The 226,605-nt window shown below is 39.7% G+C and overlaps 4 protein-coding genes and 2 long non-coding RNA genes across 15 annotated transcripts; 3 read left to right on the forward strand and 3 right to left on the reverse strand.

Annotated features, from left to right (window-relative positions):
* Positions 1-18,449: 18,449 nt before the first annotated feature.
* plk2b (polo-like kinase 2b (Drosophila)) lies at positions 18,450-24,314 on the reverse strand. Its single transcript, XM_051421468.1, has 14 exons — positions 24,088-24,314; positions 23,881-23,988; positions 23,646-23,762; positions 23,191-23,320; positions 22,797-22,980; positions 22,399-22,597; positions 22,128-22,275; positions 21,807-21,901; positions 21,350-21,482; positions 21,041-21,121; positions 20,503-20,662; positions 20,004-20,133; positions 19,735-19,845; positions 18,450-19,546 (listed from the first exon to the last, which is right to left on the reverse strand). The coding sequence occupies exons 1-14, from the start codon at positions 24,271-24,273 to the stop codon at positions 19,355-19,357; spliced, it is 1,974 nt and encodes a 657-aa protein (XP_051277428.1). The 5' UTR covers positions 24,274-24,314; the 3' UTR covers positions 18,450-19,354.
* A 2,000-nt stretch (positions 24,315-26,314) lies between these two features.
* On the reverse strand, positions 26,315-31,168 carry si:dkey-190g11.3 (uncharacterized protein LOC567059 homolog). 2 transcript variants are annotated; one of them, XM_051421489.1, is made up of 6 exons: positions 30,781-31,168; positions 29,048-29,221; positions 28,256-28,360; positions 27,985-28,125; positions 27,858-27,908; positions 26,315-27,775 (listed from the first exon to the last, which is right to left on the reverse strand). In XM_051421489.1, the coding sequence occupies exons 2-6, from the start codon at positions 29,213-29,215 to the stop codon at positions 27,590-27,592; spliced, it is 651 nt and encodes a 216-aa protein (XP_051277449.1). In that variant the 5' UTR covers positions 29,216-29,221; positions 30,781-31,168; the 3' UTR covers positions 26,315-27,589. The 2 variants fall into 2 exon arrangements, with proteins under 2 accessions (XP_051277449.1, XP_051277450.1); XM_051421490.1 differs by lacking the exon at positions 30,781-31,168 and having other exon boundaries at positions 29,048-30,774.
* Positions 31,169-31,445: 277 nt separating this feature from the next.
* Positions 31,446-42,878, forward strand: rab3c (RAB3C, member RAS oncogene family). Of its 3 annotated transcripts, none has more exons than XM_051421486.1 (5): positions 31,446-31,540; positions 33,327-33,551; positions 36,916-37,034; positions 39,985-40,109; positions 40,395-42,878. In XM_051421486.1, exons 1-5 carry the CDS (start codon positions 31,523-31,525, stop codon positions 40,583-40,585), a joined length of 678 nt encoding a protein of 225 aa, XP_051277446.1. In that variant the 5' UTR covers positions 31,446-31,522; the 3' UTR covers positions 40,586-42,878. The 3 variants fall into 3 exon arrangements, with proteins under 3 accessions (XP_051277446.1, XP_051277448.1, XP_051277447.1); XM_051421488.1 differs by lacking the exon at positions 31,446-31,540 and adding an exon at positions 31,897-31,997; XM_051421487.1 differs by lacking the exon at positions 31,446-31,540 and adding an exon at positions 31,913-32,142.
* Positions 42,879-44,403: 1,525 nt separating this feature from the next.
* On the reverse strand, positions 44,404-216,752 carry pde4d (phosphodiesterase 4D, cAMP-specific). Of its 7 annotated transcripts, none has more exons than XM_051421457.1 (17): positions 216,600-216,752; positions 197,653-197,711; positions 182,771-183,009; positions 68,769-68,960; positions 66,909-66,945; positions 66,734-66,810; positions 66,289-66,338; positions 61,259-61,371; positions 52,943-53,036; positions 52,421-52,596; positions 52,164-52,262; positions 51,892-52,056; positions 51,586-51,685; positions 49,719-49,873; positions 49,434-49,556; positions 48,495-48,677; positions 44,404-48,365 (listed from the first exon to the last, which is right to left on the reverse strand). In XM_051421457.1, exons 2-17 carry the CDS (start codon positions 197,695-197,697, stop codon positions 47,862-47,864), a joined length of 2,352 nt encoding a protein of 783 aa, XP_051277417.1. In that variant the 5' UTR covers positions 197,698-197,711; positions 216,600-216,752; the 3' UTR covers positions 44,404-47,861. The 7 variants fall into 7 exon arrangements, with proteins under 7 accessions (XP_051277417.1, XP_051277418.1, XP_051277416.1 ...); XM_051421458.1 differs by lacking the exon at positions 216,600-216,752 and adding an exon at positions 199,071-199,113; XM_051421456.1 differs by lacking the exons at positions 182,771-183,009; positions 197,653-197,711; positions 216,600-216,752 and adding an exon at positions 175,517-176,420.
* Positions 114,411-127,426, forward strand: LOC127375546 (uncharacterized). Its single transcript, XR_007887382.1, has 2 exons — positions 114,411-114,572; positions 125,768-127,426. It is a non-coding gene; the product is annotated as an uncharacterized LOC127375546 (long non-coding RNA).
* On the forward strand, positions 175,737-183,547 carry LOC127375544 (uncharacterized). Its single transcript, XR_007887380.1, has 3 exons — positions 175,737-175,804; positions 176,909-179,932; positions 181,846-183,547. It is a non-coding gene; the product is annotated as an uncharacterized LOC127375544 (long non-coding RNA).
* Positions 216,753-226,605: the final 9,853 nt, after the last annotated feature.

Consider the following 226,605-nt stretch of genomic DNA (forward strand, 5'->3'; position numbering starts at 1 on the left):
GCAGTGATCAGTGTCTAAGCGACACCCTGAAAATGAATGGCATGCTAATGCTGCTTGAGCCTCCATGTGGCATGAGCAGTGAGCATGATGTCACATTCTCTCCCATACAATGCAACAGTATGCAATAATCTTTGCTACTTACCCTATTGGAAATGACTTGAACAATCCATCACTTATTGAACTGAATTACATTAAATGGTCGCCCATAGAGAGCAAACGGAGGAGACACAGACTATCTTTCATTGTCACATGTTTTTGTTCTTCATTGTAATAATTCAGCTATTTTCATGATTTATACCACAATATTTTACAACCCCCGTACATATTTTCATTTCCCATGGCTGTTATAGAGGAAACAATTTTAAGGATTTATTGAAATTTGCCCTTGACATATACCGTAAACCTGCAGGTGCAAACTCAATGAGGAATTAAATCCAATACAAACGAACCACACCGGTTTCACAGAGAGATATTACCCAAACCCCATGAACTCTCACTCTATATAACTGATTCTGTTTGATGCAGTACCATGCTCACAAACTCTATATTAGTTACACAGGCTGACTCTACTCTAATACTGAAACATGTCACTGACGTTGACGAAAAGACGTGGTCTTTGTGAGCATGTCTCACAACGATACATCATATCACTGCGTGATGCTCTAATAATTTCTGTACTCAGAACTCATGTTTGGCATTTTATCTCTTTTATGATTCATGCTTCACCTCCATGACCCCTACACATTTCCTCTCTTCAATTCCTTCATAGTCTTTTCAGTCTTTCAGGCTTTAATGCCCCTCCCTGTGTTTTTCCTTCCTCTTCCTCCCTCTCCTCTCCCCTCATCACTGTGCCTCTTCTATCTCTCCCTCTCTCTCTGCCTCCTGTGCACATTAATATTCTGTTCAGTCCCAGTCGGTCTAAGCAGGGAGGCTGTGGCTGTCTGCTCCTCTGGTTTGAACCCACTGGAGTGAGGCACCCCAGCATGGCACAGCGCTTTATTCATCAGTGTGTAATTACTCAAAAAGACACACACATAGACGACCTCACACATAAACTCTGCTAAATCGCTGCCTATCTCTGTATCTCATCTGCCCCATCCGACTATCTCTCTCCCTCTCCTGTGTGGTGGTAAGTAGTGCTGCTGCACTCCGAGCCGCCCCTGAGTGCAGTCGGCGCTGACAGATTTCATTAGAGCTGTAATGCAGTGTCTGCCTTGAAAAGTCCTGCAGGACAACACAGACCCAAGACATCACGACACAGCACAAAACACAACATAGCATTCAACAGCACGACACAACACAGCATGACAAAGCAAAAACAATAAAGAAGAAAAAAAGGGAAAACACAGCAAGACACATCATCTTGACAATCACCTTGAAATTACAATGTAGCCAATCACAACAGCTTTATTTACCAGAAATAAATAATGCAAGTTCTACAATTCCAGTGTTATTTTCATGAGAAATCCAAGTACTATAAACACTGCATCCTGGAGGATTTGGCTTCACTGTAACATTGTTTTTTCTCACTGAATATCTGCTGTATCTTAGTAACCCAGATGGCATTTGTAAAGACATTCAAATGTTCAGTGGAGCAGAATATGCTAATTCTCACTTCAATGCCAACTCAAGCAAAGCAGGATGCTTCAGCTCCTGCTTGGGACACATGATAATTTCAGTGCTGCTGCAGGAACCCAGCCTCCATGTTGTTCATTTTCTTGCAGTCAGGCAATCCACAGCGAACAAGGGCAGCTCTGTGAAACGAAAGCAGAGATCTGACCCTCAGGCCAGCGCTGTGAAAAGTATCAAAGGTTTGATGCTGTCACTGAGATCTGTCGTAGGTCGTGACAATGTGTGGACATGCAGTACAAACATGGAACACACACACACACACTCTATTCTGTTTCTGTTGTCCTATGAGGCACAAGTTCACAGCCCAAGGCTCGACTTTTCAGATGTCAGATCTGTCACTGCACAAACTGTGTGATCTCAGCCAGTTACGTATCACTTTCAGTTATTTGTAAGTTGCCTGCTGGTTAGAAGTATTGTCAGTTGAATCATGTTAACTTTTGAAATGCATTATAGTTATAAACCTTAAGATTTCAGCCCTGGTTGATTTGGCGACACTTGTGGTCACTGGGGGTAACAGCAATCTTGTGCAATCTAATACTACAGGTCCTAGAAGCCAAACATACTCATGCTTTTTCCATTAAGGCTATAATCTTCTTTCTTCCCATCTTGCCATCATCTGCTTTTATGCTCCACATGGTGTGAGTTGTTTTCCACACATCAACAGGGCGCAGTAAAGTTGTTTACCTTGCTGAAAAGTTGAAAGAGTGCAGCCTGTTGCCTGTAACTCTTCATCTACAGCTTTGTTCAGACTAACAGTAGTTCTGCATGAAAAAACACAGCCCTCTCATTCATTTGAATGGAACCAGTCCATAGGGCTGTTTTTGGTCTGAACCCCTGCTAATGGCTCACCCGTTAGCTTGTTCCATTATACCCTGCAATGCCTAAAACTGACGCACTATTCAAAAAATGACCATGTCTTATTTTGACACCTTTTTAATGCTGTCAAAATACATGGTGTAAAATACATTGCATTTCCTGTGCTTGCTTCAAAATAAAAACCATACTATGTTTTGTCAGATTAATGTGTTTAATGTGTTAGGAGCAGAGGTAGGAAATATTTTGCATTAACAGTAACTTAATACAGCCCTGGTAGAAGAGTGACCAGTAAACAGTGAGGCATGTGAAGGTAAATTCAACATGGAAGTGGTGCCCACTAACAATGAAAATACACTGAATGGCTAATATTGAAAAAAACAGTAAACGGCTTAAATAGTAATAGTTTGATTTAATGAAAATATGTGGGGGGATTGGAACTGAGTATCTCAGACTGTAGTTCTAACCCCTGTTTTTGTAGGCTATCATTTTACTATTTCTGTACATACAGGGCCATTATGAGACTCACCACATCACTTATCACATACTTACTGAACCTCCTTCTGTGATATCCAGATGAATCAATACGATGAACCCAGTAAGCTTTGCTGCTGAGCTACTCAGTAATGTTCCCTGTATTCAGTATTTATGTCATTGAGTTCAAGTGATGCTTCTGTGTCTGTGCATGTTGTGCTTGATTATCAAGTTGTCTGGTTGGACCATATCACACAAACAAAAGATGGTAGGAGCACCAGCAGAGTCACACTGGCTGCCTGACCCCAACATCTCCTGTTTGAGACTTTCTTTTAAGGCCTGTATATCAACTTATTTGGTAGAGCACAAAGCAATCAAACTGCCTCTTCAGATGGAGACCTCTTTCTCTGTGTCATTTTCTTACCCGCCTGAGGTCATTGTATTCCCACAAAGCCGTTCCAAGCACCGTGACAAAGTCATTTCAAGCTGGGGTCCTGTGAGATCATAGTGACCTTCAAGGACAAATGATGCACCCAAATTGTTATCTGCATGATGCCTGGTTGCAAGCAACACTTCTGGCCTGTCAAATTAACTTGCCATTTGTAGGAAAAATGCAGAATGTACTGAAGATTGTTACAGGGTTTGGTTTTTGATTTTTTAAGAAGTTAAGCTGGTATTTTACCTTTAAAATACAAACACAAGTTAAGGTTGCGCCTCACCTTAATTCTCATTCCTCTGCCTGTTATAAACAAGTGAGTCAGCCTTGGTATTGTTGATTTGCCATTGAGCAACTGATGACTGGTATGAACAAGCTGAAGGCATTCAAAGCAATTATGATGCTAAGGGAGGCACAATGAAATGTTCTGTGTGTTTGGAAATAATTGAAGTTTGTCAGTAAATTTCATTTAAAGTTCTGTTTTTTGGATTTGATCATGCAGTATTTTAACTCAGACAGTATAAAAGGAGAGGTTCTCAGCAAGACAGTATGTTAAACTATTGAGCTGCCTGACAAACACTTCAGGAATTCATTCTTGCTTTGATTCTGGCTTTTATTCTTGCACGGCGTGTCAGACATGCCTGGACATTTTCCGCAGCTGTAGCTTAAAACTAAGCCTCAACAGAGAAATCTACTGATCCCGTTACAACATAGGAGCAAACACTGAGCTTTACACATGTAACTATCATACCACAAACAAGATAGCTCCTGATGTGTTGAAACAGAACTGAGAGTAATAGACACTTCCATAATTGAGACAAACAACTTCAACAACCTAGATTGATGATCTGTTTTTAATGGTATAAAATTGAAATTTTACAACTTGTTTACAATTTTCATATTCATATCTTACAGTTCAGGGGGATTTTATAGTTAGGGCTAGCCTTGTCAAATTAAGTTAAACATCAACATAAGCTATTTACAAGCCATTTTAAATATACAAAACTGAGAACTAAAGTGAATCAATGAAATATGTTATTATGATGTGAACGCTCAGCATCCTCTATTTTTTATCAACAAGTTAAATGCAGCTCTTGCTCAAGACACAACAGATAGTACAACACTCGAAATATTATAGAGCCTGAATGAAATATCAAATAAATCTGCCAGTGACTACAACTACGTCATCAACTAGAAAGCTCTCTTTCGCACTGCATAAGGAGAGTAAAAGTTAAATACCATCATAAAATGACACTGTCACTTCCAGTAAGATACAACCTTAAAAGCACAGTCTCCTTTATTACTTTTATTATATACTCATATATTTGTGTTTTTATTTTTTTTTTCTGTTTTGAAGCACTTTGTGACGTCTGCTCTTGAAAGGTCCTCCATAAATAAATGCACTTACTTACTTCCTATACTGGTGATAGTGTCTATACATCCAACAACTAGTGCTGTATAACAAAACAATTCTGGTCAATTTATAATTGACAGTAATACAAAAACCTGCAATAATCTGCACACATTATTTACATAAAAGCCAATAAATATAACATGTATTTCAGTACAACATTTTACAATACTTTCTTCTATAAATACATAAATGCAACCTCTTGAAAGTGCAAAACAATTTACTGGTGTATTTTAGAAGTAATTATTTGCACCTATGAGATGAACTTCTCAGCATGAGTTTGCCTTCCACTGTGAGAGAAATTCACTCTAATCTCTTACAAATCACATTAGCATTTTCTTTTAAGTACACATTGCTAGATTTTATTTTGTGGTTTGTATATGACGGGGACAGAATTGCACTGAAATAAATATAAAAACAGTCCTATTGATCAGTTGACGTAATCAGGTTGATGGTAGGGGTCGATCATATACAGTATAGTGACTGTTTCATGTTCCTTCACCATTGATTCCCTGTTATATTTGCAGTTTTGTTGAAGAGAAACTTTCAGATCTGCAATGTTATGTAAATAGCTGCAGCATATGCCTGTACAGTTCAACCCACAAAACCCTTCCACACCAAAATAATGTCTAATCTTGGGCAAACAAGCAGAACAGCTACTGCTGTTCTTGTTATGCCACTAAAGGCTCAAGTGCACCTGTCGAGGAAAGTACAGACAATGGGGTAAAACGAGCTCATCCATCAACTCCTCTGAGCCCTTCCCATCTCTCTTGCCCTGCTCCCTGTTTCCTGTTGTGCAGGAAGCGTGGCTAAATCCGCTCCACCCACTGGTCGGAGGGTAAACACTGTGTGCGACAAAGAGATAGAGAGGAGCGAGTTAGCAAGTGAGTGATTTGTTAATAAATAACCAAGACTGATTACGACCAACTAAGGGTTAATTCAATAGATGACAAAGTTGATATGTGAAACAAAGGTGAAATTAAAAAATCAGTGCATCAAACAGCTTTGCTGAACTGTAACACACAAAGCAAGGTCTCTACAGCTTCACATTTCTATTGTAAGAGGATGGCAATGGCTCATTAACTCAGGAAACAGTCTGGCAGGAAAAGAACTATTGGGTTAATTTAGGCTGCAGGAAGCCTTATGCTTGGACAGCCAACTCTTTCCTGCTGGAAGGAAAGGTGTGATCGCTTATGCACTCACTGATCTGCAGCTGCAGACCCTTTTATGTACCACCAACAATCCACAGATATTGGTTTAAGGGTTTTTGATATTAACCTTTATTATCTTATAGGAGTATCACTTTACACAATGCATAAATTGTCAGGGTAAATTGTCAGTTGAGTAAATTAAATCTAAATCATTTAGCTATAAAGATTAGAAATAAGCCATGACTATAGGAAGCTTTTTCAGTGGTGTTAGGCCAGATGCCTGTTCATCGAAAACATCTTGGTAATACATTACTATAATTTTCATCTTAGAGTTGGCAAGAGTGACAGTTCAGCGGCTCTCATTCGACCATTCACAGCAGACAATAAGCAAATATCAAGCATGTCCCAGACACCCAGGAGCACAGGGGCATGACAATTACATTGTCTAGTCATGCCAAGTCACCATTGAATACTTTATGGCTTCTGCCAAAGAGAGACTTCACCTTAATTATCAACTTGCAATTTATTTGCAATGCCGTGTTCCAATTTATTAACCACAATAAAGTAACCACTCACCACTTAAAAGTATATAAGTATATTTAGAATATTGCCTTATTGTTAAGTGGAATTTTGTGCATGCTTGAGGTAGGGATGTTGAAATGTTGCTTATGAGTTAGCTGTCTATTTAGCCCTCACCCCATGGACAGTCTTAATGATTCAGCATAAATATGAGAAAAAGCTTGAAGTTGTGAAGAAGAGTTTAACAGTGCTGTCACAGCTGAATAATGAGCTGTCATTTGACAGCTGACGTCTGTCAGAGCCTTGCAAAAGCTGCTCAAAGCTGCACTTTTTGTGAACGTATATCTCAACAGTCCATTCCAGGAAACAAAAGGGACCCTCTTAACATCCTTAGTTAATAGCTGCAAGGTCCCCTCTGATTCATAAACTTTATTATGCAATGTGTCCCACTACAGTGAACATTTGGCAAGCAAATGGCACCTCTCTTGTCATTTGGGTGTATTATCAACGCTGCACATCTGCCATTTGTTAGAAGTATTTCTTAGAACTATTACTAACTTCTCTCAGTAAATCATTTCATTCACTGAATACTTCCAATTTTCGCAAGGGTCTGTTTGGTCCCATGTAGCTTTTTATATTCTCTACCTCCAGTTCTTAGTGAAACACAATCATGAACAGACTGACATACCTCCATGCACACACTTTGCCCTAATTGGCTTGCTATATAGCTTGCCGTTTTCCCCAGTGCTCTGACAGTTGATTGCTAATAGACTGAAACCATAGGTCCTGCTGTGAGGTTCCTGCGTCACCTCTTCGTCATTTCAGTCCCCAACCCAGTCACAATTACTCTCCTCCGCCAACAATCTTTTCATCTCCTGATTCCACAACAGTCACTGCTCACTGCAGTGAACAAAACATTGTAATGAATGCCCTCCCTCATGTTGAAATGTCTGATTTCTTCTATTTCAGCGACACACTCACAACATCTGTAGGAAAATTATGTTAATGAAAAAAAATTGTGCTGACTTAACATTGTAGGGAACATGATGTAATGCCTCTCCTTTCCATGCAAATATAAAGCAGGTGGCATTAACTACCCCTTGATGATTTACAGAGAAATGTTTAATCAGTTTATCTTCCGAATAAATTAATAAATTACATAGATTTAGATGGTTTGTCAACTGTCTGAAAACCTTTTGATACTTTTTGTAAAAAGTTATACATTTTCTTAAACTAAATAATAACTTAAAAACATTGGTCTTATTCTTCTTTTCTGTAATATATACAGTAGTTTTATATAGTCTTGCGTATGTTTCCTAAACCACCAAATAATAACTGAAGTCTGGAATAAAAAGTGCAAAATTTGCCATACAATGAAACATGTTCTTTGTTTTGTTAAAAACTACAATGGTTTAGCAGATGTTGTCTTTATGTAACCTGCAGTGTATGATTTAAAAGAATATGGAAAAACTGAACAAAAGCAGACATATAATCAATCACGCACACTAACTGTAAATGCACTGAGGTACTTCACTGTCCATCTAATTTTTTGTGAGAGCGGCTCAAATGCTGGTGGTGTAGTATTACAGCATAGCTAGGGCTAGGACAATACAGCACAATACAGTTACTAAACACAGCACGTCTCCTCTGTGTTACATAATCGTTGAGAAGTAAAAGCTTCATGTATTTTTAAAGACACCAGTCCCCTGAGGCCCCTGCCAGTAAAATGTCTCTGGCCGACGCTGTGACACAAACACTGATGCTGAAGTCAGTCTCAGCCATATAACGTCGTCTAGCCAGTGCGTCAGCAGGGAGATTTCATTTATTTTCAGTAACAGGGAGGGAGAGAGAGATGAGAGAGACATATGTAAGAGACAAACTGTCATACGCCTACAGTTTAAAATTTTCAGTTTTACTGCCAGCTGGAAAAATAGTCTTCCTCCTAGGAGTGGACATGCAAACGTGCAATCTGATTTTGAGTGTGTCCTATGACTGTTGATGAGTAATGACATCATGTTTGTGTAGAAATCAAGATGAGAGACACATACAGTTTTATCGTGGCACCAAACTTTCTGAGACAAGTGCATGAGGGCTGACTCAAAGCCTAGGAAAAGATAGAACAATAAGAAAAAAGCGTGACAGGATCTTTCAGTGAACTGAATAGAAATATGCACCGTAACAACCTTCATTCCCAGGTGTTGAATCAGAGATAACATCACTGAGATTCCTCTCTATTCTTGGTATTCTGCTTGAATTTCAGTGACAGTGACAAAAATAAGCTGACAATAATTACAGTGTTCATTCAATTGCTTTTTGCAGCGCTTCCTGAATGCCAAAAATACTTCCATAGAGTTTGAAAAGGGCCTTGACGTACGTGCATATGTGTGTGTTTCTGTGTTCTGTATTTTTCCCTCATTGCGTGTATTCCCATTGAGATCTCTGGATGTTGAGAAAAATGCATTGGGCTGATAGATATTTAATCCCCTATGTCTCATCGAAGATAGCTGGCGCCCACCTCATGACTTCAGACACACGCACATCTCCACATGTTATCTGGGAATTATTATCTTCCTGTGGTTTTGGACAATGGATCCTCACATTAAGAAACATACGGAACAATGAACAACAGTTTTTTCTGCTCAGAGATGGCAGAGGCAGATTGCAGATAAAAATACTGCAAGACACAGGGATTACTACATAAAGTATCTTCCTCATTCTTGATATGGGAGGTTTAAGGGTTGGACTCTGAGGCATGTCTAGGCTTGTTCATATTGTTGCAAAGACTTGTGTAAGCCAGAACATATTTGTGCTTTTGAAGGGTAGTCACTCTTGTCCCATATCTGATAGCTGAGAGAGCTGGAATTTGCTCATGTAAGGTGCTGTAGATTGCATCCAACAAAATCCACAGACTGATAATAAACACAGATCCATTCTTCTGTATTCCACAGTCATTTATTCCTATTCAAGGCCACAGAGGGGGTCCACCACAGCATAGTAAAGGAAGACAGAGAGGTAAGTTGTCCCACTGAAACTATGTCTCAACACATTCATTCAGTTCACTAGAAACACCCACCGCTCTCAGCACAGTCATTCCTGTACAGTAGTTATTATAGCCTACCTATACTCATGTACTTATGAGGATGAAGAATACAGATCCTGTACTTAGATAAAACTTACAATACCACACTAAAGACCCCCTTACAGATAACAGTACAAGTATTAGTACAGAAAAATTTTCAGCATAATGTACTTATTAAAAGTGAACATGTTGATTGTACAAAATGGCCCTTTCAGACTGACATTATGACCATATATACATATATAAATTACATTATTGGATTATTAGTGAACTATGTAGGCAGGATTTAATGTTGCAGTGGGTTGAAAGAACTGAGAAGAACTTTATATGCTGCTGGGTTTCATTAAAATTATGCATTGTTTTTTGCTCAGCTCATATGAAATGGAATAATACATGAAATCTGCAAAATAACAACTACAGCTGTCAAATAAATTAGTTGAGTCGTCGATTTAAAAGTAAAATACTTCCCCTGTGGAGTGGACAGATAAAGTAGCAAGAAAGTACAAGTACTGAAAACACTGAGTAAATGTACTTTGATACTTTTCAAAACTTCTTATATGTAAGGAACCATGGTTAGGAGAGCACAGCAGACCATTACAGGACATTTACACTCACATTTATAGTCTTTTGTTCACATGAGCTGCATGTCTTTGAACTTGAGGAAAACCTGTTGGGAAAAACCCAGACACATATGAAAAAACATCACTGTGACAAGGCTGAGATTTGAGCCACTGAGCTGCAGTCAACCTGTTCGTGCAAATCCCTGCCAATGTAAATTACATTGCAGATACATTTAAAAGGTATTAGTCAAGCCTAGATATGGGTCTACAGGTGGGCTTTTAGCTGACACACAGACAGATGCACAGACAAAACTTACAATAACAGGCAGTCATCACATCACTCTGAACTGAGGGTGAGTAAAGCTGTTTGTCTGCGTTGCTGCTCTTAACCGCGGTAGTCACAGAGGTGAGCTCACAGTGCATGATGACACCTGCTCCTCGGCACGAAGAGTAAATCTGGAGAGAGTCCTTATAGGGATGTTAAAATAGACCCTGCAAAACCAAAACAACCCTTGTGTATTTACATTTTAGAAAGATAATTTATATTGTTTGGAACAATTGTGTCTATGGTGTCTTTATTTGTATCTATTATGATTTGATTATGTATCTTTTGTATCCATTTTTTTCCCATTGTGAGTGGAGTGGGGTGTTTGGAACTTATTTTTTTGTTGATTGACTGATATCAGTTGTCTTTTGGTCATTTTTAGTTTGAACTTGAAATATCCTACATTGTGATGCATTGTATACTTGGAAATATGACAAGAGCAATGTGTTGGATGTAGTACCCTGGCAGCAACCTTACATCAGTGGTTCTTTACTATGTGACCCTTTAAAATGAAACAATGTCTACAGTGACCCCTTGTCACATGTGGACATGAGTTGTGTTTAACCAGAGTCACTATTCCTTCTCAGATTGTGCCATTTGAAACATTTATGTCTTTGTAAGAAGCATTTCAAGAGAAAATATCTCAAAAACATAATTTGTATTGGTTTTGTTAATGATGTTTGACTAAATTAGCTACCATGAATGCAAACCAAAATTCTCTTGGGGACAATTACAGCTTTAAAAAGATTTTTCTTTTTCCCCATTTACCTGTTAATTATCTCATAAGCGCTTAGATTTATCTTGGGATCCCCTGAGGGAACCACTGTCTCACTCCATGACATCAAACATGACATCAGCTGTATAACATCAGCAATGCCAGCAGCATGTTGCTGGTTTTAAAAATACTTTTAGTTTGTCAGTATAAAAATGGCTGCTGTGGTGTTGTTTTGGATTTTCTTCTATTTGCCCATGTTTAACTTTAAGGATATATAAGGCTGCTTATTAGCTTGTCTCTTCTTATCTACTTTCAACCCCTTGTATTATTACACTAAATAGTCCTATTATTACACTAGGTTTCTTTTAGAGATTGTAGTCCTCCTCCGTCTTCTCCTTCCAGCCCTAAACTCATTTGGCTTATTGTTCCCATCTCAACGTTGTGCTGAACAACGGATATCCAGTAGGATGTGTTCCTGTTCACTTCCCCTGAAAAGAATACAAACATTGACAACAGCTATTGTCTTGCTGTATGGTTAACAGTAACTGGCATGACAGTTTGTCAATATCTCTTTTTTTTTTTTAAGTATTTGAAGGTTTATTTAGTTGTTCTCAATCACTCATTAGTGCCATAGCAGCTGTTGCTGGCCATTATAATTAAAACTATGATTTTTTTAATGCAAAGCTTGTACCTCTTGAACAGCATATTGTGTTCATCACTCATGTTATCAGAGTCACACTTTATCGCTAATGAGTTGACTTTTCTATTTTTATCACATTTATATTATTAGATTGTTATTGATGGTAACTTATCTTTGGTTGATTCTTAAGTGCTTGAAGTTAAATGTGATAACAATGTTTGTATTGCAACATATTTTTTTACAAATTTTTTATCTGGGTGGACACTTCCTGTGGGTGGCTGGGGAGCTACAACAAGGGGAGTATAATGCCAATGCAAAATGAAACCATAGCAATACAGCAGATGAGATAAAGCAAGTCTGACAAGTTATGACAGCAAATAACCTCCTCTGAAAGGGAGAAATGAGACCCCAAACGATGCTGTGTTCAAAAACAACTAGGGATAAGGTCAGCAGCAACTTCTATGTTCAGCACAAAGTCCCAAAACGTCAGATGTTTCTAACCTTTAAAATCAAACTATTCTGTTGACAAACAGATAAAGGCGAATGTGATGAGATTAACAAAATACTTTTTGTCTTGCCTACCAGCAAACATTTTGTAACGACAGCTCCTGAATGATTCAACTGGCGTGTGCATAAAGAGGAAGACCGTTCAGTTCTGAATAAAATAACCAGTGTTACAAATGTACACTGTGAAACTTGTTCACCAATTTTATGAAATAATATGATCACAACGTTTAACTGAGGAAGTGTGCAAGCAATACAGGATGACTAACACAGAGCAGCCAAATGAAATGCAGCTGGATGTTTACGTGCGGGCGAGGATGAGAATACCAGTTTCCATGGAAACAGTAGTGTGTGTCTCCCACTCAGCTCAATGGGAGAGCAAGTGGAGACTGCTGATCTATTATCAGAGATGATGCATTGATTGGCTCATTGATGGGGCTGTCAGACGAATCCCCGGAAACGTTGCCCTACCCTCATGCCAGTCTCTTGGCATTTTACCTTCGTTTTTTTCTCGCTGAAGCAGAAATATTTCATGAATGAAAGCACCTAGACACACAAAATCAGCAGGAATCTGTTGAACAGACGGTCATGATTGCAGTGAAACTGCCATATGCATGAAAATTAAAGCACTTTTCATTCATTCAGTCATTTTTAATGAGAAGTGGTTCTTTTTTCTTGCTTTTGATGAATACATTCAGCTGCATGTAACATGTATGGTTTAATGATTAAAGAGAAGCCAGATGTGTGTGCCATACAAAATTAAAAAATCACATTGCAATTTCCCTCTTCAACAATAGTAGTCATGAAGTTTCCAGCACGCTACAGCATCATCAAAGTTTAAGAGTTGGCCCTGTGCACAGATTCATCTTCCCTCAGCCTTCATCATAAAGCCAATCCTCCTCCATCCGGCACCACAGTACATTCGTCCACCCCTGCATCTGTCCTATGCATGCTGTGAGAACAGCAATTTGGATAACATTACCTTTGGCATTTACTGGACGAAGGCTTGTTACTGTGGGCTCAGAGAAATGTCAAAGGTGTATTGGTTATATCACAGACCTTTACGTTTCAATCTCTGAACAAACTTTAAAGTGTGTCAGTAGTCCACACGTTTCAAACTCTATGAGGATGAGGAAGATTAAACAAGTGATTTATTGTAATAAACACACACATAATATGTAGTTTGGAGTTTTATTGGCACTGCGGTTTGTGGGCAAGTCATGACATTGTGGAAGCTATAACACTGAATTAAGCCATAACCTTGCAAGTGTTAGCAATGACGCATATTTATATGAAAATACATGATTTATATATTGTATTAATACATAAACACTTTTGTATCTAGAATAAAATGTAAATCTCTATCATGAACCCAGAGAGGAACATTGATATTCAACTGTTAACTTGTTGAGCAACACAGCCCCACCTAAGTCCAAGGGGAGATGGTGTGTGTTTGTGCGTGTATGTGTGTTTGGTGTATAGGATTTGCTTTGTCCTTCTATCTCTCCTGTGAGTCACAGGGTTGCAACGCTGCTTTGAAGCCTCTGGAGTTTCCTCCCTCTACAAGGCAGGGCTGTATTTAAACACTTGCCACACTTCACAGATCTTTGCTAAATGCCTTGCCTTCCACATCTATTGATACCAGCACTGCTCAGCTTAAATAGCCTTTGAACCACGTGCCTTGTGCAATGGAATGATGGGAGGAAGACAACACATGTTTCTCTGCTGACGGCTCAAGCATTAACTTTGTATATCGAGTTTTATTTGATATAGTCAACATTTATTTAATTAAATGATTCCTGATGCTACAGTGACATATACGTATTATCAAGCTGTTTGCTATATAACTACTATAAAACTAACTACTAGATTTTATAGAGCAGCTTTTAAAAAGAAAAACAACAACACTGAAGTCAATCTTTATAATTGCAGCTATAAATGATAGTTAAAACAAATAAAATGTGACTAACTTGATAAGCAACAAACTCTCAGACAAGTTGGAACTTTGCAAAGAGGAATTTGAGCATGAGAAATGCACCCTCTCATTTGCTGGCATGGATGGAATGCAATTTCTACTTTGTTGCAGCTATCCCAAAGAGAAGCTTAAACAGTAATTATCTCCCAACCCAGTGCATTTCAAAGATCATCTGTAAAACTACTATGCTATTATGACAGGATGGGGTTGTTGATGCTGCAGGACTTTTGGACAAGCTTTGGTTCTCACAGGAACCGCAGCCAAAAAGCTAAAAGAGACAGGTTTTGCTGTTGTTTCTGTTCTACTGAACTATGGCTTTATGGACTAAACTATAAATGTTATTTATCTTTGATTATTATATCACTGAGAGGCAGTTATGAATTAAACAATTAATTGATCTTGAATTATTATATCACTGAGAGACTGGACTGACTGAGAGCCTTTTATTAACAGAGGGGATGGGTTTTCACATTGAGTAGAGGAACTGCATTAGGTTTGTGAGTTTGAAACACAATCACTGAATTTTGAACAGTATATATAGCATAGTATTTGAAAATATGGAACTTAGTAATAGTGTAGCCATTATGTTGTATAATGGTTTTCTACTCATGAGTAATGACACAATAAAGCTCCAGTGTGTTGGATTTTTCATAGCTGCGGAAGTTTCTGCTGAGTTTTTCTCAGTCTCTTCTCTTTAGTCTTTGTCAGAAGGCTGCCCACACACAAACATGTGATGTTTTTATTAAAGAAGTCAGCAGGTCATTAGATGCCCTGTTTCGAGGAAGTCACATTCTCTACTGACATCACGGAGGAGGGTTCTGGCACAGAAACTGAACAAAAAAAAAACTACTGCACAAGACAGCTTTTTATGACAATCCAACAGCATTGTGATGTAGGCTGTATGCAGTAGTTTATCTCAGTCCACTAAAGTTGAGTTACTTTGACACATGAAATGAATTTCTGAATAAAGAAAACCTCTGTACAATTACTTGATAATTGCGTTCATTAAAATATGAAGTTCAAACATACTTATTGCAACAGTAATACAGACTTTAGCTGGTTTGGGTGGTGCCACAAAATTAATCTCAATAAATATTACACAGACCATTCCCAAGTTCACAAACACCCTGACAGAGCCTGAAATATATACACTTAAAGGGCATGAACACATACTAAAAGAAGCACTCAAAATTCCAAACATTTGCATAAATGTAAATGCTCATCTGGGTAGAAACTGGAGAGGTAGAGGGTGATAAACTGTAGCTCAGCATTGCTGTATACAGATAGAATAATGTTCATGGATCGCCTGGTGATAAAGCTTCTATATGTAATGTTCAGAAAACCGTTGTGACAACAGTGGCCGTTCAGTGAACTACAGTCCTGTTGCTGGATGACTGGATGTTATTGGAAACATGACTTGAGTATTTGTCTGAAATACTGCAAGGCTCCATATGCTACAAGCTATAGATGGGAGAAAATTTAAAAGAAAAACCAACACAAACCTCCTAATCTCTGGATCTCTATGTCCCCCATAGGTGCTCAGTTGATCCACATCATTTTCATTTTCATCAAACCATTCTGTGACCCCTCATGTGTTGTATGAAAGGATCTGCATTTATCATGTTTAATTTATCATTTCTTCATTTTCCTCTAATTTGTCACCCGTCTGTAATATCTTAAATGGTCAAAAGGAAAACATAGGTAGTGGTTAACAAAAGCTATCAAATGTTCCTTCAAAGTGCCCTGCGGTCTTTACTCATCCTTTACTCTTTGCTGCTGAGCTGGACACAGACTTGCCAGTACACGTTGACCCATGAATAAAACAAAACCTATCGTAGCAATCCAAAAGGTTCTATTTTCAGCCAGGGAAAAAAAGACCTTTTAAGAGAGCCGATGGCAGAAAATTACAGGAATCAGATGAGGTAGCATGAACAACTCACTACTGAGCATAAGTGGCCACTGCATCTTACACAGTGACTCATGGCTCAACATTAGTCGTATTTGAACACCTGGAAGGATATCAAATACGTTGAGAAGCAAACACACACACCCTCTTTGCACATGCTTGAACAAAGTCAGGAGACACCTTTTCTTCTTGGTAAGAGTACAGTATTTGACTAAGTTGGCAACTTTATAAGTTTGGCTGCTGTGCATTGCTCATATCTATAGTCGATACTGTAGGCTACAGCAGGGAATGGGCAAAGCTACAGTCATTCCAGCTTCCTCTACAGTACATCTGTTTTTGTCCACATAGTAGGAGGAGGAGTGCTGACATTTGATATGCAAAGGCCTTCTAATCCCCCAAGTGCATCCCAGTGTGTGCACATATCAAAGCCTGTTTTTTTCTGCTAGAATGTGCCTACTATCACTTTTAATGCCAAACTGACTCACTCTTTTGCCTGCAGAGAACTTTATGATAGAAGCCGAGGTATAAAGATTCCCGTTGTCACTTTGGCTTAGACTCATTCCAGAGCTAAGCCCTGTCCACACGCACAAGACTTTTCCCTACTGTCAACGTGGCATAACAGAGGAGCAGCTTTGTGCGGGTGATACTGAAAACTAGCAGTGTCATAAACACATTTTTTTCACTACAGTGACACTAAGAACATCAAGTGAACTTGCACTCTTAGCTTTTTTAACTCCGCAGGGTTTTCTCATTAGTTCATCTACGTCCTTTTCTCACAGACCTGTAGAAAGTTCCCATGAGGCCAATAAAGATGATCATCCTGACATTTGCTGACTCACAGCTGAGATCCGAGTTTTTCGTTTACATCAATCATTATAGGAGCTGAGTCTATATTGGACTAGGAAATATTTTAACTTGTGTAACCTCTGATAATTTGCCACTTTTCCTCTTGCTTGCTTGGAAGGAGCCAGTTATTCATTTGGTTCAACCCACTGCATCCATCTGATGAAGACGCTGCACTTCTGTTCCGATGTTAGGACCAGGGGTTAAAATGCGCTCAAAGGCCAGAAAACTCTACATCAACAATGAAATCTATTTCTGTCTGACTGAGAGATCCATTCCAGAGGCCATTACTGTCAAAACACACGCACTCAGACCTGGAGGTGTCGTCATGAATAATTCCTGCTCCTTCTTTCTTGTAGGCTACTTCCTGTTCTGCTTCTGTCTGTGTGGGTATGTTTATGCATGAGGCATTCATAATTGAACTCAGAAGAGCACAGATATTCTGAGTGAACATCTAAAGGGATGACTCAAACATCCATGTTAAACTTCCATCATTACGTAAGCTTGGAAGGTGAAGAGGTGTTCAACAGACAGCCGGATGAAATACTCATGTGGAGAACAGAGAGTGCAGCAGATAAAAGCCAATCAGTAGCAAAATACACAAGTTATCATTTTAAAAGTATGTCAGGACATGAGTTCTGACTTTCAGAAGCAGACGTCTTTTACGCAGCCTTTCATTGATTTCCGACTCTGACAAAATTGGTCAGCGGTTGCTTGTTTCCATGGTTACAGTCAGTGAATGTGAAAGGATGTCCAAGAATGATTGTAGTCACTTTGCCTCAAAAGCTCTGATGCAATTGCTGACACAGTGTGACCAAGTCTGTCTGTCTATTAGTCTGTCTCTCCTTCTAACTACATGTCACTGTTTGGCTGTCTTTCCTTTCGAACCACCCAGCTGGCCTATCTGTTGATCAATGCCCTTGTTTGTATTTGAAGTAGCCATGTGCCTGCGTGAGACAAGGTCAGCCACATTGCACAGTGAGTCGTCTCTGTCATCCTTCATTTATCACTGCAGGAGAAAACTCAGCAAAGGAGAGGGGGGGCCTTGAACCAGAGAATAAACAACTTCACTGTAAACATGCCCTCTATCATGTATCCATCTCTCTCTGTGTGCCCATTTCCTGTTGCAAACACAAGATAAAATACTTGCTTTGACTTGGACCAATGCACAGATATGAGTGTAATTAAGTTTAATCTAATTCTCCCCACACTGTAAAGTGCATGAACTCAGAAACTGCTTATTGCATATGAAACAACACAGTTCATTTTCAGGTTAGCTAAAATGCATTTAAAACCTTTTATATATAAAACCTAAAACCAGGAATCTATTGTGAGGGAAAAACTCAGAAAATGTAATAGCAGTAAACATCTGATAACACTCGGAAGAGAGGGACAACACTACTGTGTTTCTAAAAATAAAAATGGCTACAAACACTCAATAAGAAGGACAAGTACTCAGGAGTAGATTTTGTTTTTTAGAAAATGCTCTTTATTATTAAATAAATAAATACTGCACTTTTTTTTACACAATAAGTTATTTAGGACATTTTCCACCAAGGTGATAATGGCTCTTAAGGGATCCTCAGAGGATCCCTAGTACTGTATGTTTTTTAAATGTCATTCTCTTCACCTGCGCCCCCTCCACCTCCCCCCTTACATCACCCCTCTGGTTCCCAGCTTAATGTGCTGAGTCCATCTGTCAGTAAAGAGAACAAATCACAGTTTAAAAAGTTAGTGTGATGTTACATCCCTCCCACTCACACACACACACACACACACACACACACTCGCACATATAAACAGCCGAACTCTGGAGCATCCACAGATATTAGCAAATGGTGTCTCTGCACTGCTGAGTTGGCTGTGACATACACTGTACATCATTTACAATGTTCCACAGTTGCGCTCTGGTTACATTCAGAGCATCAGTTTATGGATTGTCTATAAAACAGCATCAACTATACCATACACTTTTAAGCTGGTACCAGCCCAGCATTTGTCTTTACTTTCAAAACATCCCTCCCCCCCCCCCGGGTTCACATTCATACCAACATACTCGTTCCAACAAGCTCGGTCTTTCCTCTCCTCCAACAATCAACATACAAATCAGCCCTTAATCATCCACTGTCATTGTGCTACATTTCATTCCCCCATCTGCAGAGTCCGTCCGTATTATTTTCTTTAACCTGCACCTCTGCTGAGTCACGAAGGTGCAACAGTGTAGGAATGTTAATTTACTTTTCACAGGTCCACCCTCAAACTCGTCCTTCCTGAACGGATCCTGTCGAATCCTGGTTCCACTGCAGTACTGCAGCAGCACAATGGGTAGATTTAGTCTCTTTAACTCTGTCCAAAACACATTTTTGTAGGTTTAGCTGCATCTCTGCAGAAGCATGTTGAGGGAGTACACCATGCGTTCACGCAGGTCTGTGGGGCAGCCGGACGTCAGCAGGGAGCTGAGTTTGAAGGTTTTGGAGACGCGGTCCTCGTTGATGTATGTCAGCATGTACTCATCCCTCTGGCAGCACAGGATGATCTTGGTGTGGTCGTGATAAAAGTTGATCTTTGGGGATAAAAAAAAAGGTTCAGTCAGTTTTTCTGCAAATAACAATTGCAAGTTAACATTTTCTTATTTGATGTGTGGCCTAACCCTCCTCCTCTGCTAATCTTAACCCTGTGTTATGCACCTAAACAGTGCTCCTCTGAGCATGCCCAGCAACGGCTATGTTTCCTGTTACAGTGTGTGTTTACCTGGAAAGTGCCGTCGTTAAAGAGCATCATGAGGGCGCGGTCGGACTTGAGCCACTGCAGCAGGTAGAGTCTAGGCATGTGTGCATCTGTCATACTACCCAGGTCCCCGCCCTGAGAAAGCAAAAGAGTAGCACATCAGGATTAGACAGGCAGCAACATGAAAGATACCATTTCTAATACTCCAGGGGGTGGAGAGACAAAGGACACATAAAAGCAACAGAAATATCATACAAGGGAGTGGGGGAATACAGATACAGATATTTACTTACATCCATGAGATTCTCCTCCATGTAGTGGGAAAAGTACTTGAGCACGGTCACCTGGCCCACAAAGTGTTCAGGAACCTCACAAGTGGGGAAGACAGAGCGTTGGCCCAACTCTGCATAGTAATGGATGGTCCTGAAGAGACGGACAGAAGGAGATAAACAAAGAGTTATGCAACCACTCAGATAAACAACCACTCAGATAAATAAATACAAGAACCAACCATAAGTGGATTTCCTTGACATTTAAAATCTGTTGCTGTTCTTGACTGAAAATTTTGCTCTTGCTTGAAAACATTTAAGGTGTCAATGAGAACATTAGCAAGATCAAGCCAGGTCAAGCCACCTCTTCATTTTGGCATGGCTCATCTCAAACCACTAACAGGTTCTTCAAAGCAGTTATATGTACCACAGCATGCTTAAACAAGCCATCTCCATTACTTGTAGTGACTAATAACTTTCAAACTGAGGGTGGAGTTTTGTGAAAGCGCAGAATAGTTCTTACTTTCTGTCTGGCAGGAGGCTCATGTGAGTGCCGTTGTTGAAGAGAACTCCCACGGTGTGATCAGACAATTGGTAGCCAAAACCATACTTGTTGGAGTAGTCCACCCATTTAGTCACCCATTGAAGACTGCAGCTGTTTGAGCACTGAGGAATGTCGTCCGCTGCAGGGTGAGAAGAACACAAAGGAGGAGGATTAGACAAGCTTAAACTGTGCAACGTTGTAAAATACCTAACTTAAAGTTGTTAAAGAACCCAATAGTTAAACTAACTTAACGATAAATCGTAGTGGGGTTATAAGCAGCAACAATATGTTGAAAGGAAATTTGGGTGTGTTAAAAATATATGGGAGTGTATCTTTGTTAACATGAATTTACATGTACTTTCTGAGTGCTTCGATAATCCCTCTTTTAGAAATGTCAAGGTCAAATACAGATAAGGAGTTTTAGTCTTATCATGAAACCTCTCAATGTGGAGTTATCTAATCAATAACTACATGTTTAGGTCATGACTTTGCAAATCATGTCACCAAGTTGACTCACCTTTAGGCATACTCTCCAGACATCCCCTTAAAACACTTGCAACAGTTTCAGCCACGCTCCCTGTTGTGCTGTCTTCCAGGCCTAGTAACAACAACAACAACAACAACAACAACAGGGGTTCATTAAGCTTGACGTCATATCTGTACAGTACAAGAAATTACTTTGCACTCATCAAATTTCTCTATCATCAGTGCACTTATTCCATTTACAGTTACACGCTAAAATAGAGTATTACATAAAACATATCCATGTCTGTTTGTGATCACTCTGTGTGTGCGTACGTGTGTGTGTGAAACTAGGTGAACTTACATTCGCTGCTGCTGCTGCAGCTCCCCAGACTCCCCCTGACGATCAGACGGATGGGATCTCGCGTTGTCGGGGACTGGCTCTCTGTTGCCAGGGCAACTGGGCTCTCAGCAGATGGCGGAAGTAGACTTCCATTCTGAGGTGGGAATCAGTGACGACAGGGGTTAGAATCTGCGAGTTTAGATCATCTCTTCCTAGTATGACTCAGCAGTCACCCACAGATTCAAAGTGGCTGGCTTAAAAGGTTAAAAATAAGTGCTTTAGTTTGTTCTGAAACGACGCTTGTTATAAAGTTTAGTACAGCATCAGGGTGACTCATTGGATTCTCCTCGACATGATATCTCAAATCTAACAATTTATTAAATGGCTCTATGAATAATGTACCTGCAACATCACCTACACTACATAAGCTGTTTTTGTGTATAATAAATTAATTATTTGTGAATAAATGACCTCTTACCTCAGAAATCTTTTTGCTCTGTTGTTGGCTAATGAAAGTTTTCTCCAGGTCATTCTGCAGTTTGTAGATCTCCTCTTCCTCTTTGGTTAACTTATCTATCAAAGGCAATGACAACACACAAAAATCAGAACATGACCTTTTCATCCAGCAGCTACATGAAGTGACATTAGAGTAGTAAGGGATAAAATGTGACACATGCATCTCAAAGATGTCATGATGCCTCTAGCAACCATAGTTGACCAATTAAAGGATAACTAGCTGGTGTGACAAGCAGCCTGTTAAGTGCTGCATGAGAGGCCTAGTGGTTGATGTCATACTCACTCAGCGTCTCGTAGTATTTGACCTTGTCTCTCCTTCCACCAAAGAGCGCAGCGGCAGCTTTCTTGAAGAAGCTCTTGGCGGGACTAGAGACGTGGAAATCTGGTGCTGAATGGCAACAGCTAGCCGGCAGACGCTCTGGACTGAAGCCCTGCAGAGAACAAAAAGTGGGTCAGTGTGTGGCTAGTGGGAAGAGGGTCACTGCTATACTCCTACAAAGTGACATTTAGAGAGAGGGGAAGAGACAGACAGAGAGGAGATGGCGGTGTCTAACCTGTGTGAAGAAGTCGTGCCTCAGAATGTGGTCCAGGTTGGGTCTGTCCTCTGGGATCTTTGCTAGCAGGCTGGCGATTAACTGCTTAGCCTGTGGCGACAGAGAGGAGGGCAGGGAATAACGCGCCTCTCTAATGCACCTGTATGTCTCCTTCAGGTTGGTGGTTTCAAATGGTGGCCTGCCCAACAGCATGGTATACCTGGAGCAGGATAGAGGGCAAAGTGAGCTCATTTCCATCAATGAAAATCATACATGTGACAGTAGGATTGCACTAGTCCATGACATATGATGCCAATGTGTCTTTTTAACTTCATTATTTGGTGTTAGACTGTTATTCAATAGTAATCAACAATAATTCACATTATTACTAATAGTGACTTTACAGTTTGCCTACTCACATTACACAGCCTAGGGCCCATATGTCTGATTCACAGCCGTGGCCCTGCTTGTTGAGCACCTCAGGGGACAGATAGTTTGGAGTTCCACAGATCGTCTTCCTCCTGTTTCCTGCTGGCTCCAACTTGGCAGCCAGACCAAAGTCCCCAACCTTCAGTTCCATCGACTCACTCACAAAGAAGTTACCTGTAGGGAAGAAAGGGAATGAGATGATGAGCACTTGATATTCAACCCAAGATCAAAGGCTAAATACTGCAAGGATCCACTGATGAATTGATTAAAGTAGTTGGTTGGTGTTAAAAAAAAAAAAAAGGAAAAATAAGAATGCATCTTTTACAATCGTGCACAAAGTGTCTCTGCACTGTAATGTGTCACTGCTGTATAAGGATTCCTTACCAAGTTTCAGGTCTCTGTGGAGGATCTCTTGTTCATGCAGGTACCTCAGTCCAGAGACAATCTGTCTTAGATAATAACGAACCTCTGGTTCAGTAAGCACTTTGCGAGCCTTCAGGATATGGGCTAATGACTGCAAAAAGGAAAAACACAGAGAAGAGAATGATTACAGAGCTGTTCTCTAACTATTCCATGGAAACACATATTTTCCTCTGTGAAGAAAACCTTATCATACATGACGATTTTCTTTAAATCTCATAACACTGTAGGGAGTTATATAGATTTGCTGTATATTACAATGAATTAAAACACAGTTATAGTGGGGGCAGACTCTGAACACTGCCTATGTGCTGCCTCGTTGACTTTAGGTGCAATGCAGGTGTTATCCAAATTTATAAGCAGACAGCAGAGGCAAGGATAAAGAGCAGTGACATTACTACGTGACAAACAACACTTACTTTTCTACTGCAGTATTCCAACAGGATGTAGATGTTCTCTTTGTCCTCAAAATGGTGATAAAAGTGCACAATGTGTTTATGGTGCAGCACTTTGTGCAGCTCAATTTCTCTGTCAATCTAGCAGGGGGAAGAGACAAAAGGGTCACGATTGTAATTGACGGCAATTTATATAATTTATATATATATATATATCCAGTTATACCAGTGCGCACAGGCACCGGAGCAGCGCGCTTACCTTCTCCCGCTGGTGAGGTTTGGAGACGCGCGCATGTGGGATGATTTTGGCTGCATAAACTTTGCTGGTGGACAGATCGGTCATCTCATAGCATTTAGCAAACCCTCCCTGGAAATAGGAAGAAAATAAAACAACTGTTAATGTGCTGTGTCTTCAGAGTGGGTGATAAATCCAAAAAGTCGACAACAGATTATATGCTTGCGCTACCTTTCCCAAAACTTTTCCACGGCAGTAGCACTTCCCCGTGACAGGATCGGTGATAATCCTGGCCATCTCTGAGGGCGCACTGCGCTCATCCATTTTCTTTCGGCGAGGTTCGCCGGACCTCTGCGTCGATTCACACATGCTGCTGCTGTTCGTTTGCTGGGGCCCGCTACTTCTCTGTACTTCCATTTGCGGTGGTTAGTCGTCCTGCACTCAGACTGCAGCCCGGAGAGTCGGTCTCTGAGCCTTTATAGTCTGGCACCCACCCCACCCCGCTGTCTGCCGCCCTCTCTCTGACGTCACGGTGTGAAATGAGAGCATGAGGTCTGCCTGCCTGGTATCGATTACCTTGCATGTGCATAGGTGTTACTGACGGCACAGATGTTAAATCAAAGGGAATAAAACAGCGTGTGGGTTCTGTTATGTTATCTAAGAATTCAGATCATTATTGGCCTCACAAGCCGTCATCCACAACAGACAGATGCTAAAGACAGACATGTTCTGCTGTTTACCTATTCTGCTCAAAGTAGCTGGGCAGGTGAATGGACATTTTACATTTTGGTGCAAAACACAATTTAAGGTGTTGGAAGTCTGATTCATTTGGTCGATTAAATACCCATTATGCAGAGGACAAACATGATCTGTATTCCATTCAGGCTCACCTCATCCTAGGTTTTTGCACCAAACTCAGTTTGGAGCACTAGCACCCTCAGGTGGAGGATTTTGGATAACATTTAGGGTACTCTGCAAGTCACAAACGTGTTCTGCCTTTGAATCTGTTTACCAAAGACTATCAGTGCATATTGTTTTGAAACCTGGAACCTAACATGTCAGAGTATATTCAACTGTTTAGTGCAGTGTGAGCAGAGGTGTAAACGCTGTGCAGGCGGTAGTACATTGGCAATTATATTGTAATGTTCAGTTATATGCAAAAGTTTGGCCACCTCTTGACAAACAAAACATTTGGTGTTTTGTTTCATTGAACAGATGTAAACACAGCCTCCTGGTGGTATGGAACATAAAACAAAATATAAGCAGCAAACATGCATGCATTGTTTTAGTATATTTCATAAATTTAACAAAAATCTAAAAAATAAAAACATCATTGTGGCATGTGGATGTGGTTTGGGCACCCAACATGGTCACTACTTAGTAAACACACAACCACAAAACATGATAGCTCCACCCCCTATGCTTACCAGATGGGGAGGTGTGCTTTTCATGAATCGCTGCTCCTTTTTTCTTCAAAGAACCCCGATGCTGATTGTGGCCATTGAGTTTTATTTGAACTTCATCAGTCCACAGCAATTGTTTCCAAATCACACAAGGCTTCTGTAGATGTTCTGTTGCTGCACAGTGGAACTCCTGAGGCTGCTAAATATTTCTGCAGGTTTCCTGCATTCACATGGAGGTTCGGATTTGCCCTTCTGACCAGCATACAAGCAGTTCTCTCTGAGTGTTTTCTTGGTCTTCCAGATCTCATCTTGACCTCCACAGTTGCCCTAAACTGCCATCTCTTAATCACGTTTCACACTGTGAAAATTGCTATCTTATTGTAGCCTTCTCCTACATTGTGGAAATCAATAACACAGTCTTAGCCTTACACAGCTGGTCAGAGCAGTGGCTCCCAACCTTTTTCCTTAAGGGACCCCTTTTCTGTCATTTAGTAAACTAATGTCCCCTGACTCAGTGACATATTTTATATTTCATATTATATTCAAAACTGTACAATGAACCCAAATAGTGAACTCAGTAACTGCAAGAAGTTTGTGTAAAACGAATGATTTGGATGAATTTTGAGCAGATTATTTCCTGTTTAGGGAACCTTTTATACAATTCTGTCTGTATTATGTATTTTTTTTTAATTATTTTTAACAATCATCCAGACTTAATACAGACTTTTTGTTTTGATAAATTCAGTATTGTCTTGTCCCTAATGCTTGGCCATTGTCCCATGATCTATCTTCTAACAATGGAAACATTTCTTACACCTTAAAATCAAGAAGGTCTAGTGGCCCCCCCATGAAGCTTTGGCGACCCCCAGGTTGGGAACCACTTGCTTAGAGGAACCCATGGTTTGTGAGTGTTCACAAAAGGTTTGAAGAGTCAGAGTATTTGTAAAAGTGTTGAAATTGGCACCAGCTGACGTTTCAAGAATGACAACTGTTCACATGTGTCACAAGCTTATGAAGGTTTGAGATCTTATAAAGAAGAATCTGAGACTGCAGGATTCTTAAAACCAAGTTTTATTAAAATCTGTTTTAGTTTTAATGTCAACACATAACCATGGTTCTCAGACTAAAATGCACATTTCTCTATCCAGTTTAATATTCCATGTGACCCTCAAGGGTCAGGTGACATAGATAATTATTTGAGACCACCAGTGAGGTGGCTGTGCAACATCTAAACATGCTGTCCATGTTCCTAACCCTCAGTGGCTCTCTGGGAGTGAAATGGAACAAACTCACAATGGCCTTGAGCTGTAGACATGGGCATTAATTTTTTGAATAAACACAAGTGAACACAACATACAAATCTAATTACAACTCCACAAAAGGAAAGTGGGGCGAAACTATGACCCTGACATTCCCTGCTGTAGCTTGCTGCTGAAGAGGTTTATTAGTGTTGATGCGGAAGTAAAATGATTTGTAGTGAAAGAGCTCTTACAAAGGGAGCTAGAGCCATATTGGGGACAGAAGAGCATGATGGTTTTGATAAGACAGTCGGTAATATGGCAAAGGTTCAGTCTGTTCTAGCAGTGCAAAGATTGTACAAATACTGCAGGGACTAAGTGATGTCAAAATCATCCTGACATCTTGCTTTGATATAGTCCCTCTCATCCTCGCAATGTTCTATGTCATCTTTGAAAAAGGATCACCCCTGATCAGTGCTCATAACAGATAGATATCACCAATTTATTTAAGTTTGCTGCTTTTATGCCACTATTTGCATAGTTACAGCCAGAGAGAGACAGGAAGTTGGGGAGAGAGAGGGGACGACATGCAGTAAAGGGCTGCAGGTTGGAATTTAACCTGGGCCGCTGCAGAAAGGAATTAGTATACGGGCGGCACGCTCTACCAGGTAAGTTACCAGGGCACCCCAAAATGTGTTGTTTCTTTTTGTTTGTCTTTCTTCATTTCTGGTGTAAGAAAACATTAAAGTTTCTGGAGGGTCTTTGAGGTGGTTCCAGGAGGCCCCCAGAAACATGGGGGATATTTTAATTTCACTCCATTTTCATTGATTAAAAGTTAGCCCATTGAGAGAATATATAAAAAATATTATTCTTTCACACTATTCACTGTCAATCTGCCAATCTACAGAATAGACAGTTATGGAATAACTATTTCTTATCAGACAGGGATTCCTGAGACTACATCTTATCACATATGTGTACGTAGCCTGGTGTGTATCAATTTGGGGGTCCTTGACACCAAATGGGTTGAGAGCCACAGCTGTAGAGAACGACAGTGCTGGGAAACAAAACAACCCAGAAACATGTGACTTTTTACCCCACTGTGTTCGATACTTTTCTCAGATGTGAGCGCACACTGCTAATGTCATAAGCAAAAGTCTGGTCAAGACCGGAGCCGACAGAAGATTGCTGTGGCCAGTTGGAGAAAGGAAAACGACAAGCAATGACACGCGCATCATCAGGAAGCTCTTTCAAAAGCTTCTCACCCAGCAACTCCATCTGTAAACCAATAAGAAAAGGCTATATAGTCACTTTGAATGCTATGTATGCTGACATATACAGCGTCAAAAGAAATACTCACCACTCCTGGAGCAAGGAAAGCGGTCACATTGTTGTACGCAGATAAATCAGTCTATGAAAAAAGAAACATGGTCATATAACAACTTTGACCAGGCTAAAATAAAAAGTAATTTTTGTTAAGGTCTTACCTTCCAAAAGTCCTTTTTAATAAAGGTTGCCTGGTTCGAGGGCACTCCTTTCCAGTGGGCCTTGCTCCTGGCATAGGCAACTAAAATGCCGTTAATCTCAAACCCTGTGCACTGCAAACCAGCAGCAGAGGCTGCAAGAACCTGCAAAAAAAAGTCTGATGATGCAAAATACAACTACAATGGCACAGTATACACAACACACACAGATTTGCCCCGTGGTTTATGGCCATATGTGAATGTATTTTTTCTGAGACAATTGCAGCTCACTTACCACTCTTCCATCTCCTGATCCCAGGTCTGCTAAGCGACCTGTTCGTCCCTCAAGCAGCTTCATAATGTTCAGTGTCTGATCTTTACTCGAGGGCAAATAAGGAACCTGGGCCGCAGTGAAAGAGCGACATGAATTCTTTCTTTTTCATGTGAAGATGTCTCTGGATATGCTTCATACTTCTGAGTGCTACAACCTTGAATCTGATCTCCTACTCACTGTCAGTGGAGCCTTTTCCACAATAACTGAGTGATATATTCAACAGGCCTCTCTGTCTCTGTCTCTGTCTCTGCTCTGCCTCTCTCTCTGGTAATCATATGCATATTAGTATTGACTTAAATTGCTTCTTTTTGCTTTAAAATGTCAGAACAAATAGAGATTCTTCAAGTAGCAACACATATCTTCATCATTACCTAACCTCTGATTATCTGCTCCTGATCCTCATGTTTTCTTGTTCATCTTGTACTGGCAGTGAAGAAAAACAGTGTAAGATCCATTATGTTACAAACATGGATCTCAGTACCAAATGCACTTCAGAGTAACGCACTGTAGAAGATGGGGCCGTTCTCCATAAAACATAATCACGGTTATAGACTTACCATTTTCTTTCTGTCCCACATTTGTTGCTAGCACGGAGCACTATGCTCCAAAACAAGCAAACTATTATTAATGCGCAAGTTTTATCTCAGCTTATTTTCTTTGATTTCACACAAACATGCAACATTTGATATTTGAAAAGATGGGAAAGAAGGCTTAGCAGGCAGGTAAAAACAGAACAAAGGAAATCTCTGGCACCTTGAGGCTCCATGGGATTTTTCGAAAGCCAGGCAAAGCAAACAGGCTCCATACTCCATACACGCCTGTGAGCAGAGCGCCCACGCAGGTTGACAGGACAGGATGGGGTCTGCTGGTAGAAAGGACCCTGCCACGGTCTTGAAGAATTATCTCAATGGAGTCCTCCATTGCAAACTGTCACCAATATGATCACAAATACAGCAGATGGAGGGAGATATTACTATTCTGTAAGGAAATATATCTGAAGAACTCTATCATATACTGGATTATTGATGTCAAGACTGATGTTGATATTCGTTTATTTAAAAAATAGAAAATGATACAGCAGCATATATGGACACACATAACTTTTTTTTTTGTTAAGGATAATTTTGTTTAATTTTTGTGATAATTGTGTTGTGGTCACTAATCGCAGCTTTTGACCAATCAGAGCTTAGTAGATGGGACTCAAAATGGGGACATCAACTAGCTAGCTAACAACCACATTCACAAAAAATAGTGACAGAGAAATGGTGACAAGCACGGATGAGATTGTACAAATTGTCGACTTACAGAAGTAAAAACTTGATCAATGAGAAAAAATGTTTAATGAACTGCTCCTAGCAAACACTACTGCAACTTCTGTGTAGACTGAAAGACAATTCACTACTAATAGTTTATTAGGGATATACAATATGAAATACCCCCAACTCTAACTAGTTGACTAATATGAACACAATGAATGATTGAAGTGAAACAAAAAAGCAATCAAGTCTGACATTTGACAGTGTAAACAAACTCTCAGGTGTACAAATGTAATGAAGACATTGTTTCCTAATTATCATAATTTCTGGACAGCAATTTAATGTTACGTATTGGTCAACAATACACTGTACACAGAAGCTGTATTGGCAATTATATCGGCCGGCTAATTTATCTGTCAACTCTCAAATTTACTGCAGATACACAGAAACACTGTGATCTTTTGTAAAGAAAACGTCAGAATCTATAGGTTTGAAGAGTATGTAAGTAAATTATTGGAGCAGTATTCAAGAAATTAAGTCTATAAAAATAATTACATTTTTGCAAACAAAGAACTTTAAGGTATGAACTATTTTTGAAATGCCATAATATGTACTGAATTTATGCACACAAAAAAAGAGAGTGAGGTTGCTTAGGATAAAAATAACCTGTCTACCTTTGTCAACAGACATAGCTCACTTCAGTATCAAGAGGTCAGGGAGCTTATTAAGCAACAGTATTTGATTTATAACAATAGTGTTTTGTTAATCATTTACCACAAGGCAGCCTCTGAGAGCTGCCAAAAACATCACCAGAGCACCTTTTCAACAGCAGATGGTGCCACAGTGGCCTCTCTCATACAGAAACCTCTAGAAAAGTTTTGTTTACCACGCTTACTGTAGATCGTGTGCTGAAACTATCTGAAACGACAGCTCTGTTTATGAAACGACCAAAAGATTATGCTCGCAGTCTCTAAAAGAGGAGCTCCACCACTATAAAGGACTCCAAAGCGGCACAACAGATTGTTAGGATTTCTGAAGTGTGGACGAAATCAGAAGTAAATATTTTGAAGTAAACAAAAGAATGACTAATTAACCTGCTTTTTCACAAGATAGACACACACACACACACACACACACACACACACGAGGTTCAGCGTTGAAACACAAGTTGAAAAAACAACAAACAACAAAATCTAGGTTTATAAAGACAGACATGTTTGTGCAGCCTACCTGACCCGCCCCCCTCGTCTGCGCACCCAGCAGCCTGCGCACACAGATCCTCCAGTCAAAGGCCAGTCAGTCGGTCTATATCCCGCCCAATAACTTCTACACGCCCTATCAGATGTCTGCTAAGTGTCTGGCGGATACAAGACGCCTGACAGGGAGCCAAACTCAGGGCTTGTATCCGAGGTTGTGGTCCACGCTTACATAATGTCTGTTGTGTCTGTCTGTGCGGTGGACTATTACAAAGCAATGTCGGGCTTTCAGATGTGAGTGATGAGCGAAGACTGGTTATTTACTCACATGAAAAAATCATCAGAGTAATTAATACGGTCCTCACTTCCTTGTGACAATAGTACAGTTTCGCATTTGCACCTCTCACATTAATTATGCAGGTCTTAAGTCTAGCCTATATAAAAGAGACCCCGATGTGATTACAATTGCAAAGATGCCCATTTTTTACGCACTTCCGCCGCGGCCCCCATCCTGCACTGGCTCCCATTGAAAGGCCCATAATAATAATATTCATCACCACTCAGGCCTCTCTTATTTGCTCAGCCGCTTGTTCTGTGAAGCGGAGCTGGCTGCATGGGCGGGGGACGGCAGCCTGACCAACCGACACTGACGTAAAAGGAGAGGCTATTATATTTGCTTCCTGAAAAAAAAAAAAAAAAAATGATGCTGCCCAGCTGGGAGTTTATTATAGCCACTGGAGTGAATTTTAAAACAGACACATATTACTGACGCTAAAATGGACTTGTATGGAAAGGTAAGATGCACGATTTTATTTGAAGCCTACCATCATACATGCAGGAGCAGAGAATAATGGGCTGAATAATGATGTATTGCAGTTTTACTCTTTTATGATGGGGGAGCGACAACCGTCTGCTGCTAACTAAAAAAAAAAAAACGAACTACAAAGGATTTTTCCTGCGCTTCCACAGTAAATCACACAGCTGTTGACAGCTGTTTTTGCGCTGCATGCTGAGTAATGTAGTCGAATCTCTACTTTTGTTGCCGTCCTCCGCCTCTGCGCCGAAACCGGGCAAAAAACTACAACCCCCATCTTCTTGGACCACCACCACCCCCCAACCACCCCTCTCCCGTGACGTCAGAAACATGCACTAAACGCACTTTTTTCCTTTCGCTCGTGCTCATCTCACGCGAGCCAGCCTCGTCAGCTCAGGGGCGCGTGCCACATCTGAAGCGGAGGGGACAGCTCCCAGGTGCTGAAATTGGTCGGCGCTCCAAAGAGAGAGAGAGAGAGCGAGAGAGAGAGAAAACCAACGCCTGCTTTAGACACAAATATATATAAAGCGTATTCTGCAAAACAGGGGGCAGATACAGATAGAGCCGAGGCCTTCAAATCAGGTTTGTTCGCACAATGTCCTCAACGCGTTTTGGTTAGGCTAGTTTCATTTATTAATAGTTAAACGGAAGAATTTCATGAATAGATAAAAATGACCTCCTGCCCAGAATTGCTCGTCTGGCATTAGCTGGCATGCAGCTCCCTGCTCAACTACATCGTGTAATTTCATATTAGATCGACTGCTTTTTATTGTGGTGTGTGTAAATGCCAGCATTGCACTGATATTTTGAATTCGGTGTCCTTGCAAATACTGCCCCAGTGGGCTTTTTTTTTTTTTTTTCATACACGGAAGCGAACAGCAACCCGGTGCAGGTTGAGCAGGATGGAGGTCCGGCATCTTTTATAACTGGAGAGACTACAAGGAGGGTTGGCTGTCCATGTTTGGCATATGAGCGCAGCGGCTTTGTCAAAACATTCACCTTGGAGCAAAGATGACTGTGCTCTTGTCATCTTACTCGTAGTACTTGTGTCCTCTTAGGTCATTGACTGCTGACAGCTTGTACGGAAATGCTCAGTGTAGATGTGTTGTTAAGGTGAAAGGTTCATTATATGTGTTATACATGTTATTTTCTTTGTAAACCAATAGGCTATAGCAGGTTCAATATGGAAGAAGGTGTAATTTGATTGTATTTTGTAGTGGGAGAGCTTTTCAAACGTAAAAGCAAAACACCACTCAGAACTGTTAATTCTATAATTTAAATAGACAAAAAAGAGTGAACTTTGACATGTTTTTTTCCCAGTATAATATAGGTCCACAATTCATAACAGTATTTTGCACCACCAATAATAATACTCCTTAAATTAATCATTTTGAAAGCTTTAGAGAAGACAAACTCAGCTCTTTAAAATCCTGGTTATCTAATACTCATCAATACAACAGCTTGCTGTGTTGGTCATGCTGTTTTGCCTGACACAGCCTTCTGTCACCTCTGATCTGTGGCATGTACAACAAGCTTGTACTGTACTCTGTGAACAACATCTAGCTCTTTCTCTCTCTCTCTTACTTCCTGGTCTGCGCACAACAACTTTAAGTTTTGTAAAACACAGAGTCAACTGAAAGACGAATAATCCGTTTATTATAACATGGGTTCACATCTTCTGTGCGTCACAGCTCTGAAAAGTGTCACATTAATTCAAGGTGAAGCTCTGAATGCATTCTGTTCAGTGTCTGTTTTTGTTATTGCAGATGGCTGCTACTCAGGATGTGAAAGGGAAGGGCGAAGGAGGGGACCAAAACTTTGACTACATGTTCAAGCTGCTGATCATCGGCAACAGCAGCGTGGGCAAAACGTCTTTCCTGTTCCGCTACGCCGATGACGCCTTCACTTCGGCCTTCGTCAGCACAGTGGGCATTGACTTCAAAGTGAAGACCGTGTACAAGAATGACAAGAGGATCAAACTGCAGATCTGGGTATGAAATATTAACATCCGAGCATTAAACATTTAGAAGTAAGCCACAAAATGTTCAGCTCCTTACCAAACCAGAAGTGGGATATAGCTATTTCTGCTTATCCTGCAACTCCTTGGCTGGTTAACACCAGATAATAACATGTGCTTGAACAGCCTGTTTTTGTCCTGCAAATCCTTCCGTTTAGAAACCCAAAATGCTAGTAATTTATAGGAGAAAGAAAACACATTTCTAGACTACAAAGCAGCAGCGTTTTCCTTTCATGTTTCTTCTGTCATGCCAACCATGCGCTAATTTCCATTTCCATTAAATCGACAGCATTTGCATGTTGAAACACAGTTAATATCTGTAAGGAATCAGTTTTCTGTTGTCCTCCAAGGTCTCCTGGAGGACTACCCAAGCTCTAAGGGGGCTGGGGCTCTTCAGAGACGCCCTGCCCCCTCGTTTCTCTTGTTCTACCCATCTTTGTGTTCCTGCAGAGTGAATCCTGTCTGTAAGAGGCTGTCAATCTATGCCCAGAGCCCACTTTCTCCTGACCTCTGCCCATATCTCTCTCTGTTGATCAATACGTTTCAAGGACCGTGACAGGTTGTGACTTGATGGCTGTATGCTGAGCTAAGTCCTGCACGCACAGGATTACCTATTCATTAATTCAATTTTAGTCATGGGTTTGGCTCTTAGGACAGATCATGCTTGCTTGGTATGCCTGGAAATGCTTTCTTTTTCATGTCTTGTTACAGAAAGGCTTTGCATCATGTTATATATGCTTAGTATAGAATGTATATCTGAAGCTAATTTCACTGTGGCGTCATCACAAGCAATCTTGACAACATCAGACCAGGCAAAAAGGACCATTTCACCCATATAGTAATGTTTTTTATCATCTTAACTAAGCCATTTTATAATATTCGTGTTTCAATTTCAGCATCTCAATTCACAACAGAAAGATACATTCAGTTTTTTGTTCCTTAGTCTTAAAAAACATGTGGAACATCAGCTGTGTGCTTAATTAATTGAAAAAGCTTCAGGAAAGGCTGTATTGTGTTGTACTGGTTTAACACTCTACGATGTAAGTATGGAGACAGATGGAAGTCTCAACATTACTGACAGGAGACTAGTAAGTGTTAGTTTGGCACGCAGCGGGGAAGAACATAGAAGCAACACCTTCCTCAGAACGTGTGGGAAACTGAAGAATGTCTGAGGCTGTTTAATTAGGAGCTCATCTGAGCTGTTAAAGCAGATTGTCTCGTAATACCTCTGAGATAGTGAGGGGATAGATCTGTAAAAGTTCCCCTCTTTCTCTCTATTTCTTTCACTTTCTTTCCTGTCATTCTCTCTCTCTCTCTCTCTCTCTCTCTCTCCTTCTGTCTATACTACACCAAGTGCCAACTTTCCTTCAGAGGTTTTGCTCTCTCTTGTCATAATAGTTGTCAATTTACCATCCCCAGACATTTGGTGTTTGCCAATCACATAAAGAGCCAGAGAAGAAGTGCTCCAGCAGGATGTGAAAACTGGATTTGAACAGTCAAATCACTGGCTAATCGGGATAATGTGTTTTCATCATTAGCAAAGACAAGCATATTCACAGAGAAAAGGGATCGCCCTAGCATCCATATAATTGGCCTGTCTTTTTTTAAATGGGCTCAGAGAGTGCTGAGACTTACTGTACAGTAAGTGGCCATTTAAGGTGATGGCTATTGGCTACTGTCATTGTGGCAGTCTCGTCATTAATCAGCGGAGAGATAAAACTGTCAAAACGCACACAACGAGTTGTCTCTTGTTGGCCGAAGTGAATGAAATGCAGCACTGAGCGTTGCCAAGACAAACTGAAACTCATTTTACTGAATGAAGAAGAGTTGAGGCGAGTGTCAGCTTCTCCACTTGAGGTAGTCAGCCTTTTGGATTGATTTCTGGTGAGCTGCAGACTACAAGCGAAGCTTTTCAAGAAGCTCCAATTCACGGGACTCAGCAGTTTTTTTCCCGTCCTGCTCTGTCTTTTTAACTGAGAACCGACTCACTGAAATAGCCTGGAAATGCAAAGGTCATTGTCAAGCACTCGGACATCAATCGATACTGAAATGTCTCAGAATTCAGGCACGAAAAAAGACTGAAGTTAAATCAACATTTGGATTATTTTTCACACACTGTATCATGACTTGGTAAAAAACAAATTCATGTTCCTTTTATGTTGTTCTGAATGTCACTCCAGAAAATATGCTATTTATACAACAAACACTAGCTGCTGACATTAAGAATGCACACATTCACATGCAATTTTAGAGTCTTTGTAAACTGACAAAAGGTCCTAGCTGTGGTGTGTTTGTGTGTAAGCTCGGCAGAATGTGAGCTCTGTCTCTGGAGTGAAGGTCAGAGCTGTCCTCTGGCTATAACAGGCACACTGTTGCAGCCATGTACAGACTGATAGAGAGCAAAACCAATGTGGCAAATACAATCCAGTGCTGCCTGTCGGGGCTTCTGTTTAACAAGAGCCAAGTAGAGCAGCCAGAAGTCCTCCATCATGATTCAGAGAAGCCTGCAAACACACTTGTTGTGGGTGTGGAACAACAGCTCAGTAAACATTCAATATAAACAGGAGGGACATCATTAGGATTTATTATTATATAATATATAGATATAAACTAAATCATAAAACAACAAATCTACACATGTGCAATGAGAAAGATCAAACAAAAATACTCACATTTCTCTTCCTTCCTCATGGACAAAGTGTATAAAAGGTTCATCTGTCTGAATTGGGTCCATTAGCATTTTCATTGACATCTCGTAGCAAAGGCTGCAGCGGGCGCTTGTTTCCAGGGCAATCTGTGTACTACTCCTCGATTGCTGTGTAATCACTCGCCTTGCTTTGCCTTTGAGCAGTTTGTTCAGCCTTATCACAAACAGCAAGCAGTTTCTCAAATCATTTAACCTCTATATTTTGCCTTTTTATCTGAGAAATGCATGCCACGAGCTGAGCTCTGGATACTGCACCACCAAGGGTTTAACACAGCTGAGCGATTATTTTATTGAGGAGAGGAAAGAATCAATCACTTCAGCCAAAACTGAAATGCTGTTTTTGGCATCTCATCAATGCAAAGCCAGTGAGGCAATTATCATAATGATTGTTTCCACATCATGAACACAACAAACGTATCCATAAGTAAATGTAGATGTAGAGATGTAGATAACAGCCTAAATCTTTGCTGCTGTTAGCTGCAGATTAACAGTGTACATGTCTGCTCGTTTACCAATATGGATTTATATATATATATATATATATATATATATATATATATATATAAGGTATGTGTGTCGTGCAGGGTCACATCAGCTAACAGCAATGCCAAATCATGTTGTCTGTGTGTAGGACACAGCTGGCCAGGAGCGCTACAGGACCATCACCACTGCCTACTACCGCGGGGCCATGGGCTTCATCCTAATGTACGATATCACCAACGAGGAGTCCTTCGGCGCTGTGCAGGACTGGTGAGTTGTTTTGGGCTCTCTGGAGTTAATGTTTTGTCTGTTTTTGATCATTTTTGGATGTAGATGTCATCTCTTGTCTTGTTTTTTTTTTCCTGTGGATTATATTGTATTGTTCAACATAGCAAAAGGCCTTCCAGTCTGCCGCTATAATGCAATCAGTTGATATGCTGCACACTATATTGTACATGACCTCCTGCAAACCTAAAAAGGCTTACCATTTTTATCTCCTAACAGCAGCAGTACATTTCTCTCTCTCTGTCTTGTCATGTAGTGTGTGTGCATGCATCTTTGCCATGCTTGGAGATCTAAGGGAAACTTGTCAAGGTCGTGGCTCTCGTCCATTCATGAGTCACACAAGTGTCTGCAAGCCAAGCCCAAATGTCAAGATTCATGATGATGCATTCACGCCTAAAACAGGACTTGGAAGGCGACATTCAATTGGCTGCAGAAACCAGGTTTCTGGGTTAGGATTCTTGTTCTAGAAACAAGCACATTCCCATCAGCACAAACAGCGTAGCACAAACAGCCAGGAAGCTTTGGTGAAACTGAGGGATTTCCGCTGTAGAGATAAATGTGTGTTTTGATGTACATTTTGCTGATTTTCCATACAGCCTGACTCTCCTCACATGTTGTGCTAAGAAACTGTCATCTTCCATTTAATTTACACCCTGCTGTCCTATACGGTTATCTCCCTCTGGCAGCAGGAGATTACGGGAATAGACAGAATGAGCATTTGAGAGGAAAGATTCCTGGATCATCATGGTTATATTCTCATGATGCATCAGCAGCAAGGAAATGATGATATGACTCACACAGACATGATATAGATGGTGGTATAGGATTTGCAGCTGACGCTTCACCTGCATGCTGTTTGGCTTGCATCCATTGTAGGAGTCTGACAATCACTATTAAGGCCACTGTCTACTTGGCCCTCGTCACTTGACAGCTGCTTTAGGAAGCACCTGTCATGGCTAAAGCAGCTGCATTTAACCCAAGTGAAAATATTAAATATATATTTAAAGAGTGTGTAGGATTTAGTAGTGAAGTTTCTGTATTTGACGACTGGGGAATGAGAATGGATTGTTGGTTTGTTCATGCTTGGCTACTGTAGAATTGTTGCAGTTCAACATGCGTCTGTAGATAAAAAACATTCTAAGGTAAAGAAAACCCAACAGTTCCTATATTTAGATGATTATATCCTAAGGAAAACATACCTATGACTATTAGATTATTAGATCACACACTGGACCTTTAAAGTAATTAGCTATGTTATTATTTAAGCTATTAGCATGCATTGTGTTAAAATGCTCCTCATTATCATCCTCAGATTTGTATTGGAATACATTTTCTGTCACTTGGACAACAAGGCTTTCTTGTAAAGAGAGGTCAGAGCCAGATACACCTATTATTCTTTAAAGACCTGTCTGACACTTTGATGGAATACCACAGTCTGAGCGCGGTCTGTGATGGGTATCTTAATTAATGGACCCAAGTGTGTCACCAGCAGTGACAATCCTGGAGCGTTACCTGTGAGCTTACTTGAAGTGCACAAATCAGTCAACTGTATACAAGGGAAGAGGCTCTTTTTTTATACCTTTCATATAACCAGAATTCTTCCTTTGTGCCTTTGCCACAGGCTTTAATTCCACTTTCTCTTTCCCTTGTTCCTTATGACGAGGTTGTAGGGGGGGAAGAGGTTGCTATGGCAACGGCTCCTTCCCCCAACTGTGGCTGAATTAAGCTTGTGACGTGCTCATTTCCTGCCCGTGACAGAGACAAAACAGGGAAATATTGTAATGCTGACATAAAATGTAGGAATTTGAAGAAACTGTGTAAATTAATTACATACTATACACAAACAATTTTATTACAGCAACAATTTGAAAGCATTGCATGTTGCCCCGTCCTCTTAGTCCTCATTGTTAAAAATCACTGGTAAATACAGAGTTTTTATAGCCTGCATAGTAGCTCTGTTAGACTTGATACAAATACAATTGTTTTTCTGTCAGTAAACATTATCAGCAGTTGGAGTCAAAATGACCCACATTTGAACCGCTTTAACAAGTCAGATCTAGAGGAAGAGTGCCAACATCATGCTGCTCTCTATCTCTCTTTCTCTCTCTCTCTCTACCTCTCCTTTTTCTGAGTTGTTGTTTCTTCCTTTCTTTCTTACTGCCGCTCTTTCTACTGCTTTCAGCCTGTGGTATGTTAGCTGCCCTACTTTTAGTCAAGCAGCAACACCACAGGAGATATTTGTTCTCTAAATGCCTTCTCAAAACTTACAGGCACCTCTCTAAATCCCTGTGAATGTGAATGTTGAAATTGTTATCGTGCAGGAACATCTGACATGGCTCACAATACAAATGATTCCTTCAAAGTAATTACAATATATGATACAGGTAATGCTTCATTTTATGTACACTATCTAGTTGTCCTGTCTGTGGCAATTTACAAAACCGACAGAAATATTCAGTTTTCTAAATTAATGTTATCATTGCAACTGATGTAATTTTAATTAAACCTCATATTTATACACAAGCTACCTTAATTAAAGGCTTAAAAGCTCTACACAAAGCTCAAATAATGGTCTACTGGGCCACATTTGCAAGATGTGTGCATCTTCTGTATAGTTCACCATTATTTTGATTTTGATTGCATGTTTTCAGAACAGGGTGGCAGTCGACCCACTTTTCCTCTGCTGCCATCAGTGACTCAAATATTACATGATGCCAAAAGTAAGGTGATGTAATCACTGTTTGTGATCGGACCAAATGGGAAGTGAACTTTACATCATGTCCTTTGCTCTGCCATCTTTCACGTTAATTTCCTGTCCAATAAAAAGTGTCACAAAAACAATCGTGAATTTAAGTTTTTAAATAAATGCAGCAACAGCATTTATTTCACTGTGATGTTTTTTTTTTTTTTTGTATTTGTTTCTGATTACATGCAGGTCAACTCAGATAAAAACTTACTCATGGGATAATGCACAGGTGGTTCTGGCTGGAAATAAGTGTGATATGGAAGAGGAGAGAGTGGTCTCAGTGGATAGTGGCAGACTGCTGGCAGAACAGTTAGGTAAGTCTTAGCAACATTTACCCCTTTATATCATTTAAATTGGGTGCCATCATCATAACATTGTTGTCATGACATAAAGCATGACATTGTTCTTACTTTGTTGTCTTTTGGGATATTATCAGAAATACAGCTATGCAGAAGCAGCTTTGTTTTCAACCTTGAGCAACAATAACTGCCAAAGCTTTTCCTAAAACTGTAATCAGAAATATTAATCATATGATCGCTCTCTTACTTGTGGCTTTATCTTCATGTTCTCATATTACTGGTGCTCTTCCTCTTTCTAAGGTTTTGAGTTCTTTGAGACCAGCGCCAAGGACAACGTCAATGTGAAGCAGACCTTTGAACGTCTCGTCGACCTAATTTGCGACAAGATGTCCGAGAGCTTGGACACTGATCCGGCCGTCACCACAGGAGCTCCCACTGCCAAACTGACGGACAGTGCTCCGCCCCTCCAGCAGCCTGGATGCAACTGTTAGTGACTGATGTCAGGAAGGAAAGAGAGGGCAGCGCAGGTCCTGTAAGGTGGTAGAGTGTGCACAGTTTTGTTCTCCCCCCCAGCATTATAACTCCTGCTAGTGCCGCTTTCTCTGGACTACAGTTCAAACCATGTTTAGTAGTAGAATTACAGAATCCAGTCGTATTATCTCTCAACTTTATCACCTTATATCAAGAGCAAATAACCAGACAAACAGACATGGCTAGTGTAGGATGTGTCACATTACAGGATATCTAGAATATAGAGACACCATATTCTCATTCTTCAGCTAGTTAGTATGGTTATGGTTATAAACCAAGTATGTTTCTTAAGGCTGGAAATAGTCCATAGTCATGATGTACAGTTAATCCTTAAGACCTTTAAAATCTTTAAGACCTATAATAATTATAAAATGAAGGATAGTCAGTGAGTGCTTTAATGATTATTTTATTTTTATTTTTTGTACAGTATGTATTTTCCTTTTATAGGATTGTTTTGTCTCCTAAATCTGCCAAATCGATGATTTAGTGCACTATAGGATGTAGCGGCTTTCTTTTGTGTAATGAGTGTGTGGCTGTCGTGTGACTGTACAATAAGTGAGCGCGCGTTCGCATGAGTGTGAGGTTTATGTCTGAGTCATGAGTCACAAATGAGTGCAACTTAGTCATCAAAAAATCATCTACCTTGGATAAAAAAAGTGGCCTTTTAGCATCTCCAACACGGCCTCTGTAAGTTCCTCCATCATGCTTACTTTTAGGATGAATCCAGTACATATAATGTTGATGTGAGTACTATTCCACGTTTTGCTGTCTGTAGATGTGTGATTTCTCTAATAAGTATATCTGTAAAGCAACTATTTCTATGTGCTTAGCCTCTAAGATGACCCTTTATAGTTTGATGCGATGAGCATGCTGCCTAAAAGTCAATCATATGTACGGTTTTATCTAAAGATAGAACCTAACTGTCCTCAATAAGATAGCAACAAATCCAGGATTTCATTAAATAAAAATCCCACACTGATAAGGCTCAATACAGTGTATGATATAAAACAACTGATCAGCTTTGGCATGGAATAACAGCCATATATATACAAAATATTGTTTAACTTTTGAGTCAGCATGCTAAATTTTCACGTTCATGTTATGAAATTAAATCCCTCTTGGAAAAAAAAATCTCAGCTTAGAAAACATCATAGACATACGGTAGTTTAAAAATGGGAGACTTCCCCTAGCAGGCATATACAGTACTGTTGTGGTCTTAATGATAACTTAAGTCCATATAGGATAAAAGTTGTAGCTTATTTCAGTTCTGTAATTCATAGAGAGAGAAAAAACATTTGTGCCAAAACATCACAATTCCTTTAGCATCGTCAGTTGTTTGTTGCATAGTTGAATAAAAGTTCCAAAAAATTGCATGACGTCAGTCCTGACTTATCTATGTAGATTTATATAATAAGATAGTGTATATATATCGCTCTGTGTTACAGAATTAGGAGCATTGTCATAGCACTCGCTGTGAGATGCAATGGGCCAATAAGTGCAATATTTTATGAATGAAACCCTGTATATAGTTCCTCCTGTCCTCAAGTACAATGACTCTATCTGCTGTATGTGAGTGACAGTCTGGCTCTGAAACTGATGTACAAGCTCTAAAAAAGGAGTGTGTGCTTTGTTCAGTAACTGCAGCCACTGAATGTGTGACTTAGTGTGTGTGTAAGCGTGTATGTGTGTGTGTGTGTGTGTGTGTGTGTGTGTGTGTACCTGCCATATTGAACAGACAGATTACGTAATATAGTGTTTTGTTTGTGTATACCTTTTGTACAAATGTACTCACGTACTATATGCTGTTCCTGCTAACTGTTGGGTGTTGATTGAACTTGTGTTATCATGTCAAAATGCAGTCTTATTGTGAAAGATAGTCAGGGAAATGACTTAGTCCATGCCATATGCCATACTGTTGTAATTCCAAGACAAGGGATACACATAAATACACTAGTTCAAAGACCTTGCGCATATGTGTGTACACGTGCTTTGTGCGTGTGCATCTGTATATGTGTGTGATATTATAATTTATGCTAATAGCCATGAAATAAATTATTGTATTGATCTTCAGTCAAGATTCATTTAATAGAGGAATAGTCACGTGGCAGTTTGGATGCCCAAACAGTCACTCTGGTCAAGTCTCATTTTAGAGCAGTATGACTTTACATATAACTGAATATATTTGTTTCTCGGAGTGCAAGCAAACTAAGAAATATGTTTTTGAGATTATAGGAAATAAATCATATTCTATCAGTGGGTCTCTGTGTTCTCTCGTGCTCTCTGCTGGGTATATGGAAGCATAAAAGAAGGACTTCAGGCTGCTGCCTGGGCATGCTGTCTCAGTTTACTCTGTTCAGTTGTGCAGCATGGAAGCCTTGTTTCATTTCTAGGGAATGTGCACCACCTAGTGTTGGAGCGCTACACCTGCGCCAAGAAGACATCGAGACGTTGTAACTGGTGATGAATGTGGAATATTTGACATTATCTACAATTTTGGTGGTGGAATGTACATTCACCTTCATTTTAAGCTTTTTTTTTTTTTATGTCTACTTCCTTACATTTCAGATTGAAATTAGACTTTTTAGGCGTATTACAGTCAGTTAATTTACACAATAAGATTTTACTTTTACAGTTAACTGATATACATTAAGCTACCCAGCAATACATGTAAGAGTTCAAATTAGCGTCACCTGAGCAGCTACATTAAAATACTACTAGCTATTATGTTTATTCATCAGTAATAATAATCCAATGTTTAATAATGTAACTAAATCCATTTACTCAAGTTCTTTACTTAAGTAGTTTTTTTTAATAAAAGGTCCTCATACTCCCCTAAACTTCAGAGACCAGTATTGTAGTTTTTACTCCTATTTTTATCAGAAAGCTGTAGAACTAATTATTTCAAAATTTTGATTTTACAAACAAAATGTGATTTTTTTAATCAAATATTATGCATTGTTGCAGATAAAACTATGTAACAGTTGTAACAGTAGTAAAATATGTTAATAGTAGCTTCATCTCCACCAGCTACAACATGAAAATACTGTATAAACATTTGATACTTTAAATACACTTTGCAGCTAATGCTTCTGTTATTTTCCATACTGCAGGACCTTTATTTGTAAAAAGGCAATTTAAATTTTTGCATGACAACTTTGTCATTAAATTTAAAGGATCTGAATACCTTAAAAATACTCCACACACAAATGTACTAGATTTATATAAGTGTGTAACCCTACTGTTGTAAAGAAGGATTTATTGCATCATATACATATTCCTTTATTTCTTTATTGCACTTCTTTCATTGCATTTCTTTGTTCTAGAATAATCACTTCTGGAGACAAGTTAAAAAATACTAGTATACAAGTACAACAGCTTTACAGATATAAAAGTTATGTGACTTCCTTAGCAGCGGTGTGATGATATGATATGGAAGATAACACTGTTCAGTTAAAATGAATGGATGATATCACACCCAGATATAGGTAGTACACAAAGACTGAAACTGTTCATAGATTTTTACCAATATCTATGAACAGATGCTATATAAAGACAGAGTGAATGTAGAGCAGAAACACTTCAGACCACAACCAGGTGTGAAACTCACACCCAGAGCAGTTTGCAGGGAATGGCTGAAATGCCAAAGATAGAAAGTGTATTCAGGGTTTTTCCTCTCAGGCTGTGATCTCTTTTGTTAATGAAGTAAATGTATGGTGCATCCAACCCACACTTGACAGTGTATCACCATCTGAAACAATGACAACCAGAAACCAGTGAGTAGGCAGAATCAACCCATGCTTTTATTTAATCCATTGCATATAAAAACTTTTTTTCATTCTTTTTTATGTGTTTTTTACATAAAGTTGTATGATCTACAGTGCTATCCAATAAACTGCAATTAACAAGGAATCCATTAAAATAACATTTCAATTGTCTTGTGAAACTTCCAGACAAGTTGGCATTCTAAAGACATAACCCAAAAAATAATTGTCCTGAAGACCTTTTTTTAAGTTACAGTTTGTGTTTTCCTTTCATACCATAAAAAATAGAACACATAATGAGAAAAGAACCCACTGTTTCCATTGGTCCAGGGCTGTTTAGAATCTACAGTATGTGTGTCAAAATAAGAGTCCCTGTTTCGGGACAATGATGTTCTCACCCAAACCCCTATCCCCCCCCATCCCTCCCCCCCTCCCAACCACTCCCTTCACTACAGAAATATACTAAACCCTTCTCCTGTCCAAGCAGAAAAATGTCAGTGGTTTTGGATATTGCAAGTAATGTGAGTGGAGGTGTGGGCCGAGCATAGATAAGCAACACACTGTCAGTGTTTCAGCCATAATTAATGCAGCAGTGGCTGAACATGCAGATGTGTCTCAAAGCCTCTGTGCTTCGTAGGCTGTGCTCGAGCGGCAACTACACACTCCTATTGCACCCCATTCAGTGTTTGTAGCTGTGATACAACCACGCGGATAGTAGACGACACCGCAGTAACTCTGCACACACACACACACACACACACACACACACACACACACACACACACACACACACACACACACACACACACACACACACACACAAAGCAAAGTTACTCCCATATTATTTACATCCGACCAGGTTGTGTCACGTCTTTGAGTGTATAGTGGCAGGGCGTAAGGAAGGTGTGAGTTGTTGAGACCAGGTCTACAGCAAATACGACTCTTGGACATCTGGCTTTAGGCCACACATCACTCAAGTAGTAAATCTATGACTTGTGGTTGACCTGAAATGAAACTTCTGCACTGACAACATATTTTCCAGTGCCACATTTTTTCTGATAGAGCAATTTGTGTTTGGCTGTGACAGTAAAAAGGCAACATTTTCAAATTCATAACAGGAGATCAGGCCAACCCAAGCCAAAAGATTAACTACTGCAGCAAAAAGAGAACTAGAAAATAAAATAGAAAAAAAAAAGGCTAAAAGTAAATGACATGCGTTGAATTTAAGGCACAGCCCATGGGCCAAGGAACAGTTTCTTTTTAAAAAACAATTTGGCTTTCCCCTTCTCTTCACTGAGCTAGTTCTCAGATAAGCAACATGTCGATGGATCATTTTTACACTGAAGCTCATGTGTAATAAACATTCTCTCAACAAGAGGTACGTAATACAGCCACACCATCACCAAAAGGGATGATAAGAATCAACCATTTACGACAAACGGCATTATGATAGTAATAACATTAATAATTATATATTATATACAGCACAATAAATATATGTTTGTAAACAGCGATAAAACCAGAATTTTTTTATTATAGGTAAGGGCATTGGGTGAGGATGAATAAAGAGAGAAAATAAATCTTGGCACAAAATGAAAGATTAAATAAAAAGTTTGGAAATGACACATAATTAAAACAAGCACTCTTAAAAAAGCAGTGTGCAGTATTTCAAGTGTTTTTTTTTCTTTTTTTTTTACATTTGTTGATTTTCTATATTTTATGTACACGGAGAGAAAAAGAAAGTATATTTGGGTATTGTAACTGGCAAGCCTGTATTGTGGTCTATGCTACAGTGAAATAATTACTGTACCACCTTTATATTGCAAAAACTGACTTAACAAATAGAAAAATATACCAATAAATAATAGCATCAGGTGTAAAGTGAAAACATGAGGAAGAGACTCTTGGCCGAGGTGTAAGACAGCACTGTTCAAGCCTAAGTATTCATGAGTGAGTGTTTTGGCGAGTTAAAACATATTCAAATATTAAAGTGGTGATATATGAATATATCAGTGCATTAGAGTATCTAAGTAGAGGATAGTCTTATCTGATGACTATGCAACGGAGCTGATTGTCTTGTCGAAAAACAAAGACAGCAACTTGGTTTAATGTTGTAATGGCAAAATTAAACAAAATAAATTCTTATAGCTTCTTGTAAAAGAAAATGAAGTGGCGAAAAACAAGCAGATATGCAGCTGTTGATGTGTACATCAAACAAAATGGGCAACAAAAAAGAAAGAAAGGGCAATAAAAGCTTTCATAACATTGGTATAAAATCACCCCAGTAGTTTTCAAACACCATTACTATTTCTGTATATTCGGAGCACTAATCAAGCTTCTAAAAAAAAGGTGCTTTTTGTATCAACTACAAAGCATTGCATTGTCTCAGGATGTGTTCAAAAAAACTGCAGGCAACAATAATAAAATTTAAAGGCTTCATCCACTTCACAAACAATTTCAATGAGAGTAAAGCATAAGACTTCAGGTTCCTGCTTCCTTCTCAGTGAAAACGCTCTTAAAAATAAGAATTATTATGAATTAATTCCAAATTTCAACTCACAGGACTAACCAAAATATGAGTATAGTGGCATGGGAATAGTAGTATAAATGCTATTGGAGCAAGTGCAAATGCCTCAGAACACTCCAGCCTTCAAAACACTGACACATTTCTCCCCCATTGGTTCCCAAAAGTTCTCTAATCTTCATTGCTAACAACAGAAAGCCTAGGATTGCAAAAGTAAATTCTAGAAAATATCTGAATCTTACATACAGTACAATACAAAAATTAAAGAGGTCTAGGACAGCATCATGGCTGTTTAGATTTGAGCTTTGTATCAGTCAGGTTTTCAAGGAAGACTTCCACATCAGAAACGTGTCTCGAGAAGCTCCCCAGTGTGCTGCAGCTTTCGTCTCTGCGGCGTCCCAACAGGTTTTCGGCGGAACGGCAGCTTAAAAAAATGCCTCGTAATTCGCAGTGGGGAGGAAATGACCTAACTGAGAGGGAGATTCTCCTTGAACACACCGATAACCATCTCTGTAGAATATGGGCACTTGATAAAACACGGAAACACTGCTAAACTTTCAGGCGAGGCTGAGACGAAGCGGAGGGAAGGGAAATGTGATATTATGTATCGTATGAACAGCACTGAGCAGACTGAGAACTGCTCGTCCATGTCCGAAACTTAAGCTTGTAAAGGGGAGGTGTGAAAGTGAAATAAAGACACACCACTTCAGTACGAACGGGAATGGAAAGGAGTTTTCCTGAGTGCAAAAAAACTTGAAGAAGTACCGGTGGGTGTGTCTGAACAAAGCTGACAGGAGGAGTGGCCAAGGTGGAGAGCAGCGCACGCTTTGGAACCATAAACATAGATGTATAAAAAACACAGACAGACTCCACAAAACCCAAAAAATATTCTATAAATAATCATCTGTCATTACTAAGAAGAACAGTTAATCTGGTGCTGTCCATAAACTGCTATGTCTGGGGGGTTTGCTCTTTCTCCTCCTCCTCCTCTGCTACCTCTTCCTCCACAACACACGGTTGTGAGCAGGGTGTCTCCCCCTCTTCCGCTACCTCCTCCACATCTTCGTCCTCCCCCACCTGCTCATCCAAAGGAATCTCTGTTGATTCAGAGTCCTGCGTACAGAGTGTTTTAGAGTCAGTACAGCTGTTTTCCTCCTCCTCCTCCTCCTCGTCTTCTTCCTCCTCCTCCTCCTCCTCCGGCTGGCTGCCGCTGTCTTTCTCAGTGTCCGACTCCCCGTCCTCCTCCAGGGTGAGCTCAAATTGGAACTTGTCCCCTCCTGGGGGTCGAGTGCCATCTTCAGGATCGTCCAAAGCAGGGGAGGGGCTTTGGGGGATGGTGCTTTGGTACCACTCCCTGTTGTCTTCCAACGTGTCCAGGATGTCCTGGGCGTCCGGGTGTACCAGGTCAGCCCACGTCTCCCACAAAGGGTGAACGATATAGTCTATGAAACCAACCTACAGGAAGCATGGAGGGACAAATAAGTCACTCAGTGTGTGTCCATACGCAATATGCATGTGCATGTATAGTACATTTTGTGTGTGTGTGTGTGTGTGTGTGTGTGTGTGTGTGTGTATATATATTACCTGGTTCTTTTCTACTGAAGCATTGTGTTTGTCACACATGGGACTGATCTCCATGCCCCTCTCTCTCTCTCGGTCACCCTGGCTGAAGAACTCCTCCATGATGCGGTCCGTCCACTGCCGGTACAGCTGGAGAGGCTTGGTGGGGTTGCTCAGGTCTGCACAGTGCACCATATTCTGGAGAACCTGAATATAACAAATAATAAGGTCTAAAACACGATGCCCAGGCTGAAATCATCTCATTTTAATGAAATTGTTGTGATTAGGAGATTTCCTTGCAGGGGTGAAGTAAATTTGGGCCTTGGTTTCAGTGTTTGACAATTTATAAATCTGACCTTTAAGAGAATGGAGAGTCCAAAATGGAGGAAGCTATCACATTACTGCATCACATGACCCACAAGTTGTCACTTTCTGCAGCAACCAGGTACTAATTCTGTATTTCTTTTGTTGTTGTTTTTTTGTTTTTTAATGCTCTTTTTATTGAGACAGAAATTCACATATCTATCACACTGGGGGTTCCCAAACTTTTTCATGTCTAGGACCCCCACAATAGATGTACATTAGTCCATAGAACCCAAATTTGAGAGAATGTCAAGGAAGTTTTAGGTTTCAAGATAAAACAGTCTTTATTAGTCAATGATCCAACAATGATTAAACTATCAATTAAATCAATAAAAAAAGGCCAACGTCATTTCTTCCCTTGTTCCAACTCCCAAAAAATGTGATGAAAGTTAAAATATTCTAGTCCTCCTTTTTCCTTTTCCTCACTACAACCCACTCAGGGACAGTTTGAAAACCACTGTGTCACACACTGTTTTTGAACATTAATAATTAAAAAATATTAACATCCATCCATACACTTTAAATTACTCATTTGAATTAACCAAGATAAATAAATGGAGGAAAAAAACAGCTGTTACTGGTCGGCAGACTTATTCTGACCTGTATCCTGTCCGAGTAGTTGTCCAACAGCAAGACACCGGAGCTGGTCACCTTCTTGGTTTCCACCATAGTTTTCAGATCAGCCAGTAGATTCATGTGCTTGGACATGTCTGTTGCTAGCACCTGGGAATACCCAGAACAACCTGTTAGTATTCAATACTGCACAGTGATTGAATTAATGTATACGGTAGTGTACATAATGCATTACACTCCCCGGTGAATAAGCTAGTTCAGTTGCTATCAAATTTATAGAAGAGATTATATAGAAGAAAACTTTTCACTTACAATGTCAATGACCATCTTTCGCAGTGATTGTCTTTGTTTTTTGGTCAAGTTTTGGAAGATGTCACAGTTCTCCTCTTGTAGAAGCTTGAAACCAACTGCTAGATGGTGGTTCTCCAACACCGACGAGTCATTGTACATCAACGCTAGCTCTGAATCTGCAAGGAAGACATAATATTAGGAAAATGTGAATTAATTTGTCCTGGTTATATTATAAGGCAATGCATCTGCAACAAGGCACACCCTGTAACATGATCTACAAATTTCATTGCTAATACACCCATCCAAATATTCTATTTCTATGTATCCCTTGCTCTGTGAGTAGCAGAAGAAAGCACCAGCATGTTTTCCACTGAGAGGTTTCCCCACTCTGGGTCATTTGAGGGTCCTCTATGTGTATTTTGATTTTCCATTAAGATGCATTAGTCCCGGCCACATTGAACAGAGCAGCAGAAGGGAGAAAGGGGATCCTGCTCTGTTGCTCTGTGGCTGACAGAAGATCATTCTGGTGGCTCCTAACTAGGATGACTCACACTGCCTTTACTGCAGGGATTCCCCATTTGGGCTTATGGGAAGCACAACACATTTTGTGTGTTAAGTGTGTGAGACTGCAGTGTTTTCTGGTCTCATAAGGTATTACTAATACTTTCATGCAACACTCACATTTGTAATGGTCTCTACAATGGGTGTTTAAAGGGATACCCAGTGGATATAAACTTTATTTGTTTGTGTTTTCCTCTAAATTATTCCAAATCAGGCAATATTTGTGGCACCTCCAGCAATGAGTGAGTCAGTTAAAGCAGAGAAATAGCAGGGGTTGAGTCTCTTGCTTGAGGACACTTCAGTTACGAACACAACACACTGAACCCACTACCCTTGGTGGTATCTTGTTATGCAGATTTTATCACACCAATAAAAAGAAACAACACATATTATCTCTTCCCAGAATTACTGCAAAATCCACAGAACTTAAATATGAAAAAAGGGACTATTTTTTATAGTCCCTATAAGAAAAACTGTCCCGGAAAGAGAGGTTGCTGTTGATTGTTAGAATTTAATATTATAAAAAGAATATAAATTTTTTAATTTTAATTAATTTATAGAATTTGATCCACCTCCATTATATTAACCCGTGGTTTTAAACATTCCAACTTAACCCACACTATCTTAATGTTTTCTGCAATGATAAGATAGGTCTGGTGCGAGCCAATTGATCAGTCAAAGCAAGACAGATGACATCAAATACCTCTCCAAAAAAATGCCAATAAGCAAGAATTACCCTGTGTTATTTATCTATTTATTCATTCATTTATTTAATATTTTTTGTAATTTGGGTGGCCCAACTACTATCCCACCTTGTTATTCAAACAACAGCATTTACCACCTAAGATTACAAACCAAGGTGCAGTGTGGCCTACTACATATATGTCTTTGGGAGGATGTGTTTTGTCTTTTTATCCCCGAGAGCACAAGAAAAGAGAGAGGGCATTATTGCAATATTGATCTTCTCTTTGAACTCTTCTGCCTTGGAAACACATGTCACAGCCATCAGACCTAACTAAAGAAACACATGCTGGTGAAGACATGCACATGTGTACGCACATAACATCTATGTATGTACATGTGTGTCCTGTTCTTTTGCCATCCATGTACAGTAAATATGCATCATATTTGTACTGCATATTTATTCATGGGATTAAGGTTAATCGTCTGCAATATGCCAGTGTGTGTATGCGCATACTAATGATGCAGAGGTGTGCATGTTCCCACTTGGGTGACTGTGAGTGTGTGTTTGTGCTTGTGAATACGCACTAATGACACTGCTGAGCCACTGACAGAGCTGCTAAGACAGTGCTGTATTTAGACTCACTGGTGCTGATGAGGAACTGGTTGGAGACTCCGGGATGGTCCACGTCGTGAATTGCACTGGCAAAGATGGCAGCTAGGATCTCAAGGTCTGTGAACACAGCCTGGAAGAAAAGCACAGAGGGGAAGAGGGAAGGGCATTGATGAGAGAATCAAATCGTTGGACAAAAATATCCTTGCAAGTAAGAGCCATTGATTGGACTTTGAGCAGGAGTTTGATTGAAGCTGATTGTGGAAGCGTGGGTGTGTGTTTGTGTGTATGTCTGTGCATCTGTGCGAGTGTGTTCATTTGCTTCATGTGTTCACACACCTCGAGGGCGGGGGTGGATAGCAGCACGTGAGTTGACTGGGTGACGTCAGCAGCATGAATGTTGTTGTGGTAGGCCACATCGCCATGATAATGGTCTTCTAAGGTCATCAGGTATGTTATAAAGGTGTCAAGTGGAATTTTAAAAGTTTTTAACAAGTCTCTCTCCTGCAAACCAGAAAACAAAAGAGTGAGTTTATGGTCACAACAATTTCAGGGTTCAACATTTATTTTGTTTTTGAAGATTAAGACAGAAAGAAGTGACGGTTGTTAACCTGGAATATCGTGTACATCATGACTGTCAGTGGCCGATTCCCAGAGAACTCTGAGATTTTAAAAACGTTAAGGCCCCATTTATTCACATGCTCCAGTTCCTGAAAAAGGAATCAAAGACACAATTAGAAACAATTCTTCTTTTTTTCTATTCCTTCATTATTACCCAAGCCCCTACTCCAAACTACATGTCAGATAGTGTGCATTGTATTTATGTGCAGTCTGTGTGTTCAACGTTTGTCAAGACACGCAAACACACCTTAGCGAGTTCGTCCTCAGTCTCAGTCTTGACGCCAAAGCGAGGGATGTTAGAGTTTGTGAGGCTGGAGGAGTGTTGCAGCTTTTTTACCCCGCTGATCTGCGACATGGGCTTGTTCTTCTTCTCCTTCTCCTTCTGCGTCTGAGGAGATGGCATCTCCACTTCATGTTGCTTGTCTGAGACGCAGTGAAACACAAGTGGAGGGTGAATATGAGGATGAAGTCTTTTGTTGCACACTTCATTTTGGGTTCATGTTATAGTGGTTCTAGTTTTCTCCCTTTAAATAGTAGCCGAATGTGATACTAAGGTGTTTATGTTTATGTGTTTATGAGATTAATAGTTCTGGAAGTTTAAACAGGATACAGATAAATGATGTATAGTGCATGTATTTGGCCATATACAAAATAGGAAAAAGAGTCTCAGGCTTGGCACCAAATATTTTTTTTTTACTTCCTCAGGCACGATGGAGATTTTCTTTTAATTTCCAAACCAGTAAGTCCATCTTACTGAGTCATCACTCACCCAGGAAGGTGCTGGAGATGAACTCAGACACCTGGTTCCCAGAGCGGCTCATCTCTGATAGGTGAGTCAGCTCCCTGTTCAACATCCTCTTGAACTGAAAGAGGGACACACACACACACACACACACACACAGACACACACACACACACAGATTAGGGGTTTCACAGTGTGTTATTCAGGGTAGGAAAATCATCATTTATTTATTTACAGCTGGTGCTCAGAGGTACCATAAACATATTTAAATAAATGCACAGAATCTGCACACATAAATCAAGAGCTGAAACTGTGCTCAATTGACTATAAACATTCTCTGAATATTATGTAGTATGAGGCGCCTCCAGTTTGAGGCCACTAATATAAAACCTTGTATAATTTAAAAATACATTTTCATTATGTCGGGGAAGAAATCCAATGATTTTATCAGTGGCCTTTTACAAACAGATTCTTGAAATTTCTAGTCACATAACAGGAGCTGTACCCAGGAATGTCCATTTATGGTGTAACACACATACACACAAACACACACAGCGGGTCAGAGTGATACTGCCAGAGATGTATGTAATCAGTAACCCATTTTCCCAGTTTCTTTTTCTCAGTTTGTCCTCTCCCCGCTCCTTGCTGCCTCTCCCTCACCCCATTTCTCTCCTCTGTCTCCAGTGCCTAATTGGAGTGGCAGACCCAAATTTAGCTCTGGCCTTTGATTTGAAGACCAAACTGATTGATGTGGAGGAGACTGCATGAAATCAGGTATTTTCCAAAGTGGTTGCGAAACAACAGAGTTACAAAACGGATTGCAAAACAAAAACCTCTAGAACAAAGCCACTGCACTGTCCAAACCTTTCTGGCTTCAGTCCAAATGCGTAATGTATGTATATTGATTAATTATATAAATCAATAATGATCACTTAAAATAGCTCATTACAACACTGCAGTGCTTACTGCGCAATTGTGTATTGACATCCTATTAAATAACACCCACGGGGATTCATTGGGTAGCGTTTTAAAATGGAGACACAAGAGGCAAAGAGCCATTTGTCATGTGCTTTTGTCAAGAGCCAGTCGAATAGAAAAGCAACAAATACATGTTCGGAAGAGCTATATTCACATGAAACAAAATTAAATCACAGTGAGAAAAATTTAAGAATTTAAAGATATTTGCTTTTTTAATTCAGGTTTGTGGATAACCTACAAAAGATCCCTTATTACATCAAAAAATATGGAGCAACCCAACTACCCTGTGGCTTGCTGACCTAAAAAGTCTTCACAGAGCTTTAGGAGTTACGGTTTTATTCCATCTAAGAAAGCCCTTGTGTCATTAAAAAACATGAACCCACTGACAAGTACTTAACAATTTACAGGTGTGATGAAAAGGTCTGTGGTTTAAAATCCAAACTCACTTAAAAAAGTAATTATGTAATGTTCTTCTATAATGTACATGTCTACACCTTTCAAAGTACAGTGTAAACACCATCAGCTCTCCACATCACAGATACATCAAAATGGAAGATGGATCCAGTAATGACACACCTATGAAGCATTGTTCCATGGACATGTTCGCGAGGAGCTACATACAGTTTACTTCATGGTCTTATAACCCTGCGTCCAAATCCATGCCAAGGATAAACCTCTAAAATAGAACTTCCACTCTCTCGACATGTATTTTAAAAAAATAGGTGTAGAAAAAAATAAAACACCAGAATAATAAATTAAAATACACTAATCCAAGACCACATCTTACCTTTATATATCCCCAGGACACAGAGAGCAGATAATTTGCTTCAGGCATTTTGACTAATCAACAAAATAGATCCAGAAATAATAAAGGTACTGGTTTATAGTCCAAGTTCAAGTCAAGTCAAGCCAACAGTTTGGTTAATAAAAGCATTAGGCAGCTAGCGAAAGAAAAATAGTCCGCAGCTCTTGCCAGGAAAATACCCCAACCTGAAGAGGTTCAATGTAAATCTGCTGCACAGAATCCTTAAACGAAGCATCGTGTTCCTGTCCTGCGAATATCCACAGAAATGAGCCCATGTTCCTGGAAGAAGAGAGAAAACCCAGATTCTGGCTCCCCAAAGATCCGATGAGAGCATACCAAGACCACACTCACTGTGATACACACTGAAAAGTGCACACACTCTCTCACACACACACACACACACACACACTTGGATACAGGGACACACTGCTGAGGTTGTAAATAATTGATGATGGTGCGGATGCTGGTAGATGCCAAACCACCAGGACAGCAAAAATGTTTCTGTCAACAGCTTCCAAACAGGGCTGGCTGCCTGACTGCCCGCCTGCTTCTGTGTGTGTATGACACAAGCTCCCATGTGAAGAATACAGGCTGCTTCTCTCGCTGTGTCACACAACAGCAGCAAATCAGGACCCAGCAATTGAAGAAGTGTGAGCTCATCATCACTTCTGATTGGCTTGGATTGGAACAGAGTTGAGGTCACCTGCTGTGTGATTGGCTGCGACTGAAGTCAGTGGAAAATCTACCTCTTCCCTTTTCCTTCCATTCCTGCATTGCAGCAGGATGTGATTTTGTGTGTGTGTAGATAAAGTACATGTTCGTTTGTGTGTACACAAGACATATTTACATAACATGCAATAGTACGTGTGTGTATGTGTTTGCGTGTTGACTGACCTAACCTTCTGTGCAGTATGATGTACAAGCACAGGTTACCTCTTCCAAAGTGATACAATACTGAAAAACTGAGGTCAGCTTTCATGCCAGTATTCATGCCAGGTGAGTCACAATAACATCACGGGTGAGATGATGTAAACACACGAAAACCAATTAATCTTACAAAAAGAATGAGCGTCACATTTATCTGAAGTGGGCTCAGTAGTACAGAAACTGAAAGACGTGTGTCCTCACAGGCTGTGGTGTGTGTCACTGAGCTCAAGAGGTTTTCACTTTATTTGGAAAACAAGGCTCAAACCCTATTGAAGGCAGAAATTTCTGTTGCCACTAATTCAATAGCACTGTATTATCAGCCCTTTTAATTGTCATTTTCATTTGATCATGTAGTCTCACGAAGACCTTTTTTAAGACACCTTGCATACAACCATGTACAAACCACAAAGATAAAAAAGATCTAGTCAGACGACCAACTATCAAGCGTAAAAAAAAATAAAAATGATTGCAAAGCTTAAAAATGTCAGAGGGGATTAAGAGTTCATTTAAAAAGGTGCAGAGCATCTAAATCCTGTCCTGCCAAGATTAGTGATATGGGATGTGTAAAGTTAAGTAAGTAAAGTAGTTTTAGGGATGGGTATTGAACTTTGATTTTTTTTTAAATACTGACTGAAATGTGTATGTTGGTGCCAAAAACTGTTGAGTACAGACAGCTGGCATAAGGCAAGGCAATTTTCTGTAGGTTCGTTATTATGGTCGACCCCTCACATTGTTTTCACATTGTTTAAAAAATATATATCACAGGCACTTTAATGATGATGACAATACACTGATCAGCCATAACCTAATTTTAAACTGCTTTTCCTTCCTTGGACCACTTTTGATAGGTACTGACCACTGCAGACCGGGAACACCCCACAAGAGCTGCAGTTTTGATGCTCTGACCCAGTCGTCTAGCCATCACAATTTGGCCCCTGTCAAAGTCGCTCAAATCCCTACACTTGCCCATTTTTCCTGCTTCTAACACATCAACTTGAGGACAAAATGTTCACTTGCTGCCTAATATATCCCACCCACCTGTCAGAGTCGATAATGTTATGGCTCATCGGTGTGTATTATACAGAAATAAAGGTGTTGTCAGTCCTTCTGGAGAAAGATAGTTGATTAATGGCAGACAGATTCTGAGAAGAGGAGGTTCTGTTCTTTCTCTTCTTGTCTTGTACCGTGTGTAAGCAGCGTGCACATTCATGTGTCGTGTCTCCGCAATGGTCCAGTGGCTACATGGATTGAAAAGGGACCAAACCTGTCTCTGCTTACTTTACACCCCACCTCTACAGCCAGCCTGGCACTGTGAGTAATTTACAGCTACGCTGGAGCAGATGAGACAACTGACTAACTGAGATCCAGCAGCTTTGATTGACTCTGAGCCAAGCAGGCCAGCACAGGCCCACCACACACACCAACACACACACACACGCTTTACTCCCTGCAGAAGCATATACACAAATATAACGCCCACAGACACCCCTCCTCCCTCTCTCCACCGGACAAATATAGTACGCACACATATTGATAGCTTAGCCAAGAGGTGTGAACACAAACTATTGGGTAAAAATTGGAAAGTGTCACACCAAGATTAGCTGTGACTTGTGTGTAATTTGTTCTTTGACGGAGTGAGCAAAAATATCCATTCCCTGCTGTATATAGCTCATGACACCTCCAGATCTCTGTTGCATTTGTTTCTTTTCTCACATTTCACATTTATTCTGGTGGAAGACGGCCCCACTCTATAAAACACAGAGAGAGCAGGAACACTCTAACTGCCGCTACTGTTTTCAATGAATGTGAAAAGTACGTCTGCTGTCCATTCATGATCTAAACAAAATGCAGGAAATCTATACAGTATGTAGGAAGGTATCATTATAAACAGCTAAATCCAAAAAAGAAAACCCATCACCAACTTGTTGAATGACTCTGCATGTGTAAAACTAACAATTTAAAGAAAGATGACCAAAGCAGTGAAGGAGATAAAATAAATAAAATTAACAGAATCACCAAAACAACCTTTGCACAAAAACACAACTATAAAGCTCCTTGATTTTTGGAGTGCTGATATTCCAATGGATTAGGAAGGCCTACTGCTAGGCATGCTACTAGTAGCATTTTATCTTGATGATATATTAACAAGTAGCAAAGATAAAGAGACTAGCAGAGATCAGGTTGCAGCTTAAAAGAATGAAATGCACCTTCCACCGGGATGAAGTGAAATATGTGGGTTATGCACTGAACGCCTTCTTAATTAAACACAATTATTCAAGCCCCTTCCCCAACAGACTAAACTCAGCAGAATGTCAGACTACTACAACAAACCCCCAGTCTATCTTGCAAACTTGTTGCCCGCCGACTGCTGCACCCACAGTGCAAAAAGGAGCGCAACTGCAGGTCCTTCATTCCAATAGCTGTCAGACTCTTTAACTCATGAACAGCATAATGTAGCACTGTTTGTCTCTGTAACATCTGTCAACACTGATCTACAGTAGCTCATCTGTTGGATCGGACCACACAGGCCAGACTTTGCTCCCAATATGCATCAATGAGACTTGGCCACCCATGACCCTGTTGCCGGTTCATTGCTTCTCCTTCCTTGGACCACTTTTGATAGGTACTGACCTCTGCAGACCGGGAACACCCCACAAGAGCTGCAGTTTTGGAGATGCTCTGACCCAGTGGTCTAGCCATCACAATTTGGCCTGTGTCAAAGTCGCTCAAATCCTCACGCTGCCCATTTTTCTTGTTTCTAACACTTCAAATTTGAGGACAAAATGTTCACTTGCTGCCTAATATATCCTACCCACTGACAGGTGCAATGATAATGAGATGGCTGATTGGTGTGTATCTCTCTCTCTCTCTCTTTATATATATATATATATATATATATATATATATATATATATATATATATATATATATTATATGTATATATGTACACACAATAATAATATTGATATTTGAGCTATACTGTATTTTTTACTGTTTACTGTATTTTGTATTTTCTTATCTTTTGTGCTGTATCTGGAGCTGCTGTAGTAAGTGAATTTCCCGAGTGTGGGATCAATAAAGTTTATCTTATCTTTTCACCTCCTGCTTAAAAAGCTTTAAAAAGTTTGATTGGTGTGTTTGGAATTAAGAAACTCCACAAGTATTTGTATGGATATGCATCCATTATCTATAATGATCATAAGCTGGTTGCAAGTGAGTATAACACTGTACTAGGAAAACAACTTGCAAAGGCAGATGTATTGAACAGGCTTGTGTACCTGAAAAAGTCAAAGAAAAGGAAATGAACAAGTATTGATGATGGATGTCCTCGGTGACTCACCAGTGGATTCAACACACATCAGACACTAGACTGCTATATATATGGTGTCCTTCAGTGCATGAGTATGTCCTCAAGGGTTGGCCAAATTAAACAGAATCCAAGCTCAATCTCTATCATCAGTGAAAGTTGGAAATTGTTGATGATTGAAAGATGCCTCTGTGCTGTGGGTACTCACAAAATATTTAAAATGTTGCATCGGACACACTGAGGCATCCTCAGCGTTAAGGTTTTAGCCAGGTTCTACAGTATGTCTGGTTACCAGAGGATTCCCAGGCATGTGTTGAATGTAGAAAATGCTGCAAGTACCCACCTAAATACTACCCTCAACACTGGATGCTGCTATTATGTATCAAAACTTCAAAGTGTCAAGTTTGCAAACTTGACCGACACACACGTATCCTGAGGCAGAGCCAGAGAGAGACCAACTGCAGATTCCAGAAACACATACACCCACAAAAAGGGTTGAAATGTAACCACAGGAGCATCCTAAACTAGAACCACCAGATAAACCACCAGTGCAATGAAGTGGTCATATTAAAGATTATGCTAGATAATTAGTTTTACTAGTTTTGGATCACTATTACACTTCACACACACAGTGTATTACATAGAAATATAGTATAATGAATTGAAAATAAGCATTGCTTGTAGAGTATGTATTTCAGCTGGCATGAGATCCTTTAGGGCAAACAGGTATGTCACCTTGTTTGACCTACTGTTATAACAGCCCCTGGGCTTAACGGAGTAAAAATGAGAATGTTTGGGGTCATTACTGAGGGATGTTAGAAGCATAAAAGAACTGCACTGCTTCCACAAAGCAAACGCACAACAATAGAACCTTTACAATGTGACTGCTAAAGGACACAACTAAAGCACAAGTATGAGGTGGTTTTCATAGGAATGTCCCCAGACATCACTTTCAGAGGACATGAGGTGCAGATTGTTACAGTAATTTAATTCAATTTAAAAGTCAAGGGAGCGATTTTAGTATGTCTTTTTAATCTCAGACTTTTCCTTCCATGATGAATTAAGGCTTATGCTGAGTGCTGATAAATGAAAGTCTGCAGGATATATACAAAGTAATGGCTATGTGTGGGAGATGTAGTGACTGTATTACCTATGATGTGTGCGTGCCGCTGGAGTGAGGCTGGCTGGGTCTGTGGCTGTTGCCATGACAACCAGAAATAGCTGTGCTGGTGAGCAATGGTGAGGCACAATTTAAAAAAAAATAATCGTTTCACTTTTAAATGAGGTAGATGTCCCGGTCATGCATGTGATTGTGTTAATGTCAGCGGTGGGCGCGTGCGTTTGTGTAATTCCTTTGTCTGTCCGTCCTCCCTGCCTCTCCTCTTGCACCGCCCCCACCTCTCTACCCTCATGTGACATCACAGTGTGTGACATCACCAGAGCCCAGAGCTGATCAGCATTCAGAGCGGCAAAGCAGCCGCCCTCCACACACACATACTCACACAAATATACACAAACTGGAGGCGACTGAGCATGCTCACAGCACAACTCCCTGTCTGCATGACGATGCTATCACTAACACGCAAAGACAATACAACACAAACAGTCTAACATACACTTTGACCGCTGAGTGCTGAAAAAGACACCAAAGCATATAAAATGTACAGCTCATGTGCCAACCTAATAATGACTGTAGGAGCAGTGAGCTCCACAGGTCCAAAAGTGATTACTACGGGTTGATAAACACAACAGGGAAAGAGGCCTGATGGCAAAGGGGCAGGTCACACAGATTAGATAATGTTTAATTAATATTATACTATATTCAGTATTATACTCCTATGTATAGTATCTATCTGCCCTCTATCTGGTATATTTTTATAAAATTGTGCTGCATATCAGCTTGGCCTGTCACCGAGCAATAAACATAATTTCACTGCCGCTGAATGACCATATCGAGAGAATTTACCCTCACCCAAAAGACTTATTTGCAATTTTATATCTTTCCTTCATGCATAGAAATGCAGCTGGACAGTACGTGTAGATTGACCTCTATCAATGCACTACACTAGTGTATATACTATATATGTCACACTCGTACTGAAATTTAAAAGCACATCTTGTTCACGTCAGCCACAAAAAACAAGTCACAGTAAATCCTGGGTAGCAGCTTCTGAACATGTTCAAATAAAGCATTCTTAAAATTAGGCATTTGAAGATGAAATCTATATTAAAACTTCCAACAGATGCTGCAGATGTTGGCATACAGAATTAAGCTACAGTTAGATGAAGTTTACAAGTTGGTGTGAACTTTTTTGTTATTGCTTACCTTGTTAGAGGCCATCTCGCTGACTGAGTGTCTTGTCTGCAGCGTCTCGAGCTGGTCCAGACACCAGTCCAGCTCCTCCAGGGTCTCAGTGGCCAGTTTCTGGTAGGCCTCCTCTGCAGGGGCAAGACAGGAGGGCAAGGGGTCAGTAAGGGCCCGCTTCAGAGGGCTAGTGGACGGTCCAGGCCCGGGGTCTCCCACCCCACATACAGCTAAGCTGGGATACCCCGAGTAGACACATGGGTGACTCTTCATACTGGACAGGTGAGCCAGCTGTGCGGGTCTGGGAGTAGGGCCTTGTTGTCCTGTATCCTAACCCACGGATGAGCAGTCACAGGTCAGTTGTAGCAAAGCTCACTGATTCTCTCCGAGAAAAGAAACCTCCAGTGGAAATCAGTGCACTACAGTTCAAATCCTGGATTCTTCCTTTTTAAGAGTAAGACAGATACATTCCCAGGCAGTACAGCTGCAGGACCCAGTTCTGGGTGTCCAAATGAATGTTAATAGTAAGAAAATAACAGCAGAGAATACAGAGGGAACCCAAGGAGCCACAGCAAATAACTGAAGTCTCACACAGACAGACTCACTCACTATCTCCCATACACAGCACACATATCACAGTCAGCGATCTAGGTGTATTAGGTTTACACTGTCATTCATGAGAGAAATGTAATTCCAGTCATGTAGCAAGATGAATAATAGTCTGCTTAGCAGGCCCATGTCTGCCATAGGAGGGATGGAGGGAAGACAGGGACGGTGGAAAAGAGGACTCAGCGAGACACTCAGAACCAGTCAAGATCCATGTCAATACTGTCCAGCATGGAACAAACATGAGATTGTTCACAGCATCCTGATAGGGTTAACAGATACAAAGACATCTCACACACACACACACTGACGCAAACAGACACACACATGCATACACACACGCTCACACCAGACGAAATGCTAACCATAACACATCATGATTTTGTCTCCTTAGCCTCTCTGCCAATAAAAACATCCATGGTATCCGGGAAGCAAAGGGTATAATCCGGTGCTGTGTGTGTGTGCTGGATAGTGTTTCCTATAGACGCTGTGTGTATAGGGGGTGGGCTGCTGTTGCTTCGGCGTCCCTGGTAGCCAAACGTGCTGCTCTCCCCAAGCTGTACCTAAAGCCTGAGAGGACTGCACTGTGGATAGGGAAGGGAGAGTGACAAAATATGGACTGGATTGATAGAGGAGTGGAGCCAGAGCTGGGAGCTCCCTATATTGTGTGCAGGCATGCTAATATGTGTTCAGCATACAAATACACCAAAACAGAGAGATTAACAGATAGATGGTTGATGATGTGATAAAGATGGTGGAGCGTTAGCGTCACAAGCCCTACATCAAAGTATCCTTTAGTGTCTTTTAATTTGAAATTGAAGACATGCCCCTCTCAAAGTCAGCCTATGTTAACAGAAAATGTCACCTTGTCAGAAGCCAATTAATATTGATGCCTTGACTAATTTGGGAAAGCACAGGCTTTTAATGTTATGTGATCTGTGATCGGGGGGGGGAGAAAACAGTGGCAGATTAAAATACACGAGGGCCAAATTTAATCACATGATGCCATATAAGCTTAACATTTCAGTTAGCATTTAGACTGTATTAAAGCCTTTGGAAAAAATACTGTGCTGTCTTTATCGAGGCTTAATGATAGAAAATGCTGCTTTTTCACTCATCTTTCATTCTGGGACAATTTATCTGAAAAGTAAATGATGCAAAGTTCTCACTTCTCTGGGTTTCATATGTATTTTCATGTGAATATTTTAAAGGGCTATCACAATTTGGAGGGAAATATAATATTATGTTGTATAATATGTTTAGAAATATGCACAACATTTTTGTTTCCATGCATCCCTCTTTTTGCCAACTCCTATTTTCAACAATATCCCCCCTCTCCTGCTTAATTGTCTTTGACAAATCTCTCCCTTCCTCCTTCCAGTAGTCCCCTTCCTCTCCCACACTCTTCGTTTCCTCCACTGATCTCTGAACATCCTTCCTCCTCTCTCTTTTGTCTCCTTTCTGTCTCTCTCCTCTTTCTTTCTCTCAGTCTCCCTTTCTCTCTCTCTGTCTCTCTCCCTGGTGTGGTGTCAGTGGCTGGGGTGCTACTCTTTCTGACAGCAACTGCACTGACGTCAATGACATTCTTCTCATGCTTAGTGCGACATCAGACACCGGCGCTCGGAGAGGCCACTCTGCTGCACAGACGAAGGGCTGCAGCCAAACTATGTACCGGAACTGCTCGACAGTGAAGTCGGACTGTGAGAGGGAGAAGATGAGAGAAGAGGATGAGGATGAGGAAGGGGAAGAAGGAGGGAAAAAATGCAAGGAAAGAGTAGTGGCTGAACTACATTGATTTAATAGTTTTTAGGAGGCCTGGAACATTTAAATAAAGTACCCTATTTATTTAGGACCTGATTTTATCCGTAAATGCCTCAAGCCCTATTGTTTCCACATAAAGTACAACATGCAATACCAAGGAGAGAGAGAAAGGTAGAGTAAGTTAGAGTGGTAACGTTATATCCAAAATACAGACCAGGTCTGAAAAAGTTATATTGGACTGAATAAATGGGATGTTAAAGGTATAATATGTAACATGTTCACATTATAATGTCTAAAAATAACTAGACCTATATTATATATTTTGTTGAGTTGTGCACTTAAACTATCCCATGTTTCCAATAATGTTAAAACCCAGAGAAATGCGTAATTTTATTCAAGGTATAGGCTTCCTTCTTGCCTCTAGTTGCTACATCTTCTGGGGAAACGTCAGCGATCGTAACGTGAATAAAACTTTAATACATTACCTTGTCTGTAAACATGATTTCTGCCTGAGTCATGTCAGGTAGATTTTCATCGGCAATGGTGGTTGTTTAACAAGGAAGACAACAACTTCCATGATCCCACGCTACTTCACGATGTCATCAAACTACGTCTTTTGTTTTTGTTTTGATGTGAGAGACGCCTAGCAGAAGGAATTACATACTGTGTGTTTAAATGTTAAAAGAATATTGTCCGCATACAGTAACTAAAAGACTGGAGCATGATACCCTGTTTGCTCTACCAGTCTCATGCTGAATGTTTATGAATCAAGGTCTGTCTCTTTAGCCTTAACCAGCACGTATTCCCATCAACAATAGGTAAAAGGTCACAGAACTACAGGTTTTTAAATCTTACATGATTTGAAAATAATTTAATAAGTTAATGACAAATGACAGAAAAATGCATTGAGAAGCAGGAGAAGAAGACAGTGAGTGACGATAGACAGAAAATGGAATCCTTAGTTAATTCACTGGTATCCTATCGCTGATTTACTGATTTACTATTAATCATATTTCCTTTAATTATTCTTTATCTGCAATCTGACTTAGTTGCCGCCTCAGCAAGCCTTTGCATTACAAGAAGTCAATATTCTCAAACAATCATGCTCATGACTCACAGTTGTCACCAGTTTATGGCAGGGCCCATAATGGCTGTGCACCAGTATGATTGTGTTCTAAATATAGCACAATGTCAGCAGTTCCTCACATGTAAGCAGGTTATGTATCAGGAATGGGATTCTTGGGAGGAATGTCTAGACAGATCTCCCTCAAACGTGGAAGAAAAAAAAAGTATTTGGATTTTTTTGCACTTGCAATAAACATAATAAAACTGTTTTTGCAATATCCATTAATGTGTGTGTGTTTATGTAATTCTAAGGGTGTCTGCTTACACGCCTTAGGGATAATTTTACTAAACAAAACAAATTGAAATTATTAATTAATGGTGGAGGTTATATGGTCTCTCCTGCAAACACCAGTTAGGTTACAGCCATTGATACAGCAGAAAAGCAAAGTGACTGTCAAGGACAAGTCTATTCTAGCCATCTAAGGCTGTCTGTGTCATGTCCTCCTCACAACAAAAACTCCCAAAGTAGGCCAGAGAGGGTGTGCAGTAGACACTGTCAGGTATGACTATATACAGGGCCTGACAATCCATTATTGAAGTATTGATAAGTCCATGTTTATGGAGGAAAACCTGCATTGTATAAACCAAAACAAAACACACACACAGCGGTAATATAGACACTGGTTTACCTTTAAACCAATAATTTATAGGACGAAAACTGGAGTTCAAGAAAAAGATTGCCAAACAAAGTTGATTTAGAACATGAGGACGTGGAGGGTCACCAATCTACTACAAATGTGGAATACATAGGCAGGGCTCACAAACTGTCTGTAATGGTCCATATACACAGATGGACATATCAGCTTACAGCTTAAGTTCCAAATAAAAGCAGACACTGACCATTTGTTCATAAGTGAACTATCTGTGGTGCCAACCTGTAACTGGTTTTCAGAGATTAAAGATTTGACAGCATCTAAAAAAGGCTCTAAAAACATATCTACAAACTGCCACACCAATCCAAACTAAAAATGACAACAGCCACTCACTCAAATATATGGTCTTGATTTACCTGTTATACAGTCTTTTTCTCTTGTCCATCCTTTTGCTCCACTGAACCAATAATCTGTCAACCATATTTGTATTCTAACCGTGTTGGATATTATGTTCATGTTCTTTGGCTCCCTGCACAGCATATCTGTGCCAACCCCTCATCACTACCATACAAACTTAGAATACAGTACAACTTACAATTAGGTAAAAACATCACTATAACAACACCAGTCAGCGTCAATCTATTTAGCCTCCAGTTTTAGGGGTAAGAGTGCATACTACTACTACTACTACTACGACCAATACTTCCAATGTGGTAACACTTTACTTTAAGTCCCCCTATTTAGCATTTACAAGCAGTATACAAATATTTGATAACTGGCTTATAACACACTGTTAGGTGTTATAGTATAGTAGTTGCATGAAGATATGGAAAAATCTATTCCTGATTTCAACACATCTACTAACACACACACACACACACACACGCACACACGCGCACACACACACACACGCACACACACACTTCAAGCACACAAGCCATCATGCTGCTCTTGCTGTTTGCATACCTGTAAAGGTGGTCTTGGTGATAGGTGGTGGGTTACACATGGGTGATCTCCTGTCATGGGGGAAACAAACAGACACTGAGAAACAAAATATATCATTTAACATGACTCTTTACAATTCCCTTTACTCATTTCTACATATGTAGGGAGCACTGTAGCAGAGGGTACCTTTACTAAGTATTGCTACTGTTGTTGTATTACTCAATAAGAACAGCAGAGGGCAAGCAAAGCCAGAAAGTGAGCGAGCACTGGACACAGCGCAGATAGGTGATTTCAAATCACTGCCACTTATTTAGAAGAGCATCTTAGACTTAAAGTGACCGAACATTGTGATCAAACATTGCAAAATGCTGGTGTGTTGGCCATTGTTGTCTGTAATACAGTCACTCGTCCCACAATGAAAAATTCTTAATTTCTGTTTGAAAAACAATTAAGCTTGTCAACTTACTTATTGGACGCTCTGTCTTGCTGTAGATTAGTTAATGCACCAAAGTTGTTTCGTACGGTTCTCAAACTGGCAAGAACCTGAAGGGAAACATGATAGATTAGGGCTGAATCATACAGTATTCATCAGTTTAAACAAAAACAACACACACAAAAAAAAAAAAACTGGCACAGCTCACCTGTGCAAATGGCGTTACAATCATATCGTCACCATGACTGAAAGACACAAAGAGAGTGCCTTTAACATTAGATGCAGATCAACAGTATATTGACATTCAACAACAGAGGAGTGTGCTCATGTTCTGAAAAGGTCAAGAGGGGGAGGGAAGAGTGTGGGTCATCACATTAGATTAGTTTCAGAGTCTCTGATGCACTCCATCACAGTGACATGTTTACTCAGCCACCAGCTGAGGCCCCACTTCATAATGTGTAAGAGTATCAGAACAGTTTAGGTTTCAGTAAGAGAATTTAGGGGATTTATTGATGGACATGTCTTTGTGCACATAGGTTGGAAAGTAGTTCAGTGGACGAAGATATTCTCACAGTAAGGCTGTTGTAAAACCTGTAAGCTGTCTTTGAACTTGCTGTACAGACATGTCCCTCACATAGTCATCCCTTTTCCATGTCCTTTCCCTCCCCTTTCCATTTCTAACTATATACATATACATATACTATATTTTATTTATCTGGGGGAAAAGTCAGTTGAGCCTGTTTCTGACTTTGCTCACCTGATGGCTGCTGGAGCCTTGCTCCAAGGCACCTCAGTGTGCATTGTTAAGGGAGTGGAGAGCATTACTCATTCAATCTCAGCTAAAGGAATTTTAACCACTAAAATTCTGAGTCAGAATCCCACTGAACTCCAAGTTGCATTATGACTGTGAACACTGTCAACATTTGTTCAGGTGACAGGAGTGTGTTAGTATCATGGAGCTCACCGCCTACTGCTCTGTTCTACAAGACCACGTCACAGACACACCCACTGGCATGTGAGTAGACATGCCTGGCATGAAAGTCAAAAGAGACGCAGGTTTGTTATGTGCTCATATCGCAAGACAAATAGAAGGTATTCAGAAATTTCTGGACTATGTTCTTCCAAAGACATCTCTTTGAGTTCTTTAGAAAACATGCAAGTTAAAGTTTCACAAGTTTAACTCGACTGTGAAGATGCATTATTAACAATTTCACAAAGAGAGCTGTTGACAAGTTGTTTCCTGCTCTCATGTTTCCTTTTATATGCAAATCAGCAGGCAAAAAATATATGAAAGAATGAGGCACGAAAGATTAATGAATACTTGTAATAATGTTTTTTAACATAGTAACTGGATAGTGGGCGCAGGTCAAGGAAGGGTCATTGGTTTAATACTCCAGAGCAAAAAGCAGCAGTGAGGAGGAAGTCTAAGGTTACACCCGGACATTATTTTTCATCCTTTTGTCTATTTGTCTTCCCTTCAGGCTGCACCGAAATGCTTAGTTTTTCAGTCAATATTTTTATTCCCTGTAGCACAAAGCTAAGTGTACAGCACATGTAACTAGATAGGCACCACTGTGTGGGAAATGAGAAAATACGATATCAACATATACACTGACCCAGAAGAGGCCAGCTGGTGGAAGTGTGGAGTGTGTTCTTCTACAGTTACAAGGCAATGGGGAGTAAGTATTATAAAAAGACAAATTATCAGAGAAATGCAGAACATAAACAGACTGAATGCATCCCATTGTCTTTACGAGTTATACAGACCTAATAGACAACTTGGCAAAATATCACACATAAACTGTGCTTATGGACACTTGTTCCTTTATGGTACTGGATATGGCTAAGAATAGATGTGACACCACACAATCAGCTGTCGGTCATGCACACTTCCCACCAGGGCCAAAGCTAGCAGCGTGCCTTGAAGACCTGGTCTAATAAACATTCAGCCATGATACAGATTCAAAGAGGCAGAAAAAAGCAGAATCAACCCCATTCAGCACAACAGGGAGCATTGGGGTGTATTTTATGAAGGTTCAGGTGGAAGCAAAGGACACCATGCACTCACATGTCACTGGCAATGGAGGAGTTTCGGGACATAGACTTTGGCGAGAGGTCGTAGTCGCTGTCGGAACGGTAGAGGAACGACTCTCTCCGTTGGCTGTGGACAAAATTGGCCTGAAGGATGAGGCCTGAGCCTGGGCTGGCCATTGGGTCCAGGGGGCTGCGACCTGATGACGTGCCATTGTCCACATCAAAACTGCATATGGAGACAAAGAGAGGGAGAAAGATCAGAATCTGATAATGTACATGTGACACTAATAGGCAAATACAAAAACAGAATTATTTTGATCATTTTTGACAGGTAAAGCAACATTTGTGATCATGTTGAACCCCTGCATGACACTCCAGAAGAATAAATGGTAATATAAAACTTAACAGCCAAGATTCACGCTATAGCATGTCTGATCAAAAGATGAAGGGAGGGATGCAGTGATCAAGTTTCCTCAGTCAATCATCTGCCACCTAAAATTATGCAACTTCTCCAGTCTTTTTACATACCAGTTCTTACAAAGAGCACACCATGCATAAATGAATAAATTAAGTGCTGTCTGTAACAGATTGTACTTATGGCTGCATGATGTGCTTCAATTATCCGTGTCTAAATAAATCACAGGCTTTATGCAAACATTACATGTTAGTGGTCTGGATGACTTCAGAGCTTACTCACATACTGACTAAACCCACATGTACATTTTCTTCCATTGCAACAGCAGCATAGGCTCTGCCATGCATTTTCATAGTTTGCTGTAAATTGTCACAATAGTCATGAGCTGTGACGTTCAAAACATAACATGACAACCTACACTCATGACATGATGTGCTATGCGTGTAGGTATGTGGGCCCTATACACAACTGCTCACTGACGTAAATTTGCTCAACCATTTAAAATTATAATCAGTCAGTCCCTCATTATCTGGCTGATTATTGGATGATTATGATTGGTGGCAGACTAATTGGCACCAAATGGTCAAATTAAGCAGCAATATTCAAAGCCATCTACATACAACCAAGTGGTATTGCTTTGATTAAACTCTGCACAGCGCCACAGGGAATACCTCTGCTCTAACAATGCCCCTGACTCACAGTTGAAAGGCGTTTCGAAATCAGTGACACCATTTCCCACTGGGATGTCACGATGAGCTCCTTAGTCTCCAAGGTGATTGTTCGCCCAGGTGATGACTAACACTTGTCACCGGGGATATCTGCCTCATCGCTATCTGCCTCATCCTTAAGCTATCAACCAATCCCATAATTCCATCTGGTGTGGATCCTAAGGTCAGGGGGGATTCCCCTAAATGCGACACACAATACGCACAGGGATGACGTCTCTCTTGCCTTCATCAGCATCACTATGGAAACTAACACACATTAAATCCAATATGATCTACATCTTAGCCAGTACGGGACACCCTGCTGTCATGTTAGTGTTTTCCTGACGAGCAGAGGATACCCCAAGAACGGAGGGATCTGTGTGAGTGTTTCCACAGTGTAGAAAATACCAATGCACACCATCACTTTGAGCTTGTATTTCATATCCTTAAGAACAGATGATTTACTGACCTAACAGAAAGAAGTTATTATGACTCTGAATTTAGCAAGTTGGCTTTGTAGGTTGGGAAAATAAGGGATCATGGGTTGCGCTTTTAAGAGGAAGAAGTCATTATGTTTCTCACATCAGAAACAATCAGTTATGTCGGTGTATCTAAAAAATGCTCGACACAGCGGCAATGATACACAAAACAACCCAGGCATATTTTCCACAACAACTAAACAGCTAAACACTGTGCTATCTTTCTGTGATCTCTCCAAGTAGCAACAGCTATGTGAGTGTCAGCTCTGGTTGTGGAACAGGATAGTTTGGACGTCTGCCTGATATTTGAGTAAAGGGCAAATGTATTGTCCTCGTCCCTGTCTCTAACTAGCTCTAAGACAAACACACACAGTGGAGAGGTAATATGTGAGTAGCAATGAGTGCACCAACTTTTTTTTTCACATTTGTGTTTGTCTTATTTTACACACATCACTCCAATCTTTGTCCCCAAGTCCTGTCTTATTTTTAGAATTAGATCAGGAGCATGTCAGTCTAAACCAGTACTATCTATACACATACTCATACACAATCCCCCAATCCACACCCTCGTATCACAGCAAGTGATCCATCTGTTTTCTTTACTGCAGGGGTAAAACCAAAGATTTGCACAAGTGACTTATACATCGTCATCCAGGCACAGATCAATCCGTTCTCCAGCTGTTCTTTTATGATAGATGTGTATGGGTGTACGTACCATGTTTGTGACAGATACGGAGATAACAGAATAGAGAGATAGTGAAAGTGTCAAAACACCCAGCATATGTTTAACAACGGATTCATCATCACACTTACTCTGACGTCACGGCCTACACAGATTCTCAGCCAAACCTCTGACACGTAACTCCTCTCTCAGAGTGTGTGTACATTTTGACTCCACAGACACACCCCTCATTGGGAATGACAGAAATGATCTTTGCAGCTTAGTTTACCAAAGGTACTGCACCATCACTGACATCACGGTGAGAATGTCTGGGTTTTTCCCTGACACAAAGCAGCAGCCTCTGCTGAGCAAAAATTAGTTGGAGAAAACCAAACAAAAGAAAAGAAAAATGTCAACTCCCCTATGACTATGTTATGAGAATCAACAAACAGCACGAGTACAACTCACAGGGGGATTACTGTAGAGATGGAAAGTAAATCCAGCATTACTTAGAGAAGAGACAATAAGACCACAGTTTACCTAAAAAGGGATTGATCCAAAACTCAAGACATAACTGGACAGGAAACAGGAAGAAACTATACAGTATTGTCTTTTGAACTAATATTTAGTATTTATTCACATGACCACTGCTCACAGTTTACTTATTAAATCCCTAGCCAAAACAAATCATAAGTCACTTCTACCAAAGTTTCAACTGGTTTTATTTAAAATCATCAGATCATTGCATCTATTTATATATATTGGTATTATTCTTAATTCTTTATTCTTGGATCCACATTAGCCAAGGTAGCAGCTACTCTTCCTGGGGTCCACACACACACACACAACAGAACATACATACAAAACAAGATATATAACATGTATAAAAAGTCTCAATGAGACCATATACAGACAAACCAAAATCAAATCAAAATCTGTAGAATTGAATTAAGTGCAACTACATAAATGTATCAAGCTCTCACCAAAATGGTTATTAACTTGCTAATGCTATCCATCACAAAGTGATTTTGGGATAAAAACGTCAGTAAAAAACATTGACTTGCATAGGTGTTCTGTTTTAATTCCTGGAAATTACAGGTGTTCAGTGTTTAAAGCATACATTTATCTTAAATAATCAGTGCAACAGACATATTTTGTAGATAATAACATGTTGGAGAGCCATAGGTGCTGATAGCTAATCTTTGTTGTAATCAAAGCCCAATATGTTGCTCACTGAGATAACTAAGATAAAAATCTTACAGTATCCTGAATAGCATTCTGTGGTAGGTCATTTAGCTACAAGAGCCCACAGCTACATGAGTAGACGAGAAGACGCCCTGTAGGGACAGCGTTTCCCACAAGTGTAGAGTTTCATGCTTGAGTTAGGAGTTGCAAGGGAAAAAAGAGGGATTGTTTGGTGCTAGAAAACCAGCTGCACTGTAACAGAGGTTAAAAGACAAGAAATGAACAGTAGTTGTAAGGGCACTGAGACAGACGAGTAGTGGCTGTTGTGACTTCAGACTGTAGGATGATGCTGGGTCACACACATGCCTAAGGACACTGCACTCTTTTATCCTCTCTCTCCATCACTTCTGTCTCCATCTTCTCTCTCCTTCACCGTCTGTCTCTCCTCTCTCTTTCTATCACACACACATAGACACACACACACTCTCACACACACACTAAATGGCATAGATCAATGACCCATTCATTTTCAGCCTTGGGTCACTTGAGCAATTATAAACACCACAGGAGTTGACGTGGTCACAGTGAGGGGACGTACTAGAAAAAAAAGGTCAGGGCATAAATGTCTTTGTTAAATAATCAGCTGAGGAGGATTGTGACACTCTGTTTTTTTATAATACGTAATAAAAACTCGATATTTTTGTCTCAATCCTAAAGTGCAAACAAGCACAAGCAACAACAAATGGTCTAAAAAAAATCATAAAACTTTCTCTTTCACTAAAACTAGGACACACATCTGGAAAGAACTATTAAAAAAAATCTCCTGTCATGCTGATCAGTGTCGAGCTGTGTCGAAGCAGGCAGAGGGAAGATGACACTCGATTTTATTTTAGAAAGCTGAGAGGACACAGAGGGGAGCAGGCACTGGAGGAAGGACAAGGAGACATGTCAGAGCTGTGCATGTTTGTGTGTGTGGATGAGACTGTAGTGTCTGTATTTATGAGGATTGTGGGTGTGTCCACCCGCATGCATGTGGGAATGTCAGTACGTGATCATGAACTTGTGTATGTTAACCTTGACTTTGTTCTTAGTGCAAAACAGCAACCCATGACAGAGGAATATAGAGACCAGATGACACCTAAGATTCAGGCATTCTGCACGTAATGGAAAAGTGGTCTTGGTTTGGTGACGCTGAAGAGCCACAGAACCTCTGTTTTACATGTTTTATGACGGGTATATTTAGGGAATGTGACCTACTCTGACTCCCAGTGTGCTTGACAAAGAGAACGATGAGTCCCATCGGAGACACTACAGGAGATTAGAATGTGTTCTCTTCCATGTTGACGTACTAAACTAAATTTGATATCAGGTCAAACATATTGAAACCACTAAATATATTACCACTTTATCACCACTGACAAGCATTCAATGTCATTATTATGGATTAGCAATATGGAAATATTGAATATATTGATGTGATGAAAGACATGTCTTAGATGAAAATGTTCAAGGTGACCATGTTAATGGGTAATTTAATGTTATTAATGTGTTGATGGAGTAGTATTCTACATATATGGAGCATTGTTTGGATCGAATGTTTTATCATAGTATGTAAATATGATGGACATGCATGTCTGTTGCTCATTTAACTCTGCAAAAACAGTCAGACAAGCTAGGTATTGAACCTCTTTTTCGTATTCTTGATCTATGGTACTGAAAAAAACAATCATTTGGAAAACGTACTGAAACTCAGGTACCATATGTATTGAAACATTTCAAATTATCTCCAGCTCCAGAGACAAGTTCACAACTTCAAAATATTCATATCAGTATAATATTACAGAGATATATAGATCAGCTCTACAGCAGGTGAAATGTGCCTAACTTAGAATGAGTAAAGGGACAGTCAAAAGACCCTAAAGACAGTTCTGCATCTTGTATACGTCAGAACGTGACCATCATTTTCTTTATTTTACACATACAATAGTGAATCTAATGTTGCAGCACATGTTGGCTAAGCAGCTAACTCAGTTCCACTGTTAACTCTTTAACATCCTGTCCAGAAAAATGTCTCCATGAGGCAAAATATTAATATTCCAAACCGCCAACTCTCAGCATGTATACAATGTCTTGTATAAAAAGTCAACAGGGAGAGTAAGCAAGGCCAAACTGCACCTTACCACCAGGAAACATGAGACATGAGAAAGACATAACAAAAACAGGTAGAGGCCAGCACCCACAGGGCAGACAGGCCAAGCAGAAAAGTGACCACACGCTGATAACCAAGACACGTTTTCTGTATCTGGCTCGTAATCCATGCAAACACAGACACGGTGGAATTATCACGCACCAGGCAGCAAATGCAGGCAAAATTTGTCTTTGGCAGATAAATCAATAAAATTCGTGCCACATTGTCAAGTGAATTTTATAGCTGATTATAGTTGGTTTAAATTCTTTATTAAAGTGTAGCCTTTATTTAATATACAGCACGGGCCTTGAGTGCAGAAACAAAAGTTGTTTGCATAAAGTATATTATGTTTTGTCTGTCAAAAATGATCCTTAAAGGTTTACACTCTCCCATGCTTTCTTTCTTGCTCTCCTTCTGGTTTTTCTTGCCCTGTCAGGTATAAGCAAAGTGAATCCTTCACTTTTGTCATGACACTGCTTTAGTGCTAGCTGTCACTGCGCCATTGAGAATACTCAGTCAATCATGAGAGACATACAAAGGAATCACCATGGCAATGCAACGTCATCTCAGGTCACATGGTTCAAAGCAAAGCAGTTCTGCCCCAATATACATAGGAGGTCCAATTAACTATGAACCCATTTCCAGTCCTATTCATCATCTCATGTCTGGTACACTAAAGGTCAAATCTGGAAAACATGTTACATAACTTGCAAGTTGTCAGGCCAGATAAGAGGCCAAATAATCTTTTACAGACTCCAAACTGGGGGCTGACAAAGGCCAGATGGAAACACTTAAGTCACACATTCCCCACTTCTCCATGCTTTATCTCAGCACACCATAACATTACTGCAGGTTTGGGGAAGAAGTCCTTAAATAGGTGTGGAGCTCTTTCCCAAATACTCATCTTTCACCTTTCCCAAACTCAAGCTGACACACTGATGGATACTCAAATGTCTGTGCACACAAACCTACATTTACACGGTTGGGTGGAGCGGGATCTGTTTGAGTTTGGTCAGGCCAGGGGGTACGTCAAACACCCGGACCACGTCATTATCTTAAATATGCACAAGTAGACGCACACGTAAATACACAAAAGCACTCATGCAAGCACACAAAGACACATGTACTCTCACAAACACAGAGGTAAGAAATGCATACAGAGATACTTAACATGAGTGTTTAATGCAGACTTAGGGAGATGACACCTCTTTATGCATTACACATGCATACATTACAATTCAGGTGTTAATAAGTCATAGTAATCTACTGTAAATCTTGTAAGCACTGTGATAACATTTATGAAAGACAAAGCAATGATGAGAATTAGTCAAAAAAGGCTTGATAAAACAGGAGAGGAGGGCAGGACAGATGGAGGAGGCGGTATGCTCTGTCCAGCTGACTACTGCTTTTGGTAGTCATTCAAGAAGATGGCTCATACAAACCTAACACTGCCAGATTCTTAGCTTTTAACATGAGAAAAAGCTGCACTCTGCAGTCAGCTTTAACACTATATCAGGTCTATGTGTTAGCTACGCTATTGCTTTTACACCTTTTCTGTGATATTCACTGTTCAGAGAACTACTACCCTCAAAGACTTAATTAATATGTCTTCATTTCACACAAGCGTCATTTCGTGCTGGTGAGATTGTAGAACAGATTAATAAACTGACAATGTGAGAACACTGCGAACCCTGCAGGGAGGTCCGGCGGGGTTCAAACACATGCTGCTGGGCAACCACCAACCCACAAACACCGTGTATTTGTGCAGGGTTGTTCTGATCCATTTACAGCTCTTCCTCTGTATCGCAATGGAAAAAACTGTGATTATTAACTTACAGTGCTGAAGCTACGGGGCAGCTTCTTAGCTGGAAATGAGTGCTGACAGGCAAGGACAAGTAGAGACAGGAGGGGGAGGAGACAAGAGGGGGAGGGCGACTTCTGCCCCTGGCATCCTGCATTTATCTGGAGCCATGTGCAGATAGGAGAATGTATGGAGGGACACAACACATTCCTCAATGAATTATGCCTTTGCAGTCTTACAACCTCGTACAGGATTTCACGGGCTGAATGGACAGTGAGTTCTAATGAAGGGACACTGAGGGTAAGACACCAGGGTCATGACAACTACAACAAGTGTCATGTCGTTATTGAGTCCAAGTCTGATAAAGCACAAAATAGGCTGGAGTTAAGGACAAACCTAATCTAATCTGACCACAGAACATGTCATGCCTTGCTCAGAAAACCAGGCACAAAAAACCGAACCTGACATATCTACAGGGTTCAGAAGGTTTTTGAAGCAAACTCAAGAAGAGGCAGAGAAGTTTTGATTGAGTAGAGGAGTGATGGCATTCAGACAACTGTTTATCCACAAACAAAAAGCGCCGAGAAAAGGAAGGACTTGGGAAGAAGCTGATGAGGCAGACAAAAAGTATTTCAGCAAGCAATAAACAGGCGGATGGAGAACAATAGAGCAACAAACAACAACAGGATTAACATGAAAATGTTGCCAGCAGGACAAAGTTCCCCGTCTATTTACCATATTCCCTCTGTGTACTTCAGTGAGCTGGTAGATCGCGACCGTGGCTTAAGAATGATACTCATGGTCTTTTTCTTCCACATCCGCACACATTAAATTTGCAAACACACATGAATAAAGCCACACATACACACACATACACACACACACACACACACACACACACACACACACACACACACACACACCCTCCTGGGCCACTTGGAGCCCTCTGACCAGTCCTCCTCTGTGGTCTGACCACAGTCTTTGCTCGTCTGAAGTGATCCAATGAGAGCTTCCTTCCCTCAGCGTTAGTTCAGCGGAGTGGTCAGGTCTGCAGAGCTGCTTGAGACCAAACATGAGTTGACTCAGATCAAACCCTCCGTCCAAGATTATTCCACACTGCTGCTCCTTCTCCAGCTCCGATCGTTTGACAGTAGGTGGTTCTTTAGCCTGTTCTCCCTCCCTCCCTCTCTCCCTCCCTCTCTCCCTCCCTCCCTCTCTCCCTCGCTCACTTGCACTTATCTTTCTCACCAGATCAGCGTGTGATCTCCCTCTTTCCTAATCCAGCCATGCACTCACTCAGTTACTTTTTCTCACTCTGTTTCTCACTTTCAGGTCCCTGTGTTTTTTTTTCTCCTTTTTGTTCCCTGACTGGTGGAAATAAGATATCCTCTTCCTCCCACGTTGTTTTTTTCCCTCCCTCCTTACTTCTGTCTTTCTTGTTTTCTTTTTACAACTGTCTTTGAGTTACATGACTCTCCTATTCTCTCCCTCTGATTCTCTGTTTCCACTGAGCTGCAGCTTGGGTATGTCTGGAGTGGGAGAAATTGTTTTGGTAGTAGTAATTCCTTGAAGGGCGGGACTTGTATCTCCAAGCAATCCTAACAATCGTCTCAAGTCTCAATCACTCAGCTGCCACCGTAACCTAAAACCAACACCTAAAGCATGCCAATGATCTGGAGAGAGCGTACATGCAAAGATAGTGTTGGCTGAGTTTCATCATTCCAATAACAGAAGAAATAAATTGAGAAAATAAGGGATTTACTGAAAAGCTCTTGTTTTCATGGCAGACAAACAGGGGTTAGGAATGCATTGCTAAATGGCAGCATTATCAGAATTGTGAATACAATGTGTGGGAGCGAATATATGTGAAAGGAAAAAGAGACAGAAATTAATTTTACTATCAATTGTTGCAATCTTTTTTATGATTAGACATTACCAATGATTTGTTCTAATGTTTTACAGATTGGTTTTACTTCTTATTAGTTTCACACACAAAAAACAACACATCAGCCGTGCCTTGCTAGCTATGAAATGGAATCATCAGTGTGTCACTATCTATGAATTAGGTTGAAGTGTGGAGCTCAGATGGCATCGTCTGCTGCCAGAGTTGCAAACATTAGCACTCCACCAGGCGGACAGGTATGCCAGCTGTCTGGATTGTCAATCATACATGAATGAGTAAAGTCGAGCAAGCTACTCCACCTTTGTATGCACTACTAGTATACATTCAAGGATTCTGCATCTCCATATCCTGCTGAAAATTATTTCTGAATTGTATGTAGTTCTCTTCTTTGCAGTTATCTACTGTGGACGGGTGGAAAACAAAGCACTAAATCAGCAACGACAGTTAAAAAGTAGGATGCAGCAATTGTTGCGTTCCTAGCTGTAGCTCTAATAAATAAAAACTTCAAACCAAGAGCAATATAACCAGAAACAGAAGCATTGGCATACACAATATTCCAGCCCTGAGAATATTTCCTTGTCATCAATAGTGCAACTGGCCATAGAGGCAAGTAATGAGAGAGTAAAATCAGTCAGAGGACATGAACAGAGGTATGTATCCAAAGGAGATGAGGGAAGAGTTAATTTCTCATTGCATCAGTAGACTGATGATAGTGATAATACATCCACTTCATAGCTACTGACACTTCAGAGTAATTTACATAAATGTGCTTTTATGTCAGGCACTCCAAGATGGATGTCATATGATCATTTCTTGAATACGCACATGCAGATGAGCTTTCATACAGACACATTCACAAATGACACATGAGCAGATGCATGCTCACTAGCCATGTATGGAGACACCTCCTAACAAATAAGAATGCAAGAAGTTATGGATAAATACTTATATGTATGTAAATACTTATGACCCTGCAATACTAATCTAAGGTGCATGAGAAATCAGATTACTGTGTAACCATGTATTGATTTAAAGGATTGCTTCCTTCTATGTTATCATGTGATGATAATGATGATGATTTGCCAGAAAAGGAATGAACACTAATTGACAAAAGAACACTTTTGTTTTTTATATATTTACAGCTTTTTCATTCCTAACTGGCATCTCTTGGACGGTGCCGCTGATTTGATGCTGAAAGGGTTGATAGTTGGTTTTTGATTGATATAAAGCTAAAAAAGTGAGTAACAGTGAGTCGAATAGGCACATCTAATGCTTTCAAACTAATCCTATTACGACAATCTGCGCATTCCATGAGGTCAAGGTAAGCACAACAAAATCTGGTTGTCTTTCCTCTGCCTTGAAACCACATTTCCCAAATGAAAACACAACAGACAACATAATGTCTAGAACTATCCAAACAACACACCTCATGTGAGCCTATTGAGTTCAATATTCAAGAAACTGAACACATGTAGGCCACGGTATTTTACTTTAAAAGACACAGATGTGTTTACATAGTAGCAATCAGCACTTCCCATGATTTCAGTAACAAACAGAATTTGGGTCTTATGAGTAAGAAACTGGCTCTCCTGAGCATAACTTAAAGTATGAGAGTCACACTATAGGTTCTTGTTTTCCTCTCTCTACCAGTCACATAAACACACACTCACACACAATGAGTATTTACTTTTAGGCTACACTGCTGCCATCGCCAGGAAGCAGAGGTGTAATACACAAACAAAAATAATGAACCTAGTTCTGCTCAACAGGGGTTCAATTTGGAGGAAGCAAGAATGTTACTGTTTAGTCACATCGTACATTCAGCATGAAATCCATCTTACTTGAGGAGCTCAACAATATCTAACTCCCTGTATGCCAAAAAAGATCAATACCTCAGCCTAAAAGAAAATTTATATTTTTCAGTATTTATTTAAAGCAGGTATAACAAAAAGCTGCATGGTACATTCCTATCTTTTTAGTTCAGTTTTGTCTGTTTTCAGGCAAAACAGAGGCTGTATTCATATCATAGTAGGTAACTGCTATTACATAATTGTAGACTTTATTTATGTTAGTAACACATATAGCACTATTTAATAAACACCACATAATGAGGGCATAAAACACATTAGAAAATGGTTCAATGCAATTCTCAGAGAGACAGCACTGCCACCTACTGGTAAAATTAGTATAATTCTTGTCATAAAAACCAGTTGCATAGATTAAGTGACCGCAGTAATTGACTAAATCATTGATTTTGTCTGAAAAAAAGGCCTCTTCCAGGTTCAGTATATGGTGCAGATAAACACACTCAGCAAATGCTGATATAAATAGCACTTAACTAAGGAGCAGGCAGTGAGCACAGATGGTGGGTCCACAGTATTGACAAGGCTCCATCCATATCTATATGTCTACAAACGCCACCAGCCATTACCGTTTCTTCATATTCAAATACTATAGATGCACAAACACACATACACAATGGGACTTCATGATTATGCACACACACTAAGAGACACACAAAAAATAGACAACAGGGCAAGTGGGTACAGATGTACATCAGATGATTTTACGCATTTTGGCTGGGGTCACTGAGTACATGTTAGTCAGAGTAATGCAGTATAATAATGGGACTAACAAGGTCTTAAAATTTTCTGTGTGAGCTTTAATGGACAGAGTGCTCTGATGATTAGCTTACACTCTGCTCTGGTTAGTGAACGTAGCTGTACTCCTGAACACCTTGATGCTTTAGATGATGACCTGCTTATTTATCATTTACCTTGCTCTTAGCGCTCTGTAAAAGCAGAGTAGCGGCTTCTCATGGAACACGGTAAAACATGTGCATTCACACAATTGCACACACTTCAGGCTGACACTATAGGTTTAGCAGAGTAAACAGCAGAACTACAGCTTCGACAGAGCTCTAACAACACAACCAGCCACCAAGCAACGATCATTTACGCGCTCCGTTGTGAACACACTGCCAGTTCTGCGTTGTCCAGGTGGAGCTATTCATCGGCTAATGTTCTGATAAGAGAGAACACACATGCTTTGTGTACATTCATGCAAGCCATACAAACACATAAATCCACACATGTACACATTACATAGCAACACTTTCCACACAAAGAGCAACAAGAAAGACTGATTTTTAAACTCGACTGAGGTTCAGTTTCACCAAGTTTTCCTGAGTTGTCTTCCTACGTCTCAATCCCTAATGCATAGTTCCACACGAAAACAAATCCTACAAATGCTCATCACGAGACAGACAATTTTGGTTAAGGCCTCATTGTTTACAAGCTTTCCCTCTTCCCTCCCACAGTTTCAGTCCCAACGCGGAATCATACCCTCTTCTGCCACGAGGTTTGATGTCAATGGGCTTGTTCGTGGCGTACGGTGAGCCATTGGAGCAGGCGTGGCGGTAGCGGGCTATCCTCTCCAAAGATAGATAATCAGAGTTGACAGGCAAACTCATTTTGGTGGTGCTCTTAACCACTGCCACACACTGCCACACGCACACACACACAAACAAACAAACACACACACACACGCACGCACGCACACGCACACACACACACAAAGACACAGACACACACAAACTTGTGTCAAGAGAGACAGAAAGATGAAAGAGAGAGAAAGAGGGAGAATAGATGGAGAGTGTGAGAAGAGGTCTGTGGGAGAAAAGAGGAGAGGGCTCAGCATGGGTGTGATTTAAACAGGAAAAAGATGGAGGGAGAGAGAGAGAGAGAGAGAGAGAGAGAGAGAGAGAGAGAGAGAGAGAGAGATGCAGGAGAGGGAGGAGCAAAGTGCAGAGGTAGAGCAAACTAATTTCTCTTTTCTCTCAGATAACCATCAACAGTCAGTACTGACAGCTATACACGTAATAATTACGTAATCATAGTGTATGTACAATGCCGATCTACTTCAGTTAAAGCTTTGTGATGGATAAGAGTAGTATGCTGTCTGTGCACAGTCAAGATGAAAACTTAGATGTCAATGACATGGTGGCTATCAGAAGTCCAGATTTAAACTGAAACACACTCCCACTGCAGATAATGCTGGAGTTTTTGTCTTCCATACTGCCTCCTTCTCCATGCATACTGCAAGTAGGTAAAATTTTGCAAGTACCCAAACTCGATATTGTACACTGGCTAGCATGGAGCAAAAATCTATGTTTGTACCTAATATATCTTGAAAAGCTTATTCTTTACTTGACAGGTACAAAAGAGGTTACAGTACAGCGAGGAAGAGCAATGTTATAGCAGGTAACAGCAAATTTTCAAATGTGGGTGATCCCCAAGGTCCCCACAATATTGAAGCAAAAACAGACTACCAAATAAACCATTCCATACACTTTCTATATTTCCTTTTATCTTGTTCTCTATCCATTTTTTAAACTGTATGGAGGCTTTTTAAATCATGTGCTATCATCCAAATGTAAAGTAAGGTAAGCTCACACTCTAATCTAACATTAGTAGGGCAAATGAAACATACTGACTTTTAATGTATATTCTCCAAACATACAAACAAACAGACAACCCAGAGGAATCAGGAAGTTTGCTTCATGTAGCTAAAATAATTACATGTCAAACTAACTGCTGTTTAGCACAAAAGTGAAGCGTGGGATACAGGATATCAAGCCCGACTATTACTGCACATTTGCACAAACTATTTTAGGTTAAAAATATTATTATTATTGTTTATAAAACCAGGAACAAGAGGACAAATAAAAGTCTAACGGTATTTAATACAATTTAATGAAGTGCACCAGTTCCAAGCCCCATTTCACTCTCTAATTTTGGTTATAGCTCATATCCACCACTAGGGGGGAGCAGAGTACCATAATAAACAATCAGCAATCACAAGTACAGAATCTTGTTACATGAGAAATATAGATGGGTGACAATTTAAAGGAAAAACCAACACAAACTTCCTAGTTTCTGGAACCCTCTTTCTTCTCCCATAGGTGTTCAATTGATTCTCATCAGTCCATTCAATGTCTTACATGAAAGAATCACTCAAGTTTCTCCTTTAATTTGTCACCCACTGCAAATGAACAGCAATACTGCAATTAGAGCAAACACATTTGCAAGAATTAGTAGAGCAGATATATGTATTATATTGCTTTTTGAAAATGAAGCATACAGCTGTGTTGGTAGATGGTGTCATGGTAACAGGATCAAGGGAGCATTCAGATTTACGGTCTTTCAAACTTGTTATCATTTTCAGACACTTCACCATATCAAGATAAAATCACTCCAACTGATAAATCTCTCAACTGTTCTCAGCAGCCAGCAGGGGGCAATCTGCTCTGCAGGGAAAATGCAGGTACAAGAGCAGCGGCAACCACTAGCAGCACAAACACACACAGCCGTGAATCTCTGAGGAGTTACGGCTTCTGCTCAGCACTGACAGAAGCAGCCAGCATGTGACAACAGCTCCTGGGTGGACAGGGAGGCTGTCAAAGTCACAGACGCAACGACAGACAAAACAGGCCTCCACACCCGTACCGAACATCTGAACATCACCACATGAACACACCCACACACATTCAGACACACAAGAGCTGACTGAGTGCAAGTATTATAAGCAACAAACACCATAAACATGTACAGATAGAGTGATACAACAAGGCAACACAGATCTAGACTTCACATTCTGCCTTCTCACAAACACACAACCTATAACACAAGCATATGTTTGCCTAGCTGCTGAGCCTGCCACACACTGTCAGTGGCAGCAACGAGCTGTGACAGCACGCCAGGTGACGCTGCGACTGTCGTCACTCAGTGTCCCTGAGGCTCGAAGCCATGAAACCAGAACCGCTGTATCTGAATGTTAAAACATGTACATACAAGATCACCTTTTCAAATTCTAGGTGTGGGTAATACAGTTTGTAAGAGATTTAGGTCATAGGAATATGTTGAGATTCAACCTGAGGGCAATAAAGTTATATAACAAAGAAAACATTTTATTGTTGCATAGAAATACCTATTCATGCAACGGAATATATCTTTCACACACTTTAAATGTATTCTAGCTACCAGAGTGATCAGAAAGAGCGCCAAAGAAAAAAAGAAAATCATTTGTAAAAAAGAAGCTGCATAGAGTAATCAGGCACTCAAATAAGCAGGCAGGGATGCGGGTTAAATACAAAAATGCATAAACAGCTAATTTACTGGCTGTGTGCCGGAAAGACGGGCAGGGTTCTGGGAAGGGTGCTCCTCCTGTCATGACTGGCAGGGTCAGCGACCTCGTTAGGGGCTTAGGGACGATGCAGCCTGACAGACTGGGACTAGGACAGAGGTAGAGCGAGGGGGCACGTAAGGTTACTTGTAGTAAAGGCATACGAGAGACCGGCTGGATGGCAAGTGAAGTCAGTAAAAGATGACTAAAGAAAGAGAAAGGCTGAAGGGGGAAGACTGAAACAGAAACAGAAGAGTTGTTAGTCAGTAGTAAGGTTTTGGTTCTGATAAAACAATACCTTTGTGTATATTTTCTCCAAACATGTTTCTTTCATTAATTTTTCAAGATGTGACTGATCCACATTATAGTTTCTTTGTCAGTGCCATTGTTAAATTCACTGGTTCCTCTAACAGTTACATATTTTTAGTCATGGTGGGTCACATCTCAGGTTTTAGGACCACATGAATCCCTAGCTTAATAACTTACATACAAATAATTCCAATGAGTTCCTTAAAAAACAGAAAAAGAGCACTGGTATTAAATTGGTACTCATATCAACAAAGTTATGGGACTGAAATCCATACTGGGAAGGAAAAAGTTAGATTGGTAAACCACTAGTCTTTAGACAAGGTGCTGCACTGAACTATGACCAAAACGTCTGGAATTGGACAAAAGTTTGATTTTAACTAGGGACTATTTGATCAAAGAATAACTAAAAAACTAGCAGAAATCTGACCAGACAATCAATACTAGCTTTCAGTACTTGACAGTTTAATACTTGGTGCAACGGACACACTTTGGAAAGTATTGAAAGTATTATTCTATAACTAGCGTTATTAGTCAGTAGCCTCCACAGTGTATTGCCTCACTGGTGCACAGCAGAAGTACTGCTCTCTCCTGAGCTTCTACAGATAAGGTTTATATAATGTAATGACACATGGGCAGGGGTTAGGGTGAAGACATTGATACACTGACTAAACCGTTTCCCATGTGTTGCGTCTCCAAATACAAATATTAAGATGGACTTTGAGGAATTAAGAGATACAGGATGGACAAAGGCAGCTTGGCCCTCTGTTTCAAAGCTTTGGCTAAAGAGAAACACAGAAAGAGGCATGGAGGGGAGGGATTTGATCTCTACCCATCTGCCAGGTTCAATAGCTGATTTATCCATCACAAATAATCTCCATGTGAGCTAATTCAACTGTATAATAAAGCAACAGGAACAGTGAGATACAGCATCATGAAAAAAATAACCAATAAATGTGTTTTAAAGCTGCTGTTGCAGCTTAGTGCCATGGCAACTGCACCTCCACTGCCGTTGCAAGAAAATTGAATATGATTACAATGATTGGATATTTGTTTTCAAGTATGTAAATCAGCAAAGGTAATGTAATTAAGCGACCACAATAGAATGGCAATAGAGATTCATGCGGCACTGTATTTGCGTAAATGGAACGGCTCTGAGACAGTCATGCTGCTTGAAAACAGCTGTTATTATGTGTGTCAAGGAGCAATTCCTTCGCCTCAGCTAGACTCCCACTTCCTGCCTGCCTTTACAGTACCCTGCTAGATTCATGTTTATAATGTGGTTGCCATGGTGACCTGGCAGAATTCAAAAGGGACAGGTAGGTCCTGACAACCAATCAGCCTTCAGTTGCTGAGGACACGACGGCAGATTGTGTAATGAGAAAATGAGAATGACAGTGAGCTTCTCAGAGGGTCAAGGATGGAAAAGATGGAGCGAAGCGATACAAGCAACACTGATTGTTTTATTCGAGGTTTGAAGATTTACATGTTAAGGTACCCCCTCAAAGTGATCAACCCGAACACTTCATTTGTAGGATGTGATGGCGGTTCATGCTAAGAAATTAGCTATTCACAGCAGCCACTTAATATTTCACAGCAGCCATGCATGACTTACCTGTGCTCTATTTTTACATCCATCTGACTCACAGCCTGGAAAGAGGATTTAAGCTAGCTGAACTATTGTTTGTCTCACAGACTCAGCAGAGCACAAAGGAAGCCCCCCCCCCCCACACACACACACAAATAAAAAGAAAAAGGTCTGGAGAAGCGTGACCACTGAAGATAATTCCAATAAAAGCTTCTATTCATGTTGTGCATGTGTGCACTGCAAGTGTGTGTGTATCTTGTTGTGTACACTGACAACATGAGCGTGTCGTGATGTGTTAAGGCTGGAGTGATGCTGGGCAGTAAGAATGTGAGAACCATGTACTGAGACAAGCATGAAGAAATGCGGCTCAGATGCAAAGAAACGCTTGTGTCAGCACAGCTCTCACAGTCACATCCCCATCATAAACCTGGCAAACCAGCCCACCAGTATTATAAAGGGCTGACACTAACATTTTCAACAATTTTCATTATGATTAATATATTATTTATTTTCCCTGACTAACCTATTAATTGTTTGGTCTATAAAATGTCAAAAATTGTGAAAATTGCCCATCACGATTTCCCCAAAGTGATGTTTGTTGGTTGTTATATCTGACCAACTGTCCAGAACCTGAACCTTTCAGTTTAATAAAATCTAATGTTTGTAGCATCTGTGAGAGCTCATAACAACAAAGCATGTCAGACTCTGCAACTCTTTCTTTGTGTGTACAAATGCAGAAACCATGCAGAATTGAGGGTTTGTTTCTCAGGGCTCAAAAATATGTCTGAGAAAGGCAGCAAATTATGATAAAATGTCATGTAGTGTACACTTTAGTAGTCACCTCTCTGACTGACCTAATTTACTGTTCAGCTGACCTCATGAGTACATTTCCAAAGCTCATTTTTAAAAATTGAAAAAATTCAATAACATTTCCCCAAACTAAAGGCTACATCTACATCACCATAAAATGTTGTACATTTTTATGTAATTTTCAAGGATATAAAACTGAGAGAAGCTGTGAAACTGGATTGTCTGACATTGTTGCTTCATAAATTAACAAAAATGAATAAGGTATAAACATTGTTGATGACTTATTTTCTATCAATTGACTAATTATTCCAATCAAAAAAATAATTGTTGATTCTCAACAGGAGTATTAATTAGTAATACAGCACAGTATATCTTAATAAACTTTTAATTCTAAAACCAATTTAAACATAATACAATGAACAGCAATAAGGTTAAAGTGCTCCTTCCAGCCATGTAGCTGTTAAAGGTATAAGCAGGGCTTTCGTACACATACAAAGTCACCAGAACACTAGCTCAAACAGCAACAAAAGCAACTGTGATCACAGTGTTAGCTATTAAACTCAAAAGCAATTTTGTAAATGAAACGTGTTGTGCCAAGTTGGGAATAGAACAGCACAACAAACCCTCACATAAAAAGTCTTTTTAGGTATCCCTTCATGTGTCTGTGCGTGGTTGTGTGTCTATGAAGAGTGCACAAGTTTGTGTGTGTGCTTGCAGTGATTGCACAAGTAGTAATATCATGATATGGGTGTTTAAGTGCTTCTCATTATCAGGAGTGCCGACCAGTCCTGCTAAGCTCTTTGAAGATCTGCTGTTAACTCAACATCACACAGTATGCACTCAGTTATGGACATCATAGACAGAGACTGCCTTGGCCGGCGGACAGACCATTTTCAGATGGGCACATTAATAGGGAGATGAATGGACAAGATTCCCATGGACTGCACAATTTCCTCAATAGGCTGTTGCATATCACACATGAGCACACACACAGTTCTAGCTGTAGTGCATCGCGAGTGCATGCTGAAGCTAATCGGTTTAACTTGGCAGTAGTCCCAGTGATGTCAGAGTAATCCCTCATTAAAACCCTGATGACATCACCACACTGGTGAGAGTGTGCAAGAGCTGAGACCACATGCTTATGGAGAAGTTAAAAGGGTGTGTGTCTATGTCCGTACAACGTGTGTGTCTGTGTGTGTGTGTGTGTGTGTGTGTGTGTGTGTGTGTGTGTGTGTGTGTGTGTGTGTGTGTGTGTGTGTGTGAGAAAGAGAGGGATACCCTGGCAGTGAGTGCCAAAGGTGCCCTCATTGCAGTCCAGGTAATCCAGGTTAAGCTGTTCTTCAAAACACACAAAGGGAACACTACCGTCACATTGGCTACCTTAATCATACGATGTCCTCATATGCAGTTTATTAAGTACACCTCCCCATTCCCACAAACAAACCTCCAGACGAATGAGTAAGGCAGCTGCAGAAAGGGTTGATAGAAACCTGTTAATCCAACGTGTATACATTTGCGAGCTGAAATGAACTGCAGACTACAATTCAAAGCGTCAACAATCATTGACTTCCGTTTCAAATTCAAAAATAACACTGTTTTGAGTTGTGTTACTGTTATAAAATAGAATAATGTATGTGTCTGCTGATGCTGTCTGCATCAACAGTTAGTATTAAACAATAGTAAATCTCTGTACAACTAATATGTATAAAACAGGTTTTTCCACACTGTTGTCACATATTTTTATTCCATCATTCCAGAAACATTTGCACTCCTGGGATTTCGCTGCACTACGATGTCTAGATATTACCAAAAAGTGCGAAGTATCCACAAAAAATATAAAAAAAACCCAACTTATTTGCTAAGAGATTTGAGGAGAAATGGCACATTCAAGCTACATGTATGCAAATAACACAGAGGAAGAGTGATGTGCAGAAGAGCGTTTCAGGACAACTTCTCCTAGTTCCGTGAAGAGAAAGATGATAAAATGGGCCCATTAAGAAAATGGGTCAAAATGGAACAACTGAAGGGTGAACCACCTAGTCTGAAGACGTGGATGCCAGGGGTTGAATTTATTGGCAACAGCATGAATCCTGTCGGGCGTCAAAATTACAGATTGGTGGCGGTGCGGACGTAAATGCACAGGGCCTCTTTATACTCCATTATGTTTACACTGTCAAGATTTTGCAGGAAAATAAGACTGACTTTAGCATACACCATCACCCCCTGCAGATAGTCAAATATCAAATACCCAAATATCAACCCAATGAAAGCACATTTTAGAGGACATGAAATTTGCTGCATGACTGTGCTGTTAGAAAGAACAAAATCCCTGTGGAAGAGTCACCAAAAGGGGGTCAGTACTGGTTATGTGAACCAAATTAGGTGGGTGCTAAGTATAGATATTCAGTGTTGTCACAAATGTTCTGTCATTGTCTGTGTTCATTCCTGTCCCGCTGAGAGAGTGTTATTCTACACCCTGCAATGTGAGAGTCTGTCTTACCGGATGGATGAGAAGTGTAACAGTTAGGGTTGCACAAGTGGGAGTGAATTTCCTCTAAGGAAGCTCTGTACAACTGCATTCATAATATGCCAGTGCATGCAAAAATACAGAGGAAGGTGAATTATGTAGACTAAACACCGTTTCTAAAAAGAGCTTGGATATGCAGAGTTTGGAAAGGAAGTCTGACACAATGCACAAATAAAACTGGACAAAAGAGAAAAAGCTGAAATAGACAATTATCAAAGAAAACTCTTATTTTTTTTACTAATTGGGTTTTGTGAACTCAACTCTATAATACAGCATTTTGTTTGCCAAAATTCTGTAAACAAACCCAACCCTACTAGTCATTCACCTTCCTTTACCCTCACAAGTTCCCTAGCAAGCATTAGCCGGAATTATAATACTGTATAAGTCTGTAATATTTCTAAATCCAGCCAGGTATGTGTGCACGCATGTCTGTGTGCGTGTGTGTGAGGGGACTCCCTCTCCCGGCTTATCCTTTTTAATCTGTTTGTATGCCTCCTCATAAACGCTGTCGTCATCATGGCAATCCTAATCACCATCATCGTCACGAGCAATTCCCTCCTGGGATGAACATGGTCATCATCCTGCTTGCCCGCTAATAAGAGGTCATCCCCCAATGTTTGTGATGTTCCGTGTCTTATGTCCGTAACACAGACCACAAGGGAGGTGATTGAACTAAAAACAGCTGGCAGAATCTGAGGTCTTCCAAGAATGAGTGTAATTTTCTTGGATAAGTCAACACACACTTTGGAAATCCAAATCTAAAAGGGGTTGCCCATTTAGTTGCGGCCTCTCAAAAAGCAACAGCCAAGAAATCAAAGCCAGATGACCCCCCACCCCACCCCACCTTCACACACACCCAGACAGAGAGCAAGCAATGACGGCTATACCCTTCAGTCTTAGTGTATTTTGAAGAAAACCCCAGGGCTAGGCCTCTACACTGTTTTCCTTGAAACTATTCTCCACATCTTTTTGTTTCATTACAACTGTTTGTTTTTTAGCAGTGGTGGGAGTATATAACAAGCTGCTCTAAGAGAGCTGCTTTGTTCCTGCAGGAAAGGGCCTGACCATGATAACATCTGTTGGCTAACCGCAGGTTTTGTTTGGGTCAAATAGTGACGTACACAGCGGCACTCCAACTCACCGTAGACAGAGTAATGATATTTCCAAATTCCTTTGTTTTTTGCCACTGAATCAGCAGTGACGTTTGAATGTCAGGAAAATAAGAAAGATTTTATACTGTATACAATATAGTTGAAAGGTCCTTGGTAGAGTATTGCGGTGGTCATTAGGGAGGCAGTTTTCAATATGGCTTAATTCCCAAGGGACATCTTCAGATGATTCAAAGCTACTCAATTTACAAAAATGTAAAACAAAGAAAATTTGGTAAATCTTAACATTCAGGAGGCTGAAACCCATTTTGCTCAATTGATTGCTTCAGTAAAACTGGTCATAAGACGCCATCTTGATCATTTATAATTATAAACACACATATTTTATCCAGAGGGCTGATTCTAAAAACAGCCAGACAGCTGACAACATGGGCCCAAGAAACGACTAAGTCAAGATTTGCCTACTTTTCATTTTACATGTATCTATCACAAACATCAGCAGTCACCATCTGCCATTGCACTGGCAGGCCCAGCTCCCATAGCCCCAGCTTTAGCTTGTAACATTTCTATTTTTGATTTACGCTGAGCTCATGTAAGCACCTGCAGCTATCCCCTCGCCTCCAATATGTCTGGCTGCCATGCTGTATTCTTATTGATCTGTCCATCTTCTTGCCTCTGTCCCAGAGATGAACACAAGATTGAATGCCCTATCTAGCAGCTGCTGTGTGGACAGCAGCGACAGACAGTACAGGCTGAAATTAATAAAATTTAAATTAAATGGATATTTAAAATGAATTTGATGTCAAAGCTGCCCCCGGGCTTTTAAGCACTGTGGTTCTTGTATGTGTTTATATGTACTCCAGTGAGCAACTTATGTAACTGTGGTGTGATATAGCCACACCTGTTGAAGCCAGTGGGATGGCTATAATGAGCACATTGTTCCTCTCCGTCTTACTGCTCTGTAACTATTAATCATTACAATTATTAAAGACTCAGAGGAAAATACCCATGTCTCTGCTGTAGTTGTACAGAGGAAAGCACAAAACTATACCACCCTGCATAAAGACAGTCAGAGATTTTATAAAGATATTTTGGGGGCTTTTATGCCCTTATTTGATACAGTTGAAGATAGACAGGCTGAGGAACACAGTCAGTGATTTTTGACATACTATTATTCATAAATTAGTTATATTATCTTAAAATGCTGAAAGGAGTTTGTCACAATTATATAAACAGGCAAATATGCACCAAGATTGACTCATTTTATTTGTTTGGGTGAGAATTTTTTTTTAATGATGCTAATAGATCTAAACTGTGTTAGCCTATTGTTGTCTGCCAATGGGAAAAGTGTGTTTTTTGCTTTGAGATGCTATAATGAGTAATGACAACACTGTCTCGAGATATTGCTCATCCTGCACCGCATCTCTGACCTGAGGGGTATGTTTGGTGTTCTGGAAGGGTGTGTGTGTGTGTGTGTGTGTGTGTGTGTGTGTGTCATGTTCGAAAAACACATGAGGTGTTTCTATGTAACACATAAAGAAAGTAAGGGAGGGGTGGGGGGATCAACTGTAAATAAGTGGCAGAATAATACAATAAGAAATCCAAGAGCGGCAATGTGCGAAAGAGAAATTGGATGATGAAGCAAGTGGAGGGCTTGGAAAGAGAGAACAGCCCAGATTGGGCACGAAGACTCTTAAGATTGCCAATACTGACTGACTCAGTGTGTGTGCACAGACAAACACACACTAACAGCGAAATGTCCTGCAAAATAGGTGTGAAATAATGAACTGATCATTTAGCAACTCAAAAGAGGGGCTCATTGAAATTCCTCTCGCTGAAACAGTGGAGTCTTTGTGAGCAACAGCAGTGCGTGCTACCCTCTATGCAGATTAAACTGAGAGCCTCAACCATATCAGTAAGAACATGTCTGTCATGCTTCAAGCAACTTCATAATCAATTTAACACTGCACTGCCTGTGGGAAAGCTGGAGTAACAACATATTCCAGTTCATTCTCACCATCACAGCACTTATTCATACACTGCAGACCTGACTTTAATATCAACTGAAGCTATCGAAGAGAGTAGTAAGTCATGCCATTTTCACAAGGTGTGCGTCACAGGATCTGCTATAACTAGTCATAGATCTTGTGATCAGAGTGGGCTTTCACACCATGCACAGATGTTTGACTGATTATATAATTTTAAGAAATGTACACTGCTAACAATTAATGATTTTGAATTAGTCTGAAAATAGATTATGTTGTACTAATCAATATGTTTATGTTAACAAATAATGTGTAATGTCATGAACAACCTCAACTTTATGCTGCAAATTGAACATCTTTCAGGGCATTATTTCGGTTTTATGGCAACTTTACTATTTTCACTGTCACCGCTCTCATCGACTTAATTTCCAACCATGGCAGGCAGCTGTTTTTTTAGTGATCTGATAAAAACACTGCACACTCCTAGCAAAGTTAACAACCAGCTGGTGAACTTAGCGGAGAAAAAAAAAAGCCAAATATTTCAAATGAATTCCAATGTTGCTCCATGTCTGCTGAACGTGTAAATAGGCAACCAACAGCTCTGCCATATCAACATATGAAGAGATAATATCGTAATGCAGTGTTTATAGCTTGTCAAAAGAACAGTTTCATTTTGTGCAACTTAAACTGTGGACATCTGTATTTGCAGTGACAATATTTAGTGCATATCAAAACATATAAGATATTGATATTTGTTTTTACTTGCTTGTAAAATAACAGTAAAAAAGTGAAAGTGATAAGATGCTGTTGTCACTGGTAGAGGTAAAATAGTGAATACTGTGTCCTCAAAATGCTTTTAATCCCCACACACAGGTCTGCTTTTACACAAAACCGCCTGGTTTCTGAGGGAGAATGTGGCAGAAGAAAAAGTGTTAAGAAGAGAAGAGTGTTAGACTGTGTGGTCCTATCAGGGGGGGTGAGTGGAGAGCACCCTAATAAGGCTGAGTACATCAGCATAACCCTGCACAGTAGGCTGGCAGAGATTGATGCTGCAGGTGAGCAGTGGCTCTATACTCCACACACACAAACACTCAGTACTGGTGGACCTCTGGGACAACAGTGAGTGATGACTTTGTCTCCTCAAAACTGACAGCAGGTCTCTGCTGTCTCCAAAAAGCCCATTTCAAAAGCTTCGCCTGAGTCCCAACAACTTGGAGTGATAGAAAGTAATCTAAAGTTTGGCTGAGATTGACCCAGCGGCACCAGAATCAATGACAATGTGCAGTGGGAGAAGGCCTCAAAGAAATGAGATAACAATGCCTTGTGTCTTGTTATCTTACTGACAAAATGTGCTACTTCTGAGGTATCCACCCTTGGGGCCACTGAGAGAGAGGAAGAGAGGAGGGATTGCGAGAGTGAAACTTGATGTCCTTTAACACCTTCCTTTAAAAGGCTGAGAGAAGCACACCAAAATTTCATGTAGAAACATTTTCTTATCAACTGACTATACACACCCTCCAACATTTAGGAGAGACGGTGAGAGTAGTGATGCAGCAATGCATTTCCAATCCCTGTTTTCTAAATATAGCCTCCTCTTTCCTCTCCCCCTGGTCTCCGAGGCACTGGATTCACTTAATTGGATTACTACACACACTTTTCATTTCCTTTCTGGTTAGTGTTTAATGAAGTTTAGACAATCATACATCTCAGTTTATTCATTGCGGTGCTCAAGGCAACACTCTGCACATTTAAAAATGTAAGATGAAAACAGCGTGTCAATTATTACATCACTCCTGAGAGTCTCAATACAGTACATTAGGGGTTTGTATGCAGACTAGAAGCATAATAATCGATAAAGATGCTGACTGTAACAATAACCCTATAATGCAGTGTGGCCTGCTGAGAGAGAAAGAGCGTTTGCCAATAATGTTCCTCAATGGCCTCAATAAACTCTGGAGTGACAGGTATGTGGAATTTGCAAGTCCAAATAAACACAACAATACATTTACTGCAAGTATTCATGTCTGAGTGAGTGCATATGCATATTTTAGACATACATATATTTATCTTTTGTGATTCACTACCCAGATCCATATCACTGTGTAATCTTTATAATCTCTATTCTCTCAGTGCTCCTCTGCTTGTACACCACAGGTCTGGCACAGAAAGAAAGGGACTGGTCCATTATCAAGGTACAATGAATAATACAGATCCTCCTGAAAGCTCCTCTGGACTCGAACACACTCACATACACTACCATGGCGCATAGCTTTACTGTGAGGAGAAAGAGAAAAAAAAATCCCTGCCTGAGGTTTAAATGGAGTCTGACAGGCTCGTCTCCCATTTTCAGAGACTAATGCTCAACTCTGACAACCATGACAGCCCTGAATTGTTGTTGCAATGCTGTCACTAGATTTGCTACATCCATCCAATTCAGCAACACAATACATTGGAGCAGACTGTAAATTACATCTTAGTTGGATTTCTCTTAAATTAATAAAAGAATTACAGCAACAAGGGAAGACTGTATCAAGTGTTAAAAGAAACACAATTTCTCTCTTTCTCTTCACTGTTCCTATGATATTTGTGATAGTGCTTATTCTTTTTTTACTTTTATTATATAGGGCTTATGACTTTCGATTAAAGCAAAGGAAAAGCAAATTAACTGAATGAGGGTTATATATAAGCATTTCACTGTAAAACACCACAACAGATACTTGGTGTAACTTTCTATTGATTAAAACAATGACTTACCAATTACAAGCTGACTATAAAAACTTGCTTTATAAAATGTTTATACAGCCTTTGAGTGCATGACAATTGCTACCAATGTGTGTGAAGAGGAAATAAAGAAACAAGGATGTTTTGCTTTATTTCTGTTTACAATATATTCATGGATTACCAAGGAATATTTAACTTTGCTTCCTGATTTAAAGGCCATCCCTCTTTTGTGTGTGTGTGTGTGTGCGTATACATGTGTCTGAGTAGCTTGGTGGACACACTTATGTTTTTGTCTGTGCTTTGACGTCTGCACAGAGTTCAGCTCTTTCACTGTCTCTGCTGAAAAGGTCAGTTAATGTCCCTCTATTTATTCAAGTCAAAAATCTACTCCATTTATTATGGGATGTTGAATTCAACACTAAAACCTATTAAATGGCATTATTAGGCACATCTCGTCCTCTGCAATATGAGCAGATGTATCAGTCGAATCAATGGCTGCTATTGATGAGTACAATTTGTGCCACATACAGTGTAGATTGCACTGACATCTGATCTAGAGCTCATCTTTCCACATCCTCCTGCCATTTCCATGCATCATCCACTGGTATAAAGAGAGAGAAACAACAGAGAAAATGATGAACTATGTGTGCATGTCTGTGCTTAGCTTTAAAACAAAGCATAGGGGATACCCAGAGGCCCAAGGCTGTTTTTGACTACAAAGAAGACAAAAAATGTGGTTAAGGCTGTAGTGACGCGTAGCAAGCATAGCATGTGTATGCATGTGTAGTGTCACACCACAGAGAAGAATATTACCAAACAGTTGACAAACAGGTCTGATAGACGGCAGTTTAAGTAACCCTACCATTTGTTGAATTGGTTTATTATCTTTTTCTTGATAAGAATGAAAAACAAACCACTGGAAGAACCCTGTTGGAAATATGAACAGTTCATATCCCAACAGCCCACTGTGATGACATCACTGATTCCTTTGTGTCCCTCCCAGTTTATAACATAGCTGTGAGACAACAATTCCCATAAGACACCCAACCTAAGTATGACTAATCAAAACAAGACAGCAGAGAAACCCAACAACACAGCACTTTTATCGAGATGTTTTTCCAGCTAGTTTTGAAAAGCAGTCTCGATTTCAGCATTATGTACCTCTGTGTGCCGTCTATTTCTGACTGACCCTCCTGTTTGTGGATGAACTTGGTGGGGATTTAGTGTGGGAGAAAATGACAGGAAATGTCTGGCCCATTTAACAATAAATTTCCCTGAATACATCTAAGCTGGGAAAAAAACTGCACTGGGCTGGGCTAGGCTAATCTTAAGGGAGCTCGAGCCATATCACAAAAACAAAAACACATGCCAACACATGCATCTACACACCAATTCACATTTTATGTATTGGGAATGAGTTCAACATATTCCTTTATGTGTGTCAACATGTGTATGTTTATGTGTTTCGGTAAACCTGTGAAATGATAAACTAATACACAAGAAGTAAACAAATTCACATGTTTGTATAAACCATCACCACTGTCAATACTCACCATATCCAGGAGTGCCTCCTAAAAGGAAAATGGCTGAGGTGCATCATGGACCTGTCACTGGTAACACCTGGACATTGTCCAGGCTTCATAACGAAGCTGTGTCAGGACTGATCCTTGACTGAGAATTTAAGAATTTGAGAATTTATCTACAGACACTGTCCCACAGTATCCGCAGGCCCCAGTGCAACATGTAGTGTCCCATACTGCAGTCCACTGCTGTGATGCACCCATTCAGACCAGTCTTCCAGTAAAGAGCCCCTTCTGAACTTCCAACCTCACTGGTCCTAGTGCATCACTGCAAAAAGGGCTGGCTTACATCCAACTCAAATAAAATCAAACAACATAGCACCATAAAATCCACTGAGTTCCAGAAGAGAAATAAAAAAAAACAATAAATGAGACAACAAAAAAGAAACATGAACTGCAAGCAGACTTGAGCCCAGTGTGTCTTTCAGTAAGAGTCTCAGCAGTACGAGCTCACAGGCGGCCACCCGGCAGGACAAGCTAAGCTCTCCAACCGCTGTTCTTTTTTCCGTGGGATTCTTCCGGCAAAGGTTTGGAAATTACTGTCCCACATCCACATGGTGAACCGGTTCAGGGACTCATTCCTCCGGAAAACATTCCTTTTCCTGACAGCCAGCGACGCCGGTTGGAGAGGCAGCGGTAGTCACACCAGCATGACAGAGCATGTTACACACAGAGTCACTCACACACTCACATTTGCTTTCATCCTCTCATATTTGCCCCTTTTGTCTCTCTTACTTTACGTCTCCCTCTCTGTTCTGCCCTTTTGCAACCTCCCAGGGAGGGAAGTGAGGAAATGGGGAGACAAAAAGAAAAAAAAACAGTGTAGCGTCTCTTCAGAATCTCCCCTTGTCTCTGTCTCGCTCGTCTCTCTCCCCCTCCCTCCTTCCTTCCTTGCTCCAGTCAGTGGGATGTCCTGACCCTGTGTAAGAGGTGTGCCTGCTCCTTCAGTATCCAGTCAGCTAAACCTATTGATCCTCTTACCACATGCTGCTCCACTTCATTCAGAGAGGAACAAGTCTGCACATGTACAATTTGCATACACACAGGACTGCACATATAGACACAGAAAGCCTCTACTGTAAAAAGTAATATGGGCAAAGTGTTGACAGAAGTAATTCCCCTCATTTCCTCCCCTTAAATCCATCTTCCGCTCTGCCTTGCTTTTCTAAAGTAGTGTGTGTTTGTCTCTATTATAGCCCTCCTTCGTCATAACAACGCAAGCGCTGGTGTTGCCCCTGCCAGTTTGTTTTTTGTTTTTGCTACTCTAAGCACACCCTCCATCTGTCTCTAGTGTCTGCATGCATGCCAGTGAACCATGAAATTTCAAACCACACAACAAATGACTTAGAAATTATTTTTCTCTGCAATGTGTGTATGTGTGACATATAGTTTGTACGTGTCTTACTGTGAAAGCATGCAGGGGGCCTCTCAAGGTACGTTTGTTTCAAAAAACTTGTTATACAGGATGTCATTGGCCTTACTGCAGTATAATGCATTCCTCTGTTCTTACACCAGTGGCTTTGGACTCCAGATGGAGTCTGTAATCCTGCCTATAAGCCAAACAGCAATCAAAAAGAGTAAATGTCAAATTGTCTTTTATATCTACTCAATTATAACGATAATGAGATAAATCACAGCAAATCTACAATTTATGTAATTCATTGTTATTCAGAGTGTCTGTGTTTGCATGCGTGTGTATAAGTGACTTTGCGTGCACATATTAGTTTGTGCATATGTGTGCAAATGGTGTTGGCACGGAAGTTATGAGCCGAGGTTGGGGTTAGCACACTAAGGTTGCGTCTGTGTGTGTGTTTTGCATTAAGAGCCATAGCTGTGGCTAAGCTCCAGTTGCTGCGGTCTGAAAAACAGGATCCAGCCCTGCTTCTTACACACATCCTGCCCAACACACACGTCAGCAGCCTCTCAACTCCTGCCAAAAGTCAAACCACCTCACAGCCTATGTAAGCCTGCACCTTCAGCCACAACAACCACACTTGAATAGGGTGGAGGAGTGCTGAATGTTGAGGAATCTGCTTGCGGGAAAATGAAGACAGAAATGCAGCTCTCTGGGGGGATGTGGGTAGTTTGTGTGTGTAGAGGGGCAGGGTTGACAGTCTAGGCAGCAACAGGGAGACAGAAATTCAATTTAAAGGGCTTTGAAGGTTAAACAAGGAAGCAGCTAGAAAGCACTGAAGCACCTGTTATTCATTATGTACACATACAGGAAAAAATCAACTCTCCATCTGTCTCTCAGATTTATTCTTAAAACAAGACAGACATCTCACGTACAAATGGGAATCGGGGCCAGCACTCTAATAATAGAATATACTCTGTATGTCTCTGTGTGTATGTGTCTGAATGTGTGTGGTATTGCATAATCTTAGTCCCTGCTTTGGGGGCTACTGGCCCCTGCTGTACTAAACACTGGTGAGCTGTCACGACTCCTGCAACCTGAAAGAGAGAGGGGCTGGATGAGAGGGGAGAAAAGGAGGGTTGAAGTGGATGTACATGCAAGCATCTTTAGAAAAAGGGCAATGGTGAGGCTTTTCTCATCACTCTGCAGTAGTGACACAACCTTGAAACAACAATATGTGCTCGACAGGGAGCTAACACAATAACATGTTACAGCCATAAAGTACTGGAGCAGTATTAACCCATCGTCATCTGTGACCCCTGCTGGTAAGTAGAACAATGTATTTTCCATCTACAAAATATCACATCATATTTGAATCAGCAGGCCTTTTCCATTACATTAGTGGTCTGACATGGCTTTCTATAACTGGGCATCAGGGGGAAGGAGGCTGGATTACAGAGCGGAACAAGTACATATCGATTTCACGTGTACTGACATTTACCAAAGTACTTTTCTTCATTTATCCGCAGATCGATGTCCAGAGAGCGCAGGCTGAACAACCTCTACAGTCACATCACAGAGCTGGTCCAACAGCATGTCCTGCCTACAGTATGACTGCTTTAGCTCCAGGTGTTTTGCAAAACAAAACAGATATGATGTAACTCTTCAAGTCACACAACCTGAAAAGGAGTGTAAGGTAAGCTTTGGAACAAGAAAATCCATATATGGACAGTGACATTTCTGTGTAGCCAAATGACATTTCTATGCCACATTTAGCATTTAACACATAAAAAAAAAGAAAAAGAAACCACACATTTATAGGCATTTGGTGGTGAAGATACTCTATCATCATATTATTATATAAATCCCACATACTTTAGATTCAAATAGGGAAGCACATTTCTCTAGAGATTGAGAGAAAACTGGGCCCTCGTGCACGTTTAGTTCCTTTGAGGTAGGCTAGCTGTCCATCACTCTGTGTGTGGCTGTGGAAATGCCTTGGGCCCGGTCCTCCTCCTTGCCATTCACAGATGGTTATGCAGTGGCATTTGAGCAAAGGTTAACTCATTCCCCCTTTGAATCAGATATTTGTAATTCGATTCCCACATCTAATGGGGACATGGAGGCTTCAAGGGCCATTTGTAGAATGTGAAGAATGTTTAAGTGCCCAAAAAAATTGCTCACTTGTGGAGTGGAGAGGGTTTTTCGACTCATCAAAATCATCGACTTGATTTTAAGGCAGGCCAAAAGACAAAAGGGAGGAGCTTAATTTTATTAGAAAAACGTGCAGGGTTACAACAAAGCAGCAGCTGTATTCAGTGGTAACAGATACATGTACATAAACTGTGTACTGTACTGTGAGACTACATGTCTGTCTGCTGCATATATTGTACTCCATCAGTGGAATTATTCTTAAATACTGCATTTTCAAGATGACAAATTCTACACTTCATTTAGTGTGATAATATTTTATATTTATTTGTTTGTTTATCTTTATTAAGAAAAACAAATTTGGCTATGACTATTAGCACCAATGTGTCAACGCACTAAAGATTATCCTTGAATTTCCATGCATTTTATTTACGCATTTCCTTAATGCAACATTACCAACATTTATCTACTGCCAAAAAATACCTAGCTCACTGCTCACTATAAGAGCAACATCATGACTGTGCTCAGGTCTTACAGTCTAAGTACAGTGTGTGTTGTATTAAATATGCAAGAGTATCAAAACAAAACTGTGTTCAAAATTAAATGCTCCTCACTCTAGGTTAAGCTGAATTTCAAAGCGAACTAATAAGGCATATTGCGCCTGATTACCCACTGAAATGCCACAAAATATCCATCTATCCATTTTATGCTGCTTATCTGGGTGTCGGGTGGCAACAGGCCAAACAAGGTAGTCCAGACGTTAGCTACTCCTCCAAATCAGTCCCCTCTGGCTTTTTCTATCATTGCCCACATGAGCATTGAAGCCCCTCTGCGGTATCCTTTTCAGGATCCCACCGAGAGACTGCAAGAAGGCCAGATACTCCAAACTGCTGTTCAGTGCAGAGGCACAATCAACACTTCTTCTCAGCAACTCGTAGTCACATAGAGGCGACCCTCTCATTCTCCGGGAATGAACTCCAACACAGCAACATTTAGCCAGGGGCTTGTGAGTACGCCCACACCCACCTAATGCCTCTCACTCTGGGCAACTCTAAAGCAGGAGGCAGTCCAGTTCCTCTCCAGGATTTTGGTTCCAGACCCGGGGCTATGAGTAGATGTAAGCCCATCTATATGTACTTGGTACAGCTCAACCTACCATACTAGCTCTTGTTCCTTCCCCACCTAAGAGGTGACGTTCCACATCCCTAGAACCAGTCTCCAATGCCAGGAATCAGAATACCAAGATCCCCTCCTTTGCCTGCCATGTTGTTGGGCCCACGTCTCTATTTTGGAGTGTGGCCACCAGATGATCACCGACAAGCTTCCTTCCCAAGTCTGACTTCACAAACTGGGTCCCCCAGCAAAATGTGTGTTACTGTTACACAACTCATAACAAAATATGTATAATAATACAATGTCACAATATTTGCATTCTATTCTCTTTCACTAAGTGCAACAGAAAGGAGACTAATTCAGCCCTCATTTATAAATCTGCTCAATCAGATGGTGGGCCAGGCACCATGATTAAAAGCATCATGAATAACTGGTTAAAAACCACCACTGTAAGTGGTGATATCCATTTTGACTGCTTTATGAGGCAGTTTCTGAGAGCAGGTACAGATGGGAGCATATTGAAATATCAATGGTCCATAACCCAAGGCAAGCTCCACTACAACACCATCTGCTGAGGATGGGTCTCACTAACAGTTGGTGCAATCAACTCTGCTCTTCCCTGTGATACCTTCATTATCCCATTACATTGACAGAGAAAACATCACTTTCACTATCTTAAAGTGTCAATACTGAAATCAACAGGACATGTTGCAAATACCACTTTGTGTACACTGTTATACACATCCTACTTTGTTTCTGGGAACCTCCCTATACACAATGCACTACAAAGGGTGACAAAGGGTACAATGTGTACACTTTACAGTATACTATTTTTCAAACACTGTATTGGCTAACCTTACCAGTTGCTTTATAAGAGAAAAACTACTACTTTACTAATTGCTACAGAATAGTCACAAAAACTTTAAATTAGACCTGGTTACCTGTGGATTTGTGTTTTTTTTTATTTGTCCAATTTTTAAAACAGCACAAGTTCAGTGTGCTGACAAGGGAAAACATCACCCTGCTCGTTGTAAACAGTAGGATATGTCGGAATTTATTGCTGGCTGGTTTTTCCCCCTTGACGTCACAAATTGCAGAGACTTGTCCACACAAGTTATAACAATGGGGAGGCCACATTCTTTGTTTTGATGAACTAACAATATAAGAGATAGGAGATTTGGCAATAACATCCCAAAAGCCAAATATACTGGCAGTCAAAAGTAAGAAAAAAACATAAGTTTCAGTTTGTAATATATATATATATATATATATATATATATATATATATATATATATATCATATATGCATGTCACTCCAATTAGGTACCTGTAGTAGTACAATACTGTAAATTTGTCTTGACAATCAATGCCACTGTTCCATTTGCTTTTTACATATGCTATGCTGCAGGTTGACCTTTCCAATACACCTGCTTTCAATAAAGCACTAATTAAGAGTTGCAGACCTGCGGGACTCATTGCAGGTTTTGGAATTTACCACTTAACGTCAAAAATTACACTGGTGTGTCTGCACAAGTGAAGCACATGGAGAAGCCACATATTGCAGATTCTTTATTTTCATTTTTGAAAGTGGGTGATCTGATGAACTACCAATATATAAAAGATTTACAGCTTTAACAATAACATTCATTTCGTTCACTTTTCTGAGAATAGGAGCTGCCAATTGGGTAAAACACAGAATCTAATTAACTGTTAAATAAATACATTAATGTTGAAAAGTTATTTAAGCAGTATACATGCAGTTCTTAAGCAGTGGAGCAGATGTACTATGGAGACAAATGCACTGATTCAGGTCACAATGTCCAGATTGACCTGCCTCCTTCTCTTCAAACTTTCAAAGATATCTGAAATTTACATGTGCAATAAGTATCAAGTGTTCCAACAGTTACTTGCATTGTGCTTCTGATCTGCTACCATCACAGAGTAAATAGGACCAATTAGCTGCTGCATTGCACTTTTCAATGAGAGCTTGGTACTCGTGTCATCAAATTAAGCTCATCCGCTCACCCTGCCGAAGCAAGTGCATTTTCAAAGTGGGTGACTCTGGGAGCATGCTAGTTAGGTTGTCAGAAAATATTAGTAATCCCCAGTCAGTTGGCTGTATTGTATCAACTTTAAAGTCCAAGGGCTCATTAATTTCACCACCAATCACCATTCTGCATAGTGACAATGCTCAAAGCCGGCAGCTCTTTATTTATTTTGCTCAGTGACAGATGTATATAGTGAAAAAATATAATATATAATTGTAATTTTTCCTTTGTTTAAAGTGCAAACATTAGCATAAACTGCTGTGAATGATGCATCTTAATTAGTATACATTTGAAAATGAGCGCATCACTTTCACAGACTCCCAGTCAAAGCAGAAGCTGGTGGAAGTGGGCTGCCCTCCACTGATTAAAGGGCATTAACACTGTTTATATAGAAATGTTGTGACGTAGGTCGATTCTATCTTAGCATTTGTCTTAAAACGTGAAGGCTGATTTCAAACAGTAGAGGGCATGTTGAGACATTTTTCATCCACAAAACGAGATTTTCAAATGTGTTTATAATTTAATAATTAAAAATAATTTGAACACCAGCATTGATGCATTTCATCACAGCATAGTCACATACAGCTCAAAAAACACGTTTTAGGGTAAAGTAAAAAAAAACAAGTATGGATGTTGAAATTACTGACTGTGCTACAAAAATCTTTGACAACATAGAGTATATTCGTCTTACAAATGATATTAGCACTGTCTACATTCTTTTAATGTACGTTGTTGGCTGACCTTTTCTATTCCATTAAGTTTTAATAAAATACTTATTAAGAGGGCATTCGACATGTCATAGCAGGAAAACCACAGGTGTAATTCATAACATTAATAAAGGCTGCAAGCCATTTAGTTTTACTTTTTCCAGGGACCACAGTGGCGACTCCCATAGAAGGTTAGCGTAGTTGCTGCTGGCATAAGTTATATTACAACTGAAGAGTATTACTTCACTGAAAGAAGAGCAAAGAACAGCACTGAAGGCTTTTTTACATCGAGTGTACATGTTGGTTGAAGCTCACTTGCGATAGACAGATGGTTCATCCAATCATCAGTATTTTTTTGAAAGTGCTTGCCCATTTCCGAACAGTTTAACGACAACTTCCCAGATGGTTGTGTGTAACAAACCATCTGGTGCATTCAGGTTATTGTGATAGATGGAGCTTAAAATAGCACTGCATTGCACTTGCAGGGCTATTAATTGCCCTGGTTTGTACTAGATCAATGTTTGTTTCTACAGGAGGACACAGGAGTGTAATTAGTTTCATCTGATAAATTCTTTGGCCCTACTTGCCTGTTGTCTCTGTTGTGGTTTTCACCTGAGAGCAGTGAGGACATTTCTCTAGTCTAAGGTTGTTAAAGATGTAGAAAAGTGACAAGATACACATTGTTTACAGATCAGTCTTGATAAAGATACATGCTTACAACTGCAACTACCCATTTCTCAAACTCTGCAACCCTGTCGTGTAGATCTACAGTTTGCTCCCACTCTTACCCCCTAAATATGTGTATCCATCCCATCCAGTACTCTCTACACATCCATTCCCAGCCATGGTGTCGGCTCTGTTGCTCAACCTCTCCAAAAATAGACTTTTCCTGCATTGCACCAACGTTGTGTCACTGTTGCAGCCAAGGCGCTCGACTAGCTCCCCCTGCACTGGCTGACTAGTCTGAGCCTTAATCACAGCACTGGATGAACTGAGTGTCTATCTGGGTGTGATTAGTAATTCCTCTGAGGGATGATATGACCCAATGATGACCTCCGGTGATACGCTAATTACTGTAAGCTCACGGGAAAACACATGTCCTCTGTTACACTGGTTTAATGAAGAAGAACTTAGATACCGTTCCGTGTAGTTTGTTTTTAGGCAGTGTATCTAATTTATTATCAGCAGTTGAGAAAAATACATAAGAGGATATTCTCATGCTAAATTACTGTTTCAGGATTTGTCCAACTATTTATTGTAGGTTTTAGCATTTTTTAATGTGAAGCTGAGGCTTACTGTAATTTAGCACTTTTCCTGTCTGTTCTGTTTTATTTATTTACCATGTTAGCACAAAAACATATTTCATTTCCAATAATGGTGAAAGTGTTTCCAATTAAAAAAAATCTAAGACAGGTATTAAAAACTGGATTTTGAGAGACAACCTTTACAAGAGCGGCAAATCCATTTTATCATTTATAAATCACACTTGCAAGTCAGACATTTATATTTTGTCATGGCATATGAAAAAAATTATGAAACCTTGTGGTTCTCCCACACATGCCAGTACAGCTTTTAACATATGCTAATTAGCACAAAACCCAATGTTCAGGTTTTATTTTTGTCAATATAAATATATATTAAGATATTTAGTAGTAAAGTCATTAGGATTTATCCTTTGGGGACCATGAATTGATGGTGACATCGCAAGAAAATATTCATTGAAGCTATTGGGATAAATCTGAAAACTATTTGAATGAACAAGAGATATGAATGACTTAAGGATGTGAATGGCTATTTTGAAGGAAATTTGCGTAATGGAAATTCATTGCAAAGCATTACTCTCTCATGTTTTTCTGTAACTGCCCTACATTCCACTATAGGGCATGAATTATAAAGAAGGAGCAGCATGTAGGAAAGAGCATTGTGGGGGACTTGTGTGACATTAAACTGTTAAAGTAATTACAGGTTAGGAGGAGGCTTGCAGGCTGTAAAATTATCTTACTCTGAAAATGGCTCAGTCTGTAACATTCTGTCTGCAAACTGTGGAGGAAACCACTAAACTCTGTCACACAGAACAGTACACGCCCTTCCAAAAACTTGCATAATGGGCTCATATTTTAGTTTACGTGCTGAGTGATAAAACACAAGCAAAGGGGCAGTGTGAATACAAAAGTTACAGAACTAGTAAAACACAAAATAAAAAAATGTCACGCTTATTAGGCGTCATCTGCTGGGTCACAGGGCCTTAGTATTAAAGGGAAAAGCCGCTTTTTTTTACAAATTAACTATCATCCAAAGTGTTGTATAACATGACCAATGTGAGGGCAGATATATCGAACGATGTTCCGCATTACCATTACAAAATATTGAATGCGAGTAACACATCTAAATAGATTTGTTACAGATTTATGTGTACTTCCAATTAAAGGACCAGTGTGTAGGATTTATTGGCATCTAGCAGTTAAGTTGGAGATTGCAACTAACTAAACACCGCTTGTGTCTGTATTTGACGACATGTGAATGAGAACTGGCTATAAAGTGTGTAGGAAAATGTGAAATGCCCTATCTATAGCCAGTGTCTGGTTTTTCTATTCTAGTCTACAGTAGAAAAATAGCAGACTGACCCCATGGAAGGCAACCCGCAGCGTCTAAAATGTCTTGTTCCAAGGAAACAAAAACATAATGATTCTTATTTTCAGGTGGTTATACAGTAATTAAATTATACCTATGAATATTTTATTCCATTTCTGCCAATAGACACACTGGACCTTTAAATGTCTATACAATACTACAGTTTTAAGTGTGATTGATTAAAAAACCTGGCAAAATGATGAATTATTGTGTAATTAAACCTAATTAGAAGTAAGCTTGTGATTGCAAATCTGATATTCAAGTGTCACATTTTGTAGCTTTATAATAAATATTATAAATAAATATTATAAATAAATTTGGGATATTGTTTGTTCGTTATGTACCAAGAAGCCTACCTGTCGAGGAGAAAGCAGGCAACTTCAGCGTCCCTTTGAAAGTCTTTCTCCTTCATTAGCTCTTTCCACCTGGGAAAAGCTACCCCGATGTTTACCCTCGTTTTTGAATTTGCCGGTCACATTGCCTTTTTAATTCCCTTTTTCGCTTTTTTGGCGACGAGGATTCCTTCTCCTGTGGCTCGGCATAAGTATGATTCTCCATTATTAACTAAAGTGCAGTGCAGACTTTCAAATGTGCCGGGGCAGTTACAAGCGCCTCTCGCTGATCTCCTTCTCCGTTATAGCTGGTTTCAGTCACGTGAGGCCGGCTCTGAACGAAAACGCGTTGTGGATTAGCGAGACAGGTAGGCTAGTGCTTTATGTCCCTCTCGGCGATTATAGTTTTTCAAAATGGCGGAACGACATGGGAGCCTCCATGGACTTGCCCGTCCAATGTATATACAGATAAGAAATTCTTCGCTTACGAGGATAAGTCAGATCATTGGCAGAGGTAATTTTACACCAATGAGGACACATTTATGAATGAAGACATTGATTTTAGCTAATAAAATACTTAAAACACTACACAATGTCCCTTTAAATAAGCCTAGGCACGATGGTTAACCAGTGGCCAGAAAGCTCGAGAAGAAAGTGTTGACTGACAATTTTCCTAAAGAGACGACCATTTGTGAACATCACTTATAAACACAGACTTCCAAGTAAAAAGTTTAATCATGATCACATTTCATTTTTTTGTTGGTATTCAGGCTACTGTAACCTGTGTTACCAGTAATGTATTACTCCATGCATATCATGGTGATAATAGCATTCTGTGTTTGCTCCACATGACATTTAAAAGTCAATCTTTCACCCCCCTTTCATCCACACCTCACTATCACCAAATGAAACCTGTCAGCCCACTAGAAACCCCGGGCAGGAGGGTGGTGGCTCAAGTCGGTAGAGCAATGCACAAATGGCAGAAGCAACAGAGAAAACATAATTTTTTTTGTACAATAGGTCTTTAAACGAAGAGAAGAGGAGAGGAATGGAAAAACATAAAGTGGAGATAGTCCTAGTAAATGTTTTATAATGTGCAGTGTTGTGCAACTGCAGATGAGATGGGAGGAGAAATTGAGTTTTAAGATGTGTAAATATTCTGTAAAAGTCAGTGTGGGGGTTGAAGTGAGAAGAGATCTTGTGTAAGCCTTGTTACATTTGTGTGAAATCTGTGTGAGGCTGGTGCAGGTTAAGGTTAGAGGGATGAACAATTACAACATCCTTTGTTGAACTGAAAGCAACTCATTCAGTCTCATAGACTCTCTGCTCTCTAAGAGGCAAAGACAGACAATAAGCAAAGACAATGAAGTAAACTCTACTTAATGGCTTGCACACAAACACAAACAGATGTTAAGTCCAGAAGAGATAGGCGTCATTAGAGCTGACTTGCCTGGGTGCCTTTCAGTTTTGCATATGTGAACTTGTGGTTGAAAACAGGCAAATGTGAATGACTGTGTGTAGTGCGTGCTTGCATGTGTGCACAAGCATATGGATATGTGTTCCAGTACACCAGTGTGTTTGATGTAGTTGAAGGCTCGAACAGACAGGCAAGTACAGAAACATTAACCACAACTCCTGTTTTTTATGACACGAGATCAAAGGAAGAACCTATTGCTTTACTGGAAACTATAAACCATCTGGTGGATCATATTTGTTGAAAACAGAGAAATTTGACTTGTGGGGAAACTGACACAGCGGGGAGGAGCACCGAGTAAAAACATCCCCAATTCTACTGGAGGACCCCCGTCTCTGGCAGGTATTCACCCCACTGAAGATACTGCTGAGGAAAATTCCACCCTAGGATATGTTTTATAAAGACCCCCTAATGTTCACTGCATTCTAGTAATTACTTCATAATGAAGTGGTATACCCACTCTCACAACCTGCATCATCTACAGCAGTACTGTAACTGTAATTAGGGTCTAATTTAGAATAGTTTTTTATGTTATTTCATGACAGATTTATTAATTTGTTTGTGGGGTGGGACATTATATACTTTGATGCACCAGTTAGGATTTATCTGAATTAAAAGTGATGGCAAAATATCTTCTTTTGTTGCCAATGTCAATCAAATCTGATCAAAAAACACCCACAAGTTTTTAAATGTTAAACTCTTAAGAAATAATAACTTTCATAGAGTCTTGTTCAGAAGAAGTGCGTTTAGTGCTGCCAGTGCACTCCAGTGTTGGTTGGAGAACATAATGATTTTTGTTACTTAGCAGCTGATGTGTTTTTTACTATTTCTTAAAGCACAAAATGTATGAGCTGCTCAGTGACCGAAATCCAAGTTAAGGGGAATGGTGATCCAGGACACTGACATGTACAGTCCTTGAACCCTGACTAGCAAATACAGGTGTTATGATAACTTCATACAATCAACACTTTGCCAGGTATTTCCAATAGATAACCGTTTTAAAGAGGATTTTTCCTTTGTACGCACCACATTGTCAGCTGCAGGTGTGCTGCTGTGTATGTGACCCTACAGTGACTTCTACTGTGAAGGGAGCATAGAAATAGTGAGCTTCCCCACAGAGATCAACAAAGTATCATGTTACGGCTATCATTAAAATTGTCCACAAAGGTAATGGGTATGCCATGGTGACAAGCACCTGCTCCCACTGACAGTAAAAACAGCTGCTTCTCATGGCAGAGTTATGTACAGTGGGTCACCTATTGTCCAAGCTTTGCCTGGTGCAGACATCATCCAGTCAGCCATTGTGTAAAAGAAGAAAAATTAACAGACAGATGCCATTTAACTATTTTTGATTAATTAAATACATCTTAAAGTAGCATGCAGATTAAATTGATCAAGTATACATTTGTATACTCTTTTTCCTCAATATTACAGAATAAATTAATTCTCTCCCTCCTACCTCCTCTCCAAAACACTCACTCTATCTATTTTTCTTTATAAGAGAGAAAATAACTCCCTGGTGTATATAACTGAATTCCCTTATAAGTGATGAGTATAAAGGGAGTACTCGTAAAAAAAAACGTTTTTCTCCAACTGTGGCTCCAGCTCCAGCTGTATCACAGGAAAGTATGCTGCAGAGAATGAGTGGGTGGGGATGGGTGCTTGGATACACAGACAGAAAGAATACAGTTATACTATAAGCAAGGCACAGAAAACACAGACAAAAAGAGGTGAAGCGAGCAAAGCAGAGACAAAAAAGAAAATGCATAACAAACAGAATACTGATTGGACACCTCTACAAGTTGCTGTCTGCTGCACTGTGGCACACACTTCCGAGCACAGCATCAGCACAAAAGATCCCCTAAATCCCACCCAAAAACAACTCAAAAAATTGCAACACTCTGCACATACATACACAAAAACAAAAAAGTAGAGAGGGATGAGGAGAAAAAGAGAGAAAGAGTGAGACAAAGGGCAATAGTGTGAGAACAGCATAGTTACATAACGGATAGAAGCAGCATGGGAGCTACCAAAGGGGAGCTCCTGGGCTTCTGCAAGTCGCAGAATGACGCATTGCCCTCACACACACACTATCACACATTCACACACACTCACACACCACCCTCAATGCAGCAAATGGCACACATTCACATTGATGTGCTCCCTACAAGAGAAGCCACTCCCACACATTTATCATATTCTAGCCGATGGCAGCAGAAGTGACGATACATTCATTGCAACACTCCCTAGCAGCAGAAGAGCAGAAATGCAACATGTACAATCAATTTAATCTATCAACTATTTACAGAGTTATAGCACCACTGTCGTGACTCAAATGAATATTTAAGAGTCTGGTGAAATGATAAGTGGCCTACTCTTTCAGTGCTAAACTGAGATTCTGATCTCTGTATGCAGTCTGAGTGATGCTGAAGGGTGAGATTAGGTTAAGTTCAGCTCAAGTGCTGGATGTCTAGTCCTGGATTTTGAATTTCTGCAGAGATGGATGCCTGGTTGTACTAACTTTAAACTTTTATTAATATATAGTTGCAAATTTTGCTACAAAGATTATATCAAGCTTCCTATCCACCTACTGATTACATGCTCCTATGACAACCATGGATGAAGACACATATTTCAAAAAAGTTAATTCTAAACATTGATGTAAGAATTTGTATATGAGACTCTTCCTTACTAGAACTTTTGGAAGGCTATTGATTGCAACATATAACTTCAAAGCCTCAGCAGCTCATGTTGTATTAGACTATTTTTCATCAATCAGAAATGCATCAGAGAATAGATAATCATCTAAAGAACAGTGCTAAAACGATACTAATATCTTTTTGAACACCATCCATCTCTCCGACTTTCTCTCAAGCCATCTCTAAACATAAAACGTGCCTCTGTAGCAATCAATCTGCTTTGAAAGCTATTTTTACACCAAGGCATGACTGCAGGCACACAAACTCACAGCATAACAACCCTGAGCTGAGGCGGGATCGATTGATGAGCTACGAGGGAAGTAACCTGCATTCCTCCCATCTGGGAAGGTAGAAGCGGGCTGCAGCAGAGTGCTTTGCTCTAAACACAGGAAATCAATATTCTGCAAGTTAATGAGATAGACCCCCTAACCTCAGCATCTGATTAGATAAACAGATTAGCAGCAAAACACAACACCGCCATTAGGTGAAAGCAGTGCAGACACATACTGCTCATGTCAGTCCCATTATACAGACAGGCAACCTTACAAATAAGATGGGATTTTAGTATATGGCTGCTGCCGCTACATTCTAAGAAGATTATTTATTATGTGTTTTTATTATTATTCGTTACTATCATGTCTAACCGATCACTGCTTACAGCCATGAAAGATGTACTTATTAAGTACATACACCAGATTATTAGTACTAACTCATCTTATACATGTAAAGTGATGCTGAAGATGGTTTTATAATATCACTGGGGTTGAGTCTTCAAGTTTGTGATTGCCATAAAAATATACTATTCAGAAAAACCAATAATGATTCCATACCTTTTGAGGCATCTTATGTTCAGATAAAATCTCTGCTGTTTTGTTACTTACCTAGAAAGAGAATAGAGATGGAGGGAGATAGAGAGATGGAGGGGGGAGAGAAGGTGGGGAGACAGAGAGAGACAGAAGTTATCAGGACAATCTATTGACTGCAGTGAGATGTAATTTGTGCTTAAACAAGCTTTGGGGCGCATTGTGTATGACTCCTGAAACCCCTTCTCCCCCCACTGCTTAGTGGACACACACACACACACACACACACACACACACACACACACACACACACACACACACACACCAGAGTAATGACAAAGACTGGGAGTGTATATCAATATACTGCAGTGGTGAGAAAACTGCTCTCTCTTTATTTGTTTTTTTTCTCCATCCCAATGCAAGCCTATTGATCTGAGTCAAGCCTCCCATATTCAACTCCCCTCTCATCTCTCCCCACACCCTTCACCCATTGTTATTGAAATGCAGAGTCCTCCTCCTCAACAAAAATACCTGCAAAATTATAACGGTGTCACAGATGTCAAAAGAACTGGTAAGGGGTGATATGAGATTGAGAATATGACCAAATGTGATCATAGTGACAGATTACATTACATATGTTGCCCTCCACTTAGCAAAGCATCTCACAGACCCACTGCTGAGTGACAGTCTGTGAATGTTTTTCATTTGTATTTTTAGAGTTCAACTGAGATGTGTGATATGACAAGATATATATTGTGAGATGCTACTACTATGTTCACTAAGATATTATGTTGAATTTTAATATTGATTAATATGATTTTATATGATTTTTGCATCAATACGATGAGGTAGTTTTATTTGTCAGGTATTTATTTTCTGCATTACAAATTCCAAAATTAATTCATAGAAAATGTATTATATTACTACATATATCATGATATAAAATGTAATATACCGCCATGGAGGTTTTTTTCCTTATTGCCTACATCTAAAATTCAAAGTCTAAATTCTGTCACTGTGACAATACCACAACACATCACTTTACCTCTCCCTTTTAAACTCCATCTGTCAACTCCCAATCCATCCCCATCCCCCATCTGTCTGCAGTTCCTCCATCTTTCTTTTCTTTCTCTTTTTTCTCTCTTGGTCAGACAGGTTGACAACACATTCAGTCTAAATGTCAAGCAGGCAGACCAACCAAGGTGAATGCATGGAGTGACAATCAAAAAGGCAGACTGAAAGAAAATACAGGCAGACAGGCATATGGAAAATGACTCCCTTGCTCAGTTGGCTGGCCGCCAGGAGAGTCCACATTTCTGGCCATTAAATTTACATTCAAAACTACTCCTCAGCACCAACTGTAATATATCACTACTAAAGCTAGGAAAGAGTCTCTCACAATTTAGAGCAAGTGACTTACACATCCAAATAGAATATAAATCCAGGGCTTTGCTATTAAAAACAAATAATTTTGTTACATGTTTATACAGACTCAATAATTTTTTTCAGGATAGTTAGCTACAGTATTATTGTTTTGTTTCATTAAATTATACTATATTTATTGACACTCTAGTGGGTTTACTGTCTTATAATCGTGCATTATTGATTCTGGTAACAAATGACCAAAAAAAAGACATAAATGAAACACCAAGAACTCTTTCATAACCATCAGAGTCCACTCTGGCAGTCATTATTCAGGAATGTTGTTGAGTTGATTTGTTCGAGGGGGCAAAAAGCCTTTTAATGGAAGAACGCTAGTGGAGACGTCACATCATCCATCCGCGAATTGTCAGTGGTGACATTTATAGAGAGGTAGTAGGTTTTACAAGCAGCAAAGACACCAGCTTTAAAGACATTAGGGATACACTGGTTCTTAAACCCATTCCTCAATGAGGCAAGACAGGCCTGTGTATTACTTTGACTGCTAAATAAAATGGAAAATAGCAACGACACAGAATCACAGAAACTGAACTCTTTGTGTGAATGTGTTATGAATTCAAGTGTATGCTTGACTGCACTGAGAAAATAGTGAGAATATATCAGTTTCTCATAAGCCCATGTGTGACCTCTGCAAAAGCTCCATGACTCATGAAGCCGGGCAACACTGGGCCTTTGATTGCACCCATGATGAGCTCATGCTATACTTCTCCAACATGCATTCAGTTCCAAAGGCTAGGCTGAAAGCCACAGTGACTAAGGCCCATTTCGCAGGGGTAAAGGACAACCCTCTTCGGTTATCTGGTTCTAATGAGGCTTGTTCCCGTGGTGACTAGATTCTCAGCAGGTGATTTATAGCATCACATAGTCATCACCTCCAAAGCGTCTGGTCCTAGAGTGAAGGACGACAGCTTGTGATCGGGAACAGCTGTGGAAAACAGGTGTGTGCTTCTCATTACAGCCATAGCAAGATAATGATGGCTTTTTATCACTAGCCCCAGATAGGAGAGCGTGCGCGTGAGCGTGCAGATTCTTAGTGTGTATTTTACACGGACATGTGCATAGTTGTGTTGTATCTGCATTTTTGCTCCTTTCATGATGGATCTGTGTGCAGGAGATTTGCACGTTTGCATGTCTTTGTGAGTGTATTTCTGTTTGTGTGAGAGTGGATGCATAATGAGAGAGAAAGACATCAACAGGGAAATATGGTGTGTGTACAAGTGCCCTCTCCACAGTAAACACACTTGTTTTATGGGCAATTTCACAATGAATGCATCAAACCAGAAAGCAGTGACGCAAAGAGTTGTAGTGCCACATCCCGCTTTACCACAAACTAAAAAACGTCGTCCTTGTTTTCTGGCATGGATTAGAACCCTATCACGTCTTTTCACTCCTCCTTTCTATGAGGAATTAAAATGGAAAATGCGATGGAGGGGGAGGATGGCATGAAAAAAAAAAGGTAGAGGAAGGAATGCAACTCTGAGGCCTTACCTCTAAGCAGTACTCTCTTAAGAACTTAAGCTCCACAACAAACAAAGATACCAGACCGGAGCTCTCCCTAATCGTAGCAGCTTATTCTCCATGACTCTGTCTACAATTGGGAACCCACCAATAGCTGCTTTCCCACCATTGGCAGATATTGTTGATGCCTTCACCCTCTCCTAATGTACTGCAGCCTTTTATACATACAAGCAAATGCACACATATACTGAAAGAGATGCCCTTGCTATGCTAACACACAAATGCAGCCAGAATGTACACTCATGCACATGTAGATCATATTACATACAGGCACACAATTACATTTTTGTCTGTCTATGTCAACAACAACCTGCAAAAACAGGTCAGCACACCTAAGTCTGGCATTCTGCCATATAACCACGTACTATACAAGCACAAATCGGATTTTACAGATGCCAAAGTGTGTTTGTTGATGTTGTAACAACACACGTTTGACTCAATTCAAATAGGTATTGCTAAATATTAAGGTGAGTATGTGAGATTTGTGTGATTTAGTGATCAACATACGGGCTTACAGCTGAAGTGGAAGTCTCATGACTAATAATGACAACCACCTTAAATTAACTGCTAATTACTGCTTTTTCTCTTCAATTTAATCATCAACCTCTTTTTCATCCTTTCTCTTGGTGAAACTGATGAATAAATGACATGCAATTATATAGAATAAAATGATGGAGGGAAATACATTGAAAGTATGAATTGATGCCAGTGGTGACCAAGCAAACCTGAAAGTGGTTGCTATGAATGGAAAGAGATGCTATACAAATGTTTACTGACACATTCTGTAGTATTCATTTCTGTACCAGGATTACGACAACAAAACTTGAAGGCATACACATACTTGATCCATTTTAAAAGCAGTATTTGTCACCCTGATCTAAAATCAAAAGAACTTCAAATTCTGCTTGTCTGTGGAAAGAGTTGTACCAATAGTTATATTATATATAGTTATAAAGAAAATTCTGCATGATTGGTTACTAGCTGTGTGACATCTCATGCATACACTATTTAATATTTGTTTTGTTTAATACTGACACAAATCAAATGACTGTCTGCCATTTGCTACTGATCTGCATTTGGATTAGGTAACCCAATCTTTTAAGGGGATAAAAATCAGCCAGTCCCAGTGGGATTAAAGGGGAATTGTTTTGATGGAGTGTTGGAATCCTGTGTTTCAACATGTCCTTAAAATGTCATGACTGGAGTTTAGGGCTGCAACGATTCCTCAAGTACCTCGAGTAACTCGATTACAAAGAATGATCGAGGAATTTCGTCTGCCTCGAAGCCTCGTAAAGCTCATGTTTTGCACAGATTCTTTTTAGTGTGACACAACGTGCTTACGTCACAGGCTATGCGTCCCTACAACGCGGAAGAAGACGGATCGGGCTCTGTAACGTGTGTGGACAGTTTTGAGTTACAACCAATTATTTATATAACAATGTATTGTTTTGTTAATAAAATGCTAGAAATTAGTGAAAGTGTTCAAAGTGGTTGTTTTGTCTGACAAACAAAAAACCCTCAAATGAACGGTTTCTAAATTTCTAAATAATAAAGGCATAGGGCCTCATTTAATAATAATAAATAAATCGGATTTTACAGATGCAAATGTGTTAGAAAAGATGCATGCCGATTTCAACCCAGATTGTTTCAACCCAAAAACTTTTTTTTGTATCCCAGTGCATCAATGTGAATCGGTGAATCTTACCATCGCTATTAACTATCATACATATGTGAAACACAAAGGCAGCAAATCCTCCCAACTGAGAATCTGGAACCAGGGAATGGTACATTTTTGCTTGAAAAATTCCGGAAGCAATGAATCAATGATAAAAAAAATAGCTACCAATTAATTTCTTTCCAATCAAATAACTGATTAATGGACTAAACGTTTCAGCTCTTGTGATAACATGAGAAATATATGCTCACAAAGAATGGAAAACATCTTGTATTATATCCATCTCATATACAAACAAACCTAATTTAACTGGTCTGACTATTCCTAGTTACTTGTAATGAATTGCTTGAATCTTTGCTACGATGTCTGGAGACAGCAATCTTAAATGATGTTATTTCATATTTTCATCATGGTTTATGCAGTTTGAGGGGGAAGTGTATAGAACATACCTTAATGTATAGGCTAGTGTATGTTGAACAAAATGTATCATGATGATCACTCAAACTTATGTGCTTTTTACATTTTAGAGCGATTGCTACTGTGTCCCTCTTTCTTATCTGCTAATTCACCAATTTTATTCACTCCTTAAACAGACTGAGGGAGAGACTCTGTAAGCTAACCCCCCTGACAAAAAGGAGGAGGACAGAAATAAACATTGAGGGAGGGTTACAATTTAGAGCCAAGGGAGATATAATGATGTTGTTTTATTGCTCATTTGTATAACATTCTGCCTTGCTGCACGGTTTCACTCCCCTTACGGTAAGCAACAAAAATAAGAGAAATAAAATTGGGACGGCCAGTAAAATCCCGTGGGCGTGTCTAAGCACAGTGGCAACTATAGTATATAATACGTAGGCAATTAAGAGGGGATTCATTATTGTGAATGACCCAGCACATTCTTTAAAGAGAAAATATGAGCTGCTGTAGGCTGTACAGGGTGCCTCAGTCTCAAATCAAGCTGGAGATATATTCTAGCGCTCAGTTATATTATGTCTATGAATTACTTGTATGGCTCATTGTAGGTGCATGTGTTGTTATACTGTTGTTTGTTTTTTAATGTCAACTGACAACCTGTCACACGCAATTAATTTCTCCCAGGGGACAATAAAGGTATCATCATCATCATCAAATTACTCTCACAGCTTGCTACAGCATTTTCCTTCATGAATAATGTAGGCCTACTCTCCTCATGTGGCTTCAGTGTGTGAATGCCAGCATTACAAATTAGGTCCCTCGAAAATGCTAATTTAAGTAATCTGTAATGATATTTAAATATAAAACGTAGCTCTGTATCACTTTCAGATTGAATGGATTGCACTTTGTTTATAGTGACTGTTAACTGACTTGGACTAATATTTTCTTTTGTATTTGTATATATTAAGTATATAACTAAGATTTTTGTTCCTAATTAGAAAGTAGCTTTCTTAATATTAAAGTGGGTTGAAATAAAAATCAGGATATTACAGAACTTCTGAACCTCTTACATCACATTACATGGCTCAAGGTAAAATGCTTTGCTGCATCATACCTAAACACACTGGTCAGCAACTTAAGGAAAGGGTCTATGAGGTTGAACCTGCTGATGCATGCTAAAATCAACCGTCTGATTTATGGCAAATCCTCCATCACTTGCTGCCTCAGCCCTTATGAGGGATAAATGGGCATGCTTACTTTGTTTATTTCTCTACTTAAGATGGAGCAGTTTATGGCACTTTGCATAATATCAGTATTTCTGAAATTGTGTTTACAGGGAGACTACAGTAAAGGCCAGATCATCACTCCATTCTGCTCTAACAGCCCTCTAATAGACCTTATATCACCAGTTGCATCATACAGCACCAGATAAAAAAGGGCTTCAAAGAGAGATAAGACATCCTGTACATAAGCTCTCTGGTCTATCCCAATCACCAAGCAACCTGGGAAAGTGGAGATGTGAGGGAAAATAAAATGCTGCAGTGTAATGTGATAGAAAGAGAACGAAAACACAGAAAGTGACAGACATTTCGGTTTCAGTTTATAAATATGTCAGCAATTTCTGAACGAGAGTCCAGAGTTGTTTTTTAAGAAGAAATGTCCGCTGTACATGTTCAAGCAGTAATTTGCTTTAAGTAAGAGTACGATAAGGAGCGTTTTGTTCTGTGTGTATCATGCCATGGTCAGGGTAATCATAGTCCATCCATCCATCCATTTTTGGTTGTTTATCTGGGTCTGGATCGCGGCCGTAGAAGGCTAAACAAGGTAGCCCAGACATCTTTCTCACCAGCGATGGGGGATCCCAAGGCAAAATGGGATATGTAATCCTGCCGGCGTGTTCTTCTCCCACTTGGATGTGCCCTAAAAACCTCTGTAGGAGAGCAACCAGGACACATCTTTAAGACACCCAAAGCACCTAAACTGTCTCCTTTCAAAGCAGGAGAGTAGTAGTTCTACATCAAGATCAAAACAAGAGATCTCTTTGTAGCTGGGTAGTTTGGTTTTGCTGAACCAGTCAAAAAAAATTTTTGGTGGTGTTATATCATGAGTCTTATTCTGCACATATTAGTTTTTCACTCAACAGCAAAATAAGTCTTTCACTCTAAAGACAAAAAACTATTCCTGTTTCCTTTAATACTGCAGATCAGTTTTATTCAAGAGATTGTGCTTCAATATAAAGTACCGCCTTCTCTAACAGTGGTACAGTGAGTACAGTGTTGAAAATGGCTTCTTGGTTGGCTCTTCTCCAAAAACACAGATTATCATTCCCTGGATGCAAGTCTCATGCTTCATCCAGCAGAAACAAGTTAAGTCTAAACAAAGAAGTCAATGCAGAATCAAGCCACTGACGCAAAAGACACAGATCCCACTTTCATTTAATTCCTCCTCTCCTTGTCTCTCCCTCTTCCACCTCCTCCTCTCTGGCTTTTCAGATAAGCTTTCTGTCGAATACCAATTTTAAAAGAAGATTAAGCAGTTCTGGCTTTCAAATCAATTTTACCCCCCACTGCAACATGAAGACAAGTGCATAGACATACACACCAACACACAAGTGCCCACACACACAGACATCAACACACATCTCATACCACAGGGAAGACATGGCATTGCAGCGCCTTAATCAAACACACACCAGAAGTAATTAAGAGAAGCTGTGGCATGATAGCCATTATTTCCTTAGTCAAATATCAAGGTAGATTAGATTCTAAAATTAGCTTCTTATTTACAGCTTGTTATCAATATTACAACACAGAAAGGTTGGAGTTTAGCACAGTGGCTGTCTGTTCCTCTGTGCTAGCCTAGCTGGTGCTGGCAAGTTGTGAAACATTGGTAATTTGAGCACAGGTGAACCCAATTATCAGGAAATCCTACCAATAGGTCAGAAACACAAACAAACTAAGCCATGCCTAAAATAACCAGCACCTTTAGAAAAACAGATGCACCTAAGGTCCACAGAGAGTCTGAGTGAGCAATGAACTTGAGATGTAAGCACACTGGATTAGATACTAGTTGACAAGACATGCAATCAAACCTCATGCCAAGAAGAGTGAAGGCACACAGCGATACAGAAAGGTCATCTCTTCACATCTGATAAAAAAGCAGAGGGGGTTTGAACACAAAGCCTTCCAACATGCTTGGACATACACAGCACTTCCTTAATGTTGCTGGAGTTCACATCCAGGTTACCTGCTTGTTGTCACGGAAACCAATGAATACGTTTTAACAAGGCTGCTGGATAGAAGCACCTTTTCTTGGAAATCACTGAGCCTCCCCGATGTCCAAGGTACTACGGCTTCTTAAATTGAATAGCTCAGTTCACTGAGAGGCTTGCTGTATCCTGATGTACATACGTACTGTGTATGTGAATGTGTTAGAGATCTCTGTAATACCATGACACTCAGGAGAAAATCAGAACCATATATTTACCCATAGTGGATATAAAATGGCATAAACACTTTGAATGAAGGCTGTTTGAAGTGCAGGAGATTTTCGGCCAGACCAGTTCACTCAGAGTTCATGATGTGTGAATCACTCTTCCTCACCTCTCTCTCAGCCTTTGGCAATGGTAAAATACTGGACAGTATTTTCTTTACGAAACTATTATTATTATTATTATTATTATTATTATTATTATTATTATTATTGTCATTGTATCAGTGATACATGTCACTGGAAGGACTAGCCAAATTATTAAGAATTATTATATATATATATATATATATATATATGAAGTATTTATTAATTGTATAGGTCTACACATGAGTATGATTCTGAAAGCAATTTCAGTTCATTAATATCCATCAATGACATAGCTATATTGTGACATATGTCATCTGTAATACATTTGCAACTGCAATTGCAGAGAATATAAAACCAAATGTGAGTTGAGTCATTACCACAAACAAAAATATAATAAAACACATACTGTTCTAGAGTGATTCATCATTTGTCAACTGCAAAAGGTCAAGTGGGATTTAAGTGGGATTTAATAGCCTTTTAATTAATAAATTAAATTAAAATTAATTAAACTTAATTTCATGTATTTACTTTGGAAAAAATAATCTAAGACAAAAAATCTTTGATTGATGCTATAATCTGGCAACATTTACATTTTGAGGTGGCTTCATAGAAAAGTTTACTTCTGAAACTGACTCCAAGGGCCCCTTTTAAAGGAATAGTTTGATGTTTTGGGAAATACACTTATTTGCTTTCTTTTACACAATTGATCGATACCACTTTCATCTCTACACTAAACACAGTATGAAGCTGTAGCCCAGCAGTCTGTTAGCTACAGTAGCTTAGCATAAAGACTGAAAACAGGGGTATCGAGCTAGTATGGCCAAAAGGTAACAAATTCCAACTAATTGCTACTACTCTCCAGATGCAAACAACATTGAGTGTTTTAAATTAAGAGTACTCTTACAGTCAGATCATTGTGTAAGTCAATTATTTGATTACACAGTAATTTGTCATCACACACTACTAACTAGCTGAAGTTAGTTATTTCTGAGCTGGAGAAGTTATCGTGAAGAAAGTGGATTATCTTACAGAGAATACATTTTTAAGTTACCTTTTAAAAACTCTTTGGTCCCCAGCAGCTGCATGATATTTTCAGAAACATTTTTTTGCTTGGAACAGCACACACCACTGCCTAAAGTGATAGGGTATTAAAACATTATATAGAGCAGCAAAACTAGCAAGTTGAGGAGAACAGGCTTAGTCTGATTAACACGTCTTAACCTTTTGAATTTGATGAAGGTGACGAACCCAAATGCCTAGTTTGTGCACTTCTATGCACAGCAGCTAAATCTCACTTTACAGCAGTTGAGCTCAGCCAAGGCGAGCATCTGGAGGGTGTTTTTAACAGAGCTAACAGCCTTTGCCAGTTCCCTCTTGGGGTCTGCAAAATGAGCTGCAGCCCTCACAGAGGAAACACAAACGTGATGGAAGACTACAAACGAAAGTGTTACTGCAGATTGGGAAAAATGTGCAGTGCTGCTTCACTACTTGGATACAGCAATACATACAGCAAAAAGAGTATGACACCACCATCAGAGCTTTATAAAAAGCACACATTACCATTCCATGCTCATGACAGAGGTGGATGTTTTGAACGTTTTCCTGTTCCACTGATGCAGCTGAAGCTTGCTCTACTGGATCCAATTAAGCTTCAGTTTACAGATATAGCCAACTGCACTTTTTGTCCAGATTTTGTTTTATCCTTTCCTAGCTCAGAGCTGAAAATGAAGACCGTGTTGACCACACTGTGCTGATATTTAAAGCTTCTGAGTTTATCCACATTATGGGACAGCAACAACTCAACACACTGGCCGTTGTAATTACACTGGCCATTTCAACAACTGTAAGCTGTAATTCTCTTGTCATTCATCCATCCAAAGTGGTTGTTTCCCCACCATTTTCCACCTACAAATACCACTGCAATAATGAAACCTTTTCAGAATTCCATGGGATAAACTGACATCAAGCTAAAAGTAACACTACATGTCTTAGTTTTGTCCAACAACAGCAGCTTCCATCTATATCTTTTATTAGTGTGGGACATTTTACATATTTTTTTTATAAACTGAACATGTTATTCGAAAAGAGCGCAATTGCGTCTGACACTATTTGGCTATATATCTGCACATTTTTGTGTGTGCATGTGTGTATGTGTGTGTTTGTAAGTGTTGTGGGGGAAGTGTGATGTAACTGTTTTCCTGTGCGTTTCCTGTTTCCCTGTTTACACTATGTGTGGGCATTATTGCAGTGCATGTTGCCAAGCTACTGAGCCTTTGGGATTGAAGAGCAGACAGTGTTCAGTTTGCTGAAAAAACTCACCAGATAATAAGAGTCAAAAATAAACAACTGAAGAAAATTTTATTAAGCAAAAAAGGATATATATGCACAGCTGAGAAAATATGGCATTGTGTGAGTGAACTTAAAGCAATGAAACCAATTTTGACAGGTGCTTTCAGTTGGGATAACAACTAGTATCCAGGGTAAAATCGGTGACAACAGCTGGCTTTGAAGATGATAAATATGTTGGAAAATGGGGAGGAAAAATATCTGTGATTGGTGCTGTCAAAACCACCCAGCAGATCATGGCTTACACATCTCCTGAACCCATACCCTATCTTTTCCCTCTCCTGTGGTTTGACAGTTGCTCTAGCCAAGAGCATCCATTTAAAGGCATGAGAGGTGGTCTGAGGCGGTGATCTGTTTTAAGTACCTGCACTAATCCTTCCACTCCAGGTCAATATCCAGACAGTCCCTGAAAGCTAGCAAAAAGACCTTGTTAATGCAGCCAGACACAGCACATATAACCGGTACTGCAACACACTCACAAATCTAAAAATAGAAATCTTCAGAAGTGTTTGGAGAGCAATTGGAAAGTATCAATACAGAATAGAAAAGAACATGTAGCCTATTATGTGGAGAATCTCAGTTCATTAAGAGAAATGTTTCTCGGCTGAGCACTCAAGATTTTATATAGACAATAACAACATTATTATTCCAAATAACACATTGGAATCAAAGTTCCACCATTAATTTGAACAGACTGTTGTTATTGCATGTGGATCTATTATATCCTTCTTTTGGGGCATGATGTAAGAGAAAACAATCTCTTTGAGGAGATGCTAGGAAAACACAGAGGTTATTGATCGCATAAGGTCAATGTAGGTGATAACATGCAGCAAAGGCTCATGGGTTGGAATTAAACCCGGGCCACTGTGGTCAGGATTCAAACTTGATACATGGGGCACACGCTCTACCAGGTGAGCTACCAAGGCATCATTAAGAGTCTTTAAGTAATTTATCATTCTTTAGCGTTAGGTTTTTTGGCTTTTGTTTCATTATAACAAAACAAGCAATATGAAGATCAGAGGTACCCTTGGGCTCTGTAAAACTGACATTATATAGACCGGACTATGAATCTATTTTTTTTTTTTTTTTTAATTATTGACAAAAAAATAATAGTTAGTAGCGGCCCTAATCAAAACATGTGTAGAGTCTGTAGAGTGGTATGGAAATGGGATAGAACTGATGACTATAAAGTGCTCACCATAGCTGATTTCTCTGAAAACTAATACCCTCTGCCACGCCTAATTTTCTTGGTGCTGGGCAGCCTGACAGAAAATTACACGATCCATCCCAACTCTCCTTATCCTCTCAACGTTTCCTCCTCCATGATACCTACTGCACAGACTTTATGTTCATTCCTACGAAGCCATCTGCTCACTCACAGATAAACCCACCACTCAAGCATCTGGCCAACACAGCAATGTGGCTGTACAAAAAACTGAATATCAGCTTCTTTATGATATACATGTTATGATAAATTTATGTTACACAATGTACCCAAAATGTAACATGTATGCAAATGTGTTCAATTTAATCACGATAAAAATATTACAATGCAGTTCTAATACAAGATGTGTAGCCAAGGGCCTGCTCCACTATTATGCCTGTTTGAAACTGGTGTTTGAAGTCACATTGTGGAACAATGTTGTCAATATTTTGCCCTAATGTCAGGGTCTTGCCATGTACTGTAAAATAATTTAAAAATACTGTAACATTGCATGAGCAACAATGTTATACAAAACGTGAACATGAGCAATTACAACAACATAATTGGCTTAGATGATTTTGGTGCTAATACCCCACAAGCTCTGAATGCTGAGGTCTGTCATCCAGAAACCACCAGACAGAGATACTCATACATGCATTCCACAAACCTATACAGACATAGAGCCATGCACACATGGAGTTTCTCCCTCCACTGTGCCTCCAGAGAAACTAGGTGCAGACCATTTGCTTCATACTCAGAGCACGCTGTTCATTTTTTCGCCTTTTAATACTGCATGCAGAGGCACTGAATCAATGCAATCAGAGGAGACAGCCCCAGTGGTCAGACAGGCACACATCAGAAGACTTGTAATCAGGATAGGTACTTACACAAACAAGATCACACACACTTGTAAAGAGGCACACACACACACACACACACACACATGAATGTGCAGATGTGTTTGCACAGTATATTTGCACACACATACGCACACAAATGCGAGCACATAAAAGATGAAAACACACCCTCATAAAAAGCAGGATATTGGAAGCAGCTGTGAAAAATGATCAAGGGACGACATCAATAACAGGATGGCTCTTACAACACAGGAGGCAGCTGCATCTTAATTGGACATGCAACTCATTAGAACTGCCAGAGGTGGACTCTGTCTCTGTGTACTGAGGACCCGTCCAGACAGAGAAATGCACAGTGGATATAAGAAGCTGGGTGGGTCACAATAACGAAAGAGAAACAGATGAATTGCTGCTGACCATCCTGGAAATGAATGCGAGAACGCACTCTTCTGTTGCAGTTTGATAAATTATCCACACTGCATCTCCTCAAAACTATTTTTCCAAATTTTTAACACTCTGATTGCATTTTGTGTTCCTCAACAGCCACCATTCAGCACCAACCCAGCAATATCTCTTGGGCACTTGTTTGAGCAGCAAAAGTTGTCGGTTCTCAATTTGTTCAATGCTTCAGTTTATCCCAGCTTTGTTTATTTCTTTCTTGGACATATTTAATTTTCCTACCGTCTAGGTGTTCTGTAAAAAAAAGAAAAGATTATTATTTTATTTTTAAATTTTTTATTTTATTTGTATCAAAAACAAACTCTCAGCAGACGCCAGCTCAGTCTGAAAGCTGCCATTTTATGGAAGTGGATGAACATACCTCCCCAAAATTAGGCTCCATGTAAACATAGCTACTTTAGCTCATGTTACACAGCTGTTCCGATTAAATGCATTGCCGCATGTAGACACCAGATCATATTAGATCACATCCCATTTAAACAGCTAACCCCCATTTAAATCAGAATGAAAAAAAGCCTGCATGTAAGCTGAGCTAGTGATTCCCCGACCCACGTGTCCACTAGAGAAGTCTACAACTACTTTTTATTAGTTCTACCTCTTCATGTCCTACATTGTTTTCGCAATTGCTGCACGGATGACAGGATGCAGCTTGCCATGTCATTACATATCTGGCTTAAGCCACAACTAGAAACTAGAGTGAAGTGAATTCAAAGGGGTCAAACTAGGCTGGGGATCTTGTTAGATGATGGAAGATGACCCGACCTCAGAGGACCTAGAGACTGTACAATGCCCTCGTATGTGGCTCCTCAATATCAGACCAGTTCTTGAAAAGTTGATATAAGATGTAGACAGAATAGGTATTGTGTGAGTAGTAGAGCGGAGTATACGACTTTCTGAGCAAGGACAGACATTTTTTCTTCTTTCTTCCCCTTTCATTTTCATTTTCAGAAGTAGTGCAAGTTTCGTGTATTTTCTGTGTGAATTTACATAAACCTGTAAAAGAACCTTAAACTAATGGCGTTTAGGTACATAAAAATAAGCATTATGACGTGAAAGGGTTATACTTCAAATTATTCTTTAATGAGCTGAGCCTGCCAACTACAATCAGATATAACCAATGGATTTACCACAGCCATGCATCATTAATGGATCCCACCTCAGGCTATTAAGGCTCTCCGAGAAAATGATAAGCTTTAGGCCACATCCAAACGTCATTTGAGTCTCTCTGTGATTAGGAGAATCTTCACCGGTTAGAGAATGGAGCTGTCAGAAAGGAAATATAGCCAGTACCCCTCAACCTCCGTATCAGATATGCACAAAAGAGTACATGGCCATCTACAGTCCTTTACAAAGAAATTCATAGCTATAAAAAACTTCCCCTTGAATTGGCAGTCATTGTCTCAACTCTCCATCCTCAGGCTATTCTGCAGAGGCTCTGGTGCAGCTGCCTTTATCAGAGCAGCCCCCTAATCAGTAACCGAATTCTCCCTTAGCAATCAAGTCCAAGTTCTGGTGGTGAAATCAGCAGAAATAAAACACAGCTGAAGATAATGAAGGTGTGAGCAAGAGAATTAAAGACAAGAGTGTGAAAGAAAAAGGCAAGGAAGGAGGAGGCAGAGCAGGAACAGTCCACTAATTAGACACACCTCTGAAACCTGTTAAGGTACAAGCTGAAATGACCTTCTCCTGTTGAGATCGCCCCCTTTTTCGTCACTGAATAAACAAATGAATGGTAAACTGAAATATGCCTATATATCCATTATTCATGTGTGTGTGTGTATTCTGTCTAATAGTCTAATCTATTTATTCTATTCTGCATTGCAGCAAAACTAAAGCCAATAAATAAACCATGAAATAGATGTGAATCATTGTCAAAATAAAAACAAAAATACATGAATGGCTGACATGTTAGAGCAAGCGCTGACAATCTTTCAGTGATTTTGTTGAATCAAAAAGATATCAACATATCAAAAGGCCTTTGATGAAGCCCTGCAGCTGTGGCCTCTTCAACTCAGATTCATTTTGGTCATCATTTAATTAAATCTGGTAGTGCAGTAACCACTGCTAACACACTTTCATGTGTCTACATGCTAATGATCCTTTATATGCACATAACCCTTAAGTTCACAGAAGACCTGCTGAACTGGACCGAGTGTCATAAGGATCAACATGCTTCAGGAAAATGACAGTCCCATTTAAAGTGGGTGGTATCTAAAGTTTTAACAGGTAAAAAAAAGAGATCTGACAGCAGAACTGGAGGCGGTGTCAGTGTCCCCACTGGTTTTCAAAAGGGTTATAGAATTTGACATGTAATGGATGTGAGCCTGACTACTTCTGGCATTGCACTGGGCTCGATGATCACGATGTGAAGAAAATGAAGAGCGGAGGAAGGAGACTGAGCTGAAAAGCCATAGAGAAGCTTGGACAGACTCAGATGTACAAATTTGGAAACATTATTTTACAACATTTCTCCAAATCATAAGAGTGGAATGGGGGGGGTGACTATTAACTTTTCTGTCTGACAACACACTCAGATTCACAGTGAACACATTATGTAGCCATACATATTGTAAAATCAGGTAATTTAAGTAGCTCATGTGTCACGTGTACCTCAACTTGGTCCTTGATTATGTCAGTAAAATGTACGGCTATGTGCAACCAGTTACCCACTGCAGGATCAAACCTATTAATTTAGAATACCAATCACAATTTCAGCTTGAATATATATCAAATTTAGATCAAGTTTAATTGTATAACTTACTGTTTTATCACATCCTCTCAGTCATACACACTGAATAATGATAAAACCTAGTAGTATGTATATTTAGTTAGAGTTCTATGACTGAAATATTGCAGGAATAAACTACAGGACCCACTAGGAAATACAGCGTGTGATCTTTCAACATTTCAAAAGGGAGACTTTCTCTCCTAATCTGGTTCTTTACGATAAAAGGGTTTGTAGAAGATTTTCAGCAGTAAAAGGTTTCTTAGAAGTTAGAGGTTCTGCTGGAGCTCTCTCTTTCTGTAGGAGCTGAGTGGAACTCTTTTTTTTCTGACAATGCATGACTGTTCTGCAGTCATTTGAGGTCAGCCGATAGCCATTACACTGAAATATAAGGTACAACAGAGAGAAGAGCACCAGGAATTCTATTTATAATGGGGCAGTCTGGCACTGATGTATTAATAATTTCCAAATTAATCCAGTTATGTTCCATAACTCCATATTAAATGGCATGATAGGATTACAGCAGTAATTCCAGGGGGCTTCTTATTTTTATAAGTGATATATTACAGTCGGTGGGATTTAAAATACACTTGCAGCATATAAAACATTAAAAATCTCTTCCTCTATCCCTCTCTTCCTCATTCATCCTTCATCTCTCTTTCACAGTCTCTTCCAGTCACACAGTTATATAATCTTAGTTTTCTTATTCATCTCAGCCAACACTGACTCGGCCACTAGCTCAGAATACTAAGTCAAAGCTGAGTCATATAACCAGGGTCCTGTCTTATCTCTAATAGTGAGAGAATCACACATAGAGAGTGTGTATGTCTCTATTAGTGTACGTTTGTGTTCTTGTATGCAGGACCATGTGTGTGTGATCTCATTGATTAGTCCAAATCTACTCATCTTTGCAAATGAAAAGCCTGTACTTGGGCTGATGTGTCATGCAGCCAGCACTGTTAACACAGTAGCAGCAGCATTGCTCAAATGCTCATATGTATGCAAATCACAGCAGTTCTATTCTCCCGGGTGGACAGCAGTGTTTGGGCTGATAAAACCTGGAGAATCCTGCTTGCTGCACAGCAGGATGGCAGCCGCAATCCAAAGCCACCTCAAAGGAATGGAAGGTAATTACCTGAAAACAAAAAAAATGCTAGGAAGGTATGGACCATGGACCGGGAGGCTGGGAATACAAAAGAACAATAGGCAAAATGGTGGTCACTATTAATAGAAATGTCATCTAAAGCCACAATCAGAGGTAGCTATTGAGTCCTATTTCACCTGGAATACCCACTTAGCCATGGCTGAACTCACTGTGGACACTATCACAGAGGAGGCAGTAAGAGGGCTTCAGCTGTAAGGGGTAAACACATCGATGGAAAAAGAAACATGTTTTCTGACAGTCAGTCCTGAATCTGAACCACCTCATATTTATTTAAAGGCCGACAGACAAGTAGAACCTGTATTTGGGCCACAGGGGCAGTTGGGATTTCAGAGCTTTGCTGAAGGGCATTTGTTGTGGTTACAAAACTGGGTTACTTATTAATTTACTCTAAACACACTGAACATGAGAAAAAATAAGCTATTTTTGCCTTCAAACTAAAATATCCTTTTGATTAGGAGGTGCAACTAGGATTTATTTTCTTAATCAATCAATCTGCAGATATCCCAATTAATCATTTTGCCTAAAAATAACTGTGTGAAATTTTTTTACCGTACTATCATGTATGACAAAGAAAAGACTTAAAGAGAGTAAAGTATATGGACACATGACAAGACAATTAATCAATTATCAAATATATTGGCGTTTGATTTCTTGTTGATCAACTATAAAGCCTTCCACGTGTGTTCTCCAACTTTGACAATTTAAAAGGAATAGTTTTGGGAAATCCCCTTGTTTTAGATCAGTAAATTGATACCACTCTCTTGTCTGTACGGTAATTAACTTAGGAGTATACACACTGGAAATTAGGGATGAACTACATGGATATTTTTTCAGCTGATAATAACTGATAATTACTTGCTTCTCGTGGCCAATTAGATAGCCATTAGATGAATTCACATGTTTGTATTTTAAAAATAAGTTCATAACCTGTAGTTTATGCACACTAGATGGCAAGAAAAGCAATGATGCAGAGGGCAAAGATGGATGATTCAATATTGCACTGCTGTTATCTAACCAAATCTAACGTCACTACAAACAACACTTCGGACTCCTTAAATGTTAATTTATTTTGTCTAGTAAAATACATTAAAAAAACTAGTAACTAAAATACTTTAACCTTTAACAAAAAAACACAAGCATACTTCGGCTTTCATGGCTAATAAAGCTAATAATTTGCTTATTAGAATAATAAATAATATAAATTTGCCATTATTGGCTGATAATTCATCTGCCATAGTAATTATTGTGTATCCCTACTGGAGACAGGGGAAACAGCTAGCCTGCCTTTGTCAAAGGCTAACAACGTCTGCCTCCTGGCATCTCTAAAGCTCACTGATTAACAAAGTTGTATCTTGTTTGATTAATTGGCACAAAAAAAGTGTAACAATTGTGGTTTTATGAGTGGTTGTGTACCAGACTACTTCTTGGTAAGGAGCAATGACTTCCTCTAGATCACTGTTTGAGAAGACTCATTCTTTAGAAAAAATGAATGTTTTGTCAGACAGAAATAATTGTAACACCTTGTGACCAACAATTACAGTAGGAACTTCATCAGCTGCATTACAGAAAGTAAAAGCAAAGAGAAATGAGAGAGAAAGTGGGAAGGACATACAGAGAGAGATGATATAACCAAGTGAGAAGTCGGGAGAGTCATGCTCTGCCTAGATTAGCACCACTGTGTTTAGCTTGAGGTCCTCTACTCCCACACTCTCCCTCTCTTGTGCTCTGCCTCTTTTCCTCCATCCCACCCTTCCTGCATTCACCCATCTATCAATCATCAATCATTCATTCAGCTATCCATCAATCCATCATTCATTTGTCCACATCTGTCCACATCTGTCCAACCCTCCAGCCAAAACTCTCCAATCGGACCACTCAGCCAGAGAAGAAGCACTGGCATCAGCACCACCAGTCTGAGCCACCTGTTCTCCCCTTGCTGAAATCCCCCTCTCCTGTTACATAAAGAGACACTTGCACTGTTGCAATGCAGCATCAGACGCTGTTGTGCAACAGCATTAAAAATACCTCAGGGTCAGTGAGGAGGGAAGTTGAAAACAGGATATCAACAGAGTTATTTAGATGGAGAGAATACAAAAACTGAGTCGTGAGCGTTGGCCTGTCACTTGAAGGTGAGAGTACACCATTCAGCCTGTGCTTTATATGTTTTGTGCCTTTGTAAAGCTGAGAGCAATCGATGACCAACTTTCTAAAGAGAACATTTTTTTCAATCATGCCTTCTCTAAATATATTCAACAATAGCTATCTTTGGGTGTGTCCATGCAGTGTCATTATGAAGCCGACATGACTCTTCACATACAAATGTATAAAGTCACATACATTTAACATGAAGGAATTATTAGCTACTGCTGTGTCTCTGGCTGAAAACTAATGTGTGCATCACTACCATCAACTCCCGTCCCTCTTAAATTAATGACTGCACATTTCCATTTGCAGCAGCGATAATGTGCCTTAGCTATTGTTAAAAACAACTCAAATCCTAAACATATCCCCTCATAGCTAGGCACAATGTAACACTGAGTCTTAAGTCTGTTGTCAGTTTTGCAAATACTCTCCTTAATTCCATACAGAAAGCCACACTAATGCTTCTGCTGCCGTTGGAGGTAGGGCAGCAGCTTAGGTTGTAATAATACTGGCAACAATTGAATAGGAACCACCACACTCTGCCTAAACTCCCCTCAGCCAAATTAAGCCCAGCTCAAATATTAACAGCTTTCAAAATTCCATTATACCATCATCGTATTTTGTCAACAACTGGAACTATTTGGAGTTAAATTTCACCGCAAAATGAGACCAAACCCTTTTGCACCAAACTCAAAACTCAAACTCATTACATTCCACTAAATCCCCCAAAATACCTTCTTCATGTCTTTGCAAATAATTACAGCTGATCAAATTCATTCAGAGCAGAGAAGCCAATCAGGATAGTAAGTATGCAAGTATTCTCAAAGTGATTGTAAAACAATTTGTGCGTGGTTTTCACGGTGTTGTGCCCGTAAGAACAGAAAAGCAGTACATCAGGCCAATCGGTAGATGGAAAAGGATTGTCTTGTTAATGAAGTGTGGAGTGGAGCCACTGAGGGCTGTGTATGTCACCAGATGTACAGCACAGCGGCCCTGTGATTCCCTGCAGCTGTAAAACAATAAGGAGGTGATTGGAGTAAATTGCACTGCAGTTGTCAACCTCCTGAAGTCTACAGCCATTTGATGGTGTCTCTCTCTTACAAACAAATTGTCTCTCTCCTATGCACTTGCTCACCTATGTACACACAAATACAGCATTTTTTTCTCCTAACCTCCCACACTCTCTTTAGCTTCATCTGATATTCTGCCTGCCACTTTTTTTTCTCAAATGTCAAGACACAACACAGGCACATGACCAACAAGTTACACAGTGATTAAGTGGTCACTGGTCTTTCTTATCACTGTCTTTTCCTGTCACCCCAACACTAATGATGCAAAGACCAGTGTCAAACAAAATACTCATTTTGCATACAGATTCACACAGATACATGGAAGCAAAAAAAATCCTTCTCTCTATCTCATGCACGGAGATGTTTTCTGCAGCATGCTCAGGTGAAGGCCAAACAGTATCAAACACTGGCTGTGAAGAATGTGTGAGCGGAAACCAGAGTTTTTTAAGTCAAGTGTTTTATTAAAATTCTGTAGCCAGGGATAAACAGCAGATTATAGTGCTAGCTATGAGATTTAAAACAAACTTAAGACTGACATTTTAAAAGGGAATTTAAAGTCTAGTGGTGACTTTATTTTAGTTTAGATCTTTATCAAGAAATCCCTTGAAAAGACCAAAACCAACCCTGGAAACATCTAACAAATATTGTCTGTGGAGCCACAACCTCACACTGGTGGAAATTAACTAAAGTAACTTACTTTACTTGCGTAATTGCATTTTGTGCTACTACTCCACTACATTTTAGAGGAAAATATTGTACTTTTCACAGCTACTTAGCAGTAAAGTGGCTACAAGTAGCCTCACCTTTACCATCACACACAGTAATGCTTACACATTAATGGATACATAATGAAATTGGCCATTCTGCAACTTGCTTTTGGTACTTTGAGTATATTTTGATGCTAATAATTCTGAATGCAGAACTTGTAACAGTATTTCTACATTGTGGTATTGCTAGTTTTACTTTCTTTAATTCTTCCGCCACTGCAACCTCATACAGCTACAGCTCTGTCCCACAAACTTCCTTTTTGACAACGAATAAAAACCCATTTTAAAAAAGTATGGGTGGTGTAGTCTATTCTGAAACAATTCTGAGAAGACATTTTCAATCTCTCAAGAGAAGCTCTGTGTCAGGATGTTGAACATGCTTCAGAGGAGGGTAAAAATGGTTTTGAGCATGTTGTGATGACTTGGGCTGCCTTATGTACCATTTATGGCGGTTTCCACAACAGTTAGGCATAAATATTTGATTTACTAGTAAATTAGTAGTTTGTAGTTTGTTCCCTCCATGTGCATACTGTATGTCATCTGGGTATCAACAGAATATGCCAAGCACTTCATCAAAATACAAGCTAACATTTGGTGTTTTTTAGAAATAATTTGCTGATGACAAGGCTGACAGTCATAATAGAACAGGGAAAATCCATTCCAAGAAGGAAAGTGTTTCTGCCTCTTGATATGGAACTGTGAAATAGAAATAGCTTTCTGCTTAAAGTGGCACATGGGAGAACTGTGGTGGTGGTGTGTAAACATAATCTGAATTAACAGCCACATACAAACCATATTTGCACGTACACACACGGTTTAATTTAGCACACACATAATTAATTCATAAAATTTAAATTATACAGACACACAAGAAGCAGTGTGCCTCTAAAATAGAAAAAAGCTATAGGAGCCATGAGATACTGTACATCTCCCTGAGCTATTAACGCCATCAGTTATAAGTAGCAAAGGGAACTAAAAAGAAGTAGGGAGGAGAGATGATGAATGTGAAAGAGTGGAGGCATGATAGATGAAAGAAAAAAGGAAAATGGAGGGATTAAAAATTGAGAAATTGAGACAGAAGTAAAGAACATGAAAGGAAAGTGAAAGCAACTGTCTGCAATCAAAAATTGAGATACAACAAACCTAGAAAGTAGCAGTCAGAAAGAATTTCTGAATTTCTGTGTGAGAATGTGAATTTTTTGAATTACGTCATGAGCCCGATCCAGATGCCAGAAGGGAGGTGTCTAATGGAAAGGAGAATGAAAAAACGACACTAGGAAGGAGGCGAGAGGTACAGGGGGGAGATCGAATGGGGAATAGAAATGAGACGAAGAGAGGGGATGAGGCGTGGGCGAGTGCAACAGAGGCTGATAGACAGCCTGGAATAGATGACTAATTAATAGTCAAAAACTGCAGGCAGGCAGGTGTGAAGAGAAAACCACAGCAGGAGAGAAGAAATGTAATGATGGATGGCTCTACCAACCTAACATGACAGGCAGCTTTGGGGTATATCTCATCACATATTGCACTATTGTTGTATATCACAAAGGTAAAACCAGAGACAGCATGGAATGGTGGGGGCAGAGGAAGATAGGGGGAGTGAGGGGAATAGGAATGGGTAACAGATACACACAGGGTGGGAAAGGGGGACAGAGATAGAAACACAGATTAAGCTGGACAGAGAGGAAGGGCGAGAGAGAAAGTCATTATCTAAGGTGAGAAGATGGTTTCCTAGGAGATTTGACATGAATAACCTACGAGAGAGATTTGCTCATGCACACTCCTGCCATTGCTCTGTGAGAGGAAAGCATTCAACTTAAACCGCAAACAAAGTTTAATTACTCAAATGGCTTATCACACACACCGCCCCCTCGCACACAGTGTTCAACAAACACAGTCCGGACCTTGAAAGTTTGCCATGGGTGCGGTTTAGACCACATGCTGCCTGACAAAAGATAAACACACATATGCACTTTATAAACCCATGCAGCTCCCCATCCACCAACACACAACAGTGAAAACAGCTATCAATCTTCCAGTCACTATCTGTCCATCTAAGTCTCACCATGTGTGTGCGACAGTGAAGCGCCTCTGTTTGTGGATGTTGTTGTTGAGCATCATGCGGCGAAGCAGTCGTGGCGAGTTGCGGGGAGAAAGGCGGGGGGAGATGGAGGAGGGCGACCGCCGGTGTCCTCTTGGCCTCTCCGGCTGCAGCAGGTTCTCCCGCAGGATCTTCACCAGGTCTTCATTCAGGCCGGAGTGTTTGGGCATGGGGGGCACTGCCAGGGTGTCCTGGTGGGTCACCCCCATGCCTGCCTGCTGGGCCATGCCTGCCCCCGGCTTTACCACCAGCACCACCAGCACCAGCCAAATTAATGAACAGTAAAGGCAACGAAGATATATCAGAGCTAAAGCAATGCACGCATTAAGCAAACGCTTCTTCACTGTCAGAGTCCAAGGATTTCCTTAAAATTTAGGAATGTGTAAGAAAAAGACATCCAAAAATCCTCTTGACGATAAACTGAAAAGCTCTGCTGGTAATTCAGACCAGCAGCCCCCCCTGTACAAAAGCAGGGGATATAAAAGAGAAGAAAAATCCCTGCTTTCTTTCTCCCTTTTTTCCGTCCTTTAAGGAGCCAACAGATGAACAGAAGCACTGCTGCTGCCTTTGTCTGCTCTGCAACACTGGATGTCTGCTGCGAAAGTGCAAGAGAGAAGATGAGGGGAGGATGGAAGGAGAGAGGGAGGGCGGGATGCAAATAAAAAAAAAAAAAAGAAGAGGGAATTCCGTCTATTCCAGCCCTTTCTCCCCCAGGCCTGCAGGCAAACTCAACACAGTCCAGTGAAATCAAGCACAGCAAGAGTTTAGCTGAACTAATTCAGTCTATTCGAGCCCAGAACAGCCCAGCTCTGTCTGGTAAAAATCATCAGGGAACCCATACTGGTTCACCAGTAAAAAAGCCCAGCCCAGTACGACTCAATCCAGTAAGGCTTGGTTTAGATCTTTTCTGTCCAGTCGAAGCAATTTATCCTTCCTTCCTCTCCCTACACAGAGAGAGTGACTGCTGACTGCAGCCAGTTTATAAGCTACTGATCCTTTGGAGCTGAGCAGAGCGTGAGCATGTGTGAGTGAGTGTTTCAGAGTGTGTGTGTATGTGTGTGTGTGTGTGTGTGTGTGTGTGTGTGTGTGTGTGTGTGCGCGTGTGTGTGTGTATACACAATAGAGGAGAGAAAAAAAGGGAGGTCTGAAGAGAGAGAGATATGGTAAGCTTCAGTGACAATGTGCAAAAATTTTATATGCATGCGCTTGAGAGTCGAGGCACACGCATCTGTGAGGGTGCATTTCTCAGTGCAGCAGACCGCACTGAAAGCACCCATTAGTTATTGAGTAACCCTCAATCCAGACGCAGCTTGAAAGGACATCCCTATAACAGCATGTTATGCCATGTGTACACCTGTATGTGCGCATGTGCACAAATTTGCATTTTGCATTTTACTAACATTTGCAAATATGCAAGAAAAAAAAAGGAGTGTTTCATGCAACCAGCATTATCTTGCCTCCAGCTTCTGCCACTCCCTTTTACTGTATTAGTTTTTCAATGAGGGTAGACATGCTGGCAAATATGAAAACATTGTCTGCTGAATCTAATATGCTACCCCCTAGCCTTTTCCCTCCACAGCCTAGCAACCAGTGGCTTATCTGGAATTCAGAGCATACGTACCTCTAACCAGCTTTTAGTCATTCTACTTTCAACCACTAGACACCCTTACAAACTAGGTGTCAACCATTTTATTGTACTATTCTTATATATCGAGCTTTCACTATTGCCCTTCAGCACACGCATCTCCTAATTCTTCAGCAGTAAACAGGAGTAGCTTTAACCTGGCCCGGCAGCAACCCTAAAGCAACACAAGCATTTTAAGCATTTCTTATAAAGACTATATGTAAAGCACAGGTTGTGTCTAACTATCTGAATCATCCCAACACAAATGCAAAAATATACACTTAAATTAATTATTAATTTAGCTGTTCTCTATCATATACTCAAACTGTTACACGGCCCTTATTAAGCTCTAGCTTAACATACAGTAAGCTGCTCACCATCAAGGCATTCCAGACATGCAATAACAAAAAAAGTGAAAATACAGATCAAAACATAATCGGGGGATCTCTCTCTGGCTACAGTTCACATTCCTGAGATTTAGGGAAACAAGACTAACAGCCACGCCAACTGCTCTACACAGTGGCATAATGGTGTTGTGACCTTAATGCTAACGTCAGCATTGCAACATGCTCACAAAGACATATGTGTAATGTTTATGTTCACCGGTTTTGTTTAGCATGTCACGGTACAATGTTAACATTTGTTCTTGCTAAACACAAAGTTTAGCTGAGTCTTTTCGCAGATAGCACATTTTGCAGGTGTCAAAACATACTCACCCCTTAACCCGTTTGTGGCCCTTCGAGGAAATTCAATTATTAGGATACATCCTATACCCTTGGCATACCATTGGCATGCATTTGTCCATGCTATCCTCAAGTTACTTATATGTGTAATTTGTTAAATTAAAAATACTACGTATATAGTAGTGCTTTAATGTTTCTTATTAACAGCTTGTCAAGTTTCAGTTAAGTAACCTACTAAGTTATTTTGAAAAGAAAAATGATAATACCAGCCATTATACAGTACAGACTTGATATGCATTTCAAAATGTTCCGGCGTGCAGATAAAATATACCACTCAAGCAACCACGCAGTTACATCCTAGCAGTCACTCACCAATACACCAGTAACCACCTGTAGTATTTTACTACCACCAAACGATACCAGTATCCCTACTGCATACCTGTGCAATCCCTAGCAACAACTGAAAAAAATCACAGTTACATCCTAGGAAGGAGCAACAACAATCTTCTAGCATCACAATGGCAATAATCTTATAAAACCCAAGGAACCATCCGGCAACACCCCAACAAACCAAGTTTTTCAAAATTGTTACAATGTTGCAACAAATAGGAGAAGCAGCTTACAGCAAGCACATGTATCTTCTTCAGGACAGACCATTGACAGTTTATCTAATGGACAGAGCGTGTTTTGAACATGCATTCTATGTAACGGCCAGCAGGGGGCAGCTCAATTGGCTGCAATAAAACACAGATCCTCAATTGATTTATTAGCTAGTTTATTATTAGTTTCCTAATGAGTTTATGGTCTCAATTGCTAGTTTTAAGTATTCTTCCATAAGGCATGATGTTCATTTAGTAAATTATGGTCCAATTTAGAGATAAACAATAAAGCAGGGTATGCTTTAGGGCATGGCTACCTTGATTGACAAGTCATTCTCAGCACAGATGATTTGAAACTGCTCAGCCAATGAGTAACTCACAGTACGTCATCTTTGCTGGCTTCGAAAAATTGTGATGGCAACGTCCATTATGCCATACTTGAGAATTCAATACGGCTAGGTATCAGTCATAATTGTTGTAGATTTGAATAAGAAAACCATTGGCTTTATAAAAAACGCCTGTAGGATATACCACTCACATATATGCTAGAAAAAATTGTTTAGGTGAAAAGGCTTGAAATTGATTGGGGTCACTAAGCATTAGTGTACCCCTGGGCATTGGTGGTGCAAGAGTAAAGTTATTTTCCATCACTACAAAGACATAACACATAATTGGTTGAGCATTCAAATAAACACAATCAGATGTTTGTGTCTTTGTTGCAACACTACCAAATCCTACTGGGTGGTTGGGGCTCCTGTACAAAAGATGCGGGGTTGCTGAACCTCCAGGAACAGTACATCTCCACAGTGAAGCTCCTTGCTGACAGGTCAAAAGAAACTGCTACCAACACCATGTATTGGAGAGAAAGAAAATGCCTGTCTACTCCCTACATCTGCTCTCCAGTCTTGATTTAAGTGCTTTTTTTTAAAGGATTGCATGCTCCTTTATAATCTGGAAAATTCTATCAAACTTGGATTTATAAAATCCCTTTTAATTAATTAAAAAACTCTAGCTCCTAAAAAAATTGAAATTTTCTGAAGCTGTAATGGTTGGTGCCTTTGGCCTGTCAACATCATCAAAATGCAACCCTTAGTCAAAGCCAAGCTGTGGCAGTCAGTCAAACACTTTCAGCCATGACAGCAACAGAGAGCTGTTGGCCTTCATTTGACAGCTTGCAATTCATCATCACCTTACAATAGTCAAAGGAGATGAATGCCATTCTTTGAGCAAACATTTTATGTTTTTCTATCACATGATGAACACGCATCCTTAGTCATTCTTTCCCACTCCTTGTACTCTCTGGTACTTCTTTATTTCCTTTCTGCTCTTCTGTTACCTGTTTTACTGCTTGTCTCTTTTTCTCCCCTTCTTTGTAAATTTTTTTTCTTTCCTGTTGTTGTGTGTGACGTCCATGTGCATTTCCCCCTGGTTACCAGGGGCAACATGGATGGAGAGGGACAAGTGGATTTGTCAAGAACTAAAGACTGGAGGAATAAAAGCAAGAAAAGGGAAGTCAATCTGCAGGGTAAAATTGTAGTGTATGTAGACACTCAAACAGACCCACAGCACACAAACACTACACTACGTGAGCCACTGACTTTGCCCACTTTCTTCAGAGAGTGGACACAAAATCATCACCTGACAGCAAAATGTAATCCAGTAGCCTTCCAAAAATACTTAATGTGATATAATGCATCCAAAAACCTTGGTGTTGATGATACAGTTTCAAGCTTTGAGCATTACATACTAGCCGACAGGATATATAACAGATGTATGATTCATACCTAAACAGCAGACAATAAGATAATAGAGCACATACTGTAACTTTACCATATATGGAAGGAAACTGAATATCGGAGTATTTAGTTGTATTTAAATTAATCTTCATATATTATTTCAGCTCTGAGTCAATTTTGACAAATGTTTTGTCTCAATGCTTTAATTTAAATTTCTCTTCTTTGTCAAACAAAACCCTGGGTGAAAAATGAGAGAGGCACACTGTCCACTTAAATAATACATAAAATTTGTGTGTAAATATACAATCATTGCCCACAAGCTTGTAAACTACTGTTTAATCTTGACAGATTGGATGCCTTTCTTTTGGCAGCACACAGCATGCCGTCACCTCACAGAGCGCAGTCTGGAGTCTGGGTTGTTATTGGCAAAGGGTTCTCTGCGTGACACTTGACTATCAAATCCTTGCACTTAATTTCATATTATGCCAAAGAATGTCTACAATGACTAAGATTTATCGCATGTACTTGTTGCTATAGTTACCACTTACATAAATTCAATGGTGTAGATAACATGTGAATGGTGATGGGACACTGCTGAAACAGTATTTAGCGGGAGGAGAGGGGGTGACAAGCAGTTAAAGAGCTAACCTTTCAACTAGAGGCACCTGAAAGGGTAACTTAAACTAGATTTTTCTATAGTTCAATGTAGACACAAGTCTTTAAAAGTCATTGTATTACTAACAGACACAATGCATCCTAAACCTTAGTACAGCTTTGCCTCCCTCAAGTGGACATCTTTTTCCACTGTGAGAGTCAGTGACTGGTCCAGCAAACAGACAGCGTCAGAACTGTGTGCTTTCTCTTTTTTTCTTCTTGTACTGTGCTTTTTGTACATTTATATTTAGCATATTCTCTCACCCGAGTATTGCTGCTACCCAGTATTCATCAGTCAGCACGCACCATCAGATCAAATGAACAAGAACATTTGGGTGCAATCAAATTACCCCAGTGATTAGCTGACCATACATTTTTAAAAGTACTGCAGGGAGAGAAAAATAGTGCTGAACTAAAAAGCTTCAACGCAATATGTTGTACAGATTGCCATTTAAAAAGGTTCACAAGAGTCAATCATGCATTCTGTGGAGGCATTTTATTTAATCCCTGTGAACTTGTAAAATGGATTGTGTATTTTCAGCGGCACATATCCTTCCAAATAAATTGGTAGAGAGTATTCATTCATGTGTAATAGTAAATCAGAAATTTTAAAAAATATTAAGAGTTTCACACTTTCACAAAACAACTTAGCAACCATGTTCTCAAACATTTGATTACAGCCTCTCAAATCAGACAAATGTTGCAGCAAAGAATATGGGGCAAAACATATTCACACACATCAATACAGTCAGATAGTACCATCCACCAGGGGCCATCCTGGTTCCAAAACTACTCAAAATTTCCATGTGTGAATATTTTCTACAAAAACTAATTAATTTATAGGCATCCCCACATATTTGGGTATTTAGGTTTAACACAGTAGTACATGGATTTATATTAATATCCATTAAAGCTAGCATACACTCATTCACACTGACTCTGTGAAGACTGACATTATGTCTAAGAGCCATCTAAGAAGAGTATAAAAGTGTCTTCAGTATTAATTTGTACCCAATTTATACCCAAGGCCCAGATCTTATAGCAATGCTCAACATGCTTTTTAATATAAACATCATGAAAGTTGGTTCTGGTGGAGAATCCAATATCAAGCACAGAGTTCATTTTATACATTTGACCAATAGATGGCAGCATTTGTTTGGAAATGTTTTCTAGTAAACAGAAAGTTATAAGACAGATGCAGACCATGACTACATAAAAAGGTTGACATAAACCACGTAGAGACAAGTTTTTTCTCCGTTAGGACCAACAGTAATGTGACTGTTTATGCTGTTACACCTCGGTTAGTCTTTGATATGATATCCACTTTGTTCAGGTCTTATCTCCATCTTAGGCCACGTGGGGTCACTACAGCTATAATTTCTGAAGAATCTCAGTTATGTCAATTGTCATTTTAACATGACCATGTAGGACTGTTTGGAAGAATTGTTCTTCTCATTTTGCACAGTGACATTTTTCTTTATAGTTTTAACATTTAAGGAGCTCTCGCTTCAGATGAGTCACAGCCTGCGGTGAAAGCAGTCGGCCTTTGTGAATGCAAAATGGAGCCATGCTGCTCTTCTGGCGAAAAAAATATAATAAATGGGACACAAACTGTAGATTGGGTGTGAGTTATCAACGCCTCGCTTTACAAAAGGACAGTGCGGTGCAACAAAATGACATAAGATGCGGCAGCAGTCCTTAAGTGAACCATCGTTCGGCATCGCTGCTCAACTCCAGTGTAAATCACAAATAACCCAACGCTGCCTGCAGAGAAAGCTGAATAGCGAAGGAAGAAAACAAAACCTGCATGTAAGTATAACATCAAAACAAAACCCTTTGAAACACACTCTAACAGAACTGAATATGGAGATACAGTCATTCTTTTTTATAATCAACGTTTCTATTTTTATTTTTAGTCCTGAACTTGAAGGATCTGTTTTGTTTTCCGACTGGAAACTCTGGGCCGCAGGAACAATACCTGTCTCTCTTTTTGGTCTTATCTCTACCTGAGTAAATTCTATAACCTACTTTTCTTCTTCATTTCAACCCTCATATTTCTATCAGCTATGCCTCCTCTCACTATTATTCAAGTACATCGTACTGCAGACCTGTGCAGCTGGTCTCTCAGCCACAGTGAGGTTATCTCATGGACAGTTAGTTGCCTAGCACAGCTGTTATATAGCGACCCTGACAGGGACTGTGGTCTAATTCCCTCCCTCCCACTGATGGTCAAAGGTTGCACCCTCTTCCCTCCTGGCCTAAAAGCACACACGCAGGCTCACACATTCTGGCACATACACAAAGATGAATTACAAGTGACAGGGTGGCTGTGGTAGAGCAATAAATAATAGACAGCCAATGTTACAGTTTGAGATGTGTAGATCTTAAAAACTAGACTGGTAATTAGGCACCTGTGGCCACTAAATAAAATACGGGTTGTGTTTTCACATTCATCATTAATGAAATGAAGTGTATTGCTGCCTTCTAAAACCAGCAACAACATTTTAAACATCTCATATCAAACACCCAATGGTTCAAATTACAACATATAACAAAGAAGAAGGGAAAATACCTGAGTAAAAAAAATAAATTCCAAGAGCATCTATTGCTGTTACAAATAATTTGACACTCCAATTCTTTAAGCATTTTCAGTCGAAGCCAATATGTGTCAAGACAGAATGACCCAGCAAGCTAAAACCTCAGGGAGTCCTCAGTTATTACTGGGTTCAATGCCAAGGAAAGAAGTAATATAGGCCATGGTCAGGATCCATTAGAATACTCCGCTGGCATGCTGATTAAATGTATGCATGTGAATGTGCACACTGTTGAATGGCAGCCTTTGTGTATCTGTCTTATATTCAGTTGCATTTATTTTGGAGCATGGCAATAGTTGTTATTTATCACGCTGCACTCTGGTGTGCACACAGCCTGCCATGATGAGAGGAAGTGGCTATGGCAGAGGCAGAACAGAGGGATGGGGGGAAAGTGAGCGAGGAAAATGAACGGAGCTGCTTGCCAAGCAAGAGAAGAGCTCAGAGCAGGCTGTAACTGACGCAGGGTGACAGTAAATGAAAGTGGATGAATACAAATGACCAAAGGGATATGGAAGAGGGGTTGAGAGAGGACGAGGGGAGAGAGGAGGATAGGAAGATCAGGGTAGCTCCAGAAATTGCCCACGGTTGTAAACATGGTGATCCTAGGAAGGCTGAAAAAGGTCCTGTGTGTCTCTGTGCGTGTGCCTATGGACGTATCTATCTGTATGCGTTTCCTTTTGGGACACATTTATATAAATGCATAGCTGTGTTAAAATATGGAGGTCAGTTCATGTGCTTTTTTGTCTTAGCAGAAAAAACATTCTATTCTATTTATGTGGTGGATGAAGGAGAGGAGGCTGTGTTTGTGTATGTGTGTATTTGTGTGTGTAGAAGAGCTAGAGAGAGGTATGAAAAGGGAGGCGGTTCAAGGTACTCCAGAGGTTAAGATCATGTTCTGTTAATTCAGTTCACTGGTTTTATGACGGTGGAACAAACTAATAATGCCAGGGACCTTTTTTTCCCTCCTTATCTAGATCCCCTATAAAGGAAAGAATGAATAAGAGTTTTACACCTCACTGTACTTCATAAAAGTACTGCTCATGGCATACTGGCTACATTTCACATATCCAGTCCACACACATAAACACAAGAAACACAAGAAAAAGCATTGCTGGTCAAAACAAACTGCTCCTTCAAAATAATCTGTACGGTACGAATGTATTATAATATGGCTCATTTAGTAGGGGAATAATAGAGCGATGATGGAGGGATCTGTAAACATGGGTGTGAAGTTCTCAAAAGTGACAGTGAATAATTAATGAGAAAAGAAATAATCATATTCACTTGTCAATACAACACCTGGGTGATTCTCAGGAGTTGTTTAAGAATGCTCCACCAAAGGTGGCAATAACATCATAGTCTATGCTGCATCAGGACCAGCACAAGGATGATTTAAAAACCAATAAATATAATGACAGGACATGAGTATATACAGTAAGTTGAAAACAGGTGCTCAATACAGACATCAAATGAGTTCTCCACCGATTCATCACCGCACTCCTATAAAGCTGTCAAACAAGGTTTAATCCTTCAGTTAAATGACTGACTAGAATGTCTTTGTACAATTGCAAATTAAGTTATAAAATGAAGTTTGTTAATACCATCGGCAAGTTTTCTACCTCAGTTAATGATGGAAAACTTGTTCAACCGGGCAAAAAAATAAACCAGAAGTGCCGTTTCCAAACTCAGAGCCAATCACTGTTGAGTTTGGTCTCATTATCCCATGAATTAAAAAGAGAATTTCCACAGAACTCTGCCGTTTGAACCGGTGGGAAAGAACGGCACTGAAACTCAGCTGAAATGTCCCAGAGACACAGGCACAGAATGATAAGAAGCAGGAATTGAACATGCAGTATAAAGAATAATTAATATCATTCATAAATTACATCCACTGACAAAGCATAGTATTTCCAATTCCTAAATCAGTAGTTGTTTCCATGCCGTGATCTCACAGTAAAAGCAATTTTATGCACAACAGCTCAAATAAATATCACCTCAAAAATGGCAAAACCTAAAAGACAATTAAGCATTTTAACATTTTTTATAAGGAGCAGAAATGCAAGGATAATGGTAGGGGGAAATGGAGAAAGAGGTTCTTAAAAAAGGGTGATCTCTTCTAAAAATGAATGAACTCATTTGTTGTGTAAAAAATTAGATATCAAAAATTATACAAGAGGCATTGCTATCCACAGCAAAGTCCAGCCTATCTATCTACTATCCATTGTTTTGATAAACAATGTACTTTGAAGATATAATTTGCTTATTCTAAACTACTCAGTGTCAATTTTAATATATTAAAGACAGTTAATCTTTTGTCTTATTTTTAAATGGACTATCCTATCTTCTATAGACAATTTTATCTGATCTTTTTCTTCCATTGACTACAGGTCTGGAAATAAAGTAAGCTGACTCTCAACAAGAAGACTATTACTTTTATGTTATTCATGTTTGTAGTCACGCTAAAATGATGATACATCATGCTGGTTTGGTACAGATTCAAACCTCAAAACAGTTTTTCTGCCCAGTTCAACCACCAGCTTCTTAGTGCCTCTTACTTCTCCAGTATACTGACAGAGAGAAAACCTTGAATCTTAAGCAAACATATTAATCTTTGACACGCCCACGCAATGGTGTGGCACATGTTTTGACACTAGCCAAAGCAAAGCACTACCATCAACAGTTTCCAAGCCATACTGGCATAACAAAGAGCACAGTGGAAGACCGCGGGAATTGCTAAGTGATGGGAATAAAAGTGAGGCAAATGGGAAAATAAAAGTTCAAAGATATTTTATTTCTGCTGATCTCATCGCAGCGGAGAAAATGAGTGAAGTCAAAGTGACCAACACCAATTTAATGTTACTCACTATATGAGACTTTCTTATTTCTCATTTTTATTTCGTAAACTTTAAAGATACTGTCACGATTTGGAATCAAGATTTTATTTCTGTTATTTGTTTTTAATTAAAAAACATAAGATAAGATAAAGGCACCATGAAAATTATACTACTTACCTCCGCTCTGATTTCTACATACATTTTTAAGATATCCAAGAATATAATGTGGATGAAGAAATGGCCTTGTTGGCTAAGGTAATTACTGGCTCCATACAATACAACAGTAGTTCCTTCATCATTTATGTTTCCATTTTCATTACAGATAATTTGATATTAATGCCAGTAATGTCCTGCAGTAGGACTTGAAAGATGTCATCTTTTGGGTAAGTGAAGATAAACTGAAATTACACTAATTCCGGTTGAAGAGCCAGAGTTGAATGCTCACTGTACCTGTGTTATCATGCTTTAGCTGAAAAGTTTAAAGTTGTGTAGTCATGTGTTGGATCAGAAGTGGTATGCAGATGTGACTCTATTCATAATAGATATTTATTGGGCAAATAAAAATAAGCTGTTGCTTTATGCTCATGTGTACCAACTGGATTAACAGGTTTTATCTAAGAAACAGTAAAAAAAATAGACCTGTCACACTAAGAAGAGCATAGTGATAATGATTTTCAACAAAAACTGAACTGAGATAAAGAAGTGTCACATGGGATTGTCTTAGATCTCATAATATAATTAATCACCTGGAGAAGAGCTTTCTCCATGCTGTAAAAAAAAAAGAACAGCACTTCTACAACAGACCACTGGTGTCCCCAGTGATAGATGTGTTATTCTGGCAACACTTAAAAGCCTATGCATTTCAAAATTTGGTACTTTTTAATCCCTAGGGTAATATATGGCACTGTGCATATGACTCAGCCCAATTATATAAAAAAAAAAACTAGAATTACCACCCTTCGATTATATTCCTCCACCAACCAGTCAATTTTAAGTTTACATCCATGTCAGTCTAGAATTATAATATATGTAGTAAATATTCGGAAGGAATTGAAGAAAAAAGGTATTAAGTGGATTTTTCGACTAAATGGAAGTTATCACTATATTAATAAACATATGTATGATTCCAGTGAATATACATTACACATGTACTTGATTACTATGTAAAGATGGATTCTCATATAGTATAGTTATACAAAATATGGAGCTTTTGTTTTCTCCCGGCAGTTTTAGATGCAACTGCTCTCTATGAGCTGTAGGTGAAACTCACTCTCTTACAGCATTATGATTCGCCAGGGACGCGGCAACACGTTGGCAGTCACGTGATTCCCATGACGGCAGAAATTCAGAATGAGGCAGTAAGTAAAAGGCAGAATAGATGAGATGGACAGATGAAAGCATATACTGTGCTAGTTACTGTTTTCTCATTGTGTCATCTCAGACAACATGTTTGTGTGAAATCTGGGATCACCCAATTCATTCTTAAATTATGGCTACAAACGTTTTTTGAGGTCACAATGACCTTTGAGTCGAAAGTGTCACCAATTCAGTGTCCGACCAACTGTGAAATATAGTATGGTCACAATCTCCCCTTCTGTTCCTGAGTTATGGTGTTTAATAATGGCCAAAAAAGTGTTTTTCCAGGACATTATAATGTCACAGAGAAGTTTACCTTTAACCTTTTGTGAATGTCATCACTTCATTGTTGTATCCCATTTTCTGTGTGAAATGTTGTCATAAATACAGCATCAATTCTTGAGTTCTGACCAAAAATTTGTTTGTGAAGGTAATTTTGTGGTCACATTGACCTTTCACCTTTAAGTCAAACGTGTCACCAATTCATTGTCCGGTAAATTGTGAATGGTCATCAATTCTTGAGTTATTGGCAAAAACGTGTTTTGTGAGGTCACAGTGACCTTTGACCACCAAATTCTAATTCATTATTCATCCTCGACTCCAAGAAGACGTTCGTGGCACATTTGAAGACATTCCCTTGAGGTGTTCCTGAGATATTGTGTTGACAAGAATGAGACATACAGATGTACCTACAGACAGACAGACGGACAAACCGAGAAAATAATGCCTCCGGCCACAGCATCCAGGCCCAGAGGCATAAAAAGATTAACCACAAATATTTCTGCCTGCTAGGCAAGAAGTATGTCACGACTATATTTCAACTACAACTACACAACAGACACAACACCCGGATCAGTTTATTTATCAATGCTTTTTTTTGCAATTTCCGTAAATTTATTTTCATCCCAATTTATTACTTATTATCTGTGTTTAAATACTAACATTAAGTTGTTTGGAGGAGACAGGACTTTATGTACTATTAAAAGCCACGAGGGAACTAATGCAGGTGGCATGTGCTGATACAGGTAGCAAGTTAGGCAGACAGTATTTCAGTTAATTAATTTTCCATGTGTCTAGTGGCTGCATATTAAATAATGGTTTTAGGGAGAGAGATCTGTATGGAGTGGTGCGGCCCTCGTTTATCACAAAGAATGGCCCTGTAGAGCTGTTTCAATTATGAATTGTTTTTAATTGTGTATTTTTGGATCCGTGCTTGACAATATGACAAGCATTTTATAAGAGAGCAATTAATGCTGTGAAAGTTTCCAGCTATTAGAACATCTTCAGTTTATTTCCTATTACACTTCTGACTTTTTTTTTTAATATACTTGCATAGCAACGTGTTCATCTTTAGAATCTATGGATAAACAAAGACTTCCTAAGCTCAATATTATTTCAGCTGTGGGGGGTCACATGATAGTTGCTTGCTGTCGTGAGAACATAATCAATGAAATGAATGGGTCTACTGGGATGCCCACTTCAGATGGGTATTTCTCCTGAGGCAGAAATATGAGAAAGAATGTAATGTCTATCTACTGCAACATCAAACATCCTTAACTCTTCTAGGATACTCTATACTGGATTCTATATATGATAACATCCTAAGAGTCAGCACAGAGGCTTTAATCGAATTCTAACCACACACATGCTTACTGCAGTGGTAGCGTTGTAGCAATTATTCTCACGTCATCATGTTACTTTTCTAGATATAGCTGTCCTGCTCTTTGCTTTTTCACAGACCACTGCAATATCTGCCCCTAACTCTTCAGAGCCTCAAAGAGCAGCATTATCCACTCTACCTCCCACTGTTCCTCCATCCTCGTTTCCCTTCCAACATGACCTCTGTCATTACTGTGGCCGCAGTGGATATGGCTGGCTTAGTCTGATGGTGGTGGTGATGGTGGATCAGTGGGATTGGGGGGGTCCTCTTTGTCCTCTCCACTGTAGACCCCCCTGTGAAACATCAGTGCCTTGTGCACATGCTATCTCTTCTCTCAGATGTGCACGAGCCACCCTCAAGTACCAGATGATTATTGTACGTGCTGGGCTTTTGTCCTTTTGCTTTTGAGCTGGACTAGTGATTTGCCCTACTATTATTTTTTCACAGCTGGTAAGCGACAATGATTTGTAAAAATCCTCTTTTTGCCATTGTATTGTTTTTATTATATACGAGATGCTGCTGAAACTTACAACAGAAAGAAATTACTTGACTTTTAAATGTGTTCCCTGTCAGAGGTACAGTTTACTTGCATACCGTAGTATCAAGTAACAGTATCAATCAATCATTAAGTATCAGAAATATTAACAAAAGGAATTAAAAGGTGAACATCTCTCACAACATGTGACGTGAACATAGTCAGTAAGATTTATTAATATAAACGCATTACAGAAAGGTATAGTGACTTAAGAGATGTCTGGATGAGGCGTGTGTATGTACCAACTAAAGCCACACAAACTGGCTGGCTTTGTCTTAGAGCTAGAATGTGGAAAAAAAGGCTGACATTCAGAAGCCGTCCTATGTGCAAAGGAAGTCTAGTCAACGATACAAATACTGTATATTTTTTCATTAAGGGGTGGCTTTGTGGCTTTGTTTGAATTGTGAAAGAGACAGAGACAGAGCTTGAAAGCAGCTGTCTCACGTCAAAAACCATTGGCTATTAAACTGAAAGCACTAATTAGTAATACCTGCACACAAATAACTAATTCAAGGGCACAATTTTATTTATTTTCTGTGTCGCCTCCTGGGCTCGGTAAACAATGAAGTGAAGAAAAATGACAAGCTGTGGTTTTTACGGGGAGTTACGTGCCGGGCGCAGTGACTTCCCGTCTCTGCTGGTTGCCAGGCAACTTCACAGTGACAACAAGACTCCTTTATCATCTGTCCATATGCCTACTTCCAGTCTTTATGCAAGACTAAGCTAACTGCCTGCTGGCTGCAACTTAATTTTTAAAACAGACAATCTTCTCATTTAACTTTTGGCAAGGAAGCAAATAAGCTTCTTTTCTGCTTTTTCTTCAAACTATTCCTTTAAGCTGTCAAATATTGGTAATGGGTTTTCTAATATCAGTCAGGCTTTAGTAAGCACAGTCTTTTTGGACATAATCATCTTACTGCAAAGGCACAAGCTGGAGTATGCATATGCCTCCTGTCGCTTTGAGGCTCCCTTGTCAAACCAGGGACCCTCTCAAGGTCTCCCAAACACACTAATATTAACTGTCTCACTTGACCCCTGTGTGGCAATATTGTACTACTTAGTATAAAAACCTCTCTATTCTATCTCTAGAGAAGTTTGAGTGGTCACCCAGAGATGCAAAAACTTGTATGACTGAATGACTGAATTTCATCGGAGATTCAAAATCCTAAACAGAAAGTTCTCCAACTCTTTTAAAAGTTACCAACAAAATTAAAGTTAAAGTAGTGACAGTAAGATATGGTGAGACAGACATGAAACAGAAATACAAAAGATCAAGGAAGAAAGTCAGAGATTGTAACTGCAGGCAGTGGAAGTTGAGTGTGCACACTCATGTTGCATAGAGAAACACTACAGACCCTTTCTGCGTCTTCAATTTCACCCTGCTCTTTTTCTGTGCTTGTTACTGAAGAGTCACTTAAGGCTCTGAGCTCTGCTCCACTTTCATCTCTTCTGGTGTAAAGCCATCAGGCATTTAGCTGTCTCTCACCACTTCAAATAACAACTGCATCTCTCAATGGGCCTCTCACTGCCTCTCTGATGTATAGCCTATTAGTACATCCATGTACAGTACGCAAGTTTTGGCAGGGTCATAACTTATTCATATGATTTGCTCTTAGCCCCTTTGGTGAATATTCTATGCTAGCCGACATCTCCCACACATATATACTAATGTTGTTTCTGACTGATTCTTTCATGATTTCATTTCTTTTAGCCTTGGGCGATTATATTAAAGACAGCAAATCAAATTTGCATGGTTCAAGTGAAAGTGCAAAATGCTGCTTGAGTTTCAGATCACAGAAAAGCCTCAGCCAGGCAATTTCCATATTTCAACAAATGCATCTTCAATAATTATGTGTCTAATTTGCTTCACACTGGATGAGCTTGAACAGCCTAAGCTTTCTTTTGGCCGGTGAGCAGCTTTCCTGGGTACATCTGGCTTTTAAGTGCCTTGCTCAAAAGCATACCAGCAATATCTATTTTGCAATATCACAAGGTATTTACCTATCATTGTTCTCCATTCAATTGTGCCTACGTGTCTGGAATTTAAACCAGTCACAAATATATTTGTTCAATCCCTTTGGCTAGACTCTGGGGCTGTGCCCCCAGTCATGCTCACACATCAAAAGCGATAAAAACAAGAACAGAAACAGAAGCATAAAAGCTGCAGTATCTATATGTGTGGCACTGGGAGAATAGGAAACAGGGTTTTAGCATGCATGGACATGGACAGGGTTGCTGAGCTGAGGAAAAGAGTACAACAGTGGCTCCTCATTTGAGGTGTTTAATGCCTCTAACCCCAGACTGACAAAGAAATGTTTATTTCATTATCCAATAAAAGAGTGAGGAAGAACACCACTTGACTGGCTGGCTGACTGATTGAATGCCTAGGTGTCTAGCAGATGGTGAATCACCTAACTGACAGTCTGCCTTCTGAATGCATGTTTGGTTTGGTGACTGGCTGTGGTTTCTGCTCTCTTCTCGGCTGGGGAATTGGTTATATGGCTGCCTGGCTGATTGGCTGACTGGTTGGCTGGTCCACCTTCTGTTTCCAAGAGGACAGAGCCATAGAGCCACAGAAGACACACACACACACACACACACACACACACACACACACACACACACACACACACACACACACACACACACATTTAACCTTCTTTCTCCTTTTCTACGCTCTTTGTATACATCATCTCCCCAGGGCGTTGTTATTAATGAGCACCCCAGAGAGATGTTGCAGTAGATATATTCACTCCCAGGACCATATGCACTACACTTCCCTATACGCGATTGTTAATGCTTTCCCTGTTAAAATCTAGATCTATGCTACTTGTGATCAGTTTTTGTCACTGTCTCCGTGTTACTGTGTACTCGACAATCTGACTGTGTTCAGCAATGACAGAGAACAACAAGCCATCCATTTCACTGGAATCAACACAGAAGTCTAAGTGCTCAAGCAGCCCTAACACAATCACTAGCTACAATTGGTCTGTGTTGGTTAGAAAAAACACTATACATCTCACACAGCTTTGATACACGTCACCCATAAGCAAAGAGCTGCGTGACCTCTAAAAGACGACCTCAGCTGACCTCAATACCACATGCCATCTCTATACAACATCCTCTTTGTATAGCGATGACATGAATTTTCACCTCACAGGACAACCTCTACAAAGCTATTCTCTCACCATGTGTGTCTACATCCCTCTATTCATCTTTTACCATTTAACATTTGAGAATGTCACCTTCTCCCTGAGATAAGAGCTACTTCAAAGTAAAGCCACACTGGAATGGATAAATAAAGTGAGTGAGTATTGCCTCTCCCAACAAGATTACATTTTCATCCCTGTTAGTGAGCAGGTTTGACTATAAGCAGGATATGTCAAAAACATATGAAGTATTTAACATGATATAAACCACGACATAAGGAACAGCTGAGCCCAGTGTGGCAGTGATACAGATCAGGGATTGTCCCTATTAAAGAACAGTATCTGTTAAGCATTTTAAAGTATTTGAGCCAAACAGAGACTCGAGAGACTCAATCTTTAAATCCTTGATCATTCTAATAAATTGTCAACTTTTCAGAAGAAAGTGTGACACAGTTACATAATATCTTTGACTGGGATGAATAAAATTTAATGACTGGTTTTAATGCATTTCTTTCTTCAATAACGACTGAACGTAATAGAGAAGACTTATTACACTGTTGTGTTTGTAAGTAAAGTACTGGCGTTCAGAAAACCCAACAGGCTTTCAGCTCCACAACTGCTTCCGATGACAACATTTAACAACTGTATCCCACAGAGAATTTAATATATGACCGCAGCCCCCCACAGTATCTCTCAGGCTCAACAATAACAATCTGTAACAAAGCAAAGACGGACAGCTGAGGTCACCAGGAGAGTGGGCCTAAAATTAAATCAGGAACTCAGTTTGCATCTGTGCTGTACTGTAAACAATTTAATTATCCGGTAAAGAAAAAACAGACTTACTCCATTTCATAATAAATAAATGTTCAATAAGTGTGCTGCACTGTTCAGCACTCAGCAAAATCTGAACTGATTAGCATGAATGTCCATCGTTATATATGTGAAACAAACCCCATCACAAAGATTCAGTGGTGTATTTCATTTCAGCTGATTCCATATGTGTTTGCAGTTACAGGACAAAATAGGTCCTTGGTGCTTTTGTTATCCAGCTTTGAAAGGATCCAGAGAGGCTGCTAATTTGGGTAGGCCTCTCATTAGTGCAACACAAATCAGGTAACAGACATCTGCAGAAGAGTGAACCTCGTAACACTTCAACTACTCAAGCCAGATGGCTCAGACAGGATGAACCCAACAGAGACCACTTAGGAACAGGAAAGTATGTCACACATTAAGAGACAAAACTGTCAGGATTCACTCGTCCCGCACTGAGCTTAACAAAAAGTGTTAGTGCAATTCCCACATTTTGAGCACTTCCATTTTTTTTAAAATAATAAAACTTCTGCCATACAAAACACACTGCAGAAAGTGTAATGGAATGTAAAAACATTAAACTGTAAATTATATCAGAATACCAAATGTATTCAATAAGGTATTCATCTCAAAACATTAGCATTAAATTACATGAAAACAACTCTGCTCTCTGCCCTGTATTTCAAAGCCACTAGGACATTTTTGAATAATGTGCCAAAAGGTTTTTGTGACATTTTAAATGTCATGAGGCAGTGTGTCCTTGCATCCACCTGAAAATGACAAGTGTAAACTTGAACTTAAAGTTCTCAACCTTTTAGTCTGGGGACTAAATCTAAAATGAACCTTGTATGGACAAGAAATACAGTTTGGATGTTTTTTATGTCGGCACTTGCTGCATCTGTCCTCTGCATGGATCGAAAAAGAAGTATGGTGACAGTGTAAGGAATATTAAAATGGTCCAATTTATTTGATTATTATGGATTATTTATCTGTGTGTCTGGTCTATGATACTACTACTAGAACATAAATGGACAATCTTATTCATGTTTAAATGAAAAATAATATACATGATCACTTTGTCACTAAGTATACATCTAACTAGTTGCCTTAGATTGGCTTTATGATTATGCTTTTACAAAACTAAAAAAACGAAATTAGAAATCTTCTTCTCATGTCGTTCCTTTCATGTACTTCCAGTTTCTTGCTAATTATCTTTCCCACGCTGTCATGGCTCATTGGCTCTATTTATCAAATTCCATATCTCCCCTTTCATAACCAATCAAATATATTCCTGTGTTTCAACCTATTGGAAGATGAAAAGATCACAAGGTAGTCTGCCTCCTCCAAGCACCACCATGTTCTTTAGAACTGGCAAGAACAAGTTCACCACTGTCGTCTATTTCAACTTCTATCTACATGGGCTTGGAAGATGTGACACTTTAAATGGCAAAACATTTGCATGTCAGTAACACTGCTATTCATGTCAACTTTATACCTCCCTATTAAGATGACATATAGAGTGATTTCAGCCTTATACCAATTTTTCTGTACTAGACCAGCAGTGGACTGTGCTAGGAAAAGCTTGTGAAAGACAAATTGCAAAGCAATAAGAAAAGAGAGCGCAGCAACACTAAAATGTGATTTAAAACAAATTAATTGAACTGGACTTGAAGATGTGTGTGACACTTGTCTTATAGAAGCGTATAAAGATAATAGAGAACATGTGCTAATGCCCCCTTCTCATGCTGTTTACTTCACTATACAGCCTCTAATGGTTACCTTGTCATAAGAAACATCCATGTTCTTTTCTTTGTCTCAGAAGCCAAGTATGATTTACCAAATCGCATAATGAAGTGCAATTCAAAATGCTCTTTGCATGCAAGAAACAACAATTCACCAACAGCAGCTTTTATGCATTGCCAGGTCTGTGTCTACTTCCCTCTATGGAACGACACCACTGACAAGGCAGTTTCCAATTATAGAAGCCTGACACTCATCAAGAGCAGTAAGTTTCACTGTTCCCTGAACCCTTCTAGTGGCACCTGCATGCAGCAACACATTTATTGGTGTCAACTTTGATATCCAACCACTTCCTCTTAATTTCGGTTCAGCTCTCAGAGCTCAGGAGCATTCACTGCTGCTCAGATATGCTGCCATTCAACTTTTGCAGTCAGTGTGGCCTTAAACATTAAAATAATCCAATTTATTTTACATTGTGAGAAGTTTCTATGTTTTGCATTCACCAATAGATTGGTCAGTCAGGCAACCACTTTTTTTTTTACGGATGGAAAGTCACCAGAGGATGAATCCTACTGACTTTTGCATTGTTGGTTTTAAGTCAAATATCTTGAAAACCTATTGGACGGATGCCCTTGAAATTTGCAAAAGATATTCAGGTTATATATAGATATTTGATACATTCAAATGACTTTGACGGTCTCTTAACTTTTCATCCAAGTTAAAATTCCAGTTTTGGTAATTCTTTGCTATATGACAAAATACATGAACTACTAATGACGTTCCCATCAGTCTCAGCTGTACTTTGTCTTTAGTGCTATATACAGCAGACAAAACTAAGATGGTAAACCGGGTAAAATTACTTCCTAAATGTGAGCATGTTGGCATTGTCAGAGTGAGTATGTTAGCATGCTGATGTGAGCATTTAGCTCAAAGCATTGCTGTGTAAGCAATCAAATTAGTAGCTATGGTACAGCATCAAATAGCTGCTACCATGGGAGCACTCTTATTCTTGTGCACGCATTCCTTCTGCCTTTACGTGTATGTATCGAGTGCATTTAGTCAGCAAATTTAATTTAACACAATACATTGAATGACATTGCCTCTTAATTCTGTGTTCCTACCGTGTGAAAAACAAGGGTGGAAGTCCAACAAGTGTTGTTGCTAAATAAACAGTCACACAACAGTATGTTTACATTCACAAAATAACTCCACTACTGCAGATAAGGTGTGAGAAAATCTATGATGTGTTTGCTGACAGCTCACCATAATACTCCTGCTTAAATGATAGAAAATATTTTTGGGTTAGATCACAGAAAGCTATGTTTGAAATTTTGCTCTAGGAAAAAAAAACCTACGATGAGCTCTGATGATTCCTCCTCTGCTCGAACTGAAATGTAGCACAGCACAAAAGGTCGTATTTTACTAGATAGTGGCGATGTTTCAGAAGATTTAATTACTTAAGATACCCACACTGTTGACCCATGCGTAATTACTTGCAGCACATTCCTCAAATTAGAGAATGCAGATGGGGTGCATGCCTCACTCCTGCTGCTGTGTGAAGCAGGGTTAAGGCTAAAAAGGAAAATAAATCATACTGTACATCCTACAAGTAGTTGTGAAGGACATTATTGTCAAGTTTAACCCATTCATCAAATCAATTTAACTGTTTAGTCTATACATTGACTATTAACTATATAATTGACAACTGAAATAGGGAAAAATGCCCATCACAATTTATTAAGACAACAACAAGCATGGTTAATAAACTAATTGTTTCAGCTCTTATCTGAATGGGTTCAGATTCTTAACAACAAAAAATATTGTATTGTTGAGAATTGAAATCAATTTTAGAAGAAAGAACAAGTCAAAGATAAACATGAAAGGCTTTTCGGGGGTTAGGTGAGGTCTGTTTGTGTGCCTTCGATAACAAAAGCTAGAAAAAGCACTTTGCAGTTAGTTATAAAAGGTATATAATAAACTCTTGGAAACACAATTTTCTTTTAAGCCTGTGTCAAATATATCAAGTAAAAAATAAGTCAAATTCAAGTAAACTCTTCAAATTCGGTCAGACCCACATTGCTATTTACAATAGGAACAGAAGACAAATTTTTAACCTTCAGTTTGGCCTAAATGGATCTTGGTTATGTGGCAGCATAAGGACAGTGGTTTATAACCACTGTGTATTTGGTGCAGTCTAAATCCTGACTTCTTTCAGATCTTTGGAGCTCTATTCATCACCAGAGAATACACCAGGGAGCAGAGGCACGAGGATACTGGGGGGAAATTATATGTACATAACTCCTCTCTGGGGAGCACGAGAGAGACTCAGAGAGCACAAGAGAGCAAGAGAGAGAGCCATTGGAGAAAGGTACGTCTGTTGCTTCAATAGAAAGCAACAGCATTAGAGAGTCAGTAAATATCAGCAAGTGAAAGAGTGAGTGTGATCTACACTAGCAGAAGAGGTATACAAAAACAGTATAACCACTTAAAGCAAGGTACTCCGCAAACTGCACTTCCTGAACAAAGAGACACAAATATAACTAACATGACAAAATGTGCATATTAATCCTGAAACCAAGTCAACTTTGTGACACAAAAGGCACAGAACTACAAACATGCATTGATGGAACCTTAAGTGATATTCACGCCACTTTAACCATAAATACTATGTACATTATTTTTTCTCCCACTTGACCCCATGATTTAGGTCACAATATGTTAAATAATTTATTGCAGAAAAACAACCACACAACAAACAAGCACTTTATAGTATAATTATCCTTTGGCTCATTAACTAGCAATTAGTAGCTACCATAGTTACTAATTTAATGAAACACGCAGTATAATAAGACCAGATTTCTCCACAATATAAAAGGTGCAACACGTCCTTTGCAAAGTGTTATATCTTAATTTACCGTCTCTACTTCTGACACCTCCACTTTTTTTTTCAAGAGTTTTATCTCTTGAAAGGCAGAAAGGCATTCTCCTCATGGTCACAGCCACTCATTGCAATAAAGGTGGTGAAAAGTTCACGTTTTTAATTGTGATTTATAGGTATATGAATCACTGCATCACTGCCCACGTATAAATCCATAAATCTTATTATAAAGCAGTCAGAGAATGTAGTAGATAGATAAGAGAGACTAGAGAAACTATATGAAAAGATTTACACTCTGAACAACATGTAATGAAATAAAATCCCTCTCTTTTCTCTATGTCACATTCAGTACAGCTAACTCATAAGGCCTGTGTATGTTTGGTTATATGGCACACAAATTCTCAGAGCAAACTCATAAACAACGAAACAAAAAAGAGCTTTCTTTTTGTTCATACACACCAAACAACTATCCACTCCAGAGAGGAGATGCAGTAAGAAAGTCCTTTGGCACAGGAGAATGACCCAGTTCGCAGTATAGATGACAGCAGCCATACGTCACTTTCTTGTCCGTCTTTAGAACGACCACGCCCCCTTTTGGGTGAAGCAAGCCTTGTGGCACCATGCCTAGAAGCTGTTGTGTCACAGTTTGCACATCAAACAATTTTTAAAAAAAAGCCAGTTTACGATTTTCTTCACTTTCTTAATCAACAATGGACCGTTAATCTGCAATGACACAACATGATAGTTTGCCTTGCTGGCCATAGGATTTTGGTTCCTAATAGCTAAAAAGCAATACGGTATTCTCATTTTATGGAATTAAATTGGCAAACACCTCGAAATTTACATTTACTACCAGTCAAATTAGAGGGGCTGTTTTCACCCAAAAGGGGGTGGGGTACCCAGATGGGCTGCACTCATCTGATGAGACTGGGTAAAACTGGCTTAGACTGGCTTAGACCCAGAAGACAAACAATGATTCAATACAATGGACAGACCTGCAGTCTCATTACATACTAACTCAGGGGAAAAATTCTAGAGGGCATACCCCCTCATTATGGCACACACGCTCTATGTTATGTTTGTGTACCGTGCAGCTCACAACTTTAAAACCACTCTTTCAAATCGCAGTGCACAGCGGATACATGCAGCACCGAAGCAGCTGTGGGTAGTACATGCACCATATCAGATATCAAATACAGCCAAGTACTCTCAATGCTTAGATATATTTTAATGAATTATGTTGAAAATTGTGTTCTCCATTCAAACATACTAGATATTTTAATAATGTGACATAAATCAAACTAATTTCCTCTCTCTTTTTCTCTCTTTCTTTTTATTGCTTCCTCTTTAACTTCCACGCTTCCCATTTGTAGCTAGTGCAACTCCTGACACTGGGTGTGTGTGATAAATGGAGCAAGACAAGAGAAGACAAATGGGTTAAGATGCCAATGAGATTTCATCCCCTTGTGGTGCACACACTGTATGGGGATGGCGTGGTTTCAGAGTGTCAGGTGAGACTGAAACCAAAGCTGGCTTTGCATTTTGCCAGAGAACAAAGACAATGAAGAATGGCAGTGCTATAAACGTCGTCCACAACCTCAAGCAAAAGCCAGGTGTCAAGTATGAGTGAAGCAATTCACATATTGTGCTGCCATTTTCAAGTCATATTAACCTACATGTTTAAGAGTAGTTTTAAGTAGTAGCATTGTTATTTAATGCCTTCATTATCAGTATCCATAACCATAGCAAAAACAAAGTCTGAAAACTACTAACTTCTGGATAATTAATCTCACAATCTTGAGTTTAATGTGTTACTTTACAGCACATTAACTACACGATGTGCTAATGGTCAAGATACATTTAGCATTTTCAACTCGTTTTTTTACATTCCAAAACCCTGCAGCCTTTGAAATATGAATGTCTGATATGTTACAGTTGAGCCTTGAGTCATCTTGGACTAAATGATGCAGATGCACACAGGCAGGTAGGGCATTCCTGAGGGAAAGGATGGAAGTAGGGCACAGCCATTCAGTGCTCGAAGATGCCCTGCAGACACATCACATCACCCCTGCATCTAGAAAAAAATAGATCAAGTGTAACAGACTACCTCATTTTCCATAGCCCTGCCTAACAGTGTGCATATATAGACAAATAAAAAAGTATGACAGGAATAGCAGGGCCTCTACAACTGCTGTATTCACATTGTGAGGCTGTTTCCTTGATTCCTTTCTTGCACAAAAGCCACCGCCAGGCAAACCTTTCTTGACATGAATCGGAAAAGGTGTCAAGTGTGACAAACATCAGGCTGAAGGCTAACCAAATGTGCCATTGGTGACGTGCTTTGTCATCATGATGTAATGGTTATGTCCCTTCCTCCTTTTTCCTTATTTCCAGTGACATGTGAGCATATCTTCGCATGCTGCCTTGGGAAGACCGCCAAGCTTGAAACATTTTACAATCAAATAGCTCCCATTCCAACAACATTTATATTCACATTTGTATTTGGTTTCTGCTTTTATATGCATGTATTTTGTATACTTAATCAGCAAATTAGAAAGTTAACATTCAGGGTTTCTCACCAATACATGATGTGTGTATTCCTGAGGCTTGAAAAACATGTTGAATGTTTTCCTCATAAAAACAGTTGCACAGAAGATTTTAAAAATATCTCATATCATACAATGTTTACATCGGCTTGCAGTTGTCTTCTTCCTCTCCTGATGCATTGCCACGCCTCTTGGCTTTTAACTGTTGCTGTGTTTCCGTGTGGTCCTACTGTTGGAGAAAAAGGAAATCTAAGAAATACTAATTTTAAAACAAAAACTATGGTTGCATCATAAAAATCATTCATCCAATTGCAGACCAGACACAAGTAGGGGTCTAACCATCCTTCGATCCAGATTGATTGTATTGTTTCAATGATCAATATCACTAGCACAGTTCCTGTTTCTCCTCCACACATGGAAATTTCAAATTATTTTGCTATCAAACTCCTATTTTGTATTTTAATATCATCAATTCAGAGTAAAAACATCTATCTATATCATCTTTAAGCCTTTATTGTGACATTTTTATGGCACGTCTGCGCACTATCTTCCTAAACATTCAAACAGTTACTATCCAGTATCCTAATGCTGGCTGTCAATGTCTCTGTTTTAGTCTTTTATGAAGATGCTGCAATATTTCCATTGGTGTAACTGAGTGTAATTTCTTAGCAGACACAACTTTGCTCCAGGGGAGTCTGTGTTTTTCCACTCATCCTCAGCTGTGTTTCTGACATGAGATCAGGTGGATAGTGTGTTGTTGCTGACTGACAGAGTATTCCCGACAACAAATTGAGCATAGCGTTAGTTCAGGCAGGGCACGAAGTCAGGCTTAGCTTTCAGTTACAGCTATATCATACGAGCACAGCAAGTCATAAACATACATCCGCTGATTCCTCTAAGCTTCCCATTGGATACCATACACAGTCAGCTGACAGCTCACCTGATTTCCTCAAGCATCCAATTGGCAAACATCATGCATGGCGCCTTATTTAAGCTGCTTTAGCCTGCCTGCCTATCTCTGCTGCTCCCTCTACAAGCCTGTTTGCCAGGGTGTTGTGTGCGTTACTTGTGGTTTGTCGTTTGTTTCTACTTGTCCTGTCTGCGGTGAGTATGATGGCGGGTCGATTGCATTGTGAAGTCTCAGCAGTGATCTCGGCTGTTGGGGAGAGTGTCGCTTTGAACAACATCCGCAGTTGTGTCCGGCTACCCTGGTTCTGGAGGGTCCGCAGAAGGGGAGGAATTGCTCCTGCGGCTCCGCTGCGGTCCCGGCTCCGGCTCCGGCGCTGCGCTGCCTTCCAGGGGAGCGCGGGTCCGAGGCGCAGCGGCCGGCTCCACCTGTCTTGCTTGTCAGCTCTGTCCAACATCCGGTTGTCGCTTGCCGTCATGGGTTCAAGGGTCCAGGGTTCGGTTCGGCACGTCAGGCCGGCCAGTCTTCGTCCGCAGTTGGCCTGTTTCCCTCTTCGCTGTCTGCAGGTAGAGCGCGTGGTCCCACAGGTGCAGCGCTTGACGATGACGTCACAGCAGCTTGTTTTGACGGCGTCACATTTCCGCCGAGAATGCTGGGAAGTGGAGTCCCAATCACCATAGGGAAGAACGTGCTGCCTCTCAAAAGGGGGCATGAGAGATAAACCTTGAACCCCAGTAAACGTCCCTGAGCTGGGGAAGGCGCTAAGAAAGCATTCTGTTATAGGGCTGGTTCATGGTTCTTAGCTGGGCTGACTTGGTTGCAAACCTACAATCTGCTTTGAAGAGCTGACATAGTCGATGCTTTACTGAAGAAAGGTTAACAAGGTTCATATTGGTCCATTCATAAATCGCCTTCTCAACAAGCATTAAGGTATAGCTACCAGGATATTCAGGGAAAATAAATAAACATAATTATTAATTTATCTGCTCTTGCAAAGGCAAAACTAAGGTATAAATAGTTTAAATCCTCTGGCACTTTTTCCTTATTTTATGCTATAATCTACAATGCCATCAGTTGATTAAAGAAGCATGTAGAGGCACATGGCTAGCCAAGGCAGATGTCACAGATGCATTTAAGTCATGTATTACACCTTCAGATTGGTATCTGTTCGGTTTAAATGAAGAGAAATTTACTTCTCAGTTAGGCACACCTTTGGTTGTTACAGCAGCCCCACAAATTTGACACTTGTCGGAGGCTCTCTGCTGGTTTCTTTTAATAACTGCAACTGCTTTCGTGCTCCATCTCGTAGACGGTTTTCTGTTAGTTGACTATCAATTCAAAATCAGAACATGCATTTTTGCTCTTAAATATACCTTTTAAACATTAGGTCTTCTGCTATCCAAGGAGAAACATCAGACCCTGTAAGGCTAGAGTTCTAGGCTTCACTCTAGATAGTGTACTGATGCAAATTGCATCAGAAGGTAATGAAAGCAGCAGGCAGTAGTATTTCCAAAAGAGAACTGCTTTCCTTGCTTAGACATCTTAAATTGGCATGTGTGTTATTCCCCAGGGAAGTTCCCTTATATCCAGGCTTCTGGACCTCTCCGATTTATAGAGCACTCCATGATATGGTGAGCTTGGAGAAGGGCTGCAGATCCGAGCCCCAGTCCTGATCTCTTCTGTGTGATATGGTATGGCATCTCCTTATTTTACAATGAGCAGCTAGAATCATCATTTGCCATTAATTATAAAAGACGCAGCATATTGAGTACATATAAATAAATCGAACACTGTGTGCCAGTTCACCCTGGGAGCTTTATGTCAACAGCAAGGTATAATAGTGTGACTGCTATGATCTACTAGATCACTAATGAACAGCTTTGCTGAGCTTAGAAGATAGGGAGCAGACATGAGGGGCATTTAGGGAAGAGCAATGGATCCACAGTTTTCGGTGTTGTGTACAGACATAATGGAGATATAATTAATTCAAACATACAGTAGAGTGGCATGATTGACCTGTATGATAACCACCCTTCTGTAGGTTTGGGGGGGTATTTTAATAATCAGTGGTTCACAGACATATGGCTAAAATACTGTCATCCTTGCCAGCTATGCCTCTTCTACCTTTTAATGAATGTACCAATTGTTTCATGTTTCTGTGGGGAAAACACTGGTCAAGGTAACAATCATGTTTTTGTGACATGAGGCAACTGCCAACATCATTTACAAGGGCGTTCTTCAGTTCCATTCATTTACAGATTTGTAAGGCGCCTCACTTGGTTATCTATGTTGGGTAAATTCATTATTAGAGCAGCTCATATTCCAGGCTTGGATAACAATTGCTGATTTTGGCCTGGTTTGAATTGCAGAATTTCGCCAGCTGTGCCCGGAGGCAGTGCCATCCAGCCTGACTTGCCCCCCATTTTCTCAAACCGTGTTAGACTAAACACAACCATGCAATCCTACAGGCTATCTACTGCTCAGTATATGCGATCTGGCTTAGCTAATCTACATTAAATAACTCCTCCATTCAATTCGCATAGGAGCAGCAACAATGCAGCATCCGTAGCTCCTGTCTCGATGCTAAAGCTATGGGTAATGTTCATTATCTGCTTACGAACGATATCTCCGGCCTGAGGCCAAGCAATTCTTGATGCTCAGAAAGCAATGAGTGCCCTGTAATTCTGGCTTAAATTCATTAATGTATAGCAATTTCTGGGGATATCTCTAGCATACTTAGCCATGTACTTCAACTAGTGTCTGCTTAGACGTATTGGTTTATAGTCCTGCTGGCTCCTCTTACTGGCACTTCCATGTAGCTCATGGAAGGGAGGTTGCCTGGTGTGGTTCTTTGGGGGTCTCTGCTGCCGCTCTCCTTGTCTTAAACTTTTCCGTGAATGCACATGGAAGGGCAGGGAGATGTGCTCTCCCTGCCTTAAGGTTTTCCACGTAGGCACGCGGAAGGACAAGGAGGTCCCAGAACAGAGCCATACCGCCAAATGTAATTATGCTTGGAATATAAGATATTTTGACGAAAGTGGTCCTGACTGAAATAGAGTTTTATACAAGCTTATAGGCCTATTTTAACTCCAAGTTTGACATTTGTAAAGCAAAGAGTACAAGTACAACTTACCATTTTTGGTAGGGCTGTACTGCTGCTGGGACTGAGAAAAAATGTATTGACAATACTCTGTTGTTAAAATCTCACAGCAGGGATCAACTGAGTCTGAAAAAAGCCTAAGAACTTTATTTGTTTGCTTTGTGTGAAGGAAGATGGCGATCAACCAGGCAGAAAAACTGTGACAGAAGGTTTTTATGTTTCATCTAGATAGCCTTGTTGGATTGCTGTGAACTGACTTGCTGTAACTGACTTGCTTTAACTCTCCTCCCTCCTCTCCATGGCTATTGCCACTCAAACCCGTTACTGAATGCTCACGACTCTCAGGCATTTGTTACACACAACTATCCCGTTCATCACATAACTGATTGTCTGATCATCTTATATCGATCACAGGCTCATATCATTGTCAAAAGATTCAATACAATACATCAATATAATACGTATTGTGACGAAACTTGTGATTTACATCCCTGGACACAAGTAGGCCACATACATTTTAAAATGATAAATTGTACAAACTGGCACCATATTAAACCAGACCTTAAAGTTTAAAAATGTTTGTATGTGTAAAATATTTTCAAAAACTTGAGCACCTACTTAGCAGTTTGATAAGAACTCCTTTCAACAACAACTTGCCCATCGTCTGCTATTCTCCACGAATAATCTCCCTATACTCGTTCTTTGCTGCACCCTTCTCACTGTCCTCAAAGTATCCTCATGAGATCTCATCACTAATGAAATCAGTGCACCCCTCCAACTAATGTAGCCATGGTGACTATTTCCCAAATGAGCAAGGTGACCTTCTGTGAATGCATTCAGGGAAAATGCAAGCAGATTATGATTCACATAAAACAGGATGGACCTTTTTCATACTTAATAAATCTCATTTATTGTACAACTGGCCATAAAGTTGTGCCATGCAAATTAACAGTAGAACTGTACATTACATGTGTGGATGGAATTGTTAAAGGCAGGCCATTGTCAACATTATCTCTAATGGGGGCTCACAGGTTGCACTGGTTCTTACAGATTTTCCATCAAGATTCTTACAACTTCCTTTCTGTAAGATTGACAGATAGGGACTAGCATTCTGTACATCTCTGAAAATCTGCTGAATGTGTGCTGTCAAGTGTCACAGTCTGTGAAAGGTGAAAGCTCCAATCCTAAGTTAGAGGTTTTTAGCCTCTACTTTCATTAGGAGTGACACTGACATTTTTGTTGTTTATGGCAAAATATCTATCTTTGGAGACTTCACACTGCATGGATCAGATGGATGTAAGGGATGTCATAACCACATTTCAAGTCATAGCCAAGAGAGAAGTGAGCATCTATACAGATGGCCAATGTTACACTAAACAAAAATGTAGAACATTGCAGGAAGACACTGTGACAGTGGCAGGCAGGCAGACAGCTTGCCACAACTGGGCCAGGAGAAGCACTTTGCATTTTGAACAAGTTGCACTGCTAAACCGAACAGTGTACAACAGCAAAACTGATGGAAGAGAGAATAAAGACTTAGCTAGTTGACATAACTGAGCCACTATGCTGCTGTTAGAGTTGGGATTTAATATAACTGAATGACTACATTTAAGAGGCCCAGAGTCTTGTTCTCTGTGAAAGAGGAGCCACCATTCAAGCCTACAGCAAGTATTTGATATTAAAAAGGGTTAAGGTGGATCACTTTATTTCATTTGACCTTTTTAAAGTTACATAGAAATATTATGTTATGCTATGTCCATGTGTGGCTATATAGGTCAGGCAATAGACTGATTGCACAGCAGACATTTTGGCATGTCATAGCACAAATCAGGTGTATCAACGATTGCTGCATTCCACTTAGTGGAGGTCTTTCTATTGTGCATGCTGGTTCACTGTCACTGTTACTGGAACACTTAATAACAGTAACGATGGCTGAGTTCCATTAAGTCCCCCGGTGGGTTTTTCTTTACTGTGACAACACAAAATGTCTGCTGTGCAACCAGTCCATAAGCACATGCTCAGTGTCATGGCACAGGACGGGTTAGATCTCAAAATTTTACTTTCTCGGCTAATAAACAGTGTATTTTTACTTCTGTAAATAAAAGTAACAGTCCAGATTTATAGACCATTAACAAAAATTATGTGAAAAGTTTAATTTTGGACCCACAAAGACAAAGACTGCATAAAGTGGCAAATGAAAATGACTGGAAATGATACGACCATGACTTTATCCTCAAGCGATAGTTTTGAAAAAATAATTTCATGAAACTCACTGTCATTTTAAAGGTGATTAACCAAGCAAAGCTAGATAATCCTGATCTAACTTGTGTACAACAGTGCGTCTCTGATGATGATGTAACTACAAAAAATGGTGGACAATTTGAAGAGTTTTACTAATGGTTCTGTAATAGGAGCCATCAAGATCAGCCTCTCAATTCTTCCCCATGGGTCTGCTACAAAATCCATCTCCTGTTAATAAGCAAATGGTCCTGGGCCGATTTATTAGCCAGTGAAATCCCCATAGTGACAGCAAATCAACTTATGAGTCATGGTCTTAAACTGCTACTCCGCCCAAAATCTTTTCAATATCAAATACACACACCCTGTAGGGCTTGTAATGTAGCAGATAACTACATCCTTCATGGAGAGATTGCCATAGCCATCTTGATTCATGTCAGTTACAGTGGATTACAGCAGAAAAAGGGACCACAATTCCCATAGAAACTTGTCAATAAACTCAACACAACACACATCTGCTGTCTGTCATATGCACAGTATATTACTAACATTCAGTTTTGCCATAATATGCAAAAACTTGTAGGTTAGGTAGGTTGTAAACTTTGCTTTTGTATGCGTTTGTCACAGGTAACAGCAACAACCATGTTTCCATCCAAATAAATCACAACCTTAACCGAATTTCGTGTTATTTGACAAAAGAAAATGCGAATGAATGCTTGTTTCCATCCACTACTGTTATGCGATTATTAAGAGTTGGTTCATTGACATAAGCAGTAAGTGGCGCCAAATCTATGGTCGGAAAACCAGAAGAAGGCACAACATGATGACGTGATTAATAGAGCTTCAGTCGAACCTCAAATGGTGAAGGGAACCAAAAATGCAAATTACAGATTACCCTGTGTTTCTGCAGGAAAGTTACATTTTATGACACATCATAACACTGAAGCTGTATTTTACTGTATACCACAAAGGGGCAGAAATAAAAATATATTAGATATATAGATATGAACATGATCTGTTTCTGCTTTTGTTTCTAACTACATCCAGGCTTGTAGGGCTGTATCTGACTTAGAATTTTGTCACTCTAATTTGATTTGGATGTTTAATACGATTAAGATAGAATAGATTTGGCTATTTGTTTTTTTTTAGTTTGGCGCCACACTTAACTCCTCAGTTAACGCAGTTCCTGTGGTGGAAATACAGCTAGCTACATGAGCCTCATGAGGCCTTTTGCTGAGAGTCATCCTCCTTCTCTCTCCCTACTTTTTTGTCACGTTCTAGCTGGCATTTTAAAAGCCAATAAAAGCCCAATATATATAAAGATACATTTTTTAAAAATTCAGATATTGTGATTCATTCATTTTGCTTTCTTTAACACTGATGTTGAGCTAGAGGAAGGCGGTTGTCAAAGTGGTGAAGATGCAACCCACTAGAGGGTTTCTTTGTTGACCAGAGCAGGCTGGTTCAGATGTGTGTGTGGCAAGTCTTCAGATGAGAGCTGACAGATGTGGCAGGAGACATGTGGGCCTAAGAGGCAAATCATTCTCAACCAAGATGCTGAAAGAGGAAGGGCAATCAATAGATGTAAACAGCATGTGTGAGAGCAAGAGAGAGACAGAAAAGGACAACAGGAACATATGAAAACAGGGTAGGGGAGTAACTGTATGTCAGTATGAGCCTATGTGCATGAACCAGTTTTATTTGTGACTATGCCTGTTTGCATCAGTGAATCAGGAGATGAGAGGATGTATGTCTCAAGATAACGCACTGATTGAAAGAGAAAGAAAGAAAATTGGCAAAGGGAAAAAAGGAATAATCAAAAGCTGAAGGAAGTAATCTGAGAAACCAAGCACCATGCATGGGGTATTAAAGTACTGCATGACTGACAGTTACCGCAACAGCTCACTCCATTACAGTGCAGTGTATGAAACCCTGATCATGTTCAGGGAGCCTTGCAACTTGCTGTCAGGTTGTTTATTGTTAGTCCATTTCTTCCAGCACGTTGTATCTAATAGCTGCCGCCCGACAATCTGCTCCATCTGCTCTATTAAAGCCATTGTGTAAGATCTTATGTTTTCACTCTGACATCACTGGATGTGAGGGAATGTGTTGCTCCCCAATGTTGTCTACTTGATCAGCATGCCACTGAAAGGAAAGTCGTATACAGTTGAAGGCAGAACAAGACAATCTCAATCATGCCCGCTCCCATTGATAAGGGCATACTAAGTGCCTTATGTCGTATAAACCATCCTATTATCACCCGCTTCTAGGGAGAATCTGATCACCAACACCTGAAATACCAGTGTATTGTTGTAAATCTGTCTGCTCAGCACTACAGTGGATATGAGAATTATTCCTATAATATATATCCGCCTTTACACGATATGAACTGAAAACGGTAAACGGTGGCCTAGCGTTTATTAAACAAAAACAAAGACATAATGGTTTACTGGAAGGCAGTTACAGTGCATGTATGGTCAAGCACAATAACGAAAGACACAAGCAACAACACAAAAAACACTACAAACCTACTAATTAATGGCATGGAGTGTTGTATTTTGCACTCAGCTTTCAAATGGCGCAAATATTCTTTGGAAGCTAGTATGCACAACTATGCAACTTTGATGGCTGTGAAACATGATGCAAGTACTGTAGTTATGCTATATCAAGACCATGTGCCTTTTAAAGTGTAATACATGCTGACAAGTGATTTCTGTTTTCATAGTTTTCATAGCTTTGATACACATATTCTGACAGAAATAATCAATAATTCATGCGTCTGTATGGTGTCTCTCTAAGCTATCAGCAGACCCTAGACCAGACCAACCAATAGCCCAGCTACAGTCTTTATCACCCTGTGGAGAGTAATATGATCAGTACAGCACAGCCAGCCAAGAGCTCAGGGAATCACCCAGAATCGAGCAGGCAGTCTAGAGAGGCTTTGGCTTGTAGCCGGTTAAAAGGCTGTCCTTCAAAAATGGTTTTCATGCATTTTATTATCCTAGCAGATGACCAGAGAGGAAAACGGAACCAGGGGGAGCTATTAAAAACCAATGCCTGTTCCTGTCGGTAAAAATTAGATGACCAGTTCTCTCTGCTTCACATACACTGCTGGAGCAGTGTTTCTATTTGAGATATCACCATTTCAGCACAGCTCCTCTCTTTTATGAAGCAATAATGTTTTCCTAGAGCCAGTCACACAAACTGGCCTGTGGTTCCTGCTGGACACTGTCCAGTTTTCTCATTGGATGAACATGTTCCCTAAGCAGGATCCCACTTCGCCTGTTAAACTGTTATGCTAACAACAGCTGTATGCATTAAACATTAATTTCCCCAGTTGTTTGTTTGTTTTGGTTTTGGACATGAGGAACTCTGTACACAATTGCACTATCCTACAAAATTTATTTTTTTTCCTTTTTATGAAGTTAAGATTGGAAGGCACTGGAATATGTAATGATCAGAGAATTGTCTGCTCTAAAAACAAAGAAAGCTATTTCTGCTACCTCTTTCTTTGTTGTGACACTAAAACTGATGGGAATCGATCAAAAAGATAGCTAAACCGTCAACGCATTAATAGTATCGAAGTGTGCCAACTCGCAAAACGTGCAGGGCTCTACCATACAGTTCACGTTGTACTGCATGCACAGTGTCAACATAGACTACACTCCATCATCACACCATTTACCAACATATTTAAGCCGAATAAAAAAAAAGATTGGCACTAGACTTTTATGTTACACCTCAGGTCCCCACCTTGATAAAAAGTTAGATAAAAAAAAGACAAAAGAAAAAGCACACATTCGTTTATAGGTTTCCAAATGGGCAATGGCATTAATATTAGAATTTAGAGGATTCGTTAGGGTAAGGGCAATCCCTTCTGAGGCTTTACTGCCCTTATACATTTCTCCAAGATGTCCTTTGGAATTAGGATAACATGCTAAAGCTATACCGGAAACTTTTCATGGTCCAAAACCCTCATTTAACCAGGTAATGTAAAATCTGTAATGTAGTCATTCAACACTAAACAATAAAGACCTGTGTCATGGTAAATGTTCCTGAGTATACCCTGGTGTTTTAGACGAAGGTAAGGTAACCTTTCAAATGAATTACAGTTAAAAAATGTCACTTCAAAATTGTATTACAGACAAGGCTGACAGGCGGACTGATTGTTAACACTATAGGCTTGCTAATGGATTCTGAGCAGCTGTCAAGTGGCATGGATTTTTATGGTTTCCCATTAATGCTTTTGATTATATTCCATACACTTACTAAATGGAATATAATATATATATAACATATTCCAGCAACTTTTATGCATACAATGTATGACCAGTGTCACACAATAGCTGTATTTTAAGAAACTAAAGTTCCTGGATTAAATAGAAGACGTCTTATCCCCTCACTATTTATTACTATACAACTGTCATGATACTTTTATAACCTATCAGTAAGCTTTTGGCTTTCACCTGAATAGCTTTTTGCTTTACTTTGTCTGACAGACTAAAATTGACTTCCCACCTCAATGGGTCTGCATCAGTTACATCCTAATGCACATGCTCATCTTTCAAAGCCTGGGTAAGTCACAGAACCCGTCTGAAGAACATACTCAATACACCTTCCATTTCTGCTTGAATGAACAGGTCAATAAGACCCAGACAAGGGGCTGACATTCACATAATTGTTAGCTCTGTCCACCTTTCATACTGTGACACTAAACACAGAAGAAAATCTCAGAGTCAAAAATTATCACTCATAGTCATGAACCATTTCATTACCCGAGCTACATGATGTTTGATGCTGATCTCTGCTAATGGAAAGTTTAGTACCATGTCCGCAATGTGTTCATTAGCACGTTCTGGACATCTTTCACATGCCTGGGAGTACAGCCATACAGTAGATGTGTATTGGGCCAGTTCTGTAGCAGCCTATGCAGCATGATTATGGCTGTGACTGGGGTTATATATAGCCACGTACCCAATAGCAGTTCCTGCCTCGCTCACCAACACCCTTGGGATCTAATGACATAGCCAGGGGGTTACGCTTTATACTGACTAAAAATCTCACTCTCTGGCACCGACAGTCACAGTAGGAGGAGGAGGACTGGCTGGAGGAAAATCAACGACCGTTAAATACAGCGTAGAGCGAGAGGCCAGGGGTACATTTTCCAATCTGCTGCTGAGGGGAAAAAATGTCCAGATGGAGCACCTTCCATCACTTCTTGCTTCCCTCCTTAGATGTTTCATCCTTTTTTGTTTTGACATTCTCTTTTCCACCCACTGAATCGCCTAATCTTGATTGCGATTTGACAGAGAGAAGAGAAATCATAATCCTCCTCTTCACTGACATCTTCACAAATAAAGAAATCCCCCCAATGGCAGGGACAGGAAAGCAGTAGGGGAGAAATGGGAGAAATGCCATCTTTTCATCAAAGGATGCTCCAGATTCTTTCTGAGGTCTCACAGAGGCCCTGAGCAGCATCCAGGCTCAGCCTAGATTGTGACACATTTGGGTGATGTGTTTTACCCTGGGGCTGCTGGACCTTGCGCCAAACCAGCCACTCAGGCAAACACATCAACATCCACAGTCCTCTGAGGGAAAGATTTGCTGTCTCTCTCAATACGTAACATTGATATCAACTGTATGTGTTGAGCAAGCTGCTGGCTCTTCTTATTAGTTTTCTACACTGCCTCAGAAGTTGTTCATAACTGTCTTTTATAATCAGAAAATGTGTCTCTTTCATGTGATGATATGTGACCTGCTGCTGTCTTGTTAATTGGAAAAGCAAATAGCACCTGATCTATATGTAAACAACACATGTATCATACACTGTCTCTGTGTAGGCTAAAGAGTATCTGAAAAAAGCCAGACTACTGTATACCTGCTTGAAAGATTTCAAGTCGAGAGAAGCAGTTAGCTGTCTTCCCATATCTTAGCTGCATGTTCTCAATGGCTGTCGAGTGTCGAAAGGCTTTTAAAGCACCCCGATAAATGCCAGGAGGGCGAACTTTTTGGTGTTTGAACAATAAAATCAATTGGGAGATATGCCAAGCAATGTTGTTTTCATGAAAAAATTGATTAAAATGTTTCAATATTTGTCTCTTTTTTGTAATAATGTGCTATTTTTAGGTTTTAGTTCATTGTTATTTACATATAATAAAAAGAACTGACTTTAACTACAGCTGTTCTGCTTTCACAAAACAGCTGTTGTTCTGATTGTCCTGCAATATGTTGTGCTTCCCATAATCACTTGCATTGTCATTGTGAACAATGAGCCATGATAGGATTGTATATTATGATTCCTATCTCGAATACAAGATGTGTTCATTTAATGACATCCACACCAGACGAAGGCCCTTGCAAGTCATAGTGGCAGAAGACATGCATCCCAATGCAAATAAAAAACACAACCAATAAAATGACCCTATTGGCCAACTGCAAATTATGGTGTGCTGGGCTGTGGTGTACAAGGGCAAAATTTGATTTAGCCTGGTTTTCCTGTATATGTGCTGGAGTGCCTCTTATGTAATTAGCCTCCTGTCTAAAATCTGATTTGTTTGGGTTAATCTACGTGTAATTACCCTCCTGAAGCAGATGTGAAATGTGCTTGAATGATTTTCAATGCAGTCACATTGCATGAACACCTTCTGTTAAATTTCTCTGAATTATAAGTTTAATGCAACATTTTAACATTGCATGGGTGTCTTAGTCCAGCACACCACTTTGCAATGTCACTTCCATCTGTGCTCTCATCACTCCCTCTTTCCCTCCCTCCCCTCTCTCCCTCTCTCTGGCCTCTCCTCCATGTGACTGTTCTGCCACTGTGACAGGGACCATTCTGTCTATCAGCCTGACAAGCCAGGGTGCTTTCTATAGTTTACTAGTGACTGGACCTGCAGGCAAGTATCACTCATATCTAAACCAATTTTTTTTTTATAAAAAAGAAAGAAAGGAAATAACGAGCTGTTTCAAAGAAACTTACATCTGCAACAGTCACTTAAGCCAAGGAGCTGAGGTGACCTTCTCAGATTTCATTTCTGTTGGTCTTTTTTTTTTTCTCCCTCCTTCCCAGAACAAGTGAGTAATTAGAGCAGAAACATTTCCCCACACACCCGGGCTGTCTGAGTGCTGAGCTGCTTTTGTGCCTGTCTGTACGCAGAATGGCTTCACTGAAACTGTTGTTCCTGCAAATATTACTGCCATCATTTCACAGTAGCTGCTCTGGTTAAATACTTACGGTGCAAGCAACGCCTTAAGACCCAGGATTTGTCATACATGCACAAAGACTATCCCTGTTGTCATGTGTAGTGAGTCAGATTATTGTGAGTGTCATTTCAGGGAATGTGGTCACCATGTATTAGTGATGATGAAAGCCCTCCTACTGTATCACTTTCCCTCACAGAGACCAGAGAGTCCTTTCACTTACAAACATGAACACTGGGGCTATCCAGTGATCCTAAAGCTAAGTGGTATGAATCTCTGAAGATCACTAAAGAACACTGGATGTTTCCAGGGCAATGCACCTATGAATATTTCCTGTGACCCTACCTCTGGTCAACGCCTACCTTTCATTCCCATCAGCCTCTTTTTTCATTCTACACTAAGTGCATCTCTGTCTGACTAGAGTGCCAGATATACCCTAACTAACAGATAAAAACATAAACATAAAAGCCTGTGATAATTGTGCATATAGCTACCACTCACTTAAACCTTTTTTACTTTTTTTTCTTTATCAGGAAATGTGCCTTTTCAGGCTGACACATCTTTCTGACCTAAATTAAACTGCATACAGTAATTATAAATATATTAAACAGAAGTTGTGGGATAGTGGGTCTAAGTGTGAAAAGAGCCCTGACCGCAATGCTCTTAGGACGATAACTGTGTCTGTTTCTTTATTTTTATTTTTTTTTTGTCCTTTTCGCTATCGACGGAGCAACCATATACTTTATCCATCCTTTCTTTGCCACTACAATAGTGTACATAGTGAATGCTTCCGACAGTGTGACACAAAAAGTGATGTAAAACAGAGGTCGAACATGGGCTGAGCCCATAAAAAAAATAAAAAATAAAATGTAGTATAACGTCCTGAAAGTTCGAAGTAAATACGAGCCAAAAACACTTATCCGCTATCACGCGTCAGTCAAGCACACAACGCCCATCTTCATCGAGGGGAATTAGAAAGAGGCACAAGATGAAGAAAAGCAGTTTCCCTTTTGCCCTTACCGTCGAAGACCTTGAAACGACGACGGCCACGACATCCTGGATTTCTTCAGCCCGGGTCGGTGCCCCGTGTCCACTGCGTAAGTCCGGTCCATGTTCCTCGGGTTGAGGTATCTCTCGGTGTCCGAAAAGCCTCTTTGTCTCACTCGGTCGTTCTTGCGCACTACCAGCGCGTGGTGGAGCGGAGAGATCGCTGCCTGGTTCTGCTGCCTCCACAGATGTTTGGGCGCCTTCGCACTCACGCCGGTTCCGCCGCCGGCGACCAAGGACGCAGTCCCCACTTTCCCGCAGGTAGGGTCCATCCTCCTCGCTAAGTTGGTTTTAAAATATATATTTTTTAAAGATATAAACACTTTAGGAGCATTCAAATGGAATGACCCGGGGAAAGGTGATGGAAGGGGAGGGGGTCGCTTGAAAACACGGCAAGTTAAGATGTTATCAGAAATTTTTAAAAATATGAAATAAAATAAAAAATAGCCCCGAAGAAAAAATTATAACCCTCGAAGTAATTGAGACAACTTTTTAGTTAATCTGGGTGCTTCGCGTCCAGTTTGTTTATTGGAGCTCACGTAATGAGTTTAACTCGATCAACTTTATCCTCACTGCCCTGCAGAAACACATTGGGCAGAATCAAAAATTAATCCATTTACGCATCCCGAGGTAAACCTCCCTAACTGCGGTTTGGAAAGGGGAAACTGTCCCTGAGTCAGGTGAGGAGAAACTCAATAGAGTCTGATTTCCAAGTGCTCCCCGCTTTCTCCGCACACGCCCATTTCAGCAAGGTGCTTGTCTTGGTGCTGCAGTGCGAGATGTTCAATACAGGACAGTCCACGCGGGCGGATAGTCAATATCATGCAAACTTCTTTAACCCCACGCGGCTGTAGTTCACTAGACGCACTGTATGCGTAAAACCATCCAGACATGACAACTCTATCTTTCCCTTCTCAAGTCCCCTGCAGGAACAAGCGGCGACGGGATATAGGGAACAGGATAATCCATTAAACATGAGGGACCCACCCAAAGCACCTCCCCTGAAAGCCTCCATGAGTGAAAAGCAGGAGGTGGGAGTGGGCAGAGAGCCAGGTGGTTAAATCATATAACAACAGCGTTTTATGATCCAATAGTCCAGAGAGAGGTTTCTCACAAAAAGATCAGTTTTTTTAGTGTTGTAGAAGTGGACATACACTGGGTAGAATTGACCAAATTAGGTACTTCTTTGTAACAGCAGGCATTAAACACACTGCAGGTAAAACAAGCTCACCTTCACGGTTATTAATCAAACTGTGGGTTATTACAGGATGTGTACATGTGCCTGTGATGTCCATGGGATAGAGAGGAGTGCAAACATTCAGCCACCTTGTGAAGTCTCTCCTTTTCTGTTCTGTTTATCATCAGTTCCAGGGAAAGGGGACTTTCATGGAAGGCTTCCATCCTCTCCCTACACACCTACCTTGCAGCTCGAGCCCATTACTCGGGAAACAATGTGGGGAATGCAGTCTCTCCTGCTTTAACAGCAGAAATGTAATGGCCAAAACAAGGTGACTGAAAATAGAAGTGGTAGGTAACTGTAATAGTGGCGCAACAACACACAGAGCAAAGATAACAGGAGCACATGCATGCACACATGAGCAGCTCATGTGTGGACTTTGTGTTGGTCCACCTTCACCTGAAGTTGACAATACTTCCGCCGCAGGATACACTGACACAGCTCATACTGAGAACTGACCTCAAACTTCATTTTTATATTCATGTAATTTGTTTTCCGTTGCTCGCTCCGGCACTATGTGATGGAGAAGACTGTATCCCAGCATGCAGTCACCTTCACGAAACAGATACCGGATGGGTAACTTTTTAAATTAGCACACCTTGCATTTATCTTTGTCACTGGACTTAATACCGTTATAAACATCAAACATATCTATTGAAATATAAATCTGCTCGTAGTAAATATGAGATGAGTTCTTCAAACCTCTCAGTCAGCATGATGAACATAATAAATCATTAATATGTTTTGATATACACCGATCAGCCATACCGTTATGACCACCTGGGCACCCTGACTGTTCTACGCAGCCCCATATGCAACTAACTGTGATGCACTGTGGGCTCTGACAACTTTCTATCAGAACCAGCATTAACTTTTTCAATCAATTCAAAAAGTAGTTTCTTAGTCAGAACACAATTTTATAAGCTTTCCAGAATATTTTTTGTGTATGTTTATACTTATAGTTAAGAAGTAGTGTCTAGTTGCAGCCTCATCTTATCTTATACATAGAAGAATAACCCCAGTCAGTTCCACATGGTGAGCTGTACAGATTATTAATTAAAAAGAAAAAACAGCACTGGTAGCGGGTCAATATAAGTTTCTACCAATAAACTGATTTGGGTGTTGGAAGTGGTCTCTGCGGAGAGAAAGTGGAATTGTGTCTGTATCTATAATTTGCACTTATGTGTTTCTAGAGATAAATAGGAGAGAAAAAGAAGAAAGAAAAACAGTTAACTTCCAATTGATCTCTGACATAATGTATGCGACTCTTGGGATGACCTTTAGTGTTGTGTGAAATCAATGCACTGATAGCGTGTTTTGAGCCAATATCCAATAATAATATTGATATTGGAACAGCCTTTGTCAGTATAAATGTATATCTTAACACTTTTTCACATATTAATAACATAATGGACATCTGTTGTTTAGTGTTTTAGTCAGTCCATTTGTTGATGCATTGTAATGAGTTGTGCTCATCTGCGAGCCTCGTCTGCAATACAATTAAATATTATTAATGTGTGTGTATGTATAAATGTTTGTAAACAAAACTTCATCCACTATGTACCACTGTTACATTATTTATAGTACCAGCAAATCAGGCACTCTTAGAACTTGAATCTACCAGCACAATCAGCACTGAGGGCTATAAATTATGTATAAAAATGTTGCTAGAGATTAAACAAAAGCTGTGATACTGTAGGTAGATACTAAGTGGTTGCTAGTCACTGAGGTGAGGCAAAGACGATAGCACTGGTCCTGTTTAATGGACAGAATCTTTGTTCTGTATTTACATTATGAGAGTATCTAATAAAAAGGGTAGTGGATTGCTTCGTGCTACTTCTTGACATTAGTACTGCAGTACTCTCATTTAGCCGCATACAAAGTTAATGACACTAAAGTCACTCAAAAGTTCCAGTTGGAGCATTTAGTGCCACATGTCTTTCATCCTTAATGTTTCACAACTGTATATTTCTTCCTCACCGCTGTGCTGAATTATAGATGAACCAAGCTTGAAGCAAAGTTAAGATGTATGGCCTTTGTTAAAATTCTTCCTATCACCCATTTTTCTCCCTACAGTCCATTTTCTTACTTCGTATGTTCTTTTATGAAAGCAATCAGATTGGCCTGATGTGGTGTCAAAATGATAGAACATGACTGATGCTATAATAGGTAGGAGTTCTTTGCAGTCAGAATGTTCTGAATTACGATAAATTCAAAACAATTCAAACCCAACATTGTTTCCGAGCATTATACTACATTACAAAACAAAACACTTTGATTTCACATCACATTGTGTTTTTTCTTTTTAAGGTTCTGCAGGCAATAGTTTTGAAAACTAAGATGACAAACTTTTGAGCTTTTGAAGTTCTCCAAGAAAAAGATAAGACAAGAAAAGGCAATGACATAATGCAAAGGAGACGGTGACTGGCCTGTCCTGCCTTTGTCTCCCTTCAAACAATCACACAACCACCTTTCAAATTACCCAGACCTTATCCAGCCAATGTGAGTGGTCAGTCATGCACACTTGGGAAAAGTATGCCCTTTTCTGAAGTTCGGATAAAAGTTTAGTGGCAATTATTTAGGGAGGATGGGCTGCTTCTACACCTAATACCTGACACTTTTTGGTGTTTGGCATATCACAATGACTTCAAGTGAATTATTCAGTATTGATTATGTTCATTAGGGGTAGCAGTTTCTGTCTGTAGACAATAGACAGTGTTATGAACAATGTAGATCTGAGAAGCATCAGGCTACAGACTATACAATACTCTATTTCCTGGACTCAACAAGTTCTGGATATTTAAACAGCAATTCTGAAGCAGAGGAAACAGTTTCAGCACTGTTGTACATCAGAGCTGCCATGACAATTGCCCTGCCTCCTTGAAAATGTAATTTAGAGACACCAGCTTTTTTTTTCCCCCTATAAAGAAGTCTACAAGTCAATAACACTTTCTTCTTGTTTAAAGTCTGTCTTCCAAGTCTACTAATAACATGAGCTGTTTTAACAAGCTCAGGCCTTGTTAATAAGCTGTACATCACTACTCATTTCTCTGTTGTTTATTCGCTCTGTGAGACACTGCAGGTCCTGTCATACTTGCCAAAGAGAGAGAGAGAGAAGGACAAGACAGGAACAAGTAAAGGGGGGAAAAATAGTAAGTTGATGCATTTTCTTTGGCACATGATGAGCCATTGAACTGTGTTATACAGGTAGCACAATACTGATGAGATACAGAGCCTTTTGAAGCATGCCATCACGATCAAAGACAAGTCAAAGGAGCAGCGCTTTCTCTTTGATTGACAAGTTAACTCTCATCTGTTTCCATGTAAAATACTAACCCAGGAAAATGGGATTTTTCCACTGACAGATAGGTGTGACCACTGAATTTATATGCTACTTCCAGCTGTCTGGATATATTTCTGGACCATTTGCCAAGTTACATTATGAGGTCTCACTGAACAACTGCGTTTAATACAGAATGCTGTTTGGTGTGTTTGTTTTCTGTCTGCCCTCTGAGAATCAAGCTGGTTGGAGGCTTTGGTCTGTCTCTGCCAAACCTCATTTCATCCAAACCACTCTGATACAATCACCAGCATTCTCCGGATAGGGTGTGATTCTTCTCTCAGTTGTTGTATGGTTATGTTTTCCAAGCGTGAGAGACTGAGCGCACACTAAAAGTAATACTGCTGAACATTTCTTATACATGCTGTGTCGTACAACTGAGAAAACTAAATGTGTATTTTCATAACCTCTAAAAGCGAGACGTGAGAGCAACAGCCTGTACGATTTTGTTACAAAAATTGTCACTCTGAAGCGGATAATTATAGTTAAAAATAAATAACTGACGTGTACAAGACTACTGTGCTGTGGATTAATCAAATCCACAACAGAAAGGGAGAGATCTTTACTGTAATTTTCTGTGAGAGGTTGCTTTTATCTTGTTTATCATGTTTTAAATTGTGAATTACATTCCCTGTGTTTATATTAGTAAGTGACAATGGTGACAAACATAAATCTGTTAGGCCTAGTTATTTGATGAGTCACACTCCTTGGAGGATGTAGCGAGTCTGGGATAATTTAAATACCAGTGGTTTGTATGTTATTCAAGCACATTTTGTATTACTGCCAAACATTTTCCAAATCACAACGTAATTGATTTCCTACCTTTCAGACAGCCGTTGGTTTCCTGGTAATTTCAATCTAGAGACTCTATTTGCAGGGACTTGAAAGTACCATAGGATAGTAATTCCATCACAATGAACATTCTGTAGTTCTGTATGTGTATTTTCAGTTTTCATTTTAGTTTTTTAAGTGAAGGTATGATCATGTGGCTATTGAAAAGAGAGACTGATTTGAAAGCTGTCTTTATTATGTTATGTAGACTCAGACATCTGCAAAATGAGAGTTGACTGTTGATTAACAACCTTTCTTACATTACATTACATTTATTTGATTTTACAAACACAGTGAACTAACATTATTAGGATTCATGTACAGCCCTCTCTACCACCTGAGCTATAGCTGCCCCATATTTTAATGCGAGCCATTGGAGTGGACACATTGTTTGTCTTCTGGGCTTCATTTCTGACAACATATGGGGCCATAAAGATAGATAAATAAAAGTAGTAGTCAAACTTCATATAGACTTTTAAATTCATCCATTGCACAAAGCTGTCTAGTACTTACTCACTTAAAGTGAAGTAAAGTCCACCAAATCAGTTTTCTTCTTTATCCTACAGTTTGATATTTGAGCTGCAGAATGAAGTATGTGCAGCGTTTGACACTAGAAAGATGTTCTCACATTCATCTGCTTAAAGTAATAAACCTCTGTGTTATTTTAGGGGCAGGGCCTACAAACATGACTTGTGACACCACAAATAAAGCTCAGCATAAGTTCAATCAGGAAGACCTTCTACTTAATCCCCTATTCATTCACAACTCTCCTTTCTAATCAGATGGTAATGGGCGTTTACTCTTCAGTTAAAACAATCAGACTCAGCCACAACCTCCTCCAGCCAATCATGTTACTGCTGTCAGACTTTAAATCCTTTCTCCTCTCATCCTCAGCTGCTTCCAGCTGCTACTCCACTCCACTCTTCATCACATCCAGATCTCCAGCATTCTCTTTATTCCTTCATCACCACCACAACCACCAGTGTCTAGACTTCATCAGGGGCTTTCCCATACTAATCACGGTTTCACCAACCCCTTCAAATATGATGATGTCATGATGGGGTCAAATCACCAAAGACTTTTCACATTTATCATCTTCATCGTGCAGATAGCACTTAAATTCAAAAATTAAGCCTCTCCTTTTTGAAGTAGTTCGGAAGTCCATTCTAGTCCAGTGTGATATAGAAACTTGAAGCCACTAGTGTGTCCAGCAGGAAAATGAAGAAATTGACTAAATTAGCAAAATCATAGATTGTTGAATAAGAAAGAGGAAGTAGAAGGGTAGAAGGAGAAGGTGGCCTTTTTAAAGATTTTAATGTGGAAATTATACTTTTTTTGCAGAAAGAAATCAACCACATATTATTGTTCCAAGCAGACTACTTTTATGTCTTAATACATGTCTCGAGGGGATGTTTGAGTAGGACTCATTTACCACAAATTCTGGGTTAATTAAGACTTTTTTTCAAACCAAAAACCATGGCGGACTGAGTAACTGCATCAAACCACTCACGCTCCCTTCACTCCACGAAAATGTTTCCATTATTAAAGAATTCAGCTACAAGGATATTTCAAGCATGTAAACTACATACAATTTGTAGCTGATGAATTAAAACATTTCACAACCGCCAATAAATGTTTAAAATACACATTTCAACAGTTTAGGTAATAAGCAAGTGATATGTCTTCAGTCACTTCAAACAGTTGCAGGTATTGATCCACCAAACCACTCCGCTCTACTCACCACCTTCTTGAATTATCCATTCCACTAAAAGACATTTTGTTAGTGAAAAGACACACGCACACTTCCACATCGTCCTACCTGCTAGTGTCAGCGGAGGTGATGGCGATGAGTGGTGGGGTGCGTAGTGGCAGTGTTGTGGGCCGTGGTGGAACTGTGACTGTGTCTGACTCCGGTTTGCGGTCACAGTAGTACTGTTCTGCCTGCCTGAAGGCCAAAGGGGGCAACTGGACCGTCCGGCAAGACAGCCTCCGCACCATGAAGGGCTCCATGCAAGTGACTGGCCCCGGCTCTGGCGAGTCGGATGAATCATCGGACACCTGAATGCAAAGGAAAGAAGGACCAGATCAGAAACAGAATAAGGAAATGACATAAACTGTCCTAACAGGGATTTAACAGAAGATGGAAAATGAAAATGGGTATACACATATTAGTAGTGTAAACAGTAGGGCCAGTAGATGGTGCATGCACAATACAGTTATTACCTTCAAGGTGTGCAATGTTTGGTTTGAAAACGTGTCCAAGAGTGTAATTAAATGTTTTATTTGATATGGCCATAAAAGGCTATAACAACCCATGTATGCCTGTTTAAGCACCATTTTGCCTTATCTGCTCAAGGTCAAAGGTTCTTCTAGTTATGAAAAGCCCATTACAATTTAAAAGACACCCAGCTGCCTCATGTGATACATTATGTTGAACGGCATGGAGAATTATTCCTAATGGCCTTTAATCTAGCTACTACTGTCAGGTAAAAAAAAAAAATATTTGACCATTTGTTAATCAAGAAACCTTTTGTGAAAAAGACTGTTGACCTTGTTTTAGGAAATAAGTTAATTAAAGCACAACTGTCACTCTCTTCTCTTGAGATCTCTAGGGCATCATTAACTTCTGTGGAAAATACACTTTTTTATTTATTCACACCCATTTTTCAATGGCTAAAAACCAGAAACACCTCTCTGTGTTAACAGCAGCACAAAGTATGTCCTCGAAATAATCGTAAAGTTGATTAAACACCTCTCTAAAACAGTTTCAACAAAAACTGAACATAATACCTTTCATGAATGTTGGATTTATTGGAGGACTGTAGTAGACTGCATTGGTTTTAGGTGTATCTAATAAACTGGCAACTAAGTGCATATTATTGTCTACAAGGGATAAAGCCACAGGGCAGATGCTAAATAGGGAAGATTCATTTCTGGATTCCTTTAAGAATGTTGGATTTTCCAGATGAGTGTATATAATATTTGAACAATGGGTCATATTTGAAAGGGTTTGCTTGACTTAGCAAACCAGCAGTTTCCCTCACCTCTACCAAGTCTTTTGCCATCTTACAGCTCCATGTTTTGGTTCTACGTCCCACAAATGTACTATTTTGGTTCAAAGCAGCATCGTTTTCAGCTGTTCTCAACAAAAAAAGCTGTGATAAAAATAATCCCCGGCATCAACTGAGAAAGATAGCGACTAGCTGACTAGCAGAGTAGCAGCTAAAGACCCTGATATATATCTCAAGACTTGATACATAAACAAAGCGAGAGGGAAAATATATATATTAATGCTAACGTTGCTCTGTGTCTGCTTAATGTGTAAATAGCCGGCTTTTATCTAACAGTTTAGCCATACAGTAAATACTTTAAGGCCCTGCAGACCCACAGACGTGTTTCCACTTACTCTGACTGATTAGACGATGAAGGTGTGACCTCTCCCACGTTCCCCAGGACCTCCTTAACAGGTGACACAAAGCTAATCTGAATGTCCGATTGACAGTCAAGCACAGTCTCTACAGCCAGCAAAGTCCTCAGACAGCTCTAATCAAGGAAATAAGTGAAAACACCTGTGTACTGTAGGTTGACCATGGGCCTTTCATATATATTATTAAGATATTCATGGGTTCCTGCCCCCACGTGGCTATATTTTTTTTAATTAATGCTGTCTTAAGTATTTGATGATTTTATCACTTGTCATACCATATGCATTATAAAATAATTTTTTAATAGTCTGATACTGCTGGCCAACACAAAGTGGTGTCAGTGGTTTTAGTTGTTAGCATAGTCACAATTAGCGCTAACACTTAAAATAATTAAATGTTTTCATAGAGAACAAATTTACAACACCACTTTTTTAATTGTTTGAGTGAGCATATTTTAACATTTTTGCTGTCATGGTGGCATGTCATTTAATATTTTTATAGTAAATACGAAAAGCGTGTAAATACCATCTTTATTTCAATATATATTTCTAACAAGTTTTATTTGCATTATATAGTTAATTGTTTCTTTTTTTCCACTGGGGTTGTAGGAAAATATTTTTAAAAAGTCATCATCATCACATCATATTTTATTTTGTGTTGTAAACATAAACTGAGGGCCATAATATTGGATGTTACAGCCCCTGTGATACAAATTCAGACTCCACTGTTCTGGTTACAGGTTGGTGTGTTCTTTATACTATGACCCTTTTCCTAAAATTAGATTTTTTAAATGATATCACAATATATTGCCTAGCTTGCAGTAATGCATTATATCACAATATATTGAATCGTAACCTCTGTATCATGGCATGTATCGTATCGCCAACACACAGCCCTATTTTCCACTATGTGTCTGTGTAGGTGAACTTGTCCTAAACCCTCCATATTTCTCTGGTTAATTATGTCCACTCCTCGGTTGCTACAGTTATTTTGATGACCTTTGGTTAAGGTTAAGTTAAAGTTTACCACTATTAAGTTCCCTTGCAAATAATTTCCTGCAGCCTTTCTTCTTGTTTTTTTATTTACAACATAGAATAATTGTGCTTATGTTTTGTGATGTTTTTTTAAGGTATGTTTGCACATAAACAATTCACATCTCAATGTACCTCTTGCATGCAGCTTTAGGAATAGTTTATGTACTTACAATTTCTGTATGTATCACATTAAAAATTAATAATGAGAGAATAATCAAAGATAAGTCAGGTGCGAATGTAAAACACTTTTGGGAGGAATTATGACTGTTAGGGATGTTACAAAATAAAAACAAATCAATTGTAAGAGATGAAAAGATACAGTGAATATGAGTTTCTGCTACTGTTGCAGACATAACAAAGGTTCAAACAGAAAATCCTATAAAGAAGACTCAATCGGGTCAAGACAGGAGGGGAAAAAAATGAAATGAATTTCCGTTGGAGGAAAGAGCCATCCGAAAGCTCAGACTGTGTACATCTGAGATGAGCTCAGTGTGAGAGGAGAGAAAACTCATTCTACAGTAGCAAGTTAACCTGGAGGAAACACATCAGGTGGTCAATATATCATTAAGTGGTTATCAGAAAAGTTGCAGTGACGGCAGCAGCAGAGCCTCTCCTTTAAAAATAAGACTGGTTCAAGGCAAGGTCTTCTACATTATAGTCCAACTTTTCTACTGAATTTATGCACCCGGAATTTTACCTGCTTTGTATTGGCCTCCAGCACAAGAGGCTATTTATTTCGTCTTGTAGAACACAGAATAGAGAGACTCGGATTGAAGACGCTCAATTTTGAGTTTCTTAGGTACACTGTCCCTAGGGACAGCACAGAGGTAATCAGTTATTTGCGTATTGAGTGGTTCCAGGATCTTTGATTCAGGACTTTACTTGAATACACAAGCACACACACATATGGAGTGAGCTGGTGAGACAGCATGATAAATTGAGGTAGATTCTGTGCCTTTAATCTTGCCGCAAACCCATGAGGAGTTTTCATTTGTTCTGCATGAATAACAAGGCTCCCCTGTTAAGTTAGGGTCAACCTTTAACATTTACATTCCACATAGCTCTCTTATAGGTGGTACCCCTACATTAGATGCCTTTTCAATGAGTACAGATAGGGCCTCTCCTTTCTACACACAACATGACTCTCAGGTACAGATAAAAGCCCGGGTTTGCCTAAAGATAATGGCCAGGTTAAAAATAAAATTGCTGTTGGGTCCTTTTTGACACCCCACCTACAGTGATGCATGCGATATGTATGTACTGTTGTCTCAAAGTTTCCAGTGCTTAGTTTGTTGTAATTTGATTAAAACACAACATATGAAATATACACCATGTGGTAATAAGGCTTCTAAAACCAATGTTTGACACACATAAGGTTCCTCTACAAGACATGTCCACAAAATCAGCAAATAATGCAGCAATCTGATTAGCTGATATTGTACTTTCATGGTGAAAATTACTATTCGGTAAGTTGGCCTTTCTTACAATAATCTAGTAACAATACCAAATTGAAACCAACTCCCTGCTTTCTGCTTATTTTGGCCTGTTTTGTGTGTTGCAGGATTTCATACAGTAGATTGATTTGCTGTGCCAAGCAGAGGTGCTCATTGGCGCATGCATGGCCTGAGGCAGCCGGCTGAATAAAAACACCTATTTGCCCTCTAAGTGCAAACAAATGAATTATCCTGGCAGTTAGCACTATACAGCATTATACATCTCTATTAGACCAGAAGGACCTCTAAGAGCACTGACTTGTGTGTAGGTGTCTGTGTGTGTAAATGTGTTTGTCGCCCCTCTTTGTCGTGACTGCTCTGCCTCACCCTCCACCATACAGCCAAGCACCTCACCCCCTCTCTGCATGTCCATCCCTGCATCCATCAAGATGCCAATCTTCATCCAGGAAGCAATTGAGCCTCTCATTCCTACATAATTACCTGTATTAGACCCATTGCCATATACGGTGGTTTACAGAGGGGAACGAGGGAGCCAACATGATTAACTCTCACTTTTCAGCAGGCTGAAGGTAAAGCAGATGGATGATAGATCTAATGAGTCAATGGAGGTAAGTCAGTATTAATTTGGAACTCCTTTGACAGTATATTGAAAGACTATTAAACAAGTGATGTAGTGGCCCTTTTTGTCACTCTTATAGTGATACAGGGTACTGCTTTTATACACTTTAGCCTATTAAATCACTCTATGAATGATTTATGAAATTCATTATTGCTTGCCTTTCTGTATTTTATTTTATTTGATGTCCAAATTTTTTTTTGTAAAAGTGAAAAGACCAGAATATCAGAAAAGAAAAAGAATGTTAAGCTTTATCTTAAACTAATTCACATGAATATTCTCCTTTACAGAGATAGTCAATATATAAAGATTTCAAAATTCAGTTTGTGTCTTGTGGTGTTTCTTCCTTGATCTATACTTGACATCTGAGGAAAGGACAATTTAATAAAAGAGTAATATGTAACTAATAAACAGATTCCCAGAAGAAAAGAAAAGAAAAAAAATAATGGCATGTGAAAGTTAAAGCCCATGGGTGAGAAGTATGACACAAGAGACAGCAGAGAGTACAAAGGTTAGGACATCTAACAGTGTGTGTGTGTGTGTGTGTGTGTGTGTGTGTGTGTGTGTGTGTGTGTGTGTGTGTGTGTGTGTGTGTGTGTGTGTGTGTTCGTGTGTGTGTGCGTGTGTGTATGTGCGCGTGTGTGAGTTTGTGTAGATTATATACACAGTCCTTCATTTTCACTCACTTGTGCTGTCTCTCGTAATGCCTGAAGTGTCTCTTTCTGATAAGTGGGATCAGTGAAAGGTTAATTGGTCTGCTGTGACTCTTCTGTGCTCTCTGTGTACTTGCCAATCTATGCCAATCCATTGGTGGCCCGTCCGAACTGTTTGGACAGGGCGGGTAATGGATCAGATTTGATTAAATCAGCAGGCACAATGCTGAACAAAAATGTTTTAATTTTTTGGACAGTAGTTGTACAAAACAAACTGAAACAGAAATTTGTTGTAACTGTTTGCTAAACCCTGCCTCCTTAGTTGCGGCTGCTACGCCTCAAGCTTTCAATTCTCGCATGGCACGTATGCAGTTTACCCATATATGGAGTTGCTGCAGCGGCCCGGGTTCGAATCTGACCTGCGGCTCTTTGCTGCATGTCATCCCTTCTCTCTCCACCCACCTTTCCTGTCTCTCTACAGCTGTCTCTATCAACAAAAGGCCAAAAATAAAACTTGAAAAAACAATTCTCTGAATTTCATGAAATGCATAAAATTCAGCCTAGAGTCAAAATGACTCAACTGTGCCCCTTAAACGGCAGCCCCTGGGACATGTTTCACCAGTATGCATAAAAAACGGTGCAGACATTTATCATGTCCAGGCTATTTATCATGGACGCATACCCCAAGCCCAACAGGAAGTCGAACATTTTCAATTTACCAGCCATTTCTTGACATTTGCACACGTTTGTATAGTACAGTTAAGGTCTATAATTCATCTTGAGACATAGTGACACCCTCCTTTTATATCATGGTGAAGAAATACTTTATTCACTTCAGAAATAAGTAGTCTCAATGTGCATTTAATGTGGTTCGGGTGGCAGAGGGAGTAAATAAATTGATGCAAAATGGCCCCTGTTCTGAAATGAGCCCTTGGCTTACATGTGTTTACACAGCCCTGAGAGAATATCTGAGAAAAGAGTGACTGTGAGGACAGAAAGGTAGAACAAAGAGTAGAAACAAGTTTGCCTAAACAGCCTGAAGATATTTTGACCATGACAGCACATTGGTATGTATTACCTCATGAAATCTCAGCACCCATTATAAATGAGGTATTTTGCAGTTTTAAGGGGCCTAAAGACTAAAGACTTGAGAAAAAACAACACACACTCTGCCTTGATATTATTATTAATTATAGAAATTACTAAAAATGTATGTGAATTTGAATTTATTTGACATGCAGTAATTTCAAGACTATAATAATAATAATAATTCACCACCTTTTCTGATGGAAATGGTAGCCTTTGATGAAAACTCATGATGTGAGGCTTCTTAGAAATGCAGGTGGTTCAATATTGGCTCCATTCAGGTATTTTTCTCACATCTCATTTATTCATGTATAGTCTGAGAGGTGGCCACATCATTTTTCATTTTATAAAATTTCCTTCATCCTAATTCAGGCCTCTTCATGTCTTTTCTTCTGACTTTTTGATTAAGCCAAACAATGTGGACTCCTTTTCACTGTTCCACCTTTCTAATGGTCCTGCTGCACATCAAACATCTGTTTACCATCCGTCTTTAGTTACATCACTAGGGATCAAACTGTATCACATGGGGATCTGCTGTTTAAAGATACTCCCTCTCTCCTGCATAATTCATGAATTAATTCAGATCAATTAGACCATTTTGTCAGCAAACAGGAAGCCATCCCTTTTTCATAAACGGAATTTTTCATTAGCACCTTTTTTTCTGTTGACCTTTTAAGAGATTAAGATGGCACCAAACATCGCTTGGGTGTTGCTTGGCCTTTCAATTTTTTCACAGAAGTTCAGAGTAGAAACAGCATCTGAACATCACCTCAGCCCTGTCAGCCCTTATTTAATGATAATTATGCTCATATAATTTCAGAGAAAAATAATAGTGTGAAATCATCAGTATGCAGTACATGTGTGAACACCTGGAAGAGCTAACTTCCTTGATAGTGTCAGAGCATTACCAGTAGCTAGCTGAGAGGTATTCCCTCACTTCCTCTCTTTGAAAAAATGCCACCATTTCAGTTTCTTATGACATTAAATCAATGTATGTTACTTCCATCATGTCCATCATGTATTTGGCCATCAGCTCCTTAACCGAAAAGGCTGTGATCACGAAATGCTTCAAGGGTTAGATTAAAATGCGGGAATGCACCTTCATCACTTCAAGCCAGGGGGCAACCTGCTCTATACTGAGTATGTGCAACCAACTCTTCATCATCAGAACCATCATTCATCTCCGTGCTCTGAATTTAGCAACTGATTTTATCAGAGAATGAATCTTAAATGGATTCTGGGTAAAGCCCAGGAGCAACGAGAGAAGTGGCTGGGAAAGAAGTTAACACAGACAAAGAGGGAAAGAGAAGGGAGATGAATAAGAAAGATTGCTATTGGAGGAGATGCAGTAAATCACCTGGTTGAAAAAACAATTTGGTCCTTCCAATTATCTGCCGGTACATAGGCAGCTCTCGGCTTTCTGGAAGCCAACACTTGAAACAAAGCAGAGAGAAAGAGGTTTTATCTACAAGCTCACTTTATTGATAGCTTCCTTGGCTCTGAAGATAATGCATACTGTATGCAACCTCATTTATTTAGGCAAACTTATGGCTCATGTTACTCTACAATCTTAATGTCTCAAGCAGTCACAGGTTTGCTTGGCACATGCTGTCTTAGTAAAAGGGTTGCCTCAACAACACAGTATTATCTGTGGCTTCATGGTGAGAGTTACTGGTATTTACAACCAGGGTGTGTGTTTTTTACTGCTTGATCTGGTGGATCACTTAGCTGTAAAACACACTATGCTGTTGGGGTAATAAAAATTAACTCACTTCATCTCCTTCAGTAAACAGTGCTCACAGCTTCACGGCAGATTTCACATGTGTGTCAGAGTCAGAGGATAAAAAACATACGAGTGGTGAGTTAGGATTGGGAATATTCTATCATTTCATTCTCTTTTCACCATGGATCCACATTATGAATAATTCCACCGACATAGGTTTATGTCATAGTGTCCATACATGGTAACAGTGCATTGGAGATAAATAAAACATAGGAGGCCTCCTATTGGACTTGGCGAAACAGTAATTTTTAACATCTATAGGCAACATCATAGGATTTCTGTGGATGTACAGTAGTATACAGGGGAAAACAGAAAGAATAAAACACAATAACACATTGAGGTCATTTCTGCACAACACAACAGAGAGATTTTTACAGAAAGCAGCAGTAAATTGTTAAAACCTTGGTTCTCTTAAGTTCCTAATTCTCCATCAATCATCAGAACACCTCAGTTTCATCACACATTTACTATGTGAAATACACAGTGCATGTGCAGCTGCACCAGATGTGGGAGTAAAGGTGAATTCCAACATTCTTCCTGTTATTTACCTTCAGTTGTGTGAGATATCAACCACCTCCTTGCCTCTGCTAGGTATCTGCTGCTGCTGTTATATGCAAATTGCATTTCTATTCTTAGACATTCATGGCATACATGAAGCAATGAGATTTACGCCCCCTTTTTTCTATCCCAAGTAACAGTGTCTTACAATTCCACTCATATTTGCATCACCCCTTTAGGTTGTGCAATTTGAATAAACATATATATTTTCATTCTCATGTGACACAGCATGCCTTCGATAAAATATTTACGCCTCAAACGATGCTGCAAAATGTGTCAGGATATAGTAGGTTGTAAAGGCAAAATATGCACATAGGAAACTATAGCGGCACGTATCCTCTTGTTTCCTATTTATCTCGGTAGCAAGAGAGAGAAAAATGAGACGTGAGAAAAGATTAAGTGCAAGAAAACTAGTAGAACCAGTGATAAAAGAACAGTGGTGTAGTGAAGTGTCATATTGGAGGTGGTGAGGGAGATGAATCAATTTGTTTCAAAGAGATCCCCTCTAGTAGCCTTTAGTAGGCAGGAGAAGAGATGTCTGGCAGGGATGCGACCTAGAGTCTTCCTTGGGTTCAGGCATAGCTCTGTGATGCATTGGTCTGTGTAGGATGAAATGAGATGAAATACCCTGGAAGTGTCTCAAATCTACAGGGAGGGGAGAACTTTTGCAGCAGATTCAGAAGGAAATGTTAGATAACACTGATAGGTGGCTACGGTTGAAGTTACTTAAGACTCATAACACATTTTCTGTATTTTTCATCTCTGCAAAGGGTCTAGGTCACTGTACTGCCATACAGAGAGATAAAGCGGAGCCCACTTGCAATGTTTCATATCTAAAGACAATAGAGCTGCTCTGAGGATAAAACATTAGTGTCTGGATTGTTTTGTAATAGGAAAATGATAAGGAAACATATGGCATGTGTCATCCATGAATTGAATCTGGGAAAACTGTGACACTAACAGGGTGGCAGATTAATCACTCCATGAATCCTCCATGTCGACCTTCCCATGCAGAGTTCACACACCACTCTTCATGCATCAACCCCCACATCCACGCTGAGCACACTGCCAAACACCTTATGCAAGATTAATCACACTTTAAACGCAGTCGGCAGGCTGTGAAATGAGAGCGGTGAGCGGGTGGTAATGTTTCTTTACACGAGGTGTAGAAGAATAAATAAGTATTGAGCCTGTCTACCTCTCTACCTATGTGCATCGATGATTGTGCTTCTTGCAATTGCAGGCTCTACATACAACAGCACAGGCAGACCGACCCTGACTAATGGGGACCAGACAGATAAAACTAATTTTCCCCAGTCAAGCTTTGACGAGCTTGAGGGGAAAAACACATATATAATTTCCCTGAGTGCTTGAATGTGTCCTCTTTGTTAGAGCTGCCTGCTAATCTAATTACATGTTTCAAATATGCAGTAGATTGCTCCACTCTCTCATAAATAAATAAGAAGGTAGATAAGCAGTGGCTGAAAATTAACATTGTTTGCACTGGGCTTGTCAAATCAGTGATAAGAAGACTGCTGTAGTCACGTTTATCTTCGCTGTGTATGATGCAGTAAAATGTCCATTTGGGTGAAAAATTTGTAGAACCCTCCCCCGTTGAGCTGAGATATCAAAAAAAAAAAATCTTGGTTTTAGATAAGTGGTACACATCTTTAATGGGTCTCTCAAATCCTGAAGGGGATTCCAAGAAGTGTTAAGAGCTGGCTTTTGGGGAATTGATCATCACAAAACCGCACTTCAGAGTGTTGTTGCTCTTTGTCAGATGTCTGTGTAAGAGGTTAGGGAATTATATAAATCATTACTTGTTGTCCCAACCCTTTATTCTATTATCCCTTGTCCAATTTCTATATTTGATCTCCTGCAGTTGTTTTTTGCCCTGCTCATCCATCAGTCACTTTTCCTCTTCTCTGATAATGCTCCCCTCCTCTGATCCTGTTCAATCTAATTTCCCTGCTCTTTTCATTTAATATCTTGTCATCCACTTCCCCTCTTCTCATCTTGCTAGCCCTCACCTGTATGTGTTGTGTGTCAACTGGATTTACTGGCGATTAACGCGATTTTAGGTTGTGAAGTCATCGAATAATTCAAGCTGAATTCAAATCCTCCTCTTACCTCTTTGCGCTCTTGCCATGCATAAAAACCCCTAACCATCATCTTCACCATATCCCCTTGTCCATTCACCTCACTCAAACCCCCCTATCCTCGAGGCCAGAGAGGCCCAAACACATGGCCTGGATGCTCCCCCGCTGGGCTCTAATTGGTGATCAAGATGTGCGCGGGAAGAAGACGGAGCGGCGTTCGGCCCATTTCTATTCCCTCATCACATTCACAGGGCCACAGTCACATCTGCGTAACCATGGTGATGCTGATAAGGTGACTCATGACTATTCATCAATGGCGCTGCCTGATTGGACAGCCCCCGAGAGCCTTACGAAACGTATTCATCAGCGCAGCCTGTGTCCCTGCTCTACCTCAAAATGCCCTTCAGGATGATGAGGGAGCTTCTTTGCTGCTCTCAGTTTGTTTTTCACATTCACTTCTTGTCTTAACCTCACCCTCCACCTCTCCTCTCTTCTACCTAATTACCTGTCCCCTCTCTAATGACCTGTCCTCTCCTAATGTCCCACCCATTTCGCTCACACTTGTCTCTCTTCTCTAGGCCCTTTCCCTGCTCTCTTCGCTCTGTCTTAATTGATGAAGACATTAATCACAGGCACATCTGACATGAACTTTTGCTCATCTCGCAAAATCTATACTCTGTTACAAATCTCGCTCATATCTTACAGTTAGGCTTTCATTGGAAATTGAATTGCAGCTTGCAGTCTTTTTTCCCACTACTAACGAAGGAAAGAAAAATTAAAAATTCCATTAGTTTTTCCCCAGGACATGTTTTTAGCAATGTACACTGTGTAATTTAAAAATGTATTGTCTCCAAAGAGACAAAATATGAATCATCAATCAGTGTATGTTACATTAGTAGTTGTATTATTTCATTTCAAAGGTCATTTGTGTCAGTCGCTATCAGTTTTAAATAACCATTTATATTTATGCAGCTCTTTTTAATATTGTGCCAGTGGTACATGCTTTTTGTTTTAATGTAATGTTATTCATCAGTTTTAGCAGTTTATCTTGCAGGCAATCATGTCTTTGGATATTTTATTCAGAGAGTTGATCAGAATCAATTTAGATTTTTTTAAGTGAAAATTACAGTTTAAAGTACAGCACTGTTAAATACTGTGTACCTATACAGTACAATTATATCCCATGGAGCTATAACAAAGTAGTTTGAACTGTAGAACAGATAATGATATGGTTTCTATACACACTAAGATGAAGTGGAAATATGTGGAGAAACTCAGCACCAAGCTGTAATGACCATTTTGACTTTTCTGTCTCATCTTTCACTATGAATCACAAGGAAAAGTGGACCATTTGGCAAACTTACAGCAGTAATGGAAATTGATTTTTTCATTGTTGATGATATCCTTCTAAAATGTTACAATGTCAGATGTTGATAATAAACAAGACCAAAGTGTCAAATAATGCGGTAAACATGTGAAAAAGTAATCCCTGTGAGCAACGTGAGCTCTGAATGCAACATTTCTAACTTTCTTTTTCCAAATGACGTCACTAGCCAATGTCCACTCGTCACAGATTTCTTTATATGGTCATTTGCTTCAGGCAAAATACGGCTGAGCACACCCACAAAGTGGGATCTGCTCAGTCTGTCTAATTAATCCGACTGCTCTGCTTAGGAGTCAGGACTAACCCTTCAAGGTTTTGAATGTTTCACAGGAAGTGCTTTTTCAGTTGTGAAGTTGGGAAGTCCTATGGCTTCTCTGCCTCAACTCTCAGGGATTTACAGAGTTTAATGATGGACACATTAGCCTTAACTGTTGCTATCAGCTAACTGCTAGCTCCTGCTAACCGCTAAAGGACTGGGAGCTCGAGGCACCTGGCAGTTTTCTCCATAAAATATGATCGGGACACCCTGGTAGCTCACCTGGTAGAGTGGCCATGGGTTTGAGTCCAACCCGTAGCCCTTTGCTGCATGTCATCCCCTCTCTCTCTCCCCCCCTTTCCTGTCTATCTTGAGCTGTCCTATCAATCAAGGCAAAAAATCCCCAGTTGGCCAATCAGAATAAAGTGGCCTCTTAGGGAGGTGGGGGCTTAGAGAGACAGCTTGTTTCAGAGAGAGGATGAACTGAGGGGCTGCATTAAGGGCAAGTATAAGATAAATAAGGATGTTTTTGAAGAGTGAATCATGCAAAGCTACTCTAGTGTCTCACACCACAAATATGAAGCTGCAAATGAGCATAATAGGCCTGCTTTAAATCTGTCATTTATATTTTGACTGATATTCCCACAAGAGTCTTTTCAACAGAAAGTCTCAATTTGCATACTAAATGTATTTTCTTTCTCATGTCAGCCCATTTGAAAGACACGCACACTGGCCCTGTGGTTGAACTTCAACTCAAGGTCAACAACCATAGAGTATGATTGAATATCTTATTCATGCACAGGAGGATAAGCCTGGTGGTGTCTGGTGGTACTCTATCTGAGCTCCATCTCTAGCTGAACACCGCAGCTCTGACCTCTCTAGTTGTTTGTTAGGATTTCCAGGAACCTGCCTATTAAATCCAGATGGATAGTGGTGGGTGATGGACAGCTTGCACACAACTCTGACAACACTATGTGAGAGCCCAGATACAGAGGGTTAGATAGAGTAGTGTAGCTGTTGTGGGGGATGGAGGATGAAGGAGATATGCAATGAAATTAACATACCACTTTTGAACATGTGTTGGGTGAATACTACAGTTAACAGTTCAAATCATGAGGGCACCTAAATAAAATATGAATCTAATTATGGTTGTCATGCTTGTTAAGCGTGTGTGTGCATTTGCAGCTGAGATACAACTAGCTGGACGTAAGATGTATAGTTAGGTAATTACGATATGTTATGTTTTATGTAGAGTTGAAACAACGGTTGCCCATTTTTCAATTGACATAAAACTAATCAGAAACTATTTTGATAATTGATTAATTTATTGTGTTATGTATTTTTAAAGCAAACATTTCTCGTTATAGCATCTCTGTTTTTCTTTATCTTATGTGACTGAATATCTTTGGGTTCTGGATTGTTGATTATAAAAAAACAAGCACTTTGAAGATTTTAGGTTGCACTTAAGGAAATTGTGATTTAGAAAAATTATTCACAGTTTTTAGACATTTTATAGACCAAAACATTTATAAATTGTTATGGAAAATAATCTGCAGATTATTTAAAAATGAAATTAGTGTTAGTTGCACTAACAAATGTACTTGTAGTGAAACAGCATAATGTAATGTAAACTGACTTTTTTAAATCATCATATAATAAACAATAAATGTAAAATGGATTTCTTCATCTCACCTGAATCACCCAACAAACAAAGCCCTTCTTTTCAGGCAAACCATTAACCTATCTGTTTCTATAGATAATGGTATGGTATGAGGGTACATTACCGTGTGTGAATGTTGCTTCACATAAGCCTCTTCAGTAGGTTCGTATTCTAGTTTGTACCAAACATCAACAGACCAGACCAAGAAATCTATGCTGAACATCATGAAAACCACACTGTAATATGTTTTTAAAATTTTTTAAATAAATGTATCATACAGTTTAAGATTTTACCTTAAATTTTAAATCGTGGGATGCCATGCAAAATATCATTTTTCCAGTTCTTTCTAGTGAGCAGCAGAGTGAGTTCAGGCATAGTCACAAGTCTGTTCCAAATTTGAATCATCTCACATTTACACATTGACACTCATTTATGTGTCACATTTGGGGTTTTCCATCCCATATCACCACTAATGACCAAAACTGGTGTAAACTTGTGAATTCTCAGAAATTATGGAATAGCTCTGTAATTAACTCCTGCATGTTAATGGATCCCATAAACGCCAGTAACATAATCAGAAATAGGACACCCACAAGACTTGTGGGTAATAATAATGTTTTTTTCCATGTGAAGAAGGAATGCAGAAATAAAAAGAGATATGAATGCAAGAAGATAAAACTCTTGTTCACTTACACTGTCCCGCTGGTTGTCATCCCCGGACCGGTCATCCTTTTGCATGGTGCGTGCCACCTCTGAAAACAGATTTCAGAGTTACTCAGAAAGGGGGTCAGCAACAAAAGACATGAAAAACTGATAATGTCAACTTTATAAAGAAAAACAGAAGTTCTGCTGGATATTTTTAGAAATAGCTTTAGGTTACTTCATGTAAAGTTTTGACGAAATAAAAAAAACACATACATATTGTACAAATCTATGAATAATGTATATGGAGTGTATGGAGTTTTTAAAATTTGTTTATCATTTTCAAGTTAAGATCTGAAAAGGCTGAGGTAAGTTTATACCACCACCCTGGGCTTTTGTGGTTTGAGAATATGAAAGCTTTGATCTCCAGGACAACCAGGTACTTGTGTGTAGATGTGTGTGTGTGTGTGTGTGTGTGTGTGTGTGTGTGTGTGTGTGTGTGTGTGTGTGTGTGTGTGTGTGTGTGTGTGTGTGGTGAGAAAGGAGCCATGCTGGGATCCACTGGCCTATTAGAATGCATTAGAGTGTAAAAGGTAAAGGTCAGTGAATTATCAGAGTTACACAACCCTGTTCTGTTTACCTGGCCTAATAACCCTGAGCCTATACTTGCCCTTCTCTTTTCTTCCTAAATTCAATTTCAGTTCAATTTGCTTTATTGACACAAGTGTAACAAAGACAATATTGCCAAAAGCATTAAGAAATTAGAGACTAAATAAATATGACAAAAAAACAATTCATAAAATATTTTTCTCTTTGTCTCTCTCTTTGCCTCTTTCTCTCTCTCTCTCTCTCACACACACAAACACACACACACACACACACACACACACACACACTCAAACACAAACACACTAATCCAAAACCAATTGTGCTGATGTCCGCAACCATTCACAGTGTAAAGTGTTGTGACACATGCAGAAAATACCGTAGAACTTCAAAGAAGTGAATAATACAATTCTGGTGTGGTTTGATTGGAGCATATACAGACGGTCTGTGTTTTAGTATTCCTGGCACGTCTAAGTTTCCCTTGTTGTTGTCAACTTGCGAGAAGTATCAAGAAAGTAAGCAGACAATTCAGGAATTTTCATTTTGCTCTTCTTTTTTTATAACAACTCCTGCCGTCCCCTCTGTATATTTCTATCAAGTTTGGTGTGAATGCATTCATGTAGTCCGTGAATAATGCATGTCACTTGCTATTTACTACATTAGCCTTCATTTCCATTAGCAATGAGTTAGAAACAACACCAACTCCACTTTATCCCTGTCTACTAGGACTCATCAACAACACTGGATGTACTTTAAATGAGAGATCGACCAAACGGGTCACACATTATCCTCTACTCCGGTCCTTTAGCTCAGGCCCATCTCCACTAAATAGATGTGGAGTGACAGGATGGTCAGGTAATTACCACAGACAGAAAAACAGACAGAGCTGGCTGGACAGTCTACATCGATTGGGCTCTGAGGAGAAGAGAGGAGAGGAGAGGACAGGAGAGGAGAGGAGAAAAGACGAGAGGGAGTGGTCATGACATGGTGCACAGGCTTTGCATGATGTTGCCTTTGGGATAAATAAACTTTTTTACTTTTTTCATCAAAAATGTTTGTATTAAAGAGCATCATGTGCATAACTCTTTATAGGGGCCAGAATATATGCACTGCACCAAGCACATACAGATGCAGCCACCTAGAATTGCTGACTGGTCAATGACAGTTTATCTTAGGCTTATCCGAATGGAATGAATAGATATATCCGGCTGGCAGCTGGCAGGGGACAGCACTTCTGAGTGGCTGGTATACACACAATAAAAAACTATCTGATAAATATCTGCATTCCTTGTTGTCACAGTTTCTTAGCACACAAAGCATACGTTCCTGCTGTTTATCAAAGTGGCATCCAACAGAGAAAATGTCTCAGAATTTTTTTTTTTTCTCTTTCAAACCAATCATGTTTGCAGCACTATGTTTGAAATCTAAAGTATTTACACCCTTAGTTTAGGTTAATGTGGGCTGGTGAGAATGGTTTCATTCAGACTACGGGGTGTACTAAATAATAATGGCAAGACAACATGAAAACATAGATTTGCTCATCTTCTACTGTCTGAATTACAGTGGGGATTTGTAGGAATGTAATGAAAAAGCTACAGGAAACAAATCTAAAAGGTTTTATGGCATAAGGGACACAAGGCAGATAATTATGAACACAGAGCACAAGATAGCCTCAGGGCAAACCACAGCCTTGACCTATGCTCATATTCAGCTATTTCTGCAAGTGTTCACTAAACCAGGATGCCTTAACCACAGTTACAGGCTCTGGAATCCTAATTGAAAACAAAACACCAAATTCTCTCAACAACGGTGTAAGATATGTACATATTCCGTCTAAACATTTCTTTGCATCTCACATTTTACTATCCCTTTGCAGTCACTAACTATCACGATAATGCAAGTCCTCCATGACTGTGCTGTCTACTAAGCCTTTCTGACTATGTTGTACTTGACACGTCCTACACAGTTGCACTTCTATTGTATCGGTGCCTGTCTGGAAACCCCAGTCAATTATTTTGAATTTGTCTAGACTGCAGTTGTTAAACAAAAAACAGCTATTTCTGTCCATGCTGCTCTTCCCTGGTTGTATACAGAATTCAGCACTGCTGGACAATGCTGAGAAAACTCTAATTAACAGATGATGATACCAACTTTCCTAAACGTGGCAGTAAAGTTAACATTTTGCAACTGTCAAGAAAACTGTTTTGTCATTAAAAACCGCTTGTAAAAATTCAGTGTCATGATCAACTTTGCCAATTATTCCTGGTAGCTCTAAGCCAGCTAAAGGTCTATCAGGGCTTGAAAAAAAACAGTAAGAGCTATTCAAATGACTGAAATAAACTCTCCCTCTTTCCATCTCTCACTCTCTCTTCAGGGCCTCCAAATGTGATGAGTCTCCAAAATAATGTGCATTTCGGCCTTGAAAGCACAAGGCTAATTTAGCAAAAAACTGAATCAGCAGGAGACATGGCTCAGATACAAAGTACACAGAGAGAGAAATAGATAGATAAACAACATCACAGTCTTGATCTCAGCCAGCCGTTATTATTCACCTTGTTACACATGCTTCTGAAAGCTGCCCCCAGAGGACAACATATTGTGACAAATGCAAATTCTCACTTAAAACTGAAGCCAACGACTGCTAAATCTTCCCCATCACAGTGCTCCGAACGGGGTGGTTGAAGATTGTTCATGCAAGTGCGCACTCTCTGTGGCACAAATACATATTTAGACTGAATAGCCAGTCACATGACACTCTTCTCTTTTAGACACAGCAACACTTCAGTGACATTTTACTTCTGTTGCTTGCAAGACCTGCCAGTCTGCAAAGCCAATGTCTGCGCGCCAAAACAAGCAGATCTCGTCTTTCTTTGTTTTGCAGGCAGGAAGCTCTTATTGTTTGAGTGTCTGTTGGCGTATGTCAACAGTGCAACCACAGGGGGTTGATTTCAGTCTGGGCTCAAGCATTAGTTACGTGAGTTGAGGTTAGACGTACCGATCTACAGATCTTACCACCAGAATGGTCCAGATACAGTATGTATGTATGAATGTATGAAAACTGCCCTCTGCAGATGCTATTTATTCCTCTGCCCCTTTGATAAATCCTCTGCTGGCTTTTTCAATTAACTTCCTGCCATCTTTAGGAGAGCGATGACAGTTTATTCTGTGTGATCACATTAAGCAAGTGAGCAAAAACTGAGCTGAGCTATGACTTCTCCTCACCCAGCAGTAGAAGGTCATGGCTGTCTAATGTGCTCTAGATTTCAGCTGCTGTGTGAAACGTCTCTTTTCTCTTGTTGAGCTCCCACAGCTGCTTATTGAATAATCTCTCAAAAGTATCTCAGCCTTTTATTGTAGCCATTCAATCAGCTGAGATGAGCAGGCGCGGTGGCTTTGTTGAAATAGCCAGTCACTTTTATTCTCTTTGTAGGCAGATCTGCACAGACCATATTAATCAAGTACGCTTTTTGTTGAATTTGTCAAGCTAATATTTCAGAGAAAAGTCACTGGAAGATTATACATCACTGACAGAAATAGCAAACCTAGATGGTAAATACTAAAATGAAGCAATCAATAAACAAATCAGTCAAAGCTGTTGAAGTTCCATCTTAGATTCTTCCAATTAAGATAAATTACAACCCATTATACGATACATCACAGTGTTTCCCGAGTAAGTAGGCAGTGACACTTGTTTGATGCTCACTAAAAGCTCCCCATGTACCATCCAATCAGTCCAATTTCTCAGCCGTTGACTGAAGTGGATTTTTCCACCTCATGAAGTTCCTACACTTATCTAAAGATGGAAATGCAAATTATCATCATATTGATTCAGCTATTGTTTTTTCGTCATTGATTACAGTTTTAAGATCACTGCTGAACCCCTTTCGAGAGGGAAGCCTCAGCTCTCTGTGCTGAGCAGCGGACTGACTGAGTCGAAACATAGCAGTGGCTCCTCCAAGTGGTGCTGCACTTACTAGACATGGTAGTAAAAATAACAAAGATGAGGCTTAACTTTATCTGATATTGTCTCATGTGGAGAGACACTACTGAGGACGACATCATCAGTATCACTGCCTTTGTTTGGCTCACCTTGCCCTGTCCTTGCCACAGCAATCCCTCAATCTATGCAACACATAAATCAGCTAAAATCAAACCACTGGAGGGCCGTCACCACTCATACATTCATGCACTAAAACTCAAAGGCATGCCAAAATATGTGTGCGCACATACACTCTTGAAACACAACCTTCAAATGATAGATGCGCGCTGTCACATGGTACAGAATCTCTATTTCAGGATTATGAAAGTCCTTATTCTATATTTCAAAACTATACACTTAATAATACGTCTATAGGCGCTCCAATTCATTCTCAAGTCTGGGCAAATCAAAAGTGGCTGTTATTATGCCATATCTGGCAAAACAGCTCAATTTCCTTACCATTCGTTGCTGTGGCACTTTGTTGACAGTGATGAGCCCTTTGTAGCAGCTTGAAAACAATTTCACAGCAAGTGGACCCGGGATGAAAATACAATAACATTTACTTGAAATGTAAATTAGCTCTCATACCTCAAGCTCCTTGAAAATAATTGTCTTATATTCCACCTATTGTCCTGCAGACCCGAGTATGAGTCACACATTACATTGTTTGCTTTTTGTGCTCTGAAATTGGGGTCATCAGATGTGGGAGTATTTTGAAAACAGCTTGATATTCAACTATGCATGGCCAATGAAGCTCTATCTGACTGAAATTATTTCTATTCCAGGTTCTGCAGACAATTGAATGGATCACTCACCACTTAAAGATGGATTGCCTTTCTATAATTTATACTAAAAGCTAAAATAAAAACTTGTAAAGAATATACACATTTTGCTTATTACTCCTTTTTTCCTTCCCGTTTTAGAACCACAAACAAATTTTTTAATAGTACTGAAAATTAGTGAAAAATAAATTATACGCCATAAAAAAACAAAAAGGATTATTCTGCTATAAAGAATGATGGTCAGATAAGTTTGGCTTTATGTGGGCCTATTGTGCATTTTGTTTAGCTCAACCCCTCTGCTGAGCACTGCAGGACATGTGGTGAAGCTGTACCTTGGACTGCATCATTTGCCTGATGGAAGCTTCAACAGTGAAAAGCTTTCTACCTCCACTAACTAAGATGCCTATTACCCAGTTTAACATCTGGTGTGATCACTAGAGGGAAATTTTCCACTTTAGAAATTATGTTTGAATAAAGACTTAAGTAAAAACACTTCTCACCCTCTGATGAAAGCTTTGTTGTGTTGAAATTTAAATTAAAGCTGCAAGCAGCATTGGGCAGGACCTCGCACTCCACGCAACTCGGGGAGTGCTGCGGCCGCGTCGTGTGCCGTCGTAACACGTGCGGACCACAACATGAAAATCTCACTTAATTTAAGCTCAAAATCGCCACGCAGCGCTTACTTCCTGTTGCCAGTAGGTGGTGTTATCACTATGTCTGAATGTTGTCATGTAGACATGTTCAAGGCGAGAGCGTTATCAAACACATGAAGTTTCATTGAGATTGGACCACGTACGCTGAAGTTATGAGGACGTGTTCAGGGCAAAACTGTTTCAGAATATATGAAGTTTATTGGAGATTGGACATTGCACACTGAAGTTATGAGCACTATTTTATGGCAAATCTGCTGAAATCGACAAGTTGTCACTGGCACGCGGTTTGACGCACAAATAGCTCAACTTTTCAATCAGTTGAATGACCACAGAATTCAAAATGGCCAACTTTGACCTCACACCACAGACACGCCGTTCAACGTACAGTCTCAAATAGCACAACTTTTAATCAGCACCATTTTTTGACTGTACTCACAAATTTCGTATGGGTCCAAGAGGCTTTTTTGTACGTCCCGGCATGTTACACGTGCCTCGTACATATCAGTGAAACGTGGCGCCGGGGCTGCTGTTTTTTTATCCTGTAGGGGGCGCTACAACACGACAAACGCGATTTTTGGTATGTGAGCTTCAGGCACCACTCTACACGTGCCCTGTGAATTTCATATTCATAACTATTACGATCTCCGCACAGTGATTTATCATGCCAAAAGAGCGCCACCTAGTGGCGTATTTTTTTGTCCTTTTTAGGTGAGCCTCAGGGAGCCATGGGCAATCATCGTACCATTTTAATGTTTCATTTTAATCACACATGCCGTTGCAGAGATATAAACTTCTTCATTTTAAAGATCGCCACCTAGTGGCGATGACCTGAAATTGTGCACGATGCCTAAGAAAGACATGAGTAACTATGGACCCAAGTTTGCTGACAATCGGACATAGCAATGTGGAGAAATGGTCCACTTCCCTTTTTGACAAAAAAATCCACAGGAAGTGGACGTGCTTATTTTTTTTAATATCAAGTATCAATTATCAATATCAGGATAGACCCCACATGCTACGTGAAAAATGTTGTGCGAATCGGACAAAGCGCATGGGAGGAACACGGAAAAGTAGTTTATGGCCATTTCGCGCTCTAGAAAAAAAAAATTCTTGGCGGACGTGGGCGGGGCTGACATGTGGAGATTCAGCTCTATTCACCGAACGCGTGGATACAAGGTTTTTGAATGTGCGACAAACTATGCAGAAGTTATTAGCCTAAACACATTTTTTATGATAGTAGCGCCACCTGAAAGCGACACATAGAATATCCCCATTTTCACCAGGCCTGACAACTTTGCCAAATAAAATTGAGTTTTCGTATATGTTCAGGGGGGCAAAAATGCAGTCAAAGGGGGCTAAAAATAATAGGTTAGAAGAAGAAATCGAGCAAAAACAATAGGGACCTCCAGCAGACGCTGGCTCGGTCCCTAATAAGTTACATGTTGCATGTACATGCATGTATAACAAGAGGTGAGTAGCATTCTGCCTATGAACCAACAAAGCTGTTAAATGTCTATTTTCACCAATTTCCCCCACTGCTTCCAGTTACTAAGAAAAACACGTTTATGATAGTGTAGTTTATGACATCATGAAGGTTTTCATTTTTTTGTTATCTTGTTGCCCCCTCAAACTAGAATGGATTTATCACAACAAATGAAGCGCTTACCTTTCTCATTAAATTGCTCTGATCAGGGTTGGCCCACCTATGGCATTTTACAGATGCAGTTTAGTTTACTCGTCATGGGGAATATGACTCATCCTGGGAAAACAGTTATATGATATGTTCTGTGGCTCTGAAGGGATCTTTTGAAAGTCTGAGTTTGACAGACAGGGACATACACCATGCAGGGAGGGTCTAATGAAAAACCAGTTGAGTTGAATTGTGGGAAGGCGTATGTTCCAGCACAGAGTTAACCCTTACCTAGTGAGTCAGGACATATCAGACTGCTGGACTGATTTTTTTTCAACCTGCCTCTTGCGAGCCCCTCAACTTAATGGAAGTGCAACTGGAGTACCCCTCTCCAGTTATATTGACTCTATTATTAAATCATCATTATGACTTAATAATAGAGCTGTTCCAATACAAATACCAGTATAAAAAATTTGCCCTTAGATGGAGTATCGAAGAAATTTTAGTCATACAGGCTTTAGTATATGCTGGTTAAAAAAAAACGTTTGCACATTTATCGGATTAGTATTCTGTATTGACTGATACACAAAGTTCAGGTATCAGAATCAGTATCAGGAAGGAAAAAATAGTATTGGAACATCTCTGCTTACTAAATGTTTAAAGAAAATGTTACATTTATTTAAGTAAGCATAATTAGAGTTGTTGATGTTATGGTCTTTAACACATGTAGTATAAAGTATACCATTTACAAACTCTCATTTCTTTTTAATGTCACTAGAAATTGTGCAGGTCTTTCAGCAGTCTTTTCAGCCTTTCTTACAGTCAGCAACTTCCCTGTTTGCTCTCATCAACTTCCAGCCACAGAGGGCAGCTGTTTTCTGCAAAATGCCCAAATAAACCCACTGTACACTACTCCCACAGCACAAAACAGCCAATAGACAAAGTTAGCAACGAGCTGGAAAACATAGTGAATCATTATGACTATAGACTGGCTCATTATACCAAAACACAATTCTACTGTAATTTAATTAATCTTGGTCTTAAACTACTCTATGAAGTAAGAATATCATATCAAGAAGAAATATCATATTTTACTGTAATCTGTTTTTTAAAAGCCAATTTACTTGACATTTACGAGAGGAAAGAGACTGTGGTCTATGACCTTTAAAGCTGTAGTCTGTCCGCTGTAACGTGTTTCTTTTTTTTTCCTGACTGATAATTAAGGAAGCCTTTGTGTCAGCACCAGTTTATAGCTCACTGTGGACCAGATAAACCAAAGAAAGTGTTGCAAATAAATTACTACACAGTCCACATTGGTATGTCATGCACAAACAGAAATGTAGATGAACAGACAGCAAAATAAATACATTTTAACAATATAACCATTTATAATCTTCATGTATCAGAACTTTTATCATAAAAAATTGTGTTGGTCTGCACACACAACATCTATTGCATGTCTGTCCATTCTGGAAGAGGGATCCTTCCTCATCGAGGAGCTAAAGAGGACAGAGGTTGCTGAATGCTGTACAGATAGTAAAGCCCCTGAAGTAAATTGTAATTTTTGATTTTGGGCTATAACTATAATTTTCTTGGCTAAATTCTACAACATTTTAAAGATTTCTACAGTTAAATCCAAGGCACAGTGTAGATACATAAAAAAACAGAGTGCTGCTCTGCTTTGAACTGCCAGCAGAGGTCCCCAGAGAGCTATAGTTGCCTGTATGTCTCACACAAGTTTTCACTCCAGATACCCTTTCCATCCTCCACTATGATTGAAAAAACATGCTACAAAATATTTTTTAATCCACGGTAACTATCTAAATTCATACTATACATAGTTTACAAAGCTGCTGTCATTATACTGTACATCCACTTTATAGTTCTGCTGATGTATAATTGCACAGTTTTAAGCATTTGTGGTGCATTTCTTTTTATCCTTAACTTAGTGCCGCTTTTTCCATCCCTCTCACACACAACAAGGCATTGTCTACTATCCCATTTCTCTCATACACATGGCCCACTACGGCCTAATGACATCACCAACCTAAGGCAGAAGTAGGCCCTGCAGAGCTAGGATGAGTCACTCCTATCCGTACAGCCCAGCAGAAAACAGCAGACAGGCAGTGGTGAGCTGAATCTCAGCCTGCATCTCTCCCATCAGATGTGATTCAATATGGACGATGATGACTGACTGAAGACAGCGGTGCCTCTTAATGTCAAGGTTGCAAAGCCAGTCCTAGTGGTTTCTTCCCATCTAATGACCCAGCTAGTTAGAGAATGACTGGTAGTGTAATTAACGCTGGTTGCCTCGCCAGTCCTTTTCCATATGTTCACATAGACTTGGGAAATACACCAAACTAAACACAGATGCATTTTTGTTAGGGGGTCTGCCATTATTTATCTGGAGCAGCTTTGCTTATTTCATATACTGTAAATCAAACTTGAAAATGTAATTAATACGCTGCCGTTTCATATAATCAATCAAAGTCTGATTTACTTTCCAATTTATTGTTTTCTTATTATGAAGCTTGCAGTACACACAGTCCTACTATCAGAGGTTCTCTGCACACACACACACACACACACACACACACACACACACACACACACATTTTTACCCTTGGCACAATAGCTTACTCTCATGTGAATGTGTCTGCTCTGTTAGTGTTTTCTCTCTCACAATATTTAGATATTCCACATGAAAGCACCAAGACTTTTATTAGTATTAGTATTATATATTCATTTTAAATGTAGAAAACTATATACTGTATGTAACTATAACTACTTTTTAGTATTGCCTCACTCTCAAAAGTTTCAGGGTTTCAGATTGGTAATCTGTTGCTATAGCAACCACTACTGGGCGCAATCCTGGTATTGCCAGCATATAACTTCAGCATTTTGTGTTTAACTGTGATCGAGCAAACGTATTATAACCTATATCTTGTTGGAGTATTAGTTATCTGTAGGTAGGCTACTCTTTTTATCATAGATGTTTTGTAATTGTTAATTTAGGTTTTCTACCATCAGTTTAGTTCTAAACGAGCAAACCATTATCAGTCTGAGACTAATGAGTGGCAAATACAATATAACAATATCATGTTTACCGTTGGTGGCCAGACTGGTCCCAAATGGAGCCTCCACCAAAACAGTTGGTATAGGCCTCCCGCCAACAATAAAGTTGTCTAACTATCTACCATATGTTCTTAGCTGGCTTGCTAACCTCAGCCACTGATAAGCCTACATTCAAGAATGTCTGCCCTGTAGCTTCACTGCGATAACAGCACTATCAGGGAGCTGTGTGTAATTACAGGTGGCGGTAGCCTAAAGCTAGCTGATTGTCAGTAAATGCCTCCAAACTGAAGGCTAGCTGCTTTTTAAATCTCTCGATTTCCATTTCCAAAGTGTTAAAAACAAAAACATATGAAGTGTGACTTTAGGTTGCTGTTTAATGTCGATGTTAATGTTAATACTTGTAAGTAATCTGACAGTTAGTTTATACTTTAATTAAATTTTCTTGTAATGGAAGTAATGCATCTTTACCTTTAGTCTCACTTTTGTAGATGGTATCTCATCTTTCAGTGAATTTGTTGTTCAATACTGGTTTTACTGTTTCACAATTGCTTCTAATGAAGACCTCAAAGACCAATTGCTGTCTTCAGCCTTTACTGGAGGTGTGTTTAGCTTGTTGCTGTGCACCTACAGGCATATTGAGGACATTTATTTATCCTCAAACATTTCCAATGCTATGTTAAAAGCCTGTTTGAACAACAACATCCACTCTCCTATAGGGAAAAATGAGACCACAGCGACATAACCTTTAGCATTAGACTGGAAATAATATAAAAAATCCCATGAAACGTTGCATATGCACATAGGGGTGGTTAAAATCTGCTTAGCTGTCCTGAAACATATGGTTCACAGATGAATAATTGTGCCTTCAGTGAATGTTTTTGCCAGTGGAGGAGCTCCCTCCCCTGGGCAGGTTGTGTGAATGTTACTCTGGGTTAAGGTAAGCAAAGCAGACAAACCAGCTGGGGAAATGACTGACAAAACTCTGCTTCTCTGAGGTGATATGTCATTTCTTATTTCTCGTCATGTTATGTAAAGAAGTCCCACCCTCTGAGGCGTAGTTTGGCCTCGGATTACATGATGAGAGCCAGAAAGCTGATTAAATATCTGTAATCTTATTTTTATAAAAACATTTCCAGTGGCAGGAACACAAGGAGGGCAGGGCCGATTTCTCCAGTGAACCCCTGCGATGACCAGATGTGCCAGTTTGAGACGGCATCAAACCACAGAGAAATGCTGGCATCTTGTCTACGTAATACCCGACAACCATAAAACCAAATATTTTCCAGCAGATATGCTTACCCAACTTGTTCATCCAGAGAAAATATTTCTCATTAATTAGGGCTGAGCAAGCAGTGTTTAAAAAAGCAGAACAGATTTATAACAAACTCTTGATTCCCCTCAGTTGTTTTATGGAATTGAGGCATATAATGTAAAGACAACCCGTGTTTTACCCTGGGTATTGTCAACAAGCCAGTGGTGCTGTGCACAAAACTTCCTAAAAGTTCATTCCAGTAGAAATTTCACTAACCCCATGACAGATGATTTTAGTATGCAGCAAAGCACATAGCACATGTGAATTAATGAATGATTCTTATCTATCCATTAAATTCTATTCAGTACAACTCATTGTTCAAAGCCTTGCAACTGTATAACTTGATCATTTGTTTGACTGATTTATGAGACAGAGCAATCCCATCTCTATGCTACAGATCAACATGTTATGAGATATGAGATTAATTTAGGTCTGCCTGAGGCTTGTGAGCCGCCGTCCTTAGATGGTCACATGGAATTAGACCCTGCTACTACACTGAATACCCTTCCACCCACTGTGGTGAGAGAAAGGGAGAGTAGGAGTGAGAAAGCAAAATGGAGAGTGACGTTTTACTACAGAAAGCTCATATCTAGTTTGAACCAGCAAGCAAATGAAACCACGAAGAAGGCAAACTGCCAAAAAAAACAATGTATCCCTGTACATCAGGATTTCATTTTCATCTCACATCTGTGTACAGATAAATAACAGATACATGGGATTATGAGGAGGATAAGCATATGATATACACTGATCGACATTAATTTATCTGTAAGTGATGATGATATGCTGTTATTGGCACTGTATTATTGCGGTGTACAATAAGATTATATGATAGATTAAATCTCACCTTCCATATTCAAAAAAGACTGTGTACAGAACAAAACAAGTCAATTGCATGGAATATATTGATAATAATGAATACAGACTAGGCTACAAACAAAGTTGATATCTGGTGTGCTCCCCACAGCAGAGATGACTGACCATAAGATACAGAGCTGGACATTTGTGGAAGATTTTTAGTGAACAGCAATATAAAACAAAAAGCTCTGCAGAAAGCAAACTGTCACACTAACCTTTTGCATATAAAATAAAACATTTGTCCTATGACTGTAGGAATAAGAAGCGCATGAAGGGAATGAACATTGACATTGTGTGACACGCGCCATGTTATGTTTCCCATGCAGCCAATATAACAGGAAAATAATTATGTGAAATCTGAAGTGAGTCAACAGGAACTCCCCTAAAACAGGACAATAGCCTTGGGAGAAATATGCTCCAAAACCAAATTAACACTGATAATACGGTATGTGGTTTTGTTTCGTTTTATTTTGGCTTTACTCATAAGCCACGTCAAAGACAACATTCCACAACCTTTTGATGGACAATCATGCTTTCTGGAATCTTAATACTCAAACATTTATGTTATGAAATTCCATAAGTCAGCCGCATGACAGCATCATAACACACAGCTAAAGAAAAACAAGCTGAGCCAATACAAGAAATACATCCACAACTAATAGCAATGGAAATACTATAAATAGGAAGATGTCATTAGTTTAAAAGCAGAAACTAACAGTCAATAGGTCCAAAGGCATCACAATAAAATAAGCACCTAACAGTCTAAAACAATTATCTTACTGATATCGCCCAAGATACAATTATCTACAGGGCAGAGCAGAGACACTCATTGTTATGTACACTGTTGTGTTGAACTCTGTACTGATATGTGTTTTTCTTTATCTTAATCCTAACTCCCTCGGTCACAGCTACAACTTTCCAAAACAGAAAATCTGACATTCATGCAGAGACTGCCCAGGTGTGTGCAGGTACGGAAGTAAGCAGGGTTAAAACTTCTCTTTCCAGCTCTTTTAAAAATACTTTACACGACTACTAATTCACATTTTTATGTTGTTCAATTGCAGTGTTTTTATGTTTCTATGTTATTTTCTGTGTTATTTGCTTGCTATGGGAAGCTCTTTGTATCTTTGTTTTGATAAGTGTTATATAAATAAAGATATTACTATATTATTATTATTTCTCACTTTTCGTGTGAGCAAGCAACACTACAAATTCCTTCCAGGAGTCAACTGCCCTAAGGTGTATTCCATTATCCCTCTATCTAAACGATTAACGCATATTGTCCCTTTCAATGACAGCAGGCTTTTTTTTTCACCCAACCTTAAAGTGTGTGTGGGCAGACAACACGTCATACAAGCTAGTTATTTTCAAGCACACGTCACCCTTAATTCAAGAGAAACACAATTCAAGGCAGCGACAATGTAAACACAATTATTCTTCCAAAAACTATCCTGATGCGACATGACTGGAATGTCACGAAGCCATGTGTGGAAGCAAGAAAGAGTGGGCAGAGCATATTTAGTTTAAATTGACCACATTATAGAAAAAGGTGCTTTGGATATGTGTTTCAGAGAGTAGACTGTGAGTGTAGCGGTGCAAGCAAAGCCTGCCTGTGCTAATGTTAGCTAGCCAACTTCACTCCATTCACAGTGTCCTAGACAAAGCAGGGTTCTTATCAGGACCATGAACTGATAAATAATATAGGACACCTGACCAAATGCCCTTGTTTTAACTACTCTAGCCAGCTGGCAAGCTGTCTCTACTGGCAAGAAAGCATATGTAACAGATATCGTTCAGAGGAAGGTGGAGGCTCAACGCAAATATCAAGAGTAAGCTCAAGAAAATCCTTTTTGGCCCTGTTGCAGGAAAAAAAATCTAATAATCCATGTGCCACCCCTATGTTTATTCATCCCTTCCTTGCACAAACACTAGCTGTCAAAGGCACTTAACTCCAATTACAGTGCGGTGTTTGCTCTCTCCAAGCAATGCAATCAGTTCTCAGTGAGAGAAGTTGATATGTTACAGTGCAACTCTATCCAGTTGTTTGACTCGTGGTTGGAGACACTGTGGTGAGACTGGAACAGTCAGTAAATGCTGAATGCACTTATTTGGGCTGTTGAAAGTTGTGTTCTTTTGTCACTATCGTATGTTATACTGTCCTGTTCTGATAGTAAAGGGATAGTATCAGACAGACACTCTTTGTTTTTGTGTGTGTGCATGACTGTGAGAGATATTTGAAGAAAACAAAGGCATTGGGTTTCAAAGAAAACACTGCCCAAGTCTGCAGAAGCACAAGGCTTTTCAAGGCTTTTGTCTACATCTTGTGTTTTTAAGAGCAACATTGCCCTGACACAGTCTAAACATAGAAAATGTCAACAGTTGTTTACGGAAAGTTTTCTGCAGCGCAGGAAAACAGAGTATTTTCGATTTGTTAAACAAAGCACCAGGATGTGCCGTGCGAGAGATGACCAAAAGATCACCATCGCATACCATCACTCTCTCGAGACAGTATAAAGCCCCCCCCACCCACTCCCTCCAGGATTCACACCAGGGCCGAGCCCAGATCACGAGCTGTGCATCTGAAAAAGTAGTGTACGCTGTTACTGTTATTAAAAAAGCGAACACAATGACAGGACTTCCAGCGTGACAAAGGGAAAGGGAAGTCTAAGTGAACTCCAGGGCCCTGGCTGTTTCTCTCTTCTTCTTCTCCTCCTCTCTCATGTCCCTTGGAGGTCATTCTTCCTGCCTAACGTAACAAAGTCATCACACACAGATAATGCTGCAGAGGCAGAGATCCTCTCGAGTATGGTCATCTGTTTCATCAGTCCCTGCTTATGTTGGTGTACATGACATCAATTATAGGCTAAATCTGCACCACTGCTGACCATGACAGTGTGGCTTAATAGTAAGACATTGCCTTGTGGTTCTCTTGATACCATCCAGCTGTGCTGAAGGTCAGTGTTTATTGGGCTCCACTGCAGAGAGAGGAGGAGACAGAGAGGGAGAAGGGGGGAGACAAATTTATCGTCTTATATCTTTTCCTCTATGCTGTTTTGGACATGTCTGTGTAACTCATTATGTGTCATGGGATGGTCTTAAGGCATGCCTATGGTACTGCCTTTTAAGGGCGTGAAAAGGAAAAATATTCCATTAAAGGGTCAAAAGTCACACTTGTCCTTGGATTTAATATCAAACAGCACATTCGTCACTGGATTCATGACAATACTGCCAAACATCTGGAGGCAGGGAAGAACTTTTACCTAAGCAACAAACCATTCCTGATCCCAAAAACCTGTTTCCTTCACTTTATAGTTAAAAACAGATGTAAAAGTAATAGGTGAAAATACCTTTCAAGCATCTATTTGAAAGAACTGGACTTTTAAAGTCAATCAACCAGTCTAGTAAACGTTATGTTAAACTCAACAAAGTCCCAAAATGACCTCTAAAAGCCCTAAGTACACAGAGACTTCTCTGCTTATTGTTATGGGAAAAGAGTTTCCAATAAAAAGATCCTTAAATGCCTTTGGCATTGCTTACTTATATGTGTGTGTGTGTGTGTGTGTGTGTGTGTGTGTGTGTGTGTGTGTATGTATGCATGTTGCAGTCGTTCTGCACAAGAGCTTTAGAGGACTTTTGCATACCGTCCCTTGCCAGAAAAACAGAGGAAAACAAACAGTGCCTTTATTACAGTAATGAATTTGCTTTGGGAAGCAAATTATATAATTTTCCATTAACTCCCACTCATAAAATGCCAAGAGTGGCTCAGGGAAACCTGTGACATTTGACTTTGCTGGCACCAAACACTGCAGTCCTCCACTGTTGCTTGACCCCTGACCCTTCACCTCTGGAAACTCATAATAGCTACATCACTCACTATATCACTCATAGCTGCTTCAACTAATTTAAATACACCAAAATCTCATATACACTTGAGTTGACATTTTCACTTTAAATTTAGGTCTTACAAATCGTCATCACTGAAGCCAATTGAGGATTTGTGTGTGCACCGTCTATGCAGACACACACAGCTGCAAAGACTACTGAGACACTAAGACATCAGCAGCAGTGCAGAGGCTTTTTGTCCCTGTACAGTACACACAGAGTACACCGAGCCAAGCTCATTACTCTGCGCTCCCATTCACTCACACTGGCAAGCAGCAACACTCATTCAGAAAAGAGACATAGGGCAACCTAACAACAAGGACACAAACAGAGGTTTTTAAGAATAAAAAATCAACGCATACTCCATAATAATTGCCTCTGATGCTGTGTGGTTTTAAAGCAGTCACTGTTGAGTCAGCACAGACATCCATTATTCAGCCTAATCTGACTGGGTCTGATTGCTGCACAGTAGATGCATCATTACAGAACAGGAACTGAGGAGGAGGAGAGCATGGACACTCTCATATATGTCAGAGTCTCACCTTGTGACGGCAGCCTCTATCTCAGCACTCAGGTGATGCACAGGTGAAACAATGGGCTTAGTGTGCTGCTCACAAATTCATCCACGTGGAGGTGGAGTGCAGTGCTGGCTGGCAGTCTGACAGTATATATTTGCATAGTAGAGGTCAGGTACAACACAAGGCTCCCTGTGTTCTACACTGCAATAAAGGAACTCTGAGACAAGGTGGCTGACAGACAGGTACATATTAGAAACCGCAAGCTTGTTGCCCAGCTTTGAAGCAACAAAGGACAGCAGAAAGCATCTTGCTTGGATAATTTATGTCGTCAATGTCATATGCACAACATTTCATTTTGTTTATCTTTGAATGGCTTTAAACTAAGTATAACAAAATGAAAATGTGGATTGAAGAGCTATCATGGCAAGCTGCTTCTTTATGAAACAAACTTCAACAACACCATTTGAGTCATGGTCTCCACCAATGAGGGGGGCAGGGATATGAAACAGAAACAGATCCATTTGTTTGTTAGCTGGTCAGCTGGCTCAACACTAAATCCCCCTGGGTCTAATTTGTGTGTAATGATATGATGTAACCTTTTAGATTCACCCTTTCTGTGTTCTGAGTACACTTCATAATAAGACACAGCACCCCGCTCCTTGTAGGGACTGCAACATTTGCAAAGGTGTCCGCTTCATGTAATAGCAAGCTCATTTGACTAGTCATTTGATGAGCATTTCTATGGAAATCAGAGGAGTTGTTCTTTATCTGTGCAACAGAGGTGATAACCTGCTTAGAGGAAAGTGTAGAGAGCTGCTGAGTATTGCTCTACGACACGTGGCAGTTTAACAAGTAAAACTCTGACATATGCAAGCACTTTTCACACCCTTACATCCGCATGTTCAGAACATCTTAACAAAAACACACACACTGACAGACACACACACACACAGTCACCTTCTGTCTACTTCTGTTGTCCATCTCTCACTCTCCTCCCCTTGTTAACGCTGTTGCTGTTATAATATTGAAGTAAAATAAAAGGGTATGGGGTCATACTCATACTAATTTATCTGTGTTTACATTGGAGTCAAATTCTATTTTTGTAGCCGCTAAGAAGATCAAAGTGCTCCCGACTCAAATACAAACAATGACTGTGTCATTTCTTGTTCCCTCTGAATTTATGTGTGACTGCAGTACAATTTGGAGCAGGCCTATTTATAGCCGACTACAGCCACCGCCACCACCACCCTGCAGCCTGAAAGTCACACCAGGAGATTTTGGGAGGGGAGTCCTTGAGCTACTCTGTCAATGCGAAGCATTGCAGTGACAAGTTTGCTGATGAGGTTGGTCACTGTGAAGTCGCACTGCACCGTTCCCTTCCCTAACACACAAGGCTGCATCCTTCAAAGACACAGAATGTAAGTACATACTCTCAGTAATGCAGTGCAATCTGCCCATGCATGTGTAAACACTCATGCACACACCATGTGCACACACTTTCTGAATATAAACTGTGGAGTTTGTGTTAATTTGACTATGTATTTGTAGACATTGTATTGCATTTTGTGCCAGTGGCATTACAGTTACTGGTGTGTTACTTTTGATGTGATGTGAAATGTAAACCCATAGCAAGAAGAGCTACTGTTACAGTTATCACTACAGAGGAGTGACAGGGAGCAAAATAGGGAAATTTAAAAACTTACTTTATATCTTTTTGAGAAAGTTCCAGAAAGAGTTTATTTATCCACTCCTGGCTACCGCACAGTGTCTTCTGTCTGCTCTCTGAGAGTCCCAATCAGAGAAACCAAAACAAACAAAAGTATCTGGTGTGCATCTCTAACACAGCAAGTCCCACTCCGCTGCTCACTGATGCTCTCTGGAATAAGGAGGGAACTCTGCTCACAGCTCCCAGGCTCACAGCCAATCACATGAGAGTGGTTCCTGCCTCTTAGCCAATCACACTCTTCTCATGCTCCGGCCTCCCACCCCCCCTCCCCATGCTGAAAGTTCCCATGGTTGTGGACAAACTGAGAGAAGAGGAGAGGAAAGGGGTTTTATAAAGGGGAGCACAAGGGAGAGGAATATGACAGAGAGAGAAGAACTGCTGTTGTATAGTACAGTATGGGGAAATTGTGGAAACATTTCCATTAGGAAAGAGTAACAAGCAGACAGAGAAACAAGACTCTAGAAATTGTGTAATCTGCTAATGTTTGCCAAAGATCCATTAGCCTGGTTATATAGCAAAGATGTCTTTCCTTATGAGTCATTATATTATGAGCTTTATTTGCTATGGTGATTTGTTAAAGATTTATATATCAGTTAGGTTATTCTTTATCTGAGTTGACAGTGGGGCTGATATGTCTGATGCTTTACTATTGCCTATATCAGATACTGCTTATATATTAGAGGAATAGTTTGATACCACTCTCATATGTGCTCATTAAATATAAATATATAACAAATATATAAATACAAAACCCACCAAAATTTAGTTCACTAATTAACACATTCTTTCATTCATTCTCAGTTTGTTTAATTGGTACAAAAAAACAAAGTGTAAAAGTAGTGGTTGTGTGCCAGACTATTTCTTGGCCTGGAGCAGTGACTCCCTGAAATCTTCTCTGTGCTGCTAGGTGGATTTTGTTAATGAGCTAGGCTTGTTGTGTCCCCCTAAATCCACTCTTTATGCTAAGATAAGCTTAGTGTCTCTTGGCTCCAGCTTATACTGAGTGGTCAGATACAAGTGGCATTGATCTTCTTAAACCTATTCACGGAAAGAAATCAAATAAGTGCACATTTTTCCAAAATGTTGAACTACTTCTTTAATATCAGCTCACATTACATGAGGGACAATAGGCAGATTCCTTTTTTTGACATCTAAAAACCAGAGATGAATAACAAGTCCTCATTTTCTGGATCTTTTCATTAGAAAATGGCTAAGACTGTGACATAAAGAGAAATAAAGATAGTATCTGTTTTAAGTAGCACACTCACAGATGCAATTGGTTCACAGAGATGATGTGACTCTTATGCCTCAGTGACCACAAGGAATACGGCGTACCCTTAAGTGGGCATGAATTGCAAATGTTCTTTGTATGTAACAACACATCGACAAGACAGATATGGCTTGTTTTGCAGAGCCAATGAATGTCGTCTGCTCTACTTGCATACTGCTGAAACAGGCTCTGTCATATTTATTTAGGCTCTGAAGCTATAAGAGAGACACACACACACACACACACACAATCAGACACCTTTCTTTTTGCCCTGGAGGGATTGGAGCCATGGTGTTTTGGTCAAGAGACATTCTCACCTCAGTCAAAAGGTGAATTTTGTCAGGCAGGACTTTGCGCCCCTGCCTGGTTATCTAGAACATTTGGATAACAATCAGAGATAAAAACGCAAAGCTTTGTGTGCATTTTTTATTTGCACAATAATGATGATGACATGATGATGTGTATGAGTGGAATGTGGTGGTTCAAGAGTGTGAGCAGCAAGAGTTCAGTAGTACACAGATACAAATTCATGTTATTGCATTAGTGTAGCTTAGAGGTGTAGGTAGGTGTATTTTCTTACCATTTGACCAGCCATGTTAGCTGTGTGGGCCTGGTTAAGCTAAGGTAACTGGCTGTTGGTGGTATCAATCTTTTCAGCTAACTAAGCAAGTATATTTTCCAAAATGTTGAACTTTTGCTTTAATTCCACTTTTCAGATTTTTACTCGCATTCTTCCCTAGTGGATGGAAAACGTTGTGGTCGTTGTGGTTTAAAAAATTCCGGAAAAATTTATCAAGTTGATCTTGACTAAAGATGTTTTCCAAACAGATGTGTAATAATTTCTGTGGGTCTGATGGAGCCAGTCTTAAAATTACCCTGGTGATGTCATAGGGATGTCATCAGGATTATCTCAACTTGGACATGAAGGTTTTAAATTTGAAACAGAAAACCTCCAGTGTTACAGACTGGGTGCATACAGACTGAAAAACATTGGGCCTCATGCAAGAACATTTTCATATTCTTATCTTAACTTCCTCTTACTTTTTTTCATATGGTGGGCTCGTACGAGTGTGCCTCATCAGATTCAACGCTCCTAACTTCAGATTTCTGTGCAAATCACCGGCATTAAAGGGATGAATGCTACTTGTGCATAATGGAGTGTGCATTTATGAGAATTGAAAATGTGCATAGCTACGCAGCATGCCCCATGTTTACACAGCAAACTTAAAATTGCTTTATAGTTATGCAATGTACAATCCTTTAGTGAAAAATGTGTGTTTGGATAACAGCATACTAACTGCACATGACTCCTACGAGTCTTCCTAAATCAGTCGTACAAGCTACCCAAAAACGAATATATTCGTACGAGTGGTTCCTGCATGAGGCCCAAGCCAGCAATTTCCATGGCTGGCAAATGTCTCCCAACTTTATGGAAGTGCAGTACTAAAATGTTGAAGTATCTCTTTAAATTGAACGGCAGGTTAAAGAAATCTGATTATTGTGTGCCACAATAAGAGACATGAACAGCTTGACGAGTGTCACAGGACTGCCTTTGCCATACATAGTGTTGTTACACACACTATGTATGGCAAACATCAGAAATAATCAAATTAAATTAAAGTGTGTGCCTTATGAGTGGACCCTCTGGACAATGTTACCAAATCTGCCTCCTGTCCAATTTTACATGTCTGGAACATGTTCAGCTTAGGACAAACAGCTGAAAACGTCATATTACTCACATGGTATTTGCATTCCTGATTCCTGTGGCTATATGAACGTATGTTTACACTGTTGAACTCAAAATGATGGTAGACACCTACAATAACAAGAACGTACAAGGCTCAGGGAGTCCATAAAAACTCATAAAAACGCTCAGAGATGAGATAATAGATAACATCATCCAGCAAATGCTGTGCTGTTGTTACTTTTTGAGAATGTCTGAGAACACATTTTGAGGTAATGTTCCCATTGCTCTTTGAGTGAAGACTCACTTACATAAATACACACTGAAGGTGATGTACCTCTCTCTTTCCTCATCAAAATATTGACTGGGAGCATGAACAGCTGTAAAAGCCAGACGTTTTTCACACAGTGGATAATAGTGGTGATATTTGAATAAGACAACCTTTGCAGAATGTTTCATCGATCTATCTACAGTCATCTTGTAAGAATCTTATCCCAAGTCACAGGTTTTGATTTATCACTAAAGACATTCAATGTGTTGGTTCAATGTAAAACAAATATTAGTCAACAGTTAAAGGAATAGTTCAACATTACAGAAACATCACTCTCAAATCTGTCCTTAATATGAGTCTGGAGCCAGGAGACAATTAGGTTAGCTTAGAATAAACACTAGAAACAGCTAGCCTGACTCTGTCCTTATGTAAAACAATCTGACTACCAGCACCTCAAGGTTCACTAACGAACACATTATATCTCATTTGTTTAATTGATTTTTCTAGAGGTTCCATGCCAGACTGTTTCTATGCCAGGAGCAGTGACTTCCTTGAGTTTTCTCATCAAGAAATTGTCCTGGGCATAACCTCCTGTAAAATCACAGCTGATCACTTTTACTCCTCGGCTTTTGTATGGATTACACTGACGTGAATGTGTTTATTAGTATGGTTTAGAGATCCTGCCAGGCACATTTTTTTTACCCATGGACAGGACCAGGCTAGCTGTTTCTCCCTTGGTTCAATTTTTATGCTAAGCTAAGCTAACTATCTTCTGGCTCCAGCTTCAATATTCAACAGACAGACATCAATCTCCTCATCTAACTCTATGCCAGAAAGTAAAAAAAGCGTATTTCTTAACTTGTTTAAATGTCAGAATATTACTTAAAAAGTTGTAACTATGCAATGAGTACCTAAATGGTAAATTCAGCTTTATGAGTGGAAGACAAGCAAGTGAGAAGCAAGACAGGCAGACAGGGATACAGGCATTAGAGTAGGCATGCAGGCCCTTGGGGAACAGTCAGGCAAACAGGCATACAGGATGGGATTCAGCAAAGCAAGCAAGCAGAGAGCTACTGTATGAAGCAGTCTGGCCCCAAGGCTCGTCAAACTCACAGGAGTGGAAGGGTTATGCTAATACCATGCAAAGGGTGTACGCTTTGTTCCTTTTTTGTACTGTTGCATCAAAACACCATACACTGGGTAAACAGCAGTAGAATAAATACACATTTTTACATTTTTACTTGTAATTCGTCAGAGCAAAGGGATCAATTGTAGTCTTTAATCTGTAAATGCTGAAGGCTGAAAATTATTTGAGCACATGAAAAATTTGAGAGCAGGCTACATAAATAGCCTTTCTTCACTGCCTGTCCTTAAACAGATATGACAGCTTACAGCCACTGAGGCAGCAGCTGACACACACACAGCAGACCAGGCTCACTCTACTGAGGCTTTATTGGAAGACAAAACAGTGATCAATAAGTCAGCTTTGGGACAAATGATATACTGCAGCAGGGTAGATAAGTACCTGGAAAACATCCCTTGGTCCAAAATGCACTGTATTTGTTCCACTACTGTGCAGCCAGAGTTACTGCAATAGCTGTTGACAGCAACCATGACAGAGGGGGGGAAAGAGATGTTCGTCATGGTGTGAGGTGTTGGGACTTAATGTTCTGCCCAAAGGGATAAACACATGCAACTAGAGATGTGAAGGTGCAGGTGCACAGAAAGTCCACATTGCCTGCAGAGTTTAAAATTATGGAATATGAGGATTTGCTGCTTTAATATTGTCTTTACGTATGGAGAGTTAGCAGACAAAACAAGACATTTTAGGGCACCACGTTGGGCTTTGTGAAATGATAATTGGCCTATTTCTCTTTTCACATTTCATAAAAGGCTAATCCGTATTTATATTTATATTAATATTAATATATTCTGCCTCAAGACCAGTCTGACATCAGAACTATCAGATTCAACCAAATTCTAACACAATAAAAGCAAAGTTACAATGCCTACAGTGACACAGGAGCCTGAAACAGATGAAGTACAATCTGACTGTAAAGAGACAACACAGATTACCTGTTTGCGGTGATTGACATTAAACGTAGAAACATGACAAGGTACAGACTCAGAAATCCTCCTGAGTCTTCCTCCAGTAACGAAAAATAGAAACCAAGCCTTGCTTTAAATAAGCATATAAAACTGTAATCGGATCAACACACGCAGACATCTTCTATTTAATGGCATTAGGAATGAAAGCAGACTCTGTTAGGGTGGTACAATGAGAGCAGCACATTGGCAGTGGACGACCCATCACTTTTCTGCCAACCTGGTGTCTGTTATTTCAATTTTAATAAGCCAAATCAGACTTATTCTTCCTTTTTTTACGCTGAAGAGATCTTAAAAAAAGAAGAAAGGGAGACGCAGAAGGGGACAGAGGAAGATTAGGTTATTATTAGGGCAAGCAAATACCCACAATTATCTAAAATACCAATAATTATTCTCAGAGAGCCATCTGTTCTTTGCTGACAGACTCAGCAGCGTGCACGCACACACGCACACACACACACACACACACACACACACACACACACACACACATAGTTCCCTGCTCTACTTTGCTCTTGATAATATCATGCACTCAACAGACCACCTGCATGGGCAACACTTTACTCACTGAAAGCCCTGGCCAATTCACTCTGTATAATCACCATTAAAGAGGTTCAAGAGATGTGACCAAACAAAATTAGATTCACCTTCATCAAATGAGCTGCTGCATATAACTCTGAATTTACACACCTCATATCTCAGAGGTTTAAACAGTAAAATCTTCAGAGCGTAACAAGCTGTTAAGACTGAAGTTTTGCCTCCTCTCTTTTGTTTATCCTGTTGTGCTTTTTGTGGTGTCTTTTCCCCTCCAGCACCCTCTGTTCTCTTCCAGTCAGTACTTTTCTTTGTTTTTTGTTGTCCTTCACCGGAAAGTTTCCAACATGCTATCACCCCTCGAAGAGATAGAAAATCAAGACACATGGTTGTACTTTGTCCGAAACTGTCACGACTAGCATTGTTAAGAAAACAGACATTCTCAAACTATTGTTGCACACGATGGTGCCGCTGTCTGGAAGCTGTGTGATCTGGTCCACAAAGAAAAGCAATCTAGATTTTTTTCTTTCTCTTATCTACAATCAGCTCATCCTGTGTACCATGACTCAGCGTCATTTTAAAAGCCTCACAAGTCCTCAGACAGACAGTCACCTCAGAGGTAGTCAGAATCACAGTTTGTGATGTTGTTTCATCTTTGATACTGTTGATCGTGGCATAGTGTGACAACTGTTGCATTCCTGTTTCAAGAGTCACCATTAAGCCCCTGAAAACCTGGTTTCAAAACATAAGTATTAATCGATATTGTTTTTCTTTTAATAATGGATGGATCAAATCACTACTTTTATATGAAAGGTCCAAAGTTATGAACAGATAATTATCACTGGGATCAGTTCTGTGGGTTTTAATCATTTTTCAGTTAATTGCTTTGATTCAATTTCACTGCATAGCATCCTTTATAACTGCAGCAGGGAGCTGTTTTCAGCAAAAAACCTACTGTACACTGCCTAACCAGCACCGGCAGACCAACCAAATGAGCAACCCACAATTTATTGAGCTCTTAGCAGCTAAAGAGCAAGATATTTCTCCTATGAGTTAGTGGAGACCAAACACAGAGCTAAAAGGAGTTTGAAAATTAGACTTGCATTCACCAGGTTGTTCTAGCAACAACTCCAAATGAACAATAATGTGCTCCATATGTGTTGAAAGGGTAAAAAGATAACAGTTTGCCAACAAGTTCTCCATATCAACTTAAAAAAAGTCATAAGATTATTGGTTATGTTTACAGCTGGTTTCTGCTGCCCCCAGGTGGCCAAACAAATCAGTTATTGCATGTTTAAATGTGAATAACTCAATAAGCAACAATTAACATTAAAGTTGGACAAAATACATTTTTAATTTTTATTATTAAGAGTTGAACTCAACATACAGCTAATCTTTTTCATGAGGACTGTGTGGATGTGGTTGCCTGCCAAGCTAAGCAAATAGCACAGGAACCGTCATCGCATTTTGATTCAAATGTTGCTAAACCCTGATTGGTGCTCAGATGTGACATACATTTATTATTTACAACTCTGAAAACTTTGACAGAAAATTTCATTTGTTCATAGTAAGAAACAGAGACTTTGATAACATAAAAAAAATTTCATTTAATCTTTTTTCCAGTCAGGACACTTTTACAGATGGTTTCTGGGTGACTCATATGGATGAAATGCTGTAAATCAAATTAAACTGCACTTTAACACCACTGTCAATGGCCCATTTCAAATTTAAATAGATTAAAATGCAGAAAAAATGTCACTGCACAAATGCAATTAGAGCCTGTTGAACTTATTTATGGACAGAGCACATGACAGACAGAGCACATAATGTTAGGATAAAGTGTTTATTTCCACTATCAGACCTAATTGAGACTGACGTTGCAACATATCTATATAATGAATTACAATTTGAGGTTTGCGCATAGTTAATGATCCGGATGTTATTGGACATATCAGAGGTAATCTTTCTTACAAACACAAGTCTCTAAAATATGGGAGATGGCAGATGTTAATTAGTCTGATTATCATTTTGCCACTTTTGCTGTTCTTCATTAAGCAAATTCCAGTAAAATGTTGTGTGCAATGGCAAATATGAACACTGAAACAATCAAATAGAACTTAAATGTTTCTAACATTAAAACATTCATTTTCAAAATCATGTGATGAAAGGCAGGAACAAACTCACCTCATTTGTGTTACACATATTTGCAGCGATGAGCCGTCTCACACATTCAACCCGATAATGACCTACTTATCACAGCCTCTCCCATAGTAAAACCTGGGATGGGCCTGCGAGGGTGGCTTGGAGACAGACAGGGGTTGTTGAAACTCATCATGGTGGAGAGCGATCATCCATGCCCTTCGAGGGTTAGGCTGCCCTGCTGCCTGATCTCGTCTCTCCATTCAGTCTGTTAGTTTCAGCACTCATTTACCACAGTACATTTATATGGGTAGCAATACAGGCTTTAAATGATTTCCGTCATTTGTATTTGTATCTTGCACCGTCAGCTTCCTTTTATGTATGAAAAGCTTTTGTATTTGCCATCACACAGCTGAGTGTCATCCAATAAAAAGCTCAGGGACTGCTGCTTGGTGGACATATGATTATGTGCCACTTAAGTGCAGAAGGACGTTCTGATATCTAACAGACAGGTCAGCGTGCTCTCCTGTTTCCTGGGTGTGTTTGTGTAATGGAGAGGGGGAAGTGTGGGTTGTCAGTTTTTCAAGTGTTAGACAGAAAGAGCAGCATGTTTTCATATAAATAAAATTTAAATTGTTCTATTTCTGATATCTAAATATATTGGATATAAAATGTCTATAAAGAAACCTCCATCACGCTTGGAAGTCTTGGTGTTTAATCGTCTTACAACATTGAATCAAAGTAGATTTATTGTGGCTTTATTGACACCCATCAACAGAAAAACTATCCTTCAATGTCAAAGTGGAAACAGATGCATAATGATGTAAATTCATTACAAATTTCACCCCCTTCATGTCAGTATTTTGTGGATGCACCTTTTACATCCTTGAGTCAGTCTGGATAGGTCTCTCCATCAGGTTTGCACATCTGGACACTGCAACTTTCTCCATTCTATGAAAAAGCTTTGTCAAGTTGCATGGACATAATGAATGAAAAGCTGTTGCCTTTGATTGAGATCTGGCCTCTCTGGGACAATAAGATGTTGTTCTTAGGTTATTCCTGTGTAGCTTTGTTGCCATAATTTCATGAGATAAAAATATGCTCCTCTACTGGTAAATAAAGTACATGGGAATAAAATAATCTTAAAATACCTTAACATGAAAATTGAACAACGTATGGTTGGTAGGATAAAAATCAATTCCTCTGGGTGCCTGGTTAGCTCAGTCCATAGAACTGGCAACCCACACACGCAGTGGCCCAGGTTCAAATCTGACCTGCGGCCCTTTGCTGCATGTCATCCCCTCTCTCTCTCTCTGCCCCCTTTCCTGTCTCTCTGTCAAATAAAGGCATAAAAGGCCAAAAAAAAAATCCCCAAAAAATGTTTTAGAGAAAGAAGCTTTTCACCCAACAACAAAATGCAATTCACAGTTCATTATCCTGCAGATACACAGAAACAAAGATTCAAATTGAGTATTGCTCAATAATACATTCAAGCAGATGACTTATGGGGGCGGGGGTGCGCGCCATTCTTTTTCATGAATGTGAAATTAATTGCATCTATTGTGTGGTGATCCATCTTACGATATTGCACTGAAAACTGAACACAGCAACACTTTTCTAGTTTAACAGCACATCCTACTGGTAAAAATAGCTCATTATAGTCTGGTCTAAGAATTGGTTTTTAAACAGTTCCCTACAACTATAGGTTCTTATGAAATGTTACCATGAAGAAAATGTATCATGAGATGTATTTTTTGTCAGTCACAAGGCTATGCCCAGATTAGAATTTCAACCATGTTTTTGCTTCCCTGTTGAGTTTCCTTTAATTACATAACTTTTTCAAAGATGCTTGCAAAGAGTCCTTTTAGTTAGTTATATTTTAGTAGATTTTCAACTTACCAGAGTGCATGTCATTATAGTGTAGTAGTCTTGTCTTCCTATTTAGCATGCAGCCCAAGTGAAGCTGCTGTACTCTGCAA

This window comes from Dicentrarchus labrax, unplaced genomic scaffold, assembly GCF_905237075.1.
Source record: "Dicentrarchus labrax unplaced genomic scaffold, dlabrax2021, whole genome shotgun sequence".
NCBI classification, from domain to species: Eukaryota; Metazoa; Chordata; class Actinopteri; family Moronidae; genus Dicentrarchus; species Dicentrarchus labrax.

Excerpts from the sequence above, each read along its gene's own strand:
- plk2b (XM_051421468.1), bottom strand. The coding sequence starts at position 24,273 with ATGGAAGTACAGAGAAGTAGCGGGCCCCAGCAAACGAACAGCAGCAGC. Across the intron at positions 21,122-21,349 it reads CTGCAGCAGCAGCAGCGAAT|GCCTGGAAGACAGCACAACA; the intron begins GTAAGTTCACCT and ends TGTTGTTACTAG. Across the intron at positions 19,547-19,734 it reads TTAACGACGGCACTTTCCAG|ATCAACTTTTATCACGACCA; the intron begins GTAAACACACAC and ends TTATCCCCAAAG.
- si:dkey-190g11.3 (XM_051421489.1), bottom strand. The coding sequence starts at position 29,215 with ATGGAGGACTCCATTGAGATAATTCTTCAAGACCGTGGCAGGGTCCTT. Across the intron at positions 28,126-28,255 it reads GATCAGGAGATGGAAGAGTG|GTTCTTGCAGCCTCTGCTGC; the intron begins GTAAGTGAGCTG and ends TTTTTTTTGCAG. Across the intron at positions 27,909-27,984 it reads TTAAAAAGGACTTTTGGAAG|ACTGATTTATCTGCGTACAA; the intron begins GTAAGACCTTAA and ends CTTTTTTCATAG.
- rab3c (XM_051421486.1), top strand. Across the intron at positions 33,552-36,915 it reads GGATCAAACTGCAGATCTGG|GACACAGCTGGCCAGGAGCG; the intron begins GTATGAAATATT and ends GTCTGTGTGTAG. Across the intron at positions 40,110-40,394 it reads ACTGCTGGCAGAACAGTTAG|GTTTTGAGTTCTTTGAGACC; the intron begins GTAAGTCTTAGC and ends CCTCTTTCTAAG.
- pde4d (XM_051421456.1), bottom strand. The coding sequence starts at position 175,815 with ATGGACCCTACCTGCGGGAAAGTGGGGACTGCGTCCTTGGTCGCCGGC. Across the intron at positions 49,874-51,585 it reads CCAGTTCCTCATCAGCACCA|ATTCAGAGCTAGCGTTGATG; the intron begins GTGAGTCTAAAT and ends TCTTCCTTGCAG. Across the intron at positions 48,678-49,433 it reads ACTACTCGGACAGGATACAG|GTTCTCCAGAATATGGTGCA; the intron begins GTCAGAATAAGT and ends TGTTATATTCAG.